The 288,358-nt window shown below is 41.6% G+C and overlaps 3 protein-coding genes across 5 annotated transcripts; 2 read left to right on the top strand and 1 right to left on the bottom strand.

Moving 5' to 3' along the window:
* Positions 1 to 17,358: 17,358 nt before the first annotated feature.
* EPC2 (enhancer of polycomb homolog 2) lies at positions 17,359 to 131,812 on the top strand. Its single transcript, XM_050969221.1, has 14 exons — positions 17,359 to 17,606; positions 50,062 to 50,221; positions 64,317 to 64,462; positions 73,709 to 73,915; positions 76,523 to 76,671; positions 76,984 to 77,116; positions 93,490 to 93,681; positions 94,606 to 94,695; positions 98,149 to 98,294; positions 98,409 to 98,752; positions 116,837 to 116,973; positions 119,398 to 119,557; positions 128,540 to 128,873; positions 130,544 to 131,812. Exons 1-14 carry the CDS (start codon positions 17,454 to 17,456, stop codon positions 130,614 to 130,616), a joined length of 2,424 nt encoding a protein of 807 aa, XP_050825178.1. The 5' UTR covers positions 17,359 to 17,453; the 3' UTR covers positions 130,617 to 131,812.
* LOC127058884 (zinc finger and SCAN domain-containing protein 29-like) lies at positions 69,151 to 71,029 on the bottom strand. The gene is made up of 2 exons (XM_050969332.1): positions 70,614 to 71,029; positions 69,151 to 69,734 (listed from the first exon to the last, which is right to left on the bottom strand). Exons 1-2 carry the CDS (start codon positions 70,987 to 70,989, stop codon positions 69,163 to 69,165), a joined length of 948 nt encoding a protein of 315 aa, XP_050825289.1. The 5' UTR covers positions 70,990 to 71,029; the 3' UTR covers positions 69,151 to 69,162.
* Positions 131,813 to 151,283: 19,471 nt separating the features above from the next.
* Positions 151,284 to 275,822, top strand: KIF5C (kinesin family member 5C). Of its 3 annotated transcripts, XR_007776471.1 has the most exons (27): positions 151,284 to 151,853; positions 191,572 to 191,662; positions 199,791 to 199,864; positions 206,160 to 206,264; positions 209,257 to 209,305; positions 210,335 to 210,390; positions 211,120 to 211,207; positions 215,555 to 215,679; positions 217,413 to 217,517; positions 217,906 to 218,054; positions 225,451 to 225,599; positions 231,459 to 231,634; positions 234,836 to 234,904; positions 241,500 to 241,706; positions 243,343 to 243,489; positions 245,651 to 245,839; positions 247,947 to 248,064; positions 249,513 to 249,589; positions 251,019 to 251,128; positions 252,147 to 252,248; positions 253,773 to 253,833; positions 257,758 to 257,829; positions 258,650 to 258,754; positions 260,541 to 260,757; positions 262,063 to 262,179; positions 272,006 to 272,240; positions 273,144 to 275,822. XR_007776471.1 is itself a non-coding variant. In XM_050969219.1 (26 exons), the coding sequence occupies exons 1-25, from the start codon at positions 151,728 to 151,730 to the stop codon at positions 262,170 to 262,172; spliced, it is 2,877 nt and encodes a 958-aa protein (XP_050825176.1). In that variant the 5' UTR covers positions 151,284 to 151,727; the 3' UTR covers positions 262,173 to 262,175; positions 272,006 to 275,822. The 3 variants fall into 3 exon arrangements, 2 of the variants coding, with proteins under 2 accessions (XP_050825176.1, XP_050825175.1); XM_050969219.1 differs by having other exon boundaries at positions 262,063 to 262,175; positions 272,006 to 275,822; XM_050969218.1 differs by having other exon boundaries at positions 272,006 to 275,822.
* The last annotated feature ends 12,536 nt before the right edge of the window (positions 275,823 to 288,358 follow it).

The following is a 288,358-nucleotide window of genomic DNA, read 5'->3' as shown; positions in this document are numbered from 1 at the left end:
AACAGCGCTGCAGTGTGGCCACATCTAACACCACTTGCAGCGCTGGTTGCTGTAAGTGTGGCCACTCTGCAGCGCTGGCCCTATACAGCTGTACTAATACAGCTGTAACAACCAGCGCTGCAAAATTTTAGATGTAGACATGGCCTGAGTCAGGGTGAGAGCCAGGATTAAAATTCAGAGTTTCTCACTACCACTACTCTCTCTAGTTTTAACCACTCTGCCTCTCGGGTGTGTGATGCACTTTTTAAAAGATGATGATTTTTTATTTAGGAATCAATCATGCAAGTAATCCTGGGCAGAGATCATTGAAATCCCTGGAAGTTCTCCAGGTGAAATACTTTAAGTCCTTTAATTTGTAAATTAGGTAGTTAGCAGTTCTCTACAGCCAGAACAATTCACCTCAAAACAGGATAACTCTCTCATAATTTAATTTGGTTTTAGTTGACCAGCAGAGTTTCTGGGTTTCGTTGATCATTTTCTTTGAATCCTAGTTTTTGAGGAATGTTGTGACTGTGTGCAAGCGAGGAGGAGTCACTGGACTGCAGATCCATAGAAAAGGAAAAGTGCTGACCTCTGCCTATATTCAAGTGAGCAGGATTTAAGACATCATCCAGTTCTGGAGACTCCTTCCTGAGCACTTACAACTAATATACAATAGGAGAGATAATTTTATTAGACTGTATTGCCACATGCTTCATTAATAAAGTCAGTTAACTCAACACTAATATACTCTTTTGTTTCCTGCCTCTCTTGTAATGGTTAATTATACGGAAGCAGATGAATTGGAGAATTGTTACTAAGGGGTTCTGTCTAGTAACTCACTTCTTCCATATACGTTATTCTACTCACCTCTAAAATAGAATACTAATCAAATAAACAATCCACTCAGATTTAATTAACTTTTTTAAATATGAAAACATCCCTTTTCTGTAACAATGAATATAATCAATAGTAACATACAATTAAAATATACTTTGCAATCAAAGCCTTATCCTGCAAGGGAGCCAAGGGCACTCTGCATCCTTCCTCCAAGAACCTCAGTTCCCAGGTAACTCCCCTGGTATGTCTGAGTGGAATTGATGCCCCAAGTACAATGGTAGCCACCTAGCTCTGATCATAGTCATTAGCCTTTCCTCTGCAAGTCAATTAATTGTAAGAGTTACCCTTCTTTTCTTTGTGGAGGTAAGTATGTTAAATTGATACTTATCTGAGTTGTGCATGCCTCATGGTAGAAAAAGCTCCAGTGTGACTCATACTGATGGGGAAGAGAGTAATGTAGCCCAGGAAGTGTGATCGCACAACGAACAAGTACACCAAGGGTTGTGGGTGGGTTGGTTGGTTTGGTTAGTTGTTTTTTAAAAAAGCAAAAGACAAAATCTTGTCTGGGGTTTAACCACTGAGAAAGAGGGGCAATTTAGGGATATAAAACCTAATACTTGGTATTGATATAACAACATCTCCCTACTTAATGACACAGAAAAAGCCACTGCTTATACTCTGTTGGACTATCCTTCAAACATGCATGTAACTGATCCACTTGATTTCAGTGAGACTGTAAAGTTACTCACATGATTGTAAGACTGGCCCATGTGATGCATCCCTGCAGTCTGCTAGCAAGTTTTACATAACAAACCACAAAAGGACCAGCAGAGTCACCAAATCCTAAAACCACCATCTAAACATTATGCTCCATAACAGATCCAAAATACTCTTGACTTAACTTTAATTTTGCAACAGCTGTTGGTTGGCTTATGTCCTGAAGCATGGGGGTTTTACGTATTGTCCTAATTTTAATCATATTTAAAGTGAATATTCTATGAATATACTCATTATTGCATGCCATATGGGAGGAAGGAAGAGTCCTATAAAACTTTGCCTGCTTCCAGATACATCATCACCAGGTCATATTTTATATTCACTTATATGTTACAAATACAATTCAACTCAACTTCCTTATGCACATGTGCTGAATTCTTTAAAACACCTCATGTTTTTGCTTTATTCTCCAAATACCATATTGATAAATAGATTGACTCCCAGATTGCTATGAATAAATTTCAGCCTGCAAAAAAATGCCTCTTTCAAAATGAAAAAGCTTTTGTAACCCTAACCATAGATGTTGCTGAATTCTCCATTTACTTTATATATAGTATGCAAAAAATGTCATTGAAGGGAATAGGTTGCAGTAGTTTTCATGCAGACACACTTTTATGGTATTATAATGAAAAGGCAAACTCATCCTGCGTTATAATTGTACTTCTGTTGATTTGGTTTTAGAGTGGTATAATATAACAGTGGTAGGATGTTTGCCTTTTGATGATGACTCCATACATGTGTAGAGGGAAAACAGTTGTACCTGCTTCATTCAGTGGGTTGGGAACCCCTATGAATAATACTCAAAAAGCTTATTTCCCCTTTTAATTTAAAAAGTCATTCTTGAAATACATTGTTTGATGTAAGATTACTGAATATTGCTTGATTGTTTTTCATCATATGACCTTCATGCTCTAATTTTGGTATTGATATTTCCACAGTTACTTCTTTGATTTATGAATTTATGTTGTGCCTATTGCCATTGTGTTCAGCATTTAACTTAGAAGTTTTCAGCCTAGAGAGCTTTCTGTTTTTTTAGTTATTGCTTTAATTCTGATAAACTGCATATAAACTACTCCATCGTAGATTTCTGATGGTTTCTGGCTAACTTTCAAAAACAGGGGCCTAATTCAAAAGAGGAAAATGTGCAGAGAGTTAGTTACCTAAACTCTTTGCATAATTGAAATAGAAATAGTTTGGAACAGCTGATATATTTAACTCTGAACATTAGACACTAAGCATGCTTAATATCTACTTTGATCAAGCTTTTTTCCCCTGACAAAACCCCCATTGAAATGCATAGGACAGAGGTTCCATTCACTTCAATGAGAGTTTTCAGACAGAGGGAGAAAGAAGGACTTCATAGCCTTTATAAAGACTCCTAGTCCATTCATCTTTCCCCTAGAATGCTCAGCACTTGTCCTTGTGCTGAAGATACTGCACTTGTTTTGCATCTTCTCTTCTGCTACCTTCAAGCGAAGCACCACTTCAAACGCACAACCAAAAAACTGTAAAATGAGTAGCATTCTACCCCCACTAAGAAAGGCTCCCTGAATATATGACAGATGTATCTGTGAATCTGGAGATTGTTTTATGAACAAACAACCATCATCAGACCCTCATAATCACATTTTTTCACCTACTCGAGCAGCGTTTGCTTAGCATGTAAGAAATGTATGTTATTGCAATGTGGGAGATCCAGGTTTAAAGCTGATTCTTACAAGTTTCTTGTCTTTTTATAATGTTTTCTGTGTGCTCCTATCATAATTAAATTTTTAGCATCCTTAAAGTCCGTTTAACCTCTATTTTAATATGATACAATTAAATTATGTAAACACACCTAAAAAAAATGAATTGCAGCATACCTGGTTTAGAGGACTTTTAAGATTATTTCAGCTGATGTCCCTATGCATTTCTTTATAGTGTTCATTCTTTTTTTTAATATTTCAACCCAATGTCTATTTATAAGATCACAAACATGCAGATAAAAATGTAAAATAAGAGAATACTAAATGTTCACAATTGGCTCACGAAGGAATATTGTACACTGAGATAATTCTCAATGTACCTATCTGGAAAATGTGCATTAATGTCTTGCTTAGAAGTCTAGGGTTAGGGTGATGGGGTGGAAGATGTTAGTGCTAGTTAGCAGTTGGATCAGAACCTGTTGGTGTGCTTGCTTGGTGAGTTTTCTGTAATGTTCATTTTTTTTCTGTTTCTGGTAAGAATGTCATTTAACTCAAATAATGTTTAAATAACATCAAGGATTAGACACCAAAACAAGGACATTCTGAGTTAAAGCTGATAAGCATCCCAAACTATATCTATCTAGGCATTGCTGCATGCCTTTCCCTAGTAGCCATAACTACATCCTCTAAGTTCCCCTGCCTTTTATAAATTAACTCAATCTTCCATAATGTTAACTGCATATATGATAAAATAGGTGTTTTTGGTCATATGGACAAAATGGTCTCAGAAACAGAAATTAGAAAAATAAATCCTACTGAAAGGAAAACATGAATATCCATATATTTCCTATGAGCCATATCCTCAGGTCCTTATTCAGTGTTCACTTCATTCTTACTCAAGCAAATCTTGATTGATATAAAGACTGAGTGAAACTGAGTAAGTACTTTAGGATTTGCCCCATATGTAGTAATGTATATTTATCACATCAATTACAAAGGAACAAGCAAGGACAATTCAACTATTGAACAAATGTTTTTGCCTGAGATATTATTTCTTTGATTTTGCCTTTCAGAAGTCAATTTTTATCTGAGGGTCAAGTACACACAGTTTGTACTTGATTGTCTGGATTCTATCAAAATCTGTAATATTTCACAGAAGAGAGATGACTATATAAAAAAATAATTTAAGGATCTAGCTTCAAGTTAAAAAGGCAAGAATAAGTTCTAATGTAAAGTTGAAACTTTCTTCAACTCATGCCTTCTGCCTATGCACAGCAGCTCTCAGATTAATAAAATAACCCAGTATCGTAAAGGGCCCCGATTTTAAAAAAACGGCTTTGCCTGCAATACATAGGCACAGTGTGATGAGTTTAGGACCTAGAGCTACGTTGCAGTGTGAATATACTACTCTAATTTTGTTTGCTTTTCTAAGTTTAAGCAGTGAAAAAAGGGGAAACACATACAAAGGGAATAAACAAAAAGAACAGGAGTACTTATGGCATGTTAGAGACTAACAAATTTATTTGAGCATAAGCTTTCGTGGGCTACAGCCCACTTCATCGGATGTGTAGACGGGAACATACAGCAAGAAGATATTTATACATAAAGAGAACATGAAGAGGTGAAAGTAGCCATACCAATGGTAAGAGGCCAATCAATTGAGATGAACTATCATCAGCAGGAGAAAAAAAACTTTTGAAGTGATAATCGAGATGACCCATAGAAGGTGTGAGGATACCTAACATGGGGAAATAGATTCAATTAGTGTAATGGCCCAACCATTCCCAGCCTCTGTTCAAATCTAAGTTAATTGTATCTAATTTGCATATTAATTCAAGTTCAGCAGTCTCTCTTTGGAGTCTGTTTTTGAAGCTTTTTTGTTGTAAAATTGCGTGACCTCATAACCTCAGCCGTGCTGAACACAACACCATCAACAGCCTCAGGAACAACTCTGACATCATAATCAAAAAGGCTGACAAAGGAGGTGCTGTCATCATGAATAAGTTGGAATATGAACAAGAAGCTGCTAGTTAGCTCTCTAACTCCACATTCCACAGGCCATTATCACAACGTGATATATGCCATCATGTGCCAGCAATGCCCATCTGCCATATACATTGGCCAAACGGGACAGTCTCTATGCAAAAGAATAAATGGACACAAATCTGACATCAGGAATCATAACATTCAAAAACCAGTGGGAGAACACTTCAGCCTCTCTAACCACTCAGTGACAGACTTGAAGGTGGCAATTCTTCAACAAAAAATCTTCAAAAACAGACTCCAAAGAGAGACTGCTGAACTTGAGTTAATATGCTCAAATAAATTTGTTAGTCTCTAAGGTGCCATCAGTACTCCTGTTCTTTTTGCAGATACAGACTAATATGGCTGCTACTCTGAAAAGGGAATAAGATTATCAACATCTATTGTTTCATTTGTGTGAATTGAAGACACAAAGAATGTCATGGAAATGTATGAGATGTCTATTTCTTGCTAGAAAGGAAGCAGGGAAAGACAGAAAAATCACTATTCTCATTTTACCTCCTGGGAGGCATTCAGATACTATGATGATTGCCAAGGAGCATCCAGCCCTCTGACTACTACCTCATGCTGCTCATCCATGTGGGCCCTAATGATACGGCAGGGTATAACACTGAGCAGATCAGAAGTGACTACAGGGATCTGGGAGTGTGGGGTGAGGGAGCTGAGGTCTCAGGTGGTGGTCTGATTGATCCTTCTGGTCAACGGTAGCGGCCCAATTGGAGACAGACACATCCTGGAAGTGAACGTATGGCGGCATGGATAGAATTGCCAAGAGAGCATTGGCTTCTTCGATCATGGGATGCTGTTCTGAGAAGAGGTGTGGTCCACCTATCAAAGAAGGAACAAAGTATCTTCGAATACAGCTTGGCTAACCTAAAGAGGTGGATTTTGAGGTTCGATGGGGACAGGAGATAAAAGCCCACAGGTAAGACCAGAACATGGAGACCAGGGTGATGGGTCACAATCTGGAGGCAACATGGGCAATCATAGCAGGGACAAAGGAGAGACAAGAAGGAACATAGAGGGGAAAATCTAATAAACATCTTAGATGTCTGTATACTGATGCAAGAAGTATTGGGAATAAATAGGAAAAACTAAAAATGTTAGTGAATAATCAAAATTATGACACAATTAGCATCCAGAGACTAGGTGAGATAATTCATGTAACTAGAATATTGGTATAGAAGGTTACAGCTTGTTCAAGAAGGACAGGAGGGGAAAAAAGGAAGAGGTGTTGTCTTGTATATGAAAAATGTATAAACTTGCACTGAAGTTGAGATAGAAGTGGGAGACGGACTTGCTGAACATCTCTGTGGTTAAGGATTAAAGGGGCAAAAAATGAGGGTGGTGTCATGGTCAGGTCTATTATAGACCACCTAACCAGGAAGAAGAAACGGATGAGGACTTTGGTGATGATAGATGACTTCAACTACCAAGACAGTTATTGAGACAATAAGACAACAGGGCACAGATTATTCAACAAGTACTTGGAATGCATTGGAGACAACTTTTTTAGTACAGAAGGAGGAGAAAGTGACTAGGGGAGAGGCTGTTCTCGTTTAGGGAGGAACTGATTCAGAATTTGAAGATGGAAGGAAGCTTGGATGAAAGCGATCATGAAATGATAGACTTCATGATTCTAAGGAATGGTAGGAGGGTAATAAAGACAATGCACTTCAAGAAGGCAGACTTGAGCAAACTCAGAGAATTGGTAGGTAAGATCCTGTGGGAAGCAGGTCAAACGGAAAAAAGAGTTCAGCAGAGTTGGTAGTTTTTTAAAGAGACATTATTAAGAGCCCAACAGCAAACTATCCCAATCCATAGGAAAGATAGGAAGAAAGGAAAGAGACCACCCTGGCTTACACAGGAGGCTTCAATGACTTGAAACTCAAAAAAGTGTCATACAAAAAGTGGAAACCAGGTCAAATTATAAAGGATTAATATAAAAAACCCACAAGCATGTAGAGACAAAATTAGAAAGGCCAAGGCAAAAATGAGATTTAACTAGTTAGGGACATAAAAGATAACAAGAAAACATCTTACATATACATTAGATGCAAGAGGAAGACCAAGTATAAGGTAGGCCCATTACTCAATCAGGAGGGAAAGACAATAACAGAAAATGCAGCAATGAACAAAGTGTTAAATGCCTTTTTTGTTTCAGTTTTCATCAAAAAAGGTTAGCAGTGATTGGACGACTAACATAGTGAACATGAGTGTAAATAGGGTAGGATCTGAGGCTAAAATAGGGAAAGAACAAGTTAAGAATTACTTAGACAAGTTAGATGACTTCAGGTCAGCAGGACCTGACAAAATACAGCCTAGAATACTTAAGGAACTGGCTGAAGAGATCTCTGAGCCATTAGCAATTATCTTTGAGAACTCACTGAATACGGGAGAGATCTCAGAGAACTAGAAAAGGGCAAATATAGTACCCAGCTATAAAATGGGGAATAAGGATAACCCAGGGAATTATAGATAAGTTATCTTAACTTCAGTACCCAGAAAGCTAATGGAGCAAACAATCAGTTTGTAAACACCTAGAAGATAATGAGGTGATAAGTAATATCATCATGGATTTGTCATGAACAAATCATGTCAAACCAACCTCATATCCTCCTTGAACAGGATAACAAGACTTTTGGATGGGGGAAAGCAATAGATGTGATATATTTCGACTTCAGTAAGGCTTTTTATACTGTTTCACATTATTTTCTCATTATCACACTAGGGAAATATAGCCCACAACTGGTTGGAAAAGTGTATTCAGAGTAGTTATCAAAGGTTCATAGTCAAGCTGGAAGGTCATATCGAGTGGGATCCCTCAGGGATCCGTCCTGGGGCTGGTTCTATTCAGTATCTTCATCAATGATTTGGATAACGGCATAGAAAGTACACGTATAAAATCTGCAGACAATACCACAGCTGGGAGGGGTTGCAAATGCTTTGGAGGACAGGATTAGAATCCAAAATAATCTTGACAAAATGGAGAAATGGTCTAAAATAAATATAATGAAATTTAATAAGGACAAATGCATAAGACTACACTTAGGAAGGAAAAATCAGTTGCACAAATACAAGCTGGGAATGACTTCCTAGAAGGAGGACTGCAGAAAAGGATCACAAACTAAATGAGTCAATAATGTAATACTGTTGCAAAAAAAGTGAACATCATTCTGAGAATGTATTAGCAGGAGTGTTGTAAGCAAGACACGAGAGGTAATTCTTTCACTCAGCACTGATAAGGCCTCAACTGGAGCATTGTTTCCAGTTCTGGACACCACACTTTGTGAAACATGTGTACAACTTGGAGAAAGCCCAGAGGAGTGCAACAAAAAATTAGTAAAGGTCTAGAAAACATCACCTATGAGGAAAGATTTTTAAAAAAATGGGTTTGTTTAGTCTAGAGAAGACTGGGGGGATACATGATAATTATCTTCAAGTACATAAAAGGTTGTATTCTCCTTATCCACTGAGGACAAGACAAGAAGTAATGGGCTTAAATTGCAGCCAGGAAGATTTAGGTTAGACATTGGGAAAGACTTCCTAATTGTAAGGGCAATTAAGCACTGGAACAAATTACCTTGAGAGATTGTGAAATCTCGATCACTGAAGATATTTAAGAACAAGTTAGACAAACACCTATCAGGTGCTATAACAGGGGGAATGGGTCCTGTGGGACCTGCAGGATCCCAGACCCAGATCAGGGTTCTGATGTAAATCAGGAGCAACTCTACTAGTTATTGGCATTACACTAACCAAAAACAGGTCCTCAAGTCCTGTCTACACTAGGAATTTGACCCATTGTTGACAAAGGTTGTCAGCAATGATTTCCCTTGTACTGGAACTGAAAATATTTTACTGTATAGCATAGAGAAGATAATTCCATTTTCAGAAGCATTAGTTTCTAGAATGCATTCTGTAATGGTGCTGAAAATGGTTTTATCTCATCTACACTAACCATTAAATAGTTTTCTGCACTGGTTTAGGGGGACCCATAGTGACAGCTGGAGCACAGGTAGTGAAAATAGTGGGACTAGGTAAAAGGTACTTTGTTGTGGGCGGGATTGGATGGGCAAAAAAACAGACTACGGTAATTTGTGGGAAAACACTTTAACTCCTCTTATAATAGGCATCAAATCTCTTTCTAAACATCGCTTAAATTTAAGTATTAAGTTTTAAAGTATTTTTACATGGTTTATGCAAGATTTGTTTTAGTCTTTTAGTAGTAAAAATTGTCAGAATTCCATTTATATACAATATATTAGCAAACTGGTTTTTTGGTAGCATGGGGGAATCTCTGTCTCTTGCAGGATATGTGGGATCTAAAGTTTTTGTGCGTGAGAATGAGATACAAATGCAAGAAAAAATGTGGGTGCAGTTGGAAGTGGATATTGTGGGGTGAGAGCTGGATTAAAAAAATAGTCCTGTGCAGGGCTCTAATTTTATATCTGTGTGAGATACAGATAATGAGATTAGTGAGGATGTCTTTAAAAAGACTGATATAAATAAAATATTTATGTAAGTAACTTATTCCTATGCTCCTTTGAGAGAATAGCCAGGAGTGACATTAGCAGTACACCCCTCCCCTAGCTTGTGGGGTCCTGTACACAGGGAAATCTTTCACAGCAGATCTGTAATTCACTCAGGGGTGTCCCTGAAACACACCCAGGGGTTTCAGCTGGTGTAGAATGCAGCGACCCATCTTCTACATAGAGTTCAATGTTATGAGCACACAAAATCAGTGCTTAGATCATTGAACTGGCCTTTGAATGCAATTCCAGATGTTGATTATCTTTTAAAGCCTGAATGGCCTTTTGTTTAGTGTTTTGGTGATTAAGAATATAAGAACAGCCCTACTGGGTCAGACCAATGGTCCATCTAGTCCAGTATCCTGTCTTGCGACAGTGGCCAGTGCCAGGTGCTTCAGAGGGAATGGGCAAAACAGGGCAATTATTAAGTGATCCATCTCCTGTTGTCTAGGCCCAGTTACTGGCAGTCAGAGATTTAAGGATACCCAGAGCCTGGGGTTGTATCCCTGACCATCTTGGTTAATAGCCATTGATGGAGCTATCCTCCATGATCTTATCTAATTCTTTTTTGAACCCATGTATAGTTTTGCCCTTCACAACATCCCCTGGCAATGAGTTCCACAGCTTGACTGTGCATTGCGTGAAGTACTTTCTTTTGTTTGTTTGAAATCTGCTGCCTATTAATTTCAGGTTCTTGTGCTATGTGAAGGGGTAAGTAATATTTCCTTAATCACTTTCTCCACGTGATTCATGATTTTATAGACCTCTGTCATATTCTCCCTTTAGTCATATCTTTTCTAAGATGAACTATCTTAATCTCTCCTTGTATGGAAGTTTTTCCATACCCCTAATAATTTTCATTGCCCTGTTATTATTTCCAATTCTAATACATCTTTTCTGAAATGGGGCGACCAGACCTGCATGTAGTATTCAAGGTATGGGCATGCCATGGATTTAAATAGTGGCATTATGATGTTTTCTGTCTTATTATCTATTCCTTATTGATTCCTAACATTCTGTTAGTTTTTTTGACTCCTGCTGCATATTGAGCAGATGTTTTCAAAGAACTATCCATGATGATGCCAAGATCTGTTTCTTTTTGAGTGGCAACAGCTAATTTAGACCCCATCATTTTGTATGTATAGTTGGGATTATGTTTTCCAGCGTGCATTACTTTGCACTTTTCAACACTGAATTTCTCCTTGTTTTGATTTAGTTTTGTTGTGAGCTTATTCTGTGTTATGTTTAAATGTTTTGTTTTGGTTGTTAATTTTTGGTTATTCTGAATGTTTAATATGCTATTTATTAAATGTAGATTGGTGACAGCCACTATGGCAATATAATTTAAAAAAATAAATTAAAAAATTAAATTGAATCCCCTATCATAATAGGCACTGTAAAAATTGGTAACATAAATAAAATGAAAGGATATTTTCATATAATAGATGCTCCAAGGGAAACATTACGTTATGTGTGTGTATTATACATACATACCTCTGTGTGGGTGGGTGGGTGTGTTTTGTATATATTAATACACACCGTGTGTGGGCATATGTAATAAATATTTCATACAAGGTTGGCCCCATGCAAGTAATAATTGGTTTTAAATGATTCTGTAAATAAAACACCTTGTTCCTATGGTAATAAGTGCAAGAAATGTGCAATCACAATTGTAAAGAATTTTAAAATGCCTATTTACCTGATAGATTCTTCTATTGGACCTATGCCATTAATGTATATGTGTGAGAATATTTCTGTGTGTGGGCACATGCAAAAAATTCTCCTTATGTAAGAGAGTGTGTGTGTGTGTGTGACACACGCAAGAATGTAATGGTTTTCATGGAGTGGTCTATCAGCTAATACAATCCCCATTTAAAAAGTCTCTAAATATGCATTTAATTTTACAGTGACTGTTGCCATAGTAAGGAGGTGCTTTACTTACAATTCTAAAATACAAAATTGGGCCTAATCATGAAATCTCTACTCAGTCAAAACTTTTTGAAGTTTGTAGGAATCTTGCATGAGTAAGATCACAGAATTTGAACCTCAGCAATAGCGTGTGTGTGTGATACATGGAACCAAGCATTAGAGAATATACTGTGAGGAACAGTTTTCCACTAGCTTCAGGGGCTGGAATAGATGTGATTTAATAGATATTTTTTCCCGAATTTTGAACTTGTATGATATCCAGCCATGGTGGATTTTTCTAATAAGGATGATCAACAGTCAAATAGTTAACAAGATTAATATTTATATGGTCATCAACAGAGTTAGCATACCACTCTGATAAATGAAAGCAGTTTACACCTCTGTTGCAGCACAGAAATAAAGCTTCTTACAGCAGCTATGGTTTATGGGATTTTTCCTGTGGCCTTTAAGAAGGCACAAAGGTGGGGTTTTACCGTGGATAAAATTTACTTTTCACTCTGCTAAAAAAACAAACAAACAAACAAAAAAAAAGCTCACTTTCCTAAACAACTAATTGGAGAAAGTACTGAAAACAGAAAATTTCAGCTGAAAAGGCAAACATTTCAAAATGTTCTGTGCATATGAAAACAGGAAGTTATAATGGAAAAAATACTGAATTTTAACTACAGGGGCTGCTACTAGTGAAATGTATCGACTCTGACACTTATTAAACCTATTTTGTGTGTGTGTACCTGTTGGCAGTTGTATTGTGCATCCTATTTTTAAATCTATTTGTTTTTAAAAGGTGAATTTACTCACAAAATGGGATGTGATAACTAGTTTTAATAATAAATTAATGCACACACAGTGCAAGTTTCCACATTTGGCAGTGATGACACTACCATTTTTACTAGTTAATATCCATGTTTTTGCTATTCCAACCCTGTACCTCTCCTGAAAAAAGGTTGACACTTGTTTCTTTTCTGATTTCCCCCCTTGTGATGCAGTAAGTATGTGAAAAGTGTCTGACTCTATGCAGATTGAATAGTATTGGTTCTAAATTCTGTTTGGAACTGTGTATGATTTAAATGTTTACAATGGAGGTTGAGGAGACTAAGTCCACCTATATACCTTAAAGGTGATGACCAAGCATTTATTTTTTATCAACCCATGCCTTATCATCCTGGAAAGCCTCCGTAACCTTTAATTTAATCTAAAGTGACACTATAATCAACAACTTCCATCTTCTCCTGGGTATCATACTGAAACCATTCAGTCCCTGTCCACCTCTCTTCCCTAAAATATCAGGTGAGACTTCTTTCTGGTTGTCCTAAGACCCATTTGGACCTAGATCACCAGAGGTGAAAAGTTAGTACAATAATCTGCTGTTACCCCTATTTTTGAGGAGTACTTTATATAGGGCAGATGTACACTACAGCCCAAGTTGATATAACTTATGTCGTTCAGGGGTGTGAAAAAGGTCCCCTCCCCGAGTGATGTAAGTTTTGTGCTGTCCACACAGGCACTGTATTGGCGGGAGAGTTCTCTTCCATCAGCATACAGTGGTGCAGCTGCACCGATATAACACTGGAGTGTAGACTTGCCCTAATACAGGCAAGTGCTGTAACACGTCAGTGTAGACACTACCTACACTGACAGGAGGGATTCTTCCTTCAGCATAGGTAATGCACCTCTTTGAGAGGCGGTAACCCTAACCCTTCCATCAACCTAGCGCTGTCTGTACTGGGGGTTAGGTCAGCTTAAATACACTGCTCAGGGGTCTGGATCATTCACACCCCTGAGCTACATAATTAAGCTGACTTAATTTTCTAGTGTAGACCAGGCCTAATTGCCTCTCACGAAAGGTCTTATCAATGTTACTAAATTCTACCATGCTGGGAGGTCTGGTAATAACCCATGCCTGATGGCTTTAAAACACGGTTTAGTCGTGACAACGTAGATAGAACTGAAAAACTGTGTTTTAACCATGCTCCTATATTATGCTTATTTCTTCATCTTGCAAGGTTGCAGCACTATTTGATAACACTGTAAATAGTGTAGTAACTAAACTGAATCAATATCCGCCATTCTTAAACCCATTGAAGAGTGGCCACATAAGGCTGTTGAAATTCAGATAGTTAGATCAGTGCAATTGCTGTGGGAAGACCAAAGCTTAAATTTTGTAGAAAATTTCTTGCAAATTGTATAGTTCTTATTGTGAATTTTGCATGTCCTTAGCTAAAGATAAGCTTTTCCATTAACCTGTGGCATCACATACAAATGTACATTTTTTAAAAATCCCCTCAAAATTGGGGAAAATCCTGTCTGAATTGGGAGCACTGGCATGCCATTTTTGCAAATATAATTGTCCCTCTACCACAATTTTCTCCTCTCCCTGTTTGTTTCATACTGATTATTATTTGAATTACAGGGGTGCCTACATGACTCAGCTGAGATCAGGGATTCATTGTGCTAGGAACTGTACAAATAGAAGACTTTATAATCCAAACAGACTAGTCAGACAAAAGATGGGAGAAAAAGTAGTTAGCCTCATTTTAAAGTTGGGAAATGAAGGGAGAGATTGCGATTTTTCCAGGGTTACACAAGGAGTCCGTGCAGGGGCGCAGGAATTTAAATTTGACCATTATTGGAGGGACACGTTAAACACCTGATGTTATGAGAAAACACAGGACACCCTTGCTATTACGAACTACTGGAGATCCAAGCCATTTGGCCTTTATAGCTAGGAGTTTGTTATAACAAAGCGGGGTGTGTGTATGCAGAGCTCCACCAGCACTGAGGCCACAGTGGGGTCACAGAGCTCCTCTGGCCTCGGGATTGCGGTGGGGGTGCAGAGCTCATCTGGCCCTGTGGCTGCGGAGGGAGCTGACCCTGCCTTAGCCCAAGAGCTGGAGGAGGTCAGTGACCCCGCCAATGTGTTGGGGGTCTCAGACCTCCCCAGGGCCAGAGGAGCTCTGATCTGTGACCCCGCCACAGCCCCAGGGCCGGAGGAGCTCTGTGGCCCCACTGATTATTGGGGAAGCCAATGTCCCTGGTCGTCTCCCCCATCTGCATGCCCGTGAGTCTGTGGCAGAGCTGGGAATTGATCTCCTGAGTCCCGGTCTCCAGTGCCTTAACTAGAGGAACATCATTCCTTTTATTAGGGTTGACTGACTGGTACTGTTTTTATTCTTCATCATGTCTTCTATTATTACATGCTTGATATCTAAATGTAACTGCACTTTCTGTGTTAGTAAACATATTCTGTTTTGGGAGTTTAGATGATCTCCCATCCGTGGGTAGGATGACAGTGTGCATCACATTAGTTAATTTGTATCCAAATTTCAGATGGCGAGCTAGTCCCCTAAGTTATATTATCAACTACTGTAGGAGAAACATGGAATCATGAACTCAGATATTTGACAGACACATGTATAGGACCTACAGAAGTTGATGAGAGTTTTGCCTAAGTGCTACATGATTAAAGGCTATGATGAACATAATCCAAAGCTCTCTTGATTTTAATGGGTGTTGGATCAGTCAGCTTTCAAATGAGATATATAATACAGGCTCTGACTGCTGTTGGTCAGTAAAGGTCGCATTCATTTTCATAAATGTAGGTATGTTAACTCAGCTGACCTAGTTGAATTCCTAAATAAGTAATTTGCAGCGGTGTAGCTGTGTCAGTCCCAGCATATTACAGAAACAAGCTTTTGAGCTACACAAGAGTCCTTCTTCAGGTCTGGGAAAGGTACTCAATATCACAGCTAAATACAAAGTGGAACACATTTTTTAGCATAAATAGTTCACACATTGTAAAACTGGCATTGGAGCTGTCAGTCCCAGAATATTAGAGACACAGTGTTGGTGAGGTAATATCTTTTGTTGGACCAGCTTTTGCTTCTCTCACGAACAGAATGTTGAGATGGCATATCAGAGAAGTAGTCTCTAAAGTAGTAAAGACCTTTTATAGATGGCTTTATAGATCAAAATCAAGCCTTGAACTGGACCAGGAAGCAAACAGGTAGCTAGAACAATAGATGCATCAGGGCTTGTCTATACATGGAATTATTCAGGAGCAACTATTCTTGAACAACCCCATGTGTGGACAGTCTTATTCTGGAATAAGGATGCCTTGTTCCTGTTTATCGTAGTTTAAAGCACTTTGAAAGTGGGTTAAGTGGAACAAGGAACTCTTACTGTAGTATAAGTCTGTCCACACATGGGGTTGTTCAAGGATAGTAGTTTGTGAAAGACTCCATATGCAGATAAACTCTTAATGGAAAATGCTGCACATGAGCAGCACTACCAAACAAAGAAGAAGCTGCATTCTGCATTAGATGGAGCTCCTGGCTTGCGTGGACACCTTTTTGGCAATCCACTCTGGAGGTAAAAGAGAGAAATGGATAACTGTGGCCTTGTCTTTATTGCATTGTTAGCTTGACTTAAACTAGCATTGCCCTTAACTTCTGACCTACATGGACACAAAAATCTCTAGTTTGAGTTGTTTAGCTGACCCTCAGGTAGTAATACAGTGAGGACAGAGCTACTCTGTGATGCTAATACAACTATTCTGTGCAATTTGAGTGGTGGGGTGGTGTGTAGTGAGACTGCTCTCACAGGAGGTAGGCGCCCATGAGGCGTTACCTCACGCATTGGTAACTCTATCTAACTCTGAACTATAGACAAACTCTGTGAGTTTTGGGAACTATGTTTGAAATCCTTGTTTCTTTGAAGCTGACAACCAAAACTCCCATTTGCTTCAAAAGTGTTCCTTCGTTTTCAGTATGTTTATAATGCATTAAATGAAATGGGAGCTTCATTACTATACAATGCCATCTTCTATGTTTTGTGGATGTAGATCTGTATATTTGATTTGTGTATTATCTGCACCTGAATGGGTGTAGCTCTATAGCTGTATGTGGTGCTGGGACCAGTTCAGCTCTAGGGCTATCAAATATATTTCACGTGGGGGGAGAGCTAGTTCCTTGTCTGTTGTGGGTGTTGTTTTGTAGTGTGTACAATGGGGAAAAGGCATTTGTGCATCTGGCTGTATATCCCCAATGTCATCTACATTAACCGCTGCAAGCTGCAGGTGTTTACGGCAGTGGGTGCGCTGGGTATAACAGTGCAGCGGTACATGTGCCAAGAGGTATTTGCACACGTGAGCGCAGGTGTGTGCACACACCCCAGCGGATGCCCAATTCAGTTGCTTAGCGTCCGCTAGAGTCAACGTGGCCGAGCCGCTGCGCCGCGGGCCAGAGTCCCCGGCCACCTGCCCGGCCCTCACACCCCACAGCCCGGGTCGCGCTACCTCCCGCGCTCGCTCTCACTGTCCCCACGGGCTGGTTGCGCGCGCAGCCCGGCGCCCCCTCTCACTCGCTCTCCATTCTCTCCCCCCCCACCCCGCCAGCTCTCGCGTTGGCTGCCGGGATCGCTGGCCGCTTTGGTTAATGTCCGCCATGTTTGCCATGGCGCAGGGAGCGGATCGAGCGAGCCCGGCGCGGAACTAGGGCTGCGAGGCGTGCGCGGCGAGCTGCGGGCGGCTCTGCGGGGAGCTGTGCCGGGGCGGCGGGGCCCTCCATGGTGTTGCGGGCCGGGTGCGGGAGCGGCTGGGAGGCGGCGGCGCGGCCGCAGTGAGGGGCCCCCCGCCCGCCCGGCCCCGGGGTGTTATTGTGAGGGGGAGACAATGAGCAAACTCTCCTTCCGAGCCCGGGCGCTAGACGCCGCCAAACCGCTGCCCATCTACCGCGGGAAGGACATGCCCGATCTCAACGACTGCGTCTCTATCAACCGGGCCGTGCCGCAGATGCCCACGGGCATGGAGAAGGAGGAGGAATCGGTAAGGAAGCCGCGCAGGGGGGGCACCATTGTTTATCCGATACCCCCTCCCCTCCCGGGAAATAGGCCCTTGGTATTCACCAAGCGCGCTACGCACGCTCCACGCCGCAGCCGTGCATGTTGCTTATGGGTCCTGCGTAAGTAGCGCAGCGTAAACTCTCCTCCGACGCCGTAAGCGGGCCCTACTCCGCCATCTTCTTTGCGTCCCGAGTCGCGAGTGTTTTGATTAGCCGGGGGAGGTTCTTACGCTAGCGTAAGAGAGAAGTAGGCGCAAGAGGCATCCTTGAATGGGGGAGTGTGCGCGCCGGCCGTTCTTGGCGTTGCGTGCCTGTGCTGCTGCACTGTTCGCTGTTGTGTACGTGGGACTCCAAGGCAGCAGGGGAGTGGAGGGGGCTGTGTGCGCTGAGCTCTGTCCGTGCAACCAGGAAGGCTTTGCATTGTAAAATAGAAAAATCCTGCTTTTATACTGTCCTACCGTGTGTGTGTGCGTGCGCGCTCGGGTAATGGGACTGACACTAAACGAGAGTGAAATAGGAGGAGGGGAGACCCCCATTCCCACATTAACAGCTGGAAATATAAAGACAGACTGCGCTTATGTTGTTAGTTTGGTCGTTAACTGTTGCATCCGATGTAGGGAGCATGCATGCCATGTAGTATCTCAGCTGTCCATTGCTGCGGTGCTGTAACTGAAGATACACTGCTGTGTGCATCATATTGGAAAGCTTTTGTGCATTGTAGTTCAAGATTTTTAAATAACATGGTGGGAGCTGCGTTATCTGTTCATTGCTGAAACTGGAGTGATACTGTAGCCTGCAAACTATATACACACTCTGGTGCAGGCTGCATTATTGCACTCTTGAGGAAGGGCTTTGTAAGTTGCAAGTTGCAAGTAGAATACCAGCTGTCTGCTGTTGCAGATCGTATAGTTGGAAATATAACTGCTATAAGAATGCTTTGTACTTGAATGTTTAAGAAACACAGCAACTAGGAGTTAGTGTTGTTTAGTTGTGCATGTAAAATACCTGCTGTTATTGCATAGCTGTAGCTGGATCTGTAACTAGATCTAGATTTTGCAATGTACACCATGCTGTTTAGTGTTAAGATGGTTTTAAGTAAGCTGGTCAGTGTTAGGAAACATGTTTGGCCTGTAGAATGCTTGCTGTCCATTTCTGCAGTGCTGTAGGTAGGATACATTATTGTCCCTATCTTTACTAGCAGGTAATTTTAAGATGAGTCTTGTGAGCATTACGACAGCACCCTGAATACTTGCTGTCCATGATTGCAGTGCTGCTTGTCTGAACTTGTCATTGTCCTTAAAGACTGACACTTGCACTGTTAGATTTGCATCCTGCTCACTGCAGGCACACAGGATGTCCCCTCGTGTGGCTTACTTGTATGCAGAGTTGAGTGTAAATGCACCCATAAGAATTTCTTCAATGAATCTCTGTCTCCGCCTTGTAGCCAGCCCACTATGTGGATTGGTTTTTCAGAGGTTCTGGCTGTCAAAAGAAGGCTCCAACTCTCTCTGATTGGCTTTCTCATTTAACTATTAATATTGAAAGAAATGTTTTATGTCTTCCATTGGTTACTTATGGTTCTGACCTCATTGTATTTCTCTTGTATTACAAATTATAATATATGGTGCTCAACACTTACGATGCTCTACTGTATTTTGATCTTAGAGCCCTGGAATGTGTGTATGTAATTTTAAACAGACAGCAATATAATAGTAATGTTAACAAAGCAAACTTGGAGGCGATACATCTTTCTTTTTCTCGCAGTAAAATGTAATTTAAAAGACCCATTAGTAGACTGTGAGACATATTGATTGTTTGTGGAGTATGGGAATTCTTAAAATGACAAATATGACTCCTGATTTATATTTAAAAAAAATGTAGCAGTCTGTTTTAAGAGTCACATTTAAAAAAAAATTCTAACTTTCAGAGTGTGACTTGTTAAATTACACTTTAAGTAAGTAAAAGTCAGATACACATTTTCTGAATTCTATAGTCTGTGTTTGAGGGGAAAAGAAATAAATTGCCTGTGTTCCAGTTAAATCAGTGCGGGGGAAGGATTGGGCTACTTTATGCATTGTAAAATCTCTTTTTATGTGTAAATGATCTACTAAATAATGTTCTACTAAAATAATACAATCTATATTTTATGAACAAAATTTGTGTCCCTACTGCACTAAAAATGTTGTTGTGGCTGCATTTGGTATACTTTTCAATTCTAAGGTCATTCCATACAGAAATTGCTGTGGCTTAATATATAAGCATAAATGCTAGCTGCTTCAAACATCATTTCTGGTTGAATTCTAAGGTCTAATGTTAAATTAAGATTATTGTTGTCACTACATTTGCAACACTTTTTACTGGGGAGAGAGAGAGAGAGAGAGATCTACTTTATGCAGATTTTTTTTTTGACTTGACAGTTAAGCGTGTTTGTCACTCTGTGTTTAATTACTTAGAGATTATAGAGAAACTGGGTGAGTGATATCCAATATCTTTTTATTGGGCCAATTTTTGTTGGTGAGAGAGACAAATTTTCAAGCTACACAGAGTTCTTCAGGTTTGGGAAAAGTACTGAGCTACCCCTACAAAGAAATACACTGAAAAGAGCTAAAATAGGACAGCTTGATAATTAAATTCACTGTAGAAGCAAGCAAACTGAGACGTTCCTCTGGCCCCATTCCTGCATGTGAACCCCATCCCTTGTATGAAGCCTCGGTGAAGTTAGTGGGACCCATGTGCGTTCAGGGGTCCTCTTGTGTGCAATAAGTTGTGTGATTTTGGCTCATAAGAAGCCACTGAACTTCTCTGAACCTTAATTTGCACCAAAAATACGTTGTTTCGTAGCATCTCAATTTTTGTGTACTACTATCATCATAACAAAAGCTGAGGTTCAAATTAAACTCTTAACCTGTAATGAATAAAGGTTTGTGGGTATTTTTCTACATAAATTCTATGTGTGTGTTTTATTCTGATAATTTTGAAGTATTAGATTCTTCTCACATAACAAATATATTGTGATTAGAATGGAAGGTTTAAATTTTTATTAAAATTTTACCATTCATTTCTACTCTCCTACATTATATTATAATGTCATACTACTACACTTGTCCAGATTGTTTTGCCATTTACGTTGAAAAATACTTAACACCAAAGGCAATCCCATTCAATTCAGTGGGAAAAATTTGTGCAGTAAGGTACTGCTCAATGTGAGTAAGGGTATCACAATCTGACCTTTAATATTACCATTTTACCAGTGAATCTTCAAATAAATTCTGGAAATATCTTGCCATTTTCAGTATTTTACTAATAGGCTTGTATGCTTGCTGATACGACATTATACAAACTGGATGCCCAATGTTGTGTTTCCATGTATCTTGTAATTCCATGTAATTTTCATGGGAGTTTTGTGTGTGCAGGGAGTGTAGGATTGTACTTCAAGATCTGAATCTGTTTATGTTCACAATTTTAATCCTGAATTGAGCTATTGGGCCACATCCTGCTCTCAGTTAAAATTACATAAATCTGGAGAAATTTTTCTGATTTAAATGGAACGAATCTGGATTTATTATGTCATAAGTGACAACAGAGCTTCTCTCTTTGTTGTGTATGTTTAGTATTAGAAGATGCGGAGAAGGGGAGCATTGTCAAATTCCTCAGATACTATATTGAAAATCTACTTAATAATCTTAATTCAGAAAACAGTACAGTACACTAGTACTTGCTGTATTTCCTAGCACTTAACTACCAAATCTGAATTAAAATACATCTTTACCCTGATATAACATGACCCGATATAACACAAATTTGGATATAACGCGGTAAAGCAGCGCTTGGGGGGGTGGGGAGCGCGAGACTGCGCATTCTGGCGGATCAGACCAAGTTTGGTATAACATGGTTTCACGTATAACGCACTAAGATATTTTGGCTCCCGAGGACAGCGTTATATCAAGATAGAGGTGTACATATTATTGGAGGCTATTATGTTACACCTTTTAGGTAAAAATTAATTTTTAATAACAAGATGAGCCAAAATCAAGAGTAATTGAAGGCTTTAAGAGGTGGATTTGACTTCCTTTGTGTAGTTACAGACACAAATACATAACAGTAATTGATAGTTGTGACTGGGCAATTGAAGTGCTATTGGAGATTTAACTCAGAAATTTAGATTTGAGCATTATAACTAGGCATGACTTCATATGTAAAGTCAAAGGTTATACAGAGTAGAAACCCAAGAGTAGCAAGGTAAGGTGATTGTCAGATGATGCTAAAATGCGCGATATTTTTAATGTACACCTGGGGAAAAATCTTAAAAATGAAATGTACCCATTTCGGTTTTAAGTCTTTGACTCAGTCATTTGAGGGTACTCCTTTCAGTACTGATTTACACCATCATGTAATTTTGAGTGTTGGCAGAGTAAATTGAATTCCCTTAGTCTCTGTATTATGTCTGTCTTTCTCCATTCTCTACTTCCATTGCAATGTTGGAAACCTGATTTCAGTTCATCTTACTTCCTAGCTGCCTGGAGTTGGTCGTACTTCCAAAGCAGCACACTAGTTCCCCAGCTGAGGCAATTGGTCTAGAGCAGTGGTTTTCAAATCTTTTTCCTGGGGACCCAGTTGAAGAAAATTGTTGATGCTTGCGACCCAATGCAGCTGGGGATTCATAGACTCTAGGACTGGAAGGGACCTCGGGAGGTCATCGAGTCCAGTCCCCTGCCCTCATGGCAGGACCAAATACTGTCTAGACCATCCCCGATAGACATTTATCTAACCTACTCTTAAATATCTCCAGAGATGGAGATTCCACAACTTCCCTAGGCAATCTATTCCAGTGTTTAACTACCCTGACAGTTAGGAACTTTTTCGTAATGTCCAACCTAAATCTCCCTTGCTGCAGTTTAAGCCCATTGCTTCTTGTTCTATCATTAGAGGCTAAGGTGAACAAGTTTTCTCCCTCCTCCTGATGACACCCTTTTAGATACCTGAAAACTGCTATCATGGCCCCTCTCAGTCTTCTCTTTTCCAAACTAAACAAACCCAATTCTTTCAGCCTTCCTTCATAGGTCATGTTCTCAAGATCTTTAATCATTCTCGTTGCTCTTCTCTGGACCCTCTCCAGTTTCTCCACATCTTTCTTGAAATGCGGTGCCGAGAACTGGACACAATACTCCAGTTGAGGCCTAACCAGCGCAGAGTAAAGCGGAAGAATGACTTCTCGTGTCTTGTTTACAACACACCTGTTAATGCATCCCAGAATCATGTTTGCTTTTTTTGCAACAGTATCACACTGTTGACTCGTATTAAGCTTGTGGTCCACTATGACCCCTAGATCTTTCTGCCATACTCCTTCCTAGACAGTCTCTTCCCATTCTGTATGTGTGAAGCTGATTGTTCCTTCCTAAGTGGAGCACTTTGCATTTATCTTTATTGAACTTCGTCCTGTTTACCTCAGACCATTTCTCCAATTTGTTCAGATCATTTTGAATTTTGACCCTGTCCTCCAAAGCAGTTGCAATCCCTCCCAGTTTGGTATCGTCCGCAAACTTAATAAGTGTGCTTTCTATGCCAACATCTAAATCGTTGATGAAGATATTGAACAGAGCCAGTCCCAAAACAGACCCCTGCGGAACCCCACTTGTTATACCTTTCCAGCAGGATTGGGAGCCATTAATAACTACTTTCTGAGTACGGTTATCCAGCCAGTTATGCACCCACCTTGTAGTAGCCCCATCTAAATTGTACTTTCCTAGTTTATCTATAAGAATATCATGCGAGACCGTATCAAATGCCTTACTAAAGTCTAGGTATATCACATCCACCGCTTCTCCCTTATCCACAAGGCTCGTTATCCTATCAAAGAATGCTATCAGATTAGTTTGACACGATTTGTTCTTTACAAATCCATGCTGGCTATTCCCTATCATCTTACCACCTTCCAAGTGTTTGCAGATGATTTCTTTAATTACTTGCTCCATTATCTTCCCTGGCACAGAAGTTAAACTAACTGGTCTGTAGTTTCCTGGGTTGTTTTTATTTCCCTTTTTATAGATGGGCACTATATTTGCCCCCTTCCAGTCTTCTGGAATCTCCCCCGTCTCCCATGATTTCCCAAAGATAATAGCTAGAGGCTCAGATACCTCCTCTATTAACTCCTTGAGTATTCTAGGATGCATTTCATCAGGCCCTGGTGACTTGCAGGCATCTAACTTTTCTAAGTGATTTTTTACTTACTCTTTTTTTATTTTATCTTCTAAACCTACCCTCTTCCCGTAAGGATTCACTATATTGGACATTCCTTCAGACTTCTCAGTGAAGACCGAAACAAAGAAGTCATTAAGCATCTCTGCCATTTCCAAGTCTCCCGTTACTGTTTCCCACTCCTCACTGAGCAGTGGGCCTACCCTGTCCTTGGTCTTCCTCTTGCTTCTAACGTATTGATAAAAAGTCGTCTTGTTTCCCTTTATTCCCATAGCTAGTTTGAGCTCATTTTGTGCCTTTGCCTTTCTAATCTTGCCTCTGCATTCCTGTGTTATTTGCCTATATTCGTCCTTTGTAATCTGACCTAGTTTCCATTTTTTATATGACGCCTTTTTATTTTGTAGGTTACGCAAGATCTCGTGGTTAAGCCAAGGTGGTCTTTTGCCACATTTTCTATCTTTCCTAACCATCGGAATAGCTTGCTTTTGGGCCCTGAATAGCGTCCCTTTGAAAAACTGCCGACTCTCCTCAGTTGTTTTTCCCCTCAGTCTTGATTCCCATGGGACCTTACCTATCAGCTCTCTGAGCTTACCAAAATCCGCCTTCCTGAAATCCCTTGTCTCTATTTTGCTGTACTCCCTTCTACCTTTCCTTAGAATTGTAAACTCTGTGATTTCATGATCACTTTCACCCAAGCTTCCTTCTACTTTCAAATTCTCAACGAGTTCCTCCCTATTTGTTAAAATCAAGTCTAGAACAGCTTCCCCCCTAGTAGCTTTTTCAACTTTCTGAAATAAAAAGTTGTCTGCAATGCAGTCCAGGAACTTATTGGATAGTCTGTGCCCCGCGGTGTTATTTTCCCAGCATATATCTGGATAGTTGAAGTCCCCCATCACCACCAAATCTTGGGCTTTGGATGATTTTGTTAGTTGTTTGAAAAAAGCCTCATCCACCTCTTCCACCTGATTAGGTGGCCTGTAGTAGACTACCAGCACGACATCACCCGTGTTTTTTACCCCTTTTAGCCTAACCCAGAGACTCTCAACACTTCCATCTCCTATGTCTATCTCCACTTCCGGATGATGAGTTTGGGGTGTGGAAGGGGCTCAGAGCTGGGGCAGAGGGTTGAGGTGCGGGGGTGAGCACTGCAGGGTTGTGCTGGGAATGAGGAGCTCTGGGTTTGGGGAGGGAAGTGATTGGGGTGTGGGAGGGGGTCAGGGATGGGGGTGCAGTTTCTGGAGTGGGGCTGGGGATGAGCAGTTTGGGGTGCAGGAGGGGATCTGGGGTTTGGGGGGGTCTCAGGGCTGGGGCAGAGGTTTGGGGTTCGGGGTTGGGTGCGGACTTACCTCCAGTGACTCCCGGGCAGCAATGCAGCTGGGGTGTGGAGGCAGGCTTCCCACCTGTCCTGGCATTGCAGACCATGGTGCACCTGAAGGGGCCAGCAGCAGGTCTGGCTCCTCGGCAGAGGTGCACAAAGGGCTCTGTACAGCTCTCGCCTCCAAGCACTGCCCCCTCCCTCCAGCTCCCATTGGCCAATTCCTGGCCAATGGGAGTGCAGAGCTGGTGCTCATGGTGGGGGCAGTGCATGGTGCCCTGTGGCCCTCTGCCTAGAAGCTGGATCCACTGCTGGCTGCTTCCGGGGCACAGAATGGTGTCGGAACAAATAGGCACTAACGTCCCGGTTGGTGGTGCTGACCACAGTGATCTAGTGCCTTACATGCCATGACCCAGTACTGGGTCACGACCTGAACTTTGAAAAACGCTGGTCTAGAATGCTTTCATTTTGCACAAATTACACTCCTTTCTTAATTCTGAACTTTTTTGTTATTACAAGCAACAGTGAAGACTACTATAACCAAAAAAGATGTAGAAAAATATTTTTCCTCTTGTTTCTTTGGTATTTGACAGTAATCCCTGTATAGACATTTCCACTTGTCTCTCCATCTTTTTATTTATTTATATAATTAGATCCCAATCCTAGACACACATAAGGGTCCACCTGAGGTAGAGTTCCACTGAAGTGAGTGTTGTTCTCTGTAGATTCAGTTGCAGGATCAGAGCCAATAGTAATTTTTCCTCTTTTGTTTGTGTGGGTTTTTCATACGGTGGTGGTGAAAGCATATAACCACCAGCGTTGGTGGTTCAAAGTCAGCATTAAACTACTTTTTTAACTCATGTTTTGAAATTGACTAGATTTCCATTTGACAGCAGTGCTTTAATGAATGGCATTGACAGGTTCTAAAGATAGTTGTACCTGTTCCTTTTGGGAATGTTTCCCAAACTTTTGAAAACTGAATCCCTCATCAGGAAAATGAAAACAGTCATGCCTTGCTCCCTTTAACACCTGCATATGTTGTTAAAGTCATTGTCGTTAGGTTAATTTATACATGATACCTGCTTGCTCTTCACAACCCTTCATCCCACTTTGGGAAATAGTAGTGTTAAAGTAGTATCCTATTATGGCGATTATTTTCTTATGTGCTTTGATCAGTGAAATAGTCAACAATACTAAAACTTAAAGTATCCTCACTGGCACCATTAGAGCTAATTTTCAGGCTCTCTGCAAATTCAGCAAATATTTCTGCCTCTAGTATGCTCACTTTTCATTTTGAAGTTTAGGTTTTTTGTACCCATAACAGGTATAGGGCCTTCCCCCCCCCCCTTTTTTTACAATAAAGCTGAAACTCTGGAGATATAGCTCCCCCAGGTGTCCTTTTGTGCATTTCCAGGAATGCATGTTCCACGTTTAGGGAAACACTGCTTTATGTGATGCAAGGGTAGTGACCACAACATGAGGCCTTCAAGGCTGAGATTCCATCTTTACACTGTGGAAAAACTAGATGAGTGCTATATTATATTTTGGTAAATGCCTTCAAAACATATGAGCATCATGTGTGAATAAGACTAGGTTACACAACTGTATGATCACTTCATAAGAACGACCATAATGGGTCAGCCCAAAGGTCCATCTAGCCGAGTATCCTGTCTTCCAACAGTGACCAATGCCAGGTGCCCAAGAGGGAATGAACAGAACAAGTAATCATCCAGTGATCCATCCCCTGTTGCCCATTCCCAGCTTCTGGCAAACGCAGGCTAGGAACATCATCCTGGCTAATAGCTATTGATGGATCTATTTTCCAGGAACTTATCTAGTTCTTTTTTGAACGCTGTTATAGTCTAGGCCTTCACAACATCCTCTGACAAGGAGTTCCGCAGGTTGACTGCATTGTGTGAAAAAATACTTCCTTTGGTTGTTTGTTTTAAACCTGCTGCCTATTAATTTCATTTGATGACCCCTAGTTTCTGTGTTGTTAGAAGGAGTAAATAACATTTCCTTATTTACTTTCTTCACACCAGTCATGATTTTATAGACCTCTATCATATTCCCCCTCTTAGTCATCTCTTTGTTTATGACACCAAGTTCCATATTTGTTTGGGACTGTGTTGACTTATATGATTTGAGGCAAGTCACTTAATGCCTCTTTTCCTCCATTTCTGCATTTGTAAAATGGGGATGCTGATACTTAACAGCTGTGTTGTGAGGCTTAATTAATGTTTGGAAAACACTTCGATATTTTTGTATGAAAGTTGCTATGTAAGTGTAAATTATTCAATGTCTTTATAACAACAAAACTATATCTTATCAAGAGTTGCTTCTTGTATACAAGAGTTGGTACTCATACTTGAACATAATGTGTATGTACTTTTTTGTTTATATGAAATTATGATATCCTAACCATATGTAGGATCTCTTCCTCCCTTCCCCACCCTTTGCTCTTTCAATACTGAACTGAAGGAAACATTTCATAGTTGTTTGGCTTATATCATATGTAGTGTTCAGTCTTCTGGATTTTAATAAGGAATGCTGTATATTTAGGGACTTTTTAAATGTGGTAGAAGCTGAAGAAAGTCTCTACATAGTTTACTTTTGGCAGTCCTCTTTCTAGATGTTTATTGTTTATGTATGTGTTATTTAGGAATAAGACCAGCTTTCTGTTTTAAAGCTCTGAAAATCTGTGTGGTTGCTTGGTTTGACTTGAAATTTGGTGTTCCAGATGAGGGTGCAGAGTTCTGTTAGTGATCCAAATTTTGGATCATTTGACCATGTGGTTCCCAAGATAGGGCACCTGCTCAGAGCTGGAGGGCAAACCAAGGCTCATATCATTGAACCAGGGTCTCAAATGCTTGTGTTACCCCAACAGAGTGCACAGTACCCTCAAGTCCTTGGGGGGATATCAGATTAAAACATTATTTAAAAAAAAAATCTGCTTCAGTGAGATGCTCTAAGATCATATGCCTGTTTGCATGCCTAATAGATTATTCTGAGTACATGTCTACCTCGATATAATGCCGTCCTCGGAGCCAAAAAATCTTACCTTGTTATAGGTGAAACCGTGTTATATCGAACTTGCTTTGATCTGCTGGAGCATGCAGTCCCACCCACCCCCGGAGCCGCTGCTTTACTGCGTTATATCCAAATTTCGTGTTATATCGGGTTGCGTTATATCGGGGTGGAGGTGTATATGCAGCGAGAGAGGCTAACTCCTCTGGAGAACTACTTCTGTATCACAGGACTGATGTGGCTCTGAGGGCATGTAACGGTCTGAGAATCTGCACACTAGCCCAGGCACCGTTAATTCAAATTCAGTGTAGGGCAGAAATCTGAGGTAAATATTCGGATGCTGTTGCAACTATTTTTTGAGAAGAAAATAAGTTACATAAACAAATGCAGGGAGGGGAGGGTATTGGGACAGAAGACTAGTTGGAACCATGGGAGTAGAGGAAGCATGGTTGGAGGATTAGGGGAGTGGGAGGGGATTGGAGGGACACTGGGAAGGGAGACATGAAGGTTAGTGGCGGGGGGGGGGGGGTTGCAGAAGAATGCTGCAGGGGTGCTTGTCAGCCTCACATTCATATCCCGTGTGTGCAATGATCTGGGGAGCCACAGCCAATGTACAAGGGTATAGCCTCCCTTCCTTGTCCCCCGTCAGGAGAGCCTCAAGAGAGCCATATGTGAGCCTGGAAGCAGTTTGCTTATCTGGGGCTACGTGAGTCCCACATCTTAACCCCTGGGGTTGTCTGGGGGCATGTTTATCCTACAAATTTTGTCAGCATTAAGCTGTCACAGGTAGCATATCGCTTGTGTGTATGCATACGTGACTCCTTACTTCAGTGCTGTGCGTACTCACTAGAAGCACTGGTTGCGATGCACAGCATGCAACTGCCTGTCCAGTTCACTGTCATTTAGGAAGTTTTGGCAATGTGTGGTGAGGCAGAAACAAGTCATGCAGAGGTAACTGGGACTTCAGGGTCAAGTTCCCATTGTGCAGATTTCTGCACCACATAATGCCACCTCTATCCCAAAATTTTTGCACCTACTTTGAAATTCCCACAAACCTGAGTGGAACTTGTTGCTGTTTGCCATCTCTGGCAGAAGCATGGAGCCTGCAGAGCTCTGCACTATTGTCATGAGCATTGCACGGGATGCACAATTCACTGGTTTTTACAGAGCCCCATGGAACATGATAGCTTTCTTTGCTATGGTAATAAACCTTGTGTATGGGGGGAAGCATTAGTTGTGGTGTAGCTTGACTTTAGTAAGGCTTTTGATACTGTCTTACATGACCGTCTCTTAAACAAACTAGGAAAATACAACCTAGATACACTTATTATGAGATGGGTGCATAACTGTTTGGAAAATCATTCACAGAGAATAGTTATCCATGGTTCACAGTCATGCTAGAAGGGCATATCTCATGGGGTCCCACAGGAATCAGTTCTGGGTTCAGTTCTATTCAATATCTTCATCAGTGATTTAGATAATGGCATAGAGAGAACATTTACAAAGTTTGTGAATGATACCAAGCTGGGAGGGATTGCAAGTGCTCTGGAGGATAGGATTAAAATTTAAAATGATCTGGACAAACTGGAGAAATGGTCTGAAGTAAATAGGATGAAATTCAGTAAGGTCAGATGCAAAGTACTCCACTTAGGAAGGAACTATCAGTTACATACTGAAATGACTGCCTAGGAAAGAGTACTGCAGAAAGGGATCCTGGGGTCATAGTGGATCACAAACTAAATATGAGTCAATGATGTAACACTGTTGCAAAAAAACCCCAAAATCCTTCTGGGATGTATTAGTAGGAGTGCTGTTAGCAGGACATGAGAAATAATTTTTCTGCTCTGTTCTGCGCTGATTAAGCCTCAACTGGAGTACTGTGTCCAGTTCTGGGTGCCATATTTCAGGAAAGATGTTGGCAAATTGGAGAAATTCCAGAGAAGAGCAACAAAAGGATTAAAGGTCTAGAACGTATGACTCATGAGGGAAGATTGAAAAAATTGCGTTTCTTTACCTTGAAGAAGACTGAGAGCAGACATAATAAGTTTTCAAGTACGTGAAAGGTGGTACCAGGAGAAAGGAAAAAAGCTGCTGTTCTTAACTTCTGAGGATAGGACAAGAAGCAATGAGCTTAAATTGAACTAAGAGCAGTTTAGGTTGGACATTAGGAAAAGCTTCCTAACTGTCAGGGTGATTAAGCACTGAAATAAAATTGCCTAGGGACATTGTGGAATCTCCATCACTGGCTATTTTTAAGAGCATGTTAGACAAACATCTATCAGAGTTGGTCTAGATCATATTTAGTGCTGCCATGAGTACAGGAAACTGGATTAGATGATCTTTTGACATCCAGTCCTACGATTCTATGGTTGTGAGACTATTTCCTGGAGGTCAAATTGCTGTGAGTCAGAGTGAGAACCAATTCAAGGTGGTGGTGGTGGTGGTGATGGTGGTTGTTGGCGTTCATGAAGCAGATGCAGATGTGGAGCACCACTTCTGGGCCTGAGAAACAAGCACTGACTGGTTGGATTGCATTTTAATACAGGCATAGGAGGATGAGCAGTGTCTGCAGAACTTTCAGATGTTCAAGGCCTCATTCCTGTATCTGTGTTCCATGCTTGGCTTAGCCTTCCAGCACAGGAACACCAAACTCAGAGTCACGCTTATAGTGGAGAAGCGAGTGGTGATCGCACTACAGAAGCTTCTAATACCAGATTGCTGCTGATCAGTGGGAAATCATTTTGGAGTTGTCATGGAAGCATGTAGGACCATTAATTGTCTCCTCTTATTCAGGACTGTGACTCTTGGCAGTTTTCAAGACACAATGGATATATTTGCATCAGTGGAGTTCCTGAACTGTGATGGAGCAAGAGATGGCAAACATGTACGTGTTTTGGCACTAAACCACTCTGTCAGAGAATACATCAACAGAAAGGGCTATTTTTCTACGCTTATGCAAGCGCTGGTGGATTACTGGGGACATTTCACCATCATCTGTAAGGGAAGATGCATGACACTTGCATCTTTAAGAGCACAGGACTATTCAGAAAGATACAAATAGGGACTTCCTTTCCTAACCAACAGATTACCATTGATAATGTCGAAATGCCGATAGTGATTGTGGGGGGACCCAGCCTGCCCCTTACTTCCCTGGCTTGTGAAGCTGAACACAGGTCACCTTGGCAGCACCAAGGAAAGATTTAGCTACCGACTCAGCAGGTGCAGAATGACAGTTGAATGTGCTTTTGGTAGATTGGAGGGGTACTGACGTTGTTTACTCACCAGACTGGATCTCAGTGAGAAAAATATCCGGAATGGTTTTAGTGATTGATGTGTCCTGCATAAGATCTGTGAAGCAAAGGATGGAAAATTGCTGCCGTGTTTGAGGGCAGAGGTGTAGCAGCTGTCTTTTCAGTTTGAACAGCCACATATAAGGGCTATCAGAGGAGCTCAGTGTGATGCTATATGGTTCAGGGAGGCTTTGGAAGAGCACTTTAACAGCGAGCCACAGTAATGCGTTGTGGCATACTGTACCCTGGCCCTACAGTTTGGGGGCTGTTAGGAATTGTGAGCACATCTATGAATATAACACTGACAATGCATCTATTAATTTTTTAGCCCTTGCTGTAAATCTTCGATTATTACACTGTTAATCAATGATCCTAAGAGTTGTGTCAAAGTGTACACTAACAAGTAAGTGGGTGCGTGTCAGCAGGCATTCTGCAGTATATGTTGGGAATTAATAAAGATTAATTATCTTCCAAATAATAGAGTTTGAGTAACAAAAACACTTCAAAAAATTCTGTGCAAATTAAAAGCAAATACATGAAAACCTAAACATATTTATGGAAAGGAGCTTAAAGAGCATTCATTTCCATTTTAGCTGCACATACAGTGACCTGTGTTGATGTATGTGAAGCTGTGGTTTTCCTTAATGTTCCCTGAGGTGGAATGGTAATGGTAGAGATTTGGCCCCTGATGCCATGTGGAATGTTTTGGGGCTTATGTAGGGAGGTGCTATACTGGAGTTCTCCATGAACTGCAAGATAGGCGAGCTGCGGATTGTTGAACTTGTAGGTCCATAAGAGCCTGCAGCATATGTGTTTGCTGCTGGAGAAGCCCCATTATATCCTGGTGCATCTCTCTCTTTGTCTGCTTTTTCCTTCTCCGTACAGTCTGCAGTATTCATCCTCCAAGCGCTCTGATTCAGCAGTGTCTTGCAGGACCTCGCTGAATATATCATCCGGAGTTCTTTTCTTCCACCACCTCATCTGGCTCAGATGTTCTGTGAGTGTGGAGGGGGAACCCCTCAAGGCAGCAATGGTAGTAGCTACAGATAAAACAGAGGTTACAGTGTCAGTATAGTCACAATGGAAGGCAAAAATAAAGATTCAGAACTCCCTTTGCTTAGAAGTTCATAGAATGTCAGGGTTGGAAGGGACCTCCAGGAGGTCAGCTAATCCAACCCCCTGCTCAAAGCAGGACCAATCCCCAGACAGATTTTTGCCCCAGATCCCTAAATGGCCCCCTCAAGGATTGAATTCACAACCCTAGGTTTAGCAGGCCAGTGCTCAAACCACTGAGCTATCCCCTAAAGTTTTAAACAAGACAGGTTTATTGACTCTCTTGTTTCGGAGGCATGGTGCCATTCATAGCTCCAGGCAGGTGAGTATGGCCCACCAGGGGTGAGGGAAATGAGGAGGGAATTGCTTAGTTGCATGAAGCCATGAGTACAGGGCAGTGGCACTGAATACAGGCACAATTTTCCACAGGCAGTGGTGACATTTTATTTATGAGGCTAACAGAGGCATAGAGAACACAGCAGCTGCTGGAGTCCCAAAGCTTTCCGGGCATGTAAATCCGGAAAATAAATGGTTAAGATACATGTTACCCCCTGTGTGGGATGTGGGAGTGGGCCAGAGTGGGTAGGGGAGTGGATAGACAGGGTAAACCTGGCTGAAGCAGCAGCAGCAGCATTCCCAGCTGGAGGTGGGAGTGAGGGCCTAGCTCAGTGAACAGCTAGGGCTACATAACCAAGGTATCGTGCAACCTAGTAAGCTGCTGCCTGTGGTATGTGAACACAGCAGCATAGGGTAGGAGACAGCAAGGACCAACTTCTTACATTTAGTGCTTCTCTATGGTGCCAACTAATGGCTTAATGGAAAGGGGAGGGAGAGCTGGAAATGTTGTCAGGAGGGGCTTTATGTTGTAGGGGCGTAGAGAAGGAAAGTGACACAACAATCTTCTCTCATACGATTAAAGTTACTGTAACATCCATCTAATAAAACTACCATCATTTTGGGACATAGACCATGGGTGAGATTTCTCTCACTGGCAATGTTAGCAGCTACCCATTTCAAAGCATGACTATCATCCACATACTGCTATAACAAAATGTATTGGAGGGGTAGGAGCACTGAGGAATCACATAGACGCCAGGAAAGACCACTGGTCTGGGACTGTTCTTAGGTCTGCCATGGCCTGATGGTTGACCCTAGGCGAGTCATTTCTCTTCTCAGTGCCTCAGTTTTTCATCTCTAAAATGGAGACCGTGATGTAAAAATCATTTGAAATTTACTAATCTTAAAAAACAAAACAAAACAAAACTAGCTTTCTTGATTATTGCTGCAAACCTAGGTGAGAACTACAACTGCCTGAGTGACCATTAATTCCTACCCACAAACATTTCTGTTTAAAAAAGCTAGGAAATTAAATGCAAAAAAAAAAAAATTAGTTAAGGCAGAGTTAAGATTGCACTGTGATAGTTTGTACTTCTGAAAACCAGGAAATACAGAGTTAATATAAACATCCAGGAAGTCTTAATTCTACCCTCTTTGAGCGATGCTCCATGGTTCCCATCACACACACACACACACACACACACACACACACACACACACACACACACACACACACACACACACACACACACACTCTCACATTCTCCCTTTTCACTGTAATGGACAGGTGCTACCCGCACTTCCCTACTCTCAAACACCGAAGCTGCTCCCCCAACCGAATACCATAGTTGTAAAATTTAACAGCCACTTCATACCCTTGTACAACCTGAACATGCACATAGAATACTGTCTAAATCTATACTTTCCCCTACCCATTATTAAATTTACAGATTGTTCTCATGTCCCTCCACAATACTGACAATAGCCATGGCAAAAGGACCCCAGTGCCCTCCTACTAACATGATTTACACAATTTTGTATTGAAATGATGCAGACTGGAACCTCCAGGTACTGCTGCACCTCTTTCCTTTATGACACAAGTCAGGTGAGGTAATATCTTCTGCTGGATTATCTTTCTCTGGTAACAGGCATGGTGGGGACTCAGACCCAGATCACCTTATACAGATGTTCCCCGGGTTACGCAAGCCCGCACTTATGGAAAAATTGTCGGGTATATGTCCCTGACTTACTTAAAATTTGACTTATGCAAGGTGTTCTGGAACGGAAGGCTTGTGTAAGTCGGGGACCATCTGTATCATAATCACAGCTCTTCTAAGCTGCTCTTATGTATTCCTCCACCATTCAGTACAGCTATACCTAACACAGTGAATGCAGCTGGAGTGCATGCAGATAATTCCTAGTGGCTATTCCCAGCTGCAGGGGGGTCAGAAAATATGTGGGCATTTATCTTAACACCGTATTTTCTAGTTTTCACAAGTTTTGAGTTTTTCACTACTTTCTGTTTTGGAAGGACATGTGATCTTGCTGGGCAACCTTAACTGTGTAATAGCAAATTTTTTTTCCATTTAGTTTGTATATACAGTGTTCTGAAATTGCTTGTGTTGCTGAAGCCTGGCAAATGCTAGCCAGCGTAACGCTGCTTTGTACATTGACTTTTAAAATTTATTTGGTAATGACAATCCTTCACAGGATTTTGAATTCCAGTTTTGTCTTTTTGTAAAAGCTTTCTCCACTCCTTCCCCACCCCTCCATACTCTCACAAGGAGGGAGGTTTTATTTTATTGCGTCTTGTTCTCCTCCCAAGCACATAGCATTTATCCTCTTTTCCCAGACCTCAATCCTGTTATCAACAACCATTCTCGTCTTCCACTTGCAGAGCATCTTCACAGCAGAAGAAATGACCCTTCAATTCACTTGTGCATTATGATTTCCTGTTGGTACTGGCATTGTAGGCTTAAATAGATAGAATCACATAAACCTAACTGCTGGTATTGTCAGGAAAGTGCTGTTGAACGAGAACACGGGCTTAACTCAAGCTGAGGGTTAATTCTATGGTGAAAGTTTAAGAAACTATTTGAAAATCTAATTCTCTGTGCCCAGTTTAAATCCTTACCTCAGTACACTGGAGCTTCCCAAACATATGTACTAAAGCTTCCTTGTCTTTTTAATCTTAATGAAACCATGGAAAGAGATTCCTCAGACAAGTTGACTTTTAAGGGGGAGAAGCGGGGATCGTATAGTGCCGAATCTTGTGCTCCTGTTGCTTCACAAAATTTAAAATGGTATTCAGTGCACGTATTTTAATTATTTAATTTGTAAAGACCATATTATATTGTTATTGAGGGCTGTAACCAAAAATATAGTACTCATATTCAGCAGCATTGGTATAAAGTTGAGTACAAAGTCAGCAATTCCAGGGTAAAAATCTTGGGTTAAATTCTTCCTTCACTTACACGGGTGCAAGTCCCCTTGAAATCTGTGGGAATATGTAATGAATGCATATACACTGACAGGATGCCTAACCATGTAAAATAAAAAGAGAGACAGCTTCATTATATCTGCCCTTTTCCTATATCTGCTTTTGCCAGAAGTAAGCTGACGAGAGCTGGCAGAGAGTGAAAGAGATTTAGGCTTCTGGAGCATAAATAGCTCTCTGTTTTAAACTGCCTGTCTAAAATATAATAAAGGTGGATATAATAGGTCATCTGATAGAGTCATCTGCTATTAAAGAAATCCAAAAATTGAAGAGGAAAGAGGACTATCTTCCCCAGTTAACAAAAGTTGCGTCTCTGTGAGGGCAGAATTGTGCTGCTTGTGATTAAGGAACTAACTGTTCTTTTGGCTCAAATTTGGCATACTTCATACAACGTCTAGCCCATCTTTCTACTACTATAGAATTTCCCCCAGCAGTGTGTTTTCTAGTGTTCTATCACTGTTGACAATCATTAGGATTTCTACCTTGAGAGGCTATTTTCCAGTTTGCTAAATATAGTTCTTGAAAGTTTTTCATGATGAACAGCAAATTTTTCGTCCCTTAACTTTCTCATTATGCCCATCTAAATGTTCATGTTTATGTTGGTCAAATATTAATTATGTTCTCTTGCTCCCTCCTGCTCCAGTCATGCCATGAGCATATATGTCCTCTTCTCTTCATTTTTCCTTATAATTCAGTTCCTTCAGCTTCTTATCAGTTTTACTACTTCTCTTTGAAGTCCCTCCAATTTCTCTTTCTGGCTATTTGATTCCTGTAATTCAGCACAGTACTCCACATGTGGTTGTACCAAAGCCACAAAGAGAGGGACTACTGTCTCTCTGCTTTGTAAATGCCTCTGTATGATGAATTTGCTGTCACATTGTTTTGCAGACTCATGTTTTTAATTTGGTGTCCATTGTTGCTAGAGCCCTACCAAATTCATGGCCACAAAAAACATGTCATGGACCATGAAATCTGATGCCTGTCCCCTCCTGAAGAAATCTGGACTTTTGTGTGCTTTTACCTTATACTATATAGATTTCACGAGAGAGACTAGCATTTCTCAAATTGGGGGTCCTGATCCAAAAGGCAGTTGCAGGAGGGGTCACAAGGTTATTTTAGGGAGTTGCAGTATTGCTGCCTTTACTTCTGTGCTGCCTTTAGAGGCAGGTGGCTGTTGGCTGGGCGCCCATCTCTGAAAGTAGCACTGGTGCCAGCAGTAGCACAGAAGTACGGATAGCAATGCCTCCATCCCCCTCCCCCCACAATAACCTTGCAACCCCCTCACAACTTCTTTTTGGGTCAGGACCTCTACAATTACAACACTGTGAAATTTCAGATTTAAATAGCTGAAATCATGAAATTTGCTATTTTAAAAATCCTATGACCATGAAATTGTCCAAAATGGACCATGACTTTAGTAGGGCCCTAATTATCACTCCTATTGCTTCTTCACATTTGCTACTGAGAATACAGCTTTTTCTTCATTCTGCTGGATTTCTGTGTTTTGAATGGTTATTCTCTGGTGGCAAATCCTCAGCTGGTGTAAATAGTCACAGCTATGTTGAAGCTAATGGCCCTGAGGGCATGTTTACACTAACACTTTTGTCATTATAACTTATGTCACTCAGGGGTGTAGGAAAATACACCTCTCTTAGTGACAAAAATTATACTGACAGAAATACCTGTGTGGACAGCCGTACTGGCGGGAGTGCTATTCCACCTATATAGCTACTGCCACTTGTGGTTTAATTATGGCATTGAGAGAGCTCTCTCCCATTGGCAAAGAGTATGTTTCTTCTCTTTTGTCCCCATCTTGTCTCTCTTTCTCCCCTTGTCCCGCCTCCAAAAAAAAATAAAAGGCAGACACAAGAGCAGAGGTGAAAGTAAGCTGGTACGGGCTGGTACGGAGGACTGGTAAGAAAAAGAGACTGAGGGACGGAGAGAGAAGCCTGTTCCTTGCATAAGAATAGTTTAAACTCATCTGTTCCCTGATGGTTCAGCCCCCAGGGCTAGGTTTCTGGCATCCTTGTTAATTTCACTCACAGTAGCTGGGGGGAAGGAGTCGAGGGGAGGGTGTGTTTGACCATGGCAGGGGTAGTCCTTTTCTAAATACAAGCATTTGGCTGCACAGCTTAAATCCAGAGCTAATAAAAGCGGGTGGAAGGGGAAAACTCACTGTCACATTGGTTTCCCGGCTCCTCCAGCCAGGCTGCAGACAAGGCTCTGTATTCCTCCCTCCCCCGCCAGCAGGGGTTCTCCTCTAGGCTCTAGCTTACAGTAGGGACACTGGCTGAGATGCCTGCTGCTGCTGCCTGCAAAAGAACAGTTTAAACTCAGCTGTTCCCTGTGCAGTTCAGTGCCCAGAGTTAGAAGCCGTTTCTGGCATCCTTGTTAATTTCACTCCCAGTTGTTGTTGGGTGTGTGTGACCATGGCAGGGGCAGTTCTTTTCTGCCCCCAGGATGAGGGGATCTCCTAAACACAATCAAAATCAGGAACCTTTTCCAAGTTCAAATCTATCCCATTCCCTCCCCAGCAGAGGATCATGGTTGTGATGTCCAAACTGCTTGCAGATCCTCTTTGAAATGTTACCGTTTTAAAAAAAACAGCACAAAAAATATGGAGAACATGGTGAAAAGATGTGTCATGATGATTAGGGTTTATTTTGGGCAAAGCAATTTTGCTAAAGCAACTAAATATTCACAGGGAAAGCAAATAGCCCCCATAGACAAAACCACAAAGGGATTGGAGGGGAAAACTGAATATTCAGGGAAATTGTTGTGCCTCCTTTGAAAGAAATAGTAGTTTTCATTCCAATCCACCCTCTTTATATATTGATTTAAACATCTGAAATGTCCTGAGATTGCACCCAATGTCCTAAGATCTCTTTTTGTTTTGTCCTGCCTGCGGAGTGCAGAGGCTGAAATTGACAAAATTTTCTCTAAATATCTTGTATATTTCATGAAGGTTATTCCAGTTGTCCTTCATTCACTCCTGACTTCTCTCCCTCCCTCCCTTCCTCCCTGGCTGGCTGGCTGGCTGGCTGTGGTTTTTGCCTTGGTAACTTACTCCTTGGCAAACTCAGCCCAGCTTCACCTGCTGGCTCTCTGCAGGCAGCAGCCCACAGCGGCCGGTTACTGGGGTCGCTGCTGGTCGGTGGCAAGCTGCAGCTGCATTGTTTGTGACACATTTCATACACATACATACAGTCAGAGGTGAAAGTAAGCCAGTCCGGTTTGGTCCGGCATACCGGCAAGAGCCAGTACGCTGTGCTGGACCACATCGACTTCCATGGTGGAGATTGAAAGGGGTCTGGGCTGCCCGCAGCCACAGGCAGCCCTGAGCCCTTTAAATCTCGGCCGCGGCTGAGATTTAAAGGACTCAGAGCTCCCCGTTGCTGCGGGCAGCCCAGAGCCCTTTAAATCCTGGCCACGGCTCTGGCGGTTGGGCTGGGGCCAGGATTTAAAGGGCTCCAGGCTTTCTTCAGCAGCTGGAGTTCTGGGCCCTTTAAATCCCTGCCCCAGCCCAGCAAAGCTCAGGGTTCCCCCTGGCGGCCAGAGCCCCAAGCCCTTTAATTTGCCCCTAAGCCCCAGGGGGCTCCCAGCCACCTCTGCAGCTGGGAGCCCCTGGTTGATTTAAAGGATCTGGGTCTCCTAGCCACAGCTGGTTCCCCAGGACCTTTAAATCTTGAGAGGCCTCGCCTCTTCTGGATGAGGCCACGCCCCCTCAGGACTGCAGCAGTACCGGTAAGTCCTGTAAGTTACTTTCACCCCTGCACAAGAGTGTAGATTATTGTGGTTGGCTGATACATTTTCCCAAGGAATCTTGCAATTTTAAATGAAGTGTAATACATTGGGCATATACCCTTAGTGCCAAAGGTTTTTCTAAATCTTTATCCTCTGTTAGTAGCATTCATCTCCTTGCCTGCTCCTGCAGTGAATGGCTGAACAGCCAGTAGCTTTGTTACATACACAGTGAGTGGATTGGAGTGGCATAGCTTATTCTAACACTCCTCTGCCACTGTACTGTTGATGTTCTGCTGAGTTATGCAACAGAATGGCATAGCTCATGCTGCCATTGACAAAATATTTCTTCCCTTTAGCCATTCTCTAGCAGTAAAAATAGGACTGAAGGGAAAAAAAGGTTGCCCCAAATGCCTAGCTCTTTTGATTCTCCTGAGGTTGTGGTTCTTCTGTGTGGCCAAGACCACTTTTTCCGGTACCCTCTAGATCAGTGGATCTCAAAAGCTGGTCCACCGCCTGTTCAGGGAAAGCCCCTCGTGGGCTGGGCAGGTTTGTTTACCTGCCGCGTCCGCAGGTTCGGCCAATCGCGGCTCTCATTGGCTGTGGTTTGTCGCTCCAGGCCAATGGGGGCTGCGGGATGTGCTGGCTGTCTTTCCCGCAGCCCTCATTTTCCTGGAGCGGCGAACCGCGGCCAATAGGAGCTGTGATTGGCCGAACCTGTGGACTTTTTTTTGGCTCCCGAGGACAGCGTTCGTTGTAGGGTAGAGGTGTATTACCTTTTAAAGGATCAAATATCAAGAAGGGACCTCAATCCCTTAAAATCCTAGGGGAAATTTTTTTCCTAGGTCCCTTGAAAAACATTAGTTATATTTATGATACTTTAATGCACGAAAACACTTGCCTTTCAAAAAACAAACCAAGTCATTAAACTTTAAGATTATCCCCCCCCACCCAAGGTATTTAGCTATTAAGAGAGAACTTTAAAGCATGCTTCCTGTCCTATATCTGACTTTCTTATTTCAGTCAGTTCTCTCTGTTGGAATTCTAAGGGAGACCAAATCTCTTGGGGTGGAGAATCCTAGCTAGTAGTTCACTTGGGCCAGTGCAGAGGGTCTGTACGGTGCTGATGGAAATACTATAGTTATGCTCTTTCCACACAGAGAATTCCGACAGGTCTTCTGTAAAACATGAAGTGATAGATACTTTTAGGGTGGGAAAATAATGCAGGCACGGGAAGTATGTTCTTTCCAAAAGAGAGAATTTGTCTACATAAAGTAGGGGAGCACAAAACAAGGCCTTCCTAAGAGAAACTGTCATATCCTGCTGGACAGAGAGGAATCCAGTCTCCACTGTAGCCTTTCATATTGTAAAAAAAAAAATATCAGCCTAATAGCAAACTGGCCGAGTAGATGAATGTAGTCACAAGGCACTTATTCAGTGCTATTACAGAATGGATGGACTAACCACAGGAGAAAACAAAAGGAGTTCCTTCTCTTTTCTTTTCTTTTTTTTGAAGACCAGAAATGCGATTTACTAAAATTGACTTTTCTACAGTTGTCAAATAGATTCGTGTTTGCATCTTGGAAATCTGTAAGAAAGCAAATTGGCCTAGCCCTGAAACGATTGAAGACCGCTTGACCAGGGTTGTCATTGCATTCCATAACTGTTAGGGATCTTGTTAATGTTGTGCAGAGGTGTTACTGCAGTGTTCTACACACTTTCTTTAAAATCTGTGGTTGAGATTTTTAGAGTTGACAAGGGAATTTGACACAACACCCATTAAAATTGAATTGGAGTTGTGAATCTAAGTCCCTAGATCAGGTTTGAAAATCTTAACCTATAACTTTAATGTCCTAAATTCAGTAGATGTAGTGTTCACACAGAAGGACATCCAGGCTTTAGTGTAGTAACCTTTTTTATGGATTCTCTCTTTCTCCTTCTCTTAATTTTGTTTTGGTTTGGAAATAGAGCAGACTACTGCTCACCTCTGGGTGGACCTGGAAGAGATTTCATCTGATTAGATAAATCTGTCTTGGAATTCTCTGTAGAGTTTTGAGGAAGTACTGTGGTGAGCTGTGAGGCCTTGTCTACACTACCACTTTACAGCGCTGCAACTTTCTCCCTTAGGGGTGTGAAAAAACACTCCCCTGAGCACTGCAAGTTTCAGTACTGTAAAGTAGCAGTTTAAACAAGGCCTTTCAGCACTGGTAGCTATATCCTCGTGGGGGTGGTTTTTTTCAGCACTGGGAGAGCTTTCCCAGCGCCAGTGCCACAACTACACAGCCACGTTAAAGTGCTGCTGCGGCAGCACTTTCTCATTGCTAGTGAAGACATACCACAGAAAAGCTAATTTCTTACCTGCTAAAATTTCTTGGGTCTGTAAAATACCCTTTCAGGATAATTTCAACATTCCTATAATAATTTTTACCTTTAAATTACTCGTATATAATTAACTCCTGTTCAACCGTTTTTATGTGCCAATTAATTATTTATAGGATGAATAGATAACAGAATATCCTTATTTAACCTGTCTTCACTTTTTGATGATAGTTGTTGTAATAGTTGTTCTTGCCTACCTTTCCTCTCAATGTGAAGATTATATCAAATTAGATCTCTTACTCTTCCATTGCAATTTATTTTTTAGAAAAGTCTGCATGTGTACCATCAATATTTCTATTTTAGTAACTATAAAGTGAATGACCCTGAGCTGTATTTGTAATCTTCCGTCAGTGTTGTGACTGTATTTTAATGCTATGAATTAAATCTACACTAATTTCTTAATTGAATGTTTACATATATATTTAACTCTCACATAGGAAAATTGTGATTCATTTGAGTATTACAAAATATGCTTAAACTGCAAGAATAATTTGTATTAAACTCAGCTATTTTTGATTTGAACATTGTTTTTGTTTTTAACATTAAAGTGATAAATCACATTTGTCTGAATTTTTTGAGACATTAGAAATGGGGAAAAAAGTCTCTACCTTTTAGTTTCTTTCTTTGTTCATTTGGCAGCACTTGAATTTTCAGTTTCACTGTTTTGTCTTAATAGTAGTTCAGTTAGTTGTTTGTATGGGCCTTTCATACACCAACAGGGGAGATAAATACTTTGTAAAAATATGATATTCTGATTTGTAAAACCACAAAAAATAGTATATTGCATAAGATTTCCGAAAACTACTTAGTCTTGGAATGTCCAAGACTACTTTTAACTCCTTTTGAAAACTGATCATATTTCACGTTTGCTGTATCCCTTTTTGTAGATCGAGTCTCATATGAAAGTCTTTTTAATATAGCAAACAGAATTTCAATTGTAGGAATTAACATTTAGCTTGTATAGATTTTTTTTTCATGAAGTTTTGAATCTTTAGAAGATTTTGATAGCCTGTTGCTTAGTCTGTGACCCTTGAAATAAAGAACAGTTGTTTCAGAAAATCACAGTATGTTTCAGTACTGGTTTTTTGGTTATAGTTGAGAATTCATGTTTGTTTATTTTCATTAAGACTAGAGTAATGCCTGAAATCCTTAATTACCTCTCAGTTTTTATAAACTCTCTTTGTATATTTTATTTCTTATTTGTAGTATTTCTTAAGACTGTGAAGAAAATGTGATTTTTTTATTTCCATTATTAAATAAAATATAGAAATATTTCTAGAGCAAAAGGTTTCCTGAATTTCAATGTTATATGCCTTCCCTTTCAAACAGATCAAATTTCTCTATCCCTTCATCAATCAGTACACTTTTATTCCTTACTTCCTATACAAATTGGGTTACTTACCTTATTTTCAAAAAGTTTTTTTTTAAAATGTAAGTGATTTAATCCCTGGTATGGCACTTCTAAGATAGCTTGAGGCTTGTTGCCTATAAGGATTTCAGAGCACTTTATTCAGCATCTATTTTGTAGTCCTTTTAATAGAACTTTATAGTTACTTTAGATAAAATGTCAAATTGAAAAAGCAACAGGAATTCCTTTGCATGATAAAGTTTGACCACGGATGTCCTTGCACATTTGTATTGCACAGATTGAGCAAGTCTTTGACACCGTGGAGTATGTTTACTGAAAAAAGATGCAAGAGAATTTAACTAAATGTATTAGAACAAAATCTCAGAGGAAAAGTTGCCAAATCTAATTTAATCTAATAAAGTATGAAATGTTAGGATAGGAAGTTAAGTGCAGGAGGGAAAAGCAAGTGCCTTGGGAATAACTAGAAATCCAGTTAAGGTCTGAATAGAAATTTACATGTCAGTCAAACAAGTGGTTTCTGGAAGCTGTGCTAGGCCATAAAATGGGATGTTGGTGCTATTACCACCTTGCAATAAGATCCTTGTTACTTCACAGTGCAGGAGAGAGAGTAATGGCTGCATTGGTGGTGTTAGTACATCAAGAAAGTTGTAATCTTGGATTACAGAGGAAGTGGACTCAATCGGAATAAGATCAGCGCATGGAATCCTTGAAAACTAGGGTTTCTTAAGGTGCCTGTTACTATAATTCAAACCCTGAATCTGATTGTGTGTGGTCATCCTATCATCCCAGGCCTACTTCAAAGCTGTGTGTGCAATAAGAAACTCCCAAGGTCATAGATTCTCCATAAAGAGTAATTTAATACCTTTGCTACTTCATCAAGCATTTCGGACTAGGCACTAGGTTACATAGGGTGCCAATCTGGGAGAAGAACTAGACAGTTTATCTTTACTATCCAATCTTCTACTTCTCAAACTTCAGTGAAATTTTTAATGTAGTTTGACAGTGATGATCCCCTGTATTGATCTTCTCACTTGATCCTGATTTGATATTGATGCATGTTGCAATCCATATAAATTAAAACAAAAAGTCCTCTCTAAGTATGTTTAGGGAAACAGGAGTTATAACAGCCGGGTAAGGAGAGAGATACATTCTTCAGGGTGTGCTGACAGTTAAAATAGTGGTCTGGACAAAGAAGATTTTGAAGAAGTAAAATAAGGGTATGTCCTGCAGGAATCGTAGTTTCAGTGGCCTATCTGAGGACAAGGAATGGCAGAAAAAAACTTGGTATTTTCCCACCTCAGTTGTAGATCAGTCTTCTGGTCCACTTGATGTGTTGTATTGATATCAATTAGGGACTACTATAGGGCTGTTCGACAGGTAGCAAGAAATCTAGAAATGAACTGAATGATATAATTTTCTTAGTTATATTGCTCAAAATAGCATTGTTCGTCTTTATTTTTAAAAAGAGACTTACATGATGAAGTGTTAGACATTCACAAGATGTAATAATTTCAGAAAAACACACCAGATATTTAAATGTACACTCTTTGGTCTGAGCTGCAGCATTGCACTTAAGTCTTGGGAGCCTGATTAATCGATTCATTTTGACTTTATTTCTGTTGGAGATGCCTAGTGCTCCTCTACTAGAGTTTGTGAAGTATGTAGTTTTGCCATTGCAGTTTGTTTTAGTAGTGGATACTTCCTTCCCATTGCTGAAATAACTTGAATTAAAAATAAAATATTTATTAAATAAATGTGCATGTTTTGAAATATCCATTGTTTCAACAAGTAAAGGCAGATGAATGAAAACTGATTTTTGCAGCATTAAAAAAAGAGAAACCTTTATTCCCTTTGGTTGTTTAGAGAGTTTACCAAATATAAACCAGTGCGGCATACTTTTCTTGCATCTGCCAACCTGTATCAAATGAAATTTAAAAGAATAAAATGCTTCTTCGTAGTTGTGTAATTGTCATTTTCACAGTGTCGCTTCTTGGTGAAATTATGAGCACAAGAGACGGACATTGGAGTTATTCGTGGGAGGGTAGACCACCCAAACCTCAGATGCTGGGAAGGGAAGAGAGTAATAGGGGATTTTTTCCATATACCCCTTCTTCCAATAGCCAGGAGTGTGAGGGAATAGATAGAATAGAGAATCTGAACTTGTTACAACAAAGCAGTGGTGGAGGCAGAGAGATGAAAAATTTCCTTATAGCAGCAAGAGAGAATTTGGCTTCAAGTTTATCATAATCCTGTTAGCCTGATGTGAAAGATGAAGCCCCCAAGAAGGTTCCATGGCAGGACGGTAGTATGTCATCCTCTCCATTCCCAGCAGCTGCAAATCTGGTGTGTGGGAACTGTTCATCTGGTATTTTCTCTGGGTCTTGCTAGTGGGGTTCACCACGTACCTTTTATTGCTAGGAGGTTTAATCTCTGATTAGTAGGTTTCATACATTTTTCCAGCCTTGGTTGCATAAAAAATTGTTGAAGCAAAGTTACACTGCAAATATAATTGTATATTATGTTTTCTAGCAGCTTTCTTTCTTTGTCTCATGGATTATAGTGTGAACGTTTTACAAAATCCACTGAAGGAGAAAAATCACAATTATCCTATTGCTAATCCACAGGTGTGGTTGGATTTACACCAAAATAACTAGAAAGATGTATGGATGCTAAAGAATTCTGATAACCTAATGAAGGGATAGTGTAATTCATACTTCCTGTGACTTGGGTTTGGTTATTCTGTCTCCAGTAGGGTAAGAATACAAAGTATAATGAATACTGTTGCATATTTGAGGAACTGGAGTTCCACAAATATTCTGTATGTTCTTCTGTGGGGAAATATGTGCCTGTTACTTTTGCCTATTATAGTATTCTAAAAAAACCCCTAAAAACAGAAGCAGGTAACAAACGAACAACATAACGGCCATACTGGGTCAGACCAATGGTCCATCTAGCCCAGTAACCTGTCTTCCAACAGTGGCCAGTGCCACGTGCCCCAGAGAGAATGAACAGAGCATGGCAATTATCGAATGATCCAACCACTGTCGTCTAGTCCTGACATCTAGTAGTCAGTGTCTTAGGGACAGCCAGCGCATGGGATTGCATCCCTGACCATCTTGGCTAATAGCCATTGATGGACCTTTACTCCATGAATTTACCTAATTCTTTTTAGAACCCACTTATAATTTTGGCCTTCACAAACTCCCCTGGCAACAAATTCCACATGCTGACTGTGTGGTGTGTGAAGAAGTACTTCCAAAGGCACAAAATGAGCTCAAACTAGCTATGGGAATAAAGGGAAACAAGAAGACTTTTTATCAATATGTTAGAAGCAAGAGGAAGACCAAGCACAGGGTAGGCCCACTGCTCAGTGAAGGAGAAAAAGTAACAGGAAACTTGAAAATGGCAGAGATGCTTAATGACTTCTTTGTTTCGGTCTTCACTGAGAAGTCTGAAGGAATGTCTAACATAGTGAATGCTTATGGGAAGGGGGTAGGTTTAGAAGATAAGATAAAAAAAGAGCAAGTTAAAAATCACTTAGAAAAGTTAGATGCCTGCAAGTCACCAGAGCCTGATGAAATGCATCCAAGAATACTCAGAGTTAATAGTGGAGGTATCTGAGCCTCTAGCTATTATCTTTGGAAAGTCATGGGAGACGTGAGAGATTCCAGAAGACTAGAAAAGGGCAAGTATAGTGCCCATCTATAAAAAGGGAAATAAAAACAACCTAGGAAACTACAGACCAGTTAGTTTAACTTTCTATGCAAGGGAAGATAATGGAGCAAGTAATTAAAGAAGTCATCTGCAAACACTTCTAAGGTAGTAAGGTGATAGGGAATAGCCAGCATGGATTTGTAAAGAACAAATCGTGTCAAACCAATCTGATAGCTTTCTTTGATAGGATAACGAGTCTTGTGGATAAGGGAGAAGCGGTGGATGTGGTATACCTAGACTTTAGTAAGGCATTTGTTACGGTCTCGCATGATATCCTTATCGATAAACTAGACAAATACAATTTAGATGGGGCTACTATAAGGTGGGTTCATAACTGGCTGGATAACCGTATTCAGAGAGTAGTTATTAATGGCTCCCAATCCTGCTGAAAAGGTATAACAAGTGGGGTACCGCAGGGGTCTGTTTTGGGACTGGCTCTGTTCAATATCTTCATCAACGACTTAGATGATGGCATAGAAAGTATGCTTATTAAGTTTGCGGACGATACAAACTGGGAGGGATTGCAACTGCTTTGGAGGACAGGGTCAAAATTCAAAATGATCTGAACAAATTGGAGAAATGGTCTGAGGTAAACTGGATGAAGTTCAATAAAGACAAATGCAAAAGCTCCACTTAGGGCTTGGCTACACTGGAGAGTTGCAGCGCTGTGGGTGGGTTTACAGCGCTGCAACTTACTCACCATCCACACTTGCAAGCCACATACAGTACTGCATCTCCCTGGCTGCAGTGCTGGCTGTACTCCTGCTCTGCCTGGGGTATAAGGATTGCAGCGCTGGTGATGCAGCGCTGCTCCGCAAGTGTGGCCACCAAAAGCGCTGTAATTGGCCTCCGAGGTATTCGGAGGTATCCCAGAATGCCTGTTCAGCCACTCTGCTGTTTTGTTGTGAACTCCGGGCTCCTGGAGCTGCTTATCTAAAAAACAAACACAGCTTGTTTGTTCGAGCAGAGGCAGGCAGGGGGATTCCTTTGGAATGTTCACAGTTTGCTTGAGGAGAGAAGCAACACGGGGGGGGGGAGGAGTCCGTTTTGGAGCATCTGCTTATCTGGTCTGAAGGCTATTTGCATTTAGTGAATAAGAGGGGTGGGGGAAGCGGTCCAAACTTTTAAAATGATTGAAGGTTGGTGCTGTGTATCTTCCAGTCCTTACAACTTGCAAGGCAGGGAGCTGACACAGTATCAGCTCCAAAAATCCACTCTCTCTGTCTCCCCCACGCTCCCTGTCACACTCCATCCCACCCCTCTCTTTTGAAAAGCATGTTGCAGCCACTTGAACGCTGGGATAGCTGCCCATAATGCACCACTCCCAACAGCGCTGCAAATGTGGCCACACTGCAGCGCTGGTAGCTGTCAGTGTGGCCACACTGCAGCGCTTTCCCTGCACAACTGTACAAAGACAGCTGTAACTCCCAGCGCTGTACAGCTGTAAGTGTAGCCATACCCTTAGGAAGGAACAATCAGTTTCACACATACAGAATGGGAAGAGACTGTCTAGGAAGGAGTATGGCAGAAAGAGATCTAATGGTCGTAGTGGACCACAAGCTAAATATGAGTCAACAGTGTGATACTGTTGCAAAAAAAGCAAACGTGATTCTGGGGTGCATTAACAGGTGTGTTGTAAACAAGACACGAGAAGTCATTCTTCCGCTCTACTCTGCTCTGGTTAGGCCTCAACTGGAGTATTGTGTCCAGTTCTGGGCACCGCATTTCAAGAAGGATGTGGAGAAATTGGAGAGGGTCCAGAGAAGAGCAACAAGAATGATTAAAGATCTTGAGAACATGACCTATGAAGGAAGGCTGAAAGAATTGGGTTTGTTTAGTTTGGAAAAGAGAAGACTGAGAGGGGCCATGATAGCAGTTTTCAGGTATCTAAAAGGGTGTCATCAGGAGGAGGGAGAAAACTTGTTCACCTTAGCCTCTAATGATAGAACAAGAAGCAATGGGCTTAAACTGCAGCAAGGGAGATTTAGGTTGGACATTAGGAAAAAGTTCCTAACTGTCAGGGTAGTTAAACACTGGAATAAATTGGCTAGGGAGGTTGTGGAATCTCCATCTCTGGAGATATTTAAGAGTAGGTTAGATAAATGTCTGTCGGGGATGGTCTAGACAGTACTTGGTCCTGCCATGAGGGCAGGGGACTGGACTCGATGACCTCTCGAGGTCCCTTCCAGTCCTAGAGTCTATGAATCTTTTGTTTGTTTTTAAATCTGCTGCCTATTAATTTCATTAGGTGACCCCTGGTTCTTGTGTTATATGAAAGGATAAATAACACTTCCTTATTCACTTTCTCCACACCATTCATGATTTTATAGACCTCTGTCATATCTCCCCCTTAGTCTCTTTCCAAGCTTAATGGTCCTAGTCTTTTTAATCTTTCCTTATATGGAAGCTGTTCCATACCCTTAATCATTTTTTGTTGCCCTCTCTCCATTCTGAAAACTGGCTGGTGCATCAATCTTAAATAAAAACATGGTGGTATTTTGCATTTGGCAGTGGATTAAGTTCATTCATGATCTTGATTTGAACCATGGGCTTCCCATACTATAAAGAATTAATGTGCATACATTGCTAATTTTGAGCCATGATACTTTCTATGCTTCTCTTTTAGATTATTTTGTGTAACTTGGAACACCTAATGTCTGTTTTTTGTATTAAAAAAAAAGGTTTGTGGGTATGCTTAGAAGATTTTTTATTTCTTCCATCTGAAGCCCCCATATCATTAATGGAGGCTTGAGATTTTTTTCCTTATGTGGAACCTGTCAATAGCTGAATTTGCCTATGATTTAGTGTTAAATGTAGAGGACTCTTTCTCCCCCATTACTGTACCCTGCTGGCCCGTAAGTGCAATAAAAAAAAACAAACCCAACAAGAATTTTACTAGGATCTTCTCCATGACACTTTAGAACACTATTTGCTAGGAAAATGGACTAACTTTATCCATTTTTTTATATTTTAAAAAATAAATACTGTCCTATAAATAAATTCTAAACTTTTCCTCTTTCAGGAACACCATTTACAACGAGCTATTTCGGCACAGCAAGTCTTTAGAGAAAAGAAAGAGAGCATGGTTATCCCAGTTCCTGAGGCAGAGAGCAATGTCAACTATTACAATCGCCTGTACAAAGGAGAGTTTAAACAGCCAAAGCAGTTCATTCACATTCAACGTAAGTTCATGGATATGTTGTTTTGTCTTCCTTTAAGTTAACTTGGGAAAGTTCTTAATGATTGCAGAGGCAAAATTATAAAAGTATTCATAGGATAGGTGGAAGGACCCCCCCCAAAAACCTGGTAATAGTTAAAGTAGCTAAGTCCTTATTTCTTCTTTGAAGTAGCCAGGAGGGATTTGGGGATTGAGGGAGAGAGGCAAGTATTATTTGTAGGGCCGGCTTGTGGATTCCCATATTGACGTTTTGTATGTGTTTAAGATAGACGGTAACCAGAGGCCAAATCCCACTAGTTATCTGTTGTGTTGATCGCTCCATCATAGAATCCATTTGATTTCCTAACTCTGAGATAGAATAACTGAAGGAGCCATACTAAAAGTTGTCTGTGATTGTTTTTTGTCATCAGTTTTTGATGCTGTGGTTCCTGAGTGACCCTTATCTCTACTCGCAGATCACCTTAGCAAGAAGATAGATTAAATAGGAGAATATCTGTAGTGGAAATCACTGTATCTGGTCACCTGATTGTAGCATGAAAAGTTTTTGAAACTTTATGCTGAGTTTGTGTTGGAGGTAAAGAATGGGCTCTTCACTGTAGTGTATGTGAAGTTCTAACTTGCAGAAATATTCTGGGCTATAGGTAATTTTGGTGAATATGTGTAGGTTTTGCAAAAATGTAGAATCACGTATTTATTACTGCAAAGAATTTTCAATTTGTCATACCTGAGACTGCCCTGATTTGGATGGGATTGACTGCCTGTGTGGTAATAGATGCATTTTAGGGGGAAACAAATGTAAGGTCACTGTTTGCTGTGTTGTTGAATAGTCATGTTCTCTGAGGTATTTAGGTTGGCAGTTTGTAAACTGGACTCATCCCACTTGTATTATTGTAAACTCTTTGGGCATAGACCATTTTTAGGTTCCGTGTTTGTACAACACTTAGTAAGTGGGGTGCTAGTCTGTGACTGGGGCTCCTTGTCACTACCACACTACAAATAAATCAAAATAATAATAAAATCTTGTGGTAAGACACTGGGTCTACTTATTGGTGGAAATTATCAATGCCTTTCTGGGAGGCAAGAAACCAAGCACTTTTCAAATGGTTGATTAAGTCCATACTCAAGAAATCCTTTCTCGCCACTGATTTCCTTGCTGGTTATCACCCTGACCCTCTTTTTATTTGAAAAAAAAAAAAAATTGGAAGGATTTATTGGCAAAGTTACGTTGAAGTATCTTGGATAATACAGGAGTCCTCTGATCTCTTTGACTCCATTTGTTAGGCTTGTTTATGATACATGCTATGTTGATTTTGTTGATCTGCATCCTGTGCCAGATATAGATGCTCTATTGATTCTTTGTGTTTATTCTTTAAAGATGTTTCAGCCTCCATGAATCTGTTGTTTACAAGGTGTCATTGAGCTGTCTATGGATATAGATGGAGACAGACTTATCTGAATGTCTGAGTGGTGTATTTTCTTGTCTTTCCTAGTATTTTTCCAAAATTGGGAGTTGTATGAAGGTGCGTTGACTGAAGCTCCCTTTTGGATAAGACAGAGATGATGTTAGTAGTGTGAGGAAGCAACCAAAGGAAATAGTATCAATAAAATTATTTTGGCTTAAATAAAATTAAATTAAATCAAATCAAATCACATGCCTAACCAAAATAGTTATATTGATAGAAAAACTGTTCATAGACTATCCTTATTGCAAGGGGCTGCTACTCAGATCCATATGGTTTACACTGTCAGCAAGCAGTTCACAAAAGAGAGTCAAAGTTAATTTTTCTGATTTGTTAACTGTATCAACATTAACCAATTAATATTTTTATTTTAAGTAGAAATCCATTCATATTGCAATTACTCTTCTGATAGTGAATTATGGTTTAATAAATCTTGGGCTGTGACTTAGTTTGGATAGGATGAACAGACTAAGGTCATGTCTAGGCTACGGGCACTATAGCTACTTCTCTGTAATCCTGTAGCGTAGATGCAGAATACAGCATTAAGGTGTGTGGTTTTTTTGTTGCTATGGGAACTCTGCCTCCCTGAGCAACAGCAGCTTATTGATAGAAGCATTCTTCTGTTGACTTATCTGCATCTATACTGGAGGTTAGGTCGACATAGCTATGTGGTTCAGAGACGTGGATTTTTCACTCCCCTGAGTGCTGTAGTTATGTCTGTTGATTCAAGTTTTAAGTGTATACCAGGCCTAAATGTAAAAGAGAATCAGTGGTAAAAAACAACATTAATGCAGAGTTAAGGTTGTTTGGTGGTATGTTGTCTCCTTGCAGAATGCTGAGTTGAGCAAAACTCAAACTTTTAAAAGCTAGGCAATGCACCAACATACCCTCTTAATACACACAGTTTTATTCTGCCAATGCCCCAGCGGCTGAAATGTGCCATCTCCTTTTACAAAGTATTTTGTCTCACCCGCAGGATTCCACATAACACTATTAAAGAACAAACAGGAGGAGGAGGGGGGAAAAAAGATTGCCCATGCCACTTTTCCTTTGGAGTTTTTAATAGCCAGTGGGAATTATATGCATACACTACAGGTGTAGTCAGTGTGTTAGGGTTACCAGCACTAAATGTGAGAGGTAGTAATTGGACCTGCTTGCTAAGGGGGTGTTTGTGAGATGAGGACGTGTGGATCTAGGTTTCCTTTTGTATGTCAGCAAAAGGAACAGCTGCATGTGTACCTTCAGGATCCAGCATGCATCATTTCAGTGCAGAGTTATGCACATTTATATAATTAGGGCACAGAGGTTTTATTATAAAGAGTTTTGTCCATAGTGAGCTGGGGTATGAGAGCAGCCTGAGCATTTATTAGCTGCATGCACTCCAGGTAAAACAAATGTGGTCAGTATCAGGTGTTGCTGAACTAAATGGTGCCAATAGTAGTTAGCTCTGCTTGGTAGAGGTGTGTTTGTGAGATCTGTGGATTACTTTGAGGAGTGTGACAGAGCTATGGTTGTGATATGAGGAATTCTATGTTTTGCACCCTCTCATGTATGAGGAAAGGAAATAGGTGTCTTTTAGGATGTAGTATTCATAATTTCTATACAGCATTGTGGAGATTGCCAGTGGTGGGGCTTTTGTTACAAAGAATATTGTCATTAGTGAGGTGACATATGAAATAATTCTAATGCTTTAATGATGGTTAAGTGAACACATAGGTTGAGATATCTACCTTTTGAGCTAAGTGTTATTCCCAAATGCATAGACATACACACATACGCACACAAGCTTTGCTTGAGCTAGTATGCTAAAAATATCAGTATAGCACTGGAGTAGCACGAGTGGTGGCTTTTGCTAGTTGCCAGAGTACAAACCCCCTGGACTCCACTGGGTATATACTCGGGAGGATAGCTCAAATCACTGCCTTTGCTGCTCTGGCTATGCTGCTGTTTTTTAGTGTGCTAGCTCGAGCAGAGCTAGCATCGGTACGTCTATGTTAGCTAGGAGTCACACCTCCCAGCTCAAATGTAGATGTATCCTCAGGGTAAAGGAGTTGTAAAAGATTGCAAAGTGACTCTTATACATATGGTATTCTAAAATTTTTCTGTGGATTTGGCTAAGTATGTGAGTGTATGCCAGGATCCGAATCTTGTAGCGAGAGGGATAGTGTGAGTATGTGCATATTGAAGCATTGCTCAGAGACGATAAAAAGAAGGTGCCTGGGAAACCTTTCTTTTTCCTTTTGTCCTTTAATAGTGTTAGATGGAACCTTGTGGGTGAGAGTAAATAGGTTGTAGAAGATGAAGAGATGGTACATTTCAGCAGCTTGGGGGTTGGCAGAGTAAAGGGCATGTGTTAATGAGACATATTGGGACATTGCTGAAAGAGGACAGAGTTAAGGCAACCGTAACTCTGCATTTCCTGATTTTTCAGAAGTTTGAGCTTTATGCAACTCAGCGTTCTGCAGTGGAAAGCTATACCACCAAGCAATCTTAACTGTGCATTAACATACTTTTTGCCATTGAATTTATGAGTTTTTTTTTAACAGGCATAGATATGTTGATGTTTGGAGTTAGTAATCATTTAGGCAAGTGTACATATAATATCTTGCAATTAGCAAACTCAGCCAGTGCCACTCCTCTCTCCCCCTTGCGTACAAGCACTCCACTCTCTTTGCTTTCAGACCTCCCCAGACATGCCTCCCCAGACGTGCCTCCCCAGACATGCCACCTTGTCCTTCCTCCAAGCTGGCCTCATCTCCACTATTGTACTCACACCTCCCCCTACCAAGCAAGTGACAAATTTTCTTTGAAATCTTCACTCTCCGATATACAGTATTTCTGTTGCCATTATTCTCTTATACCTCCCATTCTATAATCAACTCACATATAGTACCTGGAGTGAAAGACAGCTGTATAACAGAGAAATAGTGTTCCTGAAAGACAGCTGTATAACAGAGAAATAGCGTTCCTGGTTTTGTTTCACAGTGGTTGGAGGGTGCTGTTTGTGACAGGGTTGGCGTGGGTTTCCATTCCAAAGGACTGGTAGTTAGACCCCTGTCCAATAAATGTATCCCATCTCTGAGAAACACTGAGGTTTCAGAGCTAGTAATGTTTCACTGCCATACAGTACATCGTTTCCAGTCAGCCACGAACCCTCCAGTTTCCCAATTAATGGTCTTCCAATACGTAGTTAGCTTTCATGCAGTGTTGGGGTGCACTGGCAGAACTGTGGGGTGCAGGGGGGTTCGGTGCATAGGCAAGGTTGAGGGTGCCATGCCTCCCTCACCTGAGCCCCAACCTCTTTCCTTCCCTACCCTCCATCTCCATTAACCACCCTGTTGAAAAATCCACATCCCTGAGTGACATAGTAGAGTTGACCTAACCCCCAGTGTAGACAGTGCTAAATTGATAAAATAATTATTCCATCAACCTAGCTACTGTTTCTCTCTAGGAAGTGGATTACCTACTTCAGCTACCCTGACATCTCTTGTGAAAATAATACAGCAGGGCACAGATTATCCAAGAAGTTCTTGGAACATATTGGAGACATCTTTTTATTACAGAAGGTGACTGGGGAGAGGCTATTCTGGATTTGATTCTGACAAACAGGGAGGAACTAGTTGAGAATCTGAAGGTAGAAGGCGCTTGGATGAAAGTGATCATGTAATGATAGCTTTCATGACTCTAAGGAACAATAGGAGAGAAAACAGCAGAATAAAGAAAATGGACTTCAAGAAGGCAGACTTGAGCAAACTGGTAGGTTAGATCTCATGGGAAGTAAATTTAAGCGAAAAAAGAGTTCAGGAGAGCTGGTAGTTTTTTAGACACATTATTAGAGGCACAAGAGCAAACTATCCCAGTGCGTAGGAAAGATAGGAAAAATGATGAGACCACCCTGGCTCAATCAGGAAATCTTCAATGACCTGAATCTCAAAAAAGAGTCATACAAAAAGTAGAAACTATGTCAAATTATGAAGGATGAATATAAAAAAAAAAAAACAACACAAGCATGTAGGGTCAAAATTAAAAAGGCCAAGGCACAAAACGAGATTAAACTAGCTAGGAATATAAAAGTTAACAAGAAAGCATTTTACAAAGATGTGAGAAACAAAAGGAAGACCAAGGAGTGGTTAGGCCCATTCCTGGATTAGGAGGGAAAGACAGTAACAGAAAATGCCATAATGGCACCAAAAAAGGTAGCAGAGATTGTATGACTACATAGGGAACATCATTGTTAATAGGATAGGATCTGAGGCTGAAATAGGGAAAGAATAAGTTAGATGCCTTCAAGTCAGCAGACCATGATGAAATACATCCTAGATTACTTAAGGAACTGGCTTAAGAGATCTTCGAACCATTAGAAATTATTTTGAGAAGGGGAGAGACCCCAAAGGATTGGAAAAAGGCAAATATAGTACTTATCTGTAAAAAGGGGAATAAGGATACCCTAGGTAATTATAGACCAGTCAGCTTAACGTTGGTACCTGGAAAGATAATGAATCAAACAATTACCATATATACTCATTCATAAGCTGGTTTTTTTTTTAATAAAAAAGGGATGCACCAGAGAAGGGGGTCGGCTTATGAACAGGTATAGAGAGGGAGAGGTGGGACACAGCTCCTTCCCCCCAACAAAGGGAGCAAGGAGAGGCAGCACAGCCAGCAGACACACAAGGGAAGAGGTGGGGCCAGAGTCTCTCTTTTTCTTGCCACGCTGCTCTTCCCCCAGCCTCCAAAGCAGCTGCAGCTCTGGGGCTGTCAGGCTGCAGCAGTGCCACTCAGCCCTGCCCCCCAGAACACACTGCGGCCGTGCCACCTGGCCCAGCCCGCTGGAACATGCTGCAGCTGTGCTGCCTGGTCTGGCCTGACAGAGCAGGCTGCGGCCACACTACTCAGCCTACTGGAGCAGCTCCAGCCAAGCCAGAGGCCTGGTCTACACAGGGGGTTGGGGGTGTCGATGTAAGATACGCAACTTCAGCTATGGGAATACCGTAGCTGAAGTCGATGTATCTTATTCTGACTTACCTCCCATCCTCGTGGCGCAGGATTGATGGCTGCCGCTCCCATTGACTCCGCTACTGCTGCTCGCTCTGGTGGAGTTCTGGAGTCAACGGGGAGCACGTTCGGGGATCGATATATCATGTCTTGATGAGATGCGATATGTTGATCCCTGATAAATCGATCCCCCCCCCGATATGGCTGGTAGCCTGGACGTACCCAGAGACATCCTCCCCAGATAAAGTGGGAAGGGATGGGACGGGGAGAGTGTGGGGGTCCCGGGTTAGGGGTGGGGTCATGTATGGGGTGGTCACAGGGGTTACTCCTCTGACTCCTAGCTTCTGCCCCCCCACCCTCCAAAGTTTCCCCACCAATTGCTGTCCTGGCGGGTAAGCAGCTGGCACACCAGGACACTTTGTTTACTTAGGTTTACCTCCATGCTTGAGGTAAACAAACCATCTCAGCCCACCAGTGGCTTATCCTGATGGCCCAGGAGCCAAAGTTTGCTGACCTCTGAATTATAGGGTCGGCTTATGAACGGGTTATAAAAATTTTCCATTTTTACTTATTCGTCTTGGTGGGGATTGGCTTATAAACGAACCGGCTTGATCGAGTACATACAGTAATTTGTAAGCATTTACAAGAAAATAAGGTAATTAACAGCATGGATTTATCAAGAACAAATCATGTCAAACCAAGCTAATATCCTTCTTTGACAGGGTAACGAGCATTGTGGATGGGGGGGAAGCAGTGGATTACTTTAGTGCGGCTTTTGACACTGTCACACCTGACCTGTTTATAAAAAAATACAAAACCTAGAGAAATATATCCTAGATGAAGCTACTGTAAGGTAGGTGCACAACTGGCTGGAAAAGAGTAGTCAGAGTAGTTATCAATAGTTCACAATTGAGCAGGAAAAGCATATCAAGTTGGGGTCATGCATGGATCTGTCCTGAGTCTATATCTTTATCAGTGACTTGGATAATGGTATAGAGTGTACACTTATAAAGTTTGTGGACAAATCCAATGTGGGAGGGATTGCAGGCACATTGGAGGGTAGGTTTAGAATTCAAAATGATCTTGACAAACTGGAGAAAAGGTCTAAATAAAATAGGATGAAGTTCAGTAAGGACAAAGGCGAAGTACTATACTTGGAAGGAATAATCAGTTGCACAAATACATGTTGGGAAATGACTTCCTAGGAAGAAAACTGCAGAAAAGGATCTGGGGGTATAGTGAATCACAAACTAAATGAATCAACAGACTAATACTGTTGCAAAAAAACTGAACGTCATCCTGGATGTATTAACAAGAGTATTGTAAACAACGCACAAGAAGTAATTTTTCCGCTCTACTTTGCACTGATAAATCCTCAACTGGAGTGTTGTGCCCAATTCTGGGCACCACGCTTTGAGAAAGATGTGGACAAATTGGACTAGAGAAGAGCAACAAAAATGAGTAAAGGTCTAGAAAACATGACCTGCAAGGAAAGACTGAAAAAACTGGGTTTGTTTAGTCTGGAGAAGACAAGACTGAGGGGGCATAAGTGTTCAAATACATAAAAGGTTGTTATAAAGAGGAGGGGTGATAAATTGTTCTCCTTAACCACTGAGGTCAGGACAAAAAGTAATGGGCTTAAGTTGCAGCAAGGGAGAGTTAGGTTAGATATTAGGAAAGACTTCCCAACTGTAAGGGCAGTTAAGCACTGGAACAAATTACCTAGGGAGGTTGTGAAATCTTTGTCATTGGAGGTTTTTAAGAACAATTTAGACAAATGCCTGTCAGTGAAGGTCTAGATAATACTTAGCTCAGCTTTGGTACTGGAGACTGTACTAGATGACTAAGTGAGTTTCCTTCCAGTCCTATATGTCTCTGATTCTATGAACAACCTTGAATAAATCTCAACAGATTGACACCGTTTTGATCGACATCACACAGACTGATCTCTCCTTGGGCAGAGTGGGAAGGAGGTGGCACCTGGAAAGTGTTTTAAAAATGGCAGGTGATGGTGGGGTTCATCTCTCAAGAACCCATAGCACCAATGATTGTTTCACTAAGCCTACCCTGCACCCTTCTAAGGCATACCAGATTTCAAAGAAATCTGACTAAGCATGTTGATGTTTGATGATTTAGAAAGATACTAAGATGTAAACTTAATTGTAGTGGCACTCTTACATCGCTATTATGTCTTTGTTTAGATCAGGGGTCGGCAACCTGCGGCATGCGTGCCAAACACCGCACGGAAGCCGATTTTGAGCGGCACGCAGCTGCCTGCCGCGGTCCCAGTGCCACTTAGCCCCCCCGCAGGCAGTTCTCCCCTGCGGGGGCAGGAGGCAGATGTTTGGTTCTGTGGCAGCCAAGCTTCCCCCTCCCCGGCTGCTTCCCCCAGCGTGGTGCTTTTCTGACCCGCCCCCTCTTCTTCCCTGCTCCAATCAGCTGCTGGCCCTAGCAAGTAGGAGAGGGAAGAGCGGCAGCGTGCACACAGCTCCGTACAGGACGCAGAGAGAGGTAGGGACGAAGCCTTGGGGGAAGGGGTGGAACAGGGCATATCCCTTCCAGCCCTCTGCCCTGAGCGACTCAGGGCAGGGGGCTGGGAGCACCCTCACGAGCCGAACACCCCAGCCCCATACCTTGACACCCTCCCCCACACACTCAGCCTTCTGCCCTGCACCTCCCACACACCCTAGCCTTCTGCCATGAAGCCCCCCACCCCAACACACTCAGCTTTCTTCCCTGCACCTCCCACACACCCCAGCCCTCTGCCCTGAACCCCCCCCACACGCAGCCCTCTGCCCTGACCCTTGACCCCCCCACACCCAGCCTTCTGCCCTGCATCCCCACAGCCCCATCCCTCTGCCCTGAACCCCCCCACCCAGCTGTCTGCCCTGACCCTTGACCCCCCCACACACACCCAGCCTTCTGCCCTGCATCCCCACAGCCCCATCCCTCTGCCCTGAACCCCCCCCAGCCCTGTGCCCTGACCCTTGACCCCCCACACACACCCAGCCTTCTGCCCTACACCCCCCACACACCCAGCCTTCTGCCCTGATCCCTGAACTGCTCCCACCCCAGCCCTCTGCCCTGACCCCTGAAACCTTCCCCCCCCCCCCCCCCCGGGTCTGGGGTCCCACCGCAGGCCCTGCTCAGCCTACTGCCGGCCTAGGTGAACAGAACCCCAGGCTGGCAGCGAGCTGAGCAGGCCAGCGGCGTAAGATCAGCATTTTAATTTAATTTTAAATGACACTGCTTAAACATTTTGAAAACCTTGTTTACTTTACGTACAATAGTTTAGTTATATAATATAGACTTATAGAAAGAGACCTTCTAAAAATGTTAATGTTTATTACTGGCACGCCAAACCTTAAATCAGAGTGAATAAAGGACTACTCGGCTCGGCGCTTCTGAAAGGTTGCCGACCCCTGGTTTAGATATTAATGTTTTGAACAGTAAAGATGTAGAAAGGAATATAGTCTTAATATAATTCTTTGGTCTAGAATCAGTATTCTAAAAGTGGATAATCTAATTTGTATATTGTGTAAAACATGAATCTATTAAAATTAGAAGGCAAGGGTTTTTACTAAATTTCTGCCCCTAGGCTCACTGTGTTAAGTATAATCAATTACTTTTAGCACAATAGAAGTAAGATCCCTTTTGTTAATTTCTGATTCGTTGGTATGAGAAAAGATATTCTGGTACAATAGCATTTCTTTCCCAGCAACCTCAGTTTATTTTTAAAATAAAATAAAGGCATTTCAAAAGTAGATTCTAACTGAGCCCACAAAATTTTAAATCCATTGCAATTAATCTATTACCAAAAAACCTATTAATGTGATTAAGACCATGTTAAGGCATATTTTTAGATCCCCCTCATTAAGTGTACTGAACAAATCAGTATTTTCTTTTTTTTCTTGCAAGTACAGTACTCCTTCCCCAAATTAAAAATAAATGAAACATTTAGACTAGGGCTGTCAAACGATTTAAAAAAATTAATTGCACTATTAAAGAATAACAGAATAGCATGTATTTAAACATTTTTTAATGTTTTCTACATTTTAAAATATATTGATTTCAATTACAACACAGAATACAAAGTGTACAGTGCTCACTTTATATGATTATTTTTATTACAAATATTTGCACAGTAAAAAACAAAAGAAATAGTATTTTTCAATTAATCTAATACAAGTATTGTAGAACTATCTCTTTATCATGAAAGTTGAACTTATAAATGTAGACTTATGTACAAAAACATATCTGTATTCAAAAATAAAACAATGTAAATCTTTAGAAGCTACAAGTCCATTCAGTCCTACTTCTTTTGCAGCCAGTCACTAAGACAAACAAGGTTGTTTACATTTGCAGGAGATAATGCTACCTGCTGCTTGTTTACAATGTGACCTGAAAGTGTTAACAGGTGTTTGCATGGCACTGTTGTAGCCCTCATTGCAAGATATTTACGTGCCAGATGCGCTAAAGATTCATACGTCCCTTCAAGCTTCAACCACCCTTCCAGAGGACATGCCAATGATGGGTTCTGCTCGATAATGATCCAAATCAGTGCAGACCGATGCAAATTCATTTTCATTATCTGAGTCAGATGCCATCAGCAGAAGGTTGATTTTCTTTTTTAGCGGTTCAGTTCTCTAGTTTCCGCATCGGAGTGTTGGTCTTTTAAGACTTCTGAAAGCATGCTCCACACCTCACCCCACTCAGATTTTGGAAGGCACTTCAGAATCTTAAACATTGGGTTGAGTGCTGTAGCTATCTTTAGAAATCTCACATTAATATCTTCTTTGCGTTTTGTCAAATCAGAAGTGAAAGCGTTCTTAAAACAAATAACATGCTGTGGCATCATCCAAGATTGTTATAACATGAAATATATAGCAGAATGTGGGTAAAACAGAGCAGGAGACATGCAATTCTCCCCCAAGGAGTTCAGTCATAAATGTAATGAACACTTTTTTTTTTTTTAACAAGCATCATCAGCATGGAAGCATGACCTCTGGAATGATGGCCAAACCATGAATATAGCATACAAATGTTTATTATTGCTGGCTACAAAAGTTCCATGCAAATGCCTGTTCTCACTGTCAGGTGACATTGTAAATAAGAAGCGGGCAGCATTATGTCCCATAAATATAAACAAACTTGTTTGTCTTAGCGATTGGCTGCACAAGAAATAGGACTGAATGGATTTGTAGACTCTAATGTTTTACATTGTTTTTTGAGTGCAGTTGTGTAACAAAATAAATCTACATTTGCAAGTTGCACTTTTATGATAGAGATTGCACTTCAGTACTTGTATGAGGTGAATTGAAAAACACTATCTTTATCATTTTTACAGTGAAAATATTTGTAGTAATAATAATGTAAAGTGAGCACTGTACACTTGGTATTATGTGTTGTAATAGAAATCAATATATTTGAAAATGTAGAAAAACATCAAAAATATTTAATAAATTTCAGTTGATATTCTATTGTTTAACGAAGCGATTAATCACAATTTTTTATCTCAGTTAATTTTTTTTGAATTAATCACGTGAGTTGACTGCGATTAATCGACAGCCCTAATTTAGACCTGAGCATAATCTGCCCCAACGGTTCAAAATGTATACATCAGCCCTCTCTCCCCCCCCCCCCCCAAGAAATTGCATCTTAAAAATCATAAGATTATAAAATTGTTATTCTTTTATTTGCTTTCTGATGTCTGAACCATTAGTTTGTTTGTTCTGGTTTTTTTTCTGCATCCATGAGGGCTGCACGCTTCTTTAATGAGAGTTGAGAGTCTCATGTAAACCATACATCTCCAGGGGCTAGGTATTTAAGGGAAAACATAAAATACCACAGCACTCATGATAAAATTTCTGGAGTTGGCAACACTGAAAACATGGCTTTTTTCCCCCCTCCAACAACTCTAGACCCAGCTAATTCGCAGTAGAAATTTCCTCCACATCTTTTACGAATTCTTCCAAAACTTTAATACATATTTCAGATAATGAAATCTTGGTAATATGAAGTGTCACCACTGAAGTTCTAAAGCTCTAAACAGGAAAGACTGCTGGCTTTTTATTTAAACTGTTTTTATTTTAGTGTGGATGAATGAAGGTGCAGGTTTGCATGATTTTATAAGTACCATTTTCCATAATATTTTACCAATTCATAGTTCTGTTTTCATCTTTTCAGTCTATGAACTTTGATGGATTCCTATAGACTTTCTTTGAGAAACTAGGATCTAGTGTTGTGAACTGTAACATCCTCAAGTCTTTTTCTAAGTAATAAATTCTATTGATTATCAGATTTCCATCTGAATGAAATCTTGTGTAAACTTTTGACACACATCATGGAACTATTTTTAAATACAGTTTCAGTGACTCAGTACTTAATAAATAGTATTATTAATTATCATTTGTGTATTTATAGCACAGCGCCTATATTCAGTTCTGAATTAAATACTAAAGTTTGTTTGAATGGATTTCTTTCCCTAAGGTAAATAAATTTATTTTAACATAAGCCTTCAATGGTTCTACTGCAGTAATCATAAAAATTAAATGATTTGGGGAACTGAAAGACTCCTTATCCCATTTTCAACCTTTTAGGTTCCTAGTTTGAAACATTCACTAATTGAATGTTAGCACTGATTGAAGGTTCTTGCTGTCGTTAGGACTTGAATAATCTATCTGAAATGAACTGGCTTTGCTGCATTATCTACCTGATACTTGTCCTGTCTGGATTACATCTTAACTGACAAAGATTTAATATGCATGAAAGCTGAAGATATGCTCTAAGTTCTAAAGAAACAATGTTTCCAGGTCAAGCCTGGGGCATGTTATCAGGGCAGTATCATTGGGGAGGGAAGAGGAGAAGAGATTTGGTTGCTTTTTCATTCTTCCTATGCTGTACCTGTTTTTGGTGTTAGTAGTGCCTTAATTTCCATTGATATTGATCGAGCCTTTTTATAAACACGATACAAAAATTAAAAAACAAACAAACCCACAATATGTTACACACGCTAATTATCTAAGTCATCTCAGATAGGAACAATAGTCAGTTTAAAATTACATTGGAGCTCTATTTTTCATGTCCCTTGTGTCTGAGTAAGGGTTGCATCTGAAAATTATAGTAATTTAATCTTTCAGAAAAATTTGCACATGAGTTTGTCGACAGAATTTTAGCGCCACTTGACATTTTTTTGCTTTTGTGGGTTGAAGGGAGACAAGTTAAGCTGGCCTGGGTAAAATGTTAAATAACTCTGATTTTTAATGCAATTTTAAATTAGATTTTATTTTATTTTTTTCCTAGTAAATCTTATGGTGACTGATGTATAAAGTGACTCAATCTCTTAATAATTCAGCATCTGATATTAATATAACTTGGCTCTGACCTTTTCTCCTTTGCTGAATACATACTAAAGAAAAGTAGGTTTTAATTTAAATTAAATATATAAGAATATTGGAAAACATTAAAATTAACAGATAATGAGAAACTTACACACTTAAAAGACATAAGAGGTCAGCTAGTTTGAAGGGTGTTAATTTGCAGCTAAAAATGGTGATACGTTACTGTAATATCTTAATTTGGAATCCTTAACATAAATAAGTGACTTCTGTAACTAAGAGCTGTTTTTATACGTTTCTGTTTCAGCCTTTAATCTGGACAATGAGCAACCAGATTACGATATGGACTCTGAAGATGAGACGTTATTAAACAGACTCAATCGGAAGATGGAAATCAAGCCGCTACAGTTTGAAATTATGATTGACAGGCTTGAAAAAGCCAGTTCTAATCAGGTATTGCACTCTTTAAGAAATAATCGTCTCTTCTTTTACGGATAATCATTCTCATTAATGTTTCGATTTTGTTTCACTTCTATTTAATCTTTTATATGTTTTTCTTAACCTTTGAGTATCACTACTATGCTTCCCACTAGTTGTTTGAAAAACGCAACCCCAGATCCATAGTGTGTGTTCATAAAACCATAGTACTCTTCTTTATCTTGTTAGGCAGGTAGAGTCACTAAACGTTTAATTACCTAGAATGAAAATGGTAAGTGAAATAGTTTTTTGTTTTTGTTTTTAATGTCCTCATTGAACTCCAAAATTTAGTGCAATAGAAGAGGATGTCTGTCATCCTATTTTGTCAATATCAATGTTAGAGATATCAGCTTTAGTAGATTGACAGTTTTTTGCATGCACATCCTGATTTTCCTTAGCATTCCTTTTCTTTGGTCTAACTTTGGGTTTAGTGTGCGGGTGGTGGTAGTGGCCAGTGATATCCAGGAGGTCAGACTAGATGCTCTAGTGGTTCCTTTTGGCCTTAAATTCCGTTACTTTGGGGGAGGGGGGGGAAACTAACTCTTTAAATGTGTATTCTAATTTAAAAAGAAAACCAAAAAGCCCAAAACAAGCTAAACCCAGGATTTTTCTGTTGTTGCAGGCTAATCTTTAGTCGCTTTAGTTTACTTTCCAAACTTAATTCCTGATCCTGCAAATTGGGGAGCACTCTGTTTCTGTTGACTTCAGTGGAAATCGTAGAACTTCAGCTGGAGTTGAGTGCTCAGTAAATTGGCGGTGCACGTCCCTCCAGCTCTGAGTTTGGATTCTAATTGGAGCTGTGTCTTTTATAAAAATCCCTTAATGATTTACTATTTTAATGTTTTACCCTAAATATGCAAAACATGTATTAGAAATTTCTTAAATAGTTTCTCTATATTACACTACAATTAGGAAAGGTAATTCTGCGGATATTTTTGACCTTAACAATAATAAACTATATATAATCTGATGGAGTGTCAGGTGAATAAACTAATCAGTTACTGAGATAGATCTATTTCTTTTTTAAAATTTTCTTTTAAACCCTCATCTTGCAGGTTGTAGATACAGATTACTCTTCTGTTTGTAGGGCGTGTAAGACGATGTGAAGACTCACAAATCAGGAAAGGAAAAATAAAAATCCCAGTGACTGGTCACTTCATATTCCTTTTTTCAGGCATGCTTCATTTAAAAAAAATAAAACTCAAAACAAGAACAAATCAACTTAAACTACTTGGTAATAAACACATGTGACCTTTTGCACTTCAGCCAGTTGGTTGGAGAAAGAACATGCACTTCCTCTATAATTCCCTCTTTTGCACCAGCTTCTGTTTTTCTTTTATAACTCTGGTTAGATCATCACCTCTCTCATGCCAGAGTGCTTTTACACCTTGTCACGGGGATTCCAGCAAATGGGAAGTTAGGTTGGTGTTCCATTTTTGCTTAGTTGGGTAGCTCCACAAAAGGACCGAAGGAAGATTTTGGCTCCTTTTTCTCTTCAGTTAGCAACATGTCTTCATTAACCAGCCTGTTTTCTATGTTTGCCATGGATAAGATGCTTCAATGAATCTCGTAGCTAGTTAAAGATGGAGCTTCAGAAGAGGACACTCACGAGGTGCTCCTTGTGTGGTGTTGACTGTGTGTACCCTTTCCAGGGAGCAGAATGGCCTTACAGTGGTCACATCTCCTTTTTTCTACCCTTGAGTAGACAGTGGATAGGATCTCCAGCTGGTGCTGGATCTTGCTGGGAAGCTGAAGCCAACCATAGTGAGAAACATGGTAGGGAAAGGGCTGAGAAGCCCCTGTACCTTTCACAGCTGGATCTGAATACAGTTCATGCCACCTCGGTAAATTATACATCTGGGGGCTCTCTTTAGTACTACCATTAATACTCTTTGCAGGAGAGTGAAAAAGTAAGGAAGTCCAGGGAGAAAGTTTCCATAAGTTGAACAAGTATTGAGTTATGATTTTGTTCATAGAACTGGTGCAATGGGCCTGGAAGCACTCTTGTCATCTCTTAAGTGCTTTTCTGACTCTCGGGGCTCAGTTAGGAGAACTGCATGCGTCTGTTCTTGGCAACATGATCAGACACATCTCTGCCTGTGGGAATTCCCAGAGAATTTTACTGAAAGCCCTTCCAGTGCAGGAGCCCCACAGGACAGTCATCACCAGCAACACCAGTTTTTGGAATTGGGGAAAAGCCCAGGAGACATGGCCCAGGCAAGAAAGGGATGCATATGTCAGTCCTTGAGCTCAGAGCAGTGAGACTAGCATTAATGTTGTTCTAGGAGACAGTCTCCAAGCTAGTCAGTCCTTCAATTAACAAAACTAAGGTGGTCTTGTTTGTTATGTGCCAGATGCTCACCAGCAATAGAACCTGAGTCAGAGAAGATTGTTCTCTTAGAATAAATGGGGAAGAATCTCAGAGCCTTAAGAATAACAGTCCTAGTAGGAGCCCTCAATTTGCAAGCGATTAACTGAGTTGTAAAGCTATCAGTCTTGATGAGTTTGATTTGGAGGGAAATGAAGTGAATCCCCCAAGGATTGTGTTAAAAAGTAAAGGGCGATGAAGGAATATTGATTCTAGTGTCTCTTGCCTGGCCTTACAATTCAAGCTAGTTAACTGATGATCTGATCTAATCAACAAGGGCCCTCTCTTTTTGGATTTGATGTCTCCAGGGCCATTTCATTTTACTGCAGAAGGAAAACTACATTGAAAGGATTGGTGTGTGAGAAGCAAACCTTGAAACATCTGGGGCTGTCTCTCAAAGTGAGGCAGACACTTAGCTGAGATTTAGAAAGTTGACTATCTCCATGGTCCACAGTTCCAGTTGGAATACTCTTTTGGTTTGCACCAGTGCTAGGAGTTAAAAGATCAAAGTGGTGCTCTGTTCCCTATGTTCTTGGAGTTTCTTTAACTAGATTAAGGTCTGTCTCTCAGGCCATGTCTACACTTACAGTTTTGCAGCGCTGGTAGTTACAGCTGTGTTAGTACAGCTGTATAGGGCCAGTGCTGCAGAGTGGCCACACTTACAGCAACCAGCGCTGCAGTGTGGCCACATTTACAGCACTTGCAGTGCTGTTGGGAGTGGTGCATTGTGGGCAGCTATCCCACAGAGCACCTCGTCCCATTTCGGCGCTGTGGCTTGTGGGAAGGGGAAGGAAGTGTGAGTGTCTTTCCGCTTCCTGTTCCAACGCCCCGTGGTGCTTTGCTACACATTCCGAGCAGTTTGGCGGCATTGTGATTCTACAGCGCTTTTTCTGCAATTTTTGTTATAAATGGATCCTGAGCAGCTGACGACCTTATTGATGAATGTTGCCAGCACATCGCGCATGGCAGTGGAGCTATTCCTTCAGCTGCAAAGTGAGAGTGACAGTGACAGTGAGGAGTCAGACGATGATATTGAATCGCCTCACTGTGAAGACAGTAAATTGCTTGTGGCAGTAACAGACGTGCTCAGCTCCGTGGACCGGCGTGTTTGGGCTCGGGAAACCAGCACTCAGTGGTGGGATCACATCGTCTTGCAATCCTGGGATGACGAGCAGTGGCTGCAGAACTTTCGGATAGAAAAACCACTTTCATGGCACTTTGTGCTGAGCTCGCCCCTACCCTGCGGCGCAGGGACACGAGATTGAGAGCTGCCCTGCCAGTGGAGAAGCGGGTGGCTATTGCAATCTGGAAGCTGGCAACTCCAGACTGCTTCAGATCGGTGGCGAACCAGTTTGGAGTGGGAAAGTCTACCGTTGGAATGGTGCTGATGCAAGTTTGCACAGCCATTAATCGCACCCTGCTAAGAAGAACCGTGACTCTTGGGAACGTGCAGGACATTGTGGATGGCTTTGTAGAAATGGGGTTCCCTAACTGTGGAGGGGCAATAGATGGGACGCATATTCCTATTGTCACCACCCCACCTGGCATCAGAGTACGTTAATCGCAAGGGGTATTTCTCCGTGGTTCTGCAAGCGCTTGTGGATCACTGTGGGCGTTTCACTGACATTTACTCAGGATGGCCTGGAAAGGTGCACGATGCACGCATCTTTAGGAACAGTTCCCTGTTCAGGAGGCTGAGGGCCGGGACTTTTTTCCCAGACCGTAAGATCACAGTAGGGGACATCGAAATGCCCACTGTGATCCTTGGAGACCCTGCTTACCCCTTAATGCCCTGGCTCATGAAACCATATACAGGGAAGCTTGACAGGAGCAAGGACCGGTTCAACTACAGGCTGAGCCGGTGCAGAATGACTGTGGAGTGTGCTTTTGGCCGTTTGAAAGCACGCTGGCGCTGTCTTTATGGGAAGCTAGATTTGGTGGAAAGCAGCATCACCGCTGTTATATCCGCGTGCTGTACCCTCCATAATATTTGTGAAGGGATGGGTGAAAGATTCAGTGAGGAATGGACCTCCGAGGTTCGATGCCTAGAGGATGAGTTTGCTCAGCCAGAGAGCAGGGCTAATAGGGAGGCCCAGGAAAGGGCTTCAAGGATTAGGGATGCTTTAAGGGAGCAATTTGATGCTGAGAGCCAACAGTAATGTTTGATGCATTTGATGTGCTTTGCTTTACCTTGGTGTATAATATTTACCACTTACAGCAATAATATAACGTAGTGAAAAAGAAAAAAAACCTTTATTCAACATAGAGTACATAACAGGCAAGGGGGTTCGGGTGGTGGACTGTACATTCACAGGTTTGAATATGCCCTATTTTGATCACTATTCAATGTCTGCTGCACTTCAGGATTACTATGCTGCAGAATAATGGGGGTGGAGTGAACAGGGTAAGAATTATAGTTATCAGGGCTGGTAGGTGATCGTACAGGTGTTGGGGGCAGCTGGGGATAATAAGGAACTGGCTGCTGGAGAAAGTTGTTTTGTGGAAATACTGGGGAACAAGGAAGAGGGCTTTGGGAGGGCTGTGGGTTACCACGGTACATATTTGTCTGCATGGCTACAAGAGACTCGAAAGACTCAGTTTGGCGAGCCAGGAGGCTTATCATCTGCTTTGTGGTTTTTTTGGCAGACAATTCCTTTCTCCTGCTTTCTGTTTGCCTCCATTCATGTACACTCTTTCTCCATTCATGTACACTCTCTCTCCATTCATACATCTTCTCTCTCCATTCCTGTGTCTTCCTACTTTCTCTGTTGTAGTGGCTCATAACAGATTTGATCAATTCCTCTTTTGATTTTCTAGGATTCCGTCTCAAGTTCTGCAACCTACATGAGGCCGGTGATCCGGCTGCAGTAGTCAAGGTCACTAGAAAAAAGAGAGAGAGAACCATGTAATACACAGAGGCTACATTGTTTATTATCACACGTTGAAGGACTTTTTAGACTTTTGGTAGCATCCTTCTCACATACCTCACATAACACAGAGAGGGCAGGCAAGCTAAGTCATGGCGAGCAATGGAGTGAGTGGTTTTGCCCCTATTTCCCCTTGGGAGTGGGAATTGACCAATGGGTCACTAGGGTTCATCAGCAATGGGTACAGGAGGTAGCTGGTGTCCTGAAGAGGGGACAGTAGTGAACAGGAAGGTGTTGAGCTGCTTGAGGGGGTGTGTGTTCTTTGGTCCGCGTTCACGCCGTCCTGCTGGTGAGGGGGGGGGAAGCACCGCGGTGCTGGATGCCTGCTTGGAGGGGGGGTGGGGAACACCGGAGCGCACCGCGTGGCTGGCTACGTGCTGGGAGGGGGGGAGTTAACAACAGAGCGCCATGGGCTGGGGAAACGCGAACCTGGCGCCCTGCACTCAAGTATCCCTAAACTCTCAACAGGGTTTCCTACTGCCAGACATATCACTGCTGTGTGTTACCTGGGAAGAGAGGGAGGGTCTTCTACAGGAATGTGGATACCGCCCTGGCCCCTATGCAGCTTGCCTGTGTGCAGCCATGGTCCCCCCACCCCTCGCTGCACAGTGGATCGGACGAGTTAGCCTGACCGGGACAGGGACCACGGTGGCTCTCCCGATCAACTTGAGAAAGCAAATTGCAAACGCTCTTGCTGAAACTTTTCAAGAGATTACCGAGGCAGATTACAGAGACGTGATAGAGCAAATCAATGGGCTATTCCACGTTTAGGCATGCATGCAGGCAGCCATAACCAAAACCCTCCTCTCCCAAAATATAAAAATCTGCTTACCCCGAGCACGATCCTCAGCTTCTTCCTCACCATCAACTTCCAGCTGCTGCGACTGGCTAGCCTCCTCCTGGCTTGAGAAGAGCTCCTGGCTGCATGTGTACTGGGACTCTGGGGTGTCTCCCTCCACTCCAGTAGCCTCACTGTCGCCGTCCTCTACAACCTCCCCCACTTCTCCCTGCTCTGAACTCTCCATCGTGCTCCTAGGATTGGCAGTGGGGTCACACCCAAGTATGGCATCCAGCTCCTGGTAAAAACGGCAGGTCGTGGGGGCAGCTCCTGAGCGGCGATTTCCCTCACGAGCTTTGCAGTAAGCACTCCTCAGCTCTTTAATTTTGACCCTGCACTGCAACGCGTCCCGTTCATGGCCCCTTCTCATCAAGGACTGCGATATCTGCCCATAGGTATCATAATTTCTCCTTCTGAAGCGCAGCTGTGCTTGCACAGCCTTCTCTCCCCAAACGCTTACGAGGTCCTGCAGCTCTGCATTGGTCCATGCTGGGGCTCGTTTGGTGCGTGGAGGCATGGTCGCTGAGTGATTGATTGCTTAATTGCACTCCACACCTGGCTGAGCAAACAGGAAGGGGATTTTTAAAATTCCCGGGGCATTTAAAGGAGGGGTCAGGTGAGCCCAGGGCAGTGGAGTTTGCATGATTACCAGAGAGGCTTCTAAGGTATGCTGGGATACCTGCTTATGCCACGGAGGTCAATAAAAACGCTGGTGGGTGTCTACACTTGCTGACCAGCGCTGGATCACCAGCGCTGGATCCTCTACACCCGAGGCTCAACCGGGTGTACAGCCAGCGCTGCAAACAGGGAGTTGCAGCGCTGGCCGTGCTGTGCAAGTATGTACACATCCTAAGTTGCAGCGCTGTAACCCCCTCACCAGCGCTGCAACTCTGTAGTGTAGACAAGGCCTGAGTATGTTGAGAAGTCGGGTTCAGTAGTAAGAGAGCTGTGGAGAGACACTAGGTGGGTTTGCATCCCTTAGTAGCCAGATTTTTTCAGAACAGTTGGAACAGGTTTTGGCTAAACAAATAATTGTTTCTCCTTGGCTACTGTAGTGTTTAAACATTGAGTATTTATCTCTTGTAAAACACTGACATTGGTTACTCTTATTTTGGCTCTCAATTAAAATGACCTTTCTGGTAACCATAATTAGGATGAACTTGCAGTCCCCTTGTGGTGATTCATCTTTCCGGTTTTTCAGTGTTAAAGTAACACACCTCTTGATTCTCAGCTTTACATTGAAGATGAATGCTGAGTTGCACAGGAATATAAAGATTACTCTCCTTCCGTTTAGGCCTCTGCCGTCTTCTGGTATTGAAGGAGCTTGGCATTTCCTAGATGCCACTGAGGTCCTGAAACCTTACCTACGTAAAGTCAAAGAAGTCAGTGCTTCAGACTCCTTGTTTTTCTTGTGTTCTTGCCAAGAAAAATTCATTTTCTGTTGGTCCTTGCCTAATGGATTTGAGTCTGTGTTAAGGAAGCATATATATCAGAGGGTTTTGTGTGTCCTATGGAGGCATTAAGAATTGCTGATTATAATGTGACTGCTTTGTGGGGAGTGTCTGCGTAGAGAAAATGTGTCAGGCAGCTTTTTGGTGCTTTCTACATAACTTCATGGACCATTTTGTGGACGCTCGAGCTTCTGCTGATACTTTGGGGTATAGGATTCAGAGTACTGAATCTGAGTGTTAGGAACCCCTAGACAAAAAACAATTTCTAGATTGTTGGATCCCCACAAGCAGAAACAAGTTTGATCCCACTTGTAAATTGCTTTTCTGTAAGGGCTTCCAAAACACTGGAATCCACCTAAGAATCTTACTTCGTATATAGTTTGTATTTTAGTTTTATTTGGAATGTGAGTCCTACTGATGAAGTTAGAAGCTGTTCAGTGAGAGTCAGTTGCTAGCTGAACAGAAGAAAGATTCCAAATGTTCCTGTCAGTCAATTTGAGGAGTTACCTGAGTAAGCAAAAGGACAACGCCTCTCGCCCCTCGGTGTCCATATTAATGGAGCCCCTTGTGGGAATATAATTAGCAGGTAGGGTTGGCCAAAAGTCCACTTTCCTTTGCAGAGAGAACAAAATTAAATAATAAATAAGGAATCCTGTTCCCAGTGCGCGCACATATATAGTACTTCATTTATATACAAATTATATATATATATAAATGAAGTACATATACTTTTCTCTGTAGATACTGTATGGGCATGTGAGCAGGTACGTGTGGCCACTAAGGCTAGTATTCATTCCAGGCAGACTGGACACAAACTTACTATATGGGTGTTGTGGGGATAATAGTAGTGTAAGGACAGAATTATTGACTTCCCTATTTTTTTTTTTTTTTTTTTTTTTTTTTTTTTGGCCGTTGCTCTCCTTGCACTACTATAGATTGCATAGCTAGTACTCATTGCAGTCAGAATAGACAAAATTATTGTGTTAGTGCTAAGTGGCAGTGGTTATTGTGGAGATATAACATATTTTATAACTTCAAAAAAAAATTCCACTGCTGATGTTTATCATGTTCTTTACTTTAATGTGGATGGTAGGCTTAATGCTACCTCATATCAGGGCCAGCTCCAGGCGCCAGCATTCCAAGCTGGTGCTTGAGGCGGCATTCTGCCAGGGGTGGCAGTCCCCCTTGTTTTGCCCCCAAGCAGTGCGCCAAATTGTCGCAGCGGGCGGGGAAGGGGCGCAGTCTGTGTGCCCTTAGGGCAGCAGGTACGTTTAGCTGTCTGGGGCGGCTTCAGCTAAACATAGAAGCTGCTGCCGAATTGCCACTGCTGCAGAAACACGCCTGTCTCCTTAAGGGCACAGGGACTCTTCCCTCCCCCCGCCCCCGCCCGGGGCAGCAATTCGGCGCGCTGCTTGGGGCAGCGAAAACTGTAGAGCCGGCCCTGCCTCATATGCCACTGCCACAGAACTCCTTTTGAGGCTGAGTACATGACCGTCATGTTATAGTGCAAATCAAGCTTTTCAATGCAAGAGAATTGTTAGATTTATCTGGAAGCTTTAGAAAGAAGGATGACTGAAGATTGTAAATGACTTTCTCATTGCTGTTCTTACTAAACTACATCTTTGTGTTTTCTTTCAGCTTGTAACACTTCAGGAAGCTAAATTGCTGCTAAATGAGGATGATTACCTTATTAAAGCTGTCTATGACTACTGGGTGAGAAAACGTAAGAACTGCAGGGGGCCATCCCTTATCCCTCAAATCAAACAAGAAAAAAGGGACGGCTCCACCAACAATGACCCTTATGTTGCCTTTCGGAGGAGAACTGAGAAAATGCAGACTCGGAAGGTAATTTGTGAATATAGGACTGGATCCTGCAGCATGCTAAGCACTTTGGTCTCAATCCTGCAAAGACCAGGGTGCTCAGCACTTTGTAGGATAACCCCATAATATGCCTAAATTTGTTATCTATCAACTAGTCTTTTTGTATTCTGTTCATCATTATAGTGTCTGTCTAATGTCCTGAGTAAATTTAAACCTTGTTAAACTGACAGTGAATTGTAATCTAGCCTGTTGTCTAATAATAAAAGTAGCTAAAGGTCATACTCCTGCTACTGTGGTTTTATAATCCGTTTCCTGTGCAGTGCCTGATCATTTTAGTAGAAATGTATTTAGCATGCTTATCCATTGTTGTTGGATGCAGCGGTAGAGGGTTATGATGGAACTGGTAATTGAGCTGAAGAAAAGAGTATTAAGTCTCCTCCTTGTCCTGGCCACAAGTGGGAGGGAAAGGTGTGATGCATCCTCTCAACTGCTTCTTGGATGTGTGATGGGGTGCAACTCACCACTGCAGTGCTTCTTACTGGTCATATTGGGAATTAACTCTCTGCCCTCTTCTGGTGGTATCTTGCCCAACATCACCTCTACTCCTGGACCCGTCACTCCCAGGACTGTGGCATCCTCTTCATGACACTTCCCTCCAGCTGTGTCATACTCGGTGTTCTCCCCTTCTGGGGGACCTGCAATCTCTGCCCAGCCACTTCCCTCAATGGTAACTGCAGTCCATTGTTCCAGGGCCACTTCCCATGCAACTCCAGCACCCTCTTCTGCTCTTACCTCAGGGCCTCAGTCTGCAGGCCCTAGCGGCCAGCCAGGAGCTCTCCCTAGCTCTCCAGTCCCTGCTTGCAGCACTGAATTGTCCCAGGTGCTGGAGCTTTTCCCCCCTGCTAGGAGTCTGCTCTTTTCGCCTCTAGTTCCAGTCAGCTACTCAACTCTGCTCTGCAGCCCTTCTTCTGTGGGCCTGCTAGGCCATGATTGGCTGCTCCTTGCAGCCCCTCTTTAACTGGCTGCCTCCAGTGCAGCCTCACTAGGGCTGCTTTTAACCCCTTTTCTGCCAGTAAGGGGCAGCTGCCCCATCACAGGGTGCTAAACAGCTCAAACAATATCCTGTTCATTCTTGGATGCCGAAGGCTCCAACTGTTCCTAAACATCCGTCTTCCTCCGGATAACTTCAGCAATGTAGCTAAGCATTTTCAGTATAAAAATTTATCAGGCGTTGAAAATTTAAGGGGCAGCATAAAATAAATGTAATTTAATATTAAGAGTAGAATACTGCACAGATTGTCGCATTTATTTTCTTGTTTAACTTAAAAAAAAGCACCTCCATTTAAAAAAAAATTACTCAAAGCTGCCACAGAACTATACCTTAAAATGCCTCAGAAAGCAGGATGATTTTATTTCGTTTTTTATGAAAAAAGTTGGTAGTGATTGGACATCTAACATGCTAGTTGAATGCCAGTGAAAATGAGGCAGGATCAGAGGCTAAAATAGGGGAAAAAAACAAGTTAAAAATTACTTGGGACTTGTTTATACTACCACTTACAGCACTGAAACTTTCTTCGCTCAGGGATGTGAAAAAACAGATCTCTGAGCGATGCAAGTTTCAGTGCTATGAAGTGACAGCGTCGATAGCACTGGTAGCTATTCTCCTCATGGAGGTGGTTTTATTACAGTGCCAGGAGAGCTCTCTCCCAGCACTGGAGCTGCGACTACACAGCCAGGTTAAAGTGTTGCTGCAGCAGCGCTTTAAAGTCGGCCGTGTAGACGTACCATTAGGTACAAGTTAAATGTCTTCAGGTCACTAGGGTCTGTTGAAATACATCATTGAATACTCAAGGAGCTGTTTGAGGAAATATTTGAGTCATTTGCGATTATATTTGAAAAGTCGTGGAAGACAGGAGAGATTCCAGAGGACTGGACAGGGCAAATGTAGTACTGAAAGGGAAATAAGAACAACCCAGGGAATTACAGACCAGTCAGCTTGACTTCAGTACCTGGAAAGAAAATGGAGCAAATAATTATGCTGTCAATTTGCAAACACCTAGCAGATAATAAGGTGATAAGTAGCTGTCAGCATGGATTTGTCAAGAACAAATTGTGTCAAACCAACCTAGTAATGACTTTATATCTGATTTGTATCACAATTTACTGTTTGTGGGAGACAGAGGAACAACACAGTACAGATCAGCTGTGTGAGTTGCTAATCACTAGCTTAAGTTGGTTATAGCTGGAACTGTAAAGTCTTCAATTTTCCATAATTTGATATGAACCTTAAACCTTAAGCATAGCAAAACTCATCACTTGCAGAATCTAGGTAAGCAAAATATTTTGGGGCCAAATCCTCAGCTCTTTATTTATACAAACTTCCATTGACTTGATTGGAGCTTTTTTTGAAGAAAAAAATTAGCTTAGGGTTTGATAGCTCTTCTTGTAATCATACTTACGGTTTGGGGCACTGAATAGTTTATTCTTGTGAAAGGTTTGTGCTATGGTCAGATTCTGCTTTCTGACCACAGACCTGCAATGTATAATATTTTGCTGAACTGACGTAATTTACATCTTCCAGATTTTGCTTTTGATTTATGCTCTGACTAACATTCCATCTATTTTCAATAGAATCGAAAGAATGATGAAGCCTCTTATGAGAAGATGTTGAAATTAAGAAGGGAGTTTAGCAGAGCCATAACAATTTTGGAGATGATTAAGAGAAGAGAGAAAACAAAACGGGAGTTGTTGCATTTGACATTAGAAGTTGTGGAAAAAAGGTAAAGTTGCCATCCAACATTAACTATGAGAGCTCTACTTTAAATACGTATAAAATACTGCATTAAATAAAGGGGTTTCCTTCTATCTCAGATGCATAGTAACATATTTTGTAAATTAAGCTACTGCTCCTGTATGTATACATGACTTTGGTACTTTTTTGCTTAGTTGAAGGCTTAAATCTCACTGTAAACTTCATAAAACTGAAAATTGTGTTTGTTGTACAGCTTCTTCTTCTTCTTTTTTTTTTTTTTTTTTTTGATAGTATGGTGTTGCCATTAAAATGTATAATATTCCCCTTCTATAACTTTCAGGTACCATTTGGGTGATTATGGAGGTGAAATCCTTAATGAAGTAAAGCTTAATAGACCTGACAAAGAGATGAGCACCACTCCAGCAACTCTTCATAATGGAAACCACCACAAAGTTCAAGAATGTAAAGTTAAGGTAAACTTGTTTTTGTCCACAATGAGACATCTTGTTCCTTTGAACAGCTCTTGTAGTTGGGCTGGCCAGTCTGTCTAATGTGCAGAGCAGGTGCTTGGATTGGGAAAGAGAGTAAAAGACTCTCCCTAGCCTGAAAAGCTTATAGTCTAACGTGGTTCAGATGTCTAGGTATCAGTGACACCTGACATCAGTTTTTTCCTTAAAAAATAATAATATAGTATTCTTCGTTCCTATCTTTCTCACTACACTCTCTTTTAGTTGTAAGGAGATACATACGTAAACACTTAAATGTGAATTTAAGGGCCTATACCATATACTGAGACATATAGTGAATTACTTCTCTTGCCTTCCTTTGGGGAGTAGAGCTTTGAACTTTTTTTCAGCAGCACAGTCCAGGAATACTGATAGCTTTGGACAGAATCATTCCACACAACACAGATGAGAATATTAGGGATATGTGGGGTGTCAGTAAAAGGCAAGGGAAGAGCTACAGAATTCTAGGGGTTGGCATAAACTAGGGATTATGCGTCAGAGATGAAGGCCTGTTAACAATTCCAGGTAGCTAGCTAGCTAGCTCAAGAATACAAGCTTTACTATTTATTTTGTATTATGTCAATGCTTAGTAAAAACTGAGTGACCAAAATTTTCAGGAAACTCCTTGGGTTGTGTGTCAGTAGTCTGACATTATTGAGAGCTGTGCACTGGCAGTGTCAACTAGCAGTGATTCTGATTTCCTCCCTCTATCGACAGTGTGATAGTATCAGAAACTGTGTGGTGTTAGTGGAAAACGATACAGACAAGATGTGAGCCTTTTAATTCTACTTAGGCACCACAAGCTACTAGGAGGGAGAGATCTGGAAGACTTACTCTATTTGTCATGCGCATGTTAATTGTTTTGACAGGCTGAGATCGGGAGAGCTGTGGGCTGCCAAATTTTGTGAAATGTTATCCTTTATTTGCAGAAAAATGTTGTTCCTTAACTTCCTTCTGTCTGTGCTGAACCACAGTTAGTCTAGTTTTATTTTTATACCTACTAAACTTGGGAGTGTTTGTTCCATCGGAAAAGTAGATGTTACATAGCTAGAAACATGCATAGCTAGAAATTTTGGACACCTTCAAACTGGTCACACTGCACAGTTTTTTGTAAACTCAGGCAATAGATAAAATAATCTTTTTTCAAGATCTCTCTATTTAAATCTTTAGTGGGAGAAGCTCCACCAAATAAATACTCTCTAACAAATAAACATTTTAAAACTCCTGGTCCAGATACCTCAAAAGAGAAGAAACATATCAAGAGTTCAGGAGTAATCTAGCCAGATCATCAGATCAGAATTGCCTAAGAGATAGTGGAGTTAGATCCAAACATCCATCCTACACTGATCAGTTTTTACTTAGTGCTTACCTTTATCCTTCCCTTTTCCGTAGTGCTTCCTGCAAAATACATTCTCAAAACTCAAAAAACAAGGGAAAAAGATCCCGTAGAGGTCTGTCTCTCCTTTGTATTGGACTGCTCAAAATAGATGAATAAAAATTAGATATTCAAAAAACCCCAAAAGATTGTAGAATAATTATCTGAATATTCCATCAGAGGGTTGTTTTGACCTTTTGTGCACAATGTAAGTAAAATATTGAGTACAAAAGGACCTGAAGTAAACACAGTTCTTCTTCGAGTGATTGCTCATATCCCTTCCAGGTAGGTGTGCGCGCTGCGCGTGCACGTTTGCCGGAAACTTTTTTACCCTAGCAACTCCAGTGGGCCGGCAGGTCGCCCCCTAGAGTGGCGCCACTATGGCACTTGATATATACCCCTGCCGGCCCGCCCGCTCCTCAGTTCCTTCTTACCGCCGTGTCGGTTGCTGGAACTGTGAAGTGCGGCTTGCTGTCCTCCATGTCCCTAGCTCTTCCTTGTACACTGTTCGTAGTTGTAGTTGTAAATAGTTTCAAAGACAGTTTAAGGTAGTATAGTAGTTAGTTGTTTATTGTATATAGTTGTAGAACTTATTCGCGGGTGGGCCGTTGCCCTTCCCGGCGCCCGGCACCGGGCTCATGCCTGGTTCGCCGGGCTTCAAGCAGCGACTAGCGATCCCCACGACGCGTGCCTCAAGTGCCTGGGGGAATCGCACATCATTGAGAAGTGTCGTATATGCAAGGCCTTTAAGCCTCGCACAAAGAAGGAGAGAGATCAAAGACTCCGCGCTCTCCTAATGGAAGCGGCACTGACTCCGGTACCGGCAGCGCAACCGGCCACTTCTACCCCGCACCGGACCGCGCCGGCACCGGCAAGACTCCCCGGCACCGTCCATCCCCGGCACCGGGAACCGATCCAAGACCCTCGACGTCTGCAACACCATCTAGGCAGGCTCGAGTGGAACGCCCGGCACCTACCTTGGCCGCGGCACCGCCTGCAGGGCTGCTGTCGACTCCGGGCCCGGAAGGTCCGTCGAGTCCGGCCCCTCCTAGCTCCCCCTTGAGATCGGGGGTCGAGCTGTTAGTCCCATCTACACCGGAGACCTTCGCCTCGGCACGGGACTTGATAGCGCTCACTGAGCCATCGCAGCCTCAAGCCGCGGTACCCCCGGGGCGGGTAACCTCCAGAGGCAAGCCCATGCTGAGAGCGCCGTCTCTGGAGTCCAGGCACCGATCGCCCTGGAGACGTGAACGCTCGCGCTCTGGGCGCCGCTCGCAGTCTCGGCACCGTTCTCCTCGCCTGTACCGGTCGCACTCGCGGCGCCGATTAGCATGTGCACGGTCCTGGTCTGGCTCCTCTTACCACCGGCTCCAAGACGCTAGGAGCCGTTCAGCTCCTCAGTCGACCTCCCGGCACCAAGCTGGTGGTAGATCCCGGTCGACCTCCCGGCACCGCATCGGTGGCAGGTCCCGATCCCCAGTACCATCCCGGCACCGCGCTGAATGCAGATCGCGGTCCTGCTCTCGGCACCGACCTCGAGGCAGATCCCGATCTGGATCCCGGCACCGACTACCACGCCATTCCCGGTCCCAATCCCGACACCGGTACGACTCACGGTACCGATCCTCGGCACCGAGGAGATCGTCGGCGTATAGAGAGGTCTATCAAACTGGCTCGGCGCCTCCATGGCCTTCAAGGGAACCATCTGTGTCCTCTCAGGCGGAGAGCGCCTATACGCTGGGACAGGACAGACACGCGGCCCTGTTTCAGGACCCTCCGCCTCAAGAACGAGGGCCTCAGCAGTGGGGGTTTTGGACCCCCTGGGCGTACCGCCAAGCCCAGGGACCACAACATATCACTCCCCGCCCTGCGGCGGAACGCAGGCCACCAGAGGCAACGGTGTCTCGACCCCCTCCCTCCCCGGAAGCAGATGACAGGTCCAGCCACCAGGACCCAGAGCTCCCTCCAGACACGGAGGTGCAGCCCCAGACAGAACCCCCTGTGGATGCTCTGCTACCAGGGGTCTCCTCGTCGTCTTCCCCTGATGAGGCGGTGGCAGGTACCTTGTCCTCCAGCCCTCCCCCTCTAGATCTTAGGGCACATCAGGACCTCCTCAGGCGCGTGGCGCAGAACCTGGATATTCAAGCAGAGGAGGTCTCTGAAATCGAGGACCCGGTGGTGAGCATCCTCTCTGCCGATGCGCCCACCAGAGTGGCCCTGCCCTTCATCAAGACTATTCAGGCCAACGCCACCACTATCTGGCAGTCACCGGCCTCCATCCCTCCAACCGCTCGAGGAGTGGAATGAAAGTACATGGCCCCCTCTAAGGGCTATGAATACTTACACGTTCACCCGACACCCTGCTCCCTTGTGGTCCAGTCGGTGAACGACAGGGAGCGCCATGGTCAAGAGGCCCTGGCGCCCAAGTCTAAGGAGGCGAGGCGGATGGACCTCCTGGGCCGTAAGGTCTATTCAGTGGGGGCGCTACAGCTCAGGGTCTCGAACCAGTAGGCCCTCCTTAGCCGCTACTCTTTTAACTCCTGGGTAGCGGCGGGCAAATTTGCAGAGCTGTTGCCGCAGGACACACGTCAGGAATTTACCACCATTCTTGATGAGGGCAAAAAGGTGGCGAGGACCTCGCTGCAAGCCTCCTTAGATGCTGCGGACTCGGCCGCTCGGACCCTTGCCTCAGGTCTTACGATACGCCGCCTTTCCTGGCTCCAGGTCTCTGGCCTTCCGCCAGAGCTCCAGCAGACTATCCAGGACCTCCCCTTCGAAGGCCAGGGCCTGTTTTCTGATAAGACAGACCCCAGACTAAAGGACCTTGAGGACAATAGGGTCATCATACGGTCTTTGGGGATGCATACGCCTGCGACACAGCTCAGGCCCTTCCGACAGCAGAACCAACGGCAGCAGCGTCGGCCGTATCCTCAGTTCCGTCCGCGGCAGGACCTTAATAGGCGCCGCGGCAGGAACAATAGACGCAGACAGTCGGGTGGCCAAACGGGGCAAAACCAAGGCTCCACCAAGGCCCCACCCGGACCCAAGCCTTCGTTTTGAAGGTGCGCCCAAGGGCGCAGTACCAGTTTCCCCTTCGGATCCTTCCCCGCAGTTTTCCAACCGTCTTTCGTTTTTCCTCCAGGCGTGGACCCAAATAACATCGGACCGTTGGGTCTTGCGCACTGTACAGGCCGGTTATCGCCTGCAGTTTTCATCGCCCCACCCCCACCCCCACCCCCCACCAGCGTCCCTTTTCAGGGACCCCTCTCACGAGCAATTCCTCCATCAGGAGGTGCAGACGCTCCTAGACAAGGGAGCCATAGAGGAGGTTCCAGAAAGCGAGAAGGGCAAGGGGTTTTATTCCCGCTACTTTCTAATCCCCAAGTCCAAGGGGGGCCTCAGGCCTATCCTCGACCTGCGGGAACTCAACAAGTATATGGTGAAGTTGAAGTTCCGTATGGTATCCCTTGGGACCATCATCCCATCCCTGGATCCTGGAGACTGATAACGCCGCCCTCGACATGCAGGACACTTACTTCCATATCGCCATATCCCCCCAGCACAGGCGTTTCCTTCGCTTTGTGGTCGACCGCCAACATTATCAATTTGCGGTCCTCCCGTTTGGCCTCTCTACGGCCCCGAGGGTGTTCACGAAATGCATGGCAGTCGTCGTCGCATACCTTCGGCGCGACCGCATTCACGTGTTCCCCTACCTCGACGACTGGCTGGTCCGGGGCACATCGGAGCTACAGGTCCGCGACCACGTCCGCAGGATCAGCAGCCTCTTTGCTGCTCTAGGCCTCGTGATCAACGTGGACAAGTCTACTCTGCTCCCCACGCAGAGGATAGAGTTCATCGGGGCCGTTCTGGACTCTACCTTGGCCAGGGCCTTGCTGCCCTTGCCCAGGTTCCAGTCGCTATTGGCCATCATTCTGCGCTTGCAGGCGGCCCCGCTGACCTCTGTAAGAACATGTCTGGCCTTCCTGGTGGCGGCCTGTACGTTCGTGACAGCGTATGCCCGACTCTGCATGAGGCCTCTTCAATCTTGGCTCATCGTGCAGTACCGGCCGGCCAGACATTCGTTGGACACAATTGTCACCGTCCCCCAAGGGGTACTGGACTCCCTTCGGTGGTGGCTGGACCAGTCCGTAGTCTGTGCAGGGCTCCCGTTCCATCCGCCCCAACCCTCGGCATCCCTGACGACAGACCCTCAGATCTGGGGTGGGGGGTGCACAGCGGCGCTCTGAGAACTCAGGGCCTGTGGACCCCTCAGGAGCTGGACCTCCAGATCAACATACGGGAGTTGAGAGCGGTCCGTCTTGCTTGTCAAGCGTTCGTCCATCACCTTCAAGATTGTTGTGTCGCGGTGTTCACCGACAACACGACGACCATGTTCTACATCAACAAGCAGGGCGGCACCAGGTCCTCTCCCCTATGTCACGAGGCGATGCGACTCTGGGAGTTTTGTATAGCCCATGCCATTCACCTTTCCGCCTCCTATCTCCCGGGAGTACGAAACACTCTAGTGGATCGACTGAGCAGGTCCTTCTGCTCACACGAGTGGTCCCTCCGCCCGGACGTCGCCCTCTCACTCTTCCAGAGGTGGGGTCATCCCCGGATGGACCTCTTCGCGTCCAAGGAGAACAGGAAATGTCAGACATTCTGCTCCTTTCAGGGTCGGGAGCCCGGGTCGATAGCGGATGCCTTCCTTATCCCATGGGCAACCCATCTGTTTTACGCGTTCCCTCCCTTTCTGCTGGTACACAGGGTCCTCCTCAAGGTGCGCAGAGACAGAGCTCGCGTGATTCTGATAGCTCCAGCGTGGGCCAGGCAACATTGGTAACCCATGTTGCTGGACTTCTCAGTAGCCAACCCAGTTGCCCTGCCCCTTCATCTGGACCTGATCACCCAGGACCACGGCAGGCTCTGTCACCCGGACCTTCGCTCCCTGCACCTTACGGCATGGCTCCTGCGTGGTTGACCGGCTCCGAGTTACGCTGCTCTACCCCAGCCTTCCACCAGGGCTACTTACTCGGCTAAGTGGAAGCGTTTCTCCTGTTGGTGTTCGGAGAAAGGTTTTCTCCCTACGGAGGTTCCCATCACCACTATTCTGGACTACATCTGGTCCCTCAAGGCTCAGGGTCTGGCGTTATCGTCCCTTCGTGTTCACCCAGCGGCTATCTCCACGTTTCATCCCGGAGGGGACGGACGTTCCGTCTTCTCCCACCCTATGGTGGCGAGATTCCTGAAGGGGCTGGAACGTCTCTATCCACAGGTCCATCCTCCTGCCCCTTCATGGGATCTCAACCTGGTCCTAACTCGGCTCATGGGCCCTCCATTTGAGCCGTTAGCGACTTGCTCCCTGCTTTACCTCTCATGGAAGACCGCCTTCCTAGTGGCCATCACCTCAGCTAGACGGGTGTCGGAACTACGGGCCCTCACAGTAGATCCCCCGTATACGGTCTTCCATAAAGACAAGGTGCAGCTGAGACCACACCCTGCCTTTCTACCCAAGGTGGTCTCAGCTTTTCACATTAACCAGGAGATCTTCCTCCCCGTCTTTTTCCCAAAGCCCCATTCGTCCCACAGGGAGCAACAACTCCACTCGCTAGATGTCCGTCGGGCGCTAACGTTTTATGTGGACAGGACCAAACCGTTCCGCAAGTCCCCCCAACTATTCGTGGTGGTAGCGGACCGGGTCAAGGGACTACCGATTTCCTCGGAGAGGATATCTTCCTGGGTTACCTCCTGTATCAGGACCTGTTATGACCTGGCCCACGTTTCTGCGGGCCATGTGACTGCACACTCCACCAGGTCACAGGCGTCATCGCTGGCTTTCCTTGCCCGCGTGCCGATCCAAGACATTTGTAGGGCGGCGACTTGGTCATTGGTCCACACATTCGCTTCCCATTACGCCCTGGTCCAGCAGTTCAGAGATGATGCGGCCTTTGGCTCTGCAGTGCTGCATGCCGTGACTTCTCACTCTGACCCCACCGCCTAGGTAAGGCTTGGGATTCACCTACCTGTAATGGATATGAGCAATCACTCGAAGAAGAAAAGACGGTTACTCACCTTTGTAACTGGTGTTCTTCGAGATGTGTTGCTCATATCCATTCCACACCCGCCCTCCTTCCCCACTGTCAGAGTAACCGGCAAGAAGGAACTGAGGAGCGGGCGGGCCGGCAGGGGTATATATCAAGTGCCATAGTGGCGCCACTCTAGGGGGCGACCTGCCGGCCCACTGGAGTTGCTAGGGTAAAAAAGTTTCTGGCAAACGTGCACGCGCAGCGCGCACACCTACCTGGAATGGATATGAGCAACACATCTCGAAGAACACCAGTTACAGAGGTGAGTAACCGTCTTTTCCTCAGGGCTACTCCATGAATAGAATGAGAGTTTCAGATATTCCTGCACAATGTTGTCTTACTACTACAAGAAAAGAGTGCTATCCTTATTTCCAGATGAGAAAAAAATTAAGGTTTGTTTTTTTTCTTGTCCTGTGTTAAATGCTGATTGGTGCTGAGCCTCTATAACTAACTTAAATTGAAATGGCAATTAGGTCGGTATGCTCAACCATATGTACTGTAGTTCTTGAATGGTTTGTCTAGTTTAGTTTTAAACTTACCGTGTGATGGGACTTCCACCATTGGGAGTCTGTTCCAGAATCTAATGGATCTCATCAAGAGGTAAAACAATTCCTAAATAATTTGTCCCTTCTGGATGCTCACACTCTTCAAATAGGTTTCAGAGTAGCAGCTGTGTTAGTCTGTATCCGCAAAAAGAACAGGAGTACTTGTGGCACTTAGAGACTAACAAATTTATTTCAGCATAAGTTTTCTTGGGCTACAGCTCACTTCTTCAGATGCAGCTGTATATGGTTGTGTCTTTACCTCTTCCCACTTAAGCAAGCTATACAGTTCTCTTGAGGACAGTCTTCGCATGAAGCAATGCACTGTAATGTATGAGAGGATGAGGCTGTTAATATTTCCTCTTAATCTAGAAGTCCTTCTGGTCCCAGATCATTGTTGATGAATGTGAAGCCCAGAATTAAATTCAGCAAAGTATAAAAATCAGTATAAAAAAGCAGAGACAACCGTGAGGATTTCTATTGCCTATGTGCCTGATTTAAAAAAAAACAAAACAATCATTGTAACAGGAGCAGCTCTGAATTCCTCAAACTGTGGTTGGCCTCTATGAGAAGCCTCAGTCAAAGCCAGGGAAAGAAAAGAGGTGAAAGCAGGAGGAGGAAGGAAATGGGAATTCCTTTTTGCTTTATTATTTCCACTTGGGACAAAGCAGAATCAGAACTGTGCACTGAATGTTATTTGGACAGATGGTTCTCCTTTCACTGAGCTCTGAGAGGAAATGACACATCAAGAAAGAGAAAAATTAAGCAGTGGCAGACATCAGAATCCACACATTTAAAATACAGTAGAATGCAACATCTGTTCTCAGGTTTTTTTAAATGTGGGGAGGCGACTAAGGGGGGTAGATTGCTGCCACCATTTAACTGTTTTTTCTGTTAAGAAAGAAATATGTCTGTCAGAGAGACCCTGCTTTCTTCGAGTGCTTGCTCATATCGATTCCAATTAGGTGTGCGCATGCCACGTGCACGTTCGTTGAAAGATTTTTACCCTAGCAACACTCGGTGGGTCAGCTGGGTCGCTCCCTGGAGTGGCGCCGTTTTGGTGCCGGATATATACCCTGCCCACCCAACAGCCCTTCAGTTCCTTCTTACCGCCCGTGACGGTTGTTGGAACTGTGGAGCACGGCTTTGCTGATCTCCACGTCCCTAGCTACTTGTAGTTCTTTGCTGTTTAGTTTTTGTAGTTCGAGTTCTTGTAGTTATAGTTAGTATTAGTTGTTGTATTTATAGTTAGTGTATATAGTTTGGGGGGGATCGGGGATTAGCCCCTTTTCTCCACCTTGGTACAGGCCCATGCCCAAGGCACCGAGATTCAGACCGTGCTCGGTGTGCCAAAAGCCGATGCCAATAGGGGATCCCCACAACTCCTGCCTCAAGTGCCTAGGGGAATCCCACCTTACCGATAAGTGCCGCATCTGCTAGTCGTTTTTAAACCAAGGACAAAGAAGGAGTTGGACTTTTTTGATTTGAAACAGCTCCTCATGGAGTCGGCACTTAGTCCTGCAGCATCGGTACCGAGCGCCCAACAGACTGCTTCTGTAAGGAGTGCCCCTTCGGCCCCGGACCACTCTGGTACCAAGAAGGAGCCCCGACACTGACCTCTACTGGCACTGACATCTGCTCGGCACCGCTACCTGTCCCCGAGACCCAGGAAGCAACATAGCGCTCCAGCTGCTTCAGCTCCACAGAAGAAGCGCTTTTTGAAGACGGTTCGTCCGGCACCTTCCTCTGCCGCGGCACCGTCGACTGTGGTACCGCCGATTGCGGCTCCACCGAGCGCGGCACCATCGATTCCGGTCCCACAAGGGCCACTGAGTCCGGTGCCTGACAGCTCCCTGGCTCATGCTGTGGTTGAGCTTGCCCTCCCTTCTACACCAGAGACCTTCTCCACGGCAAGGGAGCTCATCGCCATGACGGAGTCGACATGGCCTCAACCACCGGCACCGCCGGTGCGGGTCATACAATCCCATCAGAAAACCAGCTCTGGTAAGGCCACTTTCCATTGGTCCAACAGAGGGACGTTGTTCAAGATCACGGTCTTGCAGACGCTCTCGATCACGCCGTTCCCGCTCCCGGCACCGCTCGCAGTCCCGGCACCATCTCCATCACGGTACCAGTCGCACTCGTGGCACCGTTCGACATCTTGTTCGCCGGCCAGATACTCCCAGTATCGATCTGACTCATGGCACCGCCCTTGGCACTGTGTATCCTGCAGTCGCTCCAGACGAAGGGACTCGAGATCCCGGTCGACCTCCCGGCAACGCTACAGTAGAAGGTCCTGGTCTTGCTTGCGGTACCGTTATAGCTCCCGGTACCGCTCCCTGGTACCGCCCGGGATCGAGCATCCAGAACAATGGCGCCCTCCCAGGGTTTGTCGGCACCGCCGTGGCCGTCAAGACACACATCGGTGTCATCGCAGGCTGGTAGCGCATCCTGTTCTCAGGAGCGTGACTCTGACGTCCCCAGCCATATATTCCCAGAGAGCCAGAGCCACGAACAAGGGCCTCAACACTGGTCCTTCTGGACACCGTGGACATACCACCAGGCCTAAGGTGCTCCATCAGTGGCTCCACAGTCGGCCCCGTCAGAACACTGGGTACCAGAGGCCACAGTAAGCTGCCCCCCCCCGCCCCTCCACTTACGGGCATGGATGAGGCTCCAATACCATCTGCAGACACCCAGGTTCCACCTGACACAGGTGTCACTCCTCAAGTGCAGGAGCCCCCACAGGACCCCCTGGTCCTGGGCCTCTCCTCCTCCTCCTCGCCTGACGAGACGGTGGCGGGAACATCCTCCTCAGGCCTTCCACCAATTGATCTCAGGGCCCATCAAGACCTTTTGAGACGAGTGGCTCAGAATATGAACTTACAGGTGGAGGAGGTCCCTGAAATAGAGGACCCTGTCACGGACATTCTATCGGCTGATGCACCTACTAGAGTGGCTCTTCCATTTATCCGCACCATACAGGCTAATGCGGATACCATTTGGCAATCCTCAGCCTCTATTCTACCTACAGCAAGGGGAGTAGAGAGAAAATATATGGTCCCCTCAAAGGGATATGAATATCTCGACATTCACCCACCTCCTTGCTCTTCCATGGTGCAATCGGTGAACGAGAGGGAGCATCATGGCCAGCAAGCCCTGGTTCGTAAGTCAAAGGAGGCTAGACGCATGGACCTCCTAGGCCTCAAAATATACTCTGCCGGGGGGCCTCCAACTTAGGGTGGCAAACCAACAAACCCTCCTAAGTAGATATAACTTTAATACATGGGTGTCCTTGGGGAAGTTGACGGGATTCCTGGGGAAGAAGCTCCGTAAAGAATTTATGGCCCTACTTGAGGAGGTAAAAAGGTAGCAAGAACCTCCCTCTAAGCCTCTCTGGATGCAGCGGACTCTGCAGCCAGAACTCTGGCGTCAGGAGTGATGATGAGGCGTATCTCCTGGCTCCAGGTATCAGGCCTTCCCCCTGAATTACAACAAACTATTCAGGATTTGCCCTTCGAAGGCCAGGGCCTGTTCTCAGATAAAACTGACCCCAGATTGCAAAGTCTGAAGGACAGTCACGTTATAATGCGCTCACTGGGTATGCACACGCCAGTGACCCAACGCAGGACCTTCCGGCCCCAGCCACACCTCCCTAACGCCCTGGCTAGGCCATGTCAGGACTTTAGCAGAAGGCGTGGTAGAGGGAATTGTCGGAGACAGTCTGGCTCTCAAGGAGGTCAAAATCAGGCACCCCCTAAACCACCAGCGGGGCCCAAGCAGAACTTTTGATGGGACGCTTGAGGGCAGCCCACTAGTTGCTCTACCGGATCCTTCTCCTTCCTTTTTCAACCGCCTCTCACAATTCCTCCCTGCCTGGTCCCAGCTAACTTCAGATCGTTGGGTCCTGCGCACGGTGGAAGTGGGATACTACTTCCAGTTTGTTTCAACCTTGCCTTCCTACCCTCCCTCCCAGTACCTCTTCAAGGACGAGCAATTCCCACCCTCCCTCCCAGTACCTCTCACGAGCAATTCCTCTTACAAGAGGTCCAGTTGCTCCTAGCCACGGGAGCCATAGAGGAGGTGCCAAAAGACATGAGGGGCAAGGGGTTTTATTCCCGGTATTTCCCAAGGCAAAGGGAGGTCTACGACCGATCCTAGACCTGCGAAAGCGCAACAAATTCGTGATAAAGCTGAAGTTCCGCATGGTAACCCTGGGGACCATTATCCCGTCCCTGGATCCAGGAGACTGGTATGCTGCCCTCAATATGAAGGATGCATATTTCCATATCACAGTTTACCCACTGCACAGACGGTACCTCCATTTTGTGGTCAACCATCAACACTTTCAGTTCACTGTACTTCCGTTTGGCCTTTCTGCAGCTCCACGTGTGTTCACAAAATGCATGGCTGTAGTCGCTGCCTCCCTCCGGCATCGTCAGGTACACGTCTACATGTATCTTAACGATTGGCTCATTCGAGGGACTTCCCAGTCGCAAATGTTGCAGCACCTGTGCATCGTCAAAGATCTCTTCGGGACTCTAGGCCTGATGATCAACACAGAGAAGTCTACTCTGACACCCACGCAGAGAATAGACTTCATAGAAGCGGTTCTTGCACACCAATCTGGCCAGAGCCTGCCTCCCGCAGTTGCGTTTTCAAGCAATGCCTTCAATTATTCGAGGTCTTCAAACCTTCCCGACAACGTTGGTGCTCACCTGCCTCAGCGTAGTAGGTCACATGGCCTCCTGCACCTTTGTGACCAAGCACGCAAGGCTATGCCTCCCCATCCCTTTCAAACCTGGCTTGCTTCAATATACCAACCATGCAGAGACAGCCTGGACTCGGTGCTCACTATTCCCCAGGAGGTTCTGGGCCCCCTAACCTGGTGGCTAAACCCCACTCTAGTCTGTGCAGGGATGCCATTCCAGCCACCGCAACCCTTGATGGCCCTAACCACGGACGCGTCATCTCTGGGTTGAGGTGCCCACCTCGAGGGCCTTCACACTCAAGGCCTCTGGTTGCCTCAAGAGCTGGCCCCGCACATCAATGTGTGGGAGCTGAGAGTGGTCCATCTAGCATGCCAGGTGTTTCGAGACCATCTCCAAGGCCATTCTGTATCTGTGTTCACGGACCACACAATGGCCATGTTTTACATAAACAAGCAGGGCGGAGCACGCTTCTCCCTTCTTTGTCAAGAAGCCATTCGCCTCTGGGACTTTTGCATAGCCCACTTGATCGATTTGGTAGCGTCTTTTCTCCCAGGAGTCCAGAACACTCTGGCGGATCACTTCAGCAGATCCTTCCTGTCTCACGAGTGGTTGATTCATCCGGACTTCATCCATTCTGTTTTCCGGAAGTGAGGGTTTCCCCACATAGACCTCTTTGCCTCCTGAGAGAACAGGAAATGCCAGGTGTTCTGCTCCTTCCAGGGACGCTCCCTGGGCGCTCTCTCAGACGCATTCCTGATCCCATGGAAGAGGTACCTACTCTATCCCTTCCCACCGTTTCTACTCGTCCACAGAGTCTTACTCAAGCTCCGCAGGGACAGCACCCACCTGATCCTGATTGCTTCAGCGTGGCCAAGGCAGCACTGGTACACCGTGTTGTTCGACCTCTCAGTGGCAGACCCGATTCCCCTGCCACTCTGGCCGGATCTTATAACACAGGACTTCGGCAGGCTTCACCATCTGGACCTGCAGTCTCTTCACCTCTCATCATGTTTGCTGCGTGGTTGAGCCAGTCTGAGTTGCGTTGCTCTGCCTCGGTCCAACAGGTGCTCTTGGGCAGTAGGATGTCTTCCACTAGGATGACATATCTGGCCAAGTGGAAGCCTTTCTCCTGCTGGTGCGCTCAGCGTAACTCAGTCCCCAGGCAGGTGTCTGTTCCTAGTGTTGTGGACCACCTCTGGTCCCTGAAAGAACAGGGCCTAGCGGTCTCTTCCATAAAGGTTCATCTGGCAGCCATCTCCACCTTCCACCCAGGGGAAAATGGCCGATCAATCTTCTCTCACCCCATAGTTTCAAGGTTCCTCAAGGGATTGGAATGTATGTACCCTCAAGTCAGACGCCTGACCCCTACCTGGGATCTCAGCCTGGTGCTAGCCAAGCTTATGGGTGCTCCTTTCGCACCAGTGGCCACCTGCTCGCTGCTGTACCTTTCCTGAAGACAGCCTTCCTCGTCGCTATTACTTCAGCAAGACGAGTATCTGAGCTTCGGGCCTTGACAGCGGACCCCCCATATATGGTATTCCATAAGCACAAGGTACAGCTGCGACCACGCCCCTCCTTCCTCCCTAAGGTGGTGTCCGCCTTTCATGTCAATCAAGACATCCTCCTCCCAGTCTTTTTTCCTGAAGCCGCACCTATGGTGTCGGGAACAACAGCTGCACACCCTAGATGTTCGCAGGGCTCTCGCCTTTTATATCGAGAGAACAAAACCCTTCCGAAGGTCACCTCAGCTCTTTGTAGCTGTGGCAGACCGGATGAAAGGCCTGTCGGTCTCATCCCAACGAATTTCATCTTGGGTAACATCCTGCATCCATACATGCTATGATTTGGCTCACGTTCCGGCTAGCCACCTCACCGCCCATTCTACTCGGGCTCAAGCTTCATCTGCCGCCTTCCTGGCCCATGTTCCCATCCAGGAAATATGTCGGGCAGCTACCTGGTCATCGATTCACACCTTTGTCTCACATTACGCATTGGTTCAACAGTCCAGAGATGATGCAGTATTTGGCTCAGCAGTTTTGCATTCTGCAACATCTCGCTCCGACCCCACCACCTAGGTAAAGCTTGGGAATCACCTAATTGGAATCAATATGAGCAAGCACTCGAAGAAGAAAAGACGTTTACTCACCTTTGTAACTGTTGTTCTTCGAGATGTGTTGCTCATATCCATTCCAAACCTGCCCTCCTTCCCCTCTGTCGGAGTAACCGGCAAGAAGGAACTGAAGGGCCGTTGGGTCGGCAGGAGTATATATCCGGCGCCATAACGGTGCCACTCCAGAGTGCGACCCAGCCTACCCACTGAGTGTTGCTAGGGTAAAAATCTTCCGACGAACGTGCACGTGGTGCGTGCACACCTAGTTGGAATGGATATGAGCAACACATCTCAAAGGACAACAGTTACAAAGGAGAGTAACCATATTTTTGTAAAAGTATATAGGTCATGGACACACTTCAATTTTATAATAATGAAACAGCATTTAAAAATTGAATTGACAAAAGCATATTGCAGGAACGTATTATATGATATTCCTAAATTGTTTGCCCTTTTGCTTCCTAGATTGAGTCCAAAATATGATTTTATAGTATTATGACTATGAATTACAGTTTTTATTTAACACTAGTGACATCTACTGGTTAGTTAAGTTAGTTGCAGGCAGTTACCTTTATTTTGTTACAAGGCCTGCTTACCTTGTACTGTGTGTGTGTTTTTGTTAGTTTTTTTTAATTAAGGCAAAGTTACAGTAAAACCATAAACATAGTACATCTTTTACTTGCGTAGGATCAGGTTAATTATTCAAAGATCCTGGCTAATAATTCTGTTTTTCTAGCTAGGGAGCCCTCCTGAGCGTTTTAGAAGGAGTGACCAAATTTCCAAATACCTATCCATTGTACTGTGTTTATCAGTTATTAAAATTACTTCCATTGTTTGCATTAGCTACAATCCAACATTGATGCTGACAAGTTAAATTCTTAGAAAAACTTTTAGTTTCCTCAGCGACCAAACTGTGTCTGTCTTATAACAGAAAGGTAGAGAGTGAGGATAAGTATTGGTTAAAGTTTTAAAGTATCTTGAGAGTTCTGAAGTTTAACTGTTGCTATAAGCATTTGTTCTTGAATAAAGTTTTTTATTTAATTCTGATCAGGCTTCATACTGTAGATTAATCTTGCTGAAGTAAACTAATAGGATGAAATAGTAATAACCATTAGCACAGGATTCTAAACAAAATGAAAAGTGATGAAATGAGAAATAAATGGAATAAACCCAAATCATCGTTCTTCATTCCATAGCCCAAGCAAATTTAAAACATTTAAGAGAATTTCATGTCTTGTGACTTAGGAAACTGAGTTTTGAAAATAACCAGAATGGGATTTTCAGCTACAGGATATTGAATTGATTGGTCCAAAAAACCACAACACCCTCTGTAGTCTAAAAAAGAGATATGTTCAATATAAAAGATATTTCAGTGGTCCTTTTGTTTAGCTCTGAGATTGCAAACAATAATGGCTTCCCAAATGTATGTTTCAGGAAAAGAGCGGAGAAGTTTTAATGAATTAAGGAATATTACGTTTTCTTTCTCTTGTCCAAAAAACCCTTCTTTACAAACAGCATCCTCACCACCCATCTCTAAAGGAGGACATGTCAGACGTTGTCCGTCAAAAGAAGAAGTATCCAAAGAAGCCTAAAATAGAGAGTGTAATAACTCCTCAGCAGCCCACTACTGAGCCGTTGCCTGTTATCAGTAAGAGTGACATTAAACAGTATGACTTCCACAGTTCAGATGAAGACGAATTCCCACAGGTAATTTTTAATTAAAATAAAATACAAGTAGTTACTTATAACTGGGGAAAAAAATAAAAATTGACTTGAGTTGAGGTGATCTAACCTCAAAAGTGGGTATTTGGTTCTCCTGATAAGAGATGTTGAATAGTTGGATTGAGACAAATGCTTATATAGCATAGTCATGTAAAATAATTGAGGTTGGTTCTGTTATTTTTACTAAGATAGAGGGGCTTAGAAATAGAGGTTATATTCCTGACACTGTTCATAAAATGGGTTAATAATACTTACCCAACTTTCTAATGAGCTCTGAGATCCATTGAAGAAAAGCTGTATAAATGCTAAGTATGTGAATTCCTTATGTGGCCATCAAGTTTTTATCTCACATACACTGCATTTTAGTGAAATCGATGTAGATGTTTGTACACCTGCATTTTAGAGGACCGTCTTCCATCATCTATTTTTCTGACACATGCTGCTACCAAAATAGCATATTATAAACTATATTGGAAATGCTTTCTCATCAGTCCTAGATTTTTTTCTTGATATTTCTGATATGATTTTCTCAATTTTAATTGTTAAATAGATAACTTGGGATGGCAGTTTTGACAGCTGTGGTTCAGTGGATTAAGCACAAAACTGGGAGTCAAGAGATGTGGTTTTATTGCTGATTCTCCCACTGATTTATTGTATGACCTTGGATGTTAGTTTACCTTTCTGTGCTTTATTTCCCCCCCCCACCAAAAAAAAGTTAAAAAATTTTGTCCATCTTTGTAAGCTATTTGAAAATCTCTGAATACAAAACACTACATTACTCAGTATACAGTCAAAAAGAGTTAATTGCTTATGATCTATATTTAATTATTAGTGGCTTTAAAGAGGCTGTGAAGTATCTCTAAATTGTGGATAGTATGATTATAGAGAGTGAATTTGCTTGTGCTTTAGGTACCCTCACCAGTATCGGAACCTGAAGAAGAAAATGATCCCGATGGACCTTGCGCTTTCAGAAGAAGAGCGGGATGCCAGTATTATGCTGTAAGAATTTTTGTTGCTGTTTTTAATAGCGTACTGACAGCAAGCTAATGTTAAGAGGTATGTCTCTATCCGAGACAATGAATTAGGCTGTTTGTTCAATCCAAAGCAAATCTTCACAACAACCTTTCATTTTGGGCTTATTTTTCTTCCACATCTTTCTTCCTCTTTTCTTACTGTATATTCAGTGAGTGCTTCAAGATAATCTATAGCACTTCCAGCTAGTCAGATCAACCATCACTGCTAGGAAACAGGGAGTACTGCTTTTCTAGTTCTTCCAGCTCCTTTTTCCCCTCAGCCTTCACGTTCTGGCACAAATAAGAGTTCTGAGGTGGCACAGAAAACTGGATATGCAATATGATAGCACATGTAATTCAGTGCTTGTCTGCACAAACAAGGTGGGATGTGAATCTATCTTGTAGTCTCCTGCTGTGTTCTAACTGTCCATGTGGACCCTGCTGATGTGCACTGATAGTTAATGTGCTTTGGTCTAGACCTGTTTCAAATGCCAAGTAAATGTTTTTGTGTAGACAAGCCCCAAGAAATGGTGGGCTAGATCTATTAATATTTAGGACAATAAAGAGATTTAAACTGAAACCATGTAGTCTCATCTAAGTGTAAAATGCAGAAGTTACTAAAAAGAATGTTGATATTTGTTGTAACTGCTATATAAATATACTTCTTGAGTCAAAGAACTTAGGGTTAATAGAGATTTATTTTTTATAACAAGATGCTGCTTAAATAGATTAGTGAGTACTTAAATTAGAGTACTTTGCCCTTATACCAGAGGTCTTTCTTGAACACTAATCTAAAATCTGTATGTGCAGTTTCATCAATTATGCTCTTTTTTTTTTTTGCTTGAAATAATTTAATTTTAAAATACAAATGGCAACTAGACTACCTTTGAAAGGTCTTTGGTGTACGTTCTAAATGGAAGTATCAAAAACTTCATGTAAAAGATCTCTTAACTGTTTAGAATAAACTGTGTGTGAAAATTGGCTCAGTTCAGGCACCAGATAATTTACTTAGGAAGATTACTATGCCTCAAATTCTTGATCACGCAGAATGATCCAGTTACTGGGCAAGCTTAGATGACAGTCTTTCTCTCCCCATCCTCGGGGGGCCCACATCAAATGAGCTGTAAGAGGACTATTTAAAACAATGAAGTGAATTCATCAGAAAAATTATCATCCAAAGAAAGACACTTACTCATTTTTATATGTTTATAAAAATGCTTTTTGTACATTCTTGTTTCACTAAGTAGTAATACATTTTGCTGTAAGTGAATATCCTTTGAGATCATCCAGATTCTTAAAGAAGAGTACAAAATTATTTGAAGGTGTAGTATAATGTCGCAGACATAGGTGATGCTTCAGCCTTCAAACTTGAAGCAGTTTAGCAAAACATCCAACCATAAGTGTTGCAATACCTCCTCAATAGTGTAGGGATGGGAGAAGAAGAAATAAGTGAAATAATTAGAATTTAAAATACTCATCAGCACAAACTAAAGAAGCTTCTGCTAAAATATATATTTTTTTCAGGTCCTGAAATTCTTTTTTGCCTTCAGAAATTCACTTGTTTTGTATAGCATATGTTTTATCAAAGCATACGTCTGTGATTTTCTAGATAGTCTGGATTTTAGTAAGATAATACAATTTTGTTATTCCTTTATTGGTTTGAAATATCGAGAAAAGAAAAACCTGAGCCTTAACATATGAAAGCTTTTATTTTACATAAGCTCTGTATGCTTTTGTAAATCTTAAGAAGTAAACTTTACTCTGAATTTTTTTGCACTTTTCTTCCTGCTCTGTGCACACACTGCTGCATCACAGAGGGAAAATGTGAGGCCAGTGTGATTTGGAAACTGGCTGACTCAGTCCTTGGATCTTGAGACAGATGTCTTGGTTTTGAAACTGTGGCAGTGGCGCAGATTTTTAATCCTCTCAGTTTACCTGACACTGATAGCTTCATTGGTCATAAGTGTTGATCACCTAAACTCCTTTTTGAAATCAGTGGTAGCTGTAGATGCTTAACACTGTCAAATTCAGCCATGGATGCATATAGTGGAACAGGATTGAGACTAACCCTGTAGTGCCATATCGTCTTAGATCCGGTGTCATTGAGATAATGCACCAAACGGTGAGGTGAGGTTGGTGAAGTGTCTACTGCAGAGGAACCCACAGGCAAGCCGCCACCATACCTTCAGAGTGATCCATTCTCTTTGCTTTCCGCACTGAGACATAAGAGGCTGGGTAGTGACACACAATCCTTTTTGTAAGCTTAATCTTAAAATACAAGTATTTAAAAGACATCATATTTAATTAAAGAAACATCATTTTTGATTACGTTAACTTCCCTGTAATGAACTAGGTTGATTGGTGCAGAGGATAAAAAAGTTTTTATACAATATCCAGAATGTAGAATATGTACTCCGTAAAAGTCTGCTGGAGGATCTTTGGTCTCAACTAAGCAGATCAGATGTGCTGTCTTGTCTGCAAGTATCCCAGCCGTCTCCCAAGTGACTTGGTTCCTTCTTTGGACACTGTAGGTCATGAAGCTTTCTGTATTTGTTCCTCTTGTTCTCCCATAGGTTTTCTTAAGTGCATCTTATGATTCTGTAGCCTCAGGTGTATCTGAGTGATTTCCAGGTTCCTACGGGTTATCAGATGTTGTTACTCTAGTGCTCTTCTACTTTGCAGATACTTAAAATTGATCAGGCTGTTGGATTGTATATTTGCATCCAGCTCCGGTTCCCTAGTTTGTTCTTCAATTTTGCTGCATTTTCTGAGTGCTGGCAGCAAGTGCCATCCTTGCTTGGCCACTAATGTAGTCATTAGATCCACTCAGCCCCAGAGATTTAGCTGCAGCTTCCTCCTCCTCCGCTCTTCCAAAGCAAAATGAATGATTTTTGATGGCGCTTTTTTTTTTCTGGTGCAATCAAGAAAGAGGATATATTATGGCACAAACCCCCTCCCCAAATTGCCACCTCCTTGTCGCAGAGTTGTCTCACCCCTTAGTTTTCTGATCTGAACTTTTACTAGTTTGAAAACCCAAGAGTTGACAAAGTGGGTCAGAACATGGTTCATCTTATCCAGTATCCTGTCTCTGACAGTGGCCTGTACTAGAGTTTCAGGGGGAATGTACTGAACAAGACAATTATGAAATGATCCAACCCTGTCTTCCATTCCCAGCTTCTGGTAGTCAGAGGTTTAAGGTCACCACGAGCATGGAGTTGCATCCCTGACCATCTTGGCTAATAGTGATTGATGAACCTGTTCTCCATGAACTTACCTAGTTCTTTTTTGAACCCAGTTATACTGAGAGCATTCCGCCCTGTTTCAGCCATAGGTAGTGTTGTAAAATACTTATAAGAAATGGTATTATACATTCATAGTTTTCTTGACCCAAACATGTGCCATAAATTTGTGCGAAATTGAATTTTCTTCTCCTCCACAGCCTCGTTTGGACCAAACTAATTATTCATGTGAGAATTCGGATCTGGCAGAATTGGACAAGCTGAGGTACAGGCATTGCCTCACAACCCTTACGGTCCCAAGAAGATGCATAGGATTTGCAAGAAGACGAATTGGCAGAGGAGGAAGGTAGAGTGGTATTGCTTTGATTATTTTGGCCCTTTTAACCTTCCCATCCTTTAAATAGAGATCACATAACTAATGTCTATTAAATGTTTTTTTGTTCTTTTCTTTTTAAATCAGGGTTATAATGGACCGAATATCTACAGAACATGATCCTGTCCTGAAACAGATAGACCCCGAAATGCTAAATAGTTTTTCAAGCTCTTCCCAAACTGTAGACTTTTCTTCTAATTTCTCACGGACCAATGCTTCCAATAAACATTGTGAAAACAGACTGTCCCTTTCTGAAATATTAAGCAATATCAGATCATGTCGACTGCAGTGTTTCCAGCCAAGGCTACTAAATTTACAGGACAGTGATAGTGAAGAATGTACCTCAAGGAAACCAGGGCAGACTGTGAATAATAAAAGAGTTTCTGCAGCATCTGTAGCTTTATTGAACACCAGCAAGAATGGCATATCAGGTAGGCAAGGATTTGAATTGTTGTGGAACTTGACATTTACATCTCCTGTGTTATCCCTGGGATTGGGCTGACAACGTCATCAGTGGGGATATGTGACCAAACAAGTACAGGTAAAAACTAGTTATTTTGAAGGTTTGAGATGCACAAAATCCAACTTCAAGTTTCTGTAAAAAAAATTTGGGTAGATAAAGGCTAGATAATGTGTTAGATAATGCAGATTTGGGTATTCATGAATCAAAAAGTCAGGAATTACCTGTGTTTCAGTGCTGCTGTGCTGCGCCTCCAGTTGCTGAGATTGAGAGTTTTGAACATATCTTGTTAGCTGAACCACTGTGTAAGGAAGGAAAAATATTTCTTGTAAGTGCAAAACAGCATTTATTTTAAAGGGCTTATTCATTTAGCTTTCATATCCTGCTGAAACAGAGAGAAAACAGCAAGAATATGTTGATATAAAGCACTGGTGTTGTAATAGCAGTGCAATAACTATTTTTGTGTGTATTGACTCCTTTAATGTATATGTGTAGTGGGAAGATTCTGTCTGAGGGAATACCAGTTCTTGACGTACAGTGTATGTACATGTACCACAGTGTGACTGTCACTCATTAGCTACAGGAGAAGAGTTGTCAGTGGTATCTTGATGATAGTCATGAGTAACAGATGCATTATTTTCATCCCATGAAGTGAGAGTTTGTTTATGGCTTCTGTGGAGGTCACCATTTTGTTTAACTAACTTTGGTGAAGTAGTCTTTGATGGGACATTTTGTGTGCAATTATTGACTATTTAGGAATTCTTTCTTCTATTTTAAATTCTCCCGCTCCCCCCCCAAACTTTAACATGTATAAATGGCATCCAGTACCTACATGTAACTTAGTTTTTTGAGTTGTCATCCAGATCCTTCTATGTAGGTGCCAATGCACCTCAAGCACATGTGCTTGGAGTCATTTGAATAACAGAATCTGTCAGAGCTGCGCAAGTGTCCTGTGCCTCCTTGTGCTACCTTACAAGGGCAGCATAAAGGGTGGGGCAACTCTGACCCTCCCTCAGTTCTGTCTTGTTGCCTGTGACAGCAAGACAGAACATGGTGAGCGTCTGACCTACTAGTGTTTAACTTGGGCTAAATTATCTTAAATTCTTCAAAAAATTTTCAGTACTCTTTTGATTCACTTACATATGACCACCATGAATAATACTTACCCATCTGTGCTGACTATTGATGAACAGATCCTCTCTGCACACGCACTCTTGTACTGGGCTCCTCAACATGGCAGATTTGAAAATGGTGGGCTTCAAGCCCTGCTTGTCTTATGATGGACTGTTTTCCATTGAAAGATAGACACCCATAGGTACATCTTCTGTTAAGGAGAATCCCATATGTTGGTGTGCCTACCATTTTCTGCAAGAATATGTAAGTTATGAGACACCCAATTGAAACTTCATCTTCTGGAGCAACATATAGGGGTCTCTTCAAACCCAGAGGAGATAACAAGTTAGCTTCACCCGACACACTGTCTAGCAGATAGGTGACATCAAAGACAAGAGCGGAGAAGACGAATCCAAGCAAGGACATGGCATCATGGAGAAGAATCTGCCTCATTACAAATGTGAGTGGCAAATTGCCAGTCCGTACTGTCCAGATATGACTTTTTGACCAGGGATAGAGCAGCGCCCTTTCTCTCAAAACTCCCACGTGGCAACTGAGAGAGGCTCACCAGTTGCTAACCAAGATGGCCATACAGGCTTCTGTGGATGTTGTCAACACCACAGTCAGATCTATGGTCACAGCTATGATGATGAGCAGAGAATCTTGGCTCAAAGCATTGGGCGTCCCTAGGGAGATTCAGGTCACAATCAAGGACTTACCTTTTGAGGGCATGGAACTACTTAATGAGTGAATGGACAGTGCTTTGCACTCGTTCAGAGACTCAGAGGCCATCCTGCGTTCCCTGGGTTTTACATCTCAACCCTGTATCATAAGCTGTATCATCCTCAACCCCCATCAAGACGACAGGTGCCAGCCTGTCATTCCTGGCAACTTGAGTACCATGCCTTGGCAATGCATTGTGCTTCTACAGCATTTCAGAAAATTTGACAGGATGTTTGGGAGCTACATCACATCTAGTCCAGAGAGCATGAACTTCAGCAGCCACCTCACTCCATGGGTGTGGCCTGCCATAAAGTTGAACAGATGGATGTTAGAGATCATTGCCCATGGCTACCCATCCAATTCTGCTTTTTACCTGGATCCACCCTCCTTCCCCTATCCAGGACCTTTTGCACAAGAGCCTGTAAAAAGTAGAGGTGGCTTTGTTGCTTTGCCTAGGAGCCATGGAGGAGGTGCCACTAGAATTCAGGGGAAGAGGCCTGTATTCCTGGAGTTTCTTAATCCTGAAGAAGAAAAGGGGTCTCTTTGTCCTAGCCTAGACCTGAGAAGACTCAGCAAGTACTTACGCCATCTTAGGTTCAAGGTGGTAACGCTTGCCTCTCATCTTTCCATGTCTTCAAGATCAAGATTTGGTTTGTGGCTCTCAACTTGCATAGCACAGATTTTGACAGGCAATGCATCAACAGTGCGTTATATAAACAAGATAGGAGTGCTTGGTCATAACCCGTGTACCAGGAGGTCATCAGGCTGTGGACCTGATGTCACTGGATAACCCCTCTGGATTTACACTTTCCTGGAACCAGTTACAATTTAGTGGATTTCTTAAGCAGGCATACAGTAACCAACTGTGAATGATCAGTGCAGATGTCTATTGTATTGCACCAGTGGGAAACTCCCACAATAGATCTGTTCATTGCAGAGAGCAACACCAAGTGCCCAAACTTCTGCTCCAGGGAGCGTATTAGCTCAGACTCCTTTCCGGACACCTTCCTGCTGCAGTGGTCTACCGATCTTCCCTCCCCTCCACCCCAGTGTTCCTGATCCTGAAGGTGATCTCAGAAATCAGCCTGGACAAAGCCATCTTGATCCTAGTAGCTCCCTACTGGCAGAGGAAATTTTTGATGTCAGACTTCCTGTATGTATGTGTTCCATCTCCTTTCTTTTTCCTCATCTGCCCAGACATGATACAGAGTCAGTTTAAAGCCAGAAGGGATGATCAAATCCTCTAGTCTGACCCCCAACACCACCCAGCACATGCACACTAAACCCAGCAACCACAATTAGACCAAAGTATTTCCGCCCACAGGACACTAGACTAGACTAATAACCTGCCACAGGCTGAGAATAGAAAGGACAGAGGTATATTCGTGCCCAAGCCCTTGCATTGGCAGCGAGATGATTAAGTGAGATATACACACATGTAATCCTGGCAAGTGACCTGCATCCATATGGTGCTGAGAAGGTGAAAGTCCCCCCAGTGAAGTCACTGCCAATCTGATATGGGAAAATTCCATCCGCTTCCACATATGGCAATCGGTTAGACCCTGAGCAAGAAACAGCCACCAGAGGGAGAGAGAATTCTAGCTGCCACCTCAGAGCCCTGGTCCTTCCTGTCCAATCTCCCATTTCCATAACTGATGTTTCAGAGGAAGGAGATTTTTAAACAGAATACATTATGGGGAGGAGCCTCTTTCTGACCCCTGCAGGTGGCCAGCTAAAACCATGAAGCATGAGCTTTATTACTGAAAGATTTAAACTGGAAGTGAGCCCCACGGCAGCTGAGTCTACCCTCTACCACCACAAGGTACCCAGGCATATAGACATACTCATACGTTTGTCTATCTCGCTCTTAAAACTTACTAAGTTTGTTTGCCATCACAACTCCTACTGGGAGGCTGTTCCAGAACCTCACCTCACTGATGATTAGAAACCACCTTCTAGTTTCCAGTCTGAATATGTTCATGGCCAGTTTATATCCATTTGTTGTACCAACATTGTCCTTTTGTTTCAATTGCTCTTTACCATCCCTGGTATTACCTCCTTAATGTATTTATAGAGAGGAGTCATATTCTCCTCTCTTCTTTTTGCTAGACTAAACAGTGTCTTCCATTCCCTTAATCATCCTAGTAGCTCTTCTCTGCATTGGTTCCAGGCTGAATTAATCTTTCTTGAACCTGGAGAACTGGAATTGTGCACAGTATTCCAAATGAGGTTTTATCAGTGCCTTGTAGAATGGCATTAACACTTCTCTGTCTCCGCTAGAAATGCTGGACCTGTTGCATCCTAACATCACATTTGCCTTTTTCACAGCTGCATCACACAGATGGCTCAGAATCATCCTGTGATTTACCCACATACCCAAGTGTCTCTCCTCCTCCATTGTGTCTTTCTTATGACGCTGCAGCTTCTAGCAGAAATTCTTATTAGACCCTGAGTGGATGAACTTGTACTTTGTACTGTTGAATTTCATCCCATTTCTGTCACTCCAGCCTTCAGGTTAAACTACATTTTCTGTAATGTTCCATTCCTCCTCTGTATTGATGCTGCCTCCCAGTTTTGTATCGGTAAACTTCATTAGCATGCTCCTACTTTCTGTGCCAAGGTCATTAATAAAAATATTAAATGCGATTGATCCCAAGAGCAACTCCCCTAGTAACCTCCTTCCAGTCTGATAGATCACCTTTCATCACATCTCATTGCCTTCTCCCCTTTAGCCAGTTCCTTATCCCCCTGAAAATTCTTGTACTGATCCTCTTCTCTCCCCCCCCCCCCCCCGCCCCCAACTAATAATTTCCCATAAACTACCAGGTGGAATGCTTTACTGAAGTCCAAGTATATTATCACTACTACACTTCCCTTATCTAGAAAAAGTTATTTTCTTAAAGAATGATATATCTTTGGTAAATCCATGTTGCATTACATCATCTTTTCTATTTACTTCCATGAATTTAATTATTCTTTCTATCACAATTTATTTTAAGTTTACTGAGATCAGATTAACCAATCTGTAATTGCCTGGATCTCTTTTTTTCCTTTTCTTAAGTATAGGTATGACGTTAGCTATCCTTCAGGCACATGGTGCTACCATCAAGTAGATAGAGGTATTAAAAATCCTCACTACTGGACTAGCTATCTCATGTGCCAGATATCTCAGAACCACTATCAAATATTGCACCCAGCCCTATAGTTGTTGCATGTGGCAGCTTTGATATAGGCTGGTTGAGCTCTATTGACAGAGACTGTTTTTGACAGGTTCAAGAAAACCCCATACAAAGCCGGAAATCGTCTACCAGAAAATCCACCCCTCCAAATGGAAATAGTTCTCCTATGGGGAATCCAGCGTAAATTAATTCCAGTTAATACCAGAAATCGTTGACTACATGCCACACTTGAAACAGGCTGGATTGATTCTTAGTTCTCGCAAAGTCCACCTTGCAGCAGTATCAACATGTCACACTCTGATGCAGTCATACTTGGTCTTCAGTCATCCAACAGTATCCAGATTCTTCAAGGACCTCCTGCATACATACCGACGTGTTAGAAACCTGACTCCTGCATGGGATCTTAACACCATTCTCCTGAAACTCATGGAACCTCCATTCAAGCTGTTATCAGATAGCTGCATCATCACCTTGCCCTTAAGATTTGCTTTCTGGGAGCTATTACCTCAGTGTGGAGGGTCAGCAAGCGCTAAACTCTTGTGTCTGGATCTCCTTGTGTCTCATTTCATAGGGTCAGAGTGGTTCTGAGACTGCACCCTAAACTCATCCCTAAGGTAATCTTGTTGTTTCACTTCAACCAACCTGCCAGTCTTCTTCCTGATACTACCCTCGATGGGAGGGAAGAAGCTGCTTACTTTGGATGTTTCCAGAGCCTTGCTTTATTACCTTTCAGACAGTCTCCCTGCCTCTTTGTGGCTGTGTCAGGCTTGTTGAAAAGCCAAGCCATCTCACCTAATTGAATCATACACTGTATCTCCACCTGCTATCTCCAAACATTAAGGCATACTCCATCAAGACACTGGCAGCATCTTCTGTCTTTTTCAGAAATATATCGATATCAGATGGAGAGAGGAAGAAAAGGTAGCAGGCAGAGCTAGTTGAATTAGAGAGCTAGTTGAATTAGAGATGAGTGGCAGATGGACAAGATTACAAACGTTTTCTCCTGGCCCTGGGGCCAAATCCTTGCCATCTGGGAAGGGTCCCCTGCTTTGTGCAAAGCTTCCCAGTGCACAGTCACAGCTGATGGTGAGCGGGCCACTCTAGGCTATTTAACTACCATCAGCAGGTTGCTTTATGTTGATCTGCTGATGGTAGTTAAATAGCCTAGAGTGGCCCCCTCACCATCAGCTGCGACTCTGCATTGGGAAGCTTTACACAAAGCAGGGGACCCTTCCCAGATGGCAAGGACTTGGCCCCAGGGCCAGGAGAAAACTTCTGTAATCTTGTCCATCTGCCACTCATCTCTAATTCAGCTAGCTCTGACTGCTACCTTTTCTTCCTCTTTCCATCCCAATCTCCCCCCACTTCCCACCAGCTCAAATCCAGGTCCCACATCCTCCTCACCTCTGGTAACATTTACCCTAATTTTGGTCCTCCCTCCATGCCCACTCTCTCCACATCCTACACACATTGCTGTCATCACCTTTGCCCCTTTTATGTCACCATTCCTAACTTCACACCCATCTCTTTTCTCCCCCTATCCCTTTTTCTTGCTTTCTTTGGAACAACCACTTCATCTTTATTAAGATCACAGTCTAGTCACATTTCACTCCTCCAGCTCATAGCTCTTCCAGAGATCTGGATTCCTTTGGCTGAAGCTGCCTCTGCAGCTCCCCTTTCTTACGGAGGCTTCTTGTCTCATGTTCTCCACATTAGATCAGACTGAGGGGAGGGTGTTGGGCTGCTTTCAACATTTCCCTCTTCCCATTCTTTCTCCTTGTTCAGATAGCTCTGCATCTGACTGTCGTCTCTCTTCCCCTTCCAAGTTGCCTTCCAAACTACCATTCACCTAACTCTTCCCCATCACTTTCCCTCTCGTTTTGACTTTTGTCTCTCTCTCTTACTCTCTTCACAGTCTCCCACATCTCCTCATATTCAGCTTCCACATTCATGACCCATCCGACACCTTAACTGCATATTTCCTTGGCCTCAACTCTTCATTTGACCTGCACCTCTTGCCAGTTGTCCCACTCATTAAAGGGCCATTTACTACGCTGCTCTCCTTGCATCACTGTCCTCCACTTTTAACTCTCATTACAAGATCAGCCCTGACTCATCCCCATCATCCACTTCACCAATTTCTTCCAAGAGAAAATTGACCAAATGGCCTTCCCTCTCCCCTCGCCTTTCCTTCTCCCACCCCAACTCTTTTCCTTCTCCACAGTCACAGATGCAGAAGTTTCTCATCTGCTGTTCTCCTTTAACCCCTCCACTTGCCCCAGTGACTCCAGGCCACCTCCTGATCTCCCTTGCACCCAATTCTTATCCTCTCACTTACTATTCTCCACTCTTGTCTGGCCCTTTCCCCTCACAATACAAGTATGCATTAGTCTGTTCCATCTTTAAAAAAATAAGCAAAACAAAAAAAATCCCACCTGTGACCTTACTTGCTTCTCCAGCAAATACTCCATCTCTAAGCTCATTGAATGCACTGTCTGTAATTGCTTTCTGGAGTTCCTCTTCTCCAAGTCCATCCTAGACCCTTTCTAGTCTGGCTTCTATCCCTTGCACTCCACTGAAACTGCTCTTACCAAAGTCTTCCTAGTCAACCTTAGAAACAGTACTCCATCTGCATTCTTGTTGACCTGTCAACAGCCTTCGACATGAGCTGTGTTCAATCTTGTCCAACCTTATTCATGACTGTCCTTTCCTAGTTCTGCTCCTTCCTCTGTAATCACTTCTTCAGCATGCCACCTTTCAACTTTCTGAGGGAGTTCCAAAGGGCTTAGTCCTTGGTCCCCTTCTCTTTTGTATCTCTGAGTAATCTCATCCACAAGGATAAATTCAACAACTATTTCTACACTGATGATTCATCGATCTACCTCTTTTCTCTAAATCAGTTTTCTTCTATCTAAACTAAAATCTTGGCCCCACTCTGACATTTTTTCCTGGGTGTCTAGTTGTCAGCTCGTGTACAGTGTGGCTAAAACACAGCACTTGACCTTTCCCCCCCTTCCTCTTTTGATGATTCTGGGCAACACTACCACCATTGGGCCTGAATGTCATCTTCAGCTCTGACTTCTCTCTAGGTTATCACATCCAGACTAAGGCCATGTCTGTATTAGTGATCTTACTGTGGCACAGCTTGTATAACCTCTCTATGCTGACTGGAGAGAGTTCTCCCATCAACATAATACAACCACCTCAACGAGCAGTGATAGCTATGTCCACAGGAGAAGCTCTCCAGCCAACACAGCAGTGTGCACACTACTACTTAAGTCGGCGAAACTTATATCACTCAGGGTGTGTGTGTGTGTTTTTTCACACCCCTGAATGACATACATTTTGCTGACACTTGTGGTCATGTAGACATAGCCTTAAGTCTTGCAGATTCTTTCTGCATAACTCTCTTAAGATATGACCATTCCTCTCCATCCACACAGTCAGAATTCCTGTTTAGGCTCTCATCTCAATTATTGCAACATCCTTTTCTCTGATCTTGACAAATGCAATCCTGCTTGCTCATGTCCATTCAGAATGCTGCTGCACAGATTGTTCCCTGAGCCCATTGCTTTAACCATGTCACCTATTTTAAATTCCTCAACTACCCCAGCTCTCTTTTATTTGCTCAAAGAAAAGCTGCTTGTCTTCTTTCACAGCTCTTCACAGCCTAACCTCACCCTACTTTCCATTCAGTATCAAAATGTTGAGACTATTGCCTCCAGTCTGCCAGTTGTGTCAGTCTCCATTTATTAAATTTTCAAACAAGCACTTTCATGCTTTCTCCCATGTTGCCCCTCATGCTTGGGAGGAGTTCTCCATCTATAGCAGGCCTGCAGAATTCATAAAGTGTCGAGGACCATATTACTCCAAAGAAAACAGCTGAGGGCCGAAACCCCCCTCTCCCCACTGAAACACCCCCATCCCAGTGCCGCCCAGACCTCCCGAAACGACCCCCCCCCCCCCCGCCCCAGCACCGCCCACCCTGTGGAAACAAACCCTCCTTCCCCAGCGCTGCCCCACCGAAACAGCGGTATTGAACCTTGGCAATACATTATAGCGGGCCCCTAAGGTAGTATAATTAAGGTAAAATAAAAATGTCTTTCTGCTAGCACTAGAATAAGATCTTTCCCCCACTTTGTAATCAATTGCCCTGTTGAATGAATAAAAGGTGTGACTGAGGAAGGTGTGAAAGGCCAGTACCTCCAGACAGCCATAATCCTTGGAGAGGGGATGGGAGCCAGACCAAGGACAGTCAAACTTGTCAAGTGGGCTGACTAGAGAAGAGCTGACATACTGAGGGCCTAGGGAGTTAGAAGCAAGCACCTTCCTTTGGGAACACTCTCTTTGCAGCATTGCGACAACCCCCAGCCCAGAGAAAAGCAGCTTAAAGGACCAATTTTTATGAGAGAGAAGATCAGTAGAACCGGTCAGCCACTGACTCGCCGCTCGCCACTTCCGCCCCCCCAGTATAAAGCCCCCCCTGCCACTACCCGCCTGCTCGGCTCATCCTCCCACCCCACCCTGGCTCGCTTCCTCACCCCCTGCCACCCACTTGCCTCCTCAGCCCCCCTCCCCCGGCTCACCTTCCCCCTGCCACTGCCCGTCCACTCAGATTGTCATCCCCCCATTCCCCCCTGCGCTGCCGGCTCACCTGCTCCCTCGCCACTGCCTGCCCGGCTCCTCAGCCCCCTCTCCCCTGTCACCAGTTCAGCTGCCACTGCCCGCCCACTCGGCTTGTCATCCCCCCATCCCCTCGGCTTGCCTCCTCAGCGCATCTTCCCCACCCCCCAGCTGCTGCCAGCTCACCTGCCTGTCTGTATCTGGCTCACCTGCTCCCCCCACCGCCAGATCGCCTGCCTGCCTGCTGCTGGCCGCTTGCCTTCTACTGCTGTCCCCGCTCCCTGCTGCTGGCTGACCCTCACTCCGCAGCCTGCCCTGGCCTCTTCAGCACCTTGCCGGCCGGCCGACCGGCCAGCCAGCCAGCCGGCCGTTGGCTTGCCCCACCCCGCTGCTTGCCTACTCTCCCCCCGCAGGCTGCACAGTGAGCTCATGCGGGCCACATGTTGTGCAGGCCTGATCTATAGGCATAGCCCAATAAAGTGTATGCCTATAGATAAACATTTGCAAAGCTATTTCATTATCCTCCTTCAAATCCCTATTTAAAACTTCTTTTGCCATGATGTTTACACAAATCTTGATGTACGCTGCTGGTGTTCTGAAACCACTGCCTGTCATGCTGAACAGCATTGGCTCATTGTTTCCTTGTATTCCCCTAGTATCTGTCTGTTGTCTTTTATATGTAAATTATAGCAACTTCAAAATTAGGACTTAATCTCCAGTTTGTGCATATAATAACTACAACTGAAGGATTTCTTTATTTTAAAAGTTTACTCTTTGCCAAATACTTATGAAACAAATTATTTTCTCTAAAGATGAAAGTGATGAGAATTCTTATGTACTTGCAATTTTAAGATTTATTGTTAATATATTTATTAAATGTTCTAAATTTCATATTTAATGTTTTATAGTTGTAATACAAGATTGTATACAGAGCATTACCTGTGACAGTGTTTTTAGATCTAAATTCCATTTTATTTATCACTTAAGTGTACAAAGATTGGTTATATTTTTGTAAAATGTTCTTTTCCTTATGCAGATATGAAATAACCTTTAATTATGGAAGCTTAGGATAAACCACAAAGCTTTTTGCTTTCTCTCTCTGAAAAGACCATACATATGTACAATGCAACCCAGTTAAAGTTGCTGTAGGAACCTTAACTTTTACGTTTTCTGACTTCATAAATTAAACATTGCAACTTTAACATTGTACTAATACAACTTTTGTATGTATTGAAAGTGTCACAGGCTTTCTTGGCACATGAGACTTTTAAAACCAGATAGTCCTGGTCTGAATAATTTTTAAAATGTAAGAACCCAGTTCTGTAATCCCTTACTACTAAGTGTAGTACATAGTGTAGGATTGGACCCTTAATTTGATAGATAAGAGAAGAATGATTTACTGCTAATGAGGAGGAGACAGCTATTACAAGTTAATTGTTACACCAGAGCATTGTGTCTACACAAGGAGTTTGCACCCATACATTTATGCTAGTGTAAAAAACCCAAATGTAGACAAGGATGAAGACTACTTGCGCTTGTTGTTAAAAATGAAACATCAGCTTGTGATATGTAGAATTTTTTTTTTAACCTCTCAGTTGTCACTTGCCAAATAACATTTGCTGAATTTGCAATGTAGCAAATCTGGAGTCTAATTTTTTAAAAAACATTTGACCTAATATGTTTCTGATGGTATTTTTAATTGCGCAATGGATAGCGCGCAGAAGTAGGCACTTGATTTATTTATTTTAGATCTATAAAATGACAAGAATTACTAATATATGAATTTTAAAAATAAAACCACATATTTACAATCAGTATTGTGTACAGGGACCTCATGGTTCTATTCAGGAGATAATTGTCAGCCAAGTTGGTGTGACGGCATGAGTTTAACTTGCACCACAAATCTGCCTTTAAAGAGCTGACAGTGAAGTACCAGTAAAGATCCATTTTTGGAAAGGTTATTGTCGTAACTGAAAATAAGTGTTAAGGTTACCTGTTGTGATCTTCAGTGCATAAGAAATTTGTAAAACAGCTCCTGCCTTGTACTTATAATTTTATTTATTAATATTATTGCTTTATTAATAACATTGCTTTATTTGTATTACAATGGTGCCCAAAATGTTCTAGCTACTTTACAAATATGTGAAGAGGGGTGTCTGTTCCTAAGCACTTGATTTTAAGAGAATAAATATGTGAATCTAGTGCTTGTAAAAGGTGCCAGATCAGCATATGAATAAAGAACAGTGGTTCAAACTAATTTTTTCTTTCTTTCTCGTGTTATGTCAGTTGGAAAGGGGGAAGTGGTTTGAAGAATTAGCATAGATGTTTTCCACTGAAGCAGTCTGCCCCTTCAGATCAAAGTGGTGCAAACTTTCATGGCCCTTCTGGACCCATCGCTAAGCCTAGACAATTAGGTTACATTGCTGGTGACAAATATCTTCTACCTCAAGTTTGCTAGGAAACGTGACCACTTCCTGCAGTTTCCATTGTCGTTTATGATCACTGTAGCATCCAGAGGTCTGGTTGTGCTCAGTGCTGTGCAGGCCTGTGTTGAAAGACAACCTTTGCCCTGAAGAACTTAGTTTACTTTCAGGCAAGATACAACAGTGTTGGTATAATAGACAATTGGAAGAAATGTTTGAATGAGAGTAACAGAAATAGGTATGTGTAGGTAGATACTATTGGGCAACCATCCAGTCTAGGGATGATAAATGTATGGTGAACTACAAGTTCTTATTTGTGGAGCTGAAGGTGGAAGCCATGCAAAGGCTTTAGTTCATGCATATTATAGCAGTCCACCTCTTGAACAGGACAGAGCAGGTTGCTCTTGGCTCCCAGTCCACTTTTATTGCTAGTTCAAGTTCCTTGGGCCTGATCTTTAAAATTACGAGTGCGTCAGGGCTCAGTGAACATCAGTAACTACACTGCAATCCATCTCTTACCCCCCTCCACCTTCCCACTAGTTGTGTTTCTCTGGGACAGTGATTCTAATGGATGATGTAAGAGTCATAGATAAGCACACTCATATGAGTGATTTGGCTGTGGAATGAAGCAGTTAGACTAATGAGAAGTCTACCCATCTTTGGTGCAATCTGAAAAATCCTCTTATTAGATAATGATAAGCTTTCTCACCATAGCAGGAATGATATATAACATTCTCTAATGCAGAGATTATTACTTCTGAGGAAGGGAGAAGAGCAGAAGATTCCATTAATTTCACTGTGGACCTTTCTCTGCACATTTAATTTATATGTGCATTCAAATGCTACCATGATGGCAGTGCTAGAAAATCCTAAAATAGATAGCAACACTGCAGGTTAAAATCCTCAGACAATGGTATCTTTAAAACTTTGCAGACTTCCACATTTCCCCTTAATTTGCTTTAACCATGATGTGGAGAGTGACAATGCAAAATCATTCAGTACTTGGACTCTAAGATTGACAAGGATACCAAAGATGATGACTTTTGATGTGACCATCAAATTAAGACGACCAGCTAATTTCAGATTGACCACTAAAAAGTCATTAGGTGATAGGTACGGATGTTGCCAGGATTCATACCAATGACATAGTTAAGAATGGTGGTTGTTACTAAAATCCTAGGTTCTGTAGTCTCCTACATAAATTGACATAATTAAAAAATCTGTCTGGAAATATTTGTGCAACTGATATATGGGTCACAATTAATTTGTGAGCTCTCTGGGGCAGGGACTTTCTTTTACAACATGTATGTACAGTGTCTAGCAAGATGCACCTCTGTTTCTTGATTGGAGTCTGAGTTACTGCAATACATATAATAAAAATAAATTATAATTAAGTAGGTATTATAAATGACTATGCATCATATTTAGGTTTATTTTTTTAAAAAAATCAGGCAATAACAATCATACTCTACTAAATTTTAAGAACAAAACAATAGGTTTATCTTCCCAGTGCCTTACTGGGCCTTACTGTCCTTGTTTATGCTAATTTTAGAAGATTCTTGTGAGGTGATTGTTTCTCACACAAAGTTTTGTTCACTGACTGAACCTATTGTGCATACCTTTTCAACGGTAATTCAGTCAAGGTATGGAATTTAGGAAATCAAAGAGAAAAGAAACCATGCAGAAATAAAAACATAAACTACCACTGTAGAGGTTTGTTTTTTTTTAAACCATGTTGGAAAGGCTGGTAAACCACCAAAAAGCTAACCTCAATGTCTATGGATGTATAACTGAACTAATTTTCTTTATTAATGTGTTTTAAGAGTGTACGTGTGGATGTAAACTAATAGAGACACTTTTACAAATAAAAAAAATAAACATAAGAAAGTGGTATACTGGAATACCTGAGTCAGATTTAGCAATCTTTATAGAAGGTTCCATAGCTCAATAAAGTGTATGCCTATAGATTAATCAGGAACTTTATTTTTAAACCACAGACACACACACACACAACACGTACTTTGAAAAGGATTTTGCTGTGAAATGGGTAATATTTTGTGTAGCAAATTTAACAAGATTTAATTGTGACCATCAGTACTCATATTTTAACTACAGGTGTCTTATTTCATTCTAGGGAAAAATAAATAAGCTGGCTAAAGATTTATTTTGCTTGCTTACTCAGATTAGCGCCATTAGGAGTAAATGTAAAGAAAATCTTGGTTTAAAAAAAAAAACAAACCTACTGTCTGATGATCCAACATCTGTGTTTTGAAAGTGAGTAGTAAGAAAGACTAGTCAGAATGAACTATTCTGCTCGTGTCTAGTCCTGTTTCAGCTGTTTCCTGCAGCATCCCTCTAAACAATACATCAACAATTACTATTGCACTAGTACCTAACTCGAAAAGTCTGTTTTCTTGGGATGTTGGAAGCCCATTTAATTAGAGAGTGCTGTGAGAAAATATTTGCATGTTGGTTTCTGAATATGGTCTGACTTGACTGTAACTAGAGTCCTCCTTCCATTGCTTACCTAAAATGTAAGTAGCAGATGAACTAGAGCCAACACAGAAAGTGTAGAATGGTTAATATTTTATTTGTTAGCATGATGTTTTTTCAGTCAGCAGATGCTATTCCTGTAGATTCTAGATATAATTTGGGGTTGTAATACCATTGAGTATATGTAATTATAGTTGAGAATGAGATGCCGCAAGGTTTAGTGAACAGGAATTTTGGATATCAAAGCCGCTCTTTGTCAGCACCTAAAAGAACTTAATTCTATGACTGAATAAAATCCAGGTAGCATTAAGTAGTTAACAATATTTTAAATTAATTTAGTTGAGGAAATAAGGATTCTGTCTAAATTAGTTATGGGAAACAACAGATAAGGGTAACACAGTTGGTGGTTGGTATATTTGTCATAGCTATGAACCAGTAAATAACCAAGAATAAATAGAGTCTTGCATCGTTTTGTTTTATCATAGGAATAGCTAGTAGTCTACATGCACTTCACGCAGTCTTAATTCTGATGTGGTTATTACTGCAACCATAGTTTTGATTCTGGTCTCTGACTTCTTTTGAATGATCTTCAGTTTATATGTGTGTTTTGCACAGGAAGGAGAAATAGGGGAGAGTTCGTTTTCCCCTATTTCTCTCCCTTTCCCACCCATATCTATAATTCTGTATTGACCTTTTCAGTTTTGCTTTAAACACCAATGTTTCCTACATTTTTTTTAAGCTTTTGGTATGCTTTATTTCCTTCAGAGTGTTGAATTCTGCTTATTATGGTTTGAAGAAAAATATCTTGGCATTGAAACACTGTTTCAGATGAAATGCTTAAAACTTTCAGTTCAAAGCAGATTCACACAGTAAAAGCTTTGTCATCTGGCATGTTCGGAGATTAGGGGGTGCTGTTTAATCAAAAATTCTGGTTAACTAAGAGTTATGCTTACCAACGGAATACCAATTTTCGAAGAATTAGAATCAATTGAAGGAAGTATATAATAGTATACAGGTACTCACAAATGCACTAGTAGTACTGCACTGCAGAGTGGTTGGTTTCTTGAAGCACTTAATGTGTACAGGTAAAGTTTTCTATACAGTAGGTTATCTTATGACACTACATATCACTATGGGCAGTGCATGGTGTACGCCCAGATCATTAAAAATACACTTAACGCTGAAACTATACTGAACATAAGTTAATCTTTGATTCAGAAGGCACTTCAGGATTGTGCAGTGCTTCATGGTCATCATTATCAATTATTATTGTAGCTGTAGAAGGTGTAGGATATTGGGCTGAATCTGTAATGACCCGATGACACACTCTGGAAGCTGCTTTTTTGAATAAATCCCTGATATCCACTTGCTTACTTGTCTTCTGCCTCTTTTGCATAAAAGTAGAGTGCAGAATGTGCAATTGCATAACCTCCTGGGCAGTATACTAGTCCCAGTTACTAGGCTGAAGATTTGTATTGGGAGATATCAGAAATGCTGGTTAATAGAGCTTTCTGGTTGATAAAGTGCTTGTATGTTGCAGCTGTTTACATGAGTCTTCAGAGAATATAGTAGACAATAATTGTTGCCATAGGATCATATACAGTAATTGGATATGGGAGAGAATTAAAGTCCATTCCTTTACAAATGTAAGATATGTTCCCCCAACAGACTCATTGGAGGTTTTTTCTCCTTGTGAAAAGGTGGTATGATGTAAAAACTTGATATTCATTATGGTCATTTCAATTCATTTTTTATTTCAATTCATTTTTTATAACATAGGGCTACTGATATTTTTGTTATGGTAACTACAAGAAAACTGACAACCTTTCCGAAGCACTAAGATTTTCTAACAATTATGTCACGTCAGTGGGCATTGTAGTACAATAGCACCTCTTCAGTCTTTCACTTCACTAATGTAATCCTGTGCTAAAATTTTACTTTCAGGTTTGGAGTTCATTAAATTGGGAATTAATGACATTTTGTTGTATTGTGCTGAGGCTGGGCCAGTGCTGGTGCTGTCTGTCTTGATGGACATATCCTTTCCCACTGTGGGATCAGCATAAGGAATGTCATCTTTATTTGGTTTTGTGGCTGAATGAGTACACAGGTAGCAGCTCTTGTAGCAGCCAGTGGGGAAAGTAAATCAGTGGGGTGGTGATGGCCTTTATAACTGTTTTCTCTCCCTGGTTGAAACTGTTCACTGGGTTAATTATTATTCCTATGGCTGCATCAAAACCTCAGGAATAGTGACAGCCTGCACCTTGCCTTTATTCAACAGCATGTGGGGAGTTGTAGTTATTTTTCTAGCAGTTTTCACCCACTCATCTCAAAGCACTTTATAAAAAGATAGCCATCACCATCCCCATTTTGTAGATATGGAAATTGGGGCACACAGCACTTCCCTTCCTAATGCCCTGTGAGAAGGTGATACCCTTCAGGTTTGCCTCAATGTGTTTCTTACTAGTCAGCAAACTCTTTAATCTCACTTGAAATCTTCCCCCCCCCCCCCAATTAATGAGGCCTTGATGTAATAGTTGCAGAAAATGCTGCTCAAGTCCTCCTTCAACACTCTTTAAAAAATAACAAGAGGGGATGGAATAACAGGAGCAGTTCAAAAATCAGAGGATAGAAATTGCTTATTAACCTTAAACACTGCCTGTGGTCCTTCATGAAATTATTGGAGCCATATACAAGATTTTAGACCTGGGGATCCAGTTTTTCTCATCGTATTCCAGTTCCTTGGTCTTCACGATTTTGGTACACCTCTGAACCTGCTGCTTAAGTGCACTGAATGGTGCTTCACTCACATTGCCTAGTACATATTGATAGCATGGAGATCTGATCACATAGCACAAATTCTAGGTGGTGCTGGAACTACCAGGTGCTCTCCTTCTGAACACATCCCCACATCTCAGGGGGAAGAAAGGTAGAAGGAGGCTACTATAGAGGGTAGTAGCTGAGAGTGGTTATAGTGAAAGAAAAGTGAATTAGCCATTCCCCTGTCCCAGCCATGATATGAGAGACCTTCCTCATTTCCCAGAAGCTAGGAGAAAAATTTCTTTATGGTTCCATTGTTTGGGAAATGCTGTAGCTTCATAAAGGATGTCATTTAGGGGGTGTGGCTATGACGTAGTTTCAGTTCAACTTGCCTACCAAAAAATAGCCTACCTTGTACAACAGCCATAGCTACTGAGAAGAAACACATTGAAAGCACTTTTCAGTGCTAGTAAGAAGCTGTTGTTTCTGAACTATGAGACCCTTTTCATAGGTGACTTTATACTCAAAGGGAATTGGCCAGTGATACACATTTAAACTGGTGGGTTCACCTTTACAGACATAGATATATTGAGGTCTCTGCAAGTGTTCAGTACCCTCCTTTCATGCTTCTTGTTTTCGCATTTCATTGTCCCATGTCAGTTTGCTTTGTACTTCACTTTTGTTCTAGAAATGTTTCTTTTCTTCAAGTATGTGAAACTCTGGCTTTGTTTTTCTCTTCCACAGTAACAGGGGGTATCACAGAGGAGCAGTTTCAGACACATCAACAGCAATTAGTTCAAATGCAAAGACAGCAACTTGCTCAGCTTCAGCAGAAACAGCAGTCTCAGCATTCCTCACAACAGACTCATCCAAAAGCACAGGTAATATTCCTTTAAAATCTTTTTGATGTGCCAAGATCGTCTTCCACAGTAGGTTCCCCCTCCTGCTTGCTCACTTTTTGTTAAGTCTTTGTCACAAGTTAAGATAACCTTTGGTTAATGTACTGATTGTGTGAAATGCGTTTAAAAGAATTTTGGTCAAAATAATTTAAACTTCTCTGTGTGATTTTGGAAAACTCAGCAACTCTCTACCCAACATAATTTTTTTGCTTTTATTTTTTCTTGTAATTCAGAATGTGGTATTTCTTATAAACTTTGAAGGCACACTGCTAAATGAGTGCATATTTTGAAAGTATGAATGTTCTTACTTATGTTGCAAATGGTTTTAAAAATATAGTTTCACTATTTTTATCAGAGGGGTAGCCGTGTTAGTCTGGCTCTGTAAAAAGCATCAAAGAGTCCTGTGGCACCTTATAGACTAACAGACATATTGGAGCATGAACTTTCGTGGGTGAATACCCACGTGTCTGGCGAAGTGGGTATTCACCCACGAAAGCTTATGCTCCAATATGTCTGTTAGTCTATAAGGTGCCACAGGACTCTTTACTATTTTTTTGTTTGTTTTACTTTTAACGCTTAGGTAACAGAAACAGAATAGCCAGTTTCACTTTGTTTTGTCAGTTTGCCAATTTCATTCAGGGTTTCATGCACAATGCTGCACTATTTGGATTGCAAATATTGCTGAGGATTTTTTTTATTAGAAAAAAATATTGTTACACTGTCTCTAACAAGCATTTCTGTTGGTCTTGGCTATTGTCTTATTTCCTTTTGAAAGCAAAAAAACCCCCCAAACACAACAAAACTGGACTTTAAAGCAAATTTGCTTAACAAGTATTCCTATATGAGAATATGAAAATGTTTGATGTCTTACTGCCTGCACAATGATCTGTTCTCTTTTTCATATTTAAATTTCTTAGAAATTAAATACACTTTGTTTAGGGTTAGAATTTGCCACTTGTACTGTCATTGAGTCGTACCTTACTGTGTGAATAGTCTAGTTGACATCAGTGTGAATAATTTTGGAGTAGGGTAGTGTGATTAAGAGTGGCACAGCTTAGCTCTTTGGTAGTTACTGAGTTAAAAACAGCTTTTAAATGTGTTATGTTCTGATTTTTTTTTTGGTGAGAATTTAATTTTTCCAATGTAATATCTAGTGTGGGCAAAGGATGCACTTACTGTCAAGTTTACATAGCTAGTATTTTGCTAATTAATAAGAAAAATATATTTATAAAATCAAAAATCTTTTTAAACGTTACTCGAAAAACCTTTTCCTTATATTGTGAGCAGTGTATACATGAACACCAGTGTTCCTTTCTCCCCCCAACCAATTTCTGTATTTATTCATCATAATTTTCCTGTATATATTATTGGTTGCAAAGTGGTTTTTTGGGTCTATTTCCATAAAATATGGAATGGTGATTCTAATTAGGAGGAGAAAATGATATTTGATGGTTTAGATATTGACAAGTTAGTGTATTAAATATGCAGCCATATACCAATGGTTCTCAACTAGTGGTCTGGGGCCCCCTAGGGGCTGCGAGCAGATTTTAGGGGGTTCACCAAGCAGGGCCAGCATTAGACTTGCTGGGGCCCAGGGCAGAAAGCTGAAGCCCAGGGCCCCGAAGCCTGCCACCTGGGGCTGAAGCTGAATCCTGAGCCACTTAGCTTTGTGGGGCCTCCTGTGGCATGGGGCTCTTGGCAGTTACCCTGCTTGCTACCCCGTAATGCCAGTCCTGGCTTTTATATGCAGAAAAATGAATGTGGCAGAGGTGGGCCGAGCAGTTTTTATAGAATGGTGTATGTTTGTGGGGGAGACCTCAGAAAGAAAAAGGTTGAGAACCCCTGCAATATACAAACAATAGGGTACTGTATCAAAGGGTAGATAGCAAGTGCTGAAAAAATAAATATTAGTACTTATCAAGTCTCCAAGGTGGCTGGATTAGTAGAAGAAACATTCTGCCAAAACTCAGTAGGCAAGGTCTCTATGAGGCAAATTAATCCCTGACAGAATGGTGTTTTGGACCTTGCCTAGGCACTAGTGTATATACGTAAAATAAATAAATAAAACCTTCAGGATTTCAAAAGCCTTCCAAAGTCTGTGATACAAAAGACTTGACAAACACTATGTATTTGATGTGTATCAGTTTAATGAGACCTTTTGCAGTTGAAGATTGAAGAAGCTCCCCATGCAGCTTGTCAACTTTCTTTGTAATTGTCTAGGTCGACCATTGTTGGGAGGGATGCATAAAACTAGATTCATTACCTTTCAATATTTCATGTTATAATGTTGGTTTAAAAGATGCTTCCCCTTAATTCACTAGTAGCTACATACTGTTGTTGTTGTCTTAATGTGTTTTGTCAGCTAGTACTGGCAGAATTCTAAACACTATTTGGTTAATTCCATAGGGCTCAAGCACCTCTGACTGCATGTCCAAAACACTTGACTCAGCCAGCGCCCACTTTGCTGCATCTGCAGTGGTCAGTGCTCCTGCTCCCAGTCGCAGTGAGGTAACAAAGGAACAGAACACCAGCCACAACAATATAAATGGTGTTGTCCAGCCTTCAGGTGATGATTTTTTAATGTTAGCTATCTAATGGAGAGTTCAGAATCTTTAAACAAAGGACTTCTAATGTCTAAAAATATGTTTGAGTTGAATAAATAACTAACAGTGCTGATTTTAATTATTACTCTTTTAATTATACATTTCTGTACAATGGCCTGGCCTTATTCTAATGTTAATATGTTAGTAAAGTACAAACTATATTTTGATAATGTTGAAGATCTAACAGCGTCTTCAGAACAAAAATATCCTATCTTTAAATCACGAACACTAATTCAGTAACTTTTCCATTTTCTTTTCAAAATAATATAAACTCTTTGTAAAGTACAAATTGGTTATGATTGGTGCAGTCTATGACTCTATTCACACAATATTTTTAAAATGCCATGTGACAGGATCAGACCAGATGGATACAGGAGAGTGTTAGAAGGCAGATATATTAGTACCAGATTAAGTAGATCCCTTTTCTTGGGTAAGGTAACAGCGGCAGTTCCAGAACAAGCAGGAACTTGCTGGAACCAATTGAGGCAAGCAGGCTAATTAGGACACCTGGAGCCAATTAAGAAGGAAACTGCTAGAATCAATTAGGACAGGCTGGATAATCAGGCACCTGAGTTTAAAAAGGACCTCACTTCAGTTTGTAGCGTGCATGCGAGGAGCTGGGAGCAAGAGGCACTAGGAGCTGAGAGTGGGAAGGCATATTGCTGGAGGATTGAAGAGTACAAACATTATCAGACACCAGGAGAAAGGTCCTGTGGTGTCTGATAATGTTATCCTGTGGTGAGGATAAAGAAGGTGTTGGGAGGAGGCCATGGGGAAAGTAGCCCAGGGAGTTGTAGCTGTGGTGCAGCTGTTCCAGGAGGCACTGTAGACAGCTGCAGTCCACAGGGCCCTGGGCTGGAACCTGAAGTAGAGGGCGGGCCTGGATTCCCCCTAGACCTCCCAACTCCTGATCAGACACAGGAGGAATTGACCTGGACTGTGGGTTCTACCAGAGGGGAAGGTCTCTGGGCTGTTCCCAGACCCACATGGTGAATCTCTGAGGCAAACAAATCCGCCAGTAAGCGCAGGACCCACCAAGATAGAGGAGGAACTTTGTCACAGCCATTATTCAGTGTCTCGTGATCTTCTGGATGGTTTTATGGGGAGGGAGTTGGTGTTTAAAACTTTCAAATCCATAATTGGTTCTACAGTCTTACGAAATTTCATTCTTTAATTAGGACTGTAGCCCCAAATCAGGATAGAATATATATATTTATCTTTATCCCATTGACATCATTGATGTAAGTATGTACCCAAAGTTTAGTATGTGCTTAAATTCTTTTCTGAATAGGTCCTAAATGTGCATGGTGGCACAGACTAGAGCAGTTTTTCCAGAGACCATGAACCTAGCTGCAAAGCCCTAATGTATCTGAAATTGCAATTTCTTCTTTGAGTGCTTGCTCATATCGATTCCAATTAGGTGTGTGCGCGCCGCGTGCACGCTCGTTGGAAGATTTTTACCCTAGCAACACTCGGTGGGTCAGCTGGGTCACCCCCTGGAGTGGCTCCGCTATAGCGCAGGATATATACCCCTGTCGACCCAACGGCCCTTCAGTTCCTTCTTATCGCCCGTGACGGTCATTGAAACTGTGGAGCGCGGCTTTGCTGATCTCCGCATCCCTAGTTTCTCGTAGTTCTTTGCTCTTTACTGTGTTTATAGTTTGAGTTCTTGTAGTTATAGTTAGTGTTAATACTTCTATTCATAGTTAGTGTATATAGTTGAAGTGGGGGTTGGGGATTAGCCCCTTTCCTCCACCCCGGTGCGGGCCCATGCCCAAGGCACCGAGATTCAAACCGTGCTCAGCGTGCCAGAAGCCGACGACGATAGGGGATCCCTACAACTCCTGCCTCAAGTGCCTAGGGGAATCCCACCTTGTTGACAAGTGCCGCATTTGCAAATCATTTAAACCAAGGACGAAGAAGGAGCGGGACTTTCGATTGAAGCAGCTCCTCATGGAGTCGGCACTGAGTCCTGCAACATCGGTACAGAGCACCCAACAGACTGCCTCGGTAAGGAGCGCCCCTCCGCACTGGATCACTCCGGTACCGAGAAGGAGTCCCAGCACCAACCTCCACCGGCACTGACTCCTCGGCACTGCTCCCTTTCCCCGACTGGGAAACGACATAGTGCTCGGACTCTGGCCTCGCAGAAGGAGCACTTGTCTAAGATGATTCGTCAAGCACCGTCATCCACTACAGCACCGTCGAAGCCGGCACTGCAGATTGCAGCTCCACCTGGCGCGGCACCGTCGATTCTGGTCCCACAAGGGCCGTTGAGTCCAGTGCCAGACAGCTCCCCGGGTCCGGCTGTGGTTAAGCTTGTTCTCCCTTCTATGCCGGAGACCTTCTCTACAGCAAGGGAGCTCATTGCTATGACGGAGCCGATATGTCCTCAACCCCCGGGACTGCTGGTCCAGGTTGTTCAATATATTGGCAAGCTGACCCTCGTAAGGCCTCCTTCCGTCGGTCCACCAGAGAGACGTCATTCCAGATCACGGTCTCGCAGATGCTCTCGATCACATTGTTCCCGCTCGCGGCGCTGCTCGCAGTCCCGGCACCACTCTCCATCGTGGTACCGGTCGCACTCGCGTCGACATTCAACATCTCGTTCACCGGACAGATACTCCCGGTACCGATCTGGCTCTCGGCACTGATCTCGGTACCGTGTATCCCGCAGTCGCTCCAGGCGATCCCGATCGACCTCCCGGCACTGGTATGGTAGAAGGTCCCGGTCTCGCTCGCGGTACCGCCATAGCTCCCGGTATTGCTCCTCGGTACCGCCCTGGGATCGATTGTCAAGAACAGTGGCGCCCTCCCAGGGTCTCTCGGCACCATCGTGGCCTTCGAGACACACATCAGTATCGTCTCAGGCTGGCAGTGCATCCTACCATCAGGAGGGGGAATCTCACGTCCCCAGTCAATATTCGCAGGGACAAAGCCTCAAACAAGGGCCTCATCACTGGTCCTTCTGGACACCATGGGCCTACCACCAGGCCCAACGTGCCCCATCAGTGGCTCAACGCTTGGCCCCATCAGAACACCGGGTACCAGAGGCGACAGTGAGCTGCCCTCCCCCTATGGGCACGGACAAGGCTCCAATTCCCTCTGCAGTCACCAAGGTTCCACCTGATGCAGATGACACCCCTCAAGTGCACGACCCACCTCAGGACCCTTTGGTCCCGGGCCTCTCCTCCTCCTCCTCACCTGATGAGGCGGTAGCAGGAACGTCCTCCTCAGGCCTTCCACCAATCGATCTCAGAGCCCATCAGGACCTATTGAGGCAGGTGGCCCAAAATATGAACTTGCAGATGGAGGACGTCACTGAAATAGAGGACCCAGTGTCATAAACAGATAGCTAAGGGTTAATGTCTCTTTCACCTGAAGCACCTGACCAGAGGACCAATCAGGAAACCGGATTTTTTCAACTTTGGGTGGAGGGAATTTTGCGTCTGAGGTCTTTGTTTTCTGTCTGCCTGCTTTCTCTGAGCTTTGGAGAAGTAGTTCTGCTTTCTAATCTTCTGTTTCTAAGTGTAAGGACAAAGAGATCAGATAGTAAGTTATATGGTTTCTTTTCTTTGGTATTTGCATGAATATAAGTGCTGGAGTGCTTTGATTTGTATTCTTTTTGAATAAGGCTGTTTATTCAATATTCTTTTAAGCAATTGACCCTGTATTTCGTCACCTTAATACAGAGAGACCATTTGTATGTATTTTTCTTTCTTTTTCTTTTTATATAAAGCTTTCTTTTAAGACCTGTTGAAGTTTTCTTTACTGGGAAATTTCAGGGAAATTGAGTCTGTACTCACCAGGGAATTGGTGGGAGGAAGAAATCAGGGGGGAGATCTGTGTGTGTTGGATTTGCTAGCCTGATTTTGCATTCCCTCTGGGTGAAGAGGAAAGTACTTTTTGTTTCCAGGACTGGGAACAGAGAGGGGGAGTCACTCTGTGTAGTTTCACAGAGCTTGTGTCTGTGTATCTCTCCAGGAGCACCTGGAGGGGGGAAGGGAAAAAGTTGTGAGACTCAAGGGATTTGGGTCTTGGGGTCCCCAGGGAAGGTTTTTCAGGGGGACCAGAGTGCCCCAAAACACTCTAATTTTTTGGGTGGTGGCAGCAGGTACCAGGTCCAAGCTGGTAACTAAGCTTGGAGGTTTTCATGCTAACCCCCATATTTTGGACGCTAAGGTCCAAATCTGGGACTAAGGTTATGATACCCAGTCATGGACATCTTATCGGCTGATGCACCCACTAGAGTGGCTCTCCCGTTCATCCGCACTATACAAACCAATGCGGACACCATTTGGCAATCCTCAGCTTCAATTCCACGTACAGCTAGGGGAGTAGAGAGGAAATATATGGTCCCCTCAAAGGGGTACGAATATCTCTACACCCACCTATGTCCCTGTTCTCTGGTTGTCCAATCGGTGAACGAACGGGAGCGTCATGGCCAGCAAGCACCAGCTCCTAAGGCGAAGGAGGCTAGACGCATGGACCTCCTAGGCCGCAAAATATACTCGGCTGGGGGCCTCCAACTTAGGATGGCATACCTACAAGCCCTCCTACGTCGGTATAACTTTAATACGTGGGTGTCCGAAGTTTACGGAGCTTCTTCCCTAGGAGTCTCGTCCAGAGTTTACGGCCCTGCTTGAAGAGGGTAAAAAGGTAGCAAGAATCTCCAGGCCTCTTTGGACGCAGCAGACTCAGCTGCCAGAACTCTGGCATCTGGAGTGACAATGAGGCGTATCTCCTGGGTTCAGGCTTCAGGCCTTCCCCCTGAATTGCAGCAGACCATTCAGGATTTACCCTTTGAGGGCCAGGGCCTTTTCTCAGACAAAACCGACCCCAGGTTGCAAAGTCTGAAAGACAACTGGGTCATAATGCACTCGTTGGGTATGCACACGCCAGTGACCCAACGAAGGTCCTTCCGGCCCCAGCCACACTGCCCTTACAACCAGTCTAGGCCACGTCAGGACGCTACCAGAATGCGTGGCAGTGGGAATCAGCGGAGGCAGTTTGGTCCTCAAGGAGCCCAAAGTCAAGTGCCTCCTAAACCACCAACGGGGCCCAAGCAAAACTTTTGATGGGATGCCCGAGGACGGCCCACCAGTTATCCTACTGGATCCTTCTCCCTTCTTTTTCAACCGCCTCTCCCATTTCCTCCCTGCCTGGTCCCAGCTAACCTCAGATCGTTGGGTCCTCTGTCCGGTGGAAGCGGGATACCACCTCCAGTTTGTTTCAATCCCCCCCTCACCCGTCCCTCTTCAGGGACCCCTCTCACGAGCAAATCCTCTTACAAGAGGTCCAGTCGCTCCTAAAACTGGGAGCAATAGAGGAGGTGCCAGAAGACATGAGGGGCAAGGGGTTCTATTCCCGCTACTTCTTAATCCCCAAGGCAAAGGGAGGTCTACGACCGATCCTAGACCTGCGAGAACTCAACAAATTCTTGATAAAGCTGAAGTTCCGCATGGTATCCCTGGGGACCATCATCCCATGCCTGGATCCGGGAGACTGGTATGCCGCCCTCGATATGAAGGACGCTTATTTCCACATCGCCATTTATCCACCACACAGATGATACCTCCGTTTTGTGGTCAACCACCAACACTTTCAGTTAACGGTACTTCCCTTTGGCCTTTCTACAGCTCCAAGGATCTTCACCAAATGCATGGCTGTAGTAGCCGCCTCCCTCCGGCGTCGTCGAGTACATGTCTACCCATATCTCAATGATTGGCTTATTCGAGGGACTTCCCAGTCACAAGTATCGCAGCACCTGTGCATCGTCAGAGACCTCTTCGGGAGCCTAGGCCTCATGGTCAACACAGAAAAGTCTACTCTGACACCCACGCAGAGAATAGATTTCATCGGAGCTGTTCTGGACTCCAGTCTGGCCAGAGTCTGCCTCCCCTAGTCGCGTTTTCAAACAATGGCTTTGATAATTCGAAGTCTTCAATCCTTTCCGACAACGTCGGTGCACACTTGCCTAAGCCTAGTAGGTCACATTGGCCTCCTGCACCTTCGTGACCAAGTATGCAAGGCTTCGTCTCCGTCCCTTCCAAACCTGGCTTGCTTCAATATACCGTCCACACAGAGACAGTCTGGATTCGGTGCTCGCTATCCCCAGGAAGGTTCTCAACTCCCTCACTTGGTGGTTAGACCCCTCTCTGGTTTGTGCAGGGATGCCATTCCACCAACCGCAACCCTTGGTGGCCCTAACCACAGTCACGTCATCTCTGGGTTGGGGTGCCCACCTCGGGAGCCTTCACACTCAAGGCCTCTGGTTGCCCCAAGAGCTGGCCCTGCACATCAACGTGAGGGAGCTGAGAGCAGTCCATCTAGCATGACAGGTGTTTCGGGACCATCTACAAGGCTGTTGTGTATCAGTGTTCACGGACAACACAACGGCCATGTTTTACATAAACAAGCAGGGTGGAGCACGCTCCTCCCTCCTTTGTCAAGAAGCCATTCGCCTCTGGGACTTTTGCATAGCCCACTCTATCGATTTGGTGTCGTCTTTTCTCCCAGGAGTCCAGAACACTCTGGCAGATCACCTGAGCAGGTCCTTCTTGTCTCACGAGTCGTCGATACGCCCGGACGTTATCCATTCTGTTTTCCGGAGGTGGGGCTCTCCCCACATAGACCTCTTTGTCTCTCGAGAGAACAGGAAATGCCAGATGTTCTGCTCCTTCCAAGGACGCTCCCCGGGCTCCCTCTCAGATGCATTCCTGATCCCGTGGAAGAGGCACCTACTTTATGCCTTCCCACCGTTTCCGCTCATCCACAGAGTCCTACTCAATCTCCGCAGGGACAGAGCCCACCTGATCCTCATTGCTCCAGCATGGCCGAGGCAGCATTGGTACACCCTGTTGTTCGACCTCTCAGTGGCAGACCCGATCCTCCTGCCACTCTGGCTGGACCTCATAACACAGGACTTCAGCAGGCTTCACCATCCGGACCTGCAATCCCTTCATCTCACGGCATGGCTGCTGTGTGGTTGAGCCAGTCTGAGTTGCGTCGCTCTGCCTCAGTACAACAGGTGCTCTTGGGCAGTAGGAAGCTTTCCACGAGGACGACATATCTTGCCAAGTGGAAGCATTTCTCCTACTGGTGCGCTCAGAGTAGCTTAGTCCCCGGACAGGTATCTGTCCCCACTGTCCTGGATTACCTATGGTCCCTGAAAGAACAGGGCCTGGCGGTCTCTTCTGTAAAGGTGCATTTGGCAGCTATTTCCGCCTTCCACCCGGTGGAAAGTGGCAGTTCAATCTTTTCTCACCCTGTAGTTTCCAGGTTCCTTAAGGGATTGGAGCGGTTGTACCCTCAAGTCAGACGCCCGACCCCTACCGGATCTAAACCTGGTGCTAGCCAAGCTTATGGGTGCCCCTTTTGAGCCTCTGGCCACCTGCTCGCTGCTGTACCTCTCCTGGAAGACAGCCTTCCTTGTCGCTATCACCTCGGGAAGACGAGTATCAGAGCTTCGGGCTTTGACAGCGGATCCCCTGTATACAGTATTCCACAAGGACAAGGTACAGCTGCGACTGCACCCATCTTTCCTCCCTAAGGTGGTGTCTGCCTTTCATGTCAATCAAGACATCTTTCTCCCAGGCTTTTTCCCGAAGCCGCACTCATCGCGTCGGGAACAACTGCATACTTTGGATGTCCGCAGGGCTCTCGCCTTTTATATTGAGAGGACCAGACCCTTCCGACGTTCGCCTCAGCTCTTTGTAGCGGTGGCAGACCGGATGAAAGGCATGCCGGTCTCTTCCCAAAGAATTTCATCTTGGGTGACATCCTGCATCCGAACATGCTATGAATTGGCTCACATTCCGGCTAGCCATCTCACCGCCCATTCTACTCGGGCGCAAGCCTCATCTGCCGCTTTCCTGGCCCATGTCCCCATCCAGGAAATATGTCGCGCTGCTACCTGGTCATCGATTCACACCTTTGCCTCACATTACGCATTGGTTCAGCAGTCCAGAGACGATGCAGCCTTTGGCTCAGCAGTTTTGCATTCTGAAGCATCTCACTCCGACCCCACCGCCTAGGTAAGGCTTGGGAATCACCTAACTGGAATGGATATGAGCAAGCACTCGAAGAAGAAAAGACAGTTACTCACCTTTATAACTGTTGTTCTTCAAGATGTGTTGCTCATATCCATTCCAAACCCGCCCTCCTTCCCCACTGTCGGAGTATCCGGCAAGAAGGGCCGTTGGGTCGGCAGGGGTATATATCCGGCGCTAAAATGGCGCCACTCCAGGGGGCGACCCAGCTGACCCATCAAGTGTTGATAGGGTAAAAATCTTCCGACGGGTGTGCACGCGGCGTGCGCAAACCTAATTGGAATGGATATGAGCAACACATCTCGAAGAACGACAGTTACAAAGGTGAGTAACCGTCTTTTTTCTGAGAGACTCCACTTATCAGAAACCAATCATGACAAAATCAGACAGGTTGGATTGTTGCTTTACTGGTGGAGACAAAAGTACATTAGGATTTGATTTAGATAATAAATCAGAGGGGTTTTATGGTGTTTTTTGTTTAACAGCTGATGGGGTTTATAGAGCCCGTGCACTGGTGGGGAGGAAGAGAGTTAATATATAGTAAATCAATATGCTGGAACTGATCCAGGAGAGAAATGTGGCTCAGGCCAGTTGTGGTAAATCAGGTCATTCCTTAGCACGTTATACAAGAGAAAGGGCAATGCTCTGAGCAATCTACACTAACTGGGACTTGGAGGCAAACTTTTTTTCCTCTTTATTGAACAAAAAAGACTGTAAAAGTTGTGACTGCAAATACATTTCAGTAATTTTGTTCCCAAGCTGTAACTTTGGCAGTGGGATTATGGGATAATTATTGCCATTGATAATTACAGCCTTTTTACTTCTGTTTTGCGATTAAACAATTACATGTGTTTTTATTGTGTAATTTTTATTGAAATGTTTTGTTTCTAACAGGAACCTCTAAAACTCTGTACTCCACCAACATGGCTTTATCATCCAGCCCAGGGATTTCAGCTGTACAACTTGTAAGGACAGTTGGCCACAGCACCACAAACCACTTAATTCCAGCTTTGTGCACAAGCAGCCCTCAGACACTTCCCATGAACAATTCTTGCCTGACTAATGCAGTGCATCTAAACAATGTCAGTGTTGTTTCTCCAGTCAATGTACATATCAATGCAAGGACTTCAGCGCCATCGCCAACAGCCTTAAAACTTGCCACAGTTGCTGCCAGTATGGACAGGGTGCCAAAGGTTACTCCCAGCAGTGCCATCAGCAGTATAGCAAGGTGTGTATATAGCATATTGGGGCGCAGAATTTCTTAAATTCCGGTATTATATGAATAGTTCCATAAATGTACCTGGCTCAGTAGAGCGTTAAGTAAAATATAGTCCTTTGCTCAAAGATCTCAAAATCTATGACTTTGGTCCTACAAAGGGATCCTCACCTGCACACCTCTACTTCAGTAGGCTTCTAGCAGTCATACAAGTTTGTGTCTAGATAATCCTTTTGTAGGATTGAGGTCTCAAATAATGATATAGGTATAGATTTATAATTGAACACATAAGTATACTGTTATTTTTACAGAACTGTGTAAAATGAGTTGTTCAGGTTATCATTTTGATTTGATTAATCTAATGCAGCACTAGCCACTTCCAGGCTGCCCAGACTCTGCTTTCTCCAAAAGAAATTACGCTTATGCCTTTCCCCAAACTCCGTGGGTGCATTTTAGAGGCACAGTCTGGCACGCTGACCTCACTTCCATCACGAAACTCCCTCAGCATAATTTGGTTCCCTGTACCAGTTGTTGTATTGCAGTTTTAGTATATTTAAATACAAATTACTATGTATGGAGGAAGGGTGATCTTGGAAAAGTATCCAAAAATTTCTCTTAAAAAAAAAAAAAAACCAAAACAAAACCAAAAAACTTAAATTTTCCTTACATTAAACTTGTCTGATGGACTGTATAATCTATATGAATTACAAAACTATATCTATTGTTTATAAAGTACAGGAATACAGAATGGGCACTAACAGGTTATGGCTCACTTTGCAGTTTCATTCACAACTACATTTTTTTGGTGTGAAGTTTTTTTGTTTTTGTTTTTTAATAAATAAAACTGGATATAGGTCAAAGTATGTCTCGACTAGAGAAAAGGTACTTTAACCAAAAAGAACAACAAAAAACCCCAACATCCTGGAAACACCTCTTTGAACGTTTAGGGTGCTCAGCTCTGCCTACACTAGATGCAAAGGGCTGTTTCAAGTTGTGTTAGCTAACTCTTAAAAAGCACCTTTATTTCTACTCTAGAGAAGCCTTAGGGTTCGAACAGGTGCAGAATCCCAAAGAGCAGTATATAAAGACTTATACAAAATTTAAAATTCTTTATGCTAGTGCTGAAAAGTATTTAACTAAACTGATAAAAAGATGGGCTATGTTAGAACAGTAATTTGTGCACCAGCATGGATGGAACAGTTGTGCTTCTTGCAGCTCCTGTGGGCCGGGAACGGCTAACAGTGGCCACTGGGAGTTGCAGGAGGCCGTGCCCGCAGACAGTCAACATCCACAAAATGTCTTACAGCCCGCAGTCAGCTTACCCTGATGGGCTGCATGCAGCTCGTGGGCCGCAGGTTGCCCACCACTGCTTTAGTACTGTCTTATAGGAAATCATCAACAGGTTTTCAACTTCAGCAAAGTTAGCTGTTAGTATGTAATTAATGCGGCAGCGCATGAATAGGATCATGGTATTGAAAGATTAAAGACCGTATTTGGTTTTCAAGCAGAAGTCTGGTCAAGTTCAAAGAGAACTTTGCCTGTTCGTGCCTATTTAATGGTCTTTCCATACCCTGAATAAGAGATCTGTGCAGAAACGCTTATATCAACAAAAATACTGTGAAATCTTACATAGAAATATTAATGTCCTACTTGTAACTATTCCATATTCCATTTTATTACAGAGAGAACCACGAACCAGAACGACTGGGTTTAAATGGCATAGCAGAGACAACAGTAGCAATGGAAGTGACATAACCTCAAACCAGTGACTTCTGTGCTGATGGTGTAGTCATTTATATTCCAACTGAATGCAAAATACAACACTCTGTGGATCACAGGGAACTGAAACGGACCTAAATGGACTATCATTATATCGTATATTAAGTCGATATATAATGTACATTTTGTAAAATTGGAAAAATCACTACCTTGTAAAATAGTTTATTTGTATCATCAATATTATTTCTGTTACTTGAATAGTAGATATTCATCATCATGCTTTTGCACTTGAATTTGCAACTGAATGGATTTAAAAAATAATTCTTTAATGGGATCATGAGCATGAAATGAGATCCTGCATCACTTGTTTTAACTATTTATTTTGCCATGTTTACATTTTGTATCTTGTACAAATAAATCCAACTTTGTGTCTAAAAAAAAAAGTTAAAAGATTCATAGCTAGGAAATGAAATTCTTGTAATTTTTTTCTAAAGGAAATGTAAAGTTTTCACTTGGTTCATTTTGTTTCACAATTTGACTAGATGGACTTTTTGGTAAATACTTTAGTGGCATTTCACTGTCAAATATGAAGTTCAAGGCAAAATAGTATTTTCTATTACTGTGCAGGGGAAAGGGATGGATCGATACATGCAAATTTAATGTAGTAACTCACTTTTCCATATATTTTGAATGTATATTTCTATTTATAATACCAGTTTATAAAAGATAATTACACAGAAAAAACTGACTAGGAAAAATTATGCATCTAGCACACATTAAACTGTGCAGATATGAAAAATTTTCAACTGATTACATTTTATCTGAAGACTGCATATTTTAACCGGCTTTAAAACAGTAACACACCACGTAAAGGATATTTTACCAGGTATGTATTGCATTATATATCATTGCAATAATTATTGGATGTCTAGATATCGAGCCATCCCAGGTGGTGGGAGGGGGGGAGGGTTGTGGCAAGATTGTCTTTTCAATTTTGGAGAGTTTTCCTGTGGCTACAAGGCAAGTAACGGGTTGGAAAAAGTCTGACTGTAAGCGTTGGACACCTTCGTAGTGTAGTGTTTTAGTGACTTTTTTTATATGGTTCTTGTACATTAGATACGTGTAGTGGTGTTTCAGAATGTTTGTTTATGCACTAGTTCAGACAACTTTCCCTGTTACTTGTTCTTGATAAGTGAAAACTGCAGGGAAATAAAAATACATATCAAAACATGGACATGTTGCATATGTGTTTATTTCACAATGTGAAAACAATTTGGATGTTAAGGTGGTACTGGTAGTCTTCTGAGATGTTTTTAATCCAAGTATATTCACTAAAACTGCCACTTTTATGAGAAAGTGATTGTTTCCTGCCTTTAATGTATTTGTAGTATAACAGGAGAGAAACAATAGTCCAGTGGTGGAACTCTAAAGAGACCCAGGTTCAGCCTGTTGGGTTTCCTCCACAGAACTTCCTGTGTGACCTTGTGCAAGTCACTTATTCTTTCTGTGTCTCAGTTCCCCATCTGTAAAATGGGGATAATAGCACTTCACTATCTCACAGGGGTGGTAATAGTAGGAGAATTAAATTAAAAATTGTGAAGTGCTCCAGTGCTGGAGTAATGGGAACCACATACAGTAGAGCCTCAATTACAAACTGACCAGTCAACCACATACCTCATTTGGAACCAGAAGTACGCAATCAGGCAGCAGAGTCCAAAAAAGAGCAAATACTGAACAGTACTGTGTTAAACATAAATTACTTTTTTTTTTTTAAGTAGGTTTAAGAAAAAGATTTGACAAGGTAAGGCAACAGTTTCTGTGCTTGTTTCATTTAAATTAAGATGGTTAAAAGCTGCATTTTTCTTCTGCATAGTAAAGTTTCAAAGTTATATTAAGTCAATGTTCAGTTATAAATTTTTGAAAGAACCATAACATTTTGTTCAGAGTTACAGACATTGCAGAGTTACGAACAACCTCCATTCCTGAGGTGTTTGTAACTCTTGGGTTTTGCTGTACGTACCTTAGATAGACATGAGTATACTAGAAATCACAGAAATAATTCCCATCTAATTTGTTGCAGGAGTTGCTTCATACCTACTTGTGTAGGACCATTTTACTGGAAATGTACTACTGCATCAGGTGAGTGATTGGGTGACATCCACAGTTAAGCCCTGCAATTAAATCTAGTTTATTCTAAGTTCATGGATGTTTTATAACTGTCTCACTGAAGCTGAAGTGTAGTGAAGTGCCAGCATGTAGAGAGCAGCAGGTAAAAGGAGAACTTACACTTCTGCCTTGCTCTCAGGGTTGGTTTTAATTAGTTCTTCAGTTCATATTGCAGGTTTTGCACAGAAACACATAAAAAAGAGTAAATAGTGCTTTCTCCTTCAACAAGGTGTATGTGTCCTCCTCCTTTCTGTGTGCCATGATATCAATTTTTGCCTTTTTTTTAGCTGTTTCATAAAGATATATTGTTTGTCTTCTTCAAAGACACTTTCCCCTCCCGTTAGCTGTTTTATTCTTTTACAGGTAATTCAGTAGATATTGTTTTGAAGTATTTTCCAGCTCTTGTCTATCAGAGAGCTACGCAGCAGCCTGAGATGCTGTAGGCGATCCAGAAGTGTTCCCTGTTGTTACTGATAAACTAGTACTATTTTTCTCTTTAAAAAAGTTAAGGGCCATAAGAATTGAAACGTGAGGTTTTTGGGGGGTTTCAAGGAGCATTTCCTGCATATTTCTCCACAGCCCCTGGAAGCCCTGTACCACTGGATATGGTAATGGACAAAGGATGAATGTGGGATTTGGGTAGGCAATGCACAGGCTATTCACCCTTAGCATTCAGCCCAGATCTGCCATAGTGCCCTGTATGATTGATAAATTGTTCTTTACATATACATACCCTTTGACAATTATTTTGGATTTTATGTAGAACTCGAGTTACTTTTGTAAATAGCTAGACAGCTTATGTGGTCTGAAGTACAAATGCTAAATTTCTCACTTGTATTGGTTGGATTATTAGAGAGCATATTGCAGAACCATTTGTCTTCTGTTTTGTACATAGCTAACAGAGAATTCTGTCATTTCTACGTTTAGTCTAGATAGCCCAAGAGGCCTTCTTTTGTTCATAAAAATGTCAGGGCATTGTGAGCACATGAAAGCCATCGTGCTGAAGATTGAAAGTATTGTATTTAGTAGATTACAGCTAGATATTTAGTTCAAACTATTTTAAAAGACTAATTTAGACCATTTTCATGGTAAATTAGACTGAGAATGTGTTGGTTACCTAGCAGTCAGCCTTTGTGGCTTTCTAGAGAAGAGTTGGTCTTTAGTTACTTGAAAAACCTCTGACTGGAGCTTTACCTAGAATGCATTATGGTCAAATGTGTTTGGTGGGGTGGTGAAGAAGGCATCTTTATATTCTCCAAAGGCTATTTGATAAGCAATACTATACACTTTGGAGTGTGTTCCATGTAAAGGATTAGCAGTAATGTAATGTATTTTTACTGTAAAATAGAACTGTTCACACTATTCTTGTTAACAGTTTGCAGTGAATAATTTAATTATTTTAACTCTGTGACTCAGATGCCACTCTTGCTATACAGTCTATTAGAGCTATAGCCTGAGCTGTGTTAAAAATGAATTTTTATTTCAGTTTGCTGTGAGGTCAACCATATACTTAGAGGACTCACAAATACATTTATCTTTGGTTTAGCACCCAGCAGTGAAAGAAGCCTACCAAAAAAAGCCTGTTCACTGACTGCTCATAAATTGCTGTGGCATTAAATGCCAAACAGAATTCAATATCTTCCGGTCCCATCTGAAACTGAAATTTTACTGAAAGTCCTCATCCTTATGCCTTTGTTCAGACATTTGAGAGAATCATTTCCATGGTATCACGGATGTTTAACTTGACCCAGAGGCCAAATATCTACTACTGTAGTTGACATCATGTAAACAAGGTTATAAAGTCATATTTTGACATGCTTCTAGATTTTGCAGGAACAATGTAACTTTTTTAAAGCATGCAGTGGAACTAATGGGGTTAATAGCCATTTTGTCCATTGTAAAGTAACCAGAAAAATTCTACTGGCCTCTGGATGTCAGTTTAATTAGTACTCAACTAACTGATCATGTAGATAACTGTACAGCAGCTCAGCATATTACTTTTTAAATACATAAATCTAAATACTGTAATATTTTCCAATATGAGCACATGCAGCCAACAAACTATCCAAAAACTATGAAATTGATTGCTCCATTCATAATATGTAGTATGCATATTAATTGTTTAAAACCATGTTGATGAATCATGGGGGGGGCGTCTCCGGTTACTTTTCATCACTTTCGTTGTCTTTTAAATAGTATTGGAAAAAGAAAAGAAGTGACGAATAATACTGAATTCCAGCATGCATCTACAAAAAAAATTAAATCAGAACTCTAGTCAGAAACTATTTTTAATTTCTCTTTATGCCTAAATGGAGCAGGGATTACCGAGTGGGTTATATTTCTGTGACGGCAATTTAGTGTGTGTTAATGATATAGTATCTGTCTTACCTCTGACTTCTATTGTGAACATAAAGAGAGATCCTCAGCATAACTCTGTTTTGTGCTTTAATGGTTATTAATTATTAAGGAAGATGTCTGGCAACAAAAAATAGTTCAAATGTAATTCAACTTCAGGTTTTTCCTTTAGGTTTTGAATACAATCTGAAGATCCATCCATATATGTTAAGTACTGTAGGACTGACTGATATATTAATTTGATACATTTTAATGTTAATTTCTTTCAAATTACTACTTGTGCTCCACGATAAAATTACATTCCCTAAAATTGCACCAAATAATCATTTTTGAAAATTGGGTTCAAGATGATCAGAAATTGACCCTGCAAACTGTGTTACGAGATTTGTCAAATAATTGAGTCTTAATAGTGGGGCAAGCAATTAGATTATAAATAAGGACTAGTACTAAATGGGCTGTGTGTTCATTCTGATGGGAGAGAGAGGTGGTAAAGGAGCATATCAGCAAAAAATGTCAAATGTAGTGTTGAGGAATACCGCCTAAACATAACGGGCCAAATTCCACCCTCACTTACATGCCAGCTTCACTGAAGCTGCATCTGTTCAACTGAGGGCAATCTTCCACCCATTCTCACTACTTTTGTGGTGGTTCAAATATTCTGTGTTGCATCCTCTGCTTGAGAATTAAAAATAAAATCAGATCAAAACCGACAAAGACGATAACAGTGAAAACAAACACAGGATCCTGACCTGTTCTGTCGGATGTTCACATAAGGTTGAGATGTATTGTGAACTTCTCTCACATGCATAATATGAAGTGCACTGGTCATGACTTTCCTCCTGATCTTTAGTTTCACAGTGGATAAGTATCCATTGTGAGAAACAGATTATAGCTACCACAAACCAAATGCTGATTCATGAACAAAACCTAACAAATCAGAATCCCAGTATAATCAGTTTCATAATGGATCATGAGGACAATTGTCCTGATGTTGCTGATTTTAGAACATACATTTCAAAATCCCAACTGTTTAATAATATAAACTAAACTAAAAAATTACTAGCTAAATGGGTATTTGACCTAGATATTCCAAGGTAGGGAAATCAGAGCAAACAGTGGAAGTTCCTTTTTTTTTTCTTAGAGATATGCTGATCAAGGAAGTCGGGGTGCCAAACCTTTCTCATAACTTTTCCCAGACTTTGTTACCCGCTTCCCTGAGACCTTTTTTGCTTTGCTTCAGTGATCACTAACTTTTTATGGAGCAGCAGCAGAAGAAACCAGGAAGAGGCTCTTCGTCTCCTGCTCCAACCTACTTGGCCTGTTTACACTGAGTGCCCTCAACAGGCAATGGAAGTACTACTGGGTTGAAAGGTGATCACACTGCATGTCCCTGCCCAGCTGTCCAGAAAGGCCAGGAACTGACCCTGGCCAGACAAGAGATTCCCCTCGACTGATTTGAAGCTGAAACAGTTAAGAGATTTCCATTCTTTCTTTGGCCCCCTCCCTCACCTCAGTTGGACAAGGCTATGCAACCGTACTACTTTCTCCTGGGGTAGGCATTTTCTCTTCCTGCCGACTCAAAAAACAATTTAACCAGTGCCCTATTCCTTCCATTTAATGAGTCCTCTTCCTCAATCCTTTATTTGTTTTGGTTCCGTCCTTTGCAGGAGAGAAGACCATCTTCCTTGCAGCCTTCATCCTGCTCTGCCCTTGCCTGTGGACACTTTGGAAGGAGAAGAGGACTCTGAGCCTTCTACTCTGGTTGTCCCTCCCCCTGCCATCTGTGATATGGTTAGTAGAGAACATCAGGGGTTTGTCCCATCTCATTCTCTAAGATGAATTCCTGACATGACGCTGTTTGCTAGAAAAGTCTACCAACTAGATGCTGCCTTCCAAGAGTTGTGACTTGCCAACTCCAAAGTGGGCTCAGTAGTGGCCTCCCATTCAAAACCATCTGACCTAGATTCCACTATTATTCAGAAAGACGTGCTCAGCCCCATGGTGGAAGGTTCTATAAGAAGGATCTTTGACCAAGGAAACTTTCCAATAACTGCAGAAGACTACAGGCTCTATTTATTCAGAACAGCCATATCTCCAGCTGTTTGGGTTCAGCCTTGGAGGGGTGGCATATCTTCAAAATGTAGACTCCTGCTTCTTCCATTCATAGGCCCAAGACTGTTTGAAGATATTCTTAGCTCCACTCTCAAAGTTATGAAGGAAAATACATCTCTTCCTATTTCAGAAGCCCTCGTGAGCAAAAGCAAGCCTGCTCCTTCCTTTGTCTTCTTTCCTAAATAACAATTAATAGCAAAACAAATTTGTCTCTAAGTGGGAAAGGAAAAACATGCAGCAGATCTAGCAATATAGCTGACAAGCTGTTACGACCCAACTGGTCTTTAAAATGTAGGACAAAGACACGAGCAGGGATACCATACAAAATAATAGGAGATGGCCTTTGTTTCTTTAGCACATCAAATTATCTAGGTATTTATAATGCACCCAGTAAATGCACTTAATGACACAACATTTCTCACATGAACCAATGATGGTATACATGCAAATATTAGCTTTGTATGGGATGAAGGTTAATTTGAGTGTAAGATGTTAATTAACAAGTTGCATGTGTATACTAAAACTATGGTTAAAACCATATAACCAGGCAGGATAAGTAACAAGAGAGTGGTTAGAGCAGGGAGACTGGCCTCAGGGTCTTCCATGTAGGTTTCCTAGCCACTGGACTACAGTGTCTCTCTCTCTCCCCCTCTTCTTTCCCCAATAACAGTTTCACTGTGGATAAATACTTGAAAAGTCACAAGCACTAGTGCTTGATTCTCACGATCATTTTCCATAATAGAATGAATATTCCTGAATTCAAATTTTTTTCACTGACATTTGCTTTCAGCGTAAAGTGCCTTTAAACACTCATCATCCGACACACTTGCATGACGAATATGTGACTAGGCGAGGCAGCTTTGTAAATGACACCAGAAGATGGCACCATAAACCCGCAATGGTATTTCACTCTTTGTAGACATTACTCCAAAAGGATTTTGCTTTGCTTTTTAAAAGCAACAAGAGTGTTACTTTGCCACACAGTAAAACTCAGGGGATTTTACATAATCATTGAAAATGTTTGAAACAGTTTAGAAAGAAAATTAAAGGAGGCAGCCTGCTCACGTACTTCCTAGGTCAGTGGTTCTCAACTGGGGTACATGTAGCCTGGGATAATACAGATGTCTTCCAGGGGTTACATCAACTTATCTAGACATTTGCCTAGTTTTACAACAGGCTACATAAAAAGCACTAGCAACATCAGCGCACACTAGAATTTCATACAATGACGTTTATACTGCTCTATATAATATACACTGAAATATAAGTACAATATTTATATTCTAGTTGATTTATTTTATAATTATATATCAGGCTCCTGAAAGAGGTATAGTAGTCTGGAAATGTTGAGAGCCACTGTTCTAGATCTTCTCTAAAAGAAAATTGTATTAGGGGTGCTTATGAAATTACTTAAATTTGTACTTTTTAAATGAGTTTTATTCTAAAATGATTAGTAGTAGTAGTAAAATTAAACTAACTCAGTTGTGTTTAATAAGCACAATCACATTTGCAGATGCAACATAACCAGACCTCACTTCAGCAAAACTCATATGGCCATGCTTAATTTTAAACACATGGCTAATCCCATTGAATTCAATATGGCTTATGCATATAGTTAGAGGTTTATTCAAACTTGAAGTTAAGCACATGCTTGCATATTTTTTTTCTGAATTAGGGCCAAAAGTAGCTTTTCTTAACTTGCTTCTTAGTAGAATTGGTCAAAATTTTTCTCACTGAACATTTTTCTTTTGGAAAATTCTTTTTTGTTGAAATCTAAACTTTGACTTTTTGCAGATTTCAATGACATTTTGTTCTTTTAAAAAATTGACGTGAAGCATTTTGGAACAGGAATTTTTTATTTTTTTATTTTGAAACTTATTTTTCCATTTTATACTATAAATATACTATAATATAGTAAAGTCAAAATTTGAATTAAATATTTCAATTTTATTGAAGTGGGATGTTTCAGTGGACCCAAACTGTTATTTGAACCTTTTATTTTTTTATTTTTTGTGTGCAAATTTTGTTTTTCAGAAAATTTTTTTGGTTGTATTCCAATTTGGAGCAAAAACAAGTGTAAAATTCATTGGGATGTCCTGCCAAACAAGTTATGGTTCTTTCACAGCTCTATGCCTTCCATGGGATTACAGTTTTAAACATAACTAAAGTATTTTGTATTAGCCAAATCAAAACGCCTTGTGATTCGGATATAGAGATAAATTCTAACCTATCACGCTTCTTTCAGAAACAAAAAAGTAAACAACACAGCAACACCTTATGTGGTGAGGCAGAAATTTTTCCTGTGAGCAGGTTTTTTCACAACTACTTACTGTTGTGTTAACTCACATGTTACTCTGAAAGAACTTGCCATAGAAATACTAGATTAAAAGGGCCACCGTTTTGATCCAGTATAGTAAGTTTGGAGTTCAAGACCCAGGTTGGTTTTTTGTTGTTAACTTGAAGGACCTGTAATTGTATGTGCTCTGCCCTGGGGGATGGAGCACCTTGTGTCATTGTGTGTGTAATGCTAATGTTAGACTGTACGTGCCTCAGGGCAAGGTCTTTTTTCTTTGTTAAATGCTATATATGCTTATGGTGTTCTGTAAATAATAAACACATCCAACAATGTTCTCAGGCTTCAGAAAGAGCAGCATGCAGCCCTCCTCCATGGAAAGGCAGGAGTCTGGAAGGGAGGCTGGGGAGTAAGTGGTTTATCACTAAAAAGCAGTATTGCTCCCTGGGCTGGCATTACATTAACATAACTACTCCCTAGTTTAAACTGATATAATCCAGGAAATTAGGAGTGACGGCTAACATTGTGTCATTAACTCACTCTACTGTGCACAACTATTGCAGATCATCGGTATGGCAGCTCTCCCATTTCTTGGGAGCTCTGTTAGTGATCAGCTATAGTGTGCAGGAACAATGGAGTGAGTTAGGGACAGAGCTTCTGCCTTAACTCTGAAGGAAGCATACAAAATGGGTAGGAATTTTCAAAATGCATGTTCTTTATCCAACATCTAGCCCACAAAGATGTCATAAGAGAATGTTTATTAATGTGAATTAATAATTGAAACATACAAAAACTGTTGACCCATCAGACTTCACCCACCTCTAATAATTGGGTTTATTGCATATTTCTCTCTTGAAACCAGCCATTGTTCTGCTTTCAAACATCACCCTTAGAAAAGCTGAGCATCCTCCAGTCCCAGTGAAATAAGAGAAAGTTGAGGGTGTGGCTCATCTCACAGCATTGGGCCTTGGAAGAATAACTTAACATGATTCTGTGCTAATCGTGGCTCTGATCCTGCAAAACACACAGAGAGACACTTAACTTTACTACAATTGAAGTCAATGGTATAACTCTCAGTAGTAAAGCTAACCTAAGAGTTTACAGAATCAGGGCTTATGTTATCATGTTGTCTGGTTTCTAGGTAAAATAAGAGATTTTTAAAAATTAAGTGGTTCTAAATTCACCAAACTCCTGCTGGCTACAGTGAGATGAGAAACACTTTACCAACATTATACATTTCTGATTAATTTAGTGAACAGGCACATGAAATTTGTATTTGTTAGTATTTTATCCTCTGATTACATTTGCATTTGATAGTAACTGTTGAAAAATAGTATTAGAACAAGAAAGTGCAAACTATACACTTGAAATCATATATTGTACTATTCATATATTGCATTGGTGTGAATATCCATGCAAATAATATTTTTTTCAGTGCCAGTTAACTATGTAGAAGTATTCTCAATAGATAGATAAATGCCACTACAATATTAACCTTTGCTGAGATACACTGTAGTATATCATTGGCACTTGGGGAAGATACCCCAACACAAACAATTACCTGTTTTAGCATAAATCTATTTTATGGTTAGTAACTGTTTAAACGCAAAAATAAAAAGTAAATGAAATTACAAAGTATAAAAATGGCACCGATTTATTATTTTACTAAATGTAGAAATACCTGAAATGATCCAACTGATCTTGGCCAAATGTCTGTCTTTGCCCTAGGAGCAGTGTTATTTAAAAAAGCCTATTATTTACCAACATGTTTTAAAGCACCACTCATCTGCTCAATGTACACAAGCTCCTAGACTGGGGAATTGTCAGGCATGCTCTGGTGAAATGGGAACGAGTGGTGCATATTTCAAGGAAAAGCTGAATTCCAATTCTTCTCCCCCCTTTCACATGCTTGTTACATTCTCAGATAAAGTACTTTGGGCTTGAAATGTTCCATGCTTGGCCCCAAAATTAATCTCTGGAAGCATGTACCAGAGCCATATATATTATTGTGACATTACATAGGGTACAATCCAGACAGATGAACAGCTGTGACCCTTCAATTCTCCAACCTGAGGTGCCTTTTACATTGCTTTGCTGTGACAGCAACCACTGCGGGTCTGCCCACACTGCCTCCAGCATGTAGATCATCCCAGCTGAGTGCTGTGTCCAGCCACTCATGAATTACACTGTGGGCAACACCAGCAAACTCCCAGTCCCAGACTTTCCCCCAGAAATGTGTCTTGTACTGCCTAGCCCCCACCCTGGAGAACACAAGGTCCTATAAAGTCCATTATTTCACTAATAGAAAATGATATGCACAAATCTTGTTATCCCAAATGAAGTTTCCCAAACACTTCAAAGTTTATTAACTACAGATAGATTTTAAGTGATTACAAGTAATGAAGAATAAAAGAAAAAACACAAACTAATATCTAACTTAACAAGCTAAGTGAACTTTTAAAGCAAAAGGGTCTTTCTCACCACATGTTCTAGCAGTCCTACTGGCTGCTTCTTTCAGCCAGGATCCCTCCCCAGTGCAGGGAGGCTTCCTTTGTCCTTCAGCTGTTGTTGATGCTGTGAGTAAAAATGAAAGGGGAGGTAATCTAAGGAGTTTGCCCCTCTTATAGCAATTCCCTTCTTTGAGACTCAGCTCCAGCTGGGATGTAGGTGACAAAGTCTGTGAGATGGGAACTTGCAGCTGTTCTCTTTGCGAAGATATAAATTTCTCACTCAAACTCTTTTCCCTGCCAAAGAATGGCCACTTAAGCCAGTGATAGTCCATTTGATTTTGTTGACACGTGGCTGAAGTGCTAGCTTGCCTTTTGTCTCTGAGGAATGTATTTGTGCCTGCTTTTCTAAATTTGGTGTATGTTTCAGCAATCTCATACAGTAGAATTTTATAACCTCACATACAATGTTGCCACACATATTTTACCAGGGCAATACTCAGCAAATTATGCGTTTTCTAATGATACCTCACAAGGCATACTTTGTACAACATTTATCATAGTCTTGAAACAAGGTAAACATTAGGATACAGTCTGTCACAGTAATACAGCAAATGGCATTATGCGGTTTTTGGTGAGGAAGTTTGCAGGAGCCTGGGGGGGGGAGGGGTGCCATACCCCAAGGTCAGAGACGTCTCTCTCTATGTATCACTGCAGAAACATATTACTCCAGTGGGGACCAGAAGGAATGAATTCAGGGGCCACCTCCGCCTCTCACTCATGCCCTGAGCCATGGAGTGGCCTAAGCATGCTAGTGGAAGCAAGATGCTGTTGCTTCGTTCCTCAGTCAAGCTAAGTACGGTCTAGCTGTATTGTAACTCCCAGGAGGCCAAGGTGCTTCTTGGAGCTATACTATAGGAGCGATGAGAAAAGGCCATAATGTCAGAAAAGAAATAAAAATAAAGGGTTATCAGCTAGAGTGAAAGCCATACTCTATATGGGAATGGAGACTATGGAATGAGTGCAGGCCTACCCTTTACATGTGCACATTATCCAGTCTTTTGCTAAATAGTTAATGCAGAAGCCGAAACTCATGATGCTTGCCCACAGAAAGCATTCTTACTAAGATACACTGCCCTGAATTGCAGGGTCCAGGCTGTTTCAACTAAACCTCTCTCTGAAATACACTAAAGAGAAACAAATTAGCCTCACAACACCTCATATGAAATGCTTTGGGGAACAGCTAGCAGCACCTCTCTGTGAGAATAGAAAGGAACACTGTTCATATTTATTTTCATATGGCCACCAAAGGGACTGTGGGCTTTTTTTCAGGGCTTGGATAAACGTGTTGTACTTTAATTTTAGTCATCATAACATGCTAAGACAAGGGGGGGGCGGGGGGAATTAATGTAAAACCAAGCTGACCTAACATAGACCAGTTCTGCAACATATTCAGGGCTAGCCCTCTATGCCTGCAGGCAGCCTCATTAAACCACATGGGTCAGGGATCTCCCTCCATGGAACAAATTGCAGGATTAGGACCCATAGCCCCCAATTCTGAACTAATACATACAGTGGAACCTGAATGTTATTAACACCTTGGGAATGGAGACTGTTCATAACTGAAATGTTTGTAATTCTGAAGAAAACATTATGGTGGTTCTTTGAAAAGTTTACAACTGAACATTGACTTAATACAGCTTTGAAACTTTACTATGCAGAAGAAAAATGCTGTTTTTTAACCACCTTAATTTAAATGAAACAAGCACAGAAACAGTTTCCTTACCTTGTCATTTTTTTTAACTTTCCCTTTATTTTTTTAGTAGTTTACCTTGAACACAATGCTGTACAGTATTTGCTTTCTTAGCTTAGTTGTTGCTTGATTGCGTGTCAGTTTGCATGGGCAGTGGGCCAACCGCTGGTTGGGGGAGGCTAGCCTCCAGTCAGCCCTGCCCTCACCCATGGATCTGACCCCTTCCCCATTAGAACCCTCCCGCCCTCCCCAGACTGCCGAGCAGGTGAGTGATGCATGGCCTCCACTGAGCACAGGGCAGGCAGGCAGGCAGCGCATAGCTCCCCTGGACTCAGTATTTAGACTGGGTGGGTGGTGCGGGACCCCCCAGCACTCCTATCCCCCTCAAGCATGGGGGGGGCAGCCCCAGTGCCTCCAGCCCCCTCCCCAGTGCCAGGTGGTATGGCCCCCCCCCCCTACACAGCCGGGGGCTCTTCAGCACTGGACAGCCCCAGCCACCTCAATTCCTGGGTACCCAGCCCCAGCCCCAGATCACTTCCCTGAAGAGGAGCAGCCTGCTTGGGCTGGGGCCAAAGGCGAAGGGCAAGCAGGAGAGGGCTTCGGGCAGGAGCATGGCCAGGGCCATGCTGGGCTCTTTGGGGAAGCACAGACTTGCCCCAGCCTATGTGATGCACTGCCCATGTCAGTTTGTAACTCTGGTGTTTGTAATGCTGAGATTTTACTATATGCTTAATTTCACTCATAGGTGCAATTCCACTGATGTCAGTGTGGGACTATGTGCTTTGCTAGGGCAGGGCCTGCAGCAGCGAGAGCTTGGGCCCGCGCTAGCTGCACCTGGAGCAGCCAAGGCGCTCTGCTGGCAAGCATCACATCAGCATCAGCCTAAAGCTCTTTAAGGAGGAGAATGATGTCCATAGTAGCCACTGACAATAAAAGAAAGTTTAAAACAAATTGAGAGTGATCTATTACCAACCATGGCCCAGCTTGCAGAACAATCTTTTGCTCTGACTCTGTAAGCTGGTCCAAGCAGGTGGCCTCAGCAGGCTGCCCCAGTGAACTTCTTTATCAACGTGGCTGCGGTGATTTGCCTGCAGAGAACCGCAGCTGCTCTGCCTTCCTGCTGATGGCTTAGGCCAATTGATTCTGCAAACAATTAAGCATGTGCCCTGATAGTCCCACTGAAGCTAGTAGGACAGATGACAAGCATGTTAGTGTGAGATGATCTATTTGGGTAAATCCCTGCCCCCATACAGAGCCAAACTGCATGGAGCTGTGTGGGGGCATGAGGGCTACCAATGTGGAGCTCACTGCAGGATCTGAGCCTTAGTGAGAAGTGACAGAACAGGGACTGGGCTGCTCCCTTCTTATGGAACAGTGAGATGGGACAGCTCACTCTCTCTCTAATACCAAGATTAGTCCTTTATTCTCCTTATTGAACATAACTATCAGCAACCCCTTATATGCCCCACAAAAAGAGAGAGAACAGGTCCCACCCATGCTGTAAGACAGGACTCTGTCTAATGCTCCTAAGTGTGTTTGCAGTTCAACAGAGACTATAGCAGGCTCTGTGTTCTAGAGCAATGTCAAGCACTATATTGGTTCTGCAGGGGTAAATGTTTGGCCTGCCTCCACTTACCTAATTTTTTTTTCCTAGTAGGAACATGGGAGAAAATAAAATTGTTGAGACTATGTTAGGGTGACCAGATGTCCCTATTTTTCTTATATAGGCTCCTATTACCCCTACCCCCTGTCCCGATTTTTCACATTTGCTGTCTGGTCACCCTAGACTATGTTGAAGTAAGATTTAGCCAGGGCTCTGGCTGTTCTGTGACAATACTATACAAAGGGAAGGGAAGGGGTAGGGAAGCTTTATAGTACAAAAGTTTTCAGAAGAGTGTGTCTCTTACTATGGGGTGGGAACTACAACCATCCTAATGAGAAACTAAAAACTGTTCTAGTTTGCTCAAAAATATTCCTTAGTAATGAAGAAACTGGAAATATAAATTAGAACAGTTTTCATAAGACATCACCCACTCGTCATGAATTGTAAATATGCAGTCTGAGGCTAGTGAAAAGCTTGAAGTATATGGGGAGGCATGTTAATTAGTTGATAATCTGTAGGAACAAATCACACTATACAGTAATAGTCTACCACACACTGAACATTGCGAACTACTTTGATGTAGTTGCTTTTTTTCAGAAGTGTATGGGAGCCCACACTAAATTGCCTGCTGAGTTGATGTCAGCCCACCATAATGAAGTTACCACCACCTAAAGAGAGAAATGAAGACGAATCTCCTAGGAAATGTAAAAGAACTATCCCCTCGACACCCTCCCCTCCCATCTCCCTGTTTGCGTGAGTGTGACTCAGCCTCACACTAATGCAATCTGGCAGGAATTCTGATTGAAGGAACCTGACGGCAGAGGTTGAGAGTCTATGCACCGGTTTAGGTAACAGCACCTACTTACCAGCTGACAAGAATGATTCTTGCTCACAGCATTCAGCAGCCATGATGAGCTTTTTTTGTGGGGGGCTGAGTATGAGAAATTTGCTGAGCTTGTGCTTATAGTAAAGCTTGTTTGCTTTTCTAAGATTGAAGGTGGCAGGGCCTGAAATGCCAGCTTTTGTAACCATACACATTCCCTGTCAAGTTGAGCTTCATTTACCTCTTCTGATTGCCTAAGGGTGCTTCCTTGTCAGTACTGTTTAAAACGCAAATGACCAGGCTTATCAATATTCTCTCAGTTACTTACAGGCATCCAACATTAGCACAGATACTTCATTTAAGCCTCCCACCCGCCTTCCTCTTCTTTGGGGCCTAATTTTGCCCTCGTAAAAGCATGTGTAGTTCTTATTGAAATCCAGGAGAATTGTGTGCACTTATGTGAGGGAGGAATTGACTTCTAGGTTTTAGGCCTCTTTTGGTCAGTACTTCACCTTGTTATTTTATGTGACCAATTTAATATACTGATGATGGATACCTAGGCAAGGCTAGGTGCACGCGAATATGTTAATAAATGCTATGTGATGAAGAGAGTGTTTGGTCTTTTCTAGTTTATTGTGGTTTACATTCTTCATCTCTCTCTCTCTCACACACACCTCTTTCTCAAGACATCAGCATGATCAACATATTCTGGTATTGAATCTCTGCTGAGTTTTTTTTGGAACACACATGCATATATTTTGCTTTTGGTTAGTGTCAATATGCCATTTTACTGACAGAGTAGTTCTAATAGTTATTGTGGGCAACCACAGCTAAATATTGTATGGCTTAGTCCTGTATAGGATATACAGTGGCAAACTATTGGAGTGGCACAGAGAGAATTCCTTCCTACCCAACCTCTTTGAATGTTTCCCAACTCATATCTTTGTCCTCTTCTATGCTATCCTTTACACTTGAAATTCTGCTACAAAATCTTCATGTTATGTATAACATGTATTCTAACATATGGGACTCTAAACCTATGTTCTTATCTCTGATTAATTTGTAAGATCCTTAGGCTCGAAACCAAGACTTCTATGTTTGTACAGTAGTTGGCATATTTATGGTACTCAACAAATAACTACCGTAGATTGGTTAAACTGCCTATTTATCTCCTTGGGCAGGCGCGGTGTGCGTGTGTGTGTGTTAGAGATCTCATTAATGTTTATACAGTGCTTTAGAGAAAGGTAAGTGCTATAATAATTGCTACATCATACTTACTGGCCTGTAGTTTTGGTTTAGTAGTAGATTGTTTATGAATAGGTAGCAAGGAAGGGCATCTACCAGAAAACAAACCAACACATAAAATATAATGAAGCTAAAGCACCTTTGACTCGGCCATGCCCTAAGAAGATATGGATTGTAGCAATGAAAACTAATGGATAGCAACTTCCGTGAAGGCCACTTGCAATAATGCTTGTGAGACAAACTGATACTCTGTACAGGTTATATTTAGCCAGAGATACCAATGTTTGACACTTGGTGAAGCTTGCATCCTGCAGTGGACTGAAAAAGTCTGTAGTGGTGGTGATGGCTTTCCATCATTATGGAATAATGACAGTTGTTCCATAGTTAAAGATAAAGTTGCAACAGACGTTCTGTTATAAGTCTTATTTTTGCATATCTCTTCTTAAAAAAAAAAAAAGAGAGAGAGAGACACACACACACAACAGGCTCAAAACTGGTAAGTTAGGTGTGAGCCTAAGGTAGAATTGTTCCAAGTGTCAAGTGATTGGCTCAAGAACTGCCTGAGTTATGACACCCTAAAAACAATCCAGTCAGGACAGTCCCAACAACTTAGCACATTACTGCCCTTTTGGAGCATGACAGCTGTAGTCATATGTTTCTTAGATCCATGATTAATCCTGCACAATAAGCAGGGTATTGTATCTTTCATATTAAGTTATTAATTGGATCACAATAAAACTAACAGTGATCTGTGTCTAAACACACAATAGTTTCCACATACAGAAAATAGCATCTTTATTACAACATGCTATTGACAGGGGCCTACCGCTTTCAAACCTTTGTGGCTTCCCCTATCTCTTGTGCATTTCACAGTCAGATCATTTCAAATGTAGTTGTTTTACTCTGCAATTCATTACAATCTCAAAAAGTAAAAAAAAAAAAAAAAGTAAAAAAGGTTTTTGAGCACTTTGTTAAACAAGGAGAGCCCTGCCCATGCTAGGTGTCAGCAAATGAGGGATGACCCTAATCAACCAACCAAATTGAAATAGGTTAGCTTATGGATAGACAACAATGCAGGAGAAGTTTTATTTTCCATGTACCACTTTGCCCCTCCTTCATCACATCAGAGGGGCCTCAATCAAGATAAACTGCTAAGAAACAAAACTACTTATCTTTTCATGCAAATGTATCTAATGACAACTCCCTTCCTACTGTCCCTGCCTATGAATTTATTGTTTCTAAGTAGAACTTTTTTCTAAGCTTCCCAGGAATTGATAACAGCCCATTTAAAAACTTATTGTAATACAACTGCATAATGAGAAGTTTCCTGTTAGCATTTGGAATAGGCTGCAATTATAGCCTGCTTCATGGCCTCTCAAGCTGCAGAAGGTTGCAACCCATGGGCTAGCTATATGCCTAAAACAGAGATTCCCAAACCATTTTTTATTGTAACATGGAATCATGGTTCAGGCCAACTGCCACTGTGTTTTTCCTCAGTGATTCATTAAAGGCATCTGCAATCAGCCTTCTGGCCTCCTAGCCGTTGCCTTTCTTGGGTGGAGACTTACATCTCTCTCCCTCGTGACCTGGATATGTCCAGACTGAAATGTTCCCTACCTTCACCATATTATTCCCAGCAAAAGACAATTCACCTAAACACACTTGCTTCTCCCCTCAGAGACAGCACACAGTGTCATTTTCCACAATTATAAGTTACCACACAACTCTTCCTATGCAGGCTTATTTATTATGGTAAAAGTATTAGAGAAAACACATTAAAAGAAGCTACAAGCATGCTAAAAATAAGCTTGCACGAGATCTCCCCCCAGCATCTGCACCATGCACTCTGGCAGGTGAGCTCCTAGAAGAGGTCTTGTTTATGTTCACAAGTTTATAACAGCCTCAGCTCAGAACTAGCACCTAGTCTTATGGGGCCGCAGTAGGCCATGTTCTTCCAACCCTTCCCTAAGGACTGGGGCCCTCCATGGACCAGAGGTCATGTTCATTTGCTGGAATATGAAGAAGCCCTGAGTCATCTTAAACCCAGGCTATTTATTCAAATATTTTCTGCAGGCTGCCTCTCTGAACTGTCCTCATGTCACAGGTGATCAGCAGACAAAAGGTTCCCCATCAGGGAAAAGCTTCAAAGGCTGAATCAGTAGGTGGGGGTTACAACCCCCCCCAGTACCTCCTAAGAATTCCACTTCACACACATTGTCTGAAAAGCTCAGTCATGTCTGCTATATTATTTATCATAGTCTTTTGAAATTCACATTATCTCCCAGAGATGATATTAATCCTTCTTCATCCTAAAGAAGTTCCATAAATCCCACAGTAGTTAAGGTGACCCGATTTTTGGGTCTTTTTCTTATATAGGCTCCTACTACCCCCAACCTGATTTTTCACATTTGCTGTTTGGTCACCCTAAAAGTAGTACACAAACATTTCCATTTTGCAATACAATGGACCCTGAAGTTACTAAGTGTAATTCAATATGGTTTTACTTAATTCCATAAGGTTTGCACACGATACTGCAGGATATTGTCATATCTGTCACAAATGTTATGGAAATGGTTGAGAACCAGTGCTCTACTTCCACCCATTCATTAGGTACTAAAAGAACCAACCCACCAATAGAACATACAATAATCCAATCTATTGTCACATGGACCTGACCCCCTTGAAATCAATGACAAATCTCCCATTGATTTCAACAGGGCGTGAATTTCAATCAGAGACTGCTACAGAACATGTTGCTTCATTTCACATTTTCAGAAAAGCATGGGATACTGACTATAAAGTAAAAAATCCTGTGACATATCTCCCAATCAGGTGTACAGAAGTTCTTTATCATGATTTAATACTATGGCATATTGATTCTATTATATTTTCCATATGCAAAGAGCAGGGGCGACGCTAGAAATTTCGCAGCCCCAAGCAGGGCGGCATGCCGTGCGGGGGCGCTCTGCCGGTCGCTGGTCCCGCGGCTTCGGTGGACCTCCCGCAGGCGTGCCTGTGGAGTATCCACCGGACCCTCCGCAGGCAAGCTGCTGAAGGCAGCCTGCCTGCTGCCCCCGCAGCGACCGGCAAAGCGCCCCCTGTGGCTTGCCACCCTATGCACGCGCGTGGTGTGCTGGGGCCTTGAGCAACCCGGGCAAAGAGCAAACACATACTTCCAGTCAGAATGACCTTTATTTTATACTGAGAGTCCAACAAAGCAAGAAGGAACAAAGGTAAAGTCTGCAAAAGAGAGCACAGAGTGTGTGTATGTCTCATATGCAGCAGGAAAGGAAATGTGCATTTAAAAGTGCACTTTACAGAACATGTCAGAACATTAACAAGCCACATGTACCATAGGGTCTATTCCCCTTTTCTCTCTAGCTCTCATTTTTAATTAAGCATAACTGGGGTTTCTGGATTTAGGGTTAAACTGATAAAACCCCATACTGGAAACAAAAGTAATAATAATAATAAAAAAGCTAAACAAACACCCAAACTGACATGTTTTGGAGTGTTGAAAATCTTTAGAGGGTGGGGAGGGAGGAGGAGTTATGAAAAATAACTCTCTGAGAGAGCATTCCCTGTTGAGCAGGTGTAATGTTAATGTAATTAACTAAAACGACCAAGATTGGAAATTCAAGACCCTGATTGGAAACAGAACTGCCAAAACCGGGAAAAATATGTTTGTCAGTGTTATACACTTTTGCGTTGTGTGTGATTTGTGAAACTTTGAAACATTTCACCCTGACCTAAGGAGAAACAGATTTCCTCTCAGCTGGAGAACTGTAATCGGCTTTCAAAGTAGCGCCCATCACCTGTCAATCCTCACCCCTCAGTAGTCAGACACCCCAAGAAAGTGGGGTACGGCCCTTTCCTTCCCCCTTTACCGTCCAGCCCCCCACCTGTGTGCCGCTCGGAGGACTACGGCTCCCAGCAGGCTTTGCTGGCTCCTCTCCCCTCGAGCCCGAGCTTTGCGAGGGGTTGATGTAATGCGGTGAAGTCACAAAGGCTCTGCGGGCGGCGAAGTGTGGTGGGGCTCGCAAGAGGCTGCCGGAGCTGAAGGGGCGAAGGAGCGGCCGCTTTGTCTGGTTGCTGCCCGCAGGGAGCCCCGCAGTCCCCGCGCGGGGTGCGAGCCCCAGCCCGGCGCTCTGCACAAGCGGTTCGGCCGCGGCCGATTGGTGTTTTTGCAGGGGAAGCGGGACAACGCGGGGTCGCTGCTTTCCCGAAGCCCCCGCCCCATGACCTGCTGAGGGTGGGCCGGGCGTTTGCGGTCCCTGCCTCGCTGACGGCTGGATGCATTAGGCACGCGGGTTGCAGCTCGCCCTTCAGCATCCCTCCCACCGCTCCGAGATGGCGGACCCCGCCGAATGCAGCATCAAAGTCATGTGCCGGTTCCGGCCCCTCAACGAGGCGGAGATCCTCCGCGGGGACAAATTCATCCCCAAGTTCAAAGGCGAGGAGACGGTGGTGATCGGGGTAAGTCTCGTCGGGAGGTTCCCGCTGCCCCGCTCCCAGCCTCCGTGGGGCTGAGCATCCTGGGGCCGCGGTTCTGCAGCCCTGGCAGAAAGCACCATCCCCCCCACCCGCGCAGCACCCGCGCCCTGGGCACCCGGCTCCCTCCCTGCCGCGGCCCATTGTTCCCGCTCCGGGGTGGGCAGGGGTTATCCCAGCGCGCTGGTGGAGCGGGCGGGGGTCTGTGCCGGGCTGGGCCACGCCCCCAGGGGTTCTCTCAGTTCCCCGGACCCCTTTGACTTGGGGTTTACTGCCCCTCCCCCCGCGGGCACGCGGCCCCTGTTGGGATGAGAAGGGTCTGGGGGATGCAGGCGCCGGGGAGGGGGGGAAGTTCCTCGGAGTGGAGCGGGTGGCACTAGCCCGCTCTGCACACCGCGGCTTTTCCCCCGGGGACCAGTTACCGCCTGCGCGGCTCCAGGCCGGGCGGCAGAGGGCAGCCCCTGCGCCCCGTTCCCCCCCTTTGTACCTGCGGTGGGGGGGGCTGAATGGAGCCGGCCTCCTTTCCCACCTGGGCTGCAGCCTCCCAGCCCCCAGCATTGATGAAGCTGATGTCATTCTGTTCACTGGGCATGCTCGCGCTCTCCCTCGCTCGTGGGGAACCTCAAATGATTGGCAGGTGACCACAATTTCAGGGGAGAATTGCAGAGCTCAGTGTGAGTCCTTTCTCCCTCTCCCCCCCCCCCGGGCTTGGCTTGGTTCGGCTCGGCTCGGCTCGCCTCTGCATCTCACCAGCGGCGCTGTGTAAAGCCTGCCAGGCTGCGGTCGGTGCAGGTGGAAGGAGAGAGGTGTACGGGCTGCGTGCGCTCTGCTTATTGCTGGGTTCCCTTCAGCCCCTTTGCTGTCACACAGCTAGAGAGAGCTCGTTGCGGCAGCCGCTGGAGGCCGCCTTTTTTCCCGGGAAAGTTTCCTCGCTTGAATGGATCGAGGAGCCTTCCGCTTCTCTTGCTTTACACGAGGCGCAGTGCTTGGAGTTCTTACGGGTTTCTGAGCCCCCCGGGCACCTGGCCCGTGGTTACTTCGTGCTCGCCCCGTTTTGTGAAACGCAGGGTCGGTGCTCCCTGAATGTGCTAGCTTCAATGGTAGTTCTCTCCCACGTTTTGCATTGTGTTTGCATTAGAGCCATGTGAGATCAAAGAGAGAAGCAGGAGGCAGAGATTAAATCCTAATCTGTTTGTTCGAAGCAGGAATCAAAGTATAGTTTTGTAGTGTGTAGTTGCTGAGTGTAGTTTATATGTAAATCAATCATTACATTTTATTATGCATTCTTTATAGAGGCACCTTGATAAATGGTTACAGATTCTAGTAGAACACATAGTTGATTCTAATTGTCTGGGAGCACAGTGTAGTAAAATCTCATTCCCTGGGCAAGTTAGTGATATGGTTGAAATGTTCATCCTTATATAAGTAGAGCTGCACATGGTGTTTCTTTCTACCACAAAGTCTAAAATATGTATTTAAGCATCAGTTCACTACTCCAGGCCCTAGTGACAACAGATTTCTGGACAGGCCAATATTCTTGTTCCACCAACATATCACTCTGGGAAGTAACCTTCATAACAGCAAAGGACTCTGGAATCATTGACTAGAGCATATTTAACATGATCACTAAAAAGCAGTCTATGTGGTTATTTTGGTCCCTGTATGGTCTGGGACTAGGGTGACCATATTTCTGTATGCTGAATATGGGATGCCTAGTAAAATTACTCGTATTCAAGCAAGTTCAATGAAAATCAATCAGAACTATGCAGTACAAATGTTCAAAGTAACATCAACTTGACTGAACTGTTAAAAATAAATACTGCACAGTTGGATTCTTTTTATTTACTTCTTAAGGCTTTAGGGTTCACAGGGGGAGAGATCACACACATACATACACTCCCATATACCTTTCTCACACAGAGGCAGTGACCCACCGACCTGACTTTCCTTTCCTGGCGCTCTCTGCTCTCTGTGCTTGGCTGGGTCCCCAGGATGGACCTGCCTCTCCTGGTACCTGGTGCTGCATCTTCCTGAGGCAGCACATGGGGGCAGCATGCAGGGTCATATGCCCCCCTGCCCCGATTTCTGCCAGGGTTCACACCAGAAAGTGGCCAGCAGCAGCCTTTTGGCACTGCATGGGAGGGCAGGGGGCTGTGCTGATGGACCAGCAGGAGGAGTGGCTAGTCCTGCATGCTGCAGTTTTGTCCTGCTGCCAGCCTTGCACACCCACTCCCATCATTGGTCATTGCCCCTCCCCCTCACCCCCTCACTGCTCGTGGGCGGGTGGTTGGCAAGCAGGGATCTGGTCAGCAGCAAGAACCATGAGTACAGATTTGGGGAGGAAACAGAAAATACAGGACAATTTGCCCGTTTTTAAGAAAGTCAGGACACCTGCAGGAGGGCTTAAATATGGGACTGTCCTTTTAAAAACAAGACATCTGGTCACCCTATGTGGGACTCAACTCTCCTATCATGGCAGTTAAGATAGTCTGGGGAGTGCTTGCTGTGAGTTCTTGGAGCTGAAGTTTTCCAGCTGAGGGCCCTTATCTTTGGAATGGGCTCCCTTTGGCGGTCTGCCAACATGTGGCTTTGGTGATCTTCAGTGCATGATGTAGGTCATTTCTGCTTGAGCTAGTATGTGGTTAATTGTCTGACTTGCTGGATTTTGTTTTCACTTGGTGCTTTGTTTTGTATTTTGACCTGCAGTGATCACAGCCATATTTATGTTACTTGTTATAAGGTTTATTTTTATAACCAAATACCTATTTAAGTGCTTGAGATTAATAAATAAATAATAAACCACATAAATGGCTAGTTGGTTATTAACAAGGTTCTTATTTCAATTGCTTACAGCTATTGTCAGAATTTATTGGCAGGACAAGCACTTTTTCATTAGAGAGCTGCTAAATGACTCATGAAAGACTAAAATGTTTTGAGATAAATGTTATAGAAAAGTCTATTTCTCTTCTCTTTTAAATTACTCAGGGCATTGCATCAAAACAGGATATTTGCTTTCTGAGCAGATAAACTCTCATTCCTCACCTTGAGTTGTAATCTCCACAGCAATTAATCTGATGTCAAAAACAGAGGATTGTGACTTCAGACCATGAATGTTTAGAATGAAGGAGAAATAACTAGCAGGAAGAGTTGAAAACGTATGAAAGAGATCTTTTCCATGCAAATGTTAGTGAGCTTAAAAACCACACAAAGTGTATTAATTAGGTGAAACCATGTGCAAATTGTAATTCTGGTTATAGTGCCTCTCTGGTTATAATGTAGTTCTTTGGAAAACACTGATTCTACTGAAGAAAGTGCTCAAACATCACTATAAAGCATTAGCTGCTCTCTCCAAAGACAAAAAGGAAAAACAGATATTTTCTAGTTCTTATGCATTGGAGGTCATAGTGTCTAATTTATGACATGTAAAAGTGTATTTTGACCCTTATGTATAACTTGTGGTTTGGGAGGATAAATCTTCACACCTTTAGTTATCATCCTGGAAAGCTTGTCTCAACCAGAAGAGCTTCTTCGTTTCCCTTTCTCATGACATAGGCAGGGTCTGGGAAGAAGACCTAGTGACATCCAATGAGACTTAGGACTTGTCTACACTACAGACCCGATCGACAGGCAGCTGTCGATCCAGCAGGAGTCGATTTATACTGTCTAGTATAGACGCGATAAATCGACCACCAGTTGCTCTAGCATCGAATCCAGTACTCTGCCTCAATGAGAAGTGCATCTCCCGTCGACACAACACAGTGATCTAAGTATGTAAGTTATTCATGTAGCTGAAGTTGCATAATTTAGATTGATTTCTCCCCCCCCCCCCGTAGTGTAGACCAGCCCTTGCTTAATTGTAAGTCTGTCACATTAAACAGAGAAAAAAACTGTATCTCCTGAGTTGGGTTCACTGCTATGATACCTGTGAGAAATCAGCTAGTTTATACTGGCTTGAGCGGGCTGATGTTTTCTGTATCTCTTTACAGTTTTTGAATTATAAACATACATACAAATATTTTCACACTTGAGGCCTTGACCTTAACTGGAACCTATGGAAACTACTGCAATGTAGTATTATTGATCTTCATTATTTATTATTATTGTATTATTGATCTTCATTATTTAGTGTGTCAGATTGAATGTTCAGATCCCTAACTAGTAATACTTACCCACAGAAAAATCATGTTTCTGCTAGAAAATATTCCCAGCATGGTCTTCATTTTAGAAGAGCGCTCTTTTTCTTTAACATTCATGAAGTTATTAAGATGGAACTGCAAAGCTAAATTAAACGAATCAACCACAATTTCAAATGGTCTTTTGTTGCTTCTGAATAAAGGCCATAAAGTGGGTTTTTTGTTAGTCCAGCATCTTTTTCTTTTTTTCAGCAATATCAGGACTGATTTTTCTATGAGAAGACAAAATTCCACTATTTTCAGTCATCACAAAAGACAAGACTGAAACTTGAATAACTGAAAGGAGAGAAGATGTCTAATCCAACTCTTCTGAACCCTTAAAGAGAGATTTTCTTTTTCTTAACTCAAGCTCCTGACAAACAGCTGGGGGAAAATGCTTTCTTTATGAAATAGTCAACATCATGCACCTGTTGTTCTCTCCTATTATAGTTTTATTGGCTTCAGAAGATTCTCCAGCAACTTCAGGAAGGGAAGACTTGTAATTACTGCAGTTTCTTTTTTAAAGGCAAATGATTCCTCCTCCTCAACTTCTTTTGAGACATCTTTGAGTCTATTTCTGTATATCATGAATAAAGCTGTGCATTTATCATACCCATGACTCTCTGACTTTCAGGATTTGCTTATCTAAAACAATCAAATCCTGGCCCCATTGAAGTCAATGGCAAAATTCCCCTTGACTTTAATAGGAGTGGGATTATATCCATGGTCTTTGTCACCTGAACCAGCCTCCTCCATGAATCTTCTCAGATTTGGCTGTACAAATGTGCCATTTAGTACGGATAAACTAATGTAACTAAATGGCTTTAATCAATTTTTAATCGGAAATTGGAGGCTAATTAACTTTTCTCAATTTTCTGTGGCCAATAATATAATGAAAATGTTAGTGTGCCATGACTTATTTTTAAATTCAGATTATGACTCCTGCTTTTTTACTGTGACGTAACCGTTTTTTTGCCATGATGGCCAGCTGACCTTGATCATAGTAGGCCACTAAGAGGCAAAAGCAATAAATAAATTGCGTTCTTTTGCAGTTCACTTTTAACTAAGCTACTGGATTCCTTATCGAGCTTCACAACAGATTTTTCAGTAGACTGCTGCATAGTTTGTTGTTTTTGTTCCTCTGTACCCTCAAGTTAGCTATTTGGTTTTGCCTGATGTATCTGCAAATGTATTTTCTTTGGCATTTTTTTTCTTGCATTTTGTGAGTGTTAAATGGTGTGCTGAGCTCAGCCAGTGAAGTATCTTGCTGGCTTGGGGACCTGAAAACACTTAACAGCTGCAACTAGTGTAGTCACATGCCTAAGTGTTCACAGGATCGGGAACTGGGAGGGATACACAGGGAGACTCTGTGAGGAAATAAGCTGCCTGTGATGTAAGACGACTTTTTTCTCAGCTAAGTTTGTGGGCGCGCAATATATTCCCCCCCCCCAAAATTAAAAAAAATAAAGAGTAAGGAATTGAACTGAACTGAGAAGAATGCAGGAACAAGTTCTTTCTTTGTTCTTCAGGTGGATCTGTAGTGCCCACTCATTTTGAAGCTTGCTGTTAGTGAAAGGCAGAAACTGATGTATTTAGTCTTAGTTGTGATATTTAGCAATGTGGATTTCCTGAACTAATGTCTTGCTGTTGTAATGTTAGTGTTTTCTATTTCCAGGAAGGAGACAGAAATTAACTGATTTCACATTCCTTTTTTGAGATGACACTTAGGTCTGAACTAGTGCAAAATATTGGCATGTACCTCTGCATATTGAATCTGCTGAGTTTTGCACATTTGTTATTGTGCAGGCAACGTAGGGTTAGGGAGGGAGAGGAATGTTTGTTTTTAGTTGTTGCTCAACAGGATTCATTCCAGCTGAGTATGTGTGGCACTGATGGGCTTTGAAGCAAGTCCTTGCCAGTTGTGCTTGGCTAGAAGGATGATGGCTAAGATGTGGGACCTCAAAGTGTGTGTGAGTGTGAGAGAGAAAACCAGTAAGGAAAAATGGAACAAGCCTAAAGGCCCTTGTACTAACATAGTTTGTTCCCCCAGAGGGAAGTCCTACTATCTATTGTTTCAGCCTTGAATTGCTCTAAAGATTCCTTATTGTGTTTAGTGACTACATTTTTGTGAAGAGACATTGAATAATTTTTTCTTTTGTTAATCAGACCCTACAGAACATGTAGGAATATAGAGAGCAAAAGGTCAAATGGTGTTTCACAGCATAATACATACAGTACTTGTCAGATGCAAATAATGATAGCCCATTCCTCTAGGGAAACAATGTCTATTTTTACCTAGTTTTCTAATGTGTTTACTACTGAGAATTATGACTGTGTACTACTGACAATATATTTTCTCCTTAAATTATCAGGTCAGACTATTCTCTTTCTCTTATGCAGGAATGATAGTGAAGTTAATGAAAGTTGCACTAGTAAGAAGAGAATTAGATCCATAAATTCTTTCTGTTTAAAGATCTTTGCAGACTATCTGGATCATTCATGCCTAATTAGCTTATTTAGAAAAAACTTCTAAAACAAATGGATGGTAGAGCAGTGACAATGTGGCATAGAAATCCTCATTGGTTCTTGAAAGTCATTTCCATGATTTGATAGTTCTCTTTGATGCTGCATGGCACGTTGCTCTTTTAATGAAATCCACATCAGTATGTCCACCTCTCAATGCACAAAGGTAGACTATTACATCTTGATGTGAGACACCCTAGAAATACCAGAAATTATACTCTCATAGATTGATGTGGAGTGGGAATGTCTGTATTGCTAGTGAAGTTGATTTTATTTTAAATTAGCAAAATCTAACCTGCCAATTTGTTCAGTTAAATGTGTTAATTTTTTTTTGAGAAAATATATTTAGCCACGTGTTGTTGAGATTTTTTTCATTCCTTTTATACAACACACACAAAACATACTTGATGTACAGTCATTCATTTGGTGTGTGATATTTTGTTACAATTTTTCTAGTGGGAAAACTTAAGCTGGAAACCTTTAATGTGTTATACCTGCAGCAAAGTCTCCTGTGGCACCTTGTAGACTAACAGAAGTTTTGGAGCATGAGTTTTCGTGGGTGAATACCCACTTCATCAGATGCGTGTTATAACTGTGCATCTTTAGTCCATTTCCCTGCCCCCTCCTAACTTCTTTATTTCCATGAAGTTTAAGGATTGTTTCCATAAAAGAGCTCATCTGAGATACCTGTCATGAAATACAAGCAGCTTGCAGAGATAAACATATCATATCTTTGAAGTCTATGATCTCCAAAGGCACCATGAAATGATACAAATGTGTGGTGGGTTCTTCTCTTCTAGAAAACATGACTAATCCTCCCACACCATCAGGTTTCTTTCAGTATGACATAAGTTGATAAATTGCAAAGCATGTGGTTCACCCGACGCCTTTCATCTCTCTACTTTATGTATAAGATGTGTCATGCTGTGCTAACTTTCCTGTAATGTTGGGCTATGTTGTTTCCATGCCTGATTATTTCTAGAGATGGAACAGCAGAGTGCTGGCAAATCTGTCACTTTATTTCTGTGGCGATTTCCCTCCTACTCCAACCCATGAATTAGCTCCAGGTGAATGGGACACATCTTGCATAAATACCACATTTTCTTTCAGTTTATAAGGCTTCCCTATCTGCTGCAGAACAAACATGTTTCACTAACTTAAGGACTGTAGTTGTAGCCATCCAGGGAGTAATTGTTGGAACTGCTAAAAAGAGTAGATTGCTCTAGGTACTGTTATGCTTAATAATTAATTGAAGGGGAGCTGTTTAGGAGGTGGAGTTCTTACTGCAGTGGAATAATTAGTGTAGTAGAGTTTCTTGTTCTAACAGAGAAGTTAATTGTCTAGTACATGAAGGCTGGATCTGCAGCTGCCTTCTTTATTAAGAATTAATTTTTGCAGCTTCCCTATTTGAAAAACAGCCAGCCGCCTAATGAATTTAAAAATCTAATATATTGCATTCTTGATTGTAATTTAGGGCAATGAGAGATTTAACATTAAATATATATTTGTACAGATAAGGGCTTCCTGCAGACATTTCTGTATTCTCAAATTTAAATTTGCTTTCCTTCAAAGCACCTCATCTCTGATCCTGACAGATTTCACAAGCTGGGCTGGGTTAGTACATTCTTAGGACACTTCTAAGGACTAGTCTACACTGGCAACGCGGCAGTGTTTTAACGTGCCTTGTGTGGTGGTGGCGCAGCGCTGGGGGAGAGCTCTCCCAGCACTCTTAAAAAAAACAACCCACCTCAACGAAGGGCATAGCTCCCAGTGCTGGGGCACTGTTTACACTGCTGCTTTACAGTGCTGCAACTTGCTCCACTCAGAGGGGTGTTTTTTCACACCCCTGAGGGAGAAAGTTGCAGTGCTGTTAATTGCCAGTGTAGACAAGGAACATATTGTTCTTGTCTGTTTCTATGAAATTTCCCTTGTGTGCAGCAGCACTGGGAGTTTTGATGTAGACTGATTATTGGTAATATCTTAAACCACTGTGTATGAGCAAGGCTAGATGATGTGATGGTACAAATGCTGGTGGCTGGACTTAATTAACAGTGATTGCACCACCACAGAAGCTCAATGGTGGGAGGTTTCCTGAAGCTGTAGCCTTAGGTGCTGCAGGAAGAGCTGTTGCTGAGTTAGCCATTGGTACCCTGCGAGCTGGTATAGGACAAGTTCTCTAACACAGTTTTGAGGCAGAAGTGTTTGCCTTTTAGATGCAAAACCAGCATCATGAACCATGGTGGCTATTAAAGATTCCATGGGAATCTGAGAAAGTATAGGTGGATTGCCAGATTTCAGTGTGGGTAACTAAGTTCTGCTTGCTTGTGGAGAGTCATTTGGAAAGAGTATTCTTTATATCTTATCCTAAGGTGATGTGCTGCTAATTGAAAAATAATGTTTCAACCCATGTTTGCATTTCAGTGGTGGATGAAGTGATCCTGTGGGTGTTTTGTCGAGGGGAAAAATGAAATGAAAACCAGCTTCCATTTACACTCATTTCAAGCATGTGTTCCTTATAATCATGTTCATTGTTTTCACTGAAACAAGTTCCTTTCTGCCCTCCTCGTGTTCAAATGCAGTCTTTTCCAAGCCCCTGTTCCACTTTTATTTTATTTTATAATCCCAATGTCCTATAAACACCAGTATGTGTGTCAACAATGTGGAATTATAGCTAAAGGTTTGAAATTTTGAAGTTCAGATTCTTGGTTTTTACATGATACCTGATTTATAAAATTCTAAAAAAATTGTAGAAAGAGTTGCAGTAACATATCTCTTGTGACCGGTCAATCATGTTCTGCTAGCTGTTGTATGGTCTCTTTCTCTTGGAGAAACACATTGGGGTGAATTTTTTAATAAATAGAAGCATATGATTTGGCATGACTTTTCCCTGTGATAGTTTTTTGTCTAATTATATGTTTTCTTATGGACAGTCTTACAATCTGGGAAAAGAGATGATGGTGGATTTTTAATTCAGTGCTCCAAGTGAAGAACTTCACAAGGTAGACAGAAGACAAGTGTCTCTCAGGGTCATCCTGTGAGTAAGGGAGGAGTTAAATTTATAATTTATAGGGGGAGAAGGGAGAAGAGATGGGTGAGGGCTCCTTTTTAAAAGTGGACACATCTAAGATCTTGAAATCAGGATCTCAGCATTGATGTTTAGATTCCTTGACTTCAAGGAATAGTTCTGTCTATGGTCCAATTTCTAATGTGGGTTGCTTCCCTTTGTCTTGAAGATATGATCATGAGTTAGCTTGAAACTAGGCAATAGAGCTAGCCCGACAGGAATTGGGAAAACCTTTATTGAAATATTTTAGAGGAAGTGGGATTGAGGAGTCTTTGAAAGTTAATCTAACATTGTGGTTCTCAACCAACGTTGTGCATACCCCTGGGGATACTCAGAGGTCTTCCAGGGGGCACTTCGTCATTTAGATATTTACTTGTGCTTTTTATGTAGACTGTTGTACTGACTTTGCCTAGTTTTACAAAGTAAAATTCCATGCAGTGTTTTGTTTACACTGCTCTGTATACTATACCCTGAAATGTAAGTACAATATTTATATTCCAATGGATTTATTTTAGAATTATATGGTAAAAATGAGAAAGTAAGCACATTTTTCAGTAACAGTGTGCTGTGACACTCTTGTATTTTTATGTCTGATTTTGTAAGCAAGTAGGTTTTAAGCGAGGTGAAACTTGGGGGTACGCAAGACAAATCAGACTTCTCAAAGGGGTACAGTAGTTTGGAAAGGTTGAGAGCCACTGATCTAACAAACAAAGTGGGATATGACTCGAGCTTGCATTAATGTTTTGTTGGGATTTTGTGGTTCGCAAATGAGTCAGATGCTGGGCAGAATCAAGGGTCTTCAATTCAATTCAATAAGGCTTTATTCAATGTGTACAAAGGGAGAGCCCCTGGTACAAAAATCAGGCAGAGTCTCTCCAGCAAGGAGCCCCTCCCATTGTTATTTTATAGCACATGGCACTTATATAACAACTTACATAACACAAACCTCTAACCAATCATATTTAACCTTTTCATATATGGATTTGTTCATCACATGCTTATACTTCTCCACTCCACATGTTGAGCTCACCCCCCTCCCCTTGGCCTTTTCTAGAATGTTCCTAGGGTGGTGAGCCACAGCATGATTCTTTCTGCATAAGTACCTTGTAAATCACATTTTATTTAAAATGAACACAGTTTATTAAGCACTTTGAAGATAAAAACCACTATATAGGCACTGTATAAGCAGTTAATGATGCCGGTCCCTGAGATTGAGTTATGGTTAATAAGTGTGGGTATGTTCATAATTTTTTATTGTCTATCCAATAGCAAGAGCATCTTAATTGAAACAGTAGAAATTGAAAATATGGTAGCATCTTCTGCCTTGTCAGTAATGTTAAATGCTATCACTTCAGTTTTCCTTGAGTGTATCATTTCAGAAGATATCTGGGATGTATGGTATCTCAAAGAATAACCATGCATTATGGAGAAAACTAATCAACCTCTTTAGCTGGGCATTAAGAGTATTTGAAACAGATCCTGGGACAAGCTGAACCTTTTAACTTATTGTAGGACAAGTCAAAAACTCTGGACCAGAGGAGCGCAATTTTGGTGACACTTAGTTTCCAGCTTTGTCATATGGGTGAATGCTGAACATGAGCAGATGTGGTGCTAAGGTACCTGAGTCCATGGCAGAGAGCTAAATTCCCATGTTGCAGCCTGTTCATAATGGGAGCTGTGCAAGGTGCTGAAACACTAACCTTCGGTAAATCTTGGTTCCTCGTTATCATTGACTTCTATCAACCACAAGTCCATTAACCCTTTTCTAATGAAGGCGGTCTGGCCACGTTTGTCTGAATCATACCAAAGCAAACCGCTCTGTAGCTACAATATGATATGCCTACCCAATGACAGGCTTAAACACCCCCCGCCCTCCTGCTCTTGGTGCAAAGAGGAGGAAATCTAATTGATGTGAAGGCAGGAAGCTGGGTATTTAGTCTTTGGCAGAGATGGGAATAAAACTCAAGATGTCCTATCTCACCTTTCTTGTGACTCACCTATCAAGTGAAGATTAACTTTTGTAAAACACTTTGATGCCCTCTAGAGGGTGTCCCTATAGAAGTGAAAATAAGTCCCCCAATTGACATTTAGTTTCAGATGTCTTGACTTGATGTCACAAGACGTGTTAAAATGTATCGAATACTTCAATGTATTGTGCCTTAATAATGTTTCCCTTATTTAATAATATATTTACACATTCTTTAGTCACAAAATTGTCTGCATTAAGAACAAGAATTGTCTTTTAGCTTCATTGTGGTTTTGTGACCGTGTTTCTTAGCTGTTGTAGCTATTCCAGCAAATACGAGGCTTCAGTGGATTTTTCCAAGGAGGCTTTTCCATTGTATATTATGTTGTGTGTTTACATGCACCAAAGTTCAGTGTTAATAGCAATGGTAGATGTAAAGATTTAGAGGAATGCTAATTGCTTGTAATGTGTTCAGCAGCTGGGCTTGCCTATATCTTTCTAGTTTGGCAGACTTATTGTGGTGTTAGTACATCTTGGGGAGGCAGTTGATGGTAGTGCTCAAATTGACTTCAGGAGACTCCTGTTCACTCTGGTACAGTCATAATCATAAGAGAAGCTTTCAAAGAATACTGCTCAATCCATCTGGATTTTTTTGTATGGTCAGAGGAGACTTTGTATGAGGTTCTCCACTCCCTCTGAGGTAAACTGGGGAGCAGTGGCTGTTTTGGTTAAGAAGGTGATGTGACGCTCTTATACTGGAAAAATGCAGAGTTGCTTCACACCTTGCTTAACAGAGCACTGTCAGGCTGTCAGTGATTGGCTGTAGCAAAAGATAAAATGAAAGAGGAAACGAGAGCTGCTGACTGTGCACCTTCCAAATGAGAACATGCTTTTTTTTTCCTATAATTTTTTCAAGACCTAATATTTCAGTTTTGAGTGTGAGGAATATTGGAATTTCATAATATCTTGTAAAAATGCACTGTTGATTACCATTAAACTCCCCCCGACCCACACTGGTCACCCTCTGTCCTTACCACCACCTGCCAACAGCTGCCATCAAAGTGAATCACTTAAAGATTTCCTATTTCTTCCATGTTGACTTGTGTAGTACCTCATGCGTTTCTAGCCATTCATGAACTTTCTCAGCTGTGTAAGTTGCATTGCAATCAGCCTGCTAAAACAACTGATTATATTTAGATATCTACAGCCCGAAAGAGGGAGCCACTTCAGTGTATAAAGTGTCATTTGTAAGTAGATGTCTCATCTTTGTCTATTTTCTTGTTTAAAAGACTTAGACTTAGATGTGCATAAGTGAAGTTATGTAGTGGTGGTTGTAATACCTTTTTAAATGGCCAAAAGCATAACTTACTGATGAGTGCAGAAGGGGAAATACTTTTACTGAAGAAAAAGATGAATTGCATGATCAAGTCTCTGTTTTGGAGCGAGGTGTGTGCATAATTGAAGTTCCATCCATTTAGCCTCCAGGGATTGGAACATTTTGATTGATTTATCATTTCCTTTAGTTTGCTAGCTCTTGGTGTCTGGATTTTTTTTTTTTGTTCAAAGTATGAATGTACAGAATGCAGGCAACTTTCAATTGCAGCTTTTCTTATTAAGAGCATATTTTATGTCCATTTTGTTAAATCTCTTAGCTGAGCCTGTAACGCTATATCTACACAACCTATTTATACCATGCAGCTTCTTACAGACCCTTCCTTTTCCTTCCTTCATTTTTATCTTGCTTTAGCCTTTCAAAACCCAGAGGTCACATCTAGATGAGACCTTGATTCCACAGTGGTGTTAGTCATGCCATTCTGATCACTTGAAGAAATTGTGAATGTAGAGCTGAATATAGATGCAGAGTAGATTACTGCAATCTGAAGCAGCAAAGTTCAGAGCATGTCTTTCAGCAGTGTCTCTGCAGGATACCGAAAGGATATTGAGTGCAAGTCATCTGAAATAGTAGCCTATGTGTGCAATATACAGTAAACCCTGCTTGAGCTGACTGCTTGTATGGAAGCAGAAAAATGAGATGGGGAGAAGGGCAGGAAGGTGGGCAATTAATGAATGACTGGGGGGCAACCAAGGCTTTCCGTAGCTCCAAAGAAAAATCCATGTTGGAATATTAGTGGTTTCCCCATGGGAATATTTTACAATATACTGAGCAGGGGACTCTATCTCCCTTCAAATTATAAGGTTTTTAAGAGAAAGCTGTGTATTTAAAAAAAAAACAAACAAACCCATAAAATACCCCAAACTCTTCCCTTTAAGAATTCTTAAAGAGCTGTTGCTCAGAAGTACACGTCTTTCCCATTGGGTCTGTCTTCTGGAGAAATCAAAGTCTCTTTGAAATAGCTGTCTGAAATATTGTGGCCCTTTCCTTCTCTTTAAACCTGTCTTCCTGTAATGGAAATCTGCTGACTTCATCTAAAACCATAGTGGTGGAGGCAGCCATGGGCCCTGGCTTTGGAGGAATGTGCATATTACCTTCAAGTGAACGTTGACTTTAGAAGGCTGATTGTGGTCCTCCTTCTAATTCCAAGAAAACCACCTAGTTGGGGTTCAGGATTATTTAAAACCAGAACACTTTTTGCAAATACAGGATTTAACTGTGTGAGTGCTTCTTTAGTAAGAGACATAAAATATCAGGGAAGAGTCTAATCTTCTGCGAAGTGTCTATAGTATTTCTCTGTGCCCCTCTGTCTGCTAAATGAAATCCTATTGCACTGCAAAATTTGAAACACCAGTAAACTTTGCTATTCATACAAGAGACTATCTTCAACTGCACAGTTAAAATTTTGGTTATTTTAAAACTAGGTACACTGCTGTCGGTGAAGCTGGTGGAGGAGAAGAAGATGGCAAGAGAAAATAATTTTCATTATTATCAATCTTTGAACTGGTCCAAGCTGATTTTGAGAAGGAAATGGAGGTTCCAGCATTTGTAAAATGACTTCTTTTGCATTTGTTACCAAAATGCACCTTCGCCTTTGTTTATCTCTTACGAACCTATGTGGTCCCCTCTCTCACAGTATCTGAATTAAGGATGTAAAATTTCTGGAAATGTGAAGGCATGGAAAAATGTATTTTTTCCATGGACATTTTGGGAAAAAATTGAAATTTGCAGTAGTTACTTGCTTCTCAAAACTAAACTTTATTTACTTATTCAAGAGTGAGAAATGTATTCTGTATAATTTACTTGTCAGATTGTGACAGGGTGCTGAGAGCTAGTGGATGAGCCAGCTCTCTGATCAATCAGCTCCCCTGGAGAAGGCTGACTGAGGATATGCAAGCTAATTAGCTGATCAGTCTGGGAGAGCTGATGAGCCAATTCGCCCAGCAGCTGAGGGGTATAAGAGACACAGGAAGGGAGAAGGGGGGTAACCAGGGCGAGGTGAGCCCATTGTGTGAAGAGGCCTCAAGAAAGGGAGACCACTGTTCCTCCTTGGCCCTGCAGGAGAGGGCAAAAGGCAGAGAGGCATTATTTATAATATTGGTGTACAGGACTGTGTTAGTGTTGATAGTGATGCAACTCAGTGGAGAGAATCTGAGAAGTTCCTGGGGCATCTGAAGTTGAGGATGAAGTGTTCTCATCCCACGCATGGAAAAAGGACTGTTTGGTATATTTATGATACAAATAAGTATAAATTCTTTAGTTTTGATTTTATGGAATAGTGACATCTAGCATTAGGGGTGGGGCTGCTGCTGCAAACCAAGGTACTTAGGTGTATTTTTGCTGTTGGCAAATAAGAAAAGAATGTTGAAAATAAAAAACAATATTGTTGTAAACAAAAGGGAAGGTTATCCTTAAGGTTCAAATGGTGTGTAAATCACACTTATATTATCATGCACATACAGATAAAATTCAAATTTTTAGAGAGAGCTCAGGAAATGAACGCCCAGTAATGTAGTTAGCAGAGCTCAGTATTAAAGACTAATGATACATTTGTGTATATATCCTAACTGTATAGTAACAACACCACCAGAGTCTTTAATAGCGCATCATCATTGATACAGTAAGTGTCAGCATACATGAAACTAGCTATACTTAAGGTGACCAGATGTCCCATTTTTAAAGGGACAGTTCTGTATTTAAGCTCTCCTGCAGGTGTCCCAACATTATCTTAAAAATGGGCATATTGTCCCATATTTTGTGTCACTCCCTCCCACCAGTACTGGCAGGTCCTGCTGCTGGCCAGATCCCTGCTTGCCAGCTGCTCCCTTGCCAGCGGTGAGTGGGGGGGTCAAGTGGCCAACGATGGGGTGGGTGTGCCAGGCTGGTGGTGGGGTGGGGCAAAGCTGCAGCACGCAGGCTGGCTGATCCTCATGCTGGTCCGTCAGCTCAGCCCCCCACTGTGTGCTGGCTCTTGGCTAGCAGGATCCTGCCCTCCATCCTATTTCCAGGTGGCACTGGCTGTGCGCTGTGAGCTGCCGTGGCTGCTGAGTGCAGGCAGGCACCAGGTGGTGGCTGTTTACTTGTCCCTTCTGCTGCCCACCCATTGGCCGTTTACATGCTCCCCCTCTAGCTGTTCTGTCCCTGCTTTGCCTCTTTGGTCCCCTTCTTGCCCTGATGCGCCTCCATATCCGCCCCCACTCCCCCAAGCAGGGCGTGTCCCACTCCCAGTGCCGTGAGGAGAACCAGCCCCTGGCTGCAGTGCTCAGCTCACCTACAGCCTGGCTGGCAGGCTCCTTTTTTGCCCCACTGCCTCTGATGGGCTAGCGCCCTGGAAAAAAGGGGGGGGAAGAGATGAGTTCTGCAAAGACATGGGCCAGGTCATTCCCCCCCCCCCCCCCCGCCCCCAGGTCCCTATAGCTGGAAGCAGCTCCCTTCCCTCCCACAGAGTGCCAAAAAGCTACTGCTGGCCAGATTCTGGTGTGAACTGTGGCAGAAATCGGGGGCAGGGGGGCGCATGTGACTCTGTGTCTCCCCCCACGTGTTGGCTCAGGAACATGCAGTGCCAAGTACCAGGAGAGTACATAAAGCATAGAGTGAATTTGTTGGGAGGGCCCAGAGCCTAGTGAGTTAAGTGTTGTCTGGAATCAAAAAGCCAATCTTTGGTCTAGCACTTAATATATTTATGATCTCTCTTGCAAGTTTTACAATGCTTAGAGCAAAGGTGGACTTTTCTGAATGTGCATTTGGGACTAACTTAGCTACAGTGCACAGTGAATGTGCATATCTTGTCAGGTACTCATCGAATAAGACAGGGCTCTGAAGGATTCATTGTTTAGGTTTGGCCAGTGCATGTGCTCCTTTTTAATTAAATAATTTGGTGAACTTTCTGTTCTCCTTCACTCTCTATAGCTCAAATCTTCCTGCTGTTGCTTCCAAAACACTTCTAAGATCTAACTTGTTTGTTTCTAACCATGCAGCATACACGCTTGCCATGCTCTTGACTCTACAGCTGGCACCTCCTCTCCAGTGTTCTCAATACTGACTTCATAACCTTTCAGTTGGTTAGAAAATGCAACTGCTAAAATGATCCGGCCTGATGATATAACTTTATTACTCCTTTGTTGAAGCAATCCCCTGGCTACTCCTTTTCATTGCATTCAAACTTAATTGTTTATCCCATCGGTAGTGCATAATGACTCTCAACAACAGTCTACAAGTCAGAGTTAAGGTGGTTGTGCTGAAATATGCATTTCTTTATACTTGATGAGGATTTACGTTTATGTGGACAGTGCAGGATTTATGTTGTCTTAAGTGCTGCTTAGGTCTTCTAAATATTGTCACATAGCAACTGTAACTGTGGAGTGTGTGTATTTTTTTTTAATTGTTTGAAATAAAAATGGCTCCTACCTTTTCAGCCTATTACTCTCATGGAGCCTAAAGCACCTTTCAAATGTTAAATTAAGCCTCTCCTCTCCCATGTGAAGTGGTATCCTCCATTAACAGACAGAGAAAAGAGGGCATAGGGTGACTTTCCTCAGGATACTCTGCAAACTGACATCAGAACTGGGAATGGGACTTAGGAGTGGAATAAACTGGCTGCCAATTCTCTGCTCTAAGCATTAGACTAGAATGCTTCACTGCTTTCCATTACTTTTTCTCATATGGTATAATCTTGTTAAGAGTGAGTTGTTCTAGGCAGTGATGAGCTGCCAAAATATTAACAGGTTCCCTCCTCCTCACCTCATGAGAGGGTCGTGCCTCATCCAACCCCCCATGTTCCTTGACACCCCCCCCAGGACCCTTGACCCATCCCCCCCTTCCCTGTCCCCTGACTGCCCTCTGCTGCCCCATCCAACCCCTCCTCTCATTCTTGATCCCCCCCCCGGGACCTCTGCCTCATCCAACCACCCCTTCTCTCTGTCCCTAACTGCCCCCCACCACCTCATCCAACCCCTGCTCCTTCCTGACTGCCCCCGGGACACTTACCCGCATTCAATCCCCCTGTTCCCTGCCCTCTGACCGACCCGACACCTATCCAACCCCCACACAACCCACCAAACACCCCCTTCCTGCTCCCTGCCCCATTACCACACTGCCTGGGGCCAGGGACCGGTTCCACTCTGCCAGGACCACGACCTGCGCCAAGGGGCCCGACTAGCCAGGCCGGAGCCGCTCGGCTGGCACCGATGCTGTGGGGCCTGAGCGGGGCCGAGTTGGAGCTGCTGATCTGGGACCAGCCCAAGCCGGGCGTGCTTGGCCAGGACCAGGTGGGGCGCTTGGCCGGGGCCAGGGGGAGCCGCGCGCGCCGTCCCCTACCCTCCCACCCCGGCCTGGCTTACCTGCCTGCTGCTTAGTTCAGGCTTCCCGCGAACTGGAGGCCGGGTGGACAGCTGCCTGAGTCTTTGTTAAATTTAAAAGCTCTTTTAGAACCGGTTGTCCTGGAACAACCGGTTCTAAAAAGGCTTCTAAATTTAACGACCGATTCCTGCGAACTGGTGTGAACCGGCTGGAGCTCACCACTGGTTCTAGGTCTGTCCTGTAAGTGATAACACTAATTGATACCCAGTTAATATAAAATCAGATTTGTCACCATCTAGCTGAGGCAGGCCGTACATTGCCCAAATAGCTCTGTGACTTTCTGCATTTGTCACAGTGGTGGAACATGCATGTATGTCTGAACTGTCCCTGTCCTTTAATCAAAACATTTTAAATTTGGTGTAAAAACTGACAGTGCTGCACATTCAGAAATGGCTAACTTGTTTGCTGCAGTAACCAATGCTGTATTCAGTAGACTTCTCATCTGTTAATCACTCTGCCAGAATGGGCTTTCTGACAGGGAAGCTTTCCCCTTGTGCTGTGTGGTGTTCCTGATGACTTGCTGTTAATCCCGGGGGAATTCTGTGCCAAAAAATAAAAAATTCTACACACAATAATTTAAACTCTGCAAATTTCTGCATATTTTATTTTGTCAAAATATAGCACAAAATAATCACGCCAGTTTCAATTATTTTGGGAATTTATTTTGAAATACCTGTCAGCAAGTATGTTTGTAATAATATAGACAACAAAAAAGATTCGGGAAATGTTTTTTGACGAATAGGTTCTTTACTAGGCATATTAATACAGAACGTGGAGTAATTCATTTAAACTACAGTACAGAAATGTACTTCCCACACCCCTCAGAAGCAGTGGGCAGTGCAAAGGCTTGGTGGGGGTAAGGGTAACAAAGAAGCTGAGGGAGAGGGAAATAATTGCTGGGAAGGAGCCTGGGAGTGAACCTGGAGGGTTGTTGGGTGTGTGTCGGGGGGGAAGTGAGGGGAGGGAAGTATGGAACATTTTTTTTTTTGAGGGGAGGGATTGTAAGGGAGTTGGGGAACCTCCCCATGCAGACTCTGGCAGACCCCTAGCCTCTCCCATTCAGTCTGGAACATTTGTCCCTGTCCTCATGTGTCCCTGCACCCCTCCTACCATTCAGCCCCTGGCTTAATGCTGTCACCCCACTATCTTCTGTGCCCTGCCCCAGCCTGTTCCTCCACTACCCCGTCTGAACTCCAGTCTGTGTGAGGTGCCCCCCCAGCAGCCCAGTGTGCCCTGCTTTGTCTGTCCCCCCATACTCTGTGTCTCCTCATCTGTCTCCACAGGCAGGGTGCTGTGAGGAATTCAACTCTCCTCCTCCATCTCTGCAGCTGGCTGCTCTGGCCTGTGAGCCAGCTGGCCTCTGTTCTGGTGCCACAGCAGCCTCTGGTGGGCAAAAGGGGTAATTGCAGCAGATCTCTGGCAGAATCTGTTTTCTGAGGCGAAAAAAATAATCTGCGGGCAACATGAATTCTGTGTGTCTGCAGTGGAGCAGAATTCCCCCAGGAGGAGTACGATGTGCTAGACTTTTGGAAAGGCTTATTGAAGTGGATGTTTTTTAACTGCAGCCTGAACCACTTATTTGCCTGCTACCTTTATTGTATCAGTAGAATTGGTGAATGTCACACCACACAGAATGGTATTTCTGCTTTTTAACCCATCTCTCTGTTACTCTTGTAATGGCTGCATGAGGCATTTACCTTGGATCTTGGCTGAAATGCAGAAATTTTGTGTCCTTTGGTGTGTTCTCTACATGCTGTTCTGGCTTGAGGCACCTCATAACCTGTTTAGCTTTAACAATACTTCTGCAGTTGAATGGTTTTTATGATTAAGACATTGGACAGGGACTCCGGAGATCTGGGTTTAATTCGTGGCTCTGCCACAGGCTTGTGTGACCTTGAGCAAGTCACTTAATCTCTGTGTGTCTCAATCCCCTTTCTCTAAACCTTGTTGATTTAGATTGTAAGCTCCTCTGGACAGGAACTGTCTTTAGCTATATAATTGTGGTTCTGATGATATGTGGAGGCCTCAACCATCCTAATGCTTCTAATAATAAATTCATTGGCCAAATGATTAGTGTTTTTTTTTTTTAAATAAACATGCTGTCCAGTTTTGGCCCTTTCAATGTGCAAGTCAACAGTGCGTATTTTACCTACTGGACAGTGAAGATAGGATCTTGCATTCTGGCAATTAGGATAGGAAATACTGGAAATAAAAAAAAGCTGTGTCAGATGGCTTGTATCTTAATAAAAAGAGCAGCTACTTGTGGCTCTTCAGTGCAAAGATCTTAGTGACTGCTTTTTCCAGGGAATGCCTGCCGGACAGAATGATTTGGAGAAGGATTTATGTAGAATGCCTTGATGGTACAAACAGGATTGATGAGCTTGATGCTAGTAGAGCACAGATGCTAAATTATGTGACAATCCTGATCCTTCATGCTCTGGGAAGAAGTTTAACGTGTGAGAGACCTGACATCACAACCACCTGCACTCTGGGCGGTCTAGCTGTTCTGAGTAGCCATATTGTGAAATCCAGATCTTCAGTGAATATCCTGTGTTTGCTGTGTTCTTGGTTTGGTTGCTTCTACTTCCCTAAGGAGCTACATATTACAGCCAGTTGACCCATCCTCTCGTGGGTTTATTAAGGGAGTACATATTTAGGTATTTTTTTCTCCCTGTTACTAAGATTTGGGATACCAGCATTTCCTCATCTGAGAATTTGACATCTTCGGCTAGAAAACCTGGCTGACTGGCCACTTCTTGCACATTTGTCCCAAGTTCTTTACTGTTAATTTTGTGTCATCCTTTCCTCTTCCTCTATCTGGCAGATTCCTTCTGTTAGGTGGAGAAATGCAAGAAGGCCTGGATTACCCATGATGCTATGTTAATAGTCCTTGTTTTGATGACTGGGATTATAAGGAGGTTGCTCTTGTTGCGTCATGTGGACATGGTCCTTTTTTCCACTGCTTTTTTCAGTGAGAGTGAGAAATTAAGCCTGTGTTCCTTTATCTGAGTCTGAAACTAGTGTTCCAGAGGCTGTGTTCCCATTGTCTAACCGAATCCCACTACCTTTGTGCCCCTAAGACTCCAGGTGCTATTAATTAATTTTTCTATAATAAGAAGCTGCAGAGGGAAAGAGGAAAAAAGCGGGAAAAAAGAGGGAAAAAAGAGGCGAGATATATCCAGTAACTTCATGTCAGCCTTATTGCTACACAGCAAGAGAAGAGAACCTAAATATGAACATATTGTCTACGTAAGCCTTATTGCATTTTGAGTTGGTAACCGATTCACAGGAATTGTAGGCCAAAAGATCAATTTCCTGCTTTATTTAAAAAGCGCAAGTCCAAGAAAGAAAATTCTAAAAGAAGAAAACTCCCCAATATTTTAAATGAAATTCCGATCAATATAGGAAAATATTAGACTATATATTTTATTTCTAATTGGCTCCATGCCATAAATATTTATCAATCTGGCAGTGAAGTCATGTTGTTTTTCAATTATTCATACTGTTTATGTAATAATTGTTTGGGTTACAGTAGTGCATAGTGGCTCCAGCTGAAATTAGGGTCCCATTGTACAAGGCCCAGGAGAATATATCCCTTCCTGCCCGGATAAATGTGTTGATAGGTGGGTTGGCATAGGCACCTCTGTACCAACTGCTAAGCCAGGCAGAGTCAGTGCAAATTTTGGATAAAGTCACACAACTCTGGATTTCCTGGCTTTTGAGTTGCTGATTTCTCAACTTTAATGTTGCATTAATGCTAGTGTGTGTATGTTTGGCTTTCTGGGTGGTGGTAGTGGCGGTGGGGCAGGTTCTTCATATAAAACATAATATTTTATAATCTATCCCCTGTTTCAGAAAACTGAAAAAATGTTGTTCTGTTTCAGGCATGCTAGTTGTCTTCATCATGTGCTCCAAAATTAGGAGAAGGTGGTACTTCAAAATTCTTGCAAGCATGAACTTTGTTTCTGCCCACCTCTAGGTTGATACTTTCAAATGAAGACTGACCCTATTTTCCTTGAAATAAGGTTGGTTATACTGAGTCATTCTAAGGACTCAACCATTATATCAGGCTCCACCCCCAATGTTCCCTTTAATTTTTCCCATCAATGTGTGGAATGAATTTTGCTATGTGCACCAATATGGATGTAATGTGTGGTGGGGCTGGGGCTGAGGGGTTCGAAATGTGGGAGGGGGCTCAGGGCTGGGGAAGAGGTTTCGGGGTGAGGGCTCTGGCTGGGGGTGCAGGCTCCAGGGTGGGGCTGGGATGAGGGGTTTGGGGCGCAGGCTCTGGAGTGGGGCTGGGGAAAAAGGATGGCCCTGCCCCAAGCAGCACCTGAGCCAGGGAAGAGCACCTCTCCCCGTAGCAGCAGTCCAGGGCTGGAGCCGGGGGAGAGGCACCTTTCTCCCCGCAACAGCAGCTCCGGGGTTGGAGGAGTTAGGTGCGCGGCCCTTGGTGGCACCTTAGCGGGAACTTAGTCCACCCCTCCCTAAAGTATGAGATTTAAAAATAATAAATGTTGGGATCTTTTTATTTGCCATCTAGTTTTTGAAGTTTTAGGATTCAGATTTTCAAGCTTTTTTTCCTGGAACCGCAAGGGCTAGAAACCTTATATATAGAATCTGAGATTCTAATGTAATCACCTGATTCCAGATGTTGGAGCTTTAAAGACAACACCAAATATTGTGAGTCTTGTGTTTAAAATCATGAGTGTTGGCAGTGCTGATGACTCACCCTTAAAATCAAGGTGATCTGTTTTCTTTCTCAAATTAGTGAGAGAAGATCCTTAGGAAAAATGTTTCTTGAGACTGAACAGCAGAAGCTTATAGATGTCAAAATCATGAATAGAAGGATCTTGACTGCCTTTTACAGGGCAGGAGCCCCACTTATCAGTATTGTCTTGTTAGAATCAAAGTTTTCAGTGACTAACTCAGTTAGTGACCACTTTGTGCCTCTCGGTTGGGCTGCTGTTCCCTTGCTTGGATTAGAACATTGATTTGTTTAAAAAGGATAGTCATGGATGGAGTGTGAAATGTTAGAAGGAGAGTGAAGCGCACAACAGTCTAGCTGAGAACAGAACTGAAAGAAATGTAGGGTGGCCAGATGTCCTGATTTTTATAAAGACAGTCCTGACATTTAGGTCTTTGTCTCATATAGCATCTATTACCCCCCTACCCGCTGTCCTGATTTTTCACTCTTGCTGTCTGGTCACCCTAAGGAAATGACAAATGAAATCGAAGTGTTGCACAGTGACAAGAATTTAGCGACTGTGAAGAGAGAACATGATGTCCAACAGCTTGTGGAACGCTACACCAAAGAGATGGAAAATACAGCTTTAACAAATAGATCCTGTGTATTTCTTATTTGTCTCTTGCTCTTATACAGTGAGCTTCTAGGTACAAGTTACATTAATCAAGCTTATACCATGCTGTAATAATATTGTACACAAAGCAGAAATCAGATTGTTGCGTAGTCAATGAAGGGGAATCTTCAGAAGTACCACTACAAAGAGAAATGGCTTGCATGCAATAAATAATCAAAATGTTTACACATGTTTAAGTGTAATAGGATCTCTCTCTAGTTGCAGTCTTCACTCCATCTCGAAAGAGGATTCTGCCATGAGCAGCCAGTCTTTGCATTACTTACAGAGACAGGGCAGTACCTGCTTTGATGACACTTGGGATTTGGAAAGCCTTTTGGACAATAGGATTTTAGCCCCTGGTGTAGCTGCATCGGTGTAAGCCCCTACATAAACAATTTACACCATATGTAAATAGACTGAAACCAGGTAAGCTGCATGCTAGAAGTGTGTGCTTGTGCAGCTGTGCTTCTGGCTAAAATTCCAGGGTAGACATGGCTGAAGCTACCATCAGAGTGCTTGCTTTTTTTTATGTCCATGTATTTTTGCATGTAATTCCCCAAAGAATAGCATTATGGAGAGATGGAAGGAAGTATGCAACCAGTTGTGCTGTAATTTTCCATAATTAATTCTATTACAATTTTTTAAAAATGTTTTTTAAATTGTGTTACATGTGAAGCCGCTGAGGTAGGCTGGTAATACTTAACATTTAGAGCATAATATAAATGCTCAGAGTGTTGTAAAAACATTACATAATTGAGCCTTTCAACCCTTCTCTAAGATTGGAAATTACTTTGTGTGCCAGATGACTTGGTATGTTCAAGTGATTTGCTTATGGCCTCACAGTGAGTCAGTCAGTGATGCAGCAGGGACTAGAATTTAGACGTTCCTGGGCCCTAGTAACATACTCATTCCACTACTAAATCACAGGCTCTGTTGTCACGCTCTTTCTGCTACCTTGGAACACTACTTGGTTTTGACTTCTAAGAATCTACAGTTTTTCTCATGAGATGGAAAAAAAAACCCTAAATGTTCCAATGTTGTTTCTAGTAATAAAATTTACTATATGTAGTCGCATGTTAACAGTAATGAGATTATTACTGTTATGGTAGTCTGGATGTTAAACACTTAGAGTTTGTGGGAATATCTGTGTCTCAGTTACTTTGACTTGGCTATATCTTCAGGATAGCATTGCAGAGGAAATCAGTGAGTGTGGATAACAAGCAATGAATCTCGTGTAGAAATATATGGGCCTTTACTTTTTTATTTTTTATTTTTTTGAATATGTAAGTTTTATATGGAGTTGTGTTGGCTCAACTCCACTGCCAACAGAACAGGTATTGTACAGCACAGGCAGTGGGAGTACAAGCTTCCATATGTTTTCCTGCCAACGTATGTCTGCCCTGACGGACCACCTCAAGCAGTAAGCAGCTAATTTAGCTCTCCATTCCCATTCAGGCCTTGGTTTTGCTGAGAGTGCCAAGAAGGATACTGTTTATGTGAACCAAGACTGCCATCTCATTTCATCATGACCCCTGCTGACCTGGCTTGGATTTGAATTTGTGACGTAGAATGCTCTGCGTACCATTACTAATCCCCTGAGCCATCTAGTCTCCCATAAATCTGTAAGTGATACCTAGACTCAAGATGCCAAAATGGGGTTACAATGAAGGGGGTCACATACTACGGTACTGATGCTGCAGTTCTCTTCCATATGCAGAGTTGATAATCAACAGCTCGTTTTATCATTTGTGCTTCCCTAAAAACATGTTTAATTTTTCTCAGATAGTGTTTGCCTATCTCTTATGGTTATATGAATGCTTTTATAATAAAACCTCACATTAAATAGAGACTTTGCTCCATCTGTGGTTCATCTGAATATGACCATTTTCCATTGACCTTTTGAGAGGGCATTGTGTGTTGTCTGTCGCTATTGTTGTGATCTGGCTGAGAATATCTTATTAATAAATTCATTTCCATGTTGTTGTGAATAGTATAATATAATCTTTAAATTTCTAGTTTTCTTTAAATGGGACTTAGAAACAATATTTGATGATTCTCTAGTGGTTCTGCAGTGGAGTTCTTTTGTGTTTTTATAAAAAATGGAATATTAAAAGCAATGTAATTCTGTTGCCACTTCAAGTGCAAGGGGAGAATAAAGATGGCTTATTAGAGAAGCACGTGTATTAGAGTGTTAGTTTCAGGCCTCTAGAGCAGGGTATTACAGACAGTAACTTCTCTTCCCCTTGTCCTTCTGTAAAGCTAGGGTTTGATAGTGTCTCCAAGTTATTAATTTTACACATACAAAAACAAACATGGGAGATGAATTGGAACCCTGTCTTTTAATTTTTACAACCCAATGATTTAGGAAAGCAGCCATGTTATCCTTGGCTTTTGTCCTCAAACCCAGTAAGACTTGAGTAAAGGATTGTTGGAAAAATCATGAGCCCATCTTTCATTCAACTTGGCAGTGCTTTAGTTGGATGCTTACAAGGGGTCTGTCATCTTGCTGGTCCTGGAATGTCACCATTGGAAGACGGAAAGCATTGAATGTGTTGGAAAAGAAAGCCAACATGTTAATTGTGACTTGGAATAATGTGTCTAGTGTCCTTACATGACTTTTTTTTACCTAAGGACTTCAGAATGTGGTCTGAGAGAGCATGGCTTGTCTTAAGAGCAGTTGGAAAGCATCATTTTAAATGTTTAGCTCAGACTGACTCTAACTGTGTTTTGTGGAAGTAAAATGAATTGGTTTGTGACTGTGTGCTGAATGGGACTGCAAATATATTCCATGTCAATAAGGGCATTTTAACCTAAAATAAATACTGACTTTCCTCCCATAATGCAGTAACACAAACTAGTGGAAAACTCTGAGAACAAGTATTGGGTTGGACAGAATGTCTTGCTCTCTCCTTTAGTACTATTTCAACTGCATCTGTAGGTAAAGAAGTAAATCCAGATTCACTGATGTATGTTGAAATTGTCTGTTTATGCTAGTGGTTCATTTGGTACATACTGTGTGATATGGCGGCACAATATAATAGGAGAGATTTACACCTATTTTAGATGGGTGCAAACTAATATCTCAGACTCATGTGTGTGAAGAACAGGTTTCTCCTTGCAATCTCATTTTGGCAAAAATGTACCCTTTTTGATCTGCCTTTATCTACATCTCGATTCGTAATGCAGCAGCCTTTCTGTGAGTTAGGAATAAATGCCTAATTTGTGTGTCTGAAATATTTTTTTTTATTCTGCCTTAATTCCTATAATTTAAAGGGAAAAGAAGGAGAAAGGCTGGGGGAAGCCCTTTAACCTTATGAAAACAACTTTTAAGTTGGAAATTCACGATTCTAATTCCACAGCACATGGTAAGGGACCCAAATAGTGAGGTTGTGAATGTGCATTTTAAATCAGGGTTATACAGGCTCTAAATGAAATCATTTTTCCAATTCATTATTAACATAGTTTCTTCTCTGCATGGCTTCTTCTCTGCGAAGACTAAAAATGAAGCTTAAATTATACTGTGGAAAGATAATGCTGCTGTTCAAATGCCTATTGTTTGCTGTGAATTAATCAAGTGCTATTTATGAGAGAGAGAGAGAGAAACTGATTGTGAGGTGTTACATACACTGAAAAGTAATTAAGGCCCCCATCTGCAAGCTGCTTTGTGTGATACGAGGGTCCCCTTGCATGGTGCAACTTGCTATATTTAAGCCAAAATTAAGATGTAGAGAAATATTATAAACTATCTCAGAGATGAGAAATGGGGGGGAGGGGGAGTTCATTTATCTGATTTACAGGTATTTCTTGGTGCTCATCACTGTAGTATCTAAGCATCTTACAAAATGAATTTATCCTTGCAGTAGCCCTGTGAAGTGGGAAGTATTATATCCCTCTTACAGCAGGAGAAATTAACGTGCAAATAATAAGTTACGTGACTTGCCCAACATCACAAGTTTGGGGAAGAGCTGTGACTAGAATCCAGACCTTTTGATTTCATTCCAGTAACTTCCCTCCCAGCCCATCTAATTCTTTGTCCATTATTGCCCTTAATATAGGCAGTAGAATTCCTGATCATATCTGATAGCAAGAAGTCATCCTACTCTACTGTAGAAAGGTGGTGTTTGTTACCATTCTTTTGGATTAATCCATCTGAGGCTTTACTTTGATAATTTTTAATGATAAACTTGCCCTTCTACCAAAATGCAAATGCAAGAACCAGCCATCTTAGTAAGTATTTTTAAAAACTGGAAAATCCACCAGAGTTTAGATTTATCTTCTCAATCACTGACATGAAGTAGGATTTTTTTTGTATTTATACCAGATTAATTTTATAGAATCTTATTCTGAATAACCCATGCACCAAAATTGGTTCTAAATATATTTGTTCTCAGGAGAACAATTTAAATTTATCCTAGAGCAGTGTTTCCCAAATTTGGGATGCCACTTGTTTAGAGAAATCCTCTGGCGGGCTGAGACAGTTTGTTTACCTGCCCCGTATGCAAGTTCAGCCGATCGCGGCTCCCACTGGCCGTGGTTTGCCGCTCCAGGCCAATGGGAGCTGCTGGAAGTGGTGTGGGCTGAGGGATGTACTGGCTGCTGCTTCCAGCAGCTCCCATTGGTCTGAAGCAGTGAACTGCGGTCAGTGGGAGTCGCAATCGGCCAAACCTGTGGACGGGTGGGTAAACAAACCTGCCCAGCCTGCCAGGAGCTTTCCCTACACAAGCGGCGTCCCAAGTTTGGGAAACACTGTCCTAGAGATATGAAGTCACTTGCTGTAAAAAGACATGAGCTTGTTTCATATAGACTACTTTATTTTGAGCTAGGTAAGCCATCCTAATTCTATCTTTTTTGAACATGAGGCCATGTTGTCATTTGGTAAATTTTGGATCTTGATATATTTTTGCTAAAATGACCAGCAGCATTCAGGGCTCAACACCTAGAAAATGGTTGCTGTGACTTTCTTTGTTATGGACTCTAATACAAACAAAATGGAAGGTGGAAAAAGAGGAATGGATATCATAGTTAAAGCTCAGGAGTAGGACTTAGTACATCTGGATTCTTTTTTCGCTCTCACAGACTTGATATATGACCTCTTTGCTTCAGATTTCCAGGTGTAAAATGGAGATAATTCCTATTTGTGCTTTGTTTATTAACTAGTAACTCTGGTAATTTACAATTGATTATACTCCATTTTTAGACTAGTTTTCATGTAAATCTATTATATTTACATCACAGCTTCAGATCAACCTGATAAACAAGGTAATTATATATTTTTTAAAAGGCTATTTGCAAGTTAAAGTGTATGATCTGTGGTGTTTTTGACAGTACAGACGCATGTTTGATTAAAGATATAAACTCTGTGGCAAAACCTCTTCTTTTCAAACAAGAAATGTGTAAAATGTTCCTTAGTAAAACTGATCTTATTTAAAGTACAAATCCTGGATCCAGATACCCAGAAAAAAAGTCAAAGGGTAAGGCCTATTTGTAATTTAAACTTGGTATGTGTAACTGTTACAATTAGTAAAGATGTTCAGAACTCACCGTATCACAATGAGGGCAGATAAGTGACACTTTAAGCAACAAACACATCTATCTCGGGAATCCTACAAAATGTAGTTAATTCCTTTCCTCAGGCTTCCCTGGAATTTCCCCTTCCTTCCCCACTACCTTTCTGTTTCCTCCATAATAGGATGGGCACTGTGGCATCCCCAGAATACCAGACATTCCAGTACTTCTAGGAATGGCCTGATTACGCCCTGCCGGAGTGATGTGTGAGGTGGGTCACACTGGCTGGGGGTGGCACGCTCTGAAAAAATGGGATCCTCCATGCACGCCCCAACTGCATGTGAAAATACCAGACAACCATATCCAGTTCTAAATTGCTACTGGACAGGGGTCAGTACTTCAGAAAACCAAGACTGTATGGCTTAAAACTGGTTGATTGGCTTCCCCAGTGGCCTAATGGATAAGGCAGTGGCTTTCTAAGTCAAAGATTGTGGGTTCAAGTCCCATCTGGGATGAAAAACTTTGAACATTGGCCTGCTAAACTCAGGGTTGTGAGTTCAATCCTTGAGGGGGGCCATTTGGGGATTGGTCCTGCTTTGAGCAGGGGTTGGACTAGATCATCTCCTAAAGTCCCTTCCAACCCTAATAATCTATGATTCTATGAAAGCAGCCTCAGAGGCCCATCTCAAAGGGTACTAAAGCCTGGGCTCCAGTTTGAGCTCAAACGTGTACATTGCAGTTAAACAGCCCCTTAGCCTGAGCCCTGCAAGCCCCACTCAGCAGGCATAGGTCTTTTGCAGTGGTCTAACTGAATGGTGAAGACTGCATGTTCTGTTCACTTAGTGCATTTAGTGGTTGCTGCTGTAACCAGAGGCTTATGGAAAGGTTAGGCACTTAAAGAATTTATTTTTATCAGTTAGCTATTTAAGTTGGCTTCATTGTACTATGAAGACTTTTTATATTCATGCCCTAATGTTCTAAGGCATTCTCAAAGAGAACAGTTTCCAGGTCTGTAACCTTAACATGAATTCAGGGGAAACTAAAACTGAGGAGTGACTTCTAGAACTTCTATTTCTAGATTGCAAATTATTCCACCGTATCAACAATTTCATGGTGTAAATTTCTGTACTCTTTGAACATGTTACAAAAGGTTAAAGAGTCTTTCTGCAGAGAATGAAAGTTACAAATTGCACTGCAGCTGTGTGCTAGATTCCAGCAACCCCAGCGAAATACTCAAGTCTGCTGTGTGGTCTGTCAGGCTATTTCCTGACTTGAATTTCTCTGCCGTGCCTGTTCGTACGTAATTGCTTGGTCTCATTTATTTTTCAGTTGAGGATTAGGATTATTATCAGGATTTAATAGTTCATGGGAAATGCTGTTGGCATACATTGACTGTGGTATTCCAGAGAGATTATGAGCTAAGTAATTAATTTAGTTATCTGTAAAACCTTTTCTTACACCTGCCTTTAAACCTTATTTATTGTTAGATGTATTTAACATGTTCTAATCATTTTTTAAATAAAGAGCAGTTATGTTCAGAAAATGCCCTGGCTAAAAAAGGCACATCCTTACTCAGTACAACTGCTGGCCTCTTCCTTTTTATTTAATCAGATTTGTTTGCTTTCCTAACACATACATTTTAAACCTGCTTTTCAATTCTGGTGGCACTCTGAAGCTAATAGAGCTATGGGAGAGTGAGATGGGTTCTGTTTGTTCTTGTGTATCAGCAGGAATTGTAAACTAAGATTCAATTGTAGAATCCGTATTATTGGTGAAAAAGAACGCATTTAGACTTTCAGATCCCAGACTGACTAGGAGGGAAGGGTGTTAGCCCTTTCTACTTGTGAATGGAACAAATTTGATATAAGTAGTCATGATGCAATCAACGTGGCCCCTACACTTAAAATTTTGAGATGGCATCAAATGTAATAGTTTGACACTAATATAGGCTAGGAAGATGACATGAAATCATTCTTCTCTTCTTGGCAATAATACCAGTACTAGACATGGGGTGGCTGAGTTAAAGATTGAGTGCCTCTGTAATGGGGTTCACTCTGCTCCCCTGGGCCCCCCTGTTCAATGAGTCACGGACACTTCAGTCTGGTGCAACATCCGTGCTCTTTATTCTCAAAAGGTTTCCCACCACCAGTTCTCAACTATATACAGTCTTCAGAGCTACTTTGCCTACAACAGGCCTGGCCAGCAACAGAGTAGGAGGCTCCCACTTCCTTCTGTGCTTGACCTTTCTCTCTCCCTTTTCCCCCCTTCTCTGCCTTCCTCCCAGCCTTTATAGCCAGGATAATAAGGCTGGCAAGTGTGGCCAGTTACTGAGCAGGCACAGGGCTATTCACTCAGCCCCAATCCATTCCCCTTGATTGGGGCTGGAGTGGCAGGAGCTGATATCATTAAGGGCTTCTCAACCAGCATCTTGCCACAGCCTCCGATAATACATTGCTTTCCACTCTCTATAAAACTTATGTTTTTATGTTCCCTTTCAGGCATGCAACAAGTATTCTTTTCTTATTAGTGTTGTATGTGAAAGGTGTCATTTTTAAAGTATGCATATGTGAATGCTCTGAGATATTATATGTATAATGAAGTCGTATGATCATCTGTTAGTACTTTTGATATCTTGGTGAATGTACTTTGCTTGATATGTTAAACCCAGTTATACATTATTAATTTTAGCATCAACAACAAAAATCTCTGACCTGAATGATCAAAGATGCAGAATAATGACCAAGTTTTCTTAATAGTCATAGTGCACGCAATCTACCTGGTAAAGATGACTGTGTGGTCTAAAACAGCTCTGCAGTATTCCCCTCTGAGAGGATCAAAAAGATCTGGTGCCATTAAATGATTGACTGACAATAACTATCAGAGTCACATCTCTGAATGCCCCTCAAAGTCATTGTCGGGACTAGTGGGGGTAGGGGCGTAGGAGGGTAGTGGCCCATTTAAGAGTCCGCTCTCCCTTGGTGGTTGTGAGTGGGAGGTCACTGAGAGAGGAGGGGCCCATCACCTGAGTGGGAAGGTGTGAGGGCTGTCAAAGCTCAAGTAAGCCATTGGCTCCTGCAAATGTGGGGGAGGGTATATTAAATCCCGTGCTTCCAGAGTCTAGCCTGAGTCCCCTCACATGTCCAATTAGTAGCTCAACTCTCAGGAGCTCTTTCCCAGCGTAATGGCAGTGACTTCCTGCAGGAATGAAGTCACAAGTGAGAGAGAGGATTCTGAAGTATAAAGCAGGCTGTGGTCTACATTGGTAACTGCCAGTTCTTCAAATCACTAAGAATACAAGGTGGATGAAATTTGAGAGTTGGTGTTTAGAGCCAGCCATCCATTCAGGGGCAGTTAGATCTCTGGAACCTTGGTTCTTGACCAGTTTTTACTTATTGCAAAGCAACTAACATCGTGAACATTCAGGTGTACATTATGGAGGAGTTTACTTAACTTTATTTGAAGGCATGGGTTTGCCCTCTGAGTTGTTGACACTACACTGTGCATTGTCCTGGCTACTACAAGGACAGCCTCTATCAGGGTTAATAAGGGATCAGCGAGGAAGGATTTAGATAGGGTGTTGGAACTTGGGGACCTGCAATTGGGGAAAGAGGTTTGAAACTCTGATGGCAACCCTCCACCTGGTGGAAGCAATTATGGAAGAACCGTGACCTGCACAATATGACTCACTGGATAGTTCCCAGATGAATTAATTTACTAAAGATGTGGTCTAATTCAGTGGTTCTCAACCAATGGTGTATGTATCCCTGGGAGAACGCAGAGCTCTTCCAGGGGGGTACATTAACACATCTAGATATTTACCTAGTTTTACAACAGGCTACATAAAAAGCACTAGCAAAGTCAGTACAAACTAAAATTTCATACAATGACTTGCTTATACTGCCCCATATAATATATACTGAAATGTAATTACAATATTTGTGTTCTATTTGATTTCTTTTATAATTATACGGTGAAGATGAGAAAGTAAGCAATTTTTCAGTAATAGTATGCTGTGACACTTTTTCAGTTTGTCTGATTTTTGTAAGCAAGTATTTTTAAGTGAGGTGAAACTTGGGAGTATGCAAGACAAATCAGACTCCCGAAAGGGGTACAGTAGTTTAGAAAGGTTGAGATCCACTGGCCTAACTAAACCACATCCCTTGTATCTTGTCCATCTTTCCATGTGTCCTGGACAAACCATCTCTTTCCCTGTTCTCGCTCTTGATGCTTGATTAGCTAAAATGCTGCTGTTATCCACAGTCTCTAGATTTGTACATCTGGGAGCAGAGAGCTCTCAGTGAAAGGCACTCTTCTCTGTACTTTCCCCCTTGCTTCAGTCTCGAAAACAGCAATTTGCACATGCTCCATTTTAGCTGCTAAATTCCCTGAAGATTCTGTCTGCACTAGGCATGCCTCACTCTGGAGCTGAATGGGTATTTCTCTGCAGTTGCAGCTTTGGGCTGCTGCAGGCTGTGTCAGGTCCAAGCACTTGAACTGAGAGCAGGGAGTCTCTCTCTTCTTGCTGGAGGAAGCTGCCTGATTTGAACACATGGGTCAAAAGCCAGATGTACAGGACAGGGGTAAGGAGCACCGATTGGGACCAGAAGCCTGGGATAGGAAACAGAAACTAAGTCTGGAAGCTGGGGGAGGGGGACTGGGGAGGGAAAATGGGACCATAGTTGGGAGTGGGGTTGGGGACTGGGATTGGGACTGCTTCTCCAGCTTTCCTTGAGTGGGCCGTGTGGGAGGGTGCTCCCACCACTCACTTCTGGCCTGCAGAAAATCATCATTGGGCTGCTGCCCGCGAGCCTCCCTGGACACAGCCAATACGACACCTGAGCTGCCTGCGCAACATCCAGCCAGTCTGCCTCTGAGCTTAATCCAGAGAACATCTGTATGTGCTCATGCTTCATAATATCCACTTCCTCGCCCTTGTGTCCTGCCCCAACACCAAGCGGCCAGACCTCTTACCACCTTAGAAGGACAAGGAACCCCAGTGGGCCAGTCTGTACTCCACTCTGGTTCTATGGCTCTCTGGGGATACTAGTTGGCGGCTCCTCTACGGAGCCATGAACATGGATGTGGACCTGGTGCAATTCACAAAGTCCCCTGACACTTGTCCCTTGTGCTGCATCTATTTAGTGTGCAGTCCTTGTTCTATCTCCTCTAAAACCTTCTACTGAGGTCTATGTACACCCTATTTATGACCTTACAAAATTTCAGGACTGCCTCGTCAATTTCTTCCTGGCACTGACTAAGATGGACCTCCATGCAGGAGGAGGAAGCTGCACATGGGGCTCTCTGCGGATGCGGGGCCTATTTCTGACCCCTTGTCTGCGCATATTCTGGCAGAATTCCTCTGGGTAGTGTCTGACATCTTGGACACCTTTGAGTAGTGGTGGGAACTGTTTGGGACTTTCTGCTTGATGTCTCCTTCTAGTTCCTTTATTTTTCAACCTTTGACCTCATTCCCGTTCCTGTTTTCTCCTTTGTCCCCCATAATCAGTTGGAACCTGGACTTAGTGGTCCCTCTGCCTTAGATGAGGGGGAGGGCCTTTAGTTATGGATGGGCATAGACCTTCCTGCACAAGTACTTCAAATAGGACAGACTTTCCATCTTCAGGAAGATCTGAGGGGTCCTGCTGTATTAATTTAGATGGAATAAATGGGCCAAAAGTCCTTGCATAACTCAGTCACTGTTCAACAGTATAAAGAAGGTTTGGTATACAGAGACCTCAGCCCTTTTAATGCCATGGCAAAGACACGATTAAAAATCCTTCTAACTTTTTATTAAAGATACAGAAAAGGAGGGAAACCAGTTACAGCATTTGAAATGTAAAATATTAAGTAATGCTTTCATTTTAACAACATCCCTTGTTCCTTTCCCTTTAGCTGGAGAGACTTTTTAGATGGAAACTCCCCCTTGTTTGACAGCCTTTTAGAGGGTATCAAGAATGGTAATAACTGTCCTTTTGGGGAGAGAAGGTTTGAGGTGAGCTGGAGCAGTTGTTGTTGTTATTAGTCTGATCACAGTTCATCCCAAGTTAGTGGCTGAGATTCATCTGGAGTTGGCAGAGGGTGGCAATATTATCTGGGTGCCCCTCTTTGCCCTGGTCTGGTCAAGTTATTTCTTAGGATTAGGATAAAGAAGGTTCCCGGTTCCAGAAGATGGTGAAGGTAGCAGCCATGATGATGAGGCTTGCTTCAGTAGCCTACATCTGTTCTTTTCTCTCTTCCTGAAAAATTTTTTAAGGATGCAAAAAGGGGATGGTGATTAGAATAGCTCATCCTCTCATTATTTATTGTCAACAAATTAGGCCTAATGTCCAACACACCAATTTTGGTTCATTATTTTCCAGTCCCCCATCTGTTTATATTAGCATGATTTCAACACTGTCCTTGAATTTGCTCAAGGCCTATGATGTTTGGACTAATTTAGTTTCTCTGTGTTGTTCTCTTGTACCTGCTGATATCATTCTTTATCGAAAATGTCTTGACCTATTTTCCATGGTAAATACCTAAGCCAGTGCAAGGTATAGCCCAATTGTCACAATAATCTTGTGCAAAAAATATATGATCATGTAATTGAAAACTCTGTTGTCATGCATATACTTAAGGGGTCTGAATTAAGGTTGTAGACTACCTTAATTCTTGTATTTCCTAACTTTTGAGTGCTTGGTATTGGAGTCTTAATGTTCCTTTAACATACGTTTTGTGTGTGTGTGTGTTGATGTTACAAGTTAAAGTGAGCTCACAGTAGTCCATTTTATAAAACATTTGCTACTTGTACCTTTTTTTCACATGTGGAAAAAAAACAAAGCAAAGATGTGAAAAATTTGGAATGTTTAAAAGTATTATATAAAGGCAGATGTGAACAACCTTAAGATTAAACCTGAAAAACTAACAGGTGTGAGAGGAGCTTATGGTAGGGGATTGATGATAACCTAAAGAAGGGGTGTGTGGGGGATAGAGGAGTTGGAGAACCCTGTTTACACTACCTTAAATGTAATTATAACTTTTCTTAGAGAGTTCTGTCCACTGAATTGGATATATTGGGACACATTCTTTAATAGCTCCAGAATTTGGCTACCAGTAACAGTGTTTGTTAGAGATTACTTTATACCCAAGCCTTGGATCTAAAGAGCTCCCTGCTGTAGGAGTTTGAATGCTTGCCCAAACTTGTGCCTTAGGTCCGTCTCTAATTTTAGTGTGTGATTTCAGGGATGCCTCATAAGGTCAGAAGTTAATGGTTCTAGACAGCTGTGATGAATCTTGCAGTTTAATTTTCCTTAGTTATTTATTATTGCTATTAGTATATCATTTTTGAAGCTCGCCTTTCTAAAGTGCAAGTGATCATCTGGGTTGAAAATTAATGTGGTGAGACTACTAGAAGTGATATATAAAATAAATTAGCTGGCATTTTTTTCAAAAGAACTGTATGAGGTAATTTAACCTACATGGCACTTTTTGAGCTGTTTGCTCACACTCTCTTACTTTTTAGTTTGATCAATAAAACAATTTAATGTTTGTAACTTGCAGATAGTGCTTGTGAAATATACCCTTTCAGCTGTGTACAACAAGATTATGATGGATCGTCTACCTGAGTTCCTGAAGATCTCTAGCATTTTTCTTGTTGAGTGCTCATGAAAGAGCTGGATTGATTGCCCTGGAGACTGAAGTTCTCTGTGTACATGATAACAGAATGGTGCAAGGTCTGCCGTATTGCTTGGCTAATAGACCTCAACCCTAACCTGGGGCAGATGTCTCTGTGGGTGAGAGGGTAGTTCAGGCTCCATGTACATTCAGTCCTTCCTTGGGCTTTCTGCTCATGGCTCGTGTTACATGGGGAAATTAACTAGGATAGCTATTGTGGATTAAATTGAAGTGGGAAAAGATGCTCTTTTTTCTACTCAGGGGAGTTATTCCAGAATAGCTATAGCACTTTAAACTCACACCTACCCTATTTCAGAATAACTTCCCAGTGTAGACAATCCCTTAAGATATCAAAAAAGGGGATCATGCATGTGCATGAGAGAGATGGAAACCTATTAACTAGGAAGTGGATGAAGGCAACTAAATTCATTTCACATAGGCTACTTGAGATCTGTTCTTTGAGAATATATCACACACGCTTTATTGCAACAGGACAGTAAATAATTTTATGTGCCTCCAACTATTTAAAAGATGGCTGGTAATACATGTTCTTATCTACAGTATTTCATATTTCAAGGATGAACTTTTTCTAATATATTTTATATTTATCTTGCTTGTATGTGTTTTTACTGTAGTTTAAGAAGTGAATGTTCAGAGTTACGGAAGTGTCAGGTACATGGTTAGCTTAAAATAAATCAGAGTGCAACAAGAAAATAGTGAGTCAAGCACGAATATTTGAACAGCTGGCTACAGATGGCAGATGTGGTTGTATGATTGACAAGAGTGTGACCCATTATGTCAGATTTAGCCATTGATCAGTTACTTGGAAATCCCTAAAAGCAGCAAAGAATCCTGTGGCACCTTACAGACTAACAGACGTTTTGGAGCATGAGCTTTCGTGGGTGAATACCAACTTCGTCAGGTGCATGTAGTGGAAATTTCCAGGGGCAGATATATATATGCAAGCAAGCTAGAGATAACAAGGTTAGTTCAATCAGGGAGGATGAGGCCCTGTTCTAGCAGCTGAGGCGTGAAAACCAAGGGAGGAGAAACAGGTTTTGTAGTTCGCAAGCCATTCACAGTCTTTGTTTAATCCTGAGCTGATGGTGTCAAATTTGCAGATGAACTGAAGCTCAGCAGTTTCTCTTTGAAGTCTGGTCCTGAAGTTTTTCTGCTGCAGGATGGCCACCTTAAAATCTGCTGTAGTGTGGCCAGGGAGGTTGAAGTGTTCTCCTACAGGCTTTTGTATATTGCCATTCCTAATATCTGATTTGTGTCCATTTATCCTTTTCCGTAGAGACTGTGCAGTTTGGCCGATGTATATAGCAGAGGGGCATTGCTGGCATATGATGGTGTTATTTATGGTATTGTTATGCCCATAGTCCACATCATCCAGACTAACACGGCTACCTCTTGGAAATCCCTTGGATTGGATACTTGGAAATCCCTGTAACGTGGTTTCAGAACAAGTATTGTATTTTGGATTGGAATTAGAGAGAAGAATTGGGTTCTGTTCTTAATGGCATTTAACTGAAGAAATCTTATTTTAAATGAAGATAGCTCAGCATTTACTTGTTTTTACTGATCTGTAAGGATGCTATCTAAGCTTCTGTCTTAAAAATTATTTACCTTTTAATGTCTTCCACATCGAAGGTTTATTTCAGGATAGCTGGCATGTATTTCTCTGTAAACAATCCCATGTTGCTGCCAGAAGGAAGAAAAGCAGATTCCACTTCGTTAATGCATGTGTATAATTTTTCCACTTACTTATTAATATCTTTTCAGTGCACCATTTGCCATGGTATTTAGAATCCATGGCTAACTTCGTTTCTGTGGCAAGATCATCCTCTGCAACCTGATAAAATCCCAATGATAAAATCCCCAAAGCCAAATGTTTTTGTTCCATTTCATTAACATGTGCTTCACATTGTAATCTTATTTGTTTCCAGCGCACAAAAAAAATTCATATTGTTCCAGATGAAAATCTTTGTAATTCTTTGAGTAAAAGACCAGTCTACTAGTCTACTAATTGGTTAGGCCTTCCACTCCTTGGCTTCTTTTCTTTCGTTACTGCTATACTTCAGCTTATTTGCATTTTCAGCACTTAGCTGAAGTCCAGCTATTTTCTTTCCAAATAATCAAAATGTGCTAACAACATTCAAGATTGATATGGGGTTGGTTAGACAGCAATGCAGGGCTTTTAAAACTGATGATAATTTGAATTAATTTGGTCTGTCTTCAGTGATCTTTACCTCTACGGTTAGAATGATAGAAAGTTGTGAGGAACTTTGACACAGATTCCTTTTCAATCATAGATTTGGGTTAGAATATGGATCTTCTATCTTAAATTCTGGAAGAGAAGGGGAAGAGCTCAGGATTACATTAGTCACATTTAAGCCCATTGTTTCCTACCACTTTCTTTAACTTTATCCAATTCAATGAGTTAAATACATAGGAAGTTTGAGGGCAACATGTACCACTCCATATTTGCGAATGACCGGGAACAGACTTTCAGACAACACCAGATGTGTCGTTTATTCATTGTTTCTTCACTGAAATACATCATTTCTGTTGCATTGAACATCTTCCCTAATTTAAACAGCCATGCCTTTTATCTGGGTGCCTATTAAGTGGGTTCTGCCTTCTTACTGCTTTGGCTATAGGTTTTTATCATTTTCTAAAACATTACTTTGTGTTTTATTATTTCAGCAGGCAAAACCTTATGTCTATGATAGAGTGTTACCACCAAACACGACCCAGGAACAAGTTTATAATGCCTGTGCCAAGCAGATTGTTAAAGGTAAGTGTCACAATTGTTCTCTATTACAGCAGATGTAAACGTTAATTTTTTTTTCTGGATTTAACTATAAAAGCTGTATTGTCCCAGTTTATATTGGAGTTCATCCTCCTGGTAGGAACCAGCTTTTAAATGAGTTTCAAAAACCAATTTCTGCTAACGTAGGTTAAATACAGTTTGTTTAGTGAGTGTGGAATCATTTTAAAACACGGTCAGAAACTATTTCCTCCACTACATAAAACAATAGGAAAGCACCTCTTCTAGAAAATGGCTTTCTAAGATTGGTTTAACATGTTTTTGTCTGCTGTATTGTGACTAAGGAAAATGTGTTTTAAATGTAACCCTTCTGCCCCTCTGAGTCGGCAGCAACAAGGGCCGGGTTCAGTATCCAGGGGTTCCGTTTCAGGAACACAATGCATAGCCGGCTCGAGCCCCCACCCAGTGACCTGGGACACTCACATACCACACCCCCCTGGGCGCCTCTAGGAGGCAATACTTCCCCTCTCGCAAGCACGGAGTCTGAGTGTAGCAAAATCTTTTTAATAAAGGAAGGAATCAATGCGGCATCCCATTGGAGAAACACCACAAACAGGGTTATAACACAAACCATAAACAAAAACCCACTCTCAAGTACGTTTGGCACTGTCCTTTTTCACCTTAGGGTTTTAAGTCCAATCACCCCAAAGTCCAACAACCCAAAAGTCTCTGGTCAATGCCACCCCAGAGTTCGAGAGTTTATCTGTAGAGGTCCCTCCCCCCAGCCTGGGTAGAAAGGGGCACCTTACGTGGTCTGGGGCCAACTGCCCTGCCTCTCAGTGGGTTCTGCTTCTGCCTTCTCCACAAACTGCTCCACTTTACCAGCCACTCCACTCTGCTCCTCCAGCCGTCCTCACAAACTGCTCCGCTCCACCAGCTGCTCTGCTCCAGGAGCTGCTCCAGTTCTCCCTGCAAACTGCTCGGCTCCGCTCGCTCTGTGGGCCGCTCCACCCGTCCCACAGCTACTCCGCTCTGCCAGCCGCTCTGCTGCCACCAGCTGTCCCGTGGTCCGCTCCAGCCGTCCCCGCAACTGCTCCACTCCACCAGCTGCTCTGTTCCACAGTATAACTTCAGGCTCCCCCACTAGTTAGAACAGTACTCAGTGCTCTCAGCTCAGTTATTTCAGCTCTTTAGTGATTTCAACTCTTAGTGATCTCAGCTCTTAGTGGGGGAGCCCCAGTGCTAGTGCACCATTAGCCCAAAGTGATTTCAGCTCAGTAACCTGTATTTAGATTCTTGAGGGAATAAAAAAAAAATCAACTCTGACATTCCACAGTGGAGAGAGGAGGGGGTGGAACTGGTGCTTCTGGCTCCACAAGGAGACTGCACTACCAGGCACAGATACCTGTCCCCAGCCTCTCTCAATTCACTGGGTTTTGGAACCCATGTCCCTTGTCTAGCAAGTACCACCCAACTGAGGGTGAATCATTTGTCACCAAGCAGTCCCACAGCTCGGCAGTCTGGGATAGGGTAGGCGTGCCTATGCAAATACACTCTCTGAAATTCTTTCCACCAGATGTCAGGGTAGAGCTTATCCTGACTCTGCTTACATAAACGCATGTTAGCAGGAACTTTTTTTGGGAAAAAAAAATTCCCACAAAACAGTAGTAGAGACTGCTTTCTAAAAACTTTCCTAAATGTGGGTAGGCCCATAGGACAGGGCCTGGTCACCTATCCAACTGAAGATGATAGAATGGCTTTAAGAAAGATGAGAAACTTCAGTTTTGCTAAAAGGATGAAGATCAGCTGCAGCTGAGGTACTTTACTAGAACAATTTATGGCTTCAAAGATGTTTCTTGTCTACGAAGAGAACACGAAGAGCTTGATTCTGCTGCTGCTTTGTGCACAGATAGCACCCATTAAAGGAAGCTAAGCACACAAAAAAGTACGTCTACACTGTAGCTGGAAGCGTGCCACCCAGCCCAGGTAGACAGAAGACATGCATTAGTTCTGCTCAATCTAGTATGCTAAAAATAGCAATGTGGACTTTGAAGTATGGGCAGTGGCATGAGCTAGCCACCAAACTATGAACATGCCTGACCCCTGTAGTCTGAGCTTGGTTGGCCAGCTCATTAGCACACTAGCTCATTAGCACACTAGCTCAAGTAGAGCTTGCATGCGTCTGTCTGTCTGGCCTGGGAGTCGTGCTCCAAGCTGCAGTGTAGACGTACCTTAGTGACAGATTGCACACCAATATCTGAAAAAAAAAATTACTATAAGTCATTTCAGTTTTATGCTTTAACATGAGAACCCTGAACTTATTCAACACCCTCTAAGGATGTGATCCAGAGGTGCTGAGCCATAGCAGGTGGCCATGTAGTTGTTCAGTACCTCTCAGGGTCAGCACAGATCTGTTTCATAATGGCAAATAAGACACCAAGGCCGATGGTTGGTTGCACTTTTTGGATGCTGAAATCACTTGACAGCCTTGCTTACGGCTTTCTAATGCTCCTTTAGGGTGTTATAAACTGTCCAGAGGTGCATTGATTTGTTGTTTAATGCAGTGTTACTCTCAGTGTGAGGCATGCTCCCTGGGGGTGTGATGGGCTGGCTGGGGAAGTATGGACCCACCTCTCAGTTATTCTCCAGAGTCTCCCTCCCCCCACCCCCCAAAAATGAAAGCAGTGCCTTCAGCTGTTACGGTTGCAAAGGAAATCTTCAAAACACGAAGTGAGTGTAACAAATGGATATCTATCTACCTGAGTTCATAGAGAGCCTGAAACAACAGCTCTGAGGTCTGAACTGCCTCATTCTTTTTAATGGGGTTTAGCTCTGATGCCAATGATGTTGTTTTAAATGTCAACATTTAACTATTTCATGGCTCAAAGTATTAAAAAAAATAGTATACTGTTATGAAGATCTACACCCAATGTTTTCCAAAGGAGGGAGCGCAATTATACGGACTGTGTAAATTAGGAAGTGTCTGCCTTTAACAACACAATAGGAGTTGGGTTGGGGGAGTAAGGGAACGATTGGTTTCATTTTCCTGAGCTGGGGCTCAGCTTTCAAAAGCTTTTGAGAAACACTGATTGAATGCATTGCACTGAAAATATTTACTGATGTTATCTTGCTGGCATCCTGGGTGCCAGACTCATTGTTTTTATGTTTCAGTACCTTTCCAATAGTTCTCTTGTATCTTTATTCAAAATATACTCTCACAGGACCCGGTGGTGTCACTGTGATTAATATAATTGTAGAGAATGCCAGTGGCTTAATGACTGACCACTGGTTTCTAAAATGATGGTTATAATAATTGAATTGACAGTAGAATTTTCTAAATGAGGACTTTTAGCAAAAGAGCAGAAAAACAGCAGTCCTTTTTAATAAACAGCAATAGCTAAGCCAAATTATTTTCATATCCCTGTGTATATGGACCATATGAAACCATACACTTTTGTACAGAAACAATCTATGTAGTATAATAATCTAGATTTTAGAGGCATTTGTTAATCTCTCCGGTGCGGTGATTCTTGTGAAATCCATTTTTTTGAAGGATTATAATAGGCCGTGGTGGGTCATATATTCATTCTTTTTTCTTTTGCTCTATTTTCCGCCCTCCTGTTCCTTCCCACTCTGATCTGGTCTTTTATCATCAGGCTTCAGCTTTTTTCCTGTACAGAGAGATGATTAGGTCTGAGGTCTTTGTCTTTCATGCACTGTCCTATTGGAAGAATACTGCTGACTGAAAGGAATTAAACACCATGGTTACTAGATGTTGTTAAATTACATGGTCAGTATGTAATGGCCAACACTAGGTATTCAGTGGGCTTTGCTTTTTAGTTGTAGCAATTTTTACTGTGTATGTGCAGCCTTGAAGGAAGAGACAATGAATTGTTTTAATGATTTCTTTGTGGTAATTGCTTTTTGGGTAGTTCGCATTGAATAGCCCATTGACTGTCTCTTTCAGTTATTTGTGTACTTTTTTGAATATTTAATTATAGAATTGTAGATGGAAGAGAAATACTGGATTGTACTGCCTACCTCTAGGATAATTGATTGATTCAACAATATTTTTAAAACTGTATATTGTTTTAGATTATATTTAATGTTTAAAAGTCTTGCCTTAGGATCTTGTATCAGATATAAATACCAGTAATCTGTTTAAACAGAATGAGCAGAACAAGCTCCCCGTACCCCCTTTTTTTTTTCTTTTTTAAAATGAAAAAGGGCTCAGGAGTTCTGGAGGAAGGCATTTATTCTCCACAGAAAATAAGAGTACGGAAGTTATTTTTCTAAATTTAAAAACGAATGCAAGAAATCTTTCATTATACAGAGTCTACAAGCAGGTTTAAGGACACAAGTGGTCCTATTTTCAAGTTTAAGTGTTTCTTTTTACAGGCCATTCTTTAACATCACTTTAAAAAAAAAAAAGAAACTGTGGAAAAGAACAGACAGACTCTGTGAGAGGGTATAAGTATGAGAGGGCTAAGTAGCAAGGACAGGAATGATAACAACGAAGAAAAATGAATGGAATGGGCCAGAGCATGTGGCCCTATATGACATGATCCTCAGTGGTCAGCATGTACTAATATTTATCACACTGTAATAGCTGAATGGCTGAGCTCACCGTGTCAATAGAGGGAAGCAGGGAGGGAAGGCATGTGGGTGTGGGGAGGGATAGCTCAGTGATTTGAGCATTGGCCTGCTAAACCCAGGGTTGTGAGTTCAATCTTTGAAGGGGCCATTTAGGAAACTGGAATAAAAATCTGTCTGGGGATTGGTCCTGCTTTGAGCAGAGGGTTGGACTAGATGACCTCCTCAGGTCCCTTCCAACCCTAATATTCTATGATTTTATGATCATGAATTAAGGATTAGCTTCATTTGGATTTTAGAGTTTGAAGAAAAGAATAACACTTAAAATGTGTTCATAGAGAAGAGTTGGGTCAGGAATTAATAATGACTCAGAAGAGGGTCACTCGTGTGTGTGTGTGTGTGTGCGCAGACCACTTCTCACTCCATAACCCTTTGCAGGAGCTGCAGTCAACAAAGGCAATATATCTGACAAAAGCCAAAGCAAAAATCTCTCTCATGAAGGAAGAGGGCATTTTATGTGGAAAGCTTTCCATTGCGGAACCTTCTTTGATTATATATTGCAGCAGAACCTTAAATGTTCTAGGCTCTGTCTCAGAGCAGAGGAAGACAGTTCATGTAAGAAAGAGATTAAAAGCCAAAAGGGCAGAAAACAGATTGAGAGAAAACAGAAAGTGGTAAGGACCAAGTGTATATATACGTGTGCACACATCCATCCAAATATGGTGTGAGAGAACCTGAACCTAGAACTTTCAGGGCTGTAGTGGTCAGGACCAACCCCTTGAAGCAAATGCCGTATTTCATTTTGGAGCCAGTGAAGGTTGCGTATCAATTGTGTAATATGCCATTATGACAGCTGGGCACAATCCAGACTAATGAATAGCTGTGTCACCCCTGACCTGTAATCTGGGGTGCCCCTTATAATGCTTTGCTGCTGTAGCCTCCAACCTAGACGGCTCACAAACAGCCTCCAGCACGTAGTCACTTCCAGATATGGCTGTGTGCTGCAGCCAGCCATGTCTTGGCTCTTACCAGCCTTGGCTATGCTGTAAGGTGACCCCAACATACCCCCAGATCCAGCTGTTCCCCAGAAATGTATGTTCTGTGCTGCCCAGCTCTCTCCTGGACATTACAATATATTTAGTCCATTATACCTTTAAGGGAATACTATGCTATTTTATTATTTTAAATAGAGTACCTAGACACTCCAACTTAAACCCAATAGATTCAATAAAACAGTAAAACAAGTTGATTAACTATAACAAGACAGATTTTTAGTATAAGTAATGAGGCACAGAAGTCAGAAGTGGTTACAATAAAAATAAAATGGCTTTTTAGTGGTGAACTTGACAAAATGTATTAGATTCAAGCAAAGTTTCCCACCATATGCTCCAGCAGATTACTGACCAAACTCTCAGGTCAGGACCCCTCCTCCAGAGTCCAATGGCTGTTTCCTTTTGTCTTCACAGGTATAGAGAATAAGGTGGGAAGGGAGAGAGAGAGAGAGGGATCTCTTGGGCCATCTGCCCCCTCGTTTTATAGTCGTGTCCCCCCTCCGTTTCAGAAGCATTTCCACCTGGGAGCCAAGGGCAGAGGCAGTCTGGTGAAGAAGGGAAACTCCATGCAGTATTTTTGCTAAGATGTGCATTTTTTGTCCCTACCCCCTTCCTTGCAAAAAAATGGCCACTTAGCATGTCATGGTCCATCAGCCTTGTTGACACCTGGCTGAGGCGTCAGCTTGCCCTTTGTCTCTGAGGAACTGACTTAGCCCTCCCCAGACTTGTCTTGGAAACATGCTTATGTTCATAACTTTACATATAATTTTATGTGTATTTTGGCATGATATTGTTGTTCAGCAAATTGAATGTTTAAATATCTCACAAGCCACACCTTGTGTGACCCTCCTCTCCTCCACCCTCTTCCCACGAGACCTCCGCCACTCGCTGCATTTCTCCTCCACCCCCCTCCCCAGCAAGGCCCCCCTCCTTGTCATATCTTTCCTCTCCTCCATATGAGCGCCCTCCCACACACACCTTGGGAGAGGGAGGGGAGTAGAGGAGGGAACGTTGTGAGCAGTGGCTGCGGGGGCAGAGTGGGGGAGGGGGTGGGGCCCAGGGGAAGCTTCACCCACCACCCTTGCCTCTTCACCATGGCACCCCCCCCCCTCGACTATGGCGCCCTGGGCTGTTGTCCACCCCTAAGGTCAACTCCAGTTCTCCCTCCCGCTTTCACTACCACCACAGCTATTTCCCAGATTCTCCTTGCTTTAGGCATTCCTCCCTACCCAGCCACCCATGACAACCCTCCTAGGCTGCCCCAAGCATTGTCCGTTGCCTATACTAACAGATAGAAACTCAAATGTTGTGTTTCTAGGGCAAGCCATTTTAAAGTTTTGATTATCCACAAAAGTTAAGAAAATGTTAAATGAGAGAATCCCCCCTCTAACCATCATACCTTCTAAACACCTTGTCTGGTGTGCCTCAAGCTTTCTAGAAAAGTGACATTAAAATCTCACCCATGAAATTACAAGTGAATTTGTTTAGTTTTGGTGTAGGCCGGTATAATGGTGGTCAGAATCAGGGCCTGTAAGTAATGGAAGACTAGCTGCAACCAGACCTCTGGGAATGCTGTTGTCTCTAATACTGTTATAAACATTTCTATCTGCCTGAGCTCACATTTCATTTAACTGCAAATCAATGAGATGCTTTTTCCAAAAGGAAATTCTGAATGAATATTGTGAAATAATAAAGAGAAACTCAGACCTGTTTAGAAGCCCATTGGTAAATGTAATGGGCTGGGCTGAATTCATGGACTAGTTTGCTTACACCAGAGTAGACTTCTTTTAATACGCTTTTTCCATTTGTGAATTTATTACAGGCCTTCTCTTGCTAGGGAAGGGGAAAACCTACATTATATTTGTGTGATATTTTTATATATGGAAAGAGGAGATAAGAGCTGAGTGCAATGTATTTTAATCTCTTTGGTGCACAGTTACTCTGGTGCTCTGCATTATCATCTGATTATTTGATTTCAGGACCTGAAAAATCTACTCAGTACTACTAGCCTGAGTTCTTAAAAATCCATGAGTGTTACAAAGACCTTGAAGATCTCGCTTACATTGCAAATAAACAATTATGTACTGTTGTGTGCTGTATTGAACTATAACATTGTACCAGCAAATCTAATCAGAATAAAATAAACCCCAAATCCTCCAGCTGTCAGGCTGCCCCCTCCCCACTACTCCCTGGAAAATTAATGAAGCTGTAAATATTGCCAATGCCATGGCTATGGGAAATGGTAGGTATCAAACGTATATCTGAGTTTTTCATTTTCTCTCCAGTACTTGATAAATTTAGGGGGTACAAATGACTAATTATTTAAATTAGATCTTGTTGTAAAGAAATCCCACGGTGGATCTATGTGCTTTTCTGTTTCTTTCCACAAATGTCTTCATTTTCTTATTGAATTTTGATCAGTGTAAATAGTGATTTGCTAAACACTCTTCTGAAATATGCAATATTTAAGACAACAATGTGGATTTTGATTATTTTCTTCTTTCCTGCAGATGTTCTTGAAGGCTACAATGGAACAATTTTTGCTTATGGACAGACATCTTCAGGAAAAACACATACTATGGAGGTAAAGTAGCAGTATTTGATTGTAATTGAGTAGGAATTTGGGAATTAAATGGAATTGGTTGCTTCAGACAATCTGGATGCCTAGAAAAATGAATTGTACTTATGTGGCATACAAATGGCATGTAAGAAGACATACATATGTCTTGTTTATAATGCTTACAGAGATTTCCTCAGTGCAGAATTTTCTCAAGGGTTTTTATTGATAAGTAGCTGACATAAGGAACAAGTGCAAACTGCAGCTTCTCCAGATTGATCGTGTCAGGTTAGATGTATGTATTTTTAGAGGTTTGGAATGGGATTTGTTAATCACAAAACAAAAGCAATAATAAGGGTTTGTATACTCATCTTGAATGCGGCATTGTGAAAATTCATCCTTCAATTTTTGTTTTTCTCATTTGCAATCCTCTTATGGGAATTCTACTCACGCATGCTGCAGCGTAAAAAGCTGAGCATTTGAATCATTGCTCTTGAAGAGAGGAATGCAAGGCCAAAGGCTGAAGTCCTGAGTGTATCCGTGTTTCCAGCATAGCGAAGTATAATGTGGTCTGCAGCCTCACGGCATCGTACCCTTAACAAGGGGAAGGTACCCTACAAGCAGAGGCAGTTAGATGATATTTTGATCTCTTGATCTAATCCTCTGAATCTCTGCAAACATTTAATTGTGTGATGGGTTTACTTACACATGATGCAGTCTGAGTGTTGGGCTGAGATCTATCTCACAGCAAGAGCCTCTCAAAGTCAGTATATAAGAGGCTGGATAACTTTTTTCCAGCATATTTTCAGTTCAAGCTACAAACCGTAAATAGACGGCTGTGAAAGAAGCAGCTCCAACCAGGAAAGAAGTCTTACTCAAACTTGTTTAGCAGCATCAAGCAGATTTGCTGAATGATTAATACAAGTGACCTAATTAACCGAAAAGTATAGGGAGAAAGCCAGTAATATTTTCTTCAGCTTTTTAATTTTTTTGTTTTGTTTTCAGGTGCTTGTAGAATTGCTGTTTGTTTGCCACAACTGTTACTTTACAGAGGGATGTAATAACTGATAGTTCATGTCTAATTAAGTCTGCCCTTGCTTCCTTCTGTAAATTGACGGCTGGAGTGGGAGGGAAGAGGAAACATCAGCTCAATCCACACAGATGGTGGATTATTCAGTCATCCCACCAGCTCAGAATGTAATTGAATCAAAATGTCTGCAGGGCTTGAGCTGGTGCTTTCACGTACTATGAGGAAGGATTTCTTCAAGTCAATTTATATTCAGAATTACAGACTCTGATAAGGAAAACTGCCTGCTGTGGAAAAAGGAGTATTTTCTTTTTTTTTAATTAAAAAAAAATTAATAAAGCCACCTGTCACATTTAGAGAGGAATCATGTCTGTTTTCAGCTTTAATCCCTCTTTTTAGCTCAACATTCTCTTGTAATGCCATTACAATACTTTAAAGGGGGAAATACATAAGCTGATCTAAAATAGAAGAAATATTAAATCCTTAAGGTGAGGCTTTTATGGTGGATTTTCTGTAATATATGTGAAGTACATTTCAGTGTTGCACTTAAGAGGACAAAGGAGCTCTGATAAACCCATGTCTTGCATTTATAACTTGTATAGGGAAGCCTGAGAGAGCCACATTGAACTAGATAAGACTCGTATCAATCTGCATGTGTAGGGAGGTACCTTTTCTTTTGTCCACTAATCTCACATAAGCTTATATTCAATTGATTCATATGGGCTTTGAGCTAAAGCTCGACTCTTCAGAAGCAAGTCTGCCATAGGTCCTCGTTATTGTGTCAACTGCCTGAAATAAGAGCACTGTCTCAGATTTACAGTTCACTAGCTGCTGCTTGTCTCCCATGTTAAAATGTGGGAAATAATGTTCTTATTAAAATGAAGGGTTTTAATGAGCAAAGCATTGCTGTTTTGGTGTGTTCACTGGCAGCACTGTCAGGATGGCAGCAGTAGAACTTTCCTCTAAACCATTCTTGAGGTTACAACTGGAACAAAGAGAGTTTTGTAGCTTTAACTTCTGTGTGACTTAGGCCACTTTGGTTTCTCTTGCCTTCCAACATTGATGTGAACTTTTTTTTTTTATTCTATTCCAGTGGAACCTGCTTCAGTGAACTCTGATTTTAGTGAAACTCGATTTATAGTGAAATAGAATAAAATTTCCTCCTCTTAAAGTGCATCACAATGTGCAAATGTTAATAAATCCAACTATGCTGAGCCTCTTGAAAAAAGTATTTCTGTGCAGCAGGAGGGAAAATGTTGTTGTCTTTGTGAGCATGATATTACTTCCATTGAAGAAAGTTCCTATTGACCTCAATAGAAACAGGGCCTGGCCTTAGGAGAGGATTACAAAGTGTATTCTGGGTGTTCAATTTGCATGCACACTTCATTTAACTTTTTTCATATAGACCCTTTGTTTTCATGGACTGGCCTATGTACATAAGGAGAGGGTGAAGCATGAGAGCTTGTCATAAACAGATAGCTAAGGATTAATTTCTCTTTCACCTATAAAAGGGTTAACAAACAGTGACCTGAAACACCTGACCAGAGGACCAATCAGGAAACAAGACTTTTTCAAATCTGGTGGAGGGAAGCCTTTGTTTGTGGGTTTGGGGTTTGGCTTTGTTCTCTCTGGGTCCTGGACGGGACTAGAGGTGCAACCAGGTTTCTGCCAGTCTCCCTGCTACAGTCTCTTATCTATTCAGAATTGTGAGTAAGAAAAGGTGGTCATAGTCTTTTAAGTTGTTGTTTTTTTTTTCATTTACATATGTATACTTGCTGGAAGTAGGTTAAATTGTGTTTCTGCTGGAGAAAGTTTCTTTCTATTGTCTAACAAAAAACCCCTGTTACTTAATGGCCCTTGCCTGAGGCCATATTTATGCACAGCCAGACCGAAGCAAGGAAAAAAAAATTCTCTGGTTGTAGGTTTAAAAAAAAAAACCCTTTCCCTCTGCTTATAACCGGCTAGCAGAGAAACAAATTAATAATCTTACTGGCTTTTGGATTCTTATCTTTCCAACACACTGCACACCATGTCAAGTATAATTCCCAAATCTGGACCTTAGCGTCCAAAATATGGATACTAGCATGAATTCCCCTAAGCTTAATTACCGGCTTAGATCTGTTGCGCTGCCACCAATCAGGAATATTTTTAGGGCCTGATACCCTCTGGTCCCCCCAAAACCTTCCCTGGGGACCCCAAGACCCAGATTCCCTGAGTCTCACAACAGAAGGGAATAAACCATTCCCTTCCCCCTCTCCTCTTCCTCCCAGCTCCTTCCTGCCCTGGGAACACTAGGAGATTGCCTGATTCAACTTTTTGAATCACCACACCGAGAGGAGTGTTACCTTCCCCCTCACCCAGAGGCAATACAAGCTGCGTGAATATAACACAAAGAGAAAATCTATCCTTCTCTTCTCCCCACCAATTCCCTTGAACCTTAACTAGGAGAAAAAAATTTAAACAGATCTTAAAAGCAAAACTTTTAATAAGAAAGAAAGAAAAAGTAAAAGGTTTATCTCTGCACTTTAGATAGTAAACAGTTACAGGGTCTTTCAACTTATAAACAATAGAAAGAAACTTTCTCCAGCAGAAACACAATTTAAGCTACTTCCAGCAAGTACACATATGTAAATGAAAAAAAAACAACTTAAAAGACTATGACCGCCTTTTCTTACTCACAATTCTGAATAGATAAGAGACTGTAGCAGGGAGATTGGCAGAAACCTGGTTGCACCTCTAGTCCCGTCCAGGACCCAGAGAGAACAAAGCCAAACCCACAAACAAAGGCTTCCCTCCACGAGATTTGAAAAAGTCTTGTTTCCTGACTGGTCCTCTGGTCAGGTGTTTCAGGTCACTGTTTGTTAACCCTTTTATAGGTGAAAGAGACATTAACCCTTAGCTATCTGTTTATGACAGAGCTCATTAAGGAAAGGAGAACTTTTTATTTTATGTTTTTATATTGTCATTTATTTGGGGTGTATGTAAGATATTCTCTTCCCATTAGAGAAAGCACACTCCAAGCAGTGCTATAGGGCAGGTGTGTTAGCAAAACTGGTTGCAGACTGATCCAAAGGGCAGGAGTTAATGGCACTAAAGTTATACTGCAGTGCCAGTTCAGTAATAGCATGTCTTAATGGCACGGACATAGGCAATGAGGCATGAGCCCTTTGGTGGCAAGGTAAAGCATGGATCATCTCCACTCCCTCCCCCCAACCTCCAAAATAATCAGGGATTCAGAAAATATTTTTAATTTAATATATCACCTCTATTTTCCTTCTCACTGACTGCAGTGAGCCACTGTACTGAGCGATGCAGGGTTCATTCTTTGAGGAGCTGAATGGGTTGCCATACATATAGGCTTGTCAGAATTTGATTTTTTCCCCATCAGATAATGCCAACATCTATTTTGAGCATTTCTACTTGCATTGATTAAAATTTTCAGTTGTGTGAAATTATGAGGTTTAAGGTTTTTTTTAATTTATATTGATTTAAACGTTCCAAGTTGCAGGAAATTGAGGAGATGAGACAGTTATTTAATGACAGATATTGAGATTCAAAAAGTGTAAACTTTATGATCATTAAATCACAAATTGTCAATATATACAGAGTAAATATAATTAAATCAAACACCAAGTTGTCAGGCAGCATTTTTCTTAGCTTGCCTATCTGTAAATTTTAATTGTCGATAGAAATAGTTTTACAGTGGTTTGTATTTGTATGGTGAAATTGTTTACTAACATTTACCAGTAAAAATCTAATTCTTCCAAGCCAAACTATATAGTGGTTAACATTAACTTTGTATAAATACCAAAACATATACACATTTTAACATTAATTGAATATTCATGGTCTAAATATAGCTGAGTTCTGCTTTTGTAGGAAGGGACATGTAGCAGTATAATTGATTCTATTTTTCCCTGGGATCTGTAATTCAAGGGCAGAAAACTAGTGGATATTTTGAACAAAACCCTTGAGATAGACAACTATATATAGAACGTACCAGTTTTCATGTTTGATTTGTCATACTGGCTTAATGTTTATAAGATGACTTTCACTCCACCTGCTCCAGTGTATTTAAATGCAGCAAGTTGTGTCTACAGGGACTGTATCTGAAAACAGTAATAGCTGACTGATTGGTAGGACAGTTGTATATGACAGATCACTAAGATCCAGAAATTTTTACATTATATAAGAAGCTATATAACTAGTCTGTAAATTCACAGTCTTTTCTTCCTAACTTGCTCTGATTTTTGTATGTGTTAGTTTTACAGTTGGAAATGGGTTTTACTCATAGAAATGACTACTGACTATATTTTTAAAATGATTTCTCATGATTCATCGCAACATAGATATCTACCGAATTTTTAAAAGTAGTAATATGATACTGAAATCAACATCTTCTCTGATGTTGACTATTTTTATTAGTGATGTTAACACTTTTATGGGAGTTTGTTTTTGCAGGCCATATCTTTCTTGAGTCCATATGTTTCAATAATATTTCATAATCATTGGAAAAAATCCTTTCTATTGTATCATCAGGCCCTTTGTTTAACTATGTGTGAATGTACATGACTGCACAAAGTGTGAGATCTTTTTCTGCTGTATTCATAGAAAGATTTTGTTTCAAGCTCTCATAATTCACTTTTAAGGTTGACTCATCTGTATAAAAGAAAGCAACTGAGAGATGTCATGCAGTTAGGGAAACTGTTTTTACTTAATATTTGGAGCTGCTTGATAGGGCATAGGAAGCTGGCTGTGTCCACTAAGAGAATGATCCCGTTTGCAAGACTCTGCATCTTGGCATCTGGCCTGACAAAATCAAGCCACAGTGTAACCAAAATACCCTCCTTCCCAGATCTCCTTTTTAGCTACCTGCACCAGTAAAGTGGTAGAATAGAGTCTGATGAATGCAGCTTCAGGAGGTTTTTCTTTTCTGCAGGTTTCCATACATCTCAATTTAACCAGGACGACCGTTCCATATTTTCTGAGTGGGTTTTGTTTGTGTGTTTTCTCCGAGTTAAATCGGAGTTGGACGGTGTGATTGGCAGTAGGAGAGCGTTCTGCACAGAATGCCAGCAACTGACAAAACTAATGGGCACTTTGTAAAGTGAAGAGTGCTAACACATTGAGTCACTCTGCCACCTTTTAATGTGTGTATTACATGAGGCAAATCCCTAGAGAGCAGGGGATGTGTTCAGAGGTGCCCATTATGTGAAGGTTTGTTTGAGGAAGGCCTTCTCTATTCTGACACACAAACAACCCTTTCCAAGTTATAGTTTGCCATTGTATCTTTAGGGGAAGCTGCACGACCATCAGCTAATGGGAATAATTCCAAGAATTGCACATGACATCTTTGATCACATCTATTCCATGGATGAAAACCTGGAGTTTCACATAAAGGTAAATGCAAAATGACATGTTATGTAATGGGTCAGATGGAAGACAATGAGCTGGATGGTAAAACTCAATCTTGTTACAAAATGTAACCTTTCACTGCAGGATTTTTCATTTTCCTTAGGTGATTCAAAAACCCATTAATATAAAATAAGTTTTTGTACAGGAAACCAATATAGTTGTGTCTGCTGTAGTTCGGCTACGGAAAATATCCTTGCTGAGATTTTTTCTTTTTGTATTTATACTATTACAGAGATCTGAAAGAATGTACTGTTTTTTTCTATATTGCTTCCCTAACTTAAATACATGGAGTTTCAGATCAGCCCTTGTTATTGGTTATTAATAATTTGATATGCGTGGCACTTTAGTGGGAGACTATAGAGCAGGGGTGGGCAAACTACAGGCGGCTTTCGGCCCATCAGACCTTTTAATCTGGCCCTTGAGCTCCTGCCGGGGAGCAGGGTTGGGGGCTTGCCCCACTCTGCACGTGCCGTGGCTCCACGCAGCTCCTAGAACGAGTGGCATGTCCTCCATAAACATAGGAGCAGCCAGGGGTCTCCGCACGCTGCCCCCACCCAAGCGTCGGCTCTGCAGCTCCCATTAGCCGAGAACCATGGCCTAAATTTGTGATCCAAGTTACCCAGTAATGTCAGTAATTACTTGTAAAAAAACGTATTAAACAGATTGATGGTGTCAATTAGAGTGCCAGCCTGAAAAATGAGGAGAATGGGGCTTGAGTAACCTAAAGTTTGCTCCCATCTCTGCCACTGATTGGAGCAAGTAGTTTAAGCTTTGTGTGCTTCCATTTCCCTTTTTCTAAAATGGGGATTCTTTGAGGTTCTCTGATTATAGGTGTTATACAATAACAAATTATCAGTATTTATTTATTTCTACATGGGATAAGTGAATGGTTTGAGGCATGAGGCTTCACGGTCTTTGAAAAGCATGGAACCATAGTCATCTCTCCTTACTCAGGCAAAACTCCTCTGACTGTTGACTGCAGAAGGGAGTGCTGTAACATGGCCCACAGTGACTAATGTGTATGTGTGTATATAAACAGGTATCTTCTTGTTACTCCCAGACACTTAAAGCCATGACACTAAATTTCAGTTTTAAAACCTGTTTGTTTGTTATAACAATCTCTTCTTGAAATGTGTCTAGAAGGCAATTTAGTTTAAATACTGGGGCAGTTAGTTGGGTTAGAGTCACTTGCATGCCACAGTGATAGCACAGTATGAAATATGGGTAGAATCCCTGTAGCTTTGGGTGCAACTGCATTAACAAAATGTAGACCTGTGGTTAATCATTGGTGATTCTCCCTCCGTGGTAGCAATGATGAACATGCTAGCATGGAGTGGGCTAGGTGCTTAAAGCATTTGTGACTTATGGGTTTGAATATTGCTAGTGTTGGCAAAGCCTTAGAGCAAGTGGGTTGGACAGAATTTCGAATGGCCTAGAATGGAATCTTCCAATGGCTGTTAATATCAGAAATGTGTTTTAAAATGTATGCAGTAAGCTGGTTTCATTAAATAATAAGAATTATTCCATTAAAACCTTTTACCCAATAATGCAACTGTGCTGACTGTTCTGCCTGAACAGCTAATATTTTGAAAGAGATTTAATTTTAAAAATTAATGAGATCTGCAATAAAAAGACCCTAACAGAATGGATTTGTAGTGTATTATCCAGTCAAACAGAGTAAATAAGGAGGCACGTTCTGAAAACTTCACATTTGGTTTAATGGCTTATCAACCATAGAACATGGAGTTTAATGTGCAGCTGCTGACAAAATAAACAGGAAATACTGAACTGGGCTTTTTGACAAATTGTTTCAAACAAAAAAACTTCAACCAGCTCAGTTGTTTATGATGAAATCTGTTTGTTGTTTTTTCTTCAGTTTTTCACCTCTTGACTTGAATGTGTAAGTCTGACAATGTTGGTGTCCAGGAGGAGACTGTAACTGAGACCTGTGAGCTTTGTTCATGTCCTCTCCTGTAATGAATGATGGCATATCTTCTAGACTTCTTTCTTGCCAATCATTGCCTTATTAAATCTCATCTACCTACTAGTGACATCTGTTTACCCATTTTAGCCTTTGGCGTGAACGCTAGGAAAACAAAGATTTTGTTCCATTACAAATGTAATGGAGCTGACCTACAATAGATATCATTACATGTCAAAATAAGTTGACAATATAAAGTTATACCTTAATTGCCTATAGCACCTATACTGTAGCACTGCTACAGTAAATGATAAAGAAACTTTTGTCACACTAAAACAAATTGGCAACAGAGTTATGAGTGTAGCTTGTATTTTCCTTAAAATAAAATTATGCAGATAAAACAGAGCTTAACTGTACAAATACTCATTCACTGGACAAAACTTAATCCAGATACTAGTAGCCACAACTCCATTAACTTAAATGGGGTTTTGCTTGTTTATGCCAATGCCGAGTTAGCCCTTTGTTTTGAGGTTTTTGTACATTGTCTCTCCCAATTTTTATTTTTATTTTTAAAAAAGCATTGTTTCTCTTTAGCTCACTCCTCCTTTTGGTACTGATTCAGAAAGCGCTTACGCAAGTGCTTAACTTTAAGAATAGTCTTAACTTGGATTAACTAGTTTAATACAGATGATGTACTAAACCTGCTCAGTGTCTTCTTGTAAGGTACATCAGAATAGCTTTTACAAATGTCAAAGTGGTACCTTTGCGACAAATGCTAAGGTTACATTTGAGCTTGTTAATTTTCTGCTATCTCAATTTCCATTTTCAATTCTTCCTGTCTCAAGAGACTTTGTGAAAGAAAAGAACGAAGGTAGATATAGTCACCTTATTTTGTTGATGGACCAGTGTGAAATTACCCTTCACTGGGTAGTGCTGGATACCTTTTTAGCTGAGTCATTTGCCTCCTCTTATTTTCATAGATATGACAGTGCAAGTAAAGAAGAACATTTTTGAGTCAGTGCTATAAATCTAAAACAAATACTTGTTTTGCACTAGGTTTCTTACTTTGAAATTTACATGGACAAAATAAGGGACTTACTTGATGGTAAGTAACAGCATGCTTTTTTGTTCCCCATTGGCTGAGTTGTGGGGAGTTCGGGGAATACATTTCTTTCCTGTTTTTTATTGATTCAGTGCCATCATATTGAAAAGCTTGAATTAAATTTACAGCTGAAAGACTGAATTTCTAAATTTTATTTAAACTGGTTTAGGTTATCTGATTATCTGGCTCTTATTTTATGGTATTAGAAGAGGCATTTGAATTGTTGAGACACTGTGCGCCACACCTTTTCTGTGTAAATAAGAATGCTTCAGTGGTGTACAAAATCCAAGTGCCAGAGGTGCATTTGTGTCCAGCATAGCTTGCTTATAAGCTACAGACTTCTGAGATTTTGTACTTTCTTGCCAACCAGACTACTTCTGAGTCCTGAAAACTAACATTATTTTCATGCATGCTGTACATGAAAACCTCATGACTTACAGCCAGTTTGCAACTGAAATGCAGACTTTATACAGTATGTCTCAGAAGTTAGGTTAGATTTACATAGTTAAATTTTACCCCAAAGTATGAGACTAGACCAAGCTCTAATCAGTGTTTTACTATGTTTCTGTTGGTTAGAAGAGCTTGGAAACATTAAAAAAAAAAAAAAAAAAAAAAAAAGATTGTTTCAACTGTAGTTCCAGCCTGAACATATTCAATTAGTCTGGAGATGAGGGTTGGTTGTGAACTGTAATCTTAACACAAGAGCAGTGAAGTTGATTGGAACTCTATTAAGCCTTTGAAATATTTGATTTTGTTCAGGAAATCCAAGTTGGTTTCATGTTTCTACAATACATGTTTATATTGACTGGAGCGTGCAACAAAAGCTCTCAGCCATAAAAATCATTTTAGATAAAAAGCCCACCCCTGAAATTAAGGGTAACTTTTTAAAAGTAAGGAACAGGAAAAAAATACCCTCATTCTGAATTTGAGTTTTTAATGAGTTATAGTGTGTTCAAATTCTACTTTTGTCATTCCTCCAATTGACAGACTTTGTAAGTGAAATACTCCTAAGACATGTCATCTTTCTTCTAGTGTCAAAGACGAACCTTGCGGTACATGAAGATAAAAACAGAGTTCCATATGTAAAGGTATAAGGAAGACTTTCAGATGTTTGATTTGGTTCATTTTCCCCTTCTCCCCACCCCATGGGTCCTTAAACCAGCTTCGACTTTTATGTGGGGATTTCCATTTGCACCTTCCTTAACATGCAGTTTGTGTGTGGGGGGAAAAAAATGAGGAGTCTGGTGGCGCCTTAAAGACTAACCGATTTATTTGGGCATAAGCTTTTGTGGGTAAAAAACTCACTTCTTCAGATCCAGAAGTGGTTTTTTTACCCCCGAAAGCTTATGCCCAAATAAATGGGTTAGTCTGCAAGGTGCCACCAGACTCCTCATTGTTTTTGTGGATACAGACAAACACAGCTGTCCCTATGACACTGTACATGTGGAGGCAATAGAATTTACAGAATAAAAACCCTGAACATGTAGGCAAATGTGAGGAAAATAATCTAGAAGAATTTAGAGGTTCTAACAGAAGTTATTTGATACTTCAGCATTTTCTGATTGTATAAAATCCTCTTATTTGGAGTGTTTGATTTGATTGATCCTTTAATACAATCTGAGAGTAGAATCTTCTCAAGTTACCCCTCCATGAACCCTACTGAAGTCAATTTGAGGGCAGATTTTGGCCATATCTCTCTTAAATGTTCATATCGGATATTTATTTTTGCCTGAGAGAGATGAACATTTTACATTACTATGAAAAGATGCAAAGACACATTTTCTATACTTCTAAATACTGAATGTACGTGTTTCTAGGGCTGCACAGAGAGGTTTGTCTCTAGTCCTGAAGAAGTTATGGATGTCATTGATGAAGGGAAAGCAAACCGCCATGTAGCTGTTACAAGTAAGTGATCCCAAAGAAGTATATAAAGAAACAATAGCGCTTAGTATCTATATTTTGTGTCTTGCTTAGATTAGGAAATAACACCCCAATCCATCAAAGCAGGTGGATAATTCTATTGAAGTAAATGGGATTACTCGAGTCCTTACAATTAAGCATGTGTTTAAGTACTTTACTTACTAACTCACTCTCAGGTACCAGTATGCTAGAACAGTTGGTGAATGTTGACTTTTTAATGATGACCTGTGATGTGAGAAGATCTTTTAACTTTGGCCCAATAAATGACTCTTGGAGACCTTTAAAAACCAAGTGCAAATAGACATTTAGGGCTCGTCCAGCTCCGACTATAACAATTTGAAAACTCCTATTGACTTCAATGGACGCTGAATTGGTACCTCAGTTTAACATGGATTGCATACACTGCAATTTCTTGACATAGGCATTGTGAGATTCCTTACATTTTTAGCAGCGATGTATACTATTGTGTAAGTGTGCCAGGAAAGGTATAACTTTTTAAAGAATGGCTTGTGATACTGTTTTCAAAATAATATGGAGACTATTTTTTAGATAATCTTAAAACATAAAAAGATTTTAAAATACTATTTTGCAATATTTATTTTAGCAGACAAAAGTTATAGAATGAAAAGTTATGAAATATTGTCAAGCTAGTGGGTTTTTTTAAATCACTGTTAATTGCTGTTTTGTATTGTGGGTGACTGTTGTGTAGACAGTCTGTTAGTGTTGACTTTAGTTATGATGTGTGTTTCATTAAGAAAATGAGCAGAGGATGGATGCACTAACTACATATAGCTCACTATAGTTTATTTATTCTGTCAGTCATTATTGAATAAAATGTGACAAATTATACCTGAAAAATAATTTCCAAGCTTATATTGGGGAAAATAAGTAATTTCCCTTTTGAGCAAGGGATTTCTATTAAATTGTAATTTAAATCAGTCCAAATTTATAATGCTAGATTTCATAACTTCAGCTCTAAAATGTTTTAGCTTGTCCACAGTTTACTGCTGTTCAATAAACCTCTGATATCTTGAAAATGTGAATGTAGGCATCTGGTGGGTTCCGGGCTGAGGGTTTTATTTTGTAAATTCTAGATTTTGTTTCATCTTCCCTCTATGCCCCGTGCTCATTTTGTGATTCGTTCTAGCTTTATGATTTATCCCTGTCTCAGTTTACTCATCTGTAAAGTAGAGGGAATACTTTCCTACCTAGCTGACGATGAGATTCTTAACATTCACAAAGTGCTTTGGGATACTAAGTGAACGGGGCTTCTGATCTGGGACTTCTTTGCAGGCATACATTTCATTTGCTACATACCAGATTTTTGAGACCTGAATATAACAAATAAGATTTTAAAAAGTGGAATTGTTTCCTATTCTGTCCTAAAATTCAAAATTCTGGAGGAATCAGTTGGTCACAACAACATATAAAGACAACAGAATGTTGTTTAAACAGACCTTCAAAATAATTCTGCTCTGTCTTTTGCTTTGTTTCCTTATCACACTGAAGCAATGGCCTGGACTGAGTTCCAGTAGCTGCAGAGTGAATAAATCTTTTACAACATGTATTTATTATTTTGTATTTTTACTGCATCCTTTACCAGATCTGTAACTATTGTCATGGTGCATTATACCTTGCTGGGCATGGTGATGAAAAAGACAGATATCATTGACCCAGTCCCCAGACTATAGCATAGACTGCCTTTGATGCAACTAGTGAGTTTGGCACAGACAAATCTCATTACTCAAGTATATTTGGAAACTTCTCCCCTAAAAAAGCAAATGACTACCTCCTAGCCAATTCTGGCAGTTCTTTCTGAATCCTTGTTGTTCTTCAGTTTGCTGTTACTCAGTGGATAATACCATTCTCCCCTACACTCTCACCTCCTTCCATTTCTAAAGTACTGTGCTCTTCTGGTTTTCCTTTTCCTTTCTTACCACACCTAAAAAACTTCTATAGAACAGCTTCTCTTTCTTCCTTTCCTTTTTTTAACTTGGTTCTCTCAGAGTAGTCTATGCTCCTATGTTTCTACTACTTTCTTTAGACTAGACACCCAAATCTACTCTTAACTTCATGTCCAGCCCCACACCAAGGTGTAGAAGTCCAGACAGGAATCAGCCAGAGAACAAACTAGTGCCTGGGTTGAAGGTAGGGAGAGGAAGAGGAAAACTCTGGGAATGTTGTAGAGAAAGTGAGGGGAGAAGGAGAGTGGAACTGAAGTGAACACACAGATTGCAAGCTTGGGAGAGCAAAAAGATGGTAGTGAGGTCAGTGGTGATAGAGAAGGGTGGGTGGAGGGAAAGGAGGTGGTTACTTGTCTGACATCTTGGATATCTCACTACTACCTCCAACACAATGTGGTTAGATCCAAGCTTATGTTGTATGGAAACTTGCACTGTGCCTGACCATGCTGTACCTATTGTGTGGATAATTGAGAATGCCAGGCCTATGGGCTTTCACTCTGACACAAAAGCAACAAAAATCACTTTAAATTTCCCATACAAATCCTCATGTGCATTTCTGATGAACACCATGGCAACAATTACATCCAGACCCATTCCAACTCAAATGCTTTATGACTTGCATCATAATTCTCGAAAACACTTGTACTCCACACCTTAACAAACTTCCTTCCCATTCCACTATTCCGTAGTCATTCTCTTGTTACAGTACTATTTTTTTAATAATGTATTTTCTAGCCTGTGTGTGCGCGTGCAGGGCAATTGTCATGTTCCGGGGATGCAGTGCAGACCAGCAAGAGGCTGTGTCACCATCTGCCCCACAACTGTGGGTGCCTCACAATGCTTTGCTATTGTAGCTTCCAACTAGGCCTGCTCACAAACAACCTAACAACATGCAGGCCAAACCCTGAATGTCTGTGTACATCTACACCCCTCGTCCAGCAACTCCAACCCCAGAAGCTTGTCAGTCAAACTCTGTCTTCTGCCAGCCTGGATTACTACTTACAGGGTGATCCCAAAACACTCCAAGTTCCAGATTTTTCCAAAAACATGTTCTGCACTGTCCAGCCCTTTCCTGGACAGGTTAGATATTAAAGTTCTGTTGCCCTTGCTAAAGGGTCAGTATTCAACAGTTTGCAGCTCTATTTGGTAACTGGGTTAGTTTAGATTAAAAATAAGACACATTTATTTAACTACAAAGAGAAGCTCTGAGTACAAGTATAAGGTATTAAAGTTAGAAATGGTTATAAAAAATAAAGATACAACACCTCCTACTACCTGAAACTTAACAAGCTAGACTTGGTTTAAGGTAAAATCTTTACTACATGTTCCCAGTAATCAAATTCTCATGTCAGGATCAGTCAGTCCCAAAATCCAAGAGCTAGTTCCTTTGTCATCTTATGTGAGAAGAGAGCAAGAGCTTGGGATGTTTTTGACCCTCACTTTTATAGTCCAGTCACCCTTTGAAATTCATTTTCCTGAGGATTACTCCTAGATAAAATTCATTCCAGCTGTGAAAAAAGAAATATGAAGTCTCTTGGAGAAAGAGGTTCTGTGTTTGCTAAAATGCAGGTAGATCTGTTCCTGCTCCCTTTCATTGCCAAAGAATGGCCACTTGACTGGTGATTTCCAGTCCGCTTTGATGACACCTGACTAGAGACATCATCTTGTCGTTTGTTTACCCCCTCCTCAGACTTGTCTGGTAAACAAACTGAAATTATGACTTCAGTGTATGTTCATAACTCTTAATATGCATCTCATACATAGATTACACAAGAAGATTGATCATCAGTGTGGTGGTAGTTTTTAAATGATATCTGACAAGGCATATTTTGCATAGAGATTATTATAATAATGTGTAGGGTGTGAATATACAGGGGTGCTTTTGATCACAGGAATATCATCTGTAATCTGCTTTGTACTCCTAAATCTCTTGGGTTTTCATTGACTTTTTATTTTAATGAAAACAAATTAGGATTCTCAGTTTAGGCCCAAAGTGTATGCTGTTTAAGAAAAATTATTTGAGGGTCCTTGCAAAGAAATGCTTCACATTTTCCACCCCATCCCCCCCAGGATCATGTCACTTGTCATGAATGTAGCTAATTTTTTAGTCACGTGGGTGGAAAATAAAAGCTCATTCTAGACAGCATAAATGTTCATCACTACTCTTGAGGGGCAACTGCTTTCAGAAGGGTTCAAGAAGTTGTCTGAAATTTATGCTTCTGAACAGATTGTGTGGAGCTTCTGTGCTTATTGACTGGTCACAGGCCAACTATGATAGAATGAAATAAGAACATATATTGGCAGATTTATAAAATCTCTACAAATAGGAGTGTTAAACAAAACTATTAAAAGTATTATCTCTTTATAGATATGAATGAACACAGTTCTAGAAGCCACAGTATCTTCCTGATTAATATTAAACAAGAGAATGTAGAAACTGAAAAGAAACTCAGTGGAAAGCTTTATCTAGTGGACTTGGCTGGAAGTGAGAAGGTAATGAGTACGTTTTTGTCAGTAATTTTTACCGGCTTAGAAGTATTATTGTATTCCTAAATTGAGTGTGTTTTGGTGCCACTTTAATCTATGGATGTAGCTTATGCAATTTCTGGAACCAAACGTAGCATATCTTTATTATTTATTTATTAATTAAATAGAAGTCTAGTATGTAGAAAAGAATATTGGCTCACACTTAATCTGTGACATGTTTGGAGTTCAAGATGGGAGAAAGCAATAGGTCAGTAGTACTGACTAGAACGAAATGCAAAACACAGTATTTGTAGTTGGTTGTTAATTTGTAATGGAGTAAATTGCAACAACATAATTTTCATATACATTGACACATTCTGTATCGGAGCGTGTATCTTCACGTTTGCTGTAATGGAAGACTGGTTTTGTTCACTAGCATCTAGAGAAAGCTGTTAAGAGCAAGAGTATAGACTTTCCACCATTTTTTTTGGTGTGTGTGTGTGTGTGTGTGTGGAGTTTTAATTCAGACATATCCCATTTCCAGTGCTTCAGTTTTTTAGCATATTAGGGTGTTGAGACATTAGTGTTTAATACAGTTGGTATAGCTGAAGGCTGCATGTATGTTATTGAGACTCCCTGTATAACACTAATGGCATAAGCTATTTTTGCTTTCATTTGGATACAGAAAAAATGTTAAGCAGAATGAAATTTGTGTCTCTTTACTCAGAAGAGTGAGCCCAAACAGAATTACAATGGAACAAATCTCCATTTTGTTGCCCAGAATTGATCTGACCATCAAAGAAAATGTTCTTAACATGAAGTCAAACAGAATGTCTGGCTGTAAATAAATAGTAATAAAAAATTCCTTGGTTAGATCAATTACTTCAGATCTAATTTAGGACTCTGTTGCATTTCCCCATGATCTCCACCCACACACTTTGCACTAAGTATTTGAGAAATAATCAAACTTAAATAGTATAGATGGCTCTTCCATAATGGTAATAGACTTTATTTTTCTCTCTTTAGAGACAAATGCATAAAATAAAATGTTGTGTTGCAGTATATTGTGTGGTTGGTAAAATAGCCTTCTTCATATATTGGTTGATAATTCCATTGAAGATTGCCTTTACATTGTGGCAGCAAAAAGCACTTTCACTTAAAATGAATTCTTGCATACTTTTTTTTATGTCTATTAGAAAATTCAGAATATTGTTATAGCAGTTTGGAAAATGTGTTCCCAGTTAGCTTCCCTTCATCCTTAAATTCACAGATTTGAGACTTGTTGGGAGCATTCAGAAGAAAACCTGAAATTATGCAGCCTCTCAGTAGGCTAGCCTGTTCATAGGTGGGCAATTTTTTCACTTGTCCGTGAGGTAGCATCCATTTCCCAGGCTGGATGCAGAAGTAATATCAGGCATATATTGTACCTTCAGCAGTACAATTAAAAGAAATATATGGCCTGATCCTACACTTCTTAAAATTTCCATTGAACTGGTCAAGTAAGGACCCACCCATAGACTGTGTTCCTATTTTGAGGGAAGAGAACCAAGAGAAAGATGGAAAATGCCATTAAATAGACTTTCTCTAAGATGCTTTAAAAGTATTAGATACATTTTTAAATAACTTCTTTAGTTTGAGGATAACGTTTTTTCTCTTCCAAGGTTCTGTAACTTTTTTCCGTTGTCTCTTCCTGTATCGTAATGTTGTTTGCACAAGCTCTCATTGAGAGTGTAGTCTGAATTATTTCTGTTATCTGATAGGTCAGCAAAACTGGAGCAGAGGGCTCTGTTCTTGATGAAGCTAAAAATATCAATAAGTCTTTGTCTGCTCTGGGCAACGTGATCTCAGCCTTGGCAGAGGGAACTGTAAGTAATCCTTTTTACTTTTTGTGCTACTAAATAATAATAATAATAATAATAAGCTATGTTTGTCAGTCAGCTTTCTTTGCCATGGATACATAAAATAAGCTGACATCTCCACTTAGAAATGAGAGAGGGAAATATTAGCTTTGAACTGTAAACTAATGTAACACTGTCTTTTCCTATTTAATCTAGAAAGTATAATGAAAACTAACTCCTAATGACTACCAGTTGAGCTATTAGGAGGCACAACACATTTTAGTAGAATTAAAACAAGTATACCTGTGTCACACGTTGTAACTCAGTAAAGTCTAATTCGTTGGCACATCATGCTCTTTCTAATGTGCCTATTAAAAATATTGTTTGAAAAGTAATTTGTCTGTCTTTCAATTAGAAAACCCATGTTCCATACCGAGACAGCAAAATGACCCGAATTCTTCAAGACTCCCTAGGTGGGAACTGCAGAACTACCATTGTTATCTGCTGTTCTCCCTCCATCTTCAATGAAGCAGAAACCAAGTCTACCCTAATGTTTGGACAAAGGTGAGTCCCAGCATTGGCCTGGACATTGTTTCTTCTGTTTGCTCTGGCAGCATTTTCTGAATCAGCTGAACTGCAGAGTGTTTAGAAGAGAACTGTGTTAGGCGGACATCCGTTTTTAATGGAGGCTGCAGTTTCTGTACAAACTACAGTTAAAATGTTTTAGTTTGTCCTGAAGGATGCTACAGAAATACAAATAGTATGGTTGTTCCTTGGATTATAAGAAAAAATAAATGTTACGATGGCAGGAAACTACACTAGTCAAGAGTTCAAAGCCAATTCTTGTTCTTGGAAGGACTAAGCACAGTAGCATCGCTTCAGAATGTTGTGGAAATGGCAACAGCGCTGTGTTTTTCATCCCCGAGCTAACTAAGTAGCCAACTTCTGGTTTCGCTTTATCTGGGAAGCTTTCACTTGAGGTACTTTTGAAGCTTCTAAGGTTTAGTTTTCCCTTGAGTGACACGTTGATGTACGTGGTGGGACTGCAAAGGAAGCATTTTCTGATGCCTCTTAGGAGGAGTATAATGTGGATTTGTGTGTACTGTCTATTTCAGTAGGTTTATGCATAAATAGGATCTTGCCACTTTTAAAGATCTCTGGAGAGGAAGGCAAGGATGAAAATGGTCAGAATGAAAAATTTGTGTCACTCTGGTCCACAGGAAAAAGTTCTGTGAAGTCCATGGTGGGAGTTTGTATTAAAAAAAAAAAAAAAAAAAGCCAGACTCATTGAATAATTTAGTGTTTTTATTATAATCTATGGAGTCTTTGATACACTACACAAAACAAGTAATTTCCAAAAGTATGACTGATATACAAAACAATATGTGCTAATAATTGCTCTTTGCAATATAATGTACTTAACTATTTGTATAATATATTGGGTTATGTTTCCTGAGGTGCACAATTTGCAACAAAACCCACCCTTCTGAAGGAGCATTTTATATGGGATGGTAGAAGAATGTGGAAATTTTTACCTGGCAAAGCTTTATTCATTATGGCCCCATTCCAGCTTCTGTTAAAGTTAATAGGAGTTTTACCATTGACTTCAGTGGGAGAAGAATGGGATCTGTGTTTCTTAATCGGTGCCTGATGGTGATGCCTTCTTTGCATATAGACAGAAAGGGGCATAAAGACTGCAATATATCGGGAGGGGGGCAGGTGAGGGGGCAAAGGAGAAGGTGAAAAGGCTCAACTGCATGCACCCTTCTATGCATTTGGAGCTTTGCTGTGTGGGGCAGTTAGTGGGTGGAGCCAGAGGTGACAGTGAGTGGAGCCGTTCTGCAGCACTCTCCCCTTATGGACATTCTGATACTACTCCAGTATTAACTTGCCCTTGGCATCTGCTAGGACCCAGCCAGGGCAGTTAGGACCCAGACGTGGCAAAACAGAAACAAGCTATGGAAAGCGTGACTGACTTACGTGAGTTCTGCTGCCACTGGAGAAGGGTCTTTGTCCCCTTCCTGCTCTGTGGCACCATAAACTGCTCACTTTGAATAGGTGCATGTGGAAGAACTCCCCAGGGAAAATTTTATAGGGGCTTTCGTTCTGGGCTTTTGGTGGGAATGGAACATCTGGCCCATTGTAGTTATGACAAAATTATAATTCAAAAATCACTATAAAATGGAGCAATAGTCAGTTCTATGCTTAGACTGAGGGATTATTATTAAAGATTTTATTGTTCATTAATTTTGTTTTCATTTAAATGTGTATCATCATGCAAAAATAAATTGCATTTCTTGGAGATATTTTGCTCCTTATTGATACGTGATAACTGAGTAGTGAAACTGAGTGAATGCAAATATTAGGATGCAATAATAGCAATGTTTTTATAATTATTATGTAATAGATCAGTAGTTGTGGCTTATTGGCTTGCATACTGCCCGCTGTTAGAGGTTGGAAGCAGGGGGTTACTGTTAAATAGTATGATGGGGTCACATTGCTGTCATCTTTATATCTGTAATTTTTTCACTTTGAATTCAGTTCATTCTGGTGAATGGTTTACCTCCTCATAACATAACAAAATAAATAGTCCCTATTGTGCCAGTCCCATCTGTCTGAATAAATTGCTTGTCCCTGGTCCTTTTTGGATAGAGCCTCAATCCGGTGAAGCAGTTAAATAGGTACTTAACTTGAAGCCTGTGAGTAAATGCTTCAGTGGATTGGGGCCTAGATGAGGTTAACACTGAGCTGCCTGTTTGTACAGATAAAGGTCAGAACACACCAAGTTGGACACCAAAGAATTTTGCAGTTCAGTTTAGGTGAATATAGATTAACATATTTTTAAAGCTGTAAGAACGTGAAAGCTACTTTCCCTTCATAAGCATGTATTAATCCCCTCTAACATTACTGGAAGTGATTTTCACATTCATTTCCAGTAATGTTAGAGGGGATTAATTACATTGTGTGTAGATAGTGCCATATATGTATCAAAACCTCATTTTATACAGCCGTAGTGAAGTGCATTGAACATCGATAGTCCAGTTTCTGTTTTTGGATTTTCATCTCTCTGGGATTCAAAAATGAAGCTTCTGTTCAGAAGGCAAATCCATTTTTAGAAACTGTCTGACTCAGAACAGTTTGGCTAACGAGAGCCTTGATTGCTGCTGCATGAATAATAGACGCAGTGCTGTGAGTTTGTTTCACTTACTATGTCATCTGTAAAACTAGAAATAACAAAGTTCCATGCTAAAAATGCTAAGTATTTTTCTAGGAGGAGAAAAGCAATTTTATCTCAAGATATATTTTATTTTTTGTCATGTATAATGTTTCTTATTGTTGGGAGACTAACAGGATACTCCATTGTTATAATCAGTGGTGATGTAGCTCTGTTGATCCCAGGATTTTTTTCATCTCACCCCAATGACTGGAGAGAGCTGTCCCATCAACATAATAAAACCACCCCCTGTCATGGTATGACCCCCATTCTGAACCTTAGCGTCCAAAAGATGGGGTGCCAGCATGAATTCCTCTAAGCTTATTTACCAGCTTAGATCTGATAGGCTGCCACCAACCAGGACTTGCAGTGCCTGGTACACTCTGGTCCCCCCAAAACCTTCCCAGGGGACCCCAAGACCCAGACCCTCTGGATCTCACAACAAAGGGAAATAAACCATTCCCCCCTCCTTTCTTCCTCCCAGATACTCCCCTCCCTGGGTTACACTGGGAGATCCTGGATTCACCTCCTTGAATCCTAAAACAGAGAGGAATGTCACCTTCCCCCCTCCTCTTTTCCCCTCACCAAGAGGCAATACAGATTCAAGCTCCGTGAATCTAAAACAAAGAGGAAATTCACCTTCCTCCCCCTCCTCTGTCCTGGAGAGAGAGAGAGAGTGACTAGCACAGAGAGAAATCAGGTTTTTCCTCCCCCCTTCTCTCCTTCCTCCCACCAGTTCCCCTGGTGAGTACAGACCCCCACCCCTTGGGTCTCACACAAGAAAACCAAAAAATCAAGCAGGTTCTTAAAAGAAAAAGCTTTTAATTAAAGAAAGAAAAAAGTAAAAATTGTCTCTGTAAAATCAAGTTGGGAAATGTTACAGGGTCTGTTAGCTTCATTTAGACCAGGGGGATCTTCCCTCCCAGCCTAAGTATATAAGTACAAGAAACAGAGAGAAAATCTTTCCAGCAAAATACACATTTGCAAATAGAGAAAACAATCAAAAGACTAAAACCGCCTTTCTAATTTTGTACTTACTAAATGTGAACAGAAGATTAGAGAGCCTGTATGTACATCTGGTCACTCTCAGAACCCAGAGAGAACAACAGACAAACAAACAACACAACACAAAGACTTCCCTCCACCGAGATTTGAAAGTATTTTGTCTCCTGATTGGTCGTCTGGTCAGGTGTTCCAGGTTCACTGTTTGTTAACCCTTTACAGGTAAAAGAGACATTAACCCTTAACTATCTGTTTATGACACGCCCCAACTAGCAGCGGTAGCTAGGTCAGCGAGAGAAGCTCTCCTGCCTATATATCGCTGTGCACACTACCACTTATGTGGGAAAACTTTTATGTCGCTCAGGGGTGTGGTTTTTTCACACCCTTGAGCGACATAAAAGTTTTTTCCACATAAGTGGTAGTGTAGACATGGCCCTTCTCTGTCCTGATACACTATGACAGCTAACTGCCCCCACCTCAGTCATGCATAAGTGAACTAAAACAGGAGCTATAGTGTCCCTAATGCAGAGCAGTTCACTGTGAACAATAAGACACAAGTGTGATGTTTGTTGCTGTATTGTGTTAAGATAACTGGACAGAAGGAGCTTTACCCTGCATGTGGCGCTATTCTCTAAGGCTTTTCTAGAAAGGAAATGAATATTAATATTTACAGTGAACATTTTCTATCCCTATCCTTCAGCCACCAAGGAAACCGGAAAGAGAACACTTCTTTTGGTTGTGCATCTTTTTCCTCCAGTAGGGCTATTTGCAGATTAGGCTATGGATAAGATTTAAATATTAAGGGAAAATTGCTGAATGGATTATGGATTATCATAATTTTCACGTTTCCTTCCTGAGTGTCCTCCAGGCCTTGCTTAGATCCTTGATGAAGCCGCATTTTCCCACCTTTAAAACATTTTACATTAAGTGGTTAAGTTTTCCAGGATTAAAGGTCATCTACTTAGATCCATCTTACAATACTGAGTAGGGTACAAAAGCCAGCAGAGCACTTGAATCTTCCTGGACATTCTATAACAGATTTAAAGGTAGCCATACTTGAAAAAAAAACTTCAGAAACAGACTTCAAAAAGAAACTGCAGAAGTAAAATTCATTAGCAAATTTAACACCATTAATTTGGGCTTGAATAAGGACTGGGAGCGGCTGGCTCACTACAAAAGCAGCTTTCCCTCTCTTGTAATTGACACCTCCTCAATTATTGGGGGTGGACTACATCCACCCTGATCGAATTGGCCCTGTCAACACTGGTTCTCCACTTGTGAGGTAACTCCCTTCTCTTCATGTATCAGTATAATAAGGCCTGCATCTGTCATTTTCACTCCATGCATCTGAAGAAGTGGTTTTTAACTCATGAAAGCTTATGCCCAAATAAATCTGTTAGTCTTTAAGGTGCCACCGGACTCCTTGTTGTTTTTATTGACAGTATGACACTAGTAATGAGTGAAGAACAATTCATGGGAATGGAAATTTGAAACAGGCTTGAAAGAATAACAGGACAGTGCTCAGAGACAGCCCTGGAGTATTCATAGGGATACCATAGTAAAAAGGGCAGAGGGTAGTTCTCTGTGCTAAAGATGCAAGTAATAAAACTACTGCATTCAACGTGCAGCAAAAACTGCAGTGAGAATGATAGTTTATGTAGTGGTTGGGATATGGAGGAGCAGTGGGAGAGATGGAGGTTGCTGACATAATGTTTTCAGGGTTTTTTGTTATCAACCATGTTTTTAGAATCACTTAATGGAGCCATGAAGAAAGTTTTTGTTAAAAGAATTACAATGATTAGGCTTTTCAGCTAGTAATTATCATGTGTCTCTGCGCTAGTCATTGGACATAATCTATTTAGAAAAGTAGTTTATTTATCAGCTTTTCTGCATGTATGCTTTACACGCTGCATCTTTTGATTGTTAAATTGCTTGTCCTAGGTATACTTAATATTCCTTTGCTTGAAGTTTGTTTAACCTGATAGTGTTGCCTTCACCCTGGTTGGCTCTATAGCTGAGCAATCCAAGGGCAGTCAACACTGTAGCTTTCCTAACTAGAGCTGGTGATATTTGTGTGGCGAATAGCAAATTCACTGAAAACTGCATTTTTTTCGTGTCACTGAAACTATTTGCTAATATGAGTTGAATTTAATAAATAGTTTCAGCTAAAAAAAAAAAAAACCGGGATTTTTTTTTTAAATGTAAACTGCTTGTTTGGACAGTTTTGAAATGAAATGTTTTGACTTTTCATTTCAAAATGGCATTTTGTTTCCAAGTTTAGATTAAAAAAAAAAAAGGGGGGTTTAAAAAAAAAACCAAAAACCAACTCCACAACCACCTGAAAATGATCCAAAATAAAACAAAAACTGACTTTTGTATGTGGTTGAAGAAAATATTTTGTTTGAACCAAAACAATTTCCCTCCCTTCTGGTGAGGAAAAAACTAATAATTCAATTTTAGGTTCAAATCAATTTTTTTTCATTTTGGCCCCCAAATTGAAAAGTCAGTTATTTGCTCAGTTCTATTCCTAACTCATTTTATTTTTAGAAAACATCTATTTAAAAGCAGATGCCCTGCTAATTGTCCTGCATGTTCTGGGTGGTGGGTTGTGTGGGGATTTTTTGTGCAAAACTGCCGTCACTACTGGAATAAAATAACTGCAACTGTGTCAACTTCATTCATTCTTACTGTTGATATGTGTATTAGGGTTTTGCTTTTTTCCTACCTTAGCAGTATAATAAGGCGTATGGTTTTGTTTATAATTGTGGATGCTTTTCTAAGGCACACAAAGGCCTTTAGATATTGAGCACCAACAATTTAAACATTATTAGTATTAATGACCTGTATCCCTCTTGGAGCACGTCAGGCAAGATCTCTCAAGTTCAGCAGTTTTGGCCCTGGTCAGTATCTGGACGGGAGACACCCTGGGAAAGGCCGGCGTTCTTCATGTAGTTGTGCTGTGATTTTAGTAAGCGATACTCGTACTCAGTTCCGAGACAGTGCCATATGATGGCTTTAGGGAGCAACATGCCATTGAAGGAGCCATCTTTAGAGGGGAAGTAAAGTTATCCATTTTTACTAGCTGTGGTCACTAAAGATTTTTTTTTTCTCTTTTTGAGAGAACGGGGTTAGCCATGACATCCCAACACATCACAGTTTGGGTAATTATGTTCTGCCTACTTAACCCCTCCTCTGCAAATTCAGTTGGATTTAATATTTTTGTGCTAAAGTGGTATACAGTGTTACTTTATATTGTCCAAGGTGAATTACAAAATTTACATGAAAATCTGTTCCTAACTCTACTTGCAGAATCCTTCTTCTAACCAAGGAGAGAGAATTCTTCACAGCCTTGAGTTTTAATTAACTTGAAGAAAATTAAGGCAAAACTTTCTGATGCTGAATACCTCCTGCAGCATGGTTTTTGTGGGTTTTTTGTTTGCTTTTAATTTAAAAGAGATTTTTTTTTAACTTCTGTACCTCAAAGTGGATCTGCTTTTTGAGACTTGATCCGTTTACTAATCAGTTGCTGCATTTGCTATGTGAACATTTTTTATATTTAAGCTCCAAGGTGTTTAAGAGAAGAGTGACCTGTGGCATTGTACTTTATTTCCTAAGGTGCAGGCATTCCGTGTTTTGGTTCTGTTTTTTTAAATCTGAATCCTTGCTATGTTACACTGAGAAATATTGTGATGAAAACGATTTAATGATCACTTATATTTTCATGCCTTCCTTATTACTGTACAGAGCCAAGACTATTAAGAACACAGTTTCTGTGAATCTAGAGCTGACTGCAGAAGAATGGAAGAAAAAATATGAGAAGGAAAAAGACAAAAACAAGAGTTTGAAGAATGTTATCCAGCATCTGGAGATGGAACTGAATAGGTGGAGAAATGGTAAGAAACGATGAAACAAAATATGTATTTATTTTTCATTCTAGATGTTTAAATCTTTCTTTGAATTGCAAAACAGTCATACAAGTTTTCAACACAGAAAAATACAAAATTTCCAAATGATGATGAACTGGTAATACACTTCCATGATAAATGATTATTCAGTCTACTAGGTCCATATATATTACAGAACCAGAAAAAATGGAACTATTGACCTGCTGTATTATTTGCCATAACTAGCAGGTTTTTTGCTCAGAGGAATACCAGCACTGCAATAGGAAGTAATAAATCAGGATTGAATTGGAGTGACAGTTGTATAAGGAAGTTTGCACAGCATCTGTCTACATTGTACTAGTGTCAGAACTATGCTAAAGACTCACTTTCATGAGTACCTAATTTCACCATGGTGTCTTTGGAGAAACTTGAAAGCCTTTGAGTTTGGGGATGGATGTGCATAGCAGCTTAATTGACGTATTGCTGTATCTTCTGCCTTTGTTTAGTTGATGTTGCTTACCACTTTGAATCTCTGTGCTAAAGCAGAATAATTCCTTTCAAGATCACCACTCTGCAAAGTTGGCCATTTTAATCGCTCCTTAGCCCTCGTCCAGACTAACCCGCGGCATCGGCGGGTTAAAATCGATTGCTCGGGGATCGATATATCGCGTCTAGTCTGGACGCGGTGTATCGATCCCCGAGCGCGCTTACATCGATTCCGGAACTCCATCAATCCGAACGGAGTTCCGGAATCGACGCGGAGAGCCGCGGACATCGATGCCGCGCCGTCCAGACTGGTGAGTACCTCGATTTTAGAAATTCGACTTCAGCTACGTTATTCTCGTAGCTGAAGTTGCGTATCTAAAATCGATTTTAATTCCTAGTCTGGACGTGGCCTTAGACTCTTTAGATCACTTTTGCTCTTAGGGGATATGTCTACATTGCAATTAAAACCCCTGGCTATCCCAGACTAGTGGACTAAGGGGCTGTGTAATTGCATTGTAGATATTCTGACTCAGACAGGAGTCAAGGTGAGAAAGTCACAGAGCTCAGTCTGCAGCTCGAGCCCATATTTCTGTATCTCAATTACATGAGCCCAGCCAGCTGGCCTGTGCCATCCGTGGGTGTCTAACTGTAATGTAGACATACCCTTTGTGACCGCAGGTGCCTTCATTGCCTTTATGGGGAACAGCAGCCTTAGCTGTCTCTGTGCTTATCTCAGTATCAGAGGTGGTCACAATCTCTTCTAAGGGTTTGAGAGAGGACAGAGATGATGTTTTTCAAAAGCTAGCTTGTCACTTTCCCAAACCAATCCAATTCAGAGTAGATAAAACAGAGGTCCCAAACTCTTCCATAGTAAGGGCCATATTTTACAGAGAAAGTCTCATGAACAATCTGCTTCCTCCTCTTCATAAGTATGTAGACTGCTTCCCTCAGATTTATGATCGCATAATGTCTGTTGCAACTACATCATTGCTTATGAGGAAAAGTAGTATTAAGGAAGTATATATTTTTAGTGTCTCTTAATGCTGTTTAGCAGTTGAGAAAATTAGGAGAAGTCCATGAACAACAATTTAGGAGTCTGTATAAGCAATATAAATTATTGCAATATGGATATTTTTTTAAAGTTTCAGGTCTCTGTTGCACATTTTAGGAACATATGTAACAGAGAACTAAAACTTAAAATATGAAAAACCAAAACAACCCCAAGCCTAAATAATCAATATTGCTTTACGTTTACGTTTATCACACTTAACAAACATCTAATTAATGGCACCTTCCACCTCACAGCAACTGGAACGGTTGATCTGACCATTAGGCTGTAACCACTTGCAGCCAAGCCTAGGAATGCCTGCCATTGTCTGGGTCATCCTAGTCTTGCCTCCACTGGTTTAGCTCATTTCCTGGTATGGTACAAATCTCCTGACTCTTTAACACTCAGGTGAAATGTTCATGCTGCTGGAAATCCATAGGTGGAAGGAAGATCCTAGTTTTCAACAAAGCTTAAAAAAAATCCTATATACAGATACTAGTAATATTGGAATTGGACATGTTGGTCATCCCTCTCATGCTCATACTTGTCTGTAATAACTTTTAGGACAAGAGCATTTTCTGCATTTGGTCAAATATTGGTATCGATTTTTTTTTTTTTTTTTTTGGTGAAGCAAGATCTGAAAACAGTCTTTTGTTTAATTTTAACCTGCAAATTTGGTGTGTTCCAATGGCTTTGCTCAAAAAAAAATGAAGGAATTTGTGATTAAATGATTTTGTCTATATTAAGCACTAAATTGAATTCATTTACTGCAAATGAACACAATTTCAGGTAACTTTTCTAGAGCATAAATGGTCATCTGATAGCTGCAATTACACAGTTGCTTGTCTAACTGCATAATGAATGGAAAATTATACTGTCTTTTATTTGTTACTACGGCCTTCAGTTAGGTACATCTGGAGTAACTGGGCTGTTGTAGTCATGAAATCGTATAGCATTTACTTGGTAAATAAATGTGAAATTTATGAACAAAAAATGTAATATTAAGATTTTTTTTCCTGTAGGAGCTCTTCTCTAATGTGGTTTTCACTGTGGTTTGTTACAAAATAATTAAACGAGCATAATAACAGTACGTATAACTATTATAAGGCATCTAGCTCCAAATTTTGTTTTTCAGTTAAACCAGTGTATATCTGGAGTAACTGCCTGAAGTTAGTGAGCTGCTTTAGATTTACACTGGTGCAGCTGAAAGCAGAAGTTGGCCTCTGGAACTGCTATCACTAATTGCACAGAGCTCTGTTCTCTTCCAGCGTATTGACCGCTTCTGGAACTACAAAGCTGCACAGCAAATTTTGGAGCGAGACCCATTATTTCAGCTGGCAAGACTGCAAGCAGTTTACAATATCTTTTCATAAGTACTAAAATTCACATGGGGTCACAGGAAGGCACAGTAGAGTGGATACAAACATTTATAAAGAATCTTATTAATTTCTCACCTTTATTTTTATTTTTTTAATCACTATTTTCCAGCATGGAATTCTACTTTCTGGTGCCTCTAATATAGCTGGCTATCTCCTAGGTGTAAGTTTGGCATTAGAATGAGCATCCGTTAGACTGTATTAGAGACTGTCAATCTGATTGCCTGCCCTCCTGTGACTTTCAGATGGAATTTCTGTGGAGATCAGTAAATGTGCTGTTCTGAGTAGCACAAAGAGTGGAATTGTTATTCCATTCTCTGCATAGGGTTCAGTTCATGTAGTGGGAGAGAGGGTAATTTGGTAGATAGTTTCTGTAATTGAAATTTCAACATGGATTTTATCTATTCCAACATTCTGACAAATAGTGAAATTTCGACAAATAGTTAACTGTGACTATCTTTACTTAATACTTGACTGCAGTTTTTTTCTTACTAAAAGTAAACTGTAATTATGGGGAAAACCACTTGAATGGGGTCATTACAAAAACATTTTTTATTTCAGACAAATCCCTGTGTGTTTCTGCAGCTAGTAATCGAAAGGTTAATTGTATGCAACACACAAAAAACGCTGGTAATCTGAAGTAAATGCACACCAGTGATTTGGCATGGACAGATATGAAAACCTTTGAATTTGTGGTCAGAAGATAGATCAATTACACTCATTCTGAGCATCATATGTAAAATCTTCATTGGGAGGAGGCAACTGCTTTTGATTTTGATGAAAGCAGGAGAAATCAAACCTTTCCATTTATATAAATGTTCTCTTTCCCTAGGTGTTCTTTGTGGTTGTCTTCCTTATTACAGTCAACTGACTGTAATGATAGCTTTCTTGGGCCATCTCTGGAGACTCAGGCCACTTCCGTGCAGGGAATATTTCTCCATTAATGCAGTGAAATTGCCATGGAGACAGTTTGTCTCGTGTGTTGGGTCTTGTGTAGTGTTGGGAATTTATCCTCTCCTAATATGCTTGTATGTTTGTTAAATGAAACATTCTAAATCTCCTTTCCATCCTAGAAGGACCAGTAGCATTCTAGAAAAGGGAACAAAGATGCGTGACTGCATGCAGAGTAACCAGCTCTTAAAGCAAACGTGATTTTGTTTTGTTTTGTTTTGTTTTTTTTCATGTATGCACTTTCTCAGCTCCAATTCTGTCTCACTGACCTGGCCTACAAGCAGATTAACTGCAATCAGAAATATATTAATGGCTGGCTGGCTGACCTTCTGAATAGCGTTGTTTGGTGGAAGGCTCCATAAAAGGTGACTTTCTCTCCAAATGAAGCTGTAGTAGAAACAAAGATGTGTGCACAAATCCCAAGGACAGTCAGTCAGTGCCAATTAAGTGTGCACATACCCAGGGACAGAATCTGACTTGTGTGTTCCAGTAAGAAGGATAATGTCATATAATTTTAAGATCAAAATTTTGGTGGTGGTTGTTTTTTCCACACAAAGCAACATGAATGAAAAAGTTTTTCTTTTTAATTTTCTTTTTTGGCTTTTAAAACATTTGAACTTTTTGTGTAGATGTTATTTATACATTTTGGGAACCCAAACATAACAGCACTGTTCTAGTTCCCAAGGGCAGAAAGTATCTGCTTTCATTGTTTAATATGAGTGAAATGCAAAAGCTAAATCAATAGCATAAATGGTGCAAAATAAATTAGATTTAACATTTTCAGTATTCATTGTATAAAGTGATCTCAGCAATGTAGACAAGGAATATTTTTAATGTAGGATTTCTATGTTGCTTGATTTTGTGTTGTATGTCTAATAATTTTGTAATTTTTTTAAAGCTTGAGAATTTTATTTTCTCACTAACTTTGTCTGATTACATCTGGGAAACATTGATCATTACACTCCCAGGCCCTATTCTTTCTCCCAGGGTTGAATTACCATATCTCCTTTTGTTTTGTTACATTTGCATTATTTACTTGTTTACCTAGCAGTGTTATGGATAGTGTCTGCAGAGTTGACAGTGACTGCTAGTTATTTGATCTATGGAACAACAATTTGGTAGGTTCTGCCTTAAACTGTAGATATTCTCTAGATTTAAAAAAAATCTTCGTGCAGATAGTGGAATTTAACCCTCCCAAACCCCATACAATACACACAGTATTTACCAACTAGAGGAGTGTTCCCACCAGATTATAATGAACATCAATTCAATTTTTGGCATTAACTACTTACCTGTTCCTTTTCAATGAATTGCACAGACTAGTAATTGGAATGCACATATGTTTTTGTAAAGAAAATATTCTTCAGAGAAAATTCTTCTGAAGAAAAAAGTTTAAGAACATCATATCTAGGTTTATTCTGCAACTGCATACCGATCTAAATTATTGCACTTTTGATGCCCAGAGTTACAATTTCCTGGTTCAATCTCTGTGACTGTATTGGAAGTTTGCTGTTTTCATGCAGCTGTTTGATCCTTGTATTCTAGGGTGACCAGATGTCCTGATTTTATAGGGACAGTCCTGATTTTTGGCTCTCTTTCTCATATAGGCTCCCATTACCCCCCACCCCCGTCCCGATTTTTCACATTTGCTATCCGGTCACCCTGTTGTATTCCTATAGCAATACATAGGGGTGAGAAGGAGAGGGCAACAGGAAAATAATACTTAAGCCTAATACGCTTTAAAATTAGTCTAATTTTTTTCCCCCTCTTACTTACCATAACTCCTCCTCCTGATTGCCATTGGGGGTGTGTGGCCATCCCATCCCTGAATCTGGCTGAATAGCTGTTTTTATGGTCTCTTCCTTCACGCTCCTCTGACTTGCACTAGGGACCAGTGTGACAGCTGAGTTCCTGGCCTCTTGTCTAACTCTTGTTTTCAGAAGTGCCTCTATTTCTCATGGATCTAATGACATGCTTCCTGTAACTGTTTCCTCTCTGCCACTGCAGGAGAAGCAGTGCCAGAGGATGAGCAGATCAGTGCTAAGGAGCAGAAAAATCTGGAGCCATGTGACAACACACCCATCATTGACAACATTGCACCTGTTGTTGCCAGCATCTCAACTGAGGAGAAGCAGAAATACGATGAAGAGATTACCAGTCTCTACAGACAGCTGGATGATAAGGTCTGGAAATTTGTTTCTCTGAGTCTGCTCTGTGTACGTAAACTGCTTCCCAACAGTCAATGGGTACATGTCCCTAGCTGTTTCATTATCAGTGCTGTATCCTTCCCAAACTTCAAGATGTAGTCCCTTCTATTTACTGTGTAGAATAGTCCTAGCCTCCATCTTCACAGCTTGCGAGTGATGCACATGGCTGCCTACCATCACAGTGGTGAGAGGCATCTATGAGGCTGCTTCTCCCAACAGGTGAGGGGGCTGTTGGCTTATTCCAGTTTTTTATATAGTTTTAAGAAACGTTTTCTATGCTATATACTTTTATTTAAACTAGTGTCTGTGTGTGTTCTTGGCTTGTAAGCATATCCTAAATGCCTTCAATTTTCTTTCTCAAAGTTGCTCATTTTCAGTCTATCTGTAGTGTGGAACTGTTTGAACTCCTTTAGGGATTTCTCTGTGTTGTGTATAGGAACTTTATGTTCTCATTGCTGTTACTCTTGAGTGCCTCTGTTTATGGTAAATATTGGTCCTATGGATTATTTTTTCCCCTTGTGCAGTCCCACTGTGACTATAACTGCACAGCACAGTAAATAGACTTTGACTATTCTGTTACTGGTGAATCATCCTAAAAACAGTAGGCCCGTCTGATATCTACAGCTTGATATTTAATACACACCAGCTGATATGAAAATAGAACAAGGGAGAGCCTTCCAGCCCCGTTTGATTTCTTTTTTTTTTTTTTTAACATCTAGTGAATTTTGGCACAAGAGCCATATAATTGAAACTCACTAAACCTCTACCAATCCACCATTTTACATAATTACTTGGTGAGGCGGTCACAGATTTTCTATATTTTCATTTTGAGCCCCATGAATTTTCTTTCTGGCTGGGTAGAAAGCAATCCAGGATTCAAAGTCCCACCACCAGATCTGCTGTATCCATCTATTTTACTCCACACTCTCTTCATGTATGTCTCCATACAGCTCTCATTGAAGTCTAGGCAAAGACTGAGATTAATTTGTAAGGTTCTGACCCATTTCCTCCTGAATCCCTCACCTTTTCCAGGAGATCCAGAACCCACATCAGTTATCTACCACCTCATCTCAACATTATTTAGGAGAAGGTAGGGAAGAGAGCATGAGATACAAATATTAGATTTTAATTTAACAAGTAAAATCTAAGACCATCCTTTAGGTCTTCTAATGAATACATCTTGTCTGATCTATGTCAATCTCCTAGAATGCAGGTACCTTGGGACAGGAGTCTTTTATTTGTCTTGTGCAGGTCCAATACATTATCAGTACTTCTCAAATATATGAGAGAGCAATTTATTGGGCACCTATCATTCTGAATAGTTGGGCTTGGGTGACAAAAGAAAATACTTCTGTTCGGGAGATTTTAACTATAAGCATATATGTTAGGAGTGCCAAAAGATATGAACATTTTGGCAAAAACTGAGGATTGCTTAAAAATATTCATGAACCAAAACTTCATTTTAACTCATGTATTTTATTCATCAGGATTGTCCAACACAAATGGAAAATCATGCATTAAAAAGCTGCATTGGCTCTGTGTCTGCTGATAGCTAAAAGCTGTTGGACTCAGGAGAGCACAGGGACTGCACTTGTCTCTGAGTCCTGAATGCAGTGAGAGAGAGTACTAAGGCTACTTGAACATGTGCTTTCCATTGTGCTCTTGGGACAAGGACCATGCACAGTCTGATCCCAGAAATATCAAGCAGTGTTTTAATCTTTGATTTGATTTTCAAAATACCATCTGAGCCACTTGGTGAAATTGCAGATATTCCACATAGCTTATCAAGAGGTGTAAATTCTAGTCACAAAGTACTTAACTATTTACTCTCCCCCTGTCCCTTCTAAGCCCACACAGGCTATATTATTCTTCAAAGGACTTACTATAGACGTTCTAGTCACTTGCACTTTTTTTGCGCTTTATTTCTCCAGGAAATATAGGAATGCACAATTCAATCCATTATTACACTATTATAGGGAATAATGAAGGGTGGTAATTTTCCCTAGTATAAAAACAAGGTGTTCCCATTTATAACTCACAAGAACCCACATTTTATGTTTACAGGAAATCTGAAAGACCATCTTAAGTGTTGGGAGTGAAGTGTCCTATATACTAGTTAGCTAGCCTTGCCATCAGAAATCAATCTATTGTTTAGGATGGCTGCCAGGAAAATTCAGAATTCTGATTTACTCTGATGGGGCAAAAAAGCAGCCACTTAGATGCTGAGTTGCTTTAGAGATAGACATCCCTTTTAACAAGAGTGGATGAAAGTGACTTTGTCAGCTGCCAGGATTGACCTGTCTATCTAAATCCATGCTTTTAGAGAATATATTCAGTGGAGTCAGACATCTCTGTTCTACTTCTGCATTCAACAACAATTTCTAACCCTGAGGATATTGTCTTAACTAAAAACCTGAAATGTCACTAGACTAGAACACCTAGAGTTGCAGTAGACAACAAAGATGGATAATGTTTTCTTCAAGGTCTTTGATAGGGAAGGAAAGATATAAATGTAACAAAGTGTACACATCCCATGTTTTACGATGTATTTTTTTTGATGAAGTTCAGGGCTGGCCCTAGTTCTTGTTTAATAAACCTATATCTAATCTTTTTCCTTTCAGAATAGAGCAGCAGGCATTTTTATAAAATAATATTTATATTATCACAGCTAATTTAAACTCTTGAAAGTCAAACATGACAGTAAAGCTGCTGACTGATCTTTCCCTATAAAAGCACCTCCATTTTAGGGGCACCATGACTGTCAAGATTTTGGAACTCTTTCAGTGTAAGCAGGGAGAGATGAGATATAAATATGTGTTTGGAAAAGCCCTTAACTGAAGTCTGCAATCTTAGCACTGAAGATCTTGTTGTGTTATACAATTACAAATTGAGGGTTACCAGTTTGTTTGTTTGTTTGCAGTTACTGCCTTTCCAGCGTCTTAGTCATGATCTGAGGCAAGCCTGCTTAGCACATGTTATAATTTTTATTGAGACATCTATTCACTAATGTATTTTTTTAACCATGCTGTTCTTTATCATTCTTTTTCTTTTGTCCATCCCTATTTATACTCATTTCATTTCCATCTTGGGGCATTGCTGTTGTCTAGGTTCTGCAAAAGAAAAGAAAAAAAGGTTCAAATCTAAATTACAGAAATAAATCTTTTTATTAAATTGCAGGATGATGAAATCAACCAGCAGAGCCAGTTGGCTGAGAAACTAAAACAACAAATGTTGGATCAAGATGAGGTAAAAAATCCAAAGAACCTTTGTTACAAAAGTTTTGTTTCACAAAGAGCTTTTGTTTTTTAACATTACTGTATTAGCTATGCTGCTAGATGTCATAACTGGCTAAAAATCTGTTGGATAAGACAATGGCGAGTCCTTGTGGCACCTTAGAGACTAACAAATGTATTTGGGCATAAGCTTTCGTGGGCTAGAACCCACTTCATCGGATGCATGGAGTGGAAAATACAGCAGCAGGTATAAATACATGAAAAGATGTGAGTTGCCTTATCAAGTGTGAGGTCAGTTGCCTTTTATGTGACAGATGGAAGGATTTAAACTTTAAATTTGTTAGTCTGGTCACCTTGAGATTTTCAAGTCTAAATGAGCACACATTCAAGTACACCGTATTGCTGGGCCATAATATAGAGTAGGGGTGGGCAAACTATGGCCCATAGGCTGGATCCAGCCTGCTGATCCATTTTAAGCTGGCTTGTGAGCCACACCGTGTGGCTCAGCCCCACTTCGGTCAGGGCGCAAGGTTGGGGGCTACACCACCGGCTCTTGGAAGCCACAGCATGGCCCTGCTCTGGCTCCTGTGTGCTCCAATGGCCCCCTCCGGCGCTCCGATGGGAGCTGCAGGGGAGGTGCCTGCAGATGAGGCAGCATGCAGAGCCACCTGGCCACAGCTCTGCCTAGGAGCCGGAGAAGGGACATTGCACTGCTTTCAGGAGCCACTTGAGGTAAGTGATGCTCAGAGCCTGCACCCCTGAGCCTCTTCCCATGCCCCAACCCTCCGCCCCAGCCTTGATTCCCCTCCCACCCTCCGAACCCCTCAGTCCCAGCCCAGACCACCCTCCTACACTCCAAACTCCTCATCCTCAGCTCCACCCCAGAGCCTGCACCCCAGCCCCAATTTTGTGAGCATTCATGGCCCACCATACAATTTCTGTTTCCTGATGTGGCCCTCGGGCCAAAAAGGTTGCTCCTTTCCCATCCCCCTGATATAGAGGATGGTAACTCTGGGGTTTTGAAAGTCAGAAATGCTGGTAAAACATTTTTCAGTATGTTTGTCTTGTAAAATGCAAGCCAAGGTGGACATTAGCCAATTACCTGATTTCCTTGGGAATGCTGACGCTTTAAAAATTACTACTATTGGTGAATTAGTAATGCCCAGGATTGGGAATTACTGATGGGCAGGCTGTATAGTTTAGCAGAGTGTATGTGGGAAATGGAACCAGTTTTTCTTGAGTTTTCATCCTGGCACTGCCACTGATGTGCTCTGAGACCTTAAGTGAATCAGTTAATATCTCTTTATATCAGTGTCTGTGTCAGAAAAAGGAATGTGTGTGTTTAAATGGGGATGATCCTTACCTATGTCACAGAGATGGTAAGAGGATACAGTAGTAATTGTGTGAAGATGTAAAATACTAAATCACTATTGCTGAGCTTCCAAAATGTAGTTGTGGTATTTTTTTGGAAAATTTGGAGGAGGTGAAATGTTTCATAGCGAGTTAAATTCTCTATTTTTTGCTGTGCTTTCTTTTGCAGTTTGACACACTTTTTAAAAAATATTTTAAGCTTTTCTTGGGTCAATTTCTGCTGTTAAAGCAGTGTAAATACAGAGTAACTCTGATACACCAGTGCTGCAAGTGAACTGAGATCAGTATAACAGAGCAAAATTTGCTCCTTCACCTACCTCTTTTCTTTTTTGAGAGTTCTTCCTGCTTATTCCCCATATTTCTCACATCAGTATACAGACATCTAAGATATTGATTTGATTTCCCCAATGTTCTCTCTTTTCTCACCCTTATTCCTCCTAAAATGGCCCATGCTTCACCTAGATTCTGACCCTTGTTTTTAACTTACATGTGGGCTTTTGTCTCCCGCTCCCATCAAATCTAGTTTGAAACCCTCCTCACTAGGTTAGCCATAGTGTAAAAAAAGAATTATCAGAAATCTAGATGAATGCAATGTGTCTCACCAATCCATCAGAATTCTTTGAGGGGGTCAACAAACATATGGACTAGGGTGATTCAGTGGATTTAGTGTACTTGGACTTTCAGAAAGCCTTTGACAAGGTCCCTCCCTAAAGGCTCTTAAGGAAACTAGGCAGTCATAGGATAGGAGAGAAGGTCTCTCGTGCAGGGGTGGCTCCAGGCACCAGCGCAAGCGTGTGCCTGAGGCGGCAAGCCGCGGGGGGCTGCCTTCCGTGACTTTTCTGCAGGAGGTTCTCCGGTCCTGTGTTTTCGGTGGTAAATGGGCGATGGGTACGCTGAAGGTGTGGGACAGGCGGACCTCCCTCAGAACCACCGCCGAATCCGCGTGTCCGGGGCAGACCTCCTGCAGAAACGCTGCCGAAGGCTGCCTGACTGCTGTGCTTGGGGCGTCAAAAAACATAGAGCCACCCCTGCTGTCATGGATCAGTAACTGGTTAAAATATAGGAAACAAAGGGTAGGAATAAATGGTCAGTTTTCAGAAGTGAGAGAGGTCCCCGAAGGATCTGTACTGGGACCAGTGCTTTTCAACATATTACATAAGAAAATAAGAACGGCCATACTGGGTCTGACCAATGGTCCATCTCGCCCAGTATCCTGTCTTCCCACAGTAGCCAAGGAGAGGTTCTTCAGAGGGAATGAATAGAACAGATAATCATCAAATGATCTGGAAAAAGAGGTACATGGTGTGGTAGAAAATTACTTGAGATAGTTAATCCCAAAGCTGACTGTGAAGAATTACAAAGGACTCTCACAAAACTGGGTGACTGGGTAGCAAAATGGCAGATGAAATTATGCACATTGGAAAACATAATCTCAACTACCACTCTCAAGAAAGAGGTCTTGGAGACATTGTAGAGCATTCTCTGAAAACATCTGCTCAATCTGTAGCGGCAGTCAGAAAAGCTGACCATGTTAGGAACCATTAGGAAAGGGGTAGCTGATTAGACAGAAAATATCATAATGCCTCTGTGTGAAGCCATGGTAGGCTTGAATACTGCATGTGGTTCTGGTCATCCCATCTCAAAAATAATGTGTTAGAGTTGGAAAAGGTTCAGATGGGGGCAACAAAAATGATTAGGGTATGGAACAGCATCCGTAAAGGAGAAATTAGAAAGACTGGGACTGTTCAGCTTTGAACAGCTGTATCAACCTGTGGAACTTGTTGCCAGGGGATGTTGTATGTCCAAAAAAGAATAAGATAAGTTTGTGGAGGATAGCTCCATCAATGGTTATTAATGAAGGTGTTCTGGGATGTAACCCCATATTCTGCCAGAAGCTGGGACTGGATGACAGGGAATGATCACTTGATAAATTGTCCCTGTTCTGTTCATTCACTCTGAAGCATCTGGCACCGACCACTGTCAGGAAACTGGGATAGGTGGCCCATTAGTCTGACCCGGTATGGCTATTCTTATGAGTGTCATGATTAGTGTTGCATTTCACATATTGCCGGCATTAATACTTCAAATTACATTCTACAACTTGCTGATGTATATTCTTAACTTTATAGGGTTTTAAGCCATCTACTTCTGTTTAATAAAAGAATTAGTCTTTTGTGGATCTAATGTCAGTAAGTCTAATTTAGTGTCCAAATCTCACTCATTTTCACTAGTTCCCCATTTGTATAGTTTCTGTACTCCTGGGTTATGGCATCTTTTCCTACCTTTAGTTCTTAGGCTATTTGTATCACTCTCCTTTTGGATGTTTGTTTACTGGGGAGTCTGTTGTATTCTAGCTCATCTCCTGCCTCCCTCTGGATCCTTATTTAATATTAGTTTGTTTTCAGTGGCCTCTAATCCCTGCCATGGTGACCATTTTCTTTCTTTTCTGCATTCATTCCTGCTTCACCAACTTTATTATCAAAATCCCTGAGGCTAGTGTTGTACCACTGGCTTAGAAGCTTTACTGGCTCTTCTAATGGGGATCTCAGTCTGTCACCTCTGGAGGCCAGTGCAATATTTGTGTTAGTTTGACTCTCTAAAAGAGGAAATAAAGGTTTTTGAGGCTTTGACTTCATGTCTGTAAACTTGACAAGCTTCTCACAGCTCTCATTGAAATGATCCACCTGCTGTCTACTGCTGCTTGTGATTAGTTCATTGATATATGATGCAGCGTGGCTGTTCTCCTTAATTAGCCAGAACACTTATTTCTGGCTGATTAAACTAGTAGATTCAATGCTATTATAAACCATGTTACAGATAGGACACATGCTGTTATTATACCCTTAGAATTCCTTTACCATGGGATAACTATTTCTTTCTCAGGTGAAAGTACATACACTTGAGCTACATACTGCTATATGGTATTCTCAGATGAAGTTCTGAATCTTTGCAGGAAGGCCGTGCCTAAACTTTATTAGAACATGAGGGATAGAACTCATGTACTAAATTAAGCTTAATTGCTAGATAAATTGTTCTGGTCTGCTTTCTTTGTATGTTTGTGTTTAATAAATTGACCTTTCACAGTGTTCCAGCCATCCTAAGATTTTAGTCACTCTTCCTTTGGATGGATGGCCAATAACTTGTTCACTCCTATATATTCTGATTCGTTTTCTTTGGCCTCTGTAGTCAATACGCTGCTTCTAATAGCCCCCAGTGAAGCTTACATCTCAAAGTTGTGAAACATGGGGAATAGAACTCCAGAAACACAGATCTGTACCCCTTAAGATAGAGAACTCCTCCTTGCACCTATCTGTCAGTATTAATGGTTATCTCTTCTTTGTGAATCAGTTGGTAGAGAATGAGATAACTAAGCTCTTGAAGTCTTGATTTCCCCCCCACCCCCTTCCCCTGTGATCAAGTAAAAGGTAGTGTTCCCACTTACACATTAGGTAGTGTATTGCACCAATAGATTTGTGGTATTGTGAAACCACAGTGGTAAGCACATCAAAATAATTTTAAATAAATCATAAGGAGTAGTCCATGTCAGTTTAGTGGAGAAATACTTTTAAAGTGTGTGTTTATTATTGTTTAAATCATCTTCTATCCCTGGGTCCTGATAAATTAACTAACGCTTCACTTTGAGGATACAGTATTACCATCTGGATGCATTTCCCTACTGGTGAATCATCTCTTCCACACTTTTGGAGCAGGGGCATGTGTCCTGAAACTAACTGGCTTACTTTCTATTTTCCAGCTTTCCTCTGAGACAACTCTAGATGCTGAATATATAGAAAGAAAAGGTGAAGAGATACTGTCTCAGTTCTGGTTTTGTATCTAGAGCTGAACTTCCTCAAGGCTTGGGGGTGAAGAGGTAGTGCACAGTGGTAGTTCAGGCTGACAACCACATGCTTACCTAACTTTTTATTACCCCTATAAAGTGTGGCAGTAGAAAGAAGAGCTTACCACACCATCTTTCAGAGCTCCATGTTTTTTCTTCATTGTTTTAACGGTCCACTGCCATGGCATGTTCATTATCCTTCTGGCTATACCGAACAGGATTTAATTCCTCAGCCCCCACCACGACTACTAATTTGGCACTAAGGGCTGTGAGTAGCTTAGGAGAACTACATTTACAGCACTTCAAGCTCCATCCAACCCAAAAAGTGAGACCCTTAAAAACAAAAGCATCTCCTGAATTAATGTCCAGGATGTTGCCATTAGGATGACCCCGATCAATAACCCCTTCTTTTAATTGATGCATTAAATTTGTAGTCTTTATTTGGTGCTGCTTTTTGCCTTATTTTATTGTTTTAAAAAACGATTTTTCAACTTGGTGACTTTCCAAAAGTGTATTATTAGCAGTAAATATTTTGAGATACTTTTCAGTTTTCTCTTTTATTTTAACACTGTTCTCCTACAGGTAACTTTACTTGAGAGGTTTTCCAGTTCAGAGTGTGTGCAATCTGAATTCTGAAGAATTTTCCATGGTTTAATTTTTTTTATTAAGATGAAATAGGAGATGAGAGTAGAATATGAAATTGACCTCTGCATAATCTTCACCATCCTATAAACTTACCTACGTCCTTTCTTATTTGAGAATGAAATGGATTAGATGGGTATAACAGGAAGGTTGGAGACAGCCATCAGTCTGTGCTAAACCTGTGTTCTTTTTATTAATCAACAGTTTGTGCATAAAAATGCTTATTTTAAGGTGATCTCTGCAAATAATTTTTTAATTTTTTAATTTTTTAAAAGAAGTCTGTCTATAGTTTCTTTTAACCTGTGTTAAAATGATTATCACAGTTTTTCCTGTTAAAATATTCCTTATAACAAAATGCCACAAGACACCCCAAGCTGCTTTAGACAGCTTATTATGTGGTTCACTTCAAAGTTGTGACACTTTGGCTTGAAATCTTTTTCATTTTGGTTCTTAGCTTGGACAGCATTGAATTCAGAGTAGAAAAAGCATTTGAAGCTATGAAATTGCTCAAAATAAGTTTTTGTTTCTGTCTGAAGCTTGTGGCATAATAGGATTTGATTAAGCTTTCTTTTCCATGAGGTCCAGAGGTTTTTTGCTTAGTTTCTTCAAAGATGTATTTGCACATTCCACCTGCTGCTTATATTGTTTCTGATGGAGTGGCAAGGTCTCTTGTCTCCTGTAGTCAATGTTGTAAATCTTTTGAGCTAGTTCTTGGGGGAACAGCGACCTACTTGTGATCTCTGCCATCTATTTCCAGCTTTTGGCTTCCACTAGAAGAGATTATGAGAAGATCCAGGAGGAACTGACTCGTCTGCAGATTGAAAATGAAGCTGCAAAAGATGAGGTGAAAGAGGTTCTTCAGGCCCTGGAGGAATTAGCTGTCAATTATGACCAGAAATCACAAGAAGTGGAGGACAAGACCCGAGCCAATGAACAGCTGGCTGATGAACTGTCACAGAAAACAGTAGGAGCATTGCTGGTTATTCTGCTATCTGATGTCTGCTTTTTGCATGCAGTTTATCATTGTCAAAAAGACTGATTTTTAGGGAGATGTAAAAGTTTTGGGGAATCCCAGATACCCACTAGTCTGCACCAATTTATAAATCTTTTATTAATATTCTAGTCAAGTGTATTACCTATCTTGAAGAATAAAATTGTGGAAGACTCTGATACTACTGTGTGGTAATTGTTGGCAAATACTTGCATACAACACTCAAAATATAATGGTAATTTGTAGGAGCAAAGCACAGTAGTAATGTTCTTTCTAATGAGTAGACTTTCTTCTCAGCAGCTGTTAGCTTTATCCTTTCTTTGTTCTTCCAATACTCTGGTATGTAGGTCTACTTTGTCACTACAGTGTCTCAGCCTCACTCACTAAGGGTACATCTAAGCTTCACGCTGGCAGTGTAAATTCCAGCTCAAGGAGACATACCCACACTAGCTCTGATTGAGGTACCTACTCTTTAAGAATATAGTCAGTGTTGGGAGTGGTGGGATGGGCTAGCTGCCCGAGTACAATCCTATCCAAGATGCTAGGCATGTACTCAGGGCAGCTAACCCCTCCTACCATTCATATTGCTACAGCTACACTCTATTTTTAGGGCTCTAGCTTGATTGGAGCTAGGATGGGTATGTTGCTTCAAGCTGAAATTTATCCAGTTAGAAGTGTAGGTCTACCCTAAAACTGCCAGGTTGGTGAAAATCTCCCTCCTTCACCCCTATCCCTTCAAGGAGTTTGGAATAATCTGCATCTTGACAAGCCCCACCAGAATGTAACATAAATATTTCTTTTCCCTGACTTCTCCGGCTGCAGTAGAGAAAACTTCGCATTGGGGATGAAGTAAGAGTGCCAATATTTACAAGAATATTTTGTATTCACTCATTTCTTCTTCTCTTCTCTGATGATATACACCTTAGCTTCTTGGATGTGATCAAACTATATCACCTACTATATCCAAGTCTACAAGAGCTTCAAATCTAGATTTGGTTTAAATACCCAAAGGATTAGGCAGGATAGACTCTGGAGCATGTGTGAGTCATGCCTATTTGGGTCATTGTCAGGTTCTGATTTCCATTATTTTGTAACTGATTCCAACAATATTGATTTCATGTTGGTAATGTTTTTAACATTATATTAGCAATTTTCATTTTCCTGTGCTATTTGCTAAAAGGCATACTGACTGTCTGCTGAGGACATTGGTGATAAGGACAGGTAGTTAGATAGAAGGCATTACTGTACAAACACTAGAAAGGTGCAGATGTTGGTGTGTTTAATATGTAACTTGGATGTCAGACTCTAAGTGAATTCTGCAAAAAGATGAATAAAATAAATAATCCTGTATCCTGAAAGCCATAATTGACCAGTCTCTACCCATGGAATGGCACTGAAACAAGGGAAAATGAAATGTGGGGTCACAATTATACCTCTATCAAAGGGGAGACATAAAGACAATCTTTTAAATGTAGAAATAGGAAAACTGACCTGTATGGGTTTGTTCTGTTCAGAGTATGAACTGTCAGTTTTCTGAACTATAGTTGCTGTTCTATATAAAGGGAATCATTGGACAGGTTTGTAATCTCATCTCTTAAATCTTTTCCAGACAACTTTAACGGCCACCCAACGAGAGCTGGGTCAGTTGCAGGAACTCAGTAATCATCAGAAAAAGAGAGCTACAGAGATCCTGAACTTACTGCTTAAAGATCTGGGAGAGATTGGAGGAATCATTGGTACCAATGATGTTAAAACGGTAAACCAGATCTTATATTGCTTTTTTCAAAAGACTATAAAGATGTAGTTCTGAGGATGGGTGGTATGGGTATTTATAGCCCCAACCTTTCACCTCTGTAGTCTGCTATTTAAATCCTCCTTGGATCACAAATTAAAATCATTTGTTTTGGTCTTAGTGGATGTTTTTCTAGGCCATAAAACCACCACGCAGCTTACACAATCTATTGTGATGGGCGCGCTCTGTTCTTGAGAAGTCAAGGATTTATATTAGCACCCGTTCAGCAGATCAGGACGGAGTCATGTGAGGAGAAATGTTTGTGGCTTATCATTTAAACACTGGCTGAATTTAGAAATTTCACAAATTTTCAGAGAAATCAAAGTATTGGTGACAAACTCAAGTATGTCAGTATCCAGCATTGGTGAATTTTTCTGATTACTCCGTAAATGTCAGCATTGCTATAGCATACGCCTGACTATAGCCAATGTAGGAGAGGAAACTTATTGATGGTTTCTTCTTCTGTGGAATAACAAAGTGGAAAATAAGCGAATGCTATTGACAAAGTACAACCCTGGGAGTGGAAGTGTTTCTGGAGATACCTGAAATCTTGTGCCACTCACTGCTTTACAATTTGCATGCTGACTGGCTCCTCTGAATACAGAGAGCTGGCCAAGTTCTTCAAGGTTCTCACTTCTCCCACTGTAGATAAAGGAAATTTCAACAACTGGAAATGGTATTTTAATGGCCGCTGGCTAAAACTGTGCATCTGGTAACTAAACAGACTATTCACTGTAGGTGATATACAAATTCTCTTTATGCTGTTGACCATGTCACTTTTTTCTTTTGAAACTAAATGTTACGTCTAGTTGCTAGACCATTCCGGCAAGTTTGCATGAGACAAATCTATTTCCAGGTAGTATTTCATGTTGTCTATTTAGTGTACTAACTTTCTCCTTTTTGCTTCACTTGGAATATTGGAGCTGGCATCTTACTTTTTAAACTCTTTCCCCATACTTCAAGGATAAAAACAAATATGTGTCGTTGGATACCTTGTCCATGACATACCCGTTGGACCTGATCCTGAGAGGAGTTGTGCACCTGCCTCTCTCTCACTGAAGTCAATGGGATTTGCAAGTGCTCAGTTCCTCTCTGATTACAAAGAACATGATCTTTGTCTGTCTGGCAATGTGTTTCTTGTGATATGTCCTGCATCATTATTTCCTGGAGTATGAACTGTTCATTTAAGAGTTGCTAGAAGGCCTATTTGGGTACGGGAGGGAAAGGAAATCCATGCTTGCTGAGGAATTCCTTGCTCAATGGCTAAGAGAAAATTGGGCTCCTGGAATTCTGCTTTATCATGGGATTCCACAGGTTCTGAATGTTCCTTCGTGTATTAGTGGATATTAAAGTATTTAATAATTCTGGAAATTTAGCAGCTGCAATCTCAAAATAAGCAAAATAAACTGTCATGCCATTTCAGTTTTTGACTGATACAAATAGCCAGTAAATCTAGGGTTGATATAAGATTACAGGCAGCTCTGTCCAAATTAATGTGATCTGATCTAGAAGTTCTTTTTAACCATTTTTTCCTAGTAGCACAAGAGTGAATCTTGCATAAGATGTTACAGCGACCCCTGGTGGCCATGTAATTGTATGTGAAATTATGTTAAAGGGTACAGTATTTGAAAATAGATGCTTACTATCTAGTGGAGGCCTTGTTCTAATTAAGAAGCCAGGGCTTTACAGGATAGTTTTCAGTGTAAACAAGTAATAATGGAGGGTGCTTTATAATGTCACTTTAAAAAGGGAGGTTCATGGCCTTTCCAGCAGCATCGGAAAGCTCTTCTGCAATGTGTCACTGCAATTAGGGCAAGGGTTCTAAATTATTCCAACTTTTAATGTTGAATCATTGGATCAGTGGTTATAACCTGAGCAGGAAGACTTAACTTCTGGCCTTTGTCTGACTTTTTTATCCAGGAAGTTTCTGAGAGGTTGAGTGATACAACGTCTTGGAATGTAAATGGGAAAAAATCCAAGCTGGTATACCCAGGACTTGTGAATTGTGCTGTGTATTACTGAGATCTCCTAGCTCTAGACAACTGGTTCACTAGTAGAAAGTTTTCTGCGTTGGCTATTTTCTTTTATAAGCCTGCATTAAGCAACGCACTCTTTCTGTTTTTAGTTAGCAGATGTGAACGGGGTAATCGAGGAGGAGTTCACCATGGCGCGGCTGTATATCAGTAAGATGAAATCTGAGGTGAAATCTCTGGTGAACCGCAGCAAGCAGCTGGAGAGTGCCCAGATAGACTCCAACAGGAAGATGAATGCCAGTGAGAGGGAACTTGCAGCCTGCCAGCTCCTCATCTCACAAGTATGCCTCTTTCCTCTTCCTCCTCCTCCCTTTGGCAGAAGTCTCACTGATTTACCCTCTTCTTCCTTGAAATCTCCTGCCTCCACCCCCAGCCTTCTTAAATATGCTACTTCTCAATGATGAGATCACGCCTGCTTGGCTGTAGATTTCTATCTCCCTCATACTGTAAAGTACAGCTTATCCCATACATGCTGAAGAAACAACTTTATTTCTGCAACTCTATACCTTTAACACTCTGCCTTTAACTTAAAAAATGACATGCAAATTAACAAAATTAATATCCAGTTCATTTGTAAAACATTCTGGGAGAGGCATTAGCAGATATACAGTATAGTATATGAAATGATACTGTTAAAACTATGGAGAATGGTAGCATATAATTCTGAGCAGCAGGGTTTCCTGGTGGCTATTGTGTGACCAGAAAAAGAGCTTGGAGGATTCCCCTCTGGGTCAGACTTTTTGTGATACTAAAGGGAAAAAAGGAAAAGAAATGTGCTACTGCCAATATGATGGGGTTTTGTTGATTCCACATGGTCATCACATCTCTGATTGTGGGGAGTCCACTACATGTAATTTGCTGGCACTTAGTGTGAAAAAAATGGAGTTTATCATTAAAATATAAGTATGAACAGGCCCAGTTTTGCAGTTTCTGTGGCTCTCCATGCCATTGAACTTGCTATAGATCTTGGTATGGAAAGGCAGAAGTTGTAGCATGCTTCTAAATGTTCTAGGAAGACACTAGACCAATTTGTGGCTGGATAGATCATTTGTTCAGAAATGTGAAATGAACCATGCATGGGAATGATCTTATCCCAGGGCTTTTTTAAATCAATAAAATTGTATATGGAGTCTGGTAATACTTAACAGTTACATAGCACTTGTTCAACATGTTCAAAGCACTTAACAAATGTTACCTAAGTATTCCGCTCCACACCCCTGTAAAGGTAGAGAATCTGAGGCAAAAAGGTTAAGTGACTTGCCAGAGACCATTGAATGAGACAGAATCAGAAGTGGGAGTGGAACTCACTACTGTGCTGAGATTGATGGTCCACACCTCTCTTCTGGTGTTTGAGTGCTTTTAGTGCTGTGTGGAAACCAACCAGATTAATGTTTTCAACCATGAGAACTTTTTTTCTTGTCATTCTGGGAGCCCTGTGAATAAGACCATGATGAGGCTGCCTCTGTATTTAAGCCTAGGAGGAAACTTAGCAGCAGTTAATAGAGGTTTGGATTTTTTAATTGAGCCCTTAAAATTGAGTGTATCTGCCATGTGCTGCTCTAATTCCACACTTCGGGGAATGAGCATTCCAAATGCTTCTTGTCAAACTTAGAAATCTAGCAGACTGTCACTATGATAGATGTGGAATTTGACATGTACTTTTAATTGAGAACTCAGTCCTGAGAGGTACTGAAGTCATTCAACTTCCATTAAGGTTAGGAGGTACTTGGCACCTTTGAAGCTTTTGCCCTTAATGCGGAAATATAATATGAACTGAAAAATCTAGACCTTTTCTCCATGCTGAGGCAGGTCTTCTTAAAATGAAATGATCTCATCAGTAGAACTGTAATAGCTCCCACACAGGCCCCTCTTAACTCAGAAATTAGGAATAGAATTTATTTCAAAATAAAATATATTTTGTTCTTTTTACATTTGAAATGTGTCAGCTGCTATTTTTATTAATTAAAGTGACCTTTCTTGTTAAAAAATAGGAGCAAATGATCAGTGATGCTATTGACCAACACAACTGGCTTCCTAGTAGTACAGTTCGAGATGCCCAGGAAGCTACTCAATTATGTATTCCATCCTAATGTTCAGTGAATTTGACTTTAAAATATTGCTGCTGGTTGATAACAAGCTGGTCCTGCATTCCATATGGCATTGTGGAAATACCTGTCATGCTGCATAGTGTTAACCGCAGGCCACAAAGAGTTAAGATTGCGTTGGTGTTACATCTATGGTAGATCCTGTACAGCACGTCCTCCTAGTAGGTAGCTCTGGATGCAGAGAGCTTTCACACATTCCTAATCTTTATAGGAAGAGAGTACCTGCATTTCTAAATTACAAGCTTTACCATTTATATCTACTTACTGTTCACATTTTTTAAAGCATGAAGCAAAGATTAAGTCCCTTACAGACTACATGCAAAATATGGAACAGAAGAGAAGGCACTTAGAAGAGTCACAAGACTCGCTTAATGAAGAACTGGCCAAGTTGCGTGCTCAAGGTACTGTACTTAAAACAGGGTAATTAATTGTGGGGAGGCCTCTAGTCCATAGACTTTTTACCTCTGCATGCTAGAAAATTGAGTATTGTCCAGCTGGCACATTGACAACTCTTCTGAGGATCTTGTATTTTGTTGAAGCTTTCCTTGCAAATAATGGTTTTCCCTGCCCACGTGTCATTCATTCCGCCCGTTACTAGAAGGATGACATGGCTGAGCCAGATTGGATAGTCGGGATTTTAATTCACTTGCCTAATCCCAGGCATTGCTCAGGGTCTCTCTGGAGCAAAAGCAAACTCTGAAGAGGCTGCATGGATGTAGCTAATGGGAAACCTGAATGTGCAAACTTGACAACAAATGATTTCCCCCATCCTCCTAATAAATTGTCCTGCACGCTTAGTATCCAGTCATAGAACAGTACAGCTGAGTCAATATCACACAGTTCAGGGACTTGCAGTACACACTGTGCTTGTTATGAAATTCAAAGTTAAGCCACAGCAGCCTAGTTCATGCAGTTGAAGCCGCATCAGGCCCTTCTGGTATTGTAATATTCTTCGAGTCCAGTCTAACTGGAATAATTCCCCTAGTTGCTGACCCGTACAAGCCCTGTGAGTTGCCTGCTCTACAACTGGGGAGACTGCTCCCTGTTTGATCCTGGCTGAAATGCTCCTTTCCTAGCTGCTACGTTACATCCTGAAAATACATGGACTTCATTTTATGGATTGCAAATCAGGTTTTTGTGACAACATATGAAAAATTTATTGAAAGAGCAATTCTCTCTAGTGTCCTTAAGCCTCTGTAGCACACACTGCCACAGTGGGTCCTGATTTCCACCGTACACCTGCCAACCAGAACATCACCCCATATTCCTTGTTGAGGGTCCCTTCAGATTCCAGGAGCAGCAGGGTGTGTCAGAGAATTCATTATTTAACAGTCTGGCAAGTCGTGTTTTGGCTCCACCTGCAGGCTTCCCCATCTAGTCCTAGGGGTAGGTGTGGCATCAGATGCTTTGGATCCTCTGAAAAGGTAGAAGAAAAGGATGGAAGTCAGCAGGGCCGAAGGACAGTGGGAAGGGTCACAAGTAGACACGAGGATGCTGGGAATGGGGAGGAGTTGTAGGTATATGGGGGGTATGACCCGGTGACAAGTGGAGAAGGTGATGGATGGGTTATCCATGTGTCACTTCAGATAGAACCCTGCATAGCCATATGTGAGTCTTTCTCAACAAATGACTGTTAGTGTGCCCATTTATTTTGTTACCATTAAAAATGTATCGGAGATGGGTAATATGCGATATTCTTGAAGTGAGAGCTGAAGTTCTGTGTCTGCTTCTGGAAAGAAAAAGGTGGTTGTAGTGATTTTTTTTCAATGGTTTCAGGTTCAGTGTGTTGAGTAAGTCTTTGGTTAATTCTTAACTTTTTTTTTTTTTTTTTTTTTTTAACTCTTAACAGAAAAAATGCATGAAGTCAGCTTCCAGGATAAAGAGAAGGAGCATCTGACCCTGCTTCAGGATGCAGAGGAAATGAAGGTAGCATTGCAGGCCACAATTATAGATTTTCTCACCAAGAACACTTGTCAAATCAACAATTAGGTCTGAATTCTGCTTTCAAATGCACATGTGATGCCCAATAATTTTTAATAAACTTTTATAATCTGTCAGAGCCATAAACGTCCACTGGGAAACCTACATGCCACGTAGGAGTGACTCCCAATTTGAAAGGGAAGAGCTTGAAAATGTTGATAAAATAAAGCTGTCGGGGGGAAAAGGCACATTGTAGCCAAAATATTGGAGCCGCATGGTTTGGAAGTTGAGCTAACTTGGAAAGATGAAAAGATTCAGTTGAAAGATTTGTACAAATTTAATCAAAAAGATTTTAGTAAAACCACTTCTCCATTTGAACCCAGGAGAGAAATTCAGTGTCTAAGATAGCACTCGTAATTGGAAATGGTTTCCTTACCTACACACACAAAAATCAGCCTGATTCACCATTGCATTACTTCAGTTTTATACCAGTAGAAATCTAGTGAAGTAAATTAGTTAAGTGGTGAATCAGGCCTTGTGGATCAATGTGATTTTTATACTGGAATTTAATAAGGAAAGGCCAGATCATATTTAAACAATTGCCCAATCATCTGGAAAGAACTCCTCCTAAATATGACCTAATGAATTATAAAGCAACAACACGTATTTATCCTTCCTGTTTACAAGTAGAATGCAAGGAGGAAATATTAAGCAATAATGTAGAGAACTGCTATGTTTTTTTTAATGAGGATTACAGTTTGTGTGGAGGGAGAGGAATTCTGTATTTAACAGGGATAGTAACTGGACTTCAAAAATTTGACCTCGGATTCAAAAACCTAAATTAATGATTAAATAGCCATGCAGAATTATTCCATGTCAAGTGTGAGGGAAGAAAGTCTTATGTAACATTTAAGTCAAAAAGAGAGAGAATAAAAATGTAGCTTTCCCAAGTACTTGAAATATCTCTAGCTCTAGGAGTTCGGCAGTAGTGTCACGGGTAAGCTGCTTCCCCCTCCAAAATTCCCCCTTTAGGTGTTCTTGATTTGCACAACTAAATCAGTAAAAAAAAAATTTCCTGGTAAACGGATGGGTACAATGGCATAGAAGATGGCAGGAGCAGCTGTAATTCTTGGGGGATGCATAGTAACACACACCTGCCATCTTCCTGTACATGTTCCTTGCAAAGCCACAGAAATAGAAATCAGGGCTTTCCCACATAAGACATATACGTAGTCATGAATCTAGCACTTGGTGCAATAGATGGTACCGCACTTTCTGTATAAATCAGTATATTGAGTAAGGTTCTGATGTGATTTGGTTTTTAAATCTAAAACTAAATGTTTGACTCAGCTCGTATGTACGGAAAAGAAAGGATTAGGCATTAGCAAAAGCAGATAACTATTGAAATACACCGTTTCTGTTTTTCAAACTGCAGAAAGCGCTGGAGCAGCAGATGGAGAGTCACAGGGAAGCCCACCAGAAACAGCTGTCTAGGCTACGAGATGAGATTGAAGAGAAGCAGAAAATCATTGATGAAATCAGAGAGTATGCTTGCTCATTGTTTCCCTGTCATTTAGCTCTTTTCTGGACTGTTCTAATGACATTGTAAGATTGTTCTTCCATCCATACCTATGTATCTCAGAGCTCTACTAACCCTAGCTGGCCTTAGAAACCAGCATGTACAGGTACTCTATATAACTATTCTGTACTGATTTGAAGATAAAGGGACAGAAAAGTATAGAATATTATGGATTAAACTGTCCTTTTCCTTATTGTGTATCTACTTCAATAAAAAGAATTGTGGAGGGGAGGAAGAAAGACAGAATAATGTTATGCCTAAAGGCTTATAGATAATATAAATACTAGATGAGAAAAAATTAGAAAAATAAAGACTCTGAACACCTGTCATGGTGACTGGTCCTGCCGCAGCCTTTCTGGTTCTTCAGACAACTAGCCAGTAAACTCCACCTGCTTCCTGTTCCAGCACTATGGGTGTTTTTAATTGGCATCACCAGTTTCAGTATATATCAGTTAATGAGGTACCCCGAAAACGTACTGAAGCCAAGTCTGTACTTCTAGTGCATGATTCTGCACTGGAATTCTTTCTCAATAGAATTATGATGTAAAGTACAATATGGGGCACTGTGCTCCTTACTGCTATACCGTGGGTTCTGTAAACAGTTAATTAAATCTGTCTCATGCCAATGTAATGCTTATTTTCCACCGCATTTATAAAATGGATAAGGCATGATAACTGAAAAATGAGAAATGGTGAAAACAGGATAGTTTTGGAAGTACAGGTTGTGCCCTTGAGATATAAAAAGAGTATGTAGGGGAAGGGGACAAGAGATGTTTGTGTGTTTTGTTTCCCAAAAATATTTTAATGAACGCTGCTATTCCAGTTAATGATCCTTCATGGTTAGTATAAATACTAGAATCTCTCGGTGGAACTGCAGGTTCATTCCCTGTGGGTAACTCTGTTCTGAAGGTGAAGGTTTCTCGAAGTGTTTTACCTGCAATAGTCTATATCAAGCTGGATAGGTTTCTCCCCTTCTCATTTCAGTATGAACCAGAAGCTGCAATTGGAACAAGAAAAATTGAGCTCTGATTATGATAAATTGAAAATAGAGGATCAGGAAAGAGAAATGAAACTGGAAAAGCTAATGTAAGTTTGCAGTCTCCTTCTCTGATCTCTTTAAGCTTTGTTTCTTGTATATTGTCATACTTATGGACTAGCTGCACCTCTGATCCCTTTCTGATCTCTTTGAGTGCACCTGCTCAGGTGATAGGCCTTATCTGTCTTCGGGTGAAATCATGCAATTCTTCCATTCTGAGATTGTTACCCTTTGTATACCAGCCACTTAGAGGGGAAGGATGGTATAGTGGTTAGTACACCAACCTAGGACTTGGGGGGGCATGAGTTCAGATCACTGTTCTGCCAACAGACTTCTTGTGTGACCTTGGACAAGTCACTTTGCCTGTGTTGCCTCATTTGCCCATCTGTAAAATGTGAATAATAGCACTTGCCTTCTTGCCAGGGGCGTTGTGAAGATAAATACACCAAAGATTGAAGTGTTTGGATATTATGGGAATGGAGAACGCCATATAGGTACCACAAAAGATGGAATATTACTCAGCAGATCCAGCTGGTTTTCAGGCACCTGTTTCTTTCTTACAGGGACAAGTGACATAGTGACCAACAGCCTTCTTAAAACAAAGCATTTTTATTTAACAACTGGATCAAAGCATTAGAGAAAAGTGGATTTTAAATAAACAGCATGTAAACATGTCTGTCTTACCTAAAGTATTACCATCCCATAATGGCAACCAAGGCAGGCCTAGCTTCCTCAGACACTGGCACAGTCTGTGTGTGTCTGTCTGGTTCCCCCTTTATATCCTCAAGAGAGTCCTTTTTAACCCTACAAGGATTCTTTGTTTTCCAGGAGGCTACTTCAAGTCTTGGCCAGCTTTGAACCGTCCTGGTCAGATCAGTTCTGTAGGTTGTCCAGGACTATGCCAGAGTCACCAGAGATAATATTTATGGTGTGGTCCCTTGACAACTCTTAAGTGGAAGCTGACCATCTTGAGCAATGTCTTCCTGCCTGCCTGACTCATCCCAGATTGTCTCCTAGTGAGAAGCATTTACACCAGAATACTCATACAGAAGACACCATCCCAATAACCAGGCTAACCTACAAATTACAGGGCACACCACATTGGTTATGTCTTGCTTTTCTGTTGTTTTAGTATGTGTCAAAATAAGCTTTTCAGAGCTCTAGTTTTGTTACCATGTGCAAGGAGATAAACTGAAAATGTCTTGCTCATTGCAAGATTGCAGATTGGCTTATTGTACTGTAAAAACAAACAATCCACCACTAAAAAAACCGCCTAATTGCTTATTTGGGCTTTTTCTCAGACTTTTCTGAAAATATAGAAGATTAAATTTTCAAATACAGTTACAAGAGATGCATGTCAAAATGGAGATGGTGGCCCAGTCATTACTGCTGAAAAGCCTGCACATATGTGTGCAGTTGGGTAATTGCACGTACAGTTTACTCAGATGTGCGAGTGTGTGCACACCTGTTCTATCCAAATCTGAAAACTTTGAGTGATGCTATTCTGTTTCATGTTGTTTTATTTTCATGATTTCAGTATGTTGTTTGGCTTACATAATAGTCTCTCTTTTTAGACTGCTTAATGATAAAAGGGAACAAGCAAGAGAAGATCTTAAAGGGCTGGAGGAAACTGTGGTATGTTATAACTAAAACATCAGCTTTTTTGCAAGGGTTTAGGGTTTTGCAAGTGATTTGTTGCCAGCCTTTTTGTGTGTGCTTGTTGCCTACAATGTTTTTGCAAGAAAATGACCAGCTTAGGTGAGAAATAAGTTTTTTAAAAAAGTAGTATATTTCCATACTGTCCTTCTGTCTTGAACTTGATTTGAATACGTTTAGGATCTGACCCAACCCACTTTTGCCCATATCTAGGTTACACCTTATTTCTAAATTTCCTAAAGCTATTTTACTGATCGGTTTATTTATCATCCTACGTATAGTCATCTCAATGGCTCATTCTACAAGTTTTTCAATATTCGATATTTATGATTTAATGTCATAACCAATGTATTAAATTAATACATTTAAATTGTGTTTCTCAGAGATGTTAGTACTTTATCACTGCGCAATCAGTATAATCCTGTATAAAATACATTATGCTCTGCAGTCAGTACTGAAAGAACACTTCTTTTGAAGAACTAGTTCTGTCTTCAGATCAATATTGTGAAATCTTCTTGTGAAAAACTTTGACTTTGTGCAATATACAAAATTTTTGGAAGAGGTAAAAAGGTTGGTTGAAACAACAGTGGTTTTCTTCTTGATTACAATACGAGTGGATTAATTGTCCCACTCTACTTGGCACTGGTGAGGCGTTAGGTGGAGGACTGTGTCAAGTTTTTGGGTGCCTTACTTTAAGAAGATATGGACAAATTGTAGAGAGTCACAGGGAGAGCTGCAAAAATAATAAAAGGATTTAGAAAAGCTGATGTATGTGGAAACGTTAAAAAATCTGGGTATGTTTAGTCTTAAGAACAGAAGACTGATGGTGACCTGATAAGTCTTCAGATATGTTAAGGACTGTTATAAAGGGGAAAATGATCAATTGTGCTCCATGTCCTCTCAAAATAGGATAAGTAGTAATGTGCTTAATCTGCAACAAGGAAAATTTAGGTGTTGTATTAGGAAAAACTTTCTAACTATAAGGATAGTTAAGCTCTTGAATAGGCTTCCAGGGGAGGTTGTGGAATCCATATCACTGGAGTTTTTTAAGAACAGATTGGACAAACATCTGTCAGGGATGGTCTAGGTATATTTGCCCTGCCTCAGTACATGGGGCTCCTGAGGTCCCTTCCTGCCCTACATTTGTATTAGCCTATGAAGGAGGAGTAGATTGTATGGTAGGTTAACATGCTAACTTTTTCCTTCTGAAAACTGACTCTGAAGGGAAAATAAATCTGGTGTTGTTTCTCATAATCCCAGGTGGACATTGGTGTGTGCCCCAAACTACCACACAATAGGCAGTTTTTTCTCCTCAACTTTGGAATATCAGAGGTAGTTCAGGAAAGATGTGTGTATTCAGAGCTGTATGGTGAAACTTGTTCAGCCCTTGCCAACAATTTGGCTCTAGCCAGTTTTGTTTTTCCTTTACCTTCTTGAGCAAAACATTCAAACGTTATCTTTTAAAGTTTTTACAGAACTTCGTTTTTTAGTAATTCTTCCAGTTACTGTATAAGTTGTTGATTAACTGTATGCAAAATATTATATTTTAAATTCAAGAAGCATAATTGCTTACATATTTTGTTAGTTTATTTTTTTGTCAGATTATTTTATTTTGAAGCTGAACTTTAGGCACCCAGATTTCATATATCAAATATATGTATTTGATATAAACATTTCCTGATTTTAGAAAAAGTCTTTAACTACCCTCCTGATTTCAGATGAGTTCTCTTGCAGCTCATTCTGCTCATGAATTGTAAGAATAACCTGTGATGATATTGTCCTATTCAATGAGTAAGTGATATAATTGGAGCTCAGTTTTAAGCAATAGGACATGGATATTTTGCACCAATTATATCAGATGGTGTTTTTGTTTAAAATCAAGCAACTTCTTAAACTGTTGTACGCTCATGCACTCTTTTGTCCATTCCCATGGCATCTCAGAGGGTGTTGCTGCAGCTATATTAAAATATTAGCAATGATCAAAGTTTCAGTCGTTAATTACTGCAGCAGGAGGAAAAATCAAGTAAAACAAATTACATGCAACATGTGCCATTTTAGTCGAAGATTGTGGCTTTCTCATGTGCACAAAGAAGTAAGGGAGTGTAAACCCCTGCAAGCATGGTGTGCATCCTAGGTCACTGTGTGGCGGGGAGAGCTGTCTTCCTGGGGTTGCTATTTCCCTGTCCTTTGCAGGTAGGTCTCCAGCAGGGCTGAAGAATGGGCATAGCCTTGACTTGGCCCCCCCGCTGACCACCAGCACAGTTGAGCCAGTGTGGTGAGGGAAGTAATCAGTAGCGGATGGGTTAGTTTTAGGATGGAACTGGGGAAGGAACTGGGACTCATGCTGTCCCTTGCTTTGGATAAGAGCTGTGGGATAAGAATAAACTCTGTCTAGCTCTAAATTACATTTCCCCTTCTGAGAGTAGTAATGTGCATCTGTATGTTTGTATTAGAACAGTGTAAGGTATGTGTTATGAATACAACAGTTTATGTGGATAATTCTGCATCACATTTTTCAACTGATTTTGTGTCTGTGGATAATTGGAAGTAAGCACTTCTATCTGTCCTTGTGCAGTAGCATCTCCTTTTTTGGGTTCAGAATCACTTTCTAGTTTTTCCCAGTAAGTGATAAAGATAAGAAGTGGCAGTCCAAAAGCTTATAGTCTTATCGCTCCTGATTTATTGAGTGGCCAATACAAATTTCTGTGTGAGAAGATGAAAATAAGATAGAAAAGCCAAGGTTGTGCTTTAAGGCAACTCCTAACGGGGTGGGATAGCTCAGTGGTTTGAGCATTGGCCTGCTAAACCCAGGGTTGTGAGTTCAATCCTTGAGGGGACCATTTAGGGATCTGGGGAAAAAATCAGTACTTGGTCCTGCTAGTGAAGGCAAGGGACTGGACTCAATGAACTTTCAAGGTGCCTTCCAGTTCTATGAGATAGGCATATCTCCATATATAATTATCAACTTGGGGCATATCCTTCATACAAGTGCAACACATAAAAAGTAGAGAATGGGTTGGAATTCACTATTTTTCCAAATGGTTTTGCACACTTCCTTCCTGTAACTGGATTCTCTGCCCTTCACAGAATGGGCAAAGGATTAAGACTTTTTGTGCCATGCCTCTCGCATTTCTCTTTGAATAAAGTGGCTCTTATGCTGAAGTTTAGCAAAATTAAGTAGTGTTGAAAGATTAGGAATGAACCTGTGGTATTTATAAGGTACCTATCACCTTGGTACCTAAGTGCCTGTATAATGTTATCATCTTTCAGTGCATCGGGTTGGTCAGCAAAATTGTCATAGCATGGATTCAAGGCTCAATGATTTAAGTGTCATTTAATAGCTGGGGACATGTTACCACAGCCAGCTTTTGAGACTGTCTTTCTGGTTGGTTTATTTTTTTCTTCAGTGTGTTAGGTGTGTTCAGAGAGAACTTCACTGCAGACACGTAACCAAAAACAATGAACTATGGGGATGTGACTGAGTGAGACAGAAGATGTACAAACAAGGATTTGGGTTTTTTGCTAATTACAATTGCTTGCTTTTAGTCACATGAACTAAGCCTTAACTCACTGTGATGGTTCCCCCCCCCCCTTTTTTTACAATCAGTTCAATTTTGGCTGATGTGAAATGATTATGGACAGTAAAGTGAGCTGTGATAGAGGTACTGTGAAACCATCAGATTCCCACACACCGATTACATCCCAAATTCATGCCCTTCTGTCAACTAATGCAATTCATTAATGTAAAGTTACTTAAACAGTAATGATATATGTATGTTTTCAGGCATATCTGCATGTATACTTATAGTATAATGTACCCTACATGCTCTTATGTGAGGAGAAATTTTACAACAGTATCTGCAAAATTTTACTGACTTTTTTTTTTTTAAATTCTATTTCCAGGCAAGAGAACTTCAGACTCTCCACAACCTACGAAAACTCTTTGTTCAAGACCTCACCACTCGAGTCAAAAAAGTAAGTTCAAATGTTACTTGGATCTTATTTTAACACAATCTACCTCCTTCCCCCAGTAAAAATCTTGCCAGGCTATTATATTGCATAGTGTATATAATTCCTGATGTAAATCCAGCAGATTTGTAATTTTTTTATCAATGTTCTTATACCATGCCCAATTATCTTGGTTTCTGAGAGCTTGCTGTTCCCCTGCTGGTTGTACTCTGGGGGAGTGAGATTTGGAGTGCTTTCAGCTCTGTCTAGGAAAGTTGAATTCTGCTTCAGCTCCTGTATTTGAGGCTTTTCCCTCTAACTAGTTTTTCAGTGCAGTGGGCTGATCTCACTTATCAGTTCAGTTACTGACTCAGAGTTAGTGAACCAGAACTTACCCAAACTCATACCTAAAACTTGTGCTGACCTGAGCCATAATTGTGGGCTGTGGTTCTTCTCAAAACTCCTCATCCTTTCCTCAGGCAAAATAAATTTGAGAATTTCATTGTGCACCTCTGACATATGATTTTTAGCAGAATTTAAGTTTTTTTTTATCACAGAGAAACTGAATTTTTTGTCAACATGAAAGCTAGTCAAAAGGTTGCATGGCACTCCCCTTTCCAGATCCTTAAGGTTTTTTTGTGAAGGTTTTTATTTGTTTAATTTCCATATTGAGGGAATGTAGCTGCTGAGAACACAAAATGAACAGAAAAAGCAATGTCTGTTTTGACCTTTTTGTTGAAAAGTAGTCTCCCTTTGGGGAGCTTACAAGACCCCCAAAAACCCTAGCTTTTCCCTCTCTCTGGGTTCAGTCTCTTCGCTCTAATTCTATAATTTGCTCTCTGTGCAGAGTGTCGAACTGGACAGCGATGATGCAGGAGGAAGTGCTGCTCAGAAGCAGAAAATTTCCTTTCTTGAGAACAACCTGGAGCAGCTTACAAAGGTTCACAAACAGGTGGGACTAATACTCCTGGCTTCGATTTTATCAGTCACTCTTAAAATAGAAAGTGGACTAGTCTAGTAGTTGGTTTTCTTCAGGGAAGACCAGGGTTAAAAATTAACTGAAATTCTAGCCATAGGAGAATCCTGTTAACGTGTTACTATTTTATATTATTCCAAATCACATTTTTAATTTACCTTTTTGATAGATGATTTTATAATTAATTGAGATTAATTATCTATATAATTACTCCCAGGATAGTTTATTGAAGGTAATTTGCCTCCGATATTGTTAGATTGATTGAAATAATCTTTAAATTGCCATAATACCCATGATATTCAGTTAAAATTCATTGCATCAGGAGTAAATCGGAGTCTGAGTTGGTCTCCTGCACTCACAATGTTTGTGTAATGAATGCGTGTGTCATGAACATGTGATGCTTGGCATAAATATATATTTGTGTACATTTATGCCAGTCTAATGTGCTTTGGTAATTGTTTGGGCAAGACTTTGTCAGTGTGTCTGTACAACATTTAAAAAACCCAAAACCGATAGTTAACTTCAGTGCCCTTTTACATAGGAACTAGAGAGGAATAAAGCTCCCTGTTTGTATGCACACACAAACACACACATCCCTCATTGGACCTGTCCCTTTGTTTCCCCCTGCTCTCCTCTGTGACTGTTCTTTCCTGTCTCTAAACGGGTTTGCAGGTATGACCTATCTTGCCAACAGTGGTTCATGGCTTGAGGGAGAAATTGGGAACTGACAGCAGGGTGAAGTGGAGTGTAGCATGGAAGAGAAGAGGTAGGGTTCTCTGTGCAGGTTAAGGACTGGTTCCTCCCAAGCGTCCTGATGCTGGCCCAGCTCCTGGCAGCGAGAAACCCATTCTCCCTCTTTGATGAGGAATGCCCACTCACTTCCAGTAGTTCATCTGAAACAGTAGAAAACTAGCTGTTCCCCCAATATGTTAAATATCTGTGGGTAGTCAGTGTTCTGAGGGTTAATGAATTCATTATTGCTTGATCATTTTTTCCCCTTTGTGAGGTTTCAGCAGCAGCAGACTGATTGATTCAACAAGCTGTAAATCCTTACTGAGGTAGACTAGGCTCTGTTTCACATGCATTTAACCACTAATGATGGTACAGTTCAAGAAGGGAGTGCTGAAGGCAGTCTAATACATGAAGCAGTCTTGTTAGTAGCATGAAGTTTAAGCATATGGAACACAAAGAGCATCTCTAGTTTGATCTTGTATGAATCTGGACAACAAGCTATGGATTTATTTATCTTTGAAATTAAATTTAGGCGGATTTATTTCCTAAAGAGAGTGTTGAGGTTTACAAATTAAATACAGTGGTCACTGAAAGAGGTTTGACTCTTGCTTTCCTTGTATATCCAAAATTTCATTATTGGACTTCTCTTAAAACAACATTGTGTAGCTCGAAAGCTTGTCTGTCTCTCTCACCCACCAACAGAAGTACGTCCAATAAAATATATTACCTCACCATCTTCTCTCACTAGTATCCTGGGACCAACACATCTATTAAAACAAAACGTACAAAACTTTCAGGTTTTCAGTGGAAGAACAAGGGAATACTAGCTCCTAAATCATTATAGTTGAAAAACCTCCTCTTTCCTGTGTACTTTACAATGAATTTTACAGAACCCTATTTGTTTTGCCCCAGTACATTTCTGTAAGGATGACAGTGAAATCTTCTATCCCCGCAGGACATGATGGCTTATCCACTAGACCACATGGCTTTGCAAAAGGAGTAATACCATTTCTTCTTCTTCCTACTACAGTTGGTACGTGATAATGCAGATCTTCGTTGTGAGCTTCCTAAGCTGGAAAAACGACTTCGAGCTACAGCAGAGAGAGTTAAGACTCTGGAGAGTGCACTGAAGGAAGCCAAGGAGAACGCCATGCGGGACCGCAAACGCTACCAGCAGGAGGTAGATCGCATTAAAGAGGCTGTAAGAGCCAAGAACATGGCAAGGAGAGCACACTCTGCTCAGATTGGTAAGGACATAAAGCAAACAAGGTATTGGGTTGTTCACAGACTTTGTGTACATTTTAAGAGTGCTGTGATAGTAGAAGGCATCCAGGGCAAACTATTGATTCCCAGCTATGTTTTGCCAGTGCACCCTTCCTTACAGGAAGGACACTTCCATGTGCGGCAGGTAATGAAGGCTGGGGAAGGCTAAGCCTCTCCAAACTTCCGCTGATGCTGGGGCCAGGGCATGGCGGGGCTCAGAGTTCCTCCAGGTGGCCCAGGCTAGGGGCTCCTTCGGACTGCTCTGGGTGGCCAGGACCCAGGGCTCCTCTGGACTGCTCTGGGCACCAGAGGGTTGGCCAGGGGGCTCAGGTTGCTCTGGGCGCCAGCTGGGAGGTTTGGGGATGGGTGGAGTGGGAGTGGAGCTTCTGGCAGAGTGGGGCGGGGCCTCAGACTGAAGGGCTGAGGCAAGGGTATAGCCTCCCCGAACAGGGTGTGCACACCACACACATGGCCACTTCAGGGCCCTCACTTTTGTAGAACATAACCCACCTGAAGGACAAAGGTCCTCAGATATATGTTTACTGATTTAGATAGCTTAATGTGTCTTGTGTACTTCTAATGACCTTTCTTAAGTTGGACTGTCTCTTCCATTCCCCTTGTTGCTCTTCCTCCCTCTTCTGTCCCCTTTCTCATTCTCTCACTTCTGTGCACACTTTATTTTAAAATGCAATTGCTATGCAGCTTAGGGATGTCTGGTGCTACCAGGGCACTGGACAGACTGCACACATAGCCATGTAGTGTTTAAAGTGGAATTCATTGTGGAACTGTGTTCAAATCGTGTGGTGAAGCACACTGGAAAACCTGAGATGGGCAACAGGGAGCACATATACTTAACTACTTTCATTCTGCTTCCTGCAGAAAGTCCCCCAAAGATGCCTTCTCATCTCTGCCATAGTACTGGGAGGAAAGTGGGCATATGCAAGTACCTGGCTGGCCAACCCAAGCAGTGGTCACCATGTACAGTCTTCCCCACTCAGTTTCACTGAGAAGTCCTGTTTCCAGAAGCAGAATGTATGAGGTGGTTGTATAGAGGGATGATCGCTGGCAGAAAGCAGGTGCAAGTGATCACCTTTGCAGGATGTGTCTGTGGGCAGGGTGAGGGAAGTTGTCACTTTCCCCACAGTCAGAATGTGACCCAAACTATTCTAGATGTCAGGAAATGCCTAGAACAGTTACTTTTATAACAGTAGAGTGATGTGCTAGAGCAGAAAGTGAGGTGCAATTGCTGCTATGAGTGCTAAATTTTATTTTTGATTTTCACGCTACAGCCAAGCCTATCCGTCCTGGCCATTACCCAGCATCTTCTCCAACAGCTGTTCATGCTATCCGAGGAGGAGGAGGAATGTCAAACTCCAGTTACTACCAGAACATGAAATAAACAGTGAGTGAGTGAGTTTTAAATCTGTTGTTGTTCAACATTCACTCTTTTTATATCCCATTCTTGTTCTTAGAAAACCCGTGAAGGCTTTTTTATGGAATCTATTTTTCTGGTGGTTAGTTATGAAGAACAATAATAACCATCGTAGTGAGAAGGAATGCACTGTCAGAACACTTTGCAAGCTGCTGGTTTAGATTATCTGTCCTTTTTCATTATATCCAGACCTGAAGAAGAGCTCTGTGTAGCTCAAAAGCTTGTCTCTCTCTTCAAGAGAATTTGGTCCAATAAAATATATTACCTCCCCTACCTTGTCTCTCTGGGAACAACACCGCTACAACAGTGTGCAAGCATCCTTCTCATTGTGGATGTTTTTTATGTAAACTGAACTGTTATTACAAATATAGGCTAAAATATGGAATGTACAAAAGTAAAACCTATGTTATATGGAGAAGATTCCCCATGTACAGCGGCTGCCCTTGCAAACTTTCCATTTTTTGCTTTGGATAACATAATGTGCCCTCATTGTTTGCAGTATTCCCTATATTTAGGGTAGAGAATACCCAGGGTATCCAGGAGTAATGTTATGTAGCTGAAGAGTTTAAGAGCAACTGTTTTGTGTGTGCGTGAACGCATGGAGAAATGGGCTGTTCAGTGATTCTGGATGCTTGGGTGATGAAGATGTCTATTGGACCCCATTCAGAATGTGAACTTTCAGAAGCAAATCTCATGCCATAAAGGTGAGAGACCACTTGAGAGATGGAGCCATCTGGTAGGTCATTCCAGTAGCAATAGAGGCCTAGCTTAAAACATGTACAGTGAATGCTGCTTATGGAAAGTGGCATGCCAAAGGGGAACAAAAAGCAGCAATTTGGAAACTTTGTAGGATTTACAAAAACTAGTGTCGTATAAAAATGCTGATGAAAAGTGTTCTGTTCCTGATGCAAAATGGAGGAAAGTGAAATTAGGCAATTGTTCTTTAATTAGCTTTGGCTTTATTCTGTACTGAATTAAGGTGACTGTAATTCCAGACAGCAGGCAAGCAGGGCAAGTTCCAGAGAGAACCATCCTTCGTTTTAATCCTCTGCAGCTGTTACACAGCAGTGTTCAATTTCTTGCACTACATTCTACCAAACTCAATAACATGAACAGCTAGAGCACTGGTAGTTGTAGGAAATAGAAGGGAGAACAGCCACACTGCCTTTTAGCTGGAGGAAGGGAATCGGAGTTGGCCAACATGTTGAAATTAGCTGTGTTTTTACTAGGAAAGTTAAAGGGGAGTTGGGTTGTTTATATTAGAACTGGGTGGGAAAGAATTTTCTAGTCCTGCAAAAATGTTGGAGATTTAAAAAAATGTTCCCATGTCAAATTGGGATGCAAAGTCAAAATTGCAAATTTTCACAAACCAAAAATCCAAAAAGTAATAGGTTTGGGTCAATCAAAACATTTTGTTTTGATAATTTTAAAATGTTTTATATTTATTTTGACCATTTTTTACTGTAATTACCGTGTTTTGAACCAGGAAACCAGAATTTTTGTTTTGAAAATGTCAAACTGAAACAATTTTATAACTTCAAAATCTTTGTTGAAAATTTTTCATCAAAACCTACCCCTTCCATTGAAAAAAGTTGTTTGGATGAATTGGCATTTTCTGATGGAAAGAATGTTGTTTAGAAAAAAAATTCTGCCCAGTTCTAGTTCATGTATTATGATTTTCATTGATATTTGATGGTGGTGAAGATCTTACTGCATTGTAAACAAAGGTGTGAGTGGCAAAGCTGGCTTTGAGGAAAGCTTTTTTTCCCCCTAGGGTCATACAATACAAGCAACATTCAGGATATACAATAGAGGCAATTACACTACATCAAGCATCACTACAGTTTTAATACACTATCTGCAGAATCAGAACATCTTTCATGTGTTGTTCCCTCCTTCTCTGTCTCATTGTGATTTGTGTGTGTGTGTGTGTGTGTGTGTGTGTGTGTGTGTGTGTGTTTTGAAGGCATCACTGTTTATCTGCACAGATTTATTTATAGAACATGCACATTTTGATTAAGAAACTAGAACAATACAAAATCAACATGACACATGTCCAGTGGATTAAAATCTGGCTAACTGACAGGTCTCCATGTTATAGTAAATGAGAAATTATCATTGAGTGTTTTTAGATGCAGTGTCCAACCTCAGAGATTGGTTGTCCTTATGCTACCTAACATAAAATCATTGCTGATGAAGTTTGCATATGACCCAAATACTGGGGAAGTGGTGAATAATGAAAAGGACAGGTCACTGATACAGAGCAATCTGGAGTGCTTGAAAAATTGGGTGCAAGCAAACGTTTTGTGTTTTTAGTAAGGTCAAATATAAAATCATGCATCTAAGAACAAAGTGTGTAGGCTGTACTTACAGAATGGAGGACTCTCTCATGGGAAGCACTGACTGAAAAAGAGTTTGGGGTCATGGTGGATAATCAGCTAACATGAGCTCACAATGTGATGCTGTGGCCAAAAGGGCTGCTAATAATTATATTAATAATATCCAGCTCTTGTATAGCATTTTTCATTAGTAGATCTCAAAGTGCTTCACAAAAGGAAGTCAGTTTCATTATCCCCAGTTTACAGAAGGAGAAACTGACACAAGGAGATGTAGTAACTTGCCCAAGGTGTCACAGCAGCCAGAGGCAGAGCCAGGAACAGAACCCAAGTCCTGGTCCAGTGCTCTATCCACTAAGAGACACTGTCTGCTCCCCAGTGCAATCCTTGGGTGTACAAACAGGGAAATACTGAGCAGGCACAGGAAGGTTATGTTACCTCTGCATTTGTCATTATTGGTGATGGCTATTGGATCACAGTGCCCATTTCTAGCATCCACAATTCAAGAAAGATGTTGAAAAATTGGAGAGGGCTCAGAGGAGAGCCATAAGAATTATTAAAGGCTTGGAAAACCTGCCTTTATAGTAGATTCAAAAGACTCAATCTGTTTAGCTTAACCTTTTCTAGGATAGGCTAAATAGATTAAGGGGTGACTTGATCAGTGTCTTACGAATCCCTGTATGGGGAACAGATATTTGGTAATAGTGGCCTTTTCCTTCTAGCGAACAAAAATATACCAACATTCCATGGCTGGAAGTTGAAGCTGGATAAATTCAGACTGGAACTGTGGCACAGATTTTTATCAGTGAGGATAATTAACTATTGGAACAACTAATAAAGGGCTGTGGTGGTTTCTCCATCACTGGAAATATTTAAATCAAGACTGGATGTATTTCTAAAAGATCTGCTCTAGTTTGACTTTAGCTATTGGATGTGAAGCAGGTATTAATACAGGGAAGTTCTATGGCTTGTGTTATGCAGGAGATCAGAGTAGGTGATCACAGTGGTCCCCTTCTGACCATAAAATGGATGCATCTATGAAGCCTAATCCTTTAATCAGTTTGCTGGCTTTAAATGTTTCCTCTGATCTCTGTTTTCTCAGCTTTGCCTAAGCATCGCCTCCATGTACAGCTTTGATATGTTCCTGTGGCGTTTTCCTCATCTAGGAATTTTTCTCTGTATATTTAGATTGTGGCTAAATATCCCAATTCTGATATAGTTTATAGTTTGTTCATACATTCTTTATTGGTTTACATTAGCTCCTTGAATGTGAAGATAGTTAAAAATATTTGCCAAGCAGTGAGAACCATGAATGTTCTTCAGTATTTGTGCACGAGGTGGAGCCAGTTTGACACTCCTGAAAATGTTTTTTTAAAGGAATTGCTTATGAAGGAAGGAAATGTGGTTGGTTGGAGCCCACCCACACTCCCTTTTTGTGTCCATGGCTGCTTCACAAATTTGTTTCCTGTAAAGGCTGGAAATTCCTAGCCATCTGATTATCCTGCTTTCTCAGCAGATTCATCATCTCTAGTAAATGTGGCCAGGATTACCACTGGAACAGTGTGCTAATGTCACATGGGTAACTCCATGCTGATGTTCATGTTAATACCTAAGTTTTTTTTGTAAAGATATTGTTGGCTTTTTTATATTTTCTACATTTTCCTGGCAGATTTCAATTGAAAAACTATTAGTTAACAGTTTAAATTAGTCACAAGGATTTCAAATGAGCAAAGTGGCTGCTACTGGGAGGACCAGCAATGTATCCTCTCTTGTGCATTACTTACTTTGTAACTCTTTGTCTCCTAAAAGTGCCTTATTTCTTCAATATTTTAAATTTCTAATTATTATTTTAGGCAGTTAGTAGCTTCACTTAGCTGTACAGTTCCATCGCACTGACTAAAATGACTTGGACTCTAGCCAGGTGCCTGTCAATTGTGAAAGAGACTGGGGGATGGTTACGTTCTTTCCACTGATTTTGACTTTTCCCCCCTCCCTTAAGGATGGCTCTTATTCTGCTATTTTGTGACTCTTCCCTGGTTTCTTTTTTGAAAGTTTGCTGTTTGCTTTAGGCACTAAGCATTCTTGGATACTGTGTGTTTTTTGCTGAGAATGTCTCTTGTCATACATGCATGCAAACCATCCGTCTAATCACATTCACACTATTTAATATCCTGTGTGGGTTGTTTTTGCTGCTTGTGTTTGCCTTGAGCCCTGTTGCTACAAGCAGCATATTTTTGCTATAGATGAATTGGGCAAGCCTTTGCTGGGGTTTTTTGTGTATTAGCTCATTCTTAATTGAAGTTTGCTTTTTGGTCTTGCCAGCAACATAACGTAAGAACTTCATTGTATTGTCATCTACACATTATTACAAAGGAAAAGTGTACAGTAAGAGGCCTATAAGAAGTTTTACAGCAAGAACTATACTGGGAAAAATAAACTGTATCAGTATATACCGAGTGTGCTTTTAGAAAATCATCTGCACAAAAGTACAATAATAAATGACAACATCAAATTTGCTATAAAGCAGGTGCAGGAAACCCTCAAACAGAACTGCAGAAGTGGTCATCTTCTCAGAGACGCCCTGTTCGCTGCTTCCATGTTCTAGGAGCAGACTGTTACTGAACACCCTGTATCAGCAGACCTTGGAACTAAATCTGGCTAAAACTGGAAATTTCCTGCAAACCAAATTGATTCTGAATTTTTTTAATTTCGGGCACACTGACACGTGATGTTTCTGAAACGAAACATGTCCCCTAAATCAGCAGCTGTGCATGAAATTGAGGTAATTCTTGAAAGTTTGTCTAACCTGAGATGTCTTCACAAAACATTTTGGGTTCATCAAATCAGCATTTTTGACAAAACTGTCATATATACTTTATATTAATTTTTTTTCAAGTTTTTAATCCCACTAGAACAGAAAACCAACACGGCTATAAACTGGATTCTGTTTTGGTACTTGCATCATCCATAGAATTTTTATTCAATTTCCAGTTGCAGAACCAAATTCACTCTGTTACATCTATGCAACCCTATTAAAAATGGTGCGTGTGTAATATAAGGTAGTTTTTGATACGGGGAATATTCTTACTGATCACTATGCTGGGCCATAAAAGACAGTACTTGAATTTCAGATCCTAGAATATGGTGGTTAACGATTGGTCAACTGAGTAACTTTGATCTGAAAGTCACTGATACAATAAATATGGAACTTCATGTTGCTATTTTTAGAGTTGCTTCTTCAGAATATAACTATATGCTTTACATTTTTTTCTTTTAACTCAATTATGTTGCCAAAATCTAGGAGGGCAACTTCATTCTCCAGTCCATTAATATTCCTTGGTCAATTTACTGACTTGTTTACTCTCTGAGATTACGTTGGCCCTGTAGCTAAGGGCCAGTACTCTGTAACCAGACTGAGCAAGTGATTCCTGGCTAGATACGGTAGTCCAAATTCTTTGAGATCTTTGGATGAAAGCCACTGCATAACTGTCAGTATATTATTAAAATGCAGTGTCTTGCACAGATACTCACACAGATTATTTTCACAGCATAGCTGATAAGTCATCACCATAGCACCCCATCATTTGAATTGTTTTATAACTCCTGAAATAAAATTGTGCCCTGCTGAACTTCCTTTATAATCTTTTAACAGCAATGAAACAGGAATGTGATTCCTACATGAACTGTTTATTGTCAAGTGGCATAGCCTACCCTATCTCCAGAATGGAAATTTTATGACATGATGAGGGAAGTTATCTTAATAGCCCATTGATCATTTCACACTAGAGATAATAGTCATTTATTGCTGTTGGTCTGGTCATTGATTGTAACTTATTAATCACAACATGGCAAAGCGTTTGTCAGTAAGTCAGTGCTATTTTTGCCATTTCTACTAGCTCCAGTGGTGCACAGATTTGGATAAGCAGTTGTAAATATAAAAAGCTAGATCTGGACAAAGAAACCAAGTCACTCAATCAAGACTTTAATTGCCCCATCATGGTCCCATTGCGCTAGGAGCTGTACACATCTAGTAAAAAGATGTCTTTAGCTCAAGGAACTTAGCATATGACAAGACAGCAGGTTGAGGAAAGAAAGATGGGGAATGAGGAGAAAAAAGGAACAGGGAAATAATTGGCATAAGTAGCAGTCATAGCAGATCAGCTGCTTAACCATTGTCAAGTGTTTCATAAGCATCATGTCAGAGGTGTTAGGCCCTGTCCACATTAGAAACATTTGCAAAATGTGCAAACCTCAAATGTAGATGTGCTGCACTGATATAAAGTGTGTTTTTTTGCTGGTATGGCTGCTCCATTAATTTACTAGATAACTCTTACCAGTGTCATCTTCACTTCACATAAGTGCACTGTGTCTGCATTAGAAGCTGGCCCAGATGTAAGTACATCAGTGTAGTTACTCTGTTGCCAGTGTCTAATGGAGACAGAATATCAAGGAATTGTAAATTTCTACTTTGGTTCCACAATTAGTTAGCCAGTTCTGAACCAATTCTTATCATTACAAATGCAGAGTAGATATACTAAAGCTGATCAACATATTTTGAATTTCAAAGAAATGTTTTGAATTCACAAATTTTGACTTTTGTGTGGTGGAAGATTTTCATTTTATTTACAAAAATCTCTTCCTCCTCGTGCGCACACACAGTCTCCTCCTGACTAACTGCAAATCACACCCAAATACCAGAATTTGGTTGAGCATTTTAGTTTCTGTGATGCTCAGCCAGGGAATGTAAAAATACATGGCCAAGTTAAAAACTACATTTAAAAGAAAAGTCAACTTTTGTGTTACTAAATGCAACTTAAACTTTTTAAACTGCAAACTTCAAATGGCTCATTTATTTTTCACCATTCATCTGGTGAAGAGGAGAAGGGATGGTTCAGGGGCTGAGAAGGAGGTTGTTGAATTTTGCTCAGTTTGGACATTGCAAACAGAGTAGTCAGTTTTCACTTTCTGCTTTTCATGCTGTCATACAAATGTCTAGGTTGCAAACACTGCCGGGAATGCTCAAACCTAAATGAGCTGTGTTCATGTATTTTTTTGAAGTTTTATAAAAATAATTTGTATTAATAAAAACAACAAGGATTCCGGTGGCAACTTAAAGACTAACAGATTTATTTGGGCATAAGCTTTCATGAGTTAAAAAACCACTTCTTCAGATGCAAGTGAGGTTTTTTACCCACGAAAGCTTATGCCCAAATAAATCTGTTAGTCCTTAAGGTGCCACCGGACTCCTCATTGTTTTTGTGGATACAGACTAACATGGCTACCCTCCGATACTTGAATTAATAGCAGTCTTTTTTTAAAAAGTGAATAAATAAAACACAAAGTCAGGACCTGACTGATCCTTGAAGTGTGACAGTAGTAATTCACATTGTTGACTTTGAGCTGGGTGCTGAAGAAGAGAAAAAAAAATGCAGCAGTTCTTGTTCTGGGGGCATGCCCAGAGCAGTGTGGCACTATGGCCATTCATGGCTGCTCATTGGCTTTTGGGGGGCTGTGACATCCAGGCATAGTTTAAAGCATTCCTGATTGTGCTCCAATTATAGCTGGGGCTGGACCTGCCTCCACAGTCCCAGGAATCGGGAGCAGAAAAGTGACACTGAGCAGAGCTCTGGTGCAGCTGAGGATCTGAGCCTTGGAGGGTCAAGTGTGGAAAGCCAAAGCCTTTCACAACTCTCTCTCTCTCAGAAACCACCTTTGTTAGAGAGAAGCTTAATGAACACAAAAGCATTCCCCAAGACTTCGTTTGCTACTAGCACTCCAGCAACACTACTCTGAAATGCTGACCTGCAACCTGGAAATCATTATCCAGATAATGATATACAAATAAGCAAGCTGGTGTGCTTGGAGCCCATTATCTGTGTGGAAATACCAAACAGACTAGCCAATGATAGGTAGGAAGCCTACAAATGTGTTCAGTTCTTCCTTGATGATGTATGAATGTCTTCATGTTTCAGTCTTCAAGGAGACTCATTCCCTGCTCCTCCCACTCTTATTTGATATTTGCTGAAATTTGCATGACACTTTATTTAGTAAGAGGTGGGGAAATTCAAATGGAAATACTTTGACAATAGAAGTAATGCCACTCTGCGGTCTACTGAAATTTATTAAAGCAATATGTATTGGGATCTGTATAAATGAAATACTGTGTAAACATAGGTCTGTCATGTATATCTGTTCCTTTTCCTAATCCTGAAATCTGTAATATGTTCCCAGCACCTCCCCATCCTTATGCAAGCTAGAACATTATTTAATCAACCAATAAAAAGTATATATTAAAAACTGCTTTGGTTAGTTGGCAAGAATTTACAAGCAGAGTGAGTAGAAGCTGACATACTGTCCCTGCATTTGTTTCAAAGCAAACTTAAAGAACAGAATTCAGTGTTTTGGTATTGAAAACACAAGTAACAAAAAATGTTGGCTCCATTGACTTTTTAATTGTGTTTTGAATAACGGCATTCATTCTTTTTTTTTTATTTACAATAACAAACTTACAAGAAAAAGTGAATAAGCAAGACTTTGATCATCTTCTAATCTCCAATTATTGTTATAACCAGGCATGCAGAAAAGTATTAAATATATTAATTATATATAATGGGAAGCCTGTGACATGATTTAAAGTCAAATATTTTTCTTGGAAGCCAATTCTTCCAAGTTGCTGTTTGTGAAATTATTTTAATGTACTTTAAGTAGCTTTCCCTTGTACTTGGCTGTTTTATATACCTTGAACTTTGTTTCCCAAAATTATTTGTTTCCATTATTTGTGGTGGATAAGAACGATGTAGGTTGTACAAGCAGCCGAATATCTCTATGTTAAGACATATGTTGAACCTTTGGATGTGATTTTGTTTGTTTTTCTTTGTCCACATTCTGCTGTGGTTACAAACTCAAATACAGGTATGTTCCTTACTAAATACTATTTAGACAAATGGGCTTGATAGTAAAGATATTTAGCTACCTAAAACCACCTTTAAATATATCCCATTCTGAAATTGTATATCTCTATTGATATATCCATATACCTAGCAACAGAGGGAAAGCCCTATTAAAAGGTTGAGAGTGAAAAAAGGAAAAAAACAATTAAGTACTCCATGACTGTAAATAGTCCAGTGGGACATATTTACATAAGGACACATTTTAGATGGAAAAGAATGATTTTCACCACGGTTATTAATGTCTTTATGTATTGTGCCAATTTTGTACTAGGGGCTTTAAAAATAGATAAGAAAAAATTCCCTGCCCTCATAGCTTACTGTCTAAGGCCCCATCCTGCAAATGCTTAAATGCATGTTTAACTTTAAGCAGATGAGTAATCCCATTTATGATATCTGGACTACTCCCATGCTGAAAGTTCCTTATGTGAGTACAGGATTGGGCCCAATAAATGTTCCCTTGCTGACCTAAATGTTAACACTAACTTTTTTTTTCTCTCTTCTCCTCTTTTGGCAGGTCAGGCTCCACGTAGCATGTTAAGAGACAGGCATTAATTCACTGATATTTTTTTTTCTTCTTCAACCTGCTCTGCGTCCTGTTCATCATGTACTTTCTACAGCCATCTGCAGTGCACTCTTTTCAAATAATTTGAGCTTCATAGAATCTCCATGTGTACAGAAGTGTGTTCAGCTCAGCTCTTCTTTGGAAACATACAATATCTGTAACATATCCATCTAAGTAACAATAGAAGGTCTGCCATTAAAAATATCTTCCATTGACTTCATTTTACCCCTTGGCGCTGATTAAGTTGGGGCTTCTCTGCTGGCATTGATGCTGTTTGAAATACTCTGTGGCATCAGTAAATCCTGACTTCTGGCATCAAAGAGTTAATCATTCATCAACCAAGTGCCATCAAAGGCAGTTGATTGTGTTCTGTCATGACTGATTTACTGTATAATATACATATTTTTAGGGGATGAAAATGTGCTGCTATATTATTAAAATAATTTAAACACATTTTCTGAAGTAAATTTCCCCAAAGAAGCATTTTTAATATCCTGGTAAAATCTTTGGACCTGTATAAAAATATTCTTTACTATCATACCTATTAAAGATCATACGATGGAATGGAGAGAAATCTGTTAGTATAGCATTACATTTTGAAGTTCAGTGGTCACACAAACTATCTCAACATCTGATCTGCTTGTAATTCTGCCTATGATGAGATGAATATTCCCTGAATTTGATAGCCATGAGTTTATAAGCATTGTTCATCATGAAATTCTGAAAGTTTTCAAAATGCTGCAGAAATCTTGTTTGGGAAAAAAAGTGAGATGCTTCCCGCTCCCATCATGTTTCTGGCAAGCCCTGATATGTTCATACTGGAATTCAGAAATGGGAGCTAATAGTCTCTTGAGTACCTAGAGAAAATTCTATTGAGTGCTCCTAAGAGAGCATGGGGGTACATACTTCAATTGTGCTGTGCAAAAAGAATTTATGAAGATGGCACATGTTAATACAGCATTGTGCAAGGGCAAAGAATGTAAATAATACATTTGTACTGAAACTTGATAATATGCAAGTCTGCCTCTGGATAGCTTTAGCTCATTCAACCAATAATGAGACTACTTGCCTTTTTTGGATTCTCTTTTAGTGCCAGATACGAAGTTTCCATCTTCACAGCAGGGAGGACTGGAATCACCATGGAAAAGCTAGGTTAGCAGGCCAAAGTCAAAGCTCCTACATTGGATACCTACTGCTTTTGTTTTACATGTGCATATCAAACTATGTCTTAAACCTGTACAGATTTCAAGAGGACTAAAGCAGAAGTATACTCCTTTAGTCTTGGTTGCTGCTGTTTGTTTTTATTTAACGTTAGGTTTAGTTTTGGGGTTCTGAATGTGTTGTGTGTGTTGGTAGACATATATTTAAAAATATTTAACCTGCTATAGAGAATATCTAAAGATTCTGAATTGACATCAGACATTTTTTTCCTACAGAAATTATTTAGAAAGCTTTCAATTATAGCACAGTAAGTTGGATTTAATTTATTTTTTGTAAATGTTGCACTATTTTGGGGAGCATTTTGTTAAAAGTATTTAAAGACTGCAAATTTGCATTTAATTTATTTTGTATTTTCCTAGGTTTCATTTCTTTTATTTTTCTTTAAATATGTGCACAGGCACCATCAGGAAAATGAACTGTGAACTTGTCATATGCGATTTCCAGTAATGGGACTATTTCAAAGTTACCCTGTTCTATCTTGATAGCTGTGTATAGCTAAAATTTGTATATTTAACAAAGTATCAACACTTTTTTCGTCTTTTGTTTCTAAAACCATTGTCTGAGTGGAATGCCAACTGTGAATTATTATCAAACATTCTGTATTTTTTCTTCATACACTGAAGTCATATAACCGGACTACTGTAGAATATGTTTTTCCTGTATCATTGATTTGAAATCTGTCACACAGCTATATTTAAAAATTGCTTCTAGCTTAAAACAAAGCCCAGGTTCCACATTAGAACAAAAAGCAAAATCATCCTATTATGCATAACAGTTTAGATAGATAGTAATCTTCAGTTTCATTGATAAGTTAGCTCTGATGTCTCTTAGATAATCATGCTAGTGCTGATCAGCCAGTCAGTCCATCTAGCTTAGATCACTAAAGCGCCTCCGAGTTAACTTTTAGATAACTTTGTCACTGAAATGCTGAAGAGGTATATTATACTGTAATCCTCAAAGTGGAGGAGTGAAAATTTATATAATTTGAACTCATGAATATGTTGCTATAATTTATGCTGCTGCTAGTATCTTCCATTCTTAAGACTATTTTAGGTAAGGGTTTAATTTCATTCAACATTTTTGTACTACTTTTTACAGTATCTTATATATTTTATACACAAATGGAAACCACACCTCTGGTACTAGAGTTCAAAAGTCTGTATTTTGCTATTTCACTTAATGCTGTTGTGCTTCCTTGGTATTGGCCGCCCCAAGCACCTGCTTCTTTAGCTGGTGCCTGGAGCCGGCCCTGCTTTTTCTTTCCTTTTTGAATGTCATGTTTCATATTTATTCTAAATGTTTGCTTGCAAGGAAACTGATTTAAATAATTTAGATTAAATTTCATATGTAAAACTGTACACAGAACAAGTTTTAATAAGATAATGGAGATGCTTTCATGGATTGACTTGCAATATGAAACTAAAGTGCACATTTTTCATTTTGCTACTAATTAACAGCATGTTCCTGCTCAGTTGTTTTTTTTACTAATGAGTTCTATTATCTTGTGTTTTATCCTCAAATTCATCTTTTATTTATTGAAATGTGTTTTTGGTTTTGCTGAAAGTAAGGATCCTGGCTGATATGTGCAACCAAGTGTGTATGTCACCAAACAAGGGTGAGAATAGATTATCCTGAATGTATTGGAAACTTTTAAAAATAGATTCTTAACTATGTTAATGTCTGTCTACAACAGACTTCTGAGTGACTTTTTTAAACTTAAATTTATGAAGAACCAGGAATTAACATACCTTGCAGTTCTCAGGTAAATTTGTAACTGTAGAATATGTGAAATAGAGTCCAATCCTCATCAGTTCACTAAATATGAACAAATCTCTAACTAAACCAAATCAGTCTTTGGATTCCATATATCTGAAAGGAATAAGTATTTGAGGATTGTGGCTTCATACAATAGCGTGAATGTAATTTTCCTTGGGGGTGGGGGGACAGCAAGGATGGGACAATAACTTTTTATAATATAAAGTAGATACCCATGACAAGAAAGGGAATCATTAAATCATACTAGCAGGATAATCTTAATTGACCTTTGCTATGATATTTTTGCTTTAAGGACTTTGTGTGTTTTTCAGTTCATAAATATCTGCTAAACAAACACAGAAACAACACTTCAGAATCTGTCTTAAACAACTTTGTCCGTCAATTTTGAAATACTTGTCATTTCAGGAGGACTATGGGGACTGAGGCGTTCTGTAGAATTATACGTGTCTAGTTTGTAAAGTGTGTAATGTGTACTGCAGATGTGTATTTTCTGGGCTCTGTGTATCTGTACAGTAGCGTTCATTTTAGGAAAAATTGAACTGTGGACACGTTTTGGTGGTAACAAGGGGAATAAATTGCCACTACAGCAAATGATGCTGTAATGTATTAAACTCTTAACAGCAGATCTGAACCCCTCTCCCCTTTCCATGGGTAAATCTTTTAATCTTGGTTCTAAAATACTATCTATTAAAGATGTATGGATACACTAGCAGACTGCATGATGTATCATTTAAAAACTGTTGAAGTGGAAAATAAACTTGAATTAAACTTTCTTGTATGCTGTGTTTGTGGCATGTATTAACAATGTCTATGGTGCCGACATGTCTTTTTGGCTTTTTTCACCAAGAAATATCAGCTCCTGGCATTATGGAAGTTAATTATTTTTGTGGCAAGCTGTATAAATGTACTGGAGCACTTGAAAAAGTCTGCATTTTAATCCTCCCCTAAAGGTGTGAAGTAGTCAGGGTTTTTCCATGTGCTCTAGGGGAGCGTGTGCGGGAGTGGGGACTCTATCCCCCTTTTACAACTGCTTCTTCCTTTCCAGCTCCCCACCCAAATCTTCCATCCTCCCATGCTTTGCTGGCTGGCATATGTGAGGGAGAGATGGCAGGGCATAATCCTGCTCTCATTCTATCCCCTTTAGGGAGCTTAATCATAGTGACACTGTCTGCTTTCTGTGTTCCAATTATAGCAAGCCTCTGCACATACAGTGCAATGGGGGAAGGCTCTTGCATCCTCACTACTTCCCTTTCTGAGCTATCTAATGTTTGGTATTGTTAAATTTGTGTTTAAATGATGCACTGAAACCCTTATTTGAGAATTAAACTGCGAGGGAGTTTAGGCTTGATATAAAAGTTGATTAATCCATGTCAATGAGTCTCAGAGCCTAGATCAACTGATGTGTTCAAAGGGCTCACACAAACAAGCTAAAAATAGCAGTGTAGACAGTTGTGCTCAGAGATTCACTGCCGCAGGTCTTTTTTTCTCCTGTATAAACGTACCCTCTGTTGAAAATGTGCATGAGCTGACATTCATCATCACTTGCATCTTCACCATATGTTCCATTCCGTTGCTTCACTTGGGATCCATACCAACATTTAAGCACTCAAAATAGCATTCATGGGCAGGAGGCTCTTCTGTCAGCAATAGGCAGCTCCTTGTTCATGATGGATGCTCACTGTCAGATGAAAGCCTCTTACTTCACACTAGGCATGGCAAATTTCAGCTGCTGGCCGTGTGATTGCTGACTACTATGCCACTGAGCAGCTGAAGTGTATGTACATAATCCTGTTCTTGGATAGACTATTTTCCAGTCTGTTTCTCTGCTGATGACTATTGTGGGAATGGAGGTTATTCTGCCATTAAATCTGGGAGTTAACCATTATTTTGATACTTAAATTTAAACACTTTTTCTTATTAGTTTTCAGTGTATGGTGAATAATTTCTATGTGGTGGCTCAGAAGCCATGTATACAGAACAAACAGCTTCAACTTCAGCAGCATGAGGAAGTTTCCCCATTTTAAGGAGTTAGAGAGAGAACATCAGGAAACTCAGTCCTGGGCATTTTTTCCCCAGCCTTGCAACCAAAGGCAGATACTAGGAGGGGAGAGAATATATTTTCCCATGAGGTACAAAAAAACCCCCAAACATCCCCCCCAAAAAAACCACAGATAAATTTGTGCCTGTTCAATAACAGAGCAAAAGGCTTGCAGGAATATCCCAACAGTTTTCTGTTCAGAGAGTTGGATGGCGTCAGTTAATTACCTTCTCTCTCTCTCCACTTCCTTTTAAAAATTCAGTTTGTCAAACTACAATAAGGAGCAAAAGATAAGATTTTTGTATCGCTGGAAGAGATTAGTTAAACTGTTAAAATATTAATTCCATGTAAAACTACCAATTTAGATGAGAATGTATTCTTGACAAGATGCTGGGAACGCTGTACTACATTTCTCTTCTAACGATGCCAGACTCGGGTGCTTACATTGAAGGCCAATATCATTTTTAAATGGGAACTGCAAAATATTTGACTTATCAGTCTTGCAAAGAGCAGTTCTTCAGTCCCGAAACAGAAACATTAGTAGACAATTGAGTCCTTAATGTCAAAAAAGTGTTGTCTGTAAAGTTCAGTGATGAAAGTTTGGTGATCAACAGGGACATTGGTGGGTTAAATGTGCGCTCCCACTGCCCAAGCTGGATCTCTTATGGCTTCACTCACCTGGGCTGTCAAGACAGCTTCTTTCACGAGCACTATATTTACTTTAAAATACTGGCTCCAATTTATGTTTATTCTTTCTTTCCCTCCTAAAGTCAGTGCAGATTCCCACCTAACTGAACAAATATTAAAGTTCAAGGAGCTTGGTATACAACACATTTATGTTGTAAGTCACTTTTGTAATGTGCCACGCATCTAGTTTGAGACTAATTTCCCCATTTAATTAAAAAAAGCAATTGTTCTACTATATATTTACTTCACTAACCTGTCTTATGCGTTAGCAGAAAAAAAGTTTAATTTTTTGTTGCAAGACTCCATTCTTTTTTTACTCTAATTCTGTGACTGAAAGCGGATCAGGCTAATAAAATGAATTGTCTTTCTATATATTTTCTCAACTACAGTTTGTAGAATTAATTGGAAATGTGTCTTAAGCCTTCATCCAGCACATTTTTCTGCGTTGTCAGAAGCTTCCCCATCCCCCCACGAGGATTCCAAGTAGACACACTTGGGAAAGTTTATGGGATTAGGAACTTTAAACTGGAGAGGAGGTAGTTTAAGTGTGTTCATGCCACTGTTTTGTTTTTAGGTGGGTTTGGCAGGGGTGTCCAGCTCAAATTAAATTAACAATACATGGTCAGTAAAGCAAGATAACTCACCAAATAAGTTCAAGATTTACATTCAGATTTAGGAGTAATGAAGTAATTACTAGCTGATGTGCAGCCCTGAAATTGTGATGCAGATTAAAGTTCATGCATAGCCCAATTCAACCTCTACTGTTTGATTCACAGTGGATAGGTGAGTTGGTTTTGGTTTTAGTTACAAGAAGCCAAATGCCAGAAATACTCTGATTTTTTAATTTAAAATAAAAAAGTCTAGCCTATGTGGTTGTGAAGATAATCTTAAAGATGTGAACTAAGTGCATAGGTGCTGGGACTATGGGTGCTGGTGGTGATGCTGACCCCCTGGCTTGATGTGGTTTCCATTATATACATGGTTTACAGTTTGGTTCAGTGGCTCACAGCATCCCTGACTTAAGTGTCAAGCAATGGTGTGGTTTTTTGCCTGAATCTTTGGACAGCCTAAAATATAATTCAGAGCAGTGTAAATTGTCCTTCTCTATTGCAACGGGCTGTTGATTCTGAAGCCTAAGAATGACACAAATCAGTTAACAGTACTTTAATCAGCAATGAAAGAGTTATGATGGATACTCACCCTAGAGTGTACCCTAACAGTCTGTTGCAGAAAGTAGTTGTATCCTTGCCTCAGCTTCCCCAATGGTCTTTCAGTTAGTCCAGTGAGGCTTTTAGGGGTCTAGTTTCTTTAACAAAAGGCCACAACCTGGTACAAGAAGCCTTCACAGAAGGATCATAACTGAGGCTACACAATTTTTTCACAGAGGTTGTGGAAGTCATGGAATCCTAGACGTCCAGCAACCTCTGTGAATTCATCCCAGTCAGCCAGGACCTTCAGGGTCCCCCAACTGCGGGGGTGGTGGGGGACGACACAGGACTCCACAGCTCCTTGTGATTGTGGGTGCTGGGGATTCCTGGAGTTCCCAGCTGCGGTGGGGGGACCCTCCACAGCTCCTTGTGATCGTGGGTGCTGGGGATTCCTGGAGTTCCCAGCTGCGGTGGGGGGACCCTCCACAGCTCCTGTTGGACATGGGCGGTGGGGGGCTCCCCTGGAGCTTCAAGCCCCCACAGGCAGTAGGGATCCCCAGAGCTCAGAGTGGCCCCCAGAGCTGCCCAACATTTACAGGCAGTGTGGAGACCATGGCCACAGACTTCCCTCCATTTTTGTTTATTGACCATTTCCTGTCAGTGACTTTTGCTAAAAATATCCATGACAGAATCTTACCCTAACATTGACTCTACTTCCTAGTTATGACTAAGGCTTTCTGTCCCACTTGCTTTCCTCTGTCTCCTCTAACCAGGCGCTTTACCTTTTCTGGAGTCGGGCTTCTTGTCACCACCTAGGGAAGCATCCCCCGCCCCCCCCCCCCCCCCCAGAACTCAGGGCCCCTGCAGAGACCAAACCACTGCAACTCTTCTCTGGCATCGCATGTAGTTCCACCACAATCTGGACTACCTACTGCTGTCTGGGTCCATGCGTTCCTTGGGCCTTGGCACATTCCTAGCTCTCCCCCTTCAGAACCTCTTCCCTCTAGAACAGTGGCTCTCAACAGGGGCTGTGCAGTCTGCTGGGGGTTTGTGAACCTTCTGAGGGGGGCCATGGGGCCCTGCAGCTAAAACCCAGAGCCCAAGCTGAAGCCCTGATTCCCGAGTGCCCTCCATGGGACAGAGCTGGGGAGCATGAGGGTGTTGCCCACCCCCAAACTGCAGTGCAAGAGCGGGCAGTGCTGTCGCAGGCAGCTCTAGACTCCCCACCTCCTAGCCAGTCGGAGGCGGGCAGCTGGAGCCAGGTAGTACAGGACAGCTCCTGCTCTGGCTGGTCCCATGGAGCAGGCAATGGCACTGTTCCCTTGTCTCCTGCTGTGGCAGGGAGTTGAAGCAGCTGCTCAGTTCCCAGCCTCCTTTGCTCACACAGCCTGTAAGAGCTGTTGGGCTGGGGACCAACTCCATGGCTGGCAGAGGCAGGGCCGGCGCTACCATTTAGGCAGCCTAGGCAATCGCCTAAGGCACCAGAATAAATGGTGGGCACTGTTTTGCCGGAGGGGGCAGCAGGCGGCTCCGGTGGAGCTGCCGCAGTGGTGCCTGCGGAGGGTCCGGTGCTCCGCGTCTCCGGTGGAGCTGCCGCAGTCGTGTCTGCAGACGGTCGGCTGCCGCGGGACCAGCGCGCGGGGCGGCGAAATTGCCATCCGCCTAGGGCGCTCAAACCCCTAGCACCGGTCCTGGGCAGAGGCCTGGGGGAACAGGGAGCACAGCTTCACGGGGAGACAACCCCAGCCCTGCACGCTGGGCTCCAGCTTCCTTGCTGCCCCAAGCAGTGAAAAGAAAAAGCTAAAGCTGCGAGCTGCAGCACTTGGGCGGCTGCTCTGCTGTGCGGCTTCATTCTTAGTGGGGAATTCGGTGGCCGGTCCTTCCCTCCGACGATCTGGACATGCCGCCCCAAGCACCAGCCCTGGGTGGGTGCTAGCTCCGGGGACAGACCTTGTCCCTGCCCCCACCCCAGGGTTTCAGGGGAGCTCCCCGAGATGGGAGGAGAAGGCCACGCGCCACAGCTCAACCAGCGCAGCACCGAGCCGCAGCTGGCGGGGACTTCGCAGCCAGCGCCGCTTACCCGGAGCCCGCCCCGCCCCGGGAGGGAGCAAACCCCGCCCCGCCCCGGCCCGGCCGAGCAGCCGCCCAGGTGAGGCGCGTGCGAGGGGCGCGGCTGCAGCGGGCTGGGGTCTGGAGCAGCCGGGCTGCGCGGCTGCTGCTCGTGCCGGACTCTGGCCCCGAGCCGCGGACGGGCCGCACCCGCTGGGAAGGGGCTTGGCAGCAGCGGCAATAGGCGCTTGGGAAGCCGGGAGGCAGCAGCTAACGGGTGAGTGCTCGGGGCGGGGAGCTCCCGGGCTGCAGGCTTTGCCCAGCTCGCAGCCGCTCGGGCTCTGCCCCAGGGCGGGCAGCTGGCGCCTGGGTGGCACGGCTGGCGGCGGCGGGAGGTGGGTTAAGCGGCGGCGGGGCTTTGGGACCGGTTCCGAGCGGGCAGCGCGAGCAGCGTCCGGGTCCGGGTCCGTCCTGCTGCCCCCGTCATCGTCTCTCCCTCCCAGTGCGCCCGCTCCATGCAGAGCCCGGGGAAGGAGCCTGAGCTTTCGGCTGTCACTGGCGCGGGGTTTCCAGCCGAGGCTCTCGGCCGGCTTAGCAACAACGGCGAGACTGCCCCGGGCTTGGGGTTTGAGAGCACAGCGCAGCCAATCGCTGCCGTGAAATAGCGTCACACCCAAGCAGTCAGTCGTCACTTTACTTGTGTTTCACATGGGCTTTGTGACAGGAGCAAGCTGGCTGGCCGGGGAAGGGTTCGGTAAAGCAGAGCGGAGCGTCTTACTCATACTTTCTGCTGAGTCCTGCAGCACCTCTCAGCCTAGGATTGCGAAATGCTGTATAAAGTTGAATTAAACCCACAGCCCTTCTTCTCCTAATTCAGGTGGAATGTGTAAGTATTGTAAAATACTGTAAGGTGGGTAAACTGAGGTACAAGTGCAGTGATTTGTCCATGGTCAGAATGAATTATTGTCAGATCAGGAAATAGAAGCACCCAGGGCTTTGCTTTTAACAATTAGATCACACTGCCTTTCCCATTGACATGTAACAAAGTAATTCCCAGAAGATGGACTGTGTCAAACAGTGCAGTTATGTAGGATTCTTTTGCTTCTGGGATTGTTGAAATCACTTGGCCTTTGACCTCATGCTTCTCAGTGCATTCAAGGCATGTGGGCACCCAGTATAACTGTACACTCCATTACTAACAGATCTATCCATTTGTCTGCTATGTTCAGTTTCCCGTTCTTTTTATAACCACTGTAGTAGCATATAATACATGAGAAGACAGACAGCACTTAATTCAAAGAGAGAGATCAGATCTAAATTTTATGGATTAATGGGACGGAAACTTTATTTAACTTTCAAGAAACAAGAGAGTGAAAATCTGAAGGGCATCAGGTGTTCACTATTAAATACTTTAAATCCAAAGTATAAACCAGGTGTCCTATTTTTATGAGACAAGTGCTTTACTTGGTCATAGTAGTGTTTGCAGATTAACTGATTCATTGGGATTTATAGTAAGTGCATTAGATTTTAAAATAAAGGAAAGCAAACAAAGAAAAACACCCCAAAATGTAAAACTTGTGATTAAAATCATGCCAGTATGTAAGGAAAGCCCTTGAATGTGTATGAAAACAGTTGTTCAGACCAGAAAACAGAGAATGCAAATTAGATGGAGGATGGCCCAACTCTGGCTAGTCACCGTATCCAAATAATCGAGCCACTTTGTGCAAGAAGCACAAGGTCATCCGTTTCCGATATAGTTCTGGTAATGACATCCAAGTGTAATTGTAGATGTTCATTTTATAGTCTGGATGAAGGGAGTTGTCCCATTTGGCCCTGGTGAAGAGGCCAGTGCTTCGTGTTTGATATCCGTTTGCTCTTTCAGTTTATCAGCACAATTAGCTTAGCTACCCGTTCTGTCCACAGGAGCCATTCCCTCTCCTCCTCCTCCTCCTCCTTTGATCACTTTAAGTGGGTTAGATTTCCGAACACAACAATGACTGTGTTCTGTTTTGCAGCCAGTTCCATCCCTCTAATGACATCCTTCCCAAAGCAGACAGTGATAGGGCACACAGTGTTAGCCAGGCTTTATAAGACCTGTGTCTCCCACACTTGACATCTGGCATTCTATCCATGCAATGTTAACTGTATGGAGTCCAGTAAATCCTGTGTTCAGTTTATATGGGATGGATCCAGCATGTTGATCCCTGGAGCACATCTGATGATTTCCACCCCCTGCTGGCACCAGATGGTGCATGCTTTGTCCCTCTCATTCTCTGCTGATGATGCAGCAGAGATGAGAGGAGAGAGAGTCCATGAGTTGTGGATGATATGTGGTACAGGGGATTACCTAATGCAGCCTCTACAAGCTGCTTCAGGGGGATGGTGCAGGAACTGCAGGAGATGAGACTTCTGCACCATTGGGGACTTTGCAGGAGAGAGAGTGTGTCACCTTCTATTACTGGCAGTGCAGTCCTCTCCACCCAATGGATTTATCCTCCTAGGACTTTGCCCTTACCCATCTGCGATGTGAGGTAGGGGACAGGGAATGCTCCCTTTCACACAAGTGGAAGCTGGCATTGTGTCAGTTATGTGGCTACTATGGAAAGTATATTGGCAGAGTACCTGTCTCGCAGTCCTGGTCTCAACCAGTGAATTGAGAGAGAGAGAGAGACTGAAAATGCTAATGCAAACTTAGGTTAAATCTGTCAGGAAACCCCTCCATTTGACTGTAGGACCTTTCAGCTTGGAGAGGCTATGTGGTCAGCAATACCAATAGGTCGCTGGACTTTCTGCAGCTTCACATATTCTGTGAAAATTATTTAATGAGCACATTTGCATATCCACTATAAACTTTGATTTAGTCATCTCTGCCTACCCCCAAGCAGTGTGGGGAGGTGGAGCTTAGCAGCTGCATCTGGAATGGGTGGGAGAGCATTTGGGGGCTCTTTGGAGAGGATGCTGGATAGCCCAGTACTACTACTGGGCCCCCCTCAACTTCTGTCCCACCATTGCCTCCGTTACAGCTGTCCCCACTCAGATCCAATTGGGGGAACAGTAAGAGGGAAGGTGGAGCAGCTGTGGCCCCCGGTGGCAGGGAAGAGGTACTGCAAATTAATCATTGCTACATGTGTGTGGCAGAGCTGCCAAATCCATGAGTTGAAGGACAACTGGGCAGCCCTGTTTCCCCGTGCAAGTCAGTGGAAAAGCACATCTCTTAGCATGTGATACCTCTGCCAAAATGTGATGAATTTTGTGTGTTGTGAGGTCATGTAATAATTAGGAATGCCAATTAATCATAGGTTTCAGAGTGGTAGCCGTGTTAGTCTGTATCGGCAAAAGCAATGAGGAGTCTTTGTGGCACCTTAGAGACTAGCACATTTATTTGGGCATAAGCTTTCGTGGGCTAGAACCCACTTCATCAGATAAATGAAGTGAAAAGTACAGGAGCAGGTACAAATACATGAAAGGATGGGGGTTGCTTTACCAAGTGTGAGGTCAGTCTAACGAGATACAGTTAACTCGTGTGATTAACTCAGAATTAGTTGTGATTAAAAAAATCACAATTAATCGCACTTGCAACAATAGAATACAATTGAAATGTATTAAATATTTTTGGATGTTTTTCTATACAACATTTTCAATATTGATTCCAATTACGACACAGAATACAAAGTACGCGGTGTTCACTTTATATTATTATTTTTGATTACAAATATATGCACTGTAAAAATGATAAACAAAAGAAATAGTATTTTTCAATTCACCTCATACAAATAGTGAAGTGCAATCTATTTATCGCGAAAGTGTAACTTACAAATGCAGAGTTTTTTTTTCTGGTTACATAACTGCACTGAAAAACAAAACAGTGTAAAACTTCAGAACCTACAAGTCCTCTCAGTCCTATTTTTTATTTTGCCAGTTGGTAAGACAAACACGTTTGTTTATATTGACGGGAGATACTACTGCCTGCTTCTTATTTACAATGTCACCTGAAAGTGAGAACAGGTGTTTGCATGGCACTCTTGTAATTGGCATTGCAAAGTATTTACATACCAGATGTGCTGAACGTTCATGTGCTCCTTCCATGCTTCGGCCACCATTCCAGAGGACATGCTTCCATGCTGATGATGCTAGTTTAAAAAAAAAAAAGCATCAATTAAATTTGTGACTGTATTCCTTGAGGGGAGAATTGTACGTCTCCTGCTCTGTTTTACCCACATTCTGCATATATTTCATGTAATAGCAGTCTCAGATAATGACCCAGCACATGTTCATTTTAAGACCACTTTCACAGCAGATTTGCAGAACACAAGGTACCGATGTGAAATTTCTAAAAATAGCTACAGCACTCCACTCAATGTTTAAGAATCTGAAGTGTGGTCCAAAATCTGAGCGGGACGAAGTGTGGAGCATGCTTTTAGATGTCTTAAAAGAGCAAAACTCTGATGCAGAAACTACAGAACCCAAGCCACCAAAAAAGAAAATGAACCTTCGATGGTAGCATCTGACTCGGATGATGAAAATGAACATGCATCAGTCCACACTGCTTTGGATCATTATCAAGCAGAACCTATCATCAGCATGGATGCATGTCCTCTGGAATGGTGGTTAACTTATGGAGGGACATATGAATCCTTAGCGCCTCTGGCATGTAAATATCTTGCAACGCCAGCTACAACAGTGCCATGCGAATGCCTGTTATCACTTTCTGGTGACATTGTAAACAAGAAGAAGGCAACATTATCTCCTGCAAATTGTAAGCAACCTTGTTTGTCTGAGTGATTGGCTGGCCAAGAAGTAGGACTAAAGTGGACTTGTAGGTGCTAAAGTTTTACAGTTTTATTTTTTATTGCAGTTTTTGTACATAATTCTACATTTGTAAGTTCACCTTTCATGATGAAGAGATTGCACTACAGTACTTATATGAAGTGAATTAAAAATAATTTTTTTGTTTTATATAGTGCAAATATTTGTAATAAAAATAAATATAAAGTGAGCACTGTACACTTTGTATTCTGTGTTGTAACTGAAATTTATATATTTGAAAATGTAGTAAACATCCACAAATATTTAAAATAAATGGTAATCTATTGTTGTTTAACAGCGTGATTCATCACAATTAATTTTTTTAATCGTGCGATTGATCACTTGACAGCCCTGGTAATAATTCATTTCTGGTTTGTCATCTTCCCTTCCTACTTTCATCACTTTGCTCTGCGACAATCCAGAAATGAAGGATAATGCTGTCCTCTGAGCGACTCTAGAGCAGGGTACGTTACCTGGCACAGCAGATTGGAATTGATACGCATCATGCAATTCTCATTAGCTTAATTCTGCTGCTTTATTTGAGGCAGAGGCTATCCTTTCTTTTTCTTTCACTCTGTGCTTGCACTGTGCCTGGAATAATGGGGCCTTGATTTCTGACTGGGACTGTTTGAGACCGCTGTAGTATATATAAAAATAAACTTTGCCCCCCAATTCTGTATGGAACAGCACAACACTGATCCTCCTCTGGAGGTGCTTTGCAGGAAAAGGCAAATGCCATATGAGGAAAAGAGGAGAGAAAAAAGAGGGAGAGGTTAGAGACAGATAATTGTAAGGGACTTTATTTTTGTTTTATGTTTGTATAGCATCTAGGCCCATAGAGTTACAAGTCTCTAAGTCTGGGGTCATAAGTAGGTGGACTGTGGGCCAAATCCAGACTGTCAGATGCTTTGAATGGACCCCAAAATCTTTTAATTTACTTATTATCATTGCTGTTATGATGTTTATTATTTTTTCTGGAATCTGGACCTTGACTATACCTTGACCAAGAACTTTGGGCCTTGACAAAAATAAATGACGGCCCCTGCTTTAGGTAATGCAAATAATTAATAATAAGAAATAAAGTTAAGGAGGAGAGGGAACATGACCAACTACATATCAGGGAAATAAAGGTCACATGAAAAATCTATCTTGTGGGTTTATCCTGGGATCCATCACTAGGTCTATTTAGATAAATTTGGAGCCCCACTACATAATGTTTGCCGGGGCCCCACTCCCTCTCATTTCACAATACACAGATATTACATATGTTTTTGGGGACCCTAAAGCTTGGGGCCCTGATGCAATTTTCACTTGTTCTCCCCTCTCATCAGCCCTGCCCATCACCATAATATTCGAGCACCTTCAACAGTGGAGGCCCTAGATCACTTAATGGAGTCTCTGACACTTTTCACTTTTTGGCGTAAAATCTCTTCTTATAGTAGAGGTTTATTTGGGGAGTAGAGTGTTTTCTGATTTAGACTATTCATTTCCCTTTTTGTTATTGTTGCCACTGTTAGAGATTTAGGGATAGAAGGGAGATGACATTGTGCTTGTCATTCTGATGGTGGACTGGCCTTTACAAATCAAGGCCCCTTTGCTATACAGTTCTTGTTTTCAAGAGACAGTTGATGTTTTAGTCATACTTCTTAGCTTCTTATTGGAGATTGGTGCCTAATGTTCTTCAACCTAATAAGGAAAATCTCTTAAAAGATGGGTGGTCTCACTCTAAGAGAAAGGGAGACACCTGGTAGGATGAGGAGCTAGTCTGACTGTTTAGTGGACACCTGACCATCACCCATCAAACCACAAGTTTCTGGGAGCACTGAAGAGACAACAGATACAAATAAAATTACTTCCCTGATCCATTTTACCCTTCAGAAGGTTTTTGGAAAAATCCTCTCTTCCAACATAGAGAAATAAGGTTTCATTTCTGCTACATGGAAAATGAGAAATTAAAATAAGACGGTTTATTAAACCTCGCTTGTGGAATGTTGTGTATCCTCATGCCACACTCATGCCCTGTAACTGGGATTCTGTTGATTCAAAGAACACTTACAGTTACGTTGTTACATGTATGTAAAGTGAGTCAAAGTTTAATGACTTCTAGGCTTGGGATTAGGTGTATGTTTGACAATTCGGAGCAGGTGGAATTGTGTGTATGACAGCTGAGGCGACAGCGTTTGTAATCTTCCAACTCAGCAGAGCCAAATTATCATTAACACTTAGAGATCAAAACCATTGGCACTAAAAGGTACAGTTCTGAAGGTAAACATTTTCATGGGTAAAACTTCCAATAATAACTTTACTCAGAGATTGAGTCCTTGTCTTGTGTTGTGTGCAGCAGGCGTGATTCCATTTTATTCTACTATTACTTGTTAAATGAGCCATTCAATCTACATAATAGGGAAAAATCTTCTGGACTTTGTATTTGCTTACTGGAGATTGCTGATCACAGTGCTCTTTATTCTAAGCCCAGAATGCCTGAATGAAACCAAAGTAGAGTTCAGTTCTACCCCATCTGTGCTCTTTTCTTGCTCGATCTGCAAAGTGTACTTCAGAATCAGGAGACAAGACATATGT

The sequence above is a fragment of the Gopherus flavomarginatus genome, chromosome 10, assembly GCF_025201925.1.
Source record: "Gopherus flavomarginatus isolate rGopFla2 chromosome 10, rGopFla2.mat.asm, whole genome shotgun sequence".
In the NCBI taxonomy this organism is placed as follows: Eukaryota; Metazoa; Chordata; order Testudines; family Testudinidae; genus Gopherus; species Gopherus flavomarginatus.
Note: the sequence above shows the minus strand (reverse complement) of the source record. Positions and strands in the feature narration are given on the sequence as shown.

Excerpts from the sequence above, each read along its gene's own strand:
- EPC2 (XM_050969221.1), top strand. The coding sequence starts at position 17,454 with ATGAGCAAACTCTCCTTCCGAGCCCGGGCGCTAGACGCCGCCAAACCG. Across the intron at positions 64,463-73,708 it reads AAAAAGCCAGTTCTAATCAG|CTTGTAACACTTCAGGAAGC; the intron begins GTATTGCACTCT and ends GTTTTCTTTCAG. Across the intron at positions 98,753-116,836 it reads CAGCAAGAATGGCATATCAG|TAACAGGGGGTATCACAGAG; the intron begins GTAGGCAAGGAT and ends TCTCTTCCACAG.
- KIF5C (XM_050969219.1), top strand. The coding sequence starts at position 151,728 with ATGGCGGACCCCGCCGAATGCAGCATCAAAGTCATGTGCCGGTTCCGG. Across the intron at positions 199,865-206,159 it reads GAAAAACACATACTATGGAG|GGGAAGCTGCACGACCATCA; the intron begins GTAAAGTAGCAG and ends TTGTATCTTTAG. Across the intron at positions 210,391-211,119 it reads ACAGAGTTCCATATGTAAAG|GGCTGCACAGAGAGGTTTGT; the intron begins GTATAAGGAAGA and ends ACGTGTTTCTAG.
- LOC127058884 (XM_050969332.1), bottom strand. The coding sequence starts at position 70,989 with ATGAGAAGGGGCCATGAACGGGACGCGTTGCAGTGCAGGGTCAAAATT. Across the intron at positions 69,735-70,613 it reads AGCTGAGGATCGTGCTCGGG|TGACCTTGACTACTGCAGCC; the intron begins GTAAGCAGATTT and ends TCTTTTTTCTAG.